This window comes from Scyliorhinus canicula, chromosome 9, assembly GCF_902713615.1.
Source record: "Scyliorhinus canicula chromosome 9, sScyCan1.1, whole genome shotgun sequence".
NCBI lineage: Eukaryota > Metazoa > Chordata > Chondrichthyes > Carcharhiniformes > Scyliorhinidae > Scyliorhinus > Scyliorhinus canicula.
In genome coordinates, this window is record NC_052154.1 from 129,813,517 (window position 1) to 130,101,874 (window position 288,358).

The 288,358-nt window shown below is 47.0% G+C and overlaps 3 protein-coding genes and 1 long non-coding RNA gene across 19 annotated transcripts in view; 1 reads left to right on the plus strand and 3 right to left on the minus strand.

The window, feature by feature from the left end:
* The first annotated feature begins 6,352 nt into the window (after nt 1-6,352).
* Nucleotides 6,353-141,883, plus strand: LOC119971685. 2 transcript variants are annotated; one of them, XR_005461894.1, is made up of 3 exons: nt 6,353-6,463; nt 6,964-7,054; nt 141,607-141,883. It is a non-coding gene; the product is annotated as an uncharacterized LOC119971685 (long non-coding RNA). The 2 variants fall into 2 exon arrangements; XR_005461895.1 differs by lacking the exon at nt 141,607-141,883 and adding an exon at nt 84,389-84,727.
* saal1 (serum amyloid A-like 1) lies at nt 112,485-145,425 on the minus strand. Of its 11 annotated transcripts, none has more exons than XM_038807574.1 (13): nt 145,322-145,425; nt 143,094-143,240; nt 142,435-142,548; nt 140,652-140,735; nt 138,329-138,408; nt 135,488-135,547; nt 134,361-134,476; nt 133,367-133,544; nt 131,540-131,622; nt 129,528-129,716; nt 126,576-126,799; nt 125,921-126,013; nt 112,485-113,181 (listed from the first exon to the last, which is right to left on the minus strand). In XM_038807574.1, the coding sequence occupies exons 2-13, from the start codon at nt 143,208-143,210 to the stop codon at nt 113,095-113,097; spliced, it is 1,425 nt and encodes a 474-aa protein (XP_038663502.1). In that variant the 5' UTR covers nt 143,211-143,240; nt 145,322-145,425; the 3' UTR covers nt 112,485-113,094. The 11 variants fall into 11 exon arrangements, with proteins under 11 accessions (XP_038663502.1, XP_038663507.1, XP_038663504.1 ...); XM_038807579.1 differs by having other exon boundaries at nt 145,346-145,363; XM_038807576.1 differs by lacking the exon at nt 145,322-145,425 and adding an exon at nt 145,207-145,225.
* Nucleotides 145,426-149,523: 4,098 nt separating this feature from the next.
* On the minus strand, nt 149,524-234,076 carry hps5 (HPS5 biogenesis of lysosomal organelles complex 2 subunit 2). Of its 5 annotated transcripts, none has more exons than XM_038807584.1 (23): nt 233,937-234,076; nt 226,654-226,861; nt 223,046-223,156; nt 221,735-221,799; nt 219,627-219,819; nt 216,154-216,254; nt 211,800-212,015; nt 200,866-200,937; nt 200,691-200,779; nt 196,104-196,282; nt 193,510-193,668; nt 190,975-191,131; nt 190,508-190,631; nt 186,968-187,114; nt 176,629-176,700; nt 174,548-175,380; nt 171,891-172,011; nt 171,169-171,324; nt 163,435-163,554; nt 153,667-153,780; nt 151,903-152,009; nt 150,350-150,635; nt 149,524-150,001 (listed from the first exon to the last, which is right to left on the minus strand). In XM_038807584.1, exons 2-23 carry the CDS (start codon nt 226,756-226,758, stop codon nt 149,941-149,943), a joined length of 3,588 nt encoding a protein of 1,195 aa, XP_038663512.1. In that variant the 5' UTR covers nt 226,759-226,861; nt 233,937-234,076; the 3' UTR covers nt 149,524-149,940. The 5 variants fall into 5 exon arrangements, with proteins under 5 accessions (XP_038663512.1, XP_038663511.1, XP_038663514.1 ...); XM_038807583.1 differs by having other exon boundaries at nt 216,154-216,284; XM_038807586.1 differs by lacking the exon at nt 211,800-212,015 and having other exon boundaries at nt 216,154-216,284.
* A 6,972-nt stretch (nt 234,077-241,048) lies between these two features.
* The window catches only part of gtf2h1 (general transcription factor IIH, polypeptide 1), a 133,126-nt gene continuing 85,816 nt past the window's right edge, over nt 241,049-288,358 (minus strand). Inside the window, exons 8-12 of the mRNA XM_038806049.1 lie at nt 287,217-287,334; nt 268,574-268,664; nt 257,325-257,440; nt 250,341-250,433; nt 241,049-241,633 (exon numbers count right to left, since the gene is read on the minus strand). Of these exons, the coding sequence (XP_038661977.1) occupies nt 241,547-241,633; nt 250,341-250,433; nt 257,325-257,440; nt 268,574-268,664; nt 287,217-287,334 (505 nt within the window). The 3' untranslated portion in view covers nt 241,049-241,546. The remainder of the gene's footprint in view (nt 241,634-250,340; nt 250,434-257,324; nt 257,441-268,573; nt 268,665-287,216; nt 287,335-288,358) is intronic.

Here is a 288,358-nt window from a genome sequence, read left to right on the forward strand (position 1 = left end):
TAGGCGCTCTTCCTCTGTCGTTCCTATTATCAAAACGTCATTGAAGTGCACCACCACCTTGGGCAATCCTTTTCTCCATAACTCGGTGAAATATGGCACATGACAACGTCCTCCAAAGGGCAGGTGTGTGTACTCATACAGGGCCTTATGTGTGTTAATGGTTATGTATTTATGGGACGTTTCATCTAATTCAAGCTGGAGGGAGGCGCAGCTCATGTCTAATTTCATGAATGTCTGGCCACCTGCTAGTTTGGCATATAAGTCATCTATACGTGGCATAAGGTACCTGTCCAGTTTTGAGACTCTGTTTACTATGTGTTTCTAATCCCCGCAAAGGTGGACATATTTGTCGGGTTTGAGGACAGGAACATTGGGTACAGCCCGCTGCATGAATTGCACGGATCTAAATATCCCAAGGTTTCAGGCGTCCAAGTCAGCTTCTACTTTCTCGAGCAACGGATATGGGACCGTCGTGCTCTGAAGTATTTTAGCATAGCCTCTGGTTCGACAGATTCTGGCTCTGACTCCTTTTATTTTCTAAGGTCCTATTGGAGGGCTTCAGGGTATTAACCAATAATTTTGTATAGTCCTCCAAAGTCCGATCTAAAAACCTCTAGCCATCCGCTGGAGCCAATTCCCGCCCATGAGACTCGGTCCTGGTCCTTACATGACTATGAGTGGAAGTCAGGCTGACTGTTGCCTGTAGATCACTGGGGTTATCATGGTTCTCATAATTTGTAAAGGTTCCCCTGTGTATGTGGCAAATGTAGCTCTGATATCCCATAAACTTAAAGGTAGGATGCCAGTCTGGACACGATTAAATGTCTGTTCTCCGATAATGGAGATAGCAGCCCCTGTATCCACCTCCATATCTAGTGGGTGACCATTCACAAGTCGCCTTATCATTATTGGGCCAACTTTAGTCATTATGATGCTGTTAAGCTGCATGGGTATACCTGCATGGAGTGAGTCTGTGCTGCCCTTGGCCTCTTGCCTGGGTATTACATGTATTGCCACTTCTAGCAGCCTCACCGAGGTTGTGCATTTCTACAGCACTTATATTAGTCCATTAGCTGGCACTGGCATTCCTCTGGAGTGGTTTCTCTGGTATACCTGGGGTTGCCACATGGTTTCTTTCTGCGCCAGGGAGCCCCTACGGAGGTTTTGGTAGGTAATAGGCATTGCACATGGTCAAATTCATCTGAGGTATGGACTTTGCGATGTGAGGCCCCTCCTCTCAAACTGAGGACACGACTGTCCGGTGTCCCTTGTCGTACCTTTCTCAGCATTTTGCAGGGACAGGGTTATCTCGATGGCCTTCTTGAGATCTAATTAAGGCTCTGCCAATAACTTTGAGTCGTGACATTGTTTATGCCACCAGTCTATCATGTAGCATCTCAGTCTGGGATGGGCTGAATTCACAGTATTCCGCCAGGTTCTGAGGAATTCAGTGACAGATTCTGCTGGGGTCCTCACAGCTGTATTAAAACGGTATGGTTGGGGGATAATTGATGTCTTCGGGTCATAGTGACTTCGCACTAGGTCTACAAGCTTGTCAAAAGTTTTGGAGTCAGGGGCCTCTGGGTAGGTTAGGATTTTTATTATGGTGAACGCCAGGGCCCTGCATGCTGTCAGAAGGATTACTTTCTACTTTTTGTGTTCCATAATGTTATTACCTCGGAAGAAATAATACACGCACTCCACATATTGGGCCCAATACTCTCTGTTAACATCGTGCGGCTCAAGTTTACCAAAAAAGGGCATTTCTTTTTTTTGTCCACATTGCTTACTGGAAGGCTGGCTGTTGAGAAGGCTGCTCAGGAACCCTGCTTTTATTCCTCATCGCCAATCTAATAACTCCGTCAAGACTGGGCTATAAACAAACTCAGGTTTATTCCACTAATGAAAAAAAGCCATTGTCGTGGTGGACAAAACTTGTGGGTCAGCTCAAGTCCCACTGGAAAACCGGTCTGGGTCTGGGATACAGGTTTCAAGGTCCTGCTGGTCAGACTTCATTGAGCAAACCTCTGCCCACTCAATAAGGAACTCATATTCCACGAGCTCCATGGGAGATCGATCAACAATCCCCTGTGGTATTCATGGTGTCATTACACAAAGATTATTTTTTATTTTTAAAGGTTATTCCTAGATTGTTAGCTTTATCTGGAGCATAGAATTCAAAAGTAAGATAATTATGTTAAACCCGTAAAACACAGTGGTTCGGCTCAACTGAGTATTGTGCCCAGTTCTGGGCACCATATTTTACAGAGGGTGAGGAAAAGATTCACAAGAATAGTTTCAGAGATGAGGAGCTTCAGTTATATTTTTAGACTGAAGAAGCTAGGACCTTTGGAGATTAGAAATAGGAGTGGATATTTGATAGAGGTGTCCTAAATCATGAGGGATCTGGATAGAATAGATGGGGAGACTGTTCCCATTGGTGGAAGGATTGAGAACCAGAAGATGCACAGATTTTAAAGGCGGGATTCTCCGAGGCCGCGGAAGGTCGGAGAATCGCCAGGGGCGTGCGAATTCCACCATGCTGCTCCGACGCCGGGCCACCGATTCTCTGATGACTGGAGAATCGGTACCAATGGTGCCAGCGTGATCGCTGTGACGCCGGTCAGGGGCCATTGAGAGCGGCCCCCACGGCGATTCTCTGCGCTCCACAGGCCGCATTCCCGCAGTGTTCCACCGAGTCCCACCGGCTTTGTTCGCGTATGGTTCTACCCGGCGGGACCTTGGCATTCTAGCTGCAGGGACCGTCCTGGTTGGGGGGGGGGGGGGGGGGGGAGAGGGGGGGGGGGGGAGAGAGGGGGGATCTGACTCTGGGAGGTCCTCCACGGTGGCCAGGCCCACAATCGGGAGCTACCGATCGGCACACAGGCTAATTCTGGGGGGTGCCTATGTTCCTCCGCACCAGGCCCCTGTAGGTCTCCGCCATGTTGCGTGGGGGCCGGTGAGGAGATGGCAACCCATGCGCATGCGCGGACCCACGCCGGCCGTGCTGGGGCCCGTATCGGCAGCTGGTGCTGCGTGAAGTGCTCCAGTGCCGTGCTGGCCCACTGTGGGTTGGGGGATCGCTGCTCCTAGCGGCCAGATGACGCAGTCATAAAACGCTCCTTAATTTACGATGGCGTCAACACTCTGCTGCTAAAACGGAGAATCTCACCCAAGGTAATTGGCAAGAGAAGCAATAGCAACATCAGGAACAACCTTCTTATGCAGCAAGTGGTTAGGATCTGGAATGCATAGCTTAAGAGTGTGGTGGATGCAAGTTCAATCAAGACATTGAAAAGAAATTTGGGTCATTAACTGAAAAGGAAAAATGTTTCAGGGCTATGGGGAAAAGACATGGGAATGGCATTATTGCAATGGACCTTGTCCAACTAACCACAGAAGACCCAGAGACAGGGTACAATAGTTTATTCATGATTCAAGCATAGAAGGAACTACCCCAGAGAAACGTCTGGAGGAGCACCCTCCTCTGATCCAGCTGTCAACTCTGACACAGCTCTCCAATATAGCAATCACAGGGAGAGCATTCTAACATGTGGGCGGCACGGTAGCACAGTGCTTAGCACTGTTGCTTCACAGCTCCAGGGTCCCAGGTTCAATTCCGGCTTCAGTTACTGTCTGTGCGGAGTCTGCACGTTCTCCCGTGTCTGCGTGGGTTTCCTCCAGGTGCTCCAGTTTCCTCCCACAAGTTCAGAAAGATGTGCTGTTAGGTAATTTGGACATTTTGAATTCTCCCTCTGTGTATGTGGTGAATTATATACCTAGTAATTCACACTGTGTTGTATTACATGTATTGTGTCCTCGTGGGCTCTATATACGAGCCGTTGCACAGCTCTGCCCATAGGGGGAGATAAGGAGTTTGTACTGGGCTCCACCCTTGGCTCCGCCCATGGCTCCGTCCGTGGCTCCTCCCACTAACCAGAAGTATAAAGCACTGCAGTCGTAAGCCTGCTCTCAGTTCATCTCGTCGCAGACTGGCTCAGTTGTAAGACTATTAAAACCACTGTTCACTTCCAATCACGTGTTTTGTGAATTGATGGTCACATCAGTGTACTAGGGGCTTTTCACAGTACCTTCATTGCGGTGTTAATGTAAGCATACTTGTGACAATAATGATTATTTTTACAAAACACCACTCTCTCTCTCTCCCAAGTCACAGATGCAAGCTGCTGTACAGTTAGTTAATACATAGAATATTGTTTTAAAATTCTGATCATGCCTACGTAGGTTTATTATTAAACCTTCACCCAAAACCTTGGTTTGTAAACGAGTTAGAAAACTGTCTGGTCTTCCAAACAAATAAACAACCTTGCTGACGAGTTCTGCTGATGAAGTATACCTTGACGAGCATGAGATGTTATTCCAAGGCAACCCGCCTAATCCAGGTATTAATGTAGTAAACATCTAAACTGCTTCCAATGCATTTACATCTTTTATTAAATAAGGAGAGCAACACTGTACATGGTACTCCATGTGGTCTCACCAGTGCCCTGTATAAATGAAACATAACCTCCCTACTCTTGTATGAAAATGAAACTCTCCTCGCAATAAACAATAACATTCTATTAGCATTCCTAGTTACGTGCTGTATCTGTATACTAGCCTTTTGTGATTCATGGACTAGGGCACCCAGATCCCTCTGCATCTCAGAGCTCTGCAATCTCTCATTTAGATAATATAATTCTTCTTTATTTGTCCTGCCAAAATGGACAATCTCATATTTTCCCATATTCTATTCCATTTGCCAGATCTTTGTCCACTCACAAAGCCTATCTATATCCATTTGTAGCCTTCTTATATCCTCTTCACTATTTATTTTCATACCTATCTTTGTATCATTAGCAAATTTAGCAAATCAGTCCATTCATCCAAATCATTTATATAAAATGAAGCGGTTGAGCCCCCTGTGGCACACCACTCGTCATATGCTGCCAATCTGAAAAGACCCATTTGTGCCTACTCTCTGCTTCCTGTTAGCCAGTCTATCTTCTTTCCTCATCAATATGTTACCCCCTACACCATGAGCTTTTATTTTCTGAAATAACTTTTGATGAGGCACCTTATCAAATGCCTTCTGGAAATCTAAATACAGCGCATCAACTGGATCCCGTTCATTCAAAGCACACGTTACTTTTTCAAAAAATACTCGTCGTCTGTGCGTGGGTTTCCTCCGGGTGCTTTGGTTTCCCCCACAGTCCAAAGATGTGCAGGTTAGGTGAATTGGCCATGCTAAATTGCCCTTAGTGTCCAATGGTTAGGTGGGGTTACAGGGATAGGGTGGGGGTTGCGCCTAGGTAGGGTGCTCTATCGGAGCAGGGGATGGTGCAGATTCAATGGGCCAAATGGCCTCCTTCTGCACTGCAAGAATTCTATGGATTCTATAGATTTCCTTCCTTATTAATATTTTAGTCATTATTTTCTGTTTTTTATACACTGTCCAATCTTCTGCCCTGCCACCTACCTTTGTGCAATTTTATATTTTTTATTTAAATTTGATACTATCTTTAACTTTTTGTAGTTAGCCTCAGATGGTGGGTCCTCCTCTTGAAATTTCTTTTTTGTTGGAATGTATCTATACTGTGTATTCTGAAATATTCCCTTAAATGTCCACCACTGAAACTCTATTGTCCAATCCCTTAACCTAAATTACCAGTACACTTCTGTTAGCTCTGCTTTCATGCCCTCATATTTACCCTTATTTAAGTTTAAAATATTAGACTTAGACCCACTTTTCTCTCCCAATACCAACAATATTATACATGTAGTCATTTACCTTCAAAGTTTCCTGCCAAACTTAATTGCTCACATGCAAATTACTCCCTTACCCACATCCCTTCTACTGATGAACAGTTAGCACCATGCTCAATATGAACTGGGAGTCACTACCTTTATCAAAGGTTTTAAAATAGAGCTGCCCCTGGAAGCTCAAGTTGCACCAATCAAGTGACTACTAGTGCAAGCTCCCATGATTATTTCCCATCAGATTCATGCATGGACCTAGAAATTGGTGCTTTAGTGCTCATTGAGGAATGCAAAGGAGTCTTTCCAGCATTAGGTCTTTTTGTTAGATACGTCACCATCAGCAATGGAACTGGCGTATCTGAGCATTTATTGGGGCAAGTTCAAGCCACACTGACCTCAATCATATGAGTGTAGCATGATGATTAAATCTTCTTGCCTCATGTCATTCCATCCAAACATGAGTTCTGTGCATTTCAAGGAAGTGCCCTGCGTTAATTTTCTCGACATAGCAATTGGCTCGAGAGTTAAATTGAATCTTCAGACTTATGGTGCTCAGTCACAAGTTGAAGTCTCTCTAAATATCTACATCTATAGGATTCTCCTGCATGGAGAGTGAGAACCTACGCAAAGCATTGGACAACAACTGGAATCGCAATCCAGCAAGAATCATCACAATGACCAAGGAGATGGGGAAGAAGAGAAGGTTCGTTAAAATAGATGGAAAGGAAAAAGACAAGGCTTCTGCATCTTAACTCAGTAACATGCAAATGTGTGGCAGGTCAGGCTATACTGAAGAAACAAATAGAGTACAACTTACCCCATTCAACAGCCTGGATGTTGTGAGACAAAATAACACTGAATAAGAGCACGTGCCCTCAGGTACTTTAGCTGAATGCATTAAATAAATTGCTGTAAAACAATAAGGAGGTAAACCCTCTTCCAGACAGGATTAAGTGAGGCTAATTTCAAACCTGCCCATTATAATGATTGCTGATGTCGGAGTTGTTCACCTATTTTAGAGAAATGCCAACCTTGAGCACATCACATCAACTCTGTAACTGAGAGTTCAGGATTTGTTATAGAACTGAGAAACCCATGCTGTTTGTTTGGCACTGTTAAGCGCTGCTTAAACTAGAGTTTTGTGTGATGAAAAATAAACAATCTGCAGGATAATCCTCAATCAGTTACTTTATCTTTATTTAGAATAATCCATTTGGGCTGGCTGAAGAGCAGCCTGTTTGACAAGCCTAGCCTCTAATCAAGGGGAGACAGTCAGTGAAGACCACAGCATCAGGTAAGTCAATACCGAGGAATGACGAGGGGAAGAGGGGTTTGATCAGGGATGGTGGATGAGGGGTTCAATTGGAGGTGAGATATGGATCAGTTAAATGTATGGAGAAAGGGGGTCCATATGAAGGAGGGCAGAATGGAGGAGGGATTACAAGAGAAGGGAAGAGTCAATCCGTGTGAAGAAGAGACTTGTGTTGATAGAGTGGGGTGCCCATCCTGGATAGGTGTAGATCACCAGGGGCCTTTGGGGAGGGGGGCATCTGTGACCAGAGTCTCGGGGAGAGAAGGTTTGAGTTCGGAGAATGAGGTGGGGAGGGGAAGAGGAGGGTTTATTGTGGGAGGGGATTGGAAAGTTCGCTGGGATGATTATATACCTCAAGGAAGCAATTTAAATTCAGAGGCTGGGGTGGGGGGGCGGGGGGGGGGGGGGGGAACAGAGGCCTCGGCGACATGGTTGCAGGGGAGGGTGGGAGAGATGGTTGTGGAGGGAGGTCCAATTACAGAGGGAGACACATGCATCCAGGAGTTGGGTGTGGAGACATTCAACACCCGCACCCACCAAGTCCTTGCTTCACTGAAGCAGCAAGGGTTCCCGACACTCAGGAAATCCAGCCAACACCAGTGAAAGTCAAAAGCCTGAATGTCACTGAATTATTATCTTTAAAGTTACAACCCAGTTAAATACAGAAATGGGCAAGTTAGAAACAGTTTTGGGTCAAGAAACATGAGCGGGATTCTCCGTCAGCTGATGCCAGAATCGCAAAATGCGATTGGGCAGAGAATCGGTTCTGATGCCGAAATCGTGGCGGGCGCTGGCGCACGCCAAATCGCAATTCTCCGGTGCCTCGGCAGTGGTATCAATGCGTTTCACTCACAGGTACAGTAATCGCCGTTTGCATATCTTTAATGATATTTTCCAGGGCCTCCGCAATTCTCCACCTCCACGGGGGCGAGTTCCCAACAGCGAGGTTCGTTTGTGCTTTCAAAAATTGAGAAACAGGCGCCGTGGATGATGAGGGAGAGAGAGGAGGTAGGAGATGGAGTGTCACGACTGTGAGCTACAGGCCCTGACACTGGCAGGGCTGGCTGGGGGGAGGGGTCCTCTGCCAGGGTCGCAGGAGCGGGGTGATGGGGTATGGGCTGTTGGTCCAGGGTGACCCCCACGGGATGGGGATGTCCAGACATGGACCCCCCATTGCCACGGCCTGCAACGCAGCCATCTTGCTGCGCACCCCACTGACCACCCACCTTGGCCCCCGTTTCTGAAGAGTATCACCGGCCGTATGGGTGCCCCCCCTCAGCCCCCATTCTTCACTCCATCACCCCGTACCCCACCCTCTGCTATGCCCCCAAATTGGCCGCCACTCGCTGTTGGGGCATCACGCAGCCCGCCCAAGGGCAACGGCCACAGTAACCCCTACAAGGGAGTGCCAGAAAGGAGTGGTGGAGCTTACCGCTGGCATAGTCAGAGCCAGCAAGCGGAACCCCTGGCAGCAGGGACTGGCACCGATGGGCTGCAGACCTGGGGGTTACACTGAGTTTGTATGAGCTGGAGCTACTCGGGGAGAAGGAGGAAGCTGCAGCAGCAGAGCCTGCCCTCGCGGAACAGAAGACCATTGTTGAGGCTGGAGTGCTGGCCGCCCAGCAGGCCGCGGAGGGGGAGGTGTAAAGGAGTCGCTGCATGAGGCCTCGCCGTACCTGCAGCACCTGTCATTCGATGACCTGCCGGACCAGCCAGCTCAGTACATCCATTTCAATGTGGACTGAGCCCACCAGGATGCCCGGGCAACGGGGTCCACCATCATTACCGACATGCCCTGGGTCCAGGGGACGATCTACGGGATGCATGACCCCTATGAGCACCTACAGATCACAGACTGCTCCACACAAACCAAAAGGGGTTCCACTCGATGAATGTGCAGCTGATATGTAACCATCAGTTGTACATCATGTACGCATGTGCCCGATATCCGAGCAGTGTGCATGACACCTTCATCTTGTACACTCGACGATTCCTGACATGGCCGAGATGCCTCTTCAGCTGGGGGGTTGGCTCCTGGGTGACAGGGGTTATCTGCTGCATTCGTGGCTGATGACGCCTATCCGGAGGCCACAGACCGAGGCGGAGACCCGCTACAACGACGCTCATGCAGCAACCAGCGATGTGATCGAGCGGTGTTTCAGCCTCCTGAAGATGCGGTTCAGGTGCCTGGACCGCTCTGGAGGGGCCCTCCAGGATGGCGCTGGGAGGGTCGCCCACGTCGGGGTGACCTGCTGCATCCTCCACAACATTACGCAGGAGAGTGGCAATGTCCTGGGGAAGGATGAATGCTCGGCTGCATCCAATGAGGAGGATACGGAGCAGGGTGAGGATGGGTGAAAGTGCCCCGCCCAGTGACCCTAAAACCACAACCAGCGCCAGACACAACCACTTACCTTCCACAAGGACAGACTTCTCCCATCGGATTCTGGGACCATCCAGAAGCAGGACCAGAGGCCATCATGGTGTCAAACGCCCATCCTTGATGCCAGGGGCACCGTTGGCTGGCACTGCCCTTGCCAGCGGTAGGATCCGAGGCCCCAGCCGCACCCCCACGGGGGCTACAGTGGGCATTGCCCTTGAGTGGTGCACGTGATGCCCCACCAGTGGGTGGCAGCCAGTTGGGTGGTGGGGGTTGTGGTGGAGGGTGAGTGCAGAAATGGGAGCTTGGGTGCAGTGGTGGGGGCACCCATACGGTCGGTGTCACTCTGCAGAATCAGAGGCCAAGGTAGGTGGTCGGTGGGGTGCGCATCAAGATGGCTACCTTGCAGGCCATGGCAATGGCGGTCCGTGCCTGGGCACTGCCCCAGTCCCTTGAGGGGTTACCCTGGCAACTCACTCTCCCTCCCCCCCACCCCCCCACCTCCCCAGCCCTGGCAGAACCCCCCACCTCAGCCAGCCCAGCCAGTGTCTAGTCCGGCAGCTCACAGTTGCGCCTCTCTGTGTCCTACCTCTTCTCTCTCATTCATCAGCCACCACGCCTGTTTCACAATCTTTAAACGCACAAGTGAACCGCAGTGTCGGAAATTTGGTCCATTGGAGGTGCTGAATCACGGAGGCCCCGGAGAATACCAGTTCAGGCCCGTAAATGATATGCAAACGGTGTTTACTGTATGTCCGTTTCCGGAATGTATTGCCGCCGCTGTCGAGGCGACAGAGAATTGTAATTTGGCGTCTAATCAGCACCTGCAGCGATTTCAGCATCGGAGCCAATTCTCCGTCCAATCACATTTCCCGATTTCGGCATCAGTCAATGGAGAATCCCACCCAATTGCTCTGTGTCTTTTAATGAGCACCTGTACATCTCAGTTTCATTGCAAAGTCAACACCGTGCAATTCAGGTAGATTAATTCCTATTGCGAAATATTCTGGGGGTTTGAAGAGGAAGGAGGAATTAAAGAAATGTGAAAAAGAGTTCTTACAAAGTGCTATCAATTAAAGGTTCAGCAAAAATTTCCCTGTTTGAAAAGGGATTATAGCTAAAAGCTTATTTCATCTCAATAAACTTGTTAGTTTTTGCTAGCACAGAACCATTTTCAATATTTAATAGTTTCCATAACCAACTTTAATAGTAATTGACATTCCTGGAATTAAACCTGAGTACTATGCCCCAATTGGCCTCTGTTTTTATTACTAGAGTATATTCATTATACTAATACACATGTTACACAAATCAGGTCAATAAATGTCACAAACATCCTTTCTGCAGCTCCAGGATGAATCTCAATTACCAAACCTTAAACAAACAGTAGATATTGTGACTACTGCCATAAATTTAAAAAGTCAGAGAAATCTGTTTAGACGGGCTGATTCCAGTTCCATAGCTAGATTGAAACAAACTGCTTCTAATTTGACTTCAAACTAGTATTCTCACTCAGAGACAAGACTGCAGCTAGTGTCGGAAATTGAAAACTGGAACGCTTAGTTGAGAGCTGAGCAGAGCAAAATTCACTCTGTATCTAATCTGTGCTGTACCTGACCTGGAAATGTGTGATGGAGCATAGTAGTGGGTGGTTCATTCGACATGTAACAGTGCTACACCTGACCTGGGATGGTTTGAAAGCAGAGATGAAGGGACGGTTTAGTAGCACTTAGGACAAAGGGGATTAAAGTATATGGGGGGGAAAGCATGATTAGGCCATGATCATAATGAATGGTGGAGTAGGCTCAAAGGGCCGAATGGACCTGTTTCTATTTTCTATGTTTCTATGTCTCCTCCCCCCTCCCCCCCATACCATTCCCACCCCCACCACGGGCCGTTCCCACTGACACTTTGCCCTCTGCACCGCACCCTACCCCATCAGTGCCTGGCACCAGAGGCCTCTAACCCCGCTAAGCATCCCTGCCGACAGGGATACCGGTGGCCCGTGCTACCCATGCTAGCTCTGCTGCCTCTGTCCTGCTTCTCCCCCTGTGAGGTCTACTGTGGGGGGGGTCCTTCTTGGGTGGGCCGTGTGATACCTTGCCAGCAGGGCGGCGCCAGGTTGTGGGGAGACTGGGCACTGTGCGCCGCCAACTGATGCCATGGTTGGTGGCTTGCTTGCGTGCAGGCAGGGCCATGGCTGGGACTCAGCCAGGGGCTTGGGCACCCATTGGGACCATAGCTGCAGTGTGCTGTGGGTCCTTTATGTGGTGCACTGGTTGTGCCTAATTGTCTGGGGGCGGAGTGGCTGGGGGGAGGAACGTAGTGGGCAGGCAGCGCTTGGAGACAACCGGTGATCATGCGGTGTGGACTAGCTGCGGGTGGGATACCTGCAGTGGGGCAATGCTTCAGATGGGTGCACGGACGTGTGTCAACATCTGGTTGACCACGGGCTGCGCTGGGCCATGTCTATCCCATTGATGGGTCAGCTGGGGTCTATGGGCTCCAGGGGGGTTGGCCTGGGAGATTAGAGGGAGAACCCATTTGACCTATGGCGCTCTGTAAATCTACAAGCCCCAGTGGGCAGTCAGTGGAGTGCGCAGCAGATAACTACTTTGCAGGCTGCGCCAATGCCAGTCCTTGCCAAGACAAACCAGTCCAAGGGGGACCCGCCGACCACATGTCCCATCTTCTGGTCACCCCTGCCACTCCCCCAGCCATGGTATATGCCCCTGGCAAGCGGCATAACAGGCAGCCCACCGTTGCGCCTGTGATGACTTGGCTTACCTCCTCTATTGACCTCACCGGCCACTACACCTGTTTTCTGATTTTAAATAGCACAAGTGAACTGCGCCATCATCACTTCCGCCTGGCGGTGGTGGAATCACAGGATGTCAGAGAATATTGGGTTGAGAGCTAGGACAATGCTCTGTGGATCCGGGTTCTCATTCCGCCACAGCATATCGTGGAATTCAATTGAAAAAAAACTGAATTAAAAGTCTAAATAATGGACATGAAAACATTGTTGTGACATGAAAACACTATTGTGATGGCCCCCGGGCTTCTCCATGGGACGGACGTGCGAGCGGAGCCAAACCCTGAGTCCCCCCCAACACCTGGCGCTGCCAGTCCTGGATGCCCGCTCTGGTATCGACCAGGATCTGTATGTTAGCGGCCATGGAGCAAGGGAGTGGGCCATCCTTGTCTGGGACTGCGCCATCGCCCTCTGGACTGGGCCATCTCCCTCTGGGTCTGTACGACCTGGGCAATGGCGCCGATGCTGTCAGCCATGGCCTGCTGAGACTGGACCACGCTGAGGAGCGCTGCTGCAATCTGCAGCTGGCTCTGGCATATGGTTACCTGTGAGAGGGCAGCCCTGCCCTGGGCCTCCACCTCCGCCTGCACGGAAAGCCCCAGGCCTTGCAAACTCTGACCCATGCCCGACACTGTCGCCCCCATTGCCTCCACCGCGGACGCCACCCGTGCTGTTTCCGCCTGGGTGGCACACATGACAGGCACCATTCCCTGCTCCTGCAGACGGTTGGACTCCTCCACCTGTGCCTGCAGGTGCTGTAAGCTGGCCGTCATCCCCTTCTCTGGTCCCTGGGTCTCTGCCTGCACCTGCACTATGGGTGGGACTGGATATTCCAGGAGCCTGGGGCACGTCTGGGCGGCAGCTGGTTGCTGAGGCCGGGCTGCCTTCCGACCGTCTGGCCCCTCGGCTGCTCCTACCACCACCTGCTGAACCAGAGCTGTGTTGTGCGCACCAGTGAGTGTCCCAGAAGCCTCCTCACGAAATAGCCCAACCGAGGTGATAGTCTCTGAGATGGTGGATGGTGTTGGAGATAGCAGTGATGGAAAGTCAATGTCCTCATCGACCCGAAGTCCGGGGTCTCCTGGGTCTTGGTGTCCTGTGTGTTTGTCCCCTGTGTGTTTGTCCCCTGTGTGTTTGTCCCCTGTGTGTCTGTCCCCTGTGTGTCTGTCCCCTGTGTGTCTGTCCCCTGTGTGTTTGTCCCCTGTGTGTCTGTCCCCTGTGTGTCTGTCCCCTGTGTGTTTGACCCCTGTGCGTCTGTCCCCTGTGTGTTTGTCCCCTGTGTGTCTGTCCCCTGTGTGTCAGTGATGGAAACATCAATTCTACGGACACATGCTTGTAGGAATAGAATAGCGGTTTTAATATACTTACAACAGAGCCAGCCTGTTAACCGTTGAACTTTCGGTGAACTGGCTGGCTGACTCTGTGGCACGGATCTTTATACAGCAGCTCCGGGGGAGGAGTTCTGGGCGGAGCCAAGGGGGGAGCACAGTACAAACTCTCGAGTACTCCCAGAGCTACTCCCCTGGTGGTCAGGTAGTGCAACTGCACTTACAATATGGATACATATATATACTGGGAACAGAGTGGCATTGGTAACTTATAATAACATGTGAATCTCAGTCACCACATTCACCCCCTGTGAAAAAAATCGAGTCCGGCAAGGGTGGTGGCTCACAGAGTTAGTCTGTCCGGTGGACGAATTGTTTGTTTCGATCTACGGAGCACCGGGGTTGCAGCTTCTTGTGGTGGCTGGGTGGGTGTTGAGAGCTGGGGTACGATGGCAGACTCCGGGGCGGGTCTCGTCCAAACTTCATACACCTCTGGCTCGACCGGAGACTGGGGGCACTGGGGGCGGGCTGGTGCTGGCGCGTGGAGCCGGTGGGGCGAGCTTGCGGAATCGGGGGCGCGAGGGGGCGGCAGCATAGGGAACGGGGTAACGGGTTCCTCAGCGGGGGTAGGGGGGGGCTGGATCCAGCGGGTGCCAGGTCCCGAAGGGATACTGTGTCCTGGCGACCGTCCGGGAACTCCACGAATGCGTACTAAGGGTTGGAATGGAGGAGGCGCACCTTTTCAACAAGGGGGTCAGTTTTGTGCCCCCTGACGTGCTTCCTCAGGAGAACCGGGCCTGGTGTCCTCAGCCACGCCGGAAGTGAGACCCCTGTGGTAGTGCCCCTAGAAAAAATGAAGAGCCGCTCGTGAGGGGTTTGATTTGTCGCTGTACAGAGGAGGGATCTAATTGCGTGGAGCGCATCTGGGAGGACTTCTTGCCATTGGGAGACTTGAGGTTTTCTAGACCGGAGGGTCAGTAGGACGGTCTTCCAGACCGTCGCGTTCTCCCTCTCCACCTGCCCGTTCCCCCTGGGGTTGTAGCTGGTAGTCCTGCTCGAGGCGATGCCCTTGTCGAGCAGGTACTGACGCAGCTCGTCGCTCATAAAGGACGAACCCCGGTCGCTGTGCACGCAGCTGGGGAAACCGAACAGGGTGAAGACACTATGCAGGGCCCTAATGACTGTGTGGGAGGTCGTATCGGGGCATGGAATGGCAAAAGGGAATCGGGAGAACTCATCGATGATGTTGAGGAAATAAATGTTCTTATTAGTGGAGGGGAGTGGCCCTTTGAAATCGATCGCAAGGCGTTCAAAGGGCCTAGAAGCCTTGACCAGGTGGGCCCTGTCTGGTCTATAGAAGTGCAGTTTGCACACTTGCACTCTGGGTACTCTAAATTTATGAAACAAAAGACAGGAGCAGGTGTTGAATCCAATTAAGTAGTATTAATAAATTTATAGCTTTGTTCGATTTCCAAGCTGTTTGTGGTCTTTGTCAACCATCAACTATGTCAACCTTCCTGAATTTAGCAACACAAAGAACACCATGGACGGGATTCTCCGACCCCTGGTCGGGTCGGAGAATCGCCGAGGGGGGGCGGCATGAATCCCGCCCTGCCACTTCGACGCCGGCTGCCGAATTCTCTGGCGCTGGTTTTGGGTGTGGGAGGGGATCGCGCCGGTCAGGGCCGTTGGCAGCGACCCCCCCGGCAATTCTCCAGGCCCGATGGACCGAGCAGCCGCCCGTTTTCGGCCAGTCCCACCAGCGTGGATTAGACATGGTCCTTACCGGTGGCACCTGGCTTGTAGGGCGGTTAGCGGGGTCCTCGGGGGAACATGGGATCCAGCACCGGGGGAGGACTCCCATGATGGCCTGGCCTGCGATCGGGGCCCACCGATCTGCGGGCGGGCCTGTGCCATGAGGGCACGCTTTCCCTCCGCGCCAGCCACTGTAAGGCTCCACAATGGCCGGCAGAAACCCCCTGTGAATGCGCAGGAAACAGACCAGCGGTTCTGCGCATGCGCCAGAACACGCTGGCGGTCCTACGCATGCGCCAACTCAGGCCTGCCGGTGGAGGCCCTCCGGCATCGGTTGGCGCGCGCCAACCCCTCCAGCGCCGGCCTAGCCCCTGGAAGTGCAGAGGATTCCGCAACTTCCGGGCAGCCCGATGGCGGAGTGGTTCACACCGCTCTTTGGCGCTGGTACGGGCCACCCCGCCAATTCCAGTAGAATCCCGGCCCACAACTGTCAATTGTCATAAAAACCCATCTAGTTCATTAATGTCCTTTAGGAAAGGACATCTGCTGTGCTTACCTGGTCTGGCCTAAAGGTAACTCCAGATCAACAACAATGTGAATGACTCTTAAATACCTTCCAAAATGGCCCCGAAAGCCACAGTGTAGGTCAGCTAGAGATGGTCAATAAATGGTGGCCTTCCAGTGATGCCCACATCACATGAAAGAGTGAAAAAGAAGTCTCATTCAGCCCCACACAATTGTCTGGCAGAGGAAAGAAGCCAGTGGCTTGGCAATAAAGCTTGTAACAAGGAATGAAGATAAAGGCCTTGGTCTTTCCAATATTTAATTGGAGAAAATTTATGTTCTTTCGGTACCGGATGTCGGAAAAGTTGAGACATTTAGGATGCAATTCTCCGTAAAAATTTCTAAGTGTGCTAACGAGCGGGAATTGCTACGGGTTTCCCGCCGCTCGGCCCAGCGAGGCCAGCAACGCTATTCAACTTTAAATTGTCCACTTAACAAGGCCCCTTGGGCTTCTTGCCGCAAATGCCAGCTCACCAGCTGATTCTCTGGGACTGCGCTCGCCATCCCCCCACTAACAAGGTCGAGCAGTAGTTAAGCTGCACTTGCTCAGCCAGCTCGCAACACTGGTGCCGAGGAGATAAGCCCCAGGATTCAGGGGTGCTGACCTGGGGAGGCTCCTGGATGCAGTGGAGACCAGGAGGGGTGTCCTGTTCTCCCGGGGCCCCGGAGGGTGAGCCACAAGGCAGACAGCGCTGCCTGGGATCAGGTGGCGGCAGCTGTCAGCTCGGGGGGTGTGACCAGGAGGACTAGTCTCCGGTCCCAGTGTAAGGTCAACAGCCTACACCAGGCAGGACGAGTGAGTAGACACCAAAGCCCCCACCAAGGGAGCATCCACCCCCCAAGCGACCCCTAACCCTCCCTCCACCCCCTCCCCTTCAACCCTCCCTCTATACCCCTCCCCTTTCAACCCTCCCTCCACCCCAACCCTCCCTTCACACCTTTCCCCCCCCCCCCTCCTCCCTCCCCACAACTGTGAACCATGCATGTGGCTATCGATGCCCTCTCTGTGTCTCCTCAGGAAAAGCTCTCCCATAATTGACGGGAGAGGGCCCAGACTGGCGGTGGGGTGCCGGACTTGGGAATCCTCACCTCCTTCAAGGAGCGGGTCGTGGAGGTGACAGTGTGGCCGAGGACAGGGCGTTCACCAACACGGAGGCTGGTGTACGCTGCAGAGATCAGAAACCACCGAACTCCTCTCAGGGGACCTGTCAAACGTGGTACTGATTGCCTTACTGACTAACCCATCCCTCCCGCTGACCACATGTCCATTCTCCCGCAGGTCCTCCAGCCGACGGCACCAGCCCATCCCGGGCGGCCCCCTCTCCTGACTCCCACAAGACCAACCTAGAGGAGAGCTCCGAGGATGCAACTGTTATAGTCGCGGCACAGCTGTCATCCCCACCCTCCACCAGCGCAGATACACACACATCGGCGGGACATGTTAATGATCAGGCTTCTGGGCCACAATCTGGTGAGAACCACATTGCTGCTGACGTGCATCAGGTGGAGGCAGGAATGCCCAGGCGAGACAGCAGTCGGAGGGCTGCTGGATGCCAGGACCCAGCTGGGACCCTGCTGAGCCTCTGTAACAGGGCTACCCAGAGCTGATGGAGATGATAGGGAGCGGCCGGGACATTCAGAGAGAGATGTCAGAATCACTCCAGCAGATCCATAGCCGATTGGAGGAGTCCCAGAAACTACGGGCGCAGGAGATTGCGCTGGCAAAGAGTGGTACCTAAGCCAACACTGCTAGGGTGGCGACCGCAGTGGAAAGCCTGGTGCACGACATCAGGACCATCAGTGAAGGTATCCAAGGCCTCTCAGTCAGTGACGGCCAATGGCCAAGGCACTCCGGAGCTTGTCCTAGTCACAGGTGGGCATTGCCGAGGCGCTGCAGAGCATGGCCCAATCACTGAGGAGCATCACCGAGGGCGTTGACACCGTGGTGCAGACATTGGAGAGCCAGCAATGCTGGCAGAGCCAGATGATGCAGGGGCAGCCGGGGCTCGAATCAGCTGCCTCTACGTCCCAAGGTCGACCCCAGGGTCCTATGGGCACCGATCGGGAGGAGGGAGTGCTAAGTGCTAACCCAGACCCGTCCCATGGGGCATTGATGGTGGCCACTAGCTCGGGCCCCAGAGCCCCAGAGGATGCCCGCAGGGGCATCGGAGGCCACGGGACAGTAAGCAGGCTGGCTGCCTCCACTTTAAAAAAAATATATTTAGAGTATCCAATTCATTTTTTCCAATTAAGGGGCAATTTGGCATGGCCAATCCACCTACCCTGCAAATCGTTGGGTTGTGGGGGCGAAACGCACGCAAACACGGGGAGAATGTGCAAATTCCACATGGACAGTGACCCAGAGCCGGTTTCTGGGACTTCAGCACCGTACGGCAGCAGTGCTAACCACTGCGTCACTGTGCTCCCCGGCTGCCTCCACTTCTGATGTGCATCCTGGGGAGACACGTAGATGTAATGGTGGAGCTAGGAGGGCTAGGTACGTTGAGGATCACTGAGGGCACCAGGGGAGGGGAGACAGGATAAGTAGGGGGTGACGGGGGTGCAGAGGGTGGGCGTTGGGGGGGGGGGGGGGGGGGGGGGGGGGCGTTGTCCATTGGGAGAATGGACAACTGTATTGAACAATAAACACGCTTGTCCCGGGTGTTTAGATGTTGGCTGCTGCGTGTGGGGTGTTGTCTCCCGCAGTGTACAGGTACCGTGTCTAGGCATCACTGTTTGATTCTGCTTCGAGGCAGTGACTCCCAGATGCTACACAGCCCACCCACTACCGGAATTCAGTTGGCATGTGTGAAGTGCTCACTTAACCACGATTGCCAATTCGATATTAGCGATAGCCTTCAGCTGCACAGCCAGATACCTCGGCAGTCGGTGGGGGTTATGGGTGGTCATTGGGGCAGACAGGCAAGGACGTGGGTTGGTATGATCCAGGGGTTGGCATGGTGGTGCCGTGAGCAGTTACCCCTCAGTGGCACCCCTAGAGCCCCCCTCCCACCCTCCCATGGTGGCCCACCCCTGCAGAGAATCCGCACCCTTAGCTCAGGGGCAGCAAGGCCCGGTGCCCACAGACTCTTTGCCTGTGAGCCAACATAGCTCCTCAGCTCCCCACAGAAGCCCTTCTGCCAGATTCATGTTTTTCAAAAGGAGTACTACTCGGCACCAGGGAGACCACTTGCTGGGGGGGGGGGGGGGGGGGGGGGGGGCGTTGAATGATGGGAGGCTGTTGGTTATGGTGTCGCTCTCGTTAATTGTATGGAAATGGGGTTTATGTGGTGATCATTGGTTTCTCGCCACGCTACGGCGAGATCCCACTTTTGCCTACGGGAGCTGGTCGGTTGCATCGCAAACTGTTTAGCACCTGGCGTGGATCTTGTTTATGGCCTTTCCCGCAATTCACCACCTCGTTTCGCTTGAGCGAGGGCGCGACAAGGCCTGAAACTCGAGCCTGTAGAGACATTGGAGGCGTCAGGACAGGTGGAGGTCAGGTAGGGCTGGATGTCGTTAGCATGTATGTGAACACTGATGCACACTAACTGGTAGCTACTAACATGGGTGGCACAATCGCACAGTGGTTAGCACTGTTGCTTCACAGCACCAGGGTCCCAGGTTCAATTCCCGCTTGGGTCACTATCTGTGGGGAGTCTGCTCGTTCTCCCCGTCTCTGAGTAGGTTTCCACCCACAAGTTCCGAAAGACGTGCTGTTAGATGGATTGAACATTCTGAATTCTCCCTCAGTGTACCTGAACAGGTGTACCCGTGTGGCGACTAGGGGATTTTCACAGTAACTTTAATAGTAACAGTGTTAATGTTAGCCTCCTTGTGACAATAATAAAGATTATTATTATAAAGAGTTGCAGGCTTTTCTCAGACATACCTTAACCAATGAAGTTGAAAATGTCAAGCCTACATATATTCGCAAATCCATAAGCGGTTGTTGAACACAGGCTCACTGGCTCCTCTATGTGTGTGGATGCATCATGATGTTTGTGCCTGAACTATACAGAACAGGAAGGAGACACCTTTTATCCATGGATTATACTGGATTCATTTCTTTCAGAAAATGGATTCAATGGGCTGGATTCTCCGCACACCGACACCTGAATCGTGGCCGGTGCGGAGGTGGAGCATCCATTTCCTCGCACAGAATCAGGACTGGCACCAGTTCCCCGATTCTGTGGGCCCTGAAAAGCGGCGTACTCAGGAAGCACGCCGCGCCGCCCAGCGCCTACCTGGGGCCATTGATGGAGGCCCGCTCTGCCATTCTCCATCCCCGACCGGCCAAAGTCCCAACAGCACGGATCTAATATGGTCCAGCCGGTCGGGATACTCCTGTGGCGGCTGCGGATACAGTCCCTGGCCGCCCTGATCGGAAGTGGGCCGATCGGAGGGCAAGGGGGGGCCTTACATGCGGCCGGGAGATGTTTGTGCAGGCGTTGAGAGTCGGGCACGTGGCCGATTGGTGGGTTTATTTTCAGGGTCCAGCTCCACGGTCAGCGTCCGCCATGGAGCACGGCGCGGCCTCTGGAGACCGCCACCGTGCACATGCGCGGCCTCCGACCCAGATGTGTGGGGGCCCGTATCTGCAGCAAAAGCTGATAGATCTATGCCGGGTCCCTGCTAGCCCCCTGCAGGGCTAGGAATATGTGGCCCTTTCATACCAGTTTTTCTGGCGTGAGAGTCAGTTCTGATGCCGGCATGGGGACATTGTCCCAATAATGGAGAATCGGGCCCATTGTCTCCAAGGTACTGAAGGGAAAGATCCAGCCAGGTTCCCATTTCCAATCAATATTGTGTGTGAATGTGTGTGTTTTAGGCTGGGGTGATGGGGTTGTGGGGGCGGGGAGCGGGAAGGGGGACAGTTAGTGTACCTACTTGAGAAGAGAATAACAGTAATTTCTGATGTCTGCCATACTTAAGTACCATTTTTTAAAAATGAATTTAGAGTACCCAATTCTTTTTTCCAATTAAGGGGCAATTTAGCGTGGCCAATCCAACTACCCTGCACATTTTTTGGGTGGTGGGGGTGAGACCCACGCAGACACGGGGAGAAAGTGCAAACTTCACAAGGACAGTGACCCGGGGTCGGGATCGAACCTGGGTCCTCAGTGCCGTGAGGCCGCAGTGTTAACCACTATGCCACCGCGACGCCCTGCCATACTTAAATATCATGTCAGTACTTAAGTGTGGTGGTATAACTAGGAGGTTTACGGTGCCTATCTGCCATTGGTGCAGAGCACTCGCTGCCCATTGTCTCAGGTCGGTCATGTGCCTCTCTGCTGATTGGTTGAGACTAGTCATGTGACTGCTCACCCATTGGCCGAGAGGCAAGCAGTCCCGCCTACGAGGTGGGGTATAAGAACCCGTAGGACCCGGCAGTCGGCCTTTCTCTGTAAGTCGACTGCCGGGCACACAACTAGTTGATTAAAGCCTGATATATGGAACTTCTTCACGACTCGAGTCCAATTGATGGTACATCAATTTAATCAACTAGAATTTTGGAAATGGAGCTTCGGATCAAACCAGACTGCCTCCGCATCAGCCGGCATGCTACAAGCGTGTCAGCAACTTTTAAACATTGGCTGGTGTGCTTCAACAGCTACCTCTCCACCACAGGCAGCCAACCCACCAAGGAGCAGAAACTCCACATCCTCCACTCGTGCGTGGGCACCGCCGTCTACTCGATGATTGAGGATGAACAAGACTATGATGCGGCCATGGACCTTCTGAAAGGACATTTTCTCAGGCCTGTTCACCAAGTCTACGCAAGGCAGCAGTTCCCCGGTGAGTCCCTTGATGAATTTTATCGGGGCCTCGTTGTCTTGGGGAGAAACTGCGCCTGCCCGCAAGTTACTGCGGCAGAACATACGGAACTGTTAATTCAGGATGCCTTTGTTGCAGGCATGCAACCTTCTGCAATACGCCAGTGACTATTAGAAAAGGACACTTTAAGCCTCGCTGAGGCACGGACCCTCGCATCCTCTTTGGAGGTTGCCGACCGAAACGCCCGCGCATATGCCCCCGGCCCCGCGGCAGCCCCATGGGCAATGTGGCACGCAACCCCCCTGTCCCCTGCCGACTCCGACCCCCCCCAGGCCTGCGCTGCGGGAAACCCCGATAAGCTCACGGGGCCCCGCTGTTACTTCTGTGGCCTGGCCAAGCACCCCCGCCCACGCTGTCCGGCTCGCGCCGCAGTCTGTAAGAGCAGCGGTAAGAAAGGTCACTATTCAGTGGCCTGTCAATCAAAGTCGGTCGCTGCTGTTCCGCGCTGCGACCGCGAATTGCCCCCCCCCCCGCGCTCCTCCAGGGCCCCGCGTGGCACACAGGCCTCTCTGCCCCCGCTCCCGGCCCCCACGGGCGACCCACGGACCACCACAAGTGACCCGCGGGCGCGCCATTTTGGGTCCCCGACGCCACGTGTGGGTCCTGGGCGCCACCATCTTGGGGCCCCGACCCCACGTGCGGGCCACGGGTGCCGCCATCTTGGGGCCCCGACTCCACGTGTGGGCATGGGCGCCTCCATCTTGGGGCCCCGACTCCACGTGCGGCCAACGGGTGCCGCCATTTTGGATCAATACAGAGGACCCCACCAGCGACTCCTCCGCAAATGAAGACGACCCACGACTCGCTGCAGTGACTCTCGACCAGTCGCGGCAACGCACGCTCTCCACGGCAACGGCACAGATCCTTCTCAATGGACACGAAACGAGCTGCCTACTAGAGAGTTTTGTCCACCCCGTATTCTAAAAGACATTAAGGTGGACAAGTCCCCAGGACCGGATGGGATCTATCCCAGGTTCCTGAGGGAAGCGAGGGTCGAAATAGCTGGGGCCTTAACAAATATCTTTGCAGCATCCTTGAGCACGGGTGAGGTCCCGGAGGACTGGAGAATTGCTAATGTTGTCCCTTTGTTTAAGAAGGGTAGCAGGGAATTTTGGGAATTTCAGACCTGTGAGCTTGACGTCAGTGGTAGGCAAACTGTTGGAGAAGATACTGAGGGATAGGATCTATTCACATCTGGAAGAAAATAGACTTATCAGTGATAGGCAGCATGGTTTTGTGCAAGGAAGGTCATGTCTTACAAACCTAATAGAATTCTTTGAGGAAGTGACAAAGTTAATTGATGAGGGAAGGGCTGTAGATGTCATATACATGGACTTTAGTAAGGCATTTGATAAGGTTTCCCATGGCAGGTTGATGGCAAAGGTGAAGTCGTATGGGGTTCAGGGTGTACTAGCTAGATGGATAAAGAACTGGCTGGGCAACAGGAGACAGAGAGTAGTGGTGGAAGGGAGTGTCTCAAAATGGAGAAGGGTGACTAGTGGTGTTCCACAGGGATCCGTTCTCGGACCACTGTTGTTTGTGATCTACATAAATGACCTGGAGGAAGGTATAGGTGGTCTGATTAGCAAGTTTGCAGATGATACTAAGATTGGTGGAGTTGCAGATAGTGAGGAGGACTGTCAGAGAATACAACAAAATATAGATAGACTGGAGAGTTGGGCAGAGAAATGGCAGATGGAGTTCAATCCAGGCAAATGCGAGGTGATGCATTTTGGAAGATCTAATTCAAGAGCGGACTATATGGTCAATGGAAGGGTCCTGGGGAAAATTGATGTACAGAGAGATCTGGGAGTTCAGGTGCATTGTACCCTGAAGGTGGCAAAGCAGGTTGATAGAGTGGTCAAGAAGGCATACAGCATGCTTGCCTCCATCGGACGGGGTATTGAGTACAAGAGTAGGCAGGTCATGTTACAGTTGTATAGGACTTTGGTTAGGCCACATTTTTAATACTGCGTGCAGTTCTGGTCGCCACATTACCAGAAGGATGTGGATGCTTTGGAGAGGGTGCAGAGGAGGTTCACCAGGATGTTGCCTGGTATGGAGGGTGCTAGCTATGAAGAAAGGTTGAGTAGATTAGAATTGTTTTCGTTGGAAAGACGGAGGTTGAGGGGGGACCTGATTGAGGTATACAAAATGATGAGAGGTATGGACAGGGTGGATAGCAACAAGCTTTTTCCAAGAGTGGGGGTGTCAGTTACAAGAGGTCACGATTTCAAGGTGAGAGGGGGAAAGTTTAAGGGAGATGTGCGTGGAACGTTTTTTACGCAGAGGGTGGTGGGTGCCTGGAACGCTTTACCAGCGGAGGTGGTAGAGGCGGGCACGATAGCATCATTTAAGAGGCATCTAGACAGGTATATGAACAGGCGACAACAGAGGGAAGTAGACCTTGGAAAATAGGAGACAGGTTTAGATAAAGGATCTGGATCGGCGCAGGCTGGGAGGGCCGAATGGCCTGTTCCTGTGCTGTAATTTTCTTTGTTCTTTGTTCTTTGATACGGTAAGACGCTGCACGCTCCCCGTTCACCCAGTCAAGCATGAGATAGCTCTAGCCTCAGGTTCGCACTCCGTCCACATCACCGGGTGCTGCGCAGCGGACCTCACAGTCGAGGGGAGGGTTTTTAAAAATTACAAACTCCTCGTCCTCCCCCACCTCTGCGCACCGGCACTCTTAGGACTGGATTTCCAGTGCAACCTGCAGAGCTTGACCTTTAAATTCGGCGGCCCTATTCCACCCCTTACTGTCTGCAGCCTCGCGTCCCTCAAAGTGGACCCCCCTTCCTTGTTTGCGAACCTCACCCCGGATTGCAAACCCGTCGACACTAGGAGCAGACGATACAGTACCCAGGACCGGACCTTCATCAGGTCCAAGGTCCAGAGGCTAATAAAGGAAGGAGTCATCGAGGCCAGCAACAGTCCCTGGCGAGCCCACGTGCTGGTAGTTCGGACTGGGGAGAAAAACCGAATGGTCATTGACTACAGTCAGACCATCAACAGGTTTACGCAGCTGGACGCGTACCCTCTCCCTCGTATTTCCAACCTGGTTAACAGGATCGTGAAGTACAAAGTCTTCTCCACGGTGGACCTTAAGTCTGCCTATCACCTGCTTCCCATCTGCGCGGGTGACCGCAAGTACACCGCGTTCGAGGCAGATGGGCGCCTCTATCACTTTCTAAGGGTTCCATTCGGTGTCACAAATGGGGTCTCGGTCTTCCAACAGGAGATGGACCGAATGGTTGACCAATACGGTTTACGGGCGACCTTCCCGTATCTTGATAACGTCACCATCTGCGGCCACGACCAGCAGGACCATGACATCAACCTCCAAAAATTCCTCCGAACCGCAAAACTCCTTAACCTCATAAATAATAAGGATAAGTGCGTGTTTCGCACCGACCGTCTAGCCATCCTCAGCTACGTAGTGCCTAACAGAGTGATAGGCCCCGATCCTGAACGCATGCGCCCCCTGATGGAACTCCCTCTCCCCAACTCCCTCAAATCCCTTAAACGCTGTCTGGGCTTCTTCTCTTATTACGCCCAGTGGGTCCCGAACTACGCCGACAAAGCCCGCCCCCTCATCCAATCCAACACTTTTCCACTGTCGATGGAGGCCCGCCAGGCCTTTAGCCGCATCAAAGCGGATATCGCAAAGGCCACGATGCGCGCTATCGACGAGTCCCTCCCATTCCAGGTCGAGAGCGACGCTTCTGACGTAGTTCTGGCGGCCACCCTGAACCAAGCGGGCAGACCCGTGGCCTTCTTCTCCCGGAACCTCCACGCTTCCGAACTCCGCCATTCCTTGGTGGAAAAGGAGGCACAGGCCATAGTTGAAGCTGTGCGATACTGGAGGCACTATCTGGCCGGCAGGAAGTTTACCCTCCTCACAGACCAACAGTCAGTGGCCTTCATGTTTGATAATGCACAGAGGGGCAAGATTAAGAACGACAAGATCTTGCGCTGGCGGATCGAGTTATCCACGTACAACTACGATATCTTGTATTGTCCTGGGAAGCTCAATGAGCCTCCTGATGCCCTGTCCCGCGGTACTTGCGCCAGCGCGCAGATTGACCGCCTCCGCACCCTCCACGCGGACCTCTGCCATCCAGGGGTAGCCCGCTTCTATCACTTTATCAAGACCCGCAACCTGCCCTACTCCATTGAGGAGGTCAGGACCGTGGCCAGGGATTGCCACATTTGTGCAGAGTGCAAATCGCACTTCTACCGCCCCGAGCAAGCGCATCTGGTAAAGGCGTCCCGCCCTTTCGAACGTCTTAGTATGGACTTCAAGGGTCCCCTCCCCTCCAACAACCGTAACACCTACTTCTTAAGTGTGATTGACGAGTACTCCCGCTTCCCTTTCGCCATCCCCTGCACCGACATGACCACGACAACTGTCATCAAGGCCCTCCTCTCCATTTTCTCCCTGTTCGGTTACCCCGCGTACATCCACAGCGACTGGGTGTCCTCCTTTATGAGCGACGAGCTGCGTCAATTCCTGCTCAGCAGGGGCATCGCCTCTAGCAGAACGACGAGTTATAACCCTCGGGGTAACGGGCTGGTCGAGCGGTAGAATGGCACAGTCTGGAAGACCGTCCTACTGGCCCTACGGTACAGAGATCTCCCTATCTCCCACTGGCAAGAGGTCATCCCTGATGCCCTCCATTCAATTCGGTCTCTCCTCTGCACTGCCACAAACCAAACGCCTCATGAACGGTTTGATCCCCACTCCCGACTTGGCTGGCCACACCCGGGCCCATCTTGCTCTGGAAGCATGTGCGGGTGCACAAGTCCAACCCGTTAGTTGAACGAGTCCAGTTACTCCATGCTATCTCGCAGTACGCATACGTGGAGTATCCCGACGGTCGGCAGGACACGGTCTCCCTTCGAGACCTGGCACCCGCTGGCGTGCAGCCCCAACCCCCCACATCAATACCCTCCGCCCAGTCCCACCCCCCCCCCCCCCCCCCCCCCGGCGCCCCCGCAACCCAGCACACAGGAACCCCCTCCCCCGGCCAGAGCTTCGCTAGCACCGACCAGGGGTACGGACACAGGATCACGACCGCCGCTCCCAGAGTCAAGGACGGCCACCGGCCCGACGTCACCGGCACCGCTGCGATGGTCCAGCAGAACATCAAGGGCGCCCGACAGCTTGATCGCGTCAATCTGATGTTCCACTGGACTTTTATCGGACTCCTTGTGTCATTCAGAGTTCCAATGTACAAGTTGCACATGTTTTTCATTTTTTTTTCTAATTATGTACTGTTCATTGCCGTTCTTGTATCTGCACAGTCGTCGCGAGCCAGTGGGCAGCCGCCATTTACCTCGGTACACCTCGTTCTCTCTCGTCATACCACAAGTCCAACAGCCCCCCCCCCCCCCGCTTTTTACTCCTGCCCCCCCCCCCGGCTTCTTTCTCCACAAGGGGTGAATGTGGTGGTATAACTAGGAGGTTTACGGTACCTATCTGCCATTGGTGCAGAGCACTCGCTGCCCATTGGCTCAGGTCGGTCATGTGCCTCTCTGCTGATTGGTTGAGGCTAGTCATGTGACTGCTCACCCATTGGCCGAGAGGCAAGTAGTCCCGCCTACGAGGCGGGGTATAAGAACCCGTAGGACCCAGCAGTCAGCCTTTCTCTGTAAGTCAACTGCCGGGCACACAACTAGTTGATTAAAGCCTGATATATGGAACTTCTTCACGACTCAAGTCCAATTGATGGTACATCATTAAGTGTCTGGATTCACAAGTGATTTGCATCCTTAATATCAGCAGTCCCAATCTCCAACTTCAAAACCTTTGGTTTACTATCAAAAAAATCACAGTTTGAAGGCTCCTAAGTGATGCTCATCCTACTGCTCTGGGGGAAAATGGAATAAGCTTTGTGCAACATCCAGAAGATTGTAGCCAGCTCCCGCTCAGATCAAAGAACAAAAAACATTACAGCACAGGAACGGGCCCTTCGGCCCACCAAGCCTGTGCCGATCCCGATTCCTTATTTAAACCTACTACCTATTGCATAAACAATCTGTATCTCTCCATTTCCCGCCCGTTCATATGTCTATCAAGATACATCTGAAATGTTGCTATCATGCCTGCCTTCACCACCCCTACTGGCAACGTGTTCCAGGCATCCATCACACTCTGCGTGAAAATCTCCCTGCAAACCTCCCCAAAACTTTCTCCCCCTCACTTTGAATCTGTGCCCCATTGTAATTGAGTATTCCACACTGGGAAAAAGCTTCTGACTATTCACCCTGTCCATACCTCTCGTAATTTTGTGTACCTCTATCAGGCCTCCCTCAGCCTCCGTCTTGTTGCTCGTTCTGGGTGAGTGTGCTTAACACTCAATTTGGCTCTGTTTCGTTACTTAGCTCTGGAGTCACCAGGTATCGTTAAAATACTGCCACAAGTTTCAAGGTCAAGTTCAAAGCAATAAAACCATACACCAATTAGTAAGTTCAAACAAATGAGTTTATTATAATACAATTATAATCCACTCATGCACACGCTAAGATGACTGAACTATTCCTACCACTATATAAACCAATACTTATCTTAAAGGGAACTGCCGGATCAGGGGACAAGGCCTCTTGCTCTGCACTGGTCCGCAGACTTCAGGTTGATATGGGTTAAAAAGGGGGCAGGAGTGTCTATCTCTGGTAGCGATCGTTGTGAGACACTTACTTGCTGGCGGCTGCTGTTCCAAACCTCTCCTCTCTCTCGTTCAAGGTCTTCTTCGGTAAAAGGCTGGTCGAGAGGGCTGGTCCAGAGAGGAGGGCTGGTCAAGAAGAACAAACTAAGTTTGGGACCTGTCTTTTATAGGTCCCAGGGCTTCGAGCCCTTTTGGGCGGATCCTCTACCTGCTGGGAATCGATTGGGTCTCTTCCCAATCGATTTGTTTGAATCCCCCCCAATACTGAGGCTGTCCCTCGGCTGCTGGGCGGGCCTTCAGGTGCTTTGTTTTCGAACCCCGCTGGTGCCGGGGTGTCTGGTTTCCCATACACTGTTGCAATCACTTCCCTATTTGTGTCCATTGTCCCTGGGATCGTTCCATTACTATGTTAACTATCCCGGAGATTGCCTCATTAGTATGCGGAATGTTCGTTTTGGTGCTGTCTGCTCTCTTAGCAGACAGAATACACATTGGCTTGGTGCAGCCCGCTTGTGCTGCAAACATTATCCATTTTAACCTGCAAGTTTTGCGTTCCTCCATTTTGTATTGAGGGAATGGCCAACTTCGGTGGTTACAGTCTTTACAAGGAGATCCTTTCCAAGATCCTTTCTAAGGCGGTTTGGCATTAAGATTGGGGAAGTTTAGGGGCAGCACGGTGGCACAGTGGTTAGCATTGCTGCTTACGGCGCTGAGGATCCGGGTTCGAATCCTGGCCCTGGGTCACAGTCTGTGTGGGGTTTGCACGTTCTCCCCGTGTCTGCGTGGGTTTCACCCCCACAACCCAAAAGGTGTGCAGGTTAGGTGGTTTGGCCACGCTAAATTGCTCCTTAATTGGAAAAAATAATTGGGTACTCTAAATTTAAAAAAAAAAGATTGGGGAAGTTTTACAGACTTCCAACAAGCGGAGATGCCAGAAAGTGGTGCAGTTTGTGTAACTCCTGCCTCATTCCCATACATGGTGCATGTTTCTGCACATGGAAATCTAATGTCCCTTTCCCCCTCCAGGAAACTCCCAAAGTCAATGCAAAACACTCGGTGGTAATTGTAAACTTTTGCACCACTTCCTTCTCGTTTGGACCCAGGTAATAAATGTACAGCGAGTGAAAAACAGCAAAAAACACAGCCGCTTCATTTCCAGGAGATAATAAGATGTATAAATACAGAACTGCCTGCTAATGGCTTTGTCATACTGATCAGTAAAGGAGCAGACGAGCTGAGCATCACTTTGCATCAGAAAAGTGTGCAAATGAACAATTCCCTGCAGTCTTTGTGCCCTTAATAAGATGTGTAAGTACAGCTCATGCTGAGTCACCCATGGCCTGACCCCCCCTCTCTCCCAATGCAGCTGAAAGCACTTCAAATGATTCCAGCTAAACAAGCTTCATTTTCTCCATACATACTTATTCAGGATCCATCTCTTTGATATTCAAGGACGTGCAGTGCCATATCCATGGCAGTCCTCATAGGCTGCGTCCACATCCACCTACTTTTTAAATAAAAACATCTTTGCTTTTCTATGAAGAAGTTACAAAACAAATGAGCCTCCAAGAACAAACCCGACAGCCATCTTGCCAATTCCTTTATCAGACAGGCTACAAACAACATAAGAAATATTGGGGAGGGCGGGGCAAATGGGTGAGCTATACTTTCAGAATAGTTAATTAAATGGAACGATACTGGGGGATCAGAGGCTGAATAAAGCTCAAAGATGGGAAGCTTTCTCTTTAATCACAGGGGTGGTCAGTACTAGAATATGACATGCATTCTGTCCGTGGCAGTATGATATTCCTTCATCTGATCAGTGTAGTAGCCTGTCTGGCTGTCCACAAGATTGACCACTCTTTCAATGGAAGAGTCCATGCACTCATACGCTTGTAAAACACACCTCATGACTGGATTGCTTCATTTTTGCCCAAGAATCTGCATCAGGGAACTCTGACATTTGTCTATCTTTGTTATTCCAGAAAGGTCCACCTTATATGTGACCTCTCCTGAGGCTCTGTATCTCCACTCAACTAACCATAACTATTTCTGTCCTCCATTCTCCAAGTGAGACTGCCCACATCAGCTTTTGCCACCTTCACCTCATTCTCACAAGTGAAGTGCTTTACATAGAAATAGTTACATGCTCCCTCTCTCAGGTGGACACCCATCTCGACCTCATTGACTTCCTGCCAACTGCCACCATGCCAATTCAAAGGGAGCTCCTTCATAACTGTCAATATACAAGACGTCCGACTTCCGGTTGCGGCTATGACCAGCTAAGTCGCACGTTTGGCTGCTCCTGTGAGGAAGGTGTTTTCGGGCCGATTGGAGGGCCCCTAACGGCGCTGGAACGGCAATTCCCGGTGGGGGAAGGTTCCCAGAGGAGAACCCTGAAGAATTTATGGTCGTTACCCGAAGTGGGGCAGGAAAAAAAGCGGCAGCAGCTCCCCGAAAAAAGCGGGGGAAGAAATCCAAAATGGCGGCCGGCGGCGCACCCGAGGACTGGAGGAAATGGGCGGAGGAGCAGCAGGCCGTTCTCCTGCGCTTCTTCACGGAGCTGAAAGTGGAGCTGCTGGAGTCGATGAACGCGACAACCACCAGGCTGATGGGGGCACAGGCGACCCAAGAGGCGTCAATTCGGGAGCTGCAGCAGGAGATGGCTGTGAGGGAGGAGGAGGCCACGGTCCTCGTGGGAAAGGTGGAGGTGCACGAGGCACTCCACCTGAGATGGCAAAACCGGCTGGAGGAGATGGATATCCGCATGAGGCGGAAAAACCTGAGGATCCTGGGCCTGGCAGAAGGGCTGGAGGGGTCGGACCTCCCGGGGTATGTGGCAGAAATGCTGGGCTCACTGATGGGGGCAGGGGCCGTCCCTTCGCCCCTGGAACTGGAGGAGGCCTACAGAGTAATGGCCAGGAAGCCAAGAGCAAACGAACCCCCGAGGGCGGTGCTGGTTCGGTTCCAGCGATTCAGTGACCGGGAGAGGGTGCTGAGGTGGGCCAAGAGAGAGAGGAGCAGCAAATGGGAGAACTCGACGGTGAGGATCTTTCAGGACTGGAGTGCGGAGGTGGCAAAGCGGCGGGCCCGGTTCAACCGGACGAAGGCGGTGCTGCATGCCAAGAGAATCAGATTCGGGATGCTGCAGCCAGCGCGCTTGTGGGTGACCTATAAGGACCAGCACCACTATTTCGAGTCCCCGGAGGAGGCGTGGGCCTTTGTCCAGGAAGAAAAGCTGGACTCGAACTAGAACCAGGGGATACTTGGCGGTCGTTGCCGCTCTGGTACTTTAAGTTGGACACGTGGCCTTCTTTTGGTTGGATTTTCACTTGGCCGTATTTTTGGACCCTTTTTTTTTTCTCTCTACCAGTTTTTTCTCTCTTTTTTCTGTTATTTATAATGTTATGTTGGGAGGGCGGGGTGGGGGGGGAGTGCCGGGGGTATGTGTTTCTTGTGGGGTTTTTGGTTGTTTTGTATTTATCGGTGTGAGATCGGGGACGGGGGTGGAACTGAAGATGGAGGGGCAGGGAGGGGCAGGGCGAAAGCGCGGGCTTTCCTCTGGTTTCCCGCGCACGGGGCAGAGGAGGGAGGGGGGTGGGAGTAAGGGGCGTGGTCAGCAATGGCTCCCTTTCCCGCGCTGGAGCGGGGTCAAGGAGGGGTGGTAAGGGGGGGGACGTCCCCCATGCCGGGAGGAGTCGGAGTGTGGCAGGGGCAGCCGGGTTAGCGTAAACCAGCTGACTTACGGAAGTACTATGGAGGGTGCATCGCGGCTAGGAAGGGTCCTAGCCTGGGGGGGGAGGGGGGTGGGGGGGGGGAGGGGGAGGGGGGAAGGGGGGGGGCTACCGGGTTGCTGCTGAAAAGGCCAGGGAGGAGAAGTTGAGGGCCGGAGGGGTGGGGGGGGCGCCATCGCCATGGGGAGCGGGTCAGAAAGGGAGGGCTGACTCGGGGCGAGCAGGTGACAGGATATGGCTAGTCGGCAGGGGAAAGGGGCGGGCTGCCCTTCGACCCGGCTGATCACTTGGAATGTGAGGGGGCTGAATGGGCCGGTCAAGAGAACGAGAGTAATCTCGCATTTGAAGGGGCTGAAGGCGGATGTAGCATTGCTACAAGAGACCCATTTGAAGGTGGCGGACCAGGTCCGCCTGAGAAGGGGGTGGGTGGGACAGGTGTTCCACTCAGGACTGGACGTAAAGAACCGGGGGGGTGGCGATCCTGGTAGGGAAGAGGGTGTCGTTCGTGGCGGCGGAGGTGGTGGCGGATAAAGAGGGTAGATATGTCATGGTGAAGGGTAGGCTGCAGGGGGAGAAAGTGGTGATGGTTAACGTGTATGCCCCGAATTGGGACGACGCTGGCTTCATGAGGCGCCTACTGGGCCTCATTCCGGACCTGGAGGCAGGGGGCCTGATCATGGGGGGGGGACTTCAACACAGTGCTGGACCCCGTGCTGGACAGATCGAGTTCAAGGACGAGTAGGAGGCCGGCAGCGGCAGAAGTGTTAAAGGGGTTTATGGAGCAGATGGGAGGGGTAGATCCCTGGAGGTTTGGGAGGCCGAGGGCGAGGGAGTATTCCTTTTTCTCCCATGTCCACAGAGTCTATTCTAGAATTGACTTTTTTGTATTGAGCAGGGGACTGATCCCGAAAGTACGGGAAGTGGAGTACTCGGCCATAGCGGTCTCAGACCACGCGCCACACTGGGTAGATTTGGAAATGGGGGAGGTGCGAGACCAGCGTCCGCTGTGGCGCCTGGATGTGGGGTTGCTGGCGGATGAGGAGGTGTGTAAGAGGGTCCGGAAGAGCATTGAAAGATATCTGGACATTAATGACACGGGGGAGGTGCAGGTGGGGATGGTATGGGAGGCCCTGAAGGCGGTGATCCGGGGGGAGCTGATCTCCATACGGGCACATAGGGAAAGGAGGGAGAGACAGGAGAGGGAGAGGCTGGTGGGGGAGCTTCTGGACGTGGATAGGAAATATGCGGAGGCACCAGAGGAGGGGCTGTTGGGGGAACGGCGCAGTTTTCAGGCTAAGTTCGACCTGTTGACCACCAGAAAGGCGGAGACACAGTGGAGAAGGGCGCAGGGCGCGATTTATGAGTATGGGGAGAAGGCGAATAGGATGTTGGCGCATCAGCTCCGCAAGCGGGATGCGGCTAGAGAAATTGGGGGAGTGAGGGAGAGGGGTGGGAACGTAGTGCAGAAGGGGCCAGAAGTAAATGGGGTTTTCAGAGACTTCTATAAGGAGCTGTATCGGTCAGAGCCGCCGACGAGGGGAGGGGGGATGGAGGGCTTCTTGAACAAACTGAGGTTCCCCAAGGTCCAAGAGGAGCTGGTAGAGGGGCTGGGGGCGCAGATAGGGTTAGAGGAGCTAGTCAAGGGGATTGGGCATATGCAGTCGGGGAAGGCGCCGGGGCCAGACGGGTTCCCGGTGGAATTTTACAAAAAATATGCGGATTTGGTGGGCCCTGTGCTGGTGCGAGCCTTCAACGAGGCATGGGAGGGGGGGGCTCTGCCCCCGACAATGTCGCAGGCACTGATCTCTCTGATCTTGAAGCGGGACAAGGACCCCGTGCAGTGTGGGTCATATAGGCCTATCTCGCTCCTGAATGTGGATGCCAAGCTGCTGGCAAAGATCCTGGCTACCAGGATAGAGGATTGTGTGCCAGGGGTGATACACGAGGACCAGACGGGTTTTGTGAAAGGGCGGCAGCTTAATACGAACGTGCGGAGACTGCTAAACGTCATCATGATGCCGGCAGTGGAGGGGGAGGCGGAGATAGTGGTGGCATTGGACGCGGAGAAAGCATTTGATAGGGTGGAGTGGAAGTACCTGTGGGAGACGCTGGAACGGTTTGGATTTGGGGAGGGATTTATTAAATGGGTGAAGCTGCTCTATTCGGCCCCGACGGCAAGTGTAGTGACGAATGGTAGGAGATCGGAGTATTTTGGGCTCCACCGGGGGACCAGACAGGGGTGCCCCTTGTCCCCCCTGCTCTTCGCACTGGCAATTGAACCGTTGGCGATGGCACTGAGGGGCTCAGGGGGGTGGAGAGGGCTGACAAGGGGCGGGGAGGAGCACCGGGTATCGCTATACGCGGACGACCTGCTGCTATACGTGGCAGACCCAGAAGGGGGAATGCCGGAGGTGATGGAACTGCTAGCAGAATTCGGGGACTTTTCGGGGTACAAGCTAAACTTGGGTAAGAGTGAGGTATTTGTGATACACCCTGGGGACCAGGAAGAGGGAATCGGGAGACTCCCGTTGAAGAGAGCAGGAAAGAGTTTTAGATATTTAGGGGTGCAGGTGGCAAGGAACTGGGGGACTCTCCACAAGTTAAACTTCTCCAGGCTGGTGGAACAGATGGAGGAGGAATTTAAAAGGTGGGACATGGTGCCGCTGTCGCTGGCGGGCAGAGTGCAGTCCGTTAAAATGACGGTCCTCCCGAGGTTTTTGTTTTTATTTCAGTGCTTGCCCATCTTCCTCCCTAGGGCCTTCTTCAAAAAGGTGACGAGCAGCATCATGAGCTACGTGTGGGCGCACGGCACCCCAAGGGTGAGGAGGGTCTTCTTGGAGCGGAGTAGGGAGAGTGGAGGGCTGGCATTACCCAACCTTTCGGGGTATTACTGGGCGGCTAATGTATCGATGGTGCGCAAGTGGATGATGGAAGGGGAGGGGGCAGCTTGGAAACGAATGGAGAGGGCGTCCTGTGGCAACATAAGCCTGGGGGCCCTAGTAACGGCGCCATGGCCGCTCCCTCCCACGAGGTACACCACGAGTCCGGTGGTGGCGGCCACCCTCAGGATCTGGGGGCAGTGGAGGCGACACAGGGGGGAAGTGGGAGGTCTGATGGAGGCACCGTTAAGAGGGAACCATAGATTCATCCCGGGGAACATGGACGGGGGATTCCAGAGCTGGCACAGGGTGGGCATCAGGCAGCTGAAGGATCTGTTTGTAGATGGGAGGTTTGCGAGCCTGAGAGAGCTGGAGGAGAAATTCGGGCTCCCCCCGGGAAACATGTTTAGACATTTGCAGGTGAAGGCATTTGCTAGACGCCAGGTGGAAGGGTTTCCCTTGCTCCCCAGTAGGGGGGCGAGCGATAGGGTGCTCTCGGGGGTCTGGGTCAGAGGGGGGAGGATATCGGACATATACAAAGTAATGCAGGAGGCGGAGGAGGCATCAGTAGAGGAGCTGAAAGCCAAGTGGGAGGGGGAGCTGGGAGAGCAGATAGAGGATGGGACATGGGCTGATGCCCTGGAGAGGGTTAATTCTTCCTCCTCGTGTGCGCGGCTTAGCCTCATTCAATTTAAGGTGCTACATAGAGCCCATATGACGGGGACAAGGATGAGTCGGTTCTTTGGGGGTGAGGACAGATGTGTCAGGTGTTCGGCAAGTCCAGCGAACCATGTCCATATGTTTTGGGCATGTCCGGCACTGGAGGAGTTCTGGAAGGGGGTGGCAAGGACGGTGTCGAGGGTGGTGGGATCCAGGGTCAAACCAGGATGGGGACTAGCGATCTTTGGGGTTGGGGTGGAGCCGGGGGTACAGGAGGCGAGAGAGGCCGGAGTACTGGCCTTTGCGTCCCTAGTTGCGCGAAGAAGGATACTGATACAGTGGAAGGACGCGGGGCCTCCAAGCGTGGAAACTTGGATTAATGACATGGCAAGCTTTATTCAGTTGGAAAGGGTCAAATTCGCCCTGAGAGGGTCGGTACAAGGGTTCTTCAGGCGGTGGCAGCCTTTCCTCGACTTTTTGGCTCAAAGATAGGGTACAGAGGTCGCAGCAGCAGCAACCCGGGGGGGGGGGGGCGGAGGGGGGGGGTGGCAACAACGGGTGTGGTGGGTTATTTACGGTTGTAATGCGGGCAAATTTGTTCGCAGTTCATGTTTGATGTTGATTGTTGCTTTGTTTGTTTTTGGGGAGGGGGGAGGGGGGGGAGGGACAACGCGCGCGCGAGTTCGGGCGGGGGGGGGGAATGTGTTAAGAGGGAATATTTTGTAATATTCTATAGTCAGTTGGGGTAAATACTTTCATGTAAAAAAAATTTTCAATAAAAATTATTTAAAAAAAAAAAAATATACAAGACGTCCCACTCTATCATAAATAATGCTGCTATAACACATCGCTCTTCCATGGGTGTATGCCATGTTGCTGCTCCACTGCATTCCAGTCTTTGCTATCCCTAGGATGCTATCAACCACAATCATGGCTGCCAGAAGTCTTTTAAATTAGGGTTTCCATGTCTATATGCCACATGTTAAATGCATCAATACCAACTGGCCATTAATTGACCACTTTCTTCAAAATACCGTCAAACATTTGGCAGTGTTGGCAAGTGGCGTCAGGATCTAGAAATGGTCTTGACATTAAAGTCCCTGTATCATAGAATAATAGATTCCCTACAGCGCAGTAGTGTCAGGATTAATGTAAATACACAGCCTACATATCAGTGATGCAAGATCACAGTAATCTGAGAGGTAGTTCTACGTGAAGCCTCATATAAAACATTAGCCTATACCGAGTTACAAGAATGTTTAATAAATGTTAAAGTTACTATCAACTTGTCTCCAGCTATCTCTCTTGATCTTAACCGAGGGTAACCTACGCTAAGACCAACATGAAGATAAGAGTCCTGACACTGGAATGAAAAATCAGCCAAACTGTCCACAACAAATTGAGAGAAGTGGCATGTAAGATCTTCCGAGGAGTCGAAGACACTGAAGTCCCCATCTCAAGATGCTTCAGCTTACTCCTTTCAAACCTTAGCTTCACCCAATGGCTATAACCCACATTACCTCATCTTCTCTTCAAAACATTGTCATTTAATCATTTCCTGCACAACGATCCTTCAACTTTCTCTTGAAAATGCTTTGAATTCAGCTTTCAGTGCAACTCCCACCAGAGGATGGATTGCACCTGTGTTCACTGTAACTGTAATCAACTTTCATTCAGGGTACAACAAAAGCACTTTGTTGCCAGTGTCTCTGAAGCCTTTCAAGCTTGAGTCAAGGCGCAGGCACTCTTCAAAACAGAACAGTTTTGATTAATGGTGTCTCTTTCATCTCTGAATAAACTGTGGAACAGTAGTCAGGTTAATTGGATCATGTGTACTGGGATCTGTAGGAGTGTTCATTTAGAGGGTCGACAGCTCTAACCTCCACTCAGTCAACCGATTAGTTATAAGCCATTGAAGTGAGCCATTCAGGAATATAGATCCTGGGCTTACCTGATTTCCCCCAGCCAGGTTGGTAAGTGCACAAGGGTTGTGGCCTTTCCAAGATTCAAAGGAGTATTTGAATATAATAGGGCTCCAGGGCTATAGTAGTTTGTTATGTTACTGGATTAGTAAATCCAAAAGATTAGAGATCGTTTCAAGTGATGAATTGTAAAATGGCTACTGCCTTAAACCATTATTTACATTTGATGACATGAGCATAGTGAGCCATTGTACAAAGGTACTTATCCAAACATCCCGCTTTCCATGAAAGAAAGTAAATTGCCTGCGCTATCATTTGCAAGTTACTTCACACACATAGTTCATTAAGAAAATGATCATGCATGAACAAAGAACAGTTTGTTCTTTCTGATCTGTTCCAATTTCTTCTGTCCCCACACCCATTACTCATAGGGCCGGATTCTCTGTTGGCAGGATCCTCGTTTTCGCCGGCAGCACACTCACACCCGCAGATTTCCCGACAGCGTGGGCATGCCCACAATGGGAAACCCCATTTTCCCGCTGCTGGGATGGAGAATCCCATTGGTGGCGGAGGGGTGGTGGGGGGGGGGGTGGAGGCTGCTACACCAGAAAACGGATGCGGTGGGATGGAGAATCCAGCCCATAGTCTTTAAAGCGTTAAGGTATTTTTATGGTATGTGTGTGAATTGTTCTTGGCCATTCATCTTCTGTCTGTTGGTTCCTGGGATCAGATTGCTTCTTCAGAGATTGTTGTTGCTATGTTGATGTTGTTGCTGCGGTAATTGTTGGTACTGATCCATTGTCTATGTTGGGGAACAGATGACCTCTGGGGCTAATGATTATTCAGTTCATTGCTCAGGTGGTGAAATTAGATCTGCCTCATCGGCGATGTGCTGTGAAGGAGCAACTTCTCTGGTTGTTGTGATGATCGATCTGGCCGTTGACTTTCACCACGTACAATTGAGGTGACAATTTCTCTACACAGGCCCCACGTGGGCTGACTTTTGTTGAATGCGTTGGATATTTGCACTCTGACCTGCTCTCCAACTCAGCTCTGGAAATGATTTGGCAGCCTGATTAAAGTGAAATCTGGTTTTCTGTTACTTCACTTAGATCTTGTTCCCCACTCCTGTGATCACTTCTAGCTTCTTGTCCCCCACTCCTGTGATCACTTCTAGCTTCAGTAGATTTTTAGCTATTCGAAGAGTAGTCTAGATTCAGTGTGATATTAGTCAGTGTTCTGGACTACTTGCCATGCTTTCAGTAGTCTATTTCTCCACTCTAAGATTGCCTTGTACAGCTCTGTGTTGGATCTGGTTGATTTTTAATGACCCCTTTGGCAACTTTTATCACATTTGGGCAGTAGAGCACTTCCCTTGCCTTCCTCAGACGAGACCAAATGTGAGAAATAAAGGGTTAATAGGATTACCATGAGTTATAAATAAAATAAAGCTGTTTCTTTCATTGTAGTTTTCCACTACATCCCTTGACCTATACATCAACATCGGGTTTTTTTAATGCGTTTTGCTAGATCTGAGTATTCATATTGTGATGATTAAAGATGACATATGTTAATTTTGACCAGGCATGGGGTGTAAACAATTGTGTCTGCACTTTCTGAGATGATTGTATCAATAACGTGCAATTATTCGTGGTTTTTGAGAGACTTTGGTTTGCTGTAGCTCGTCCCTTGTTGCTAGTAATACAATTTCCTACTTTCAGCTTCCTCCAGACTGAGTGTTTTTTATCTACAACAAGACTCTAACCCTTGTGTGGATATGGTTCAGCAACTCTTTTCTCATCTCTTTAGGGATAATGACACTAATCCTTTTATACAAGATGCCATCTCGTTTACAGACTTCAGGTGGAGGCCATGGAGTGCGTGGGTGCACATTTGGCAGCTCCCGCTCAAGACGATCTTTTCAGTCCTTTTCCCCCATTGCCAGGTGGATGTTTTGAAAGAAAAGGGTGCAGGGGTGGTGGGGGAAGACTTTACTCCACCAGTGAATGGATCCACGGACCAGAAGTGAGTTGAAAAGAAAGGAGCTGCAAGAGCAAGAAACTCTTTATGCGACCTAGGGAAAGATTACGGAGAGCAAAGGGTCAGCCCTACCAGCCCAATGGTCTACAGAGCAATTGGTGGACTTTCTGAGCAAAAAGTTCAGTCAGCAGAGGAGGGAGGCTCTGGAGGGCATGGCGAAGTGGTAGGCCCGCTGAGAGTGGGGATCGAGCTGAGGCTGGAGATCCAGAGCCAGCCGATCCAGAAGATGGAGGAGGCAGTGGGGGAGCACGAGGAGCAGCTTACCTCGTTGGCGGCTGAGATCGGTATGATGTGAGAGACTTAGAAGCTTAAGGAGAAGATGAAGGATTTGGAGAATTTGAGAATTATGGGGATGCCAGAGGGCATCAAGGGAGCGGACGCAGGCTCTTATGTAGCCAAAATGCTGGAGAAGCTTTTGGGGGAGAGTGCCTTTGACAGGCCCCTGGAGGTTGATCGGGTGCACGGGGCACTGATGAGGAAGCCGCAGGCGAACGAGCCACCGAGGGCGATGGTGGTGAGTTTACACCGATTCCTTGATAAGGAAAGGATCTTGAGGTGGGCCAGGCAGACGAGGAGGTTTACCTGGGAGGGTAACGAGATCCGGGTATATCAGGATCTGGGTGCGGACCTGGCCAAGAGGAGAGTGGATTTCAACCGAGTAAAGTCTGCCATCTTTAAGAAGGGGGTGAAGTTTGGGATGCTATACCCGGCCCTTTGGAGCACCGGAGGAAGCAATGGAGTTTGTGAGAGACCATGGACTGGCAGAAGAAGGAGGACATTGAACTTTGGAGGTGGCATGAGGGGATGTTGGTTCTTTCTGCCTCCCTTTTGGGTTTTTTTTTGTTTTGTGTTGTCATTGCTCTGTTTCTTTGGGGGGATGGTCAGAGTAGAACCTCTTTTCACCCAGGGGTTGTTTTTCATTCTTGTGGGGTCCTTTGGTGGGATGATGGAGGATCATGCTGGGTGAGTGCACCTTTTTTCATCTTATTATTGGTGTTTGCACCATGGAAGTGTGCGAGTGAGAGGTGGGGGGGGGGGGGAATCAGTGGGGGGAGGGGTAGGATGTTTGGCACCATGGCAGGGGCTGCCAGGATAGCTGGATGAACTAGTTCAAAGGAGCACAGTGGGGGGTGAGCAGGTGACTAGAGTTTTAGAGGGGGTTGGGATTGTTGTTTTGCTTGGTGGGGGCTGCTGACAGGGCTGAGGCTTTTGAAGTGCGAGGGGGTCAGTGATGGTGGGCATTCGAGGGCAAGTCTGAAGGGGTCGCGTGACGCGGGCCGGGGGATGGCTCAAGAGGGGTTACGGCTGATCGGCACAGGGAGGGGGGCCAGGTGCCCCTGACCAGGCTGATCATATGGAATGTGAGAGGACTGAATGGGCCAGTCAAACGATCACGAGTGTTCACGCACTTGAGGAGCTTAAAGGCGGATGTGGCATTTTTACAGGAAACACACTTAAAGATCAGAGATCAGACTAGGCTAAGGAAAGGGTGGGTAAGCCAAGTCTTCCACTCAAGATTAGATATGAAGACGTGGGGGGTGGCGGTGCTGATAAATAAGTGGCTAACATTTGAGGTGAGGAATATAGTAGCAGATTTGGGGGGAAGGTTCGTGATGGTGAGCGGGAAATTGGAGGGGATGGCAGTGGTCTTGGTGAATGTTTATGCCCCAAATTGGGATGATGTTGAATTCATGAGACGGGTGCTGGGGAAGATCCAGGACCTGGACTCGCACTGGCTGATTATGGGGGGTGGATTTTAATACGGTTAATAATAATAAGAAGAAGAAGAATATTTACTGTCACAAGTAGGCTTACATTAACACTGCAATTAAATTACTGTGAAAAGCACCTAGTCGCCACTGTCCGACGCCTGTTTGGGTACAGAAGGGAGAATTCAGAATGTCCAAATTACCTAACAACGCGTCTTTCGGGACTTGTGGGAGGATGGGAAGCATGGTAGCACAGTGGTTAGCACCGCGTCTTCACAGCGCTAGGGTCCCAGGTTCTATTCCCGGCTTGGGTCACTGTGCGGAGTCTGCACATTTTCCCCATGTCTGCGTGGGTTTCCTCCGGGTGCTCCGATTTCCTCCCACAGTCCAAAGACGTGCACGTTAGGTGGATTGAATATGCTAAATTGCCCTTAGTGTCCAAAAAAGGTTAGGAAGGGTTACTGGGGTAGGGTGGAAATGAGAGCTTAAAGTGGGTCGGTGCAGACTCGATGGGCTGAATTGTCTCCTTCTGCTCTGTATGTTCTATGTTCTATAAACTGGAGCACTCAGAGGAAACCCACGCAGACACAGGGAGAACATGCAGATTCCGCACAGACAGTGATCCAAGCCGGGAATTAAACCTGGGACCGTGGCACTGTGAAGCAACAGTGCTAACCACTGTGCTACCATGCTGCCTAATATTATTATTATTACTAAGAAGCCAAACCATTTTTCTGGCATCCAATCATATTGCAACTAAATTATTCAACAATGCAAGCAATGGAGCCAATGGGAAGGCTGCAGTAAATATTGTGGTGAAACCATGCAGAATTGCTGAAAAGGAAAATAAATTAATTACAAAGCCATCATACCCACTTAGATAAACCATAAATAACAACTAATAGTCACTGCCAATGCTCAAACTGGAAGCTATACCCCTGCAAGGGATTTGATGTCTTCAGGAGAGGAGGATTAGGAAGAAATTGGGCAAATTAAGTGCCCAAGTAATTCTGCTTGTAACTGTCTTAGCAACATGGAGTACTGGATTGAAAGCAACAGGGAAGGTTTCAAAATGTGGTTCACTGCAATCCTTAAGAATGTTGCTAATTCAAGGTAGCAAATAAATAAACTTGAAGATCCTTGAGTTGATTTTAATTTCTATTCAGGAAAGAAGCACCCACTTTCTTTGCCCCAGGGAAGGAGCATATGAAAGGCATAATCTAGACCCAGTGGTAGGAGTGGCCTTGTTAGTGAATGTTACCTCTAAGATACTGTGTTATCGAGCCAAAATTGAACCGGTCGAGTCTGCGGTCAGGGAGGGTATCAACGGTGGTGAGAGAGCTAAAAGGGTCTATGGTTTGCATGGGAGGAGAGGACCCGTAGAGGTTTGGGAGGCCGAAGTCAAAGGAATTTTTGTACTTCACCCATGTACACAGGGTGTACGCCCGGATCGACTACTTCATGATGGATAAGACTCTGCTGGCGGGGGTGGTCGGCTCCGAGTATTCGGCGATTGGGTGGACTTGCAAGTGGATTGGGCGGGGGGTGCCCAGCGCCCACAGTGGAGATCAGATGTGGGGTTGTTGGCAGATGAGGAGGTGTGTGAGCGGGTGAGGGCCGCTATTCAGGGATATGAAGTTGAATAATACGGGTGTGGTTTTGGCCGCCACGCTATGGGAGGCACTTAAGGCAATGGGCACGGTGGAGTTTATATCAATACGGGCATATAGGGACAAGACGGAGCTAACAGAGATGGCTAGGCTGATGGATAAGATCCTGCAGGTTGATAGGAGGTATTCAGAGGGCCTTGTAGCTGAGTTGTTGAAAGAGCGGCAGAAACTCCAGATGGAGCTCAGGCTGGTGTCTACAAGTAAGGCAGTGGGGCAGTTGTGGAAGGCCAGGGGGGCAGTCTATGAATATGGGGAGAATGCGAGCAGGATGTTGTTCATCAACTGAGCAAGCAGAAGGCGGTGAGGGAGATCGGAAAGGTGAAGGAAAGGAGGGGAAAAGTGGTCTTGGACCCGTTGGGGGTGAATGGGGTTTTCGAGGACTTTTATAAGAGGTTACATGAATCAGAGCCGGGGGGGGAGGGAATGAGGCATTTTTGGATGGGTCGGAGTTCCCCAAGATAGAGGAGGGCCTGGTAGAAGGGGCTGAAAGCACCCATTGGACTGGTGGAGGTGATGGAGGGTATGGGGGCGGTGCAGGCAGGGAAGGCCCCGAGCCCAGGTGGCTTCCCGGTAGAATTCTATGTAAGGTTTTGGGGAGACCAATGGCCCCTGCTGGTAAGGGTATTCAATGAGGTGAGGGAGAAGAGGGAGCCCCCCCCCCCCCCACATCCCCCCCCTCCCCCCCCCCCCCCCCCCCACATTCCGAAGGCCTCGATATCCTTAATTTCGAAGGACAAGGATCCGGAGTAGTGTGGGTCCTACCGCCCGATATCACTGCTGAATGTAGAAGTCAAGTTATTAGCAAAGATCTTGGCCTCGCGGATTGAGGACTGTGTGTGTGGGTGATAGGGGAAGACCAGACGGGGTTTGTCAAGGGGAGACATCTGTCGGCTAGCGTTGAACGTTGCAATGATGCCCTCGGAGGAATGGAATGTGGAGGCAGCAGTCGCTATGGACGCGGAGAAGGCTTTTGATCGGGTAGGATGGGAATATTTGTGGGAGGTACTGGGGCGGTTCGGGTTCAGGCAGGGGTTTGTGGATTGGATCCGGTTGTTGTATTGGGCGCCGGCAGCGAGTGTGAGGCTGAAGCTGGTGAGTTTGGGGTATTTCAGGCTGCATTGTGGGACGAAGCATGGATGCCCATCCCTGTTGCTCTTTGCCTTGGCGATAGAACCATTGGCAATAGTGCTCAGAGCGTCAAGGGGTTGGCAGGGGATAGTGCGGGGAGAGGGGTGGAGCACAGGGTCTCGCTATATGCGGACAATTTATTGCTTTACATATCCGACCCATTGGAAGGTATTGGGGGATCATGGGCAATTTGGAGGAATTTGGCCGGTTCTCTGGATAGAAGTTAAACATGGGGAAGAGGAAGGTTTTTCCGAACCAGGTGAGGGGACAGGAGAGGAGGTTGGGCGTGCTGCCGTTTAAGGTGGTGGGGCGGGTTTCAGGAATCTGGGTATCCAGGTCTTTTCCTGGGTTACCACCCTTGGGGTTGCAAGACAAGCTGCTGCCGAAGGAGGAGTTAGGGGAACGCAAGGTGTCTGAGGTTTACAAGGAGTTGATGGATTAGGAGGTGGCCCGAGTGGGAGATATAAAGCGTAAGTCGTAGGAGGAGCTGGGAGGAGAGGTGGAGGCGTGGACGTGGGCTATGCCTCTCGGAGGGTGAAGGCATCCTCATTGTGTGCGAGGCTATGTCTCATCCAGTTTACGGTCATTCATAGAGCACATAAAATGCTAGCGCGGATGAGTAGATTTTTTGAGGGGGTAGAGGATAGGTGTAGGCGGTGCGCGGGGAGGCCCGCAAATCATGTCCACATGTTCTGGGCATGTCCGAAGCTAAAGAGGTCCTGGCAGGGGTTTGTGAACGTAATGTCCGAGGTGTTAAGAATAAAGGTGGCCCCAAGTCCAGAGGCAGCAAATTTCGGCGTGTCAGAAGACCCGGGAGTATGGGGAGTGAGAGAGGCCGACATTTTGGCCTTTACCTCTCTGAGAGCTCGGAGACGGATCTTACTTGGATGAGGGACTCAGAGACACCGAAAGCAGGGGTTTGGGTGAATGACCTGGCAGAATTCCTGAGGCTGGACAAGGTCAAGTTAGTCCTGAGGGTCTCGGTGTGATGAGTTCCCTCGGAGGTAGAAGCCGTTCATTGACTTCTTTGAGGAGGATTGAGGAGTCAGCAAAAGGGGAGGGGGAGAAGGGGGGAATAAGGGGGTTAAAATGAGGAAGACAGGATGGGAGGAGGGAGGCGAGAGTGGGGAGTAGGAGGGTGAGTGGGTGTTGGTTATTCATAATGTTGCATAATTTTGCTTCTGCTGCGTTTGTTTTCATGAAAATGCCTGGATAAAAGTTCTGTACGCAGCCAGTTTAGGCTTTCTTTAATCACATGGCTCGCTATCATCAGCAAAACCAAGGGAGATCTGCTGGTAATATATTAACACTTACTGATAATCCAAGGTTCTGTAACTAGGTAAAGAACAGCATTAGGATATAGTACCTCCTCTTCAAGGGCGGATGGTAAGGATAGTCTCTATATTTGATGCACGATCAATTGCACGAAAGACTCAGATTGGTACAACTGTGGCTTTATTACAGTCAGATGTGTGGCCTCCTGCTGCAGCTGGCGAAATGGCTGATCATAAGGAGGACACGCATATTTATACGGCTCATTGTGGGCGGAGCTAGCCGGCATGGGCTACCGACGAACCTGTAGTGCAGGTCCTACCTTACATCCCCTAATACAGGTGCACACAGTGGATCACCACATTCACCCCTGTTAAAAATGAGTCCGGCGGGGGTGGCGTGGAACTATATACAGATTTGCAAATAATTTACAGTGGGGAGGGGAAAAGAAAAATGTCCATTTTGATAGTCCAGTGCCCGTCAGAGGTTAAGTCGATCCGGTGCTTTGGCGGTTCGCTGGGAGCGACGTAACGGTGTCGGTGCTGGCAGTGCTGGTGTCACCGACGTCGGTGCTGGCGGTGTTGGTGCTGGCCAGTAGTTGGATGACTCCTGGAGCGTGCCAAAATCTTACTCGTCCTCTTGCGTGGGCAGGGGAAGGAGGGATGGACCTGATGGGGCTAATTTTGGGAGCGCCGGGAGAGGGGAGGGTGGCGTGTGGGTGGGGCAGTGTGTTGGAGTGGAACCTGAGGGAGCCAGGTCCCTGAGGGAGATAGTATCTTGGCGGCCGTCGGGGAACTCCACGTAGGCATACTGGGAGTTGGTGTGGAGCAAGTGTACTTTGTCCACCAAGGGGTCCGCCTTGTGGAGTCGGATGTGCCACCGTAGAAGGACCAGTCCTGGAGCTGTGAGCCAAGTCGGGAGCGACACCCCAGATGTGGACTTCCTGGGGAAGGTAAAAACACGCTCACGGGTGTGTTATTTGTGGCGGTGCACAGTAGTGACCGTATGGAGTGTAGTGCATCAGGGAGGACATCCTGCCAGCGAGAGGCTGGGAGGTTTCTGGACGGCCCTCCAAACCGTCCCGTTCTCCCTCTCTACCTGCCCGTTTCGCCGGGGGTTGTAGCTGGTCGTTCTGCTGGAGGCAATACCCCTGCTGAGCAGGAACTGATGCAGCTCATCACTCATGAATGAGGATACCCTGTCACTGTGGATGTAGGCGAGGAATCCGAACAGAGCGAAGATTGTGTTGAGGGCCTTGATTATGGTGGCAGACGTCATATCCGGGCATGGGATGGCGAAGGGGAATCTGGAGAATTCATCGACCACACTGAGAATATATGTGTTGCGGTCGGTGGAGGGGAAGGGCCCTTTGAAATCCACGCTGAGGCTTTCAAAGGGGCGGGAGGCTTTCACCAGGCGCGCATGGTCTGGCCGGTAGAAGTGCAGCTTGCAATCCGCACAGACCTGGCATTCTCTGGTGACTGTCCGTACTTCCTCAACGGAGTAGGGCAGATTGCGGGCTTTGACGAGGTGGTACAGTCGTGTGACAAAGGCTGTCATGCAGGGCCCGGAGTCGGTCGACTTGTGCGCTGGCACATGTACCTCGGGAAAGGGCGTCGGGGGGGCTCGTTGAGTTTGCCGGGGCGATACAAAATCTCCTAATTATAGGTGGATTCTCCATAGCAAGATTTTATCATTTTTGATCGTGCCCCGCTGCATGTTGTTGAACATGAAGGCTACCGTCCGTTGGTCAGCGAGGAGAGTGAATCTCCTGCTGGCCAGGTAATGCCTCCAATGCCGCACAGCTTCAACGATAGCCAGGGTCTCTTTTTCGACGGATGAGTGCCGGATTTCAGAGGCATGAAGGGTGCAGGAAAAGAATGCCACAGGTCTGCCTGCCTGGTTTAGAGTGGCGGCGAGGGCGACGTCTGAAGCGTCGCTTTCAACTTGAAAGGGGAGTGCCTCGTCTACTGCATGCATCCCGGCCTTGGCTATGTCTGCTCTGATACGGGCGAAGGCGTGTTGTGCCTCGGCCGCAAGGGGGAATTGAGTGGACTGTATGAGTGGGCGGGCCTTGTCCGCATAGTTTGGGACCCACTGGGCGTGGTAGGAGAAGAACCCCAGGCAGCGTTTGAGGGCCTTGGGGCAGTGGGGGAGGGGGAGCTCCATGAGGGGCACATGCGGTCGGGATCGGGCCCCAGAAGTCCGTTTTGGACTACATAGCCGAGGATGGCTCGGCGGGTCGTGCAGAACACACACTTCTCCTTGTTGTAATTAAGGTTGAGGAGAGTGGCGGTGCGGAGGAATTTAGCGAGGTTGCGGTCATGGTCCTGCTGGTCATGGCCGCAGATGGTGACATTGTCTAGGTACGGAAACGTGGCCCGCAAACCGTACCAGTCATCCATTCGGTCCATCTCCCTTTGGAAGACCGAGACCCCGTTAGTGACGCCGAAGGGAAACCTGAGGAAGTGATAGAGCCGACCGTCCGCCTCGAAGGCAGTGTATGGACGGTCCGATTTACGAATGGGGAGCTGATGGTAGGCGGATTTCAGCTCAATTGTTGTGAAGACCCGGTACTGTGCAATCTCAGATATGCGTGAGAGAGGGTACGCGTCGAGCTGCGTGTACCGATTGATGGTCTGGCTGTAGTCCACGACCATTCTGTGTTTCTCCCCCGTTTTTACTACTACCACTTGGGCTCTCCAGGGGCTATTGCTGGCCTCAATGATACCCTCCCGAAGCAGTCGCTGGACTTCGGACCTGATGAAGGCCTTGTCCTGGGTGCTGTACCGTCTGCTCCTGGTGGCGACGGGCTTGCAATCCGCAGTTAAATTGGCAAAGAGGGAGGGGGGGTCAACCTTGAGGGTCGCGAGGCCGCAAACGGTGAGTGGAGGTAGGGGTCCGCCGAATTTAAGGGTGAGGCTCTGGAGATTGCACTGAAAATCCAGGCCCAGTAACAGTGCAGCGGAGAGGTTAGGAAGGACGTAGAGGCTGAATTCTACACCCTGGACAGTGAGATTGACCACGCAGAACCCTCGGATCGGGACAGAGTGGGATCCGGAGGCCAGGGAGATCTGTTGGTTGGTGGGGTGGACCGCGAGGGAGCAGCGCCTTACCGTGTCTGGGTGTATGAAGCTTTCGGTGCTCCCGGAGTCCAGCAGGCAAGAGGTCACGTGGCCGTTGATTTTCACCTTCGTCGAAGCTGCGGCCAGGTTGTGAGGCCGCGACTGGTCCAGTGTCATTGAGGCGAGCTGCAGGTGCTCGTCCGAGGTTTCAGATGTAGAGTGTCGGCGACCCAGATCTGGCGTTCCAGCCCCGTGGGGGAGACAAGATGGTGGCGTCCGGGGGTCCTGTAGGGAACAAAATAGCGGCGCCCATGGAGTGCACGTTGCGGGGGCGGGGCAAGATGGCGGCGCCCATGGGCCGCACGTGGACTGAGGGGGGAGGTGGCGGTGCCCACTGGCCGCACCTGGCCCTGGGAGGAGAAGATGGCGGCGCCCACTGGCCGCACCTGGCCCTGGGAGGAGAAGATGGCGGCGCCCACTGGCCGCACATGACCCTGGGAGGAGAAGATGGCGGCGTCCACTGGTCGCACGTGGACCTGGGGGGAGAAGATGGCTGCATCCATTGTGCGTTCGGCTGGGGGGAAGGGGCGATTGCGGGCGCGATAGCGGCGACTGCGTGGGCACACAGCTGAAAAGTGGCCCTTTTTACTGCAGGACTTGCAAGTGGCGGCGCGGGCTGGGCAGCATTGGCGGGGGTGCTTCTGCTGACCGCAGAAGTAGCAGCGGGGACCCCCGGGGTGCACGGATTGGCGGGCGGCGCAAGGACATTGAGTCGGCATGGCCCCAGCCGGGGGGGGGGGTCATTTACGGGGTCCAGGAGGGGTAGGACTGGTGGGCCGCGCGTCGAGCGGGGTAGGCCTGGATGTTACGAGATGCGACCGTCATGGAGAGCGCTAAGGTTTTTGTCTCCGTTAGGTCGAGTGTGGCCCCTTCCAGCAGTCGTTCTCGGATGGGGTCCGACGCAACCCCCATTACGAATGCGTCGCGCATGAGGAGATTGGAATGTTCAGTGGCCGTAACGGCCTGACAGTCACAGTCCCGTACAAGTGGGATTAGAGCCCGCCAGGAGTCTTTGATAGACTCACCAGGGAGTTGTACGCGAGTGGCGAGTATGTGCCTGGCGAAGGGCGTGTTTGCTTTCTGTGCGTAGTTTTCTTTTAGGAGTGCCATCGCTTCCGTGTAACTCGGGGCGTCTTGGTTCAACAGGAAAATGTTGGAGCTCAACCTGGAGTATAAAACTTGAATCTTCTGAGCCTCCGTCAGCGTGGGGTTCGCAGCGTTGATGTAGGCCTCAAAACAAGCTAGCCAGTGATTAAAGTCCTTTCTGGGGTTGGGCAAGTGCGGATCCAGCTGCAGGCGATCTGGTTTGATTCTGATATCCATCTCTTAGTAAATCTGACTGGAATAAATTGATGCACGATCAATTGCATGAAAAACTCAGATTGGTACAACTGTGGCTTTATTACAGTCAGATGCGTGGCCTCCTACTGCAGCTGGCGAAATGGCTGATCATAAGGAGGACACGCATATTTATACGGCTCCTTGTGGGCGGAGCTAGCCGGCATGGGCTACCGGCGATCCTGTAGTGCAGGTCCTACCTTACATCCCCTAATACAGGTGCACACAGTGGATCACCACAATATTTTTCAATGTTCTCAAAAGATTGCACTGGATACAAAGACAGAAATATTCAGGGCAGCACGGTGGCCTAGTGGTTAGCATAACCGCCTCACGGCGCTGAGGTCCCAGGTTCGATCCCGGCTCTGGGTCACTGTCCGTGTGGAGTTTGCACGTTCTCCCCGTGTCTGCGTGGGTTTCGCCCCCACAACCCAAAAATGTGCAGAGTAGGTGGATTGGCCATGCTAAATTGCCCCTTAATTGGAAAAAATAATTGGCTAATCTAAATTTATAAAAAAAAAAGACAGAAATATTCAATCATGTAAACCATAGGTTATGTTAAAAAGGAATTCTGTATCTAAAATGAAACTGTTAGATAAATAAAGATTGATGGCCAAAAATTAATCTGCCCTGATTTTTGGGTGCAGGGACGGTGATTTGGGATGGGCAGATGCCCATTCATGTCATGGTGCACAACACCCAAAATTTGTGTACCCACCTCACCTGAGTTATTGTGGCACCAGCTGGTGTGCTTCTAACACTGTTCTCTGCATTTTAATGCTGCTGGTGAGCTCTATACATAGGAGGTGGCCACAATAGCATTGTTTGCTGATCATGTGATTAAACACAGCTTGCTCTTCTTCAAGTTGTTATGATCTCCGTAGAGGCTTATGACTTTTAAAGAGATTCAAATTTCCAGTCGATAGCTGGAAGAATGATACAAGATTTCACATTTGAAAACTTTTACTCTGACAAATTATTAAAAGCACTGATAACTATTTTCTTCCTGAAGGCAACGTGCACTTTAAATTACAGAGGGGAACACTTCTCTTTGATGCTTATCATATTTCACACTCTCCACAGAATTACAGTCCTTATAGTAAACCGTCCACAGTTGCTCCCAGTTTCCAATGGGTTCCCAAAACCCCATTTCACTGAATAGCAGCTTTGAGTGACCATTAACCAGGCACTTTTCGAAGAGTTTCCTAAATTCACCACCAGCAGGACAGCTTGTCCTCGCAGATGCTTCCAGAACTGCTGAGATTTTCCAGCATTTTCTCTTTGGTTTCAGATTCCAGCACCCGCAGTAATAAACCGGGGCAGGTTTAGCACAGTAGGCTAAAGAGCTGGCTTGTAACGCAGAACAAGGCCAGCAGTGTGGGTTCAATCCTCCCCTAACAGGCGCTGCAATGTGGCGACTAGGGTCTTTTCACAATAACTTCACGCACACTGCCCGGGTATCGGGCGCAGACGTGTATGATGCGCATCTGGTGGTCACGTATCAGTTGCACGTTCATCAAATCTACACCCTTTCAGTTGGTGTAGAGCAGCCTGTCACCTGCAGGTGCTTGTAGGGAGACATGCATCGTGCCGATCACCCCCTGGACCCGGGGTATTTTGGCGATGGCAGTGAACTCCGTTGCCCAGGCATCCTTGTGGCCTCAGTCCACATGGAAATGAATGTATTGAACCGACTGGGCATGTAGAGCCCCCATGACAGCACGGATGCACCGAGGTCTGTGAGATCCTGGAAAGGTCCCGACTCGGCACCTAGAAGGACCCGTCACATAGATGTTCAGGGTGACCGTCACCTTGACAGCCACCGGGAGCAGGTGTCACCCCATATCACCGAGATGCCAAGTGTGCCATCATCTGGCAGATATGTCGCACTGTCTTTCTGCTCAGCCGGAATCTTCAACGGCCTGCCCAGTCCGAAAGATCCTCGCATGACAGGCGGTGCTGGTACATACGAGGCCTCATGTGGCGCCTCCTTCTCCTCCTTGGCCTGTTGGACATCTCGCTCTCCATACTGGGCAGCTGCCACCTGTCCCTCTGTTGCACACTCCGCTGCTCCATCGTCCTCGAGCAGTGCCAGCTTGTACAGCTGCAGGTCTTCCCCAACGGCTGCGGCGGCTAGCAGGAAGCCATCTTTGCTAGTTGAACTCCAATATCCATTGTCTGCAAGAGGTGAAAGGCTGTCACCTTAGCATGGTGCATACCCACCCATAATAATAAGCTTTTATTGTCACAAGTATGAAGTTACTGTGAAAAGCCCTCAGTCACCACATTCCGGCACCTGTTCGGTTAAACTGGTACGGGAATTGAACCCGCGCTGCTGGCCTTGTTCTGCATCACAAACCAACTGTCTAGCCCACTGAGTTAAACCAGCCCTAACTGGTCCAACAGGCTACAAGATGACCCCAGTTAGCACTGTGGACTCTGCCCCCACATGCACCCCCACATTGCATGCTGGAACCTCAGGATTCTCTCAGGATTTCTCTAGACGCAGCCTGCCTCCATAGCTAATGGGCTAGCATATGGCTCAACTTCTCTCCATATTTATACTGCGTCCCCCTCGCCCTCCGTAGCTGCCTCACTGCCTTCCCCATCATCAAACTATCGAACTGCCCCTTTGCGGGGCATTCAAATATATCCTGTCGAACTCGACTATCCCATCCAACAACCATCCACAATCCTCCCTTCTCCTTCCTATCTCTGTATGCCTTGAACGAGATAACCTCCCCCCAAACCTCCACCTTTAACGCCTCCCAAAATGTGGCTGCCGATACCTCCCCATTCTGATTCAACTCCATGTAGTGCGGTTGCCGAGCAGAGACTTTCCTCACAGAACCCCTTGTCCGCCAAAAGCCCTGAGTCGGACCTCCATCCCGGCTTCTGCTCCTGCCTTGAGCTATGTTTCACCTCCAGCCAGTGTGGCGCATGGTCACAGAGCACGGTTCCCATATTCCGCCCACACCTACACCTCTTGACTCACCACAAAAATGTCAGTCAATTCTGGAGTATACCTTGTATATGTGCGAGAAGCAGGAATACTCCCTCTCCCCCGGGTTCCTAAACCTCCATGGATCCATCATTCCATCTAAGATGGACACTGGGCTACAAAATGGAGAACTGCTAAGGCTGCAGGGAAAAACAGTCTTAGCAAGGACAAGCAGTTTGCAGAAGACTAATTATCATTCTGCACGTACAGAAACCAGTTTTTGGCCAGGTGCAGAGTTTCAGCCAAAGGTGTAAATGGCAACAAGATCTACATAGTAATGAGGTGATCCAGATCCAGACCCCGCACAATAGAAACATTTAAGTATCAATGGATACTTTTGCGTAGACGCCCAGACAGAACGGCACCACTGTATCCAACACAAAGAACCATAGGGACAGCCCACCCATCGAGAAATGACCCTCAGATTGGGGGGTTTAGAAGATATCGATTGGGAAAGGCCCAATCGATACATGGCAGGTAAAAGGCCCGCCCCACGGGGGCACGGACTTCTAAGACCTATAAAAGTAGAACCCGCACATGGTTCGGTCTGCTTTGGCTCCGGCTCTGACTGCTACTTTTGCTCCGGCTCCGCTTTGCTGATACATCGCATCCTGACTCCAGTTCCATCACCAGCCATTGAGCCATCAGCCATCGAACTGTAAGTGCCAATACAACGATCGCTACGTGATCCAGACCTTGCTAGATCCTGACAACTTTAAGTACCTGAGAGTTGCAGACCAAGAACGGGACGAAGGCCTTGTCCCCTGACCTTGCCTGTTCCTGTCTAGATAAGTATTTTAGTTGTTTAGTATTAGAAGTAAGATAGTCTCTTTAGCGTATGCATGTGTATTTATTATATTTGTCATAATAAATATCAATCGTTTGGACTTACTAGTCGGTGTACAGATTTATTACTTTGAACCTGACCTTGATATACTTGTGAGGTGTCTAAATACGGCACCTGGCGACTCCTGAGCATAATTACATACACAAAGCCATAGTAGTGTTAAGCACACGGCCTTTAAACGGAGGCGTGTTAATACACTCCAGTAAAACGAGCAACACCATCCTTTCGGTAAACCCTCCCAGCTCCTTCACCATTCTCAACCTTCCCATTGACTTAGGGCTCGACCTATCCACCATCGGTTCCAGTACACAATTAACATCATCCCCTATAATCAACTATTGCATGTCCAGGTCCGGAACCACTCCCAGCAACCCCTTCACAAACCCCACGTTGTCCCAATTTGGAGCATAAACATTCACCGGCATCCCCTGCAACACGCCGCTCACGTATCTCCCTCCTGGAACCTGAACTTCCTTGGCCCCTACAAATCCCATCCTTTTGCTCAGCAAGATGGCTGCACCCCTCCCCCCATCCCGGCAACTTTGAACCGAACCCAGAGTGAAATACATGACCCATCCATCCCTTTCTCAACCTAACCTGATCCTTCATCCGGAGATACGTCTCCAGCAGAAAGATCACCTCCACCTTCAAACTCCTCAAGTGCGCAAAGATCTGGGACCTCTTCACCTTACAGCCCCCCGTATTATCCATGTTAAGAAACTTACCAGAGGCTTGCGCCTCCGTTCTACTCTATTATCTGCCATCCTCCCCTTCAAGTTCTGCCCCCTTTAATTTTGCACTAAATTGGTCCATCCAAGATGGCCGATTCTCCGTTCATGGCCACGCTCCTATTGCAGCACTGCCAAGCCGCATCACCCACAGTTTTGCCTTCAGTATAGAACCGCTTTGGCATTATTAAACCCGCCGCACCTTTTCGCCATTTCCATTCAATGTCCTGATTCAGATCCTGTTCCCCTCCCATTCACAGTTCCGCTTCTCCATAGCCCACCGCAGGATCTTCTTCACAACTTATGGAGCCTCACAATCACCACTTATGGTGGCTCCCCCACGCTCAGTTTCCATCCTAGGGATCTGTGTGCCCTATCCTCCTACGCAGCCTTGTCCAACACCCCAACCTCCTCCACCAGCCCCGCCAGCATCCTTGAGACGTATGTCGTGGCAGGCGTGCCTTCACCCCCTCAGGCAAGCCAATGATACACAGATTCTGCCTTCTGGACCTGTTCTCCTGCTCCTCTACTTTGCCCTTAGTGACTTGCAAAGATTCCCTAGGAACCCCACCTCCTCCAACAGCACCACCCGATTACTGTGATCGGACATCACTATCTCCGTCTCCCGGATCTGCGACCCCTGTGCCTCCAGGCACTTCTCAATTCTCTCTATCGATCCTTTCAGGGGTGCCACTGCTCCCTCAATGGCCTTCGACCGATCTTCTTGCATTTCCTTCTTTCACTGCTGGTGGAACTCCTATCTAATAAACGCCATCAACTGCTCCATCTGGGGTTTTCCAACTTGCGACAACCCTTCCCCCTCCGCCATGTTCCCAATTGCCACTGCGCCACAGGACACCTCCAATTCCTCGCCAGGTCTTTAACTTTTTTCTGCCTGGTCTGATAACCAGCAGACATGCCAGTCCTTACCTTGCAGACACCTTTTCAATTCTAAACGAATTAAATTGCAAGGGAGGGATGATGATTGTTTTTGGCACAATGAAGAAATAGATTCTTTCCAAGTCATCGAAAGTTTGGCAAGTGCAAGTACAAAGCTACCACTATGACACACCAAAGAAAAAATTGTTAGTAAGGGAACTGTCAATAGACTGGCAAGCCTTTTTCAATCGCATATGGCTATGCTGATCAACAGTTTTTGTCACTACTTTCCAGAGGAGAAGTTTCAGATTTTGAAAGAGAAGAGGTGGGTGAAAAATCCTTTTGAATTTGAGATCCCAGAGTCAATTATTAATTTACAGCTGACTCCAAATGAAGAGACTGAACTTCTGCTCCTCACCTGTGACAGCACATTAAAAACACACCACAAGTCCATAAGGCTGTCAGCATTCTGGAGTAGTGTCTCTGAGGAGTATTTAGTGCTGAGTAAAACAAGTATTTTGTTGCTTTGCCCTTCACAACGACCTACACGTGCGAGGTTGAAACTTCTGTCCTCATAAATATGAGGACAGAACAAGTGAACCGGCTGAACTCTGCACCTGATATGCGCATTGCCCTCTCCTCCTCTGAACCTGATTAGAGTGACATCGTGAGGACCAAGCAGGCTCACATGTCACATTAAAGGTAAGCGAAAATAGTGTGTTATGAAGGTCGACTGGCGTGGGTTGCGACAGTCAGCCAGCATGGGTCCCAGAGGTCGGTGGGTTGGTAAAAAATGGGTCCCGGGAAAAAAACATATCTTGCGTCCTGAACAAATTCATACTATGATCTTATTTGTTAACCATCTCCTTAACTCCACAAACCCACCCTGCCCCACCTCCCCCTTTACCAGATCTCCCATCAAGGGGAATATTAACAAGATGTAGTAATTTGACAGTGATCCAACATCATGCCCTATAAACTTGATTCTTGGTGAGTGTCATAACCTGCCCAGGATTCACGAGGTGGCAATGATTAAACTCCCATGAGTCTCGCTGAATACAAGCTCCTCGTTAAAAGGGACTGGGAACCCTAAACCGTGTATAGTTATCATCTGCATAAAGTCGGCCAGTTTGGGTACCGACTGGGATCTTTTGTGCTGTTTAAATAATAGTTGTTGTAGTAAAACTTTATTTCCTTTTATCTACTCGTGTGAGCTCCTTTGTGGTCTACAAAAGTGAGGGACATTGGAGGGGCAGACAAGCTGTTTGTTTTCTAGCATAAAGCTATCCTAATGTTAACAATTGACAATGAAGCTGAACTAACCTTGGCTATAGGAAATGCTTACTACAATACCAGATAATCCATTTCCTACCTGCCCAGGGATGACAGATGGTTGCTCAACCTATTAACTGTTATTTAAAGATATGATATAAATACTTGGCTCTCGGCGCACAGCAACTGAAAAGCTGTCAGTAATCACAGGAAAATCCCATCGCAAATACACACAATGCTGCACGATTTAATAACTGCACCATCTGATAACTCCAGCTTAAATATTAAATTACCAACACACTACATCCATCACTTCCTTGTGTGATTCATTGTCCAATTCATAAGCTCAGTTCTCTGCTTTCCCAGTGAGTGAATTAGTAAAGATGATATGCAACTTCCCTGTATGCGCTGAGTCAATGATCACAGTCAGAGCCACTGTAGGTGCACAGCATTTGCTATTGAGGGTCCAAGGGTGGTAGTGGGAACATTAGCCAGTGACCCTGCTCCTGGTCATCAGCCAGTGAACCTTACTGATAGTGAATGTGTGGATAATGGAAGAGGAAATGATTGGGCTCAACTTGTGTCTCTGTGCAGAATTGAATATAGTGAACGTGCTTGCTGCCTAGCAGAGCTGTTGACTTGAATTGGTGCCTTGGAATAGAGTCAAATATTTTTTGACTGGTGACTTAACTTGACAAAATTGACATGGTGAAATTCCTCAGTTATTAAAATTTATTTTAATCTCAGCACAACATAGTCGATCGAAACTCTGGCACAAACCATGATGTATGTAATCCAGGAGAGGTTTGTTCTCCTGCCTGAAACCCCCATTGCCACCACTGATCAATTGCTTTGGAGACTGGGCTGCCAGATCCACAGCAGCAACTGGCCGAGCAGCTTGTCAATCAGGATTCTCCATTCCCTCCTTTCTCACTGACCTTGTGGGAAAAAAGGTCTGTTTGTTGGCGTCAGTGGAAAACCCCCGAGGTAGAGGGTACAACTCCAAATCCTGAATTAAATAGGAGGTTTCAACCCAGTTCCCGTCAGCACATGCTGACCACTCTGGAGTCCAAAGAAAAAGCTTTCCATCGTTGTCCACGATCCAACCCTTCCGTGGCCACACCCAGACTGACAGTGAGCATCAATAGTAAACAGACTCACATAATCAAACACAGAACAATTGAAATAAAAATAGAACATGCTGGAAAAATTCAGCAGGTGGAGAGAGAAACAGAGTAAACGTTTTGAGTCTGTACAACTCTTCTTCAGAGCAATTGAACACTATGCAAAGGAAATGGATGGGGCTGAAGGACAGGGGAGTAAGTCATAAGCACACATCGTGAAACCTCAAGTCTGTAACATGTATTACATGTACTAAGTGCATTAAATGCCAAAAGACTGAGGCCGCTGTGATATCTACGCATTATCTTTTTAACAAATTAAATGCAGTTTTTACATGTACCTACATTTGAAGAAACACCACTCTTTTCTGAATTTATAATTCTGAATGACTTCAGATATTAAGGGCGCAATTCTCCCGAATTTGTTTTTGGAAAATATTTAATTGAAGCATTTGTAATTTTCACAGTTTTAACACTTTAACATTTCTTAAACAACCGAGCGGGCCGGCAAATGCAAAAAACATAAAATTAACATCCCCTCCAGCCCCGGCCTATTTCCTAATTCCCTGTATACTAAGCTCCCTGTCCTTGTCTTACACTACCATGACTCCCATTTTCCACACACCCTAGGCTCCAAATGGAAGACCAAACAGCAGGGAGCAGACTTTGAATGAAGCAGACACAAGGAAAGCCCTGAAACCGGAGAAGTCTGCTCAAGGTTGGTGACTCCATTCCACGGGCCGTGGGGGCAAAGATACCCCATTGAATCAGTGAAGTGCTGCTTGGCATGGCTGAAGATCTGGAATTGTGCTTGAAAGTTAATGCTCGAGTGTATTCAGAAATCCAGGGGAAAGGAATCTTGGAAGGTGATATTGAAACACTGTAAGGTAGATCAGTGTTGATGCTGCCAGAGCTGGAGTAACCTTTGAAGAGAATTTTGAGGTGAGATCTTCAAAGGTGGGAGACCGGAAGCCATTGTGTTAAAGATGAAGTTTCAGTGAAACTGGTTGGCTCACAATATGCCAAACATCTGGGTGGGTTGTTGAGAAATCTATGGAACTTATTTTGGTTGCATCTGCAAACTATTGAGTGCCGTAGTGAGTCTGACGACAGTTCACCTGTTAATTCACATGTATCTCATGCTTACCCTGAACATTAAGAGTATCAAATATATATTGCAAATTGTTTTATCTTTCTAAACATGTACAGTGTTTATTTTTGTTTGTTCGAATCCCGTGGAATCTTGTGACTTTATTCACTTAGTAAGTGTCCTGAATCTCAAAAACTTTATTTACTTAAAAAAAACATTATTGGTCCTTAACCGGCTCTCCCCCATGTCCTGTGCTCTGGCCAAGGATGGTAACGCTTAGGAAGAAATAACTTGTGACGACTTGGGGGAAAAATGACCTGGTTGCTATTATATGGCCCAAGTGCTTATGAACCAAACTGAAAGAAGAATTTTTGACTTAAAGAGAAGAGAGTAGGAAATTGGGGCTATCTAATTCTCTTGAAACACACTGGGCTGGATTCACCGTTTCTCAGGCTAAGTGCCGGCGCCGCCATGGGAACTGTGGCATTTTACGAGGCCAAAATCGAGGGGCTAGCAGCCGCGCTGAGTAAATCTCCCGCGCTCCCCACAATATAAACAGCTGGAGAATAGCCGGGTCCGTGGCCACACATGTGCAGGGTGATGACCTGTAGGGGCCGTGCCATAAAACATGGTGCCAGCCATGCGCAGACCTGACCAGCCAAGTAGTGACCCCCTGGCCACCCACTACCAGTCCCCCCAGCCCTCGCGGAAGCCTCCCCCTCAGCCAGAAGCAAACTATTCCTTCACCAGCAATCTGCAACCTTCTGAGACGACATGTCCCCCATGTGGTCGGGTATTCGGCCCATCGGGGCAGAACATCAGAAGAGGGCCTTCAGGTGACGTGCCAATGCTGTTCCAATGGTGTGCGGTGTGCGACGCGATGACACTATTTCAGAGGGGACGGAGGAAAGAAAACCAGCGTCAAACCGGCACCGCCCCCAATTTAGGCCCTACCCCCTGAACATGACATAAGAAAAGGTTTATCTAATAGACCATACCCCTCTCAATTAATTGATGCAAATACGGCCAGTTGCACTTTGAGCTTTTCTTTCTTGTTCTCATAGAATTATATGAGCCATGCGGCCCATCGAGTCTGCACCGGCCCTTGGAAAGAGCACCCTACTTAAGTCCAGGCTACCACCCTATCCCTGTAACCTGACCTAACCTTTTGGACACTAAGGGGCAATTTAGTGTGGTCAATCCACCTCGTCTGCACATCTTTGGAAGGTGGAAGGAAACCGGGGTACCCGGAGGAAACCCATGCAGACACGTGGAGAAAGTACAAACACCACACAGACAGTCACGTGAGGCCAGATTTGAACCTGGGAACCTGGAGCTGTGAGGCAGCAATGCTAACCACTGTGCCGCCATGCCGTTCTCACCAATGCCCTCACACACAGGTCAGCACAGAGATGCAGTGGTTAGCATTGGTGCCTCACACCGCCAAGGACCTGGGTTCAAGCCCACCCCCCGGGTCGCTGTCCGTGTGGAGTTTGCACATTCTCCCCGTGTCTGCATGGGTCTCACCCCCACAACCCAAAAAAATGTGCATGGTAGGTGGATTGGCCACGCTAAATTGCCCCCTAATTGGAAAAAAAATCGGGCATTCTACATTTATACAAAAAAAATGTCCTCACAAACTCTCATAGTCTTCCTCTTCACCATCCCCACTATATTCAGATTAAGATTCAGCACATTGCTTTCTACTCCAATTCAAAATTTCACAGGGTGTCTGATCTGTGGAACTCTATTTCGCCTTCAAACTATTCCTTCACCAGCAATCTGCAACCTTTTAACATAAGAACATAAGAACTAGGAGCAGGAGTAGGCCATCTGGCCCCTCGAGCCTGCTCCGACATTCAATGAGATCATGGCTGATCTTTTGTGGACTCAGCTCCACTTTCCGGCCCGAACACCATAACCCTTAATCCCTTTATTCTTCAAAAAACTTAATCCCTTTATTCTTCAAAAAACTATCTATCTTTATCTTAAAAACATTTAATGAAGGATCCTCAACTGCTTCACTGGGCAAGGAATTCCATAGATTCATAACCCTTTGGGTGAAGACGTTCCTCCTAAGCTCAGTCCTAAATCTATTACTAGGGAGCATAGGTTTAAGGTGTGAGGGGCAAGGTTTAGAGGAGATGTACGAGGCAAGTTTTTTACACAGCGTGTAGTGGGTGCCTGGAACTCGCTGCCGGAGGAGGTGGTGGAAGCAGGGACGATAGTGACATTTCATCTTGACAAATACATGAATAGGATAGGAATAGAGGAAAACGGACCCAGGAAGTGTATAAGATTTTAGTTTAGATGGGCAGCATGGTCGGCACAGGCTTGGAGGGCTGAAGGGCCTGTTCCTGTGCTGTACTTTTCTTTGTTCTTTGTTCTTTGTACTTCCCCTTATTTTGAGGCTATGCCCCCTAGTTCTGCTTTCACCCGCCAGTGGAAACAACCTGCCCGCATCTATCCTATCTATTACCTTCATAATTTTATATGTTTCTATAAGATCTCCCCTCATCCTTCTAAATTCAAACGAATACAGTCCCAGTCTACTCAACCTCTCCTTGTAATCCAACCCCTTCAGCTCTGGGATTAACCTGGTGAATCTCTTCTGCACACCCTCGAGCGCCAGTGCGTCCTTTTTCAGGTAAGGAGACCAAATCTGAACACAATACTCAAGGTCTGGCCTCACTAACACCTTATACAATTGCAGCATAACCTCCCTAGTCTTAAATTCCATCCCTCTAGCAATGAAGGACAAAATTCCATTCACCTTCTTAATCACCTGTTGCACCTGTAAACCAACTTTTTGCGACTTATGCACTAGCACACCTAGGTCTCTCTGCACAGCAGCATGTTTTAATATTTTATCATTTAAATAATAATCCCTTTTGCTGTTATTCCTACCAAAATGGATAACCTCACATTTGTCAACATTGCATTCCATCTGCCAGACCCTAGCCCATTCACTTAACCTATCCAAATCCCTCTGCAGACTTCCAGTATCCTCTGCACTTTTTGCTTTACCACTCATCTTAGTGTCGTCTGCAAACTTGGACACATTGCCTTTGGTCCCCAACTTCAAATCATCTTTGTAAATTGTGAAAAATTGAGGGCCCAACACTGATCCCTGAGGGACACCCCTAGCTACTGATTGCCAACCAGAGAAACACCCATTAATTCCCACTCTTTGCTTTCTATTAATTAAACAATCCTCTATCTATGCTACTACTTGTGTGGCACCTTGTCAAAGGCATTCTAGAAATCCAGATATACCACATCCATTGGCTTCCCGTTATCTACCACACTGGTAATGTCCTCAAAATATTCCACTAAATTAGTTAGGCACGACCTGCCCTTTATGAACCCATGCTGTGTCTGCCCAATGAGACATGCCTCGCTATTTCTTCCTTGATGATAGATTCCAGCACCTTCCCTACTACCGCAGTTAAGCTAACTGGCCTATAATTACCCATTTTCTGCCTACCTCCTTTTTTAAACAGTGGCGTCCCGTTTGCTAATTTCCAATCTGCCGGGACCACCCCAGAGTCTCGTGAATTTTGGTAAATTATCACTAGTGCATTTGCAATTTCCCTAGCCATCTCTTTTAGCACTCTGGGATGCATACCATCAGGGCCAGGAGACCTGACTACCTTTAGCCCCATTAGCTTGCCCATCACTACCTCTTTAGTGATAACAATTATCTCAAGGTCCTCACATGTCATCAAGGAAGAAATTGCGAGGCATCTGGATAGAAATTGTCCCATTGGGCAGACGCAGCATGGGTTCGTTAAAGGCAGGTCATGCCTAACTAATTTAGTGGAATTTTTTGAGGACATTACCAGTGCAGTAGATAACGGGGAGCCGATGGATGTGGTATATCTGGATTTCCAGAAAGCCTTTGACAAGGTGCCACACAAAAGGTTGCTGCATAAGATAAAGATGCATGGCATTAAGGGTAAAGTAGTAGCATGGATAGAGGATTGGTTAATTAATAGAAAGCAAAGAATTGGGATAAATGGGTGTTTCTCTGGTTGGCAATCAGTAGCTAGTGGTGTCCCTCAGGGATCCGTGTTGGGCCCACAATTGTTCACAATTTACATTGATGATTTGGAGTTGGGGACCAAGGGCAATGTGTCCAAGTTTGCAGATGACACTAAGATGAGTGGTAAAGCGAAAAGTGCAGAGGATACTGGAAGTCTGCAGAGGGATTTGGATAGGTTAAGTGAATGGGCTCGGGTCTGGCAGATGGAATACAATGTTGACAAATGTGAGGTTATCCATTTTGGTAGGAATAACAGCAAACGGGATTATTAGTTAAACGATAAAATATTAAAGCATGCCGCTGTTCAGAGAGACTTGGGTGTGCTAGTGCATGAGTCACAGAAGGTTGGTTTACAAGTGCAACAGGTGATTAAGAAGGCAAATGGAATTTTGTCCTTCATTGCTAGAGGGATGGAGTTTAAGACTAGGGAGGTTATGTTGCAATTGTATAAGGTGTTAGTGCGGCCACACCTGGAGTATTGTGTTCAGTTTTGGTCTCCTTACTTGAGAAAGGACGTACTGGCACTGGAGGGTGTGCAGAGGAGATTCACTAGGTTAATCCCAGAGCTGAAGGGGTTGGATTATGAGGAGAGGTTGAGTAGACTGGGACTGTACTCGTTGGAATTTAGAAGGATGAGGGGGGATCTTATAGAAACATTTAAAATTATGAAGGGAATAGATAGGATAGATGCGGGCAGGTTGTTTCCACTGGCGGGTGACAGCAGAACTAGGGGGCATAGCCTCAAAATAAGGGGAAGTAGATTTAGGACTGAGTTTAGGAGGAGCTTCTTCACCCAAAGGGTTGTGAATCTATGGAATTCCTTGCGCAGTGAAGCAGTTGAGGCTCCTTCATTACATGTTTTTAAGGTAAAGATAGATAGTTTTTTGAAGAATAAAGGGATTAAGGGTTATGGTGTTCGGGCCGGAAAGTGGAGCTGAGTCCACAAAAGATCAGCCATGATCTAATTGAATGGCGGAGCAGGCTCGAGGGGCCAGGTGGCCTACTCCTGCTCCTAGTTCTTATGTTCTTATGTTCTTATGTCATTGCCTCATTTCTATCAGTCACTGGCATGTTATTTGTGTCTTCCACTGTGAAGACCAACCCAAAAAACCTCTTCAGTTCCTCAGCCATTTCCTCATCTCCTATTATTAAATCTCCCTTCTCATCTAAAGGACCAATATTTACCTTAGCCACTCTTTTTTGTTTTAACACCAACTCTTCACATCATCGGTCTATTTCCTAATTGTCCTTGTATTCTGCTCCATTTCCACAGTTGCCTTTGATCTGTTCTAGTTCTAGTTCTAGAACCTTGGTCAGGCCGCACTTGGAATATTGTGCGCAATTCTGGTCGCCACACAACCAGAAGGATGTAGAGGCTTTGGAGAGGGTGCAGAAGTGGTTTACCGGGATATTGCCTGGTCTGGAGGGTGTTAGCTATTCGGAGAGGCTGAATAGAGTTGGACTGTTTTCATTAGAACAACGGAGGTTGACGGGTAACTTGAAAGAAGTCTACAAGATTATGAGGGGCATGGATAGAGTGGATGGGCAGGCACTCTTTCCCAGGTGGAGGGGTCAATCACCAGGGGGCATAGGTTTAAGGTCTGAGGGGTAAAGTTAAGAGGAGATGAGTGAAGCAGGTTTTTTACACAGAGGGTGGCGAGTGCCTGGAACGCGTTGCCAGGGGAGGTTGTGGAAGCAGATACATTAACAGCGTTCAAAAGGCATCTCAACAAATACATGGATAGGATGGATATAGATGGGATACGGCACTAGGAAATGCTGAGGGTTTGACCAAGGTGGTATCATGACCAGTACAGGCTTGGAGGGCCGAAGGGCCTGTTCCCGTGCTGTATTGTTCTTTGTTCCTTGCCTTTTCACGTCGGTTTGGCGATTTTAAATAGCTCTTGCTTTGAACGACTTTTTGTTTGAGTTCCTGGTACTGTCTGATTGTCATAATGTAGCAATTCACCACCAACAGCAAACAGCGTCTCCTAGCAATTTACTATTGTTGTTGGATTAGTTTAAATTACAGAATATTTAATAAATCTTCATGTTTAAAAAGTGTTTGAATGCCCCAGCCCATTAATAAAAGGTGTCACGTACAAACTGTGACACTAATCCCACAATACGTGCTTGCCAATTATGTTCTATGTCTATCCTCTCATTATTTGCACCATTATTTCAATAAAAGCTCTTATTGGGTTGTGTGTTACGCTGCGTATCATCATGCCTCATCGAACAACACTCTGTTTACTCAATCGTCTTCTCCCAGAGGTGTATACCTAAAGATGCAGAGAGCAGGATAATGCAAGGCAGCAGAGTACTTGCACCCGGACCTCTCCAGGTACATCTTCAAGCCCAATTTCAGCTTACTATTCACAAAGGAAGCAGGTCATCTTATGTTTAAAATCGCCTTTTTCAGTTTAGCTATTACACAGAGGCCAAGTAGGCTTCAAATATGATCCTTACTGTACTGAATTAGCTTAAGATCGTCTTGATCCGAGGTAATAAGGGTACTACAATTGTCCTTGACATTTCTGGGCTTGACAGGAGGCAAATCGATCTGTCCTGAATCCTGAGCAATCTCCAGTAGTTCCTGCTGGACAGTTCAGTGTTTGGGTTTTGGGTGGATTTTTCTGACTTTTTCTCCCCAGTTCATAGTAATTTCCAATAATGCATAGATCATGGAACAATGACCTGTTTCATTAACTCTCTGCCCCTTTTATATTGTCCTGTGATTGCCTTGACTTCCTAGAGTGAGCAAAGAGAGCTAGGCATACATCTGCAGGGGGAACAGGCCCATCGCAGACAAGAGGGACTGTTCCTTCCTATCCATTTTCTTGTCTGGGACTAACTGGTTTGTGGAAGTCAGGACAATTGTAGAAATGGGCAGAATCAACCTGAAACTAACCTATAAGTAGTTGATGAGAATTTAAATAGGGGAGGGTGGTGTGGTGTGGGGATAAGATCTAGGGGGGGGGATTCTTTTCAGCTGCGAAGTTGTCTTGACCATTACTATTTAAGACAGCATTAACTCAAATTTTGAGCTCCAAAAGAGCAGCACAGATGACAAAACAATGTTACATTCTTATTGATGTCAAGATCATTTCCTCTGCATTCTCCCAGGTGATGCTCACTGCACAGGCATGAGCAGTGCAGCAACGTGGAAAGCATCACGCAGAACTTGTTCTGGAATAAATAATGTGTGCACAGCCACAGAAAAACATTTAAAGGGACCGTGCACTCAAAAATTTGGCCACACACAATAAATGCGGAGTTCAACATAGAGGTGAAGTTGAAACTATATTGCGGGAGGGTCAAATCACTGCATCACACTTTTAAAACAGTCCTGTTTAGTATCGCTGGAGAGGCCAATAATATGCAGTGCCTATGTGACACGGGAGATCCATAATGCTTTATATGTCAGGGATATTCACCCATGCAGGAGGGAACAGAAAGTTTGAATGCTGAATAAGTGGCAGAGAAACAAGAGCCTGGAGGTTTCCCGGGTGTTATACTTTGGGAAGCTAGGTGAAGGTTAGAGCTGGAGTCAATCTTTACATATTTTTTAAAGCATGTATTTTTACACAGATGTGCAATACGAGTAAGCACTTCCGAACCCAACCACCAAAGTTTCAGCAAGTTCCATTTTATATCTCCTTTGTAAATTCATTACCACATGCCCCGTTTGAAAGGGTCACTACTGACCAATGTAAAGGAAACTTAATGATTTCAATTAAAATGTAATTCCTGAGGTTCATAAAGCACTCCAGCACCCTACGGCCTACCTGTCACAAAAAGCCTCAAATGGTCCGGTGGATGCGACGTGCTCCCTCACCGGACACCTAGATGTGGATGTAGCTGGAGAAAAGAGGCAGGCAGTCAGGCTGAACAACCTCCAGGACTGCCTTCTGTCTGGGCCTAATAATAACCACCTTGGCCAGGCAAGGAGCAGTTCTATGAGGAGGGCCTCAGATCTGCCGCCACCCGCCCCACACCAGATAACCAAAGATTAGGAGCATGAGTTGGAAATACAACAAAATATTGAGGAGCACCCCCTTTGGATAATGGAAGAGGGGCTGAAACCTCACACACACTATGTAAATATGAATCATAGGCTCCTCCAGGCTGCAGAAAGTGCAGATGACCTGGGCATCCAGGAATCCTGAGCACTCTATTGCACAAGACTGCTGTGTGCAAAACCCCCCCGGCCAAATCCCCGATGGTCAAAGAGAGGTATCTCACATACTGAACCCTCCACCCGTGAGTCTCCGTAATGGCGTGTGCCTGGATGGTTGACGAGTGTGAGGAAATGGAGGTTGTGCAGCAGCCCATAGAGGGAACTGCTCCACATAGGGTGGAAAGACATGGAGGGGATTTCCAAGAAACCACTCGGATTGTGCGGTCGAGGCTCCCGATAGAGATTATGTAGCTTGGCACCAATAGGAAGTTCCATCCAAATGGAGTCACCTCAATGGGAGTGCTCCACATGTCTGAGCCTCCTCTTCATCACGAGTGCAGTCAAGGCCAAGCACCGCATTTTTAACGCTCTTGCTGGCTTTGGCCGTGAGCTAGACACTGCCCAATAGTGCACGTTATGCTTGTTCTTCTGACGACATCCAGCCCACTCCTCCACCATCCAGTATGTCCCTGGCCCAGGTCACCTAGGCGGCTCTTCCACCACCTACATGAGCCCGTACTGATTGAGGTGCAGACTCCTGAATAGTCCTGGACAATAATAGCCACTCCCAGCAGGAAAGAACTCTGGCTGGAGGTCCCCATAATCTAGGCCCCAATCAGTTCCTGATAAAAGACAAGCAGTTCCTACAAGGATCCACAGAGACCCCAACCCCACCCCACCCCCAGGTTCCTAAATAGGAGCTGCATGTTGTGATCAAGGCCATACTGCTGGTGGAAGAAATATGCCACCAGCACACAGCATCTAGGAGGATGCTGGGTGTATAGGTATCTCTGCAGGGTCAAAAGGTCACCACCCCTGGGTGTAAAGAAACACCAGCATCTGATCTACCTCCCTAAATGAAAGATCCAACACTCCAGAAGAGGCCAAGAGCTCCCTTTTGTTCCAGAATTAAATCAACTAGTTTCTTCTATAACTTAATGACAAAATCAAGCTAGCCAGTACCACAACAGAGCTGCTACCAGTAGGTTTGTGACTAATTCTTAACCCCTAAAGGACAACTCTCAGAGTAGTCCTATCCAGTGCCTTAGGCCTCAATCTCTTGCCAGTTCGCTGGCCTGGTTTCCCCAGCAGGACTCCCAGTTAGAGGAGAAAGGTGGTGCTGTAGAGAAAAGGCCTGAGCTCCTCCAGCAATGGGTCTAGCTACCACTGACCAACCAGGAAATGCTGAACATTTTCTTAATTGATGGAGTAGATCTGCTGACACCCGCACATCCTCTGATGGTCAAAAGGATCCATTACCATGAGAAGTACAGCAATCAACATATATCAAGAGGATGATACATAAGCCTGTCCATGCTCAGCCAGTCGCCTCAATCTCCTCTGCAAGAGACACAGGAAAGACTCCGTGCAGATCGCAATATCTGACCAGGCATGGGAACCCCTGACAAACTCCTCTCGAGCGAATGGGCATCATCAAGGAGTCTCAGTAGCATATCGAGCCAGACCTGGGCAAAGAAATGCATCCCAAATCTGAATGCCAGGGTCTCCAACATGTATTCCTGATTCACCCTGTTGAATGTGTTATCCTGATCAATGGACAGCAAGGCAGCCAATAGACCAGTCCTCGAGAAATGGTGGATCACGTCGCAGACCAAATGGATATTACCATGACTGGTTCAGCCTGGGACAGGTCAGAGTGAATCATGTGGGCCAGCATGATGCCATGCCACACAGCCATGGGTCTGCCAAAGCTCCTGTAGTCCGTGCTGGGAGGGAGTTGAGCAACAATGCTCAATGGTGGAGATTGGCCCTATTGGGCACAAGGGCAATGACAGCCAGGAGCCGAGAGAAGGATATCTTTCAGATGGCAGTCTTTCATTCAGGACCTGTGTGTCACTGTGGCATGCCTTCCCCACCAGCGTCCCTCACCTCCCACTTCTTGGCCTTTGGGATTCTGGACTCGCCTCCTTCAGTCCTCATGAAGGTGAATATGCTGGAGTCGGGATGGAGATTTTGCTAGTAGCCTACCAATTCATAGGGCCTGACCTGAGGAATTGAACAAACAAATGTGATATAAAATAGTTAGTTCAAATATTAGTTACAATAATGTAGATGTGAGCCAGTCTGATAGTAGTGAGTTCACAAACAAAGGACAAAGGGATTCAGAATGCATGGCAGGAAGGGGGGAGGGGTGCCTCGTAGAGGATGGGGGAAAGGATGCTGGGTAACAAGAGGCCCAGGGTTGAGGAATGCGAAGTGAGCCAAGCAGGATATATGGCCAGGTCAGGAGGTGTATAGGATGACCTATGGGAATCTTGTATGTGAAACTTGATGCCATTTGAATGATATTTGCAGAGATCTCTTTGTCTTCGATTTCACTCGGTTCTGGAGCTTCAGAAGACGCCTGTGTGTTCTGAGTCTCTGTGGAGCGAGTCAGCTTTGCAAGTTGGTTAAAAATAAATAATACTATACCTACAAATCCATCTCGAGTTTTATTGAGGCCGGACTGATGGGTAAAGAACTCATATTGTCAGACCCAGTCCCTCAACTCCCTCACCATCGCCCTGTGGTGCAGGCTACCAAAGTGATAACTCCCCATGGGGCTAGAGTTGAAATCTCTCTCAAGGATGATCACTTGCCTGTGTCAGTGGAAGCCAGGTGAGTGGACATTTCTTCAAAGAAGTGCACTGTTTTAGCCTGGCTAAAGGAATGTGTGTGTTCACCAGGTGAAGCAGCCAATCCTCCAAGTGGTCAATGAGATAGAGCAAGAGGTCTAGCACAGGCTCCTTGACACTGGGGCTTGCAAGATAACCACACAGCCCGACTTGGAGGCAGGTTGGCTGATGCAGACCCCTCCTCGCCATTCCAGACGCCACATGTGTTTGTCTCCTATAATAGTGTGTGTTTCCTACAGGTAGCATACCGCATACTTACCATCCTTAAGGAGCGGGAATTTGGGAAATCAATGGTATGCCACCTTGCTGCCATTGTGCTGAGGTTGACAATGGTTATCTCCATGGCAAGAATAATGTGCAACCATCACCAAAGCCTTACCAAGCAACCCCTCAGTCAAGCCACTGCCACTTCCACATAGCCTGACCTAGGTCCAGCCTACCTGCCCTGTGCCTGACTTCTGGGCCTGCTGGACCACCACCTGAGACATGGACATGCCGGACCCCGGGCTAAGTCCTGTGCCTGCCTGACTCCCAACTAAGACCTGGGTCTGCCGGACCCCTGACCAAGACCTGAGCTTGCCTGACTCCCGCCCGAGACATGGGTCTTCCAGCCCCCTGCCCGATTCATAGGCCTGCAGAATCCCCACCCAAGACCTGGGTCTGCTGGACCCCTGTCTGCGAGATTTTGGCCTGCAGGACCTCCACCAAAGCCTAGGCCTGGAAGACCGCCGCCCAAGGCCTGACGCTGCTTGACCCCCAGCCAAGACCTAGGACTGCATAACCCCCACCTGAGGCCTAGGACTGCCTAACCCCAACCAGAGAGCTGGGCCTCCCTGACATCCGCCTGAGGCTGGGGCCTTCCTGACCCCCACCTGAGACCTTGGCCTTCCTGACCCCTGCCTGAGACTTGGTCCTGCTGGACTGCTGCCTGGGATCTGGGCCTGCCTGACCCGCCTCGTCAGTGTCCCACCAGCCCTCCCCCATCCCGGGACACTCGGGCTCCACAGCTCTCACTCCAAGTCCCACCCCCCAACAACCCACCTGCCAAACTCGATGGCTTCGGCAACAAGCTTTCAGACACTCAGAGCAGGGCCCTGTCCAGCCAGTCCTCCTGCAGACCCCTTGTAGTTGAGTTGGCACAGCACCTCAGTGCACATAGACACCAAGGTATGAGGGAAGCGTCAATAAAATACCAGGCAGTTGGTCATCCTAAATTATGCAGCAAGCACTACGCATTTAGGGGCACAAAAAAGGAGGTCCATGTGATGGCGCTAACTTCTCCCTGAAGTGACCAAACGAGCTCTTCAGCTTAGGGAAACTACGGATGGACAATAAATGCTGGCATTGCCAGAAGCATTTTTTTCTCTACAAAATGGGGACTGGGGAGGGAATCCGCAATTTTATTCAATTCCCCTACAAAAACATCATGAACGAATCTCTGGTTAAAGAGCAGCATGGTGGCGCAGTGGTTAGCACTTCTGCCTCTGGGTCACTGTCCGTATGGAGTTTGCACATTCTCCCCGTGTTTGTATGGGTTTTGCCCCCACAACCCAAAGATGTGCAGGGTAGGTGGATTGGCCACATTAAATTGCCCCTTAATTGGCAAAAATGAATTGGGTGCTCTAAATTTATTTTTTAAAAAGCCCTGATCATAATGAATGGTGGAGCAGGCTTGAAAGGCCGAGTGGCCTCCTCCTGCTTCTATTTTCTATGTTTCTAGTAATGGAGGTAGGTTACATCAGAAACAAAGGAGGCGGGCCAGCCAAGGTTTGTAATTGGAGTTTCATGCCCTAATTTGAACAGGCTATTGGCACATGAAAAGCTTGTCCAAAGAACTTAGTCAGCAGGATGTTCTACTGTCAGCAATAGCTGTAGGGGGATGGTTTTCAGACAATTGTGGAGGTTCACTTGGAATTGGTGTACTCCAACAAGGCGGACTTGGCAAGTTCCCCAGGTGTATGGCCGCCTGGGTCTCCTGGGAGCTGATGGTGCTGCGCTTGTTGTAATGGGCCAGGTGAGAAGCCTCACCACCCACGATGCACTCAAAAATATCATTCACCAACGAGTTCATGGTGCTCATGTTCCTTAGAGGAGATGCCGGTGTCAGAGTGTACCTGCTCCCTCACTTGTAGATGTAGATGGAGTAACTCTCCTTCCTCGATCTTCACCGCTTCTTCCTGCCCTGTGCTGTCGGTTTCTTCATGACTTTCTTCATTCCCTTCTTGGAAGATGGTTTTGATCTTGGTTCCTCTCGCCAGCTGTGACTGTGAGAGACACAGTAAAGCAGACTAATAGTTCACAATGGCACAGCACCCATTGATGAGACCATCAATTCACGAGACACGTGCTTTAAGATATGAACAGTGGTTTTAATCTACTTACAACAGAGCCAGCCTGTAACACGATAAACCCTGGATGAACTGGTCGGCTGGTTCTGGGCATCGATCTTTATACAGCAGTCCTGCAGGACCTGTAGGAAACAGGGAAGGTTGATTATCCTTGAAAAGAGAAAACTGCGCGTAATATGATAGATGTTTTAAAATTATGAAAAGTTTAGACAAACTGGATACAATAAAGTGTTTTTGTCACATACAAAATTCAGGCATAAGGAATTGCATTTACAAATTGACAGCAGAAAATAATACAGGAGGAACATTTTAACCAACAGGCTGATAAGTAAATGGAACATATAACCAGTACAGGTGATGAAACAAGAAACATTAAGAAGGAAATAGACATTTTCTCATCGAATAGCTAGGGTTATTCCAAATACATCAAAGTGGAGAAATCAACCAAAACTGATGGCTGCCCAATTTCACTCTCCATTCAGCTTTGTCAGTTTGTAGGATGTAACGGACAGTAAAATTGATGTGCTTGGACAAGAAAAAGTGAGAGTAGGTGCGTGCATGCTGGAGAATGGGGAGGAGATATTTAATGATGTGAATGTATGAGAATGTGTCTTTGTGGACATTGTGTATACATTGAGATTCTACATCTGTGAGACTCTCAATTTCTGGCTGTTTAAATGCATGTATTTTATTAACCGACCAGCCTAAATGAAGGACCACAAACAAAGATTATTATTGAGATTGAAATTATAAGATAAATTGTGGTTAAAAAGACTGCAGCTTTTCAGAGTAAGGAAAGACAGAATTCTAGACAAGGGGTGGAATTCTCTGTGTAGCGACACTGGAAGCGTGAAACACAATTAGATGGAGAATCGTACGTCAGTTGACAATCGAGGCCAGCACCAGACATCCAATGGAATGCCATGCTCCGGTGCCTGGACAGCGGCGGGAATGCGTTTCACGCTGGCATAGAAAGGCAAATTGTACAGCAATGGCCGTTAGCATATCAATAACAGGCCCGACCTGGAATTTCCGGCCTCCCGCAATGCTCCACCTCCAGCAGGCAGAAGTGACGCCAGTGTGGTTCACTTGTGGTATTTAAAACTGGGAACCGGGCGTCATGGCTGCTGAGGTTGTGAGAGGAAGTAAGCCGAGTACCCAAAGGCATAATTGCGGGCTGCCAGCTATGCTGCTGGCCGGGTTAGGGGGGCATCTGCCAGGGCTGGGGGAAGTTATGGGGAGTGACCAGGTTATGAGCCGTGGGTTCGGGGGTGTCTCCCCCACCCCTCTTCCTGGGCACAGGGCGTTATTACCAAAGCCTGCAAGGTAGCCGTCTGTCTGCACATTCTACTAATCACCACTGAGTCCTGCAAATGTGCAGAGCGCCACGAGCCGGATGACTGATCCAACTGCACCTTGCAGGCGCTGCATGGTTGCTGACACCCTTTCATGTAGTCTCCGGCTCTGTGTCTGCATCGCCAACATTGATGGGACCACCTTTTCCAGACGGCAGTTAGTCTCTGGGGCCGGGCACCACCCTCTCAGGAGTTCCTACCTCAGCCTGATGTACCGCAGCATGTTTCTGGTGTGCATCAGATAGTATCCCAGGAGCCTCTTCATTAACATGCCCAACTGAGCTGAGTGTCTCTGGGACGTTTAGGTGACAGCAGTGATGCAAAGTCGGTGTCAATCCCATACATGTCCTCCAGGGTGTTGCGGGGTTATCGCTCCAGACGGCTCCACCCTGTTGCCTGATGAGTCACGGAGTTGCGGCTCGGGACAGGGATATGGCTGGTTCCTCATTGTCCAGTGGTGACCCTGCAAGACACAATAAAAGAAGCGTGGTTAGACACCAGTGGGCGGCTGTGGGGGGGAGGGATGACTCACGTGCCATAGGGACATTGCAATGAATCGAGAGTTCACCTGGCTGTCCCATGCCGACTTGTGGCTCGGCAACTGCCCGTTCTGCCACCCCGCCGACCATATCCAACGCCCTCTGCTATGCCACAGTGAGGGGGATGCAGGTCCAGTGGGCCCTCTCTGGCCTGTTCTCGCTTCCGGCGATTGTGGTCTTCTCCTGGGGGGGGGGGGGGGGGGGGGGGGGGGGGGGGGGAGGGGGGGGGGGGGGGACAGATAATGCACAGTGTGAGATATTCAGATGCAGGTAGAGCAGGGAGTTCGCAGCTCGTGACCTGTGTGCGTGCAGCACCCGGCCATGGCGGACAGTATGCATGTTAGCATGTGGTGCAAGGTGGGGTCCGAGAGGGCTATCGGTGGGTGGGGTTCAGTCACCCTATGGAGTGGGGTGGGGGTTGTGGTTGCGCCTAGGGTGCTGACAGGGCACCGGGTGGTGATACACCGGCCGTGATTCTCCGCAAATGCGGCGAGTCGTAAAGGCTGCCGTGAAACTGGCCGTGTTCTCTCCGCGCCCCCTCCCGGGACCCGATTCTCCTCCCCCGGACGGGGCTAGCAGCGGGGCCCCGTGAACCACGGCATCGCGGCCTTAGCGACCGTCGCTAAGTCCGCGCGCCAAGCGTCATGCCGGCTGACGCGCACGATGACGTCAGCCGCGCATGCGCGGTTTGGACGGCTCCAACCCGCACATGCGCGGGGCCGTCATCTCCCTCGGCCGCCCCGCGGACTGATCCTGCGGGGTGGCGGAGGGAGAAAGAGTGTGTCTGTTACGGACGCACTGCCCTTGATCGGTGGGCACCGATCGCGGGCCCATGCCCCCCTTGGCACGGCCGTGGTACAGCCGTGCCAATCGGGGCCCTGGATGCCCAGAACGGGCATGTTGCGGCCGTTTTTATGACGGCAGCAAGCAGGTGTGTTTGCTGCCGTAAAAACGGCCGTAAAGGCCTGGGAATTCGGCCCATCGGCCTGGGGAGCCGCGAGCAGCGATTTGTGTCGTGAGGCGGCCGTGGGGGGGGGGGGGGGGGGGGGGGGGGGGAGAATAGCGGGAGGGCGGGAAAAATGTCGGGAAGGCCCTCCCGCTATTCTCCGACCCATCGTGGGCAGCGGAGAATTGCGCCCACCAGGTCTGGCCTGGGGCGCCGTCCATCCTTACCCATTGCTGCCCACCCACCTGCCTGGGTGGGTGAGGGTACAGGATGGTGAAAGGGCACAGGGATGATGACTCACCCAGGTCGCCCTGAGGAGATTGTGCAGTTTCTTCCTGCACTGCTGCCCAGTCCTCATGATGGCACTCGTGGCCTCTGCCACTTGCGTTCAGGCCAGGTTGACATCTGAGGGTGGCAGCTTCCTTCCCGCCCCAGGGAACAGAGTGCCCAACCTCTCCTCCAACAGTGTCTCAAGCTCTGCGTCGGTGAACCGCGGGGCCACTCTTTGTGGTACCATCTTTGTTGCTGGAATGAGAATGTGTGGGTAGTGGGGTGCTTCTGTGCAGCTCAGGATTGTCAGGCTCTTGAATGCCAATCCCAACAGCAACAAATCCAATGCCAGCTGGAATTGCACTAGTTCCACGTGGAGCCAGGTGTGGCCAATTTGCATGTCCTGAATTGCTTCAGGAGCGGCTCCACTATCGGAATCGTAGAACACCCGCGATTCAGTCCTGACGTAACTAGTCTCCAGAACGGAGAATCAGCCGAAGGAGCTCCATGGTTTTGAGAACTTGAGAAATAATGAGTTGCAGTAGCAGACAGTGCAGAAAATCTTGATTCAACATAGTGAGGAAGATAAAAGGAAGAAGATTGCTTGGAATGACATGGAATGGAGCCCGGGACATACCGGGGAGGGGTGGGGAGGGGGGGGGGGGGGGGGGGGGGGGGGGATTTCAGAAGGGTAATAACTATACACATATAAAACAGAAAAACAATTTCGGTTGGAAGATATAAATGCAAAATGGCTCTTGAAAATACCCAACTAGATTTTTATTGCACTTTGTCCAGGAGTATAGAGTGAATTTTTAAAAATATATTTACAGGATGTGGGCTTCGCTGGCTTGGCCAGCGTTTGTTGCCCATCCCCAATTGCCCTTGAGGAGGTCATGGTGAGCTGCCTTCTCAAACCGCTGCCATCCCTGTTCTGCAGGTGTAGTTACAGTGCTGTTGGGGAGAGAGTTCCAGGATTTTAACCCAGGAACAGTGAAGGAACGGTGATATATTTCCAAAAAAGGGTAAGTAAGTGACTTATAGGGAAACTTCAAGTAATGATGTTCCTCTGTATTTACTGCCCTTGTCCTTTTGGATGGTAATTGTCGTGGGTTTGGAAGGTGCTGCCTAAGGAGCCTTGGTGAGTTCCTGCAGTGCATCTTGTAAATAGCGCACACTACTGCCATTGTCCGTCAGTGGTGAAGGGAGTGAATGTTTGGAAGGGGTGTCAATCAAGCGGGTTGTTTAGTGCTGGATGGTATCAAGCTTCTTGAGTGTTTCTGGAACTGCACTCATCCAGACAAGTGAAGAGTATTCCATCACATCCCTGACTTGTGCTTTGTAGATGATGAACGGTCTTTGGAGAGTCAGGTAATGAGTTAGTTACAACAGGATTCCTAGCCTCTGACCTACTTTCGTAGCACAGAATTTATATGGTTAGTCCAGTTCAGTTTCTGGTTAATGAAAATGAAATGATAACCGCCTGGATGTTGATATTAGTGAAATCTCCCTGGATGCAAATCTTGGGTTTTATCAAATGCCAAGTCAAAATGCAGTCTAGACAATGGAACAAATGCCTATAATTGTTCTCAGAACTCCTGTGGAAATTGTATTTGTGTGGTCTTTATCTAATGAATGAAGAAAAGTGGCAAATGGAATTCAATGAGAAGTGTAAAGTAATGTTTTTGGGGAGAGGAAACAAGGCAAGGAAACACACAATCAATGGTAGGTCACGGTGAGGTGTAGAGGAACAGAGGGACCATAGTGTGCATGCCCTTAAATTCCTGAAGAAAGCAGGAATGTAGATACTGTGGTTAAGAAGTCCTTAAAGAAGTCCTTTATTCGACACAACATAGAATATTAGAGCAGGGAGGGTATTCTAGAACTTTATAAAATACTAGGCCACAGCTAGCGTACTTGCACACGGTGCTGGTCACCAGATTACAGGGAGGATGTAACCACACGAGAGAAGGTACAGAAAATATTAAAGGGATGTTGCCGGAGATGAAGAATTTTGCAATGAAGAAAGATTGAATAGGGTGAGGTTATTTCTTTTGTAACAGAGAAGGCCAAATGGAGATTTAATTTAGGTGCATAAAATTATGAGGGGCCTATTCAAGAGAGAGGATAGGAAGGACCAATTTCCTTTCGCGAAGAGGTCTCTAGCAAGAGGCATAGTTTTAGAGGATCAGTAGGAAGTAAAGAAAAAACTTTTTCATCCAGAAATTGTTGGGTTTCTGAAATCCACCGTCTGAAAGGGGTGTAAAGACAAAAACTCTTAACCCTTAAAATGTATTTAAATATTCATTTGAAAATTCTATATTCCACAAGACAACGGACCAAGAGCTGGAAAGTGGAATTGACCTAAATAGTTCTTTTTGGCCATTATGAACACAATGGACTAAATTCTGTGCTGTAAATTTATATGATTCTATAAAACCCAGCACACAATTGACCTGAATCATGTATGAAACTAGAAAGCCCAGATGTGGAGATGCTGGCGTTGGACTGGGGTGAGCACAGTAAGAAGTCTGACAACACCAGGTTAAAGTCCAACAGGTTTGTTTCAAACACTAGCTTTTGGAGCACTGCTCCTTCCTCAGGTGAATTTCCTCAGGTGTTGTAAGACTTCTTACTAGAAAGCCCAGGAAATAGAAATGTATTACAGATATATTGGGTCTACAAACTCCACACTTTCAGTACTTGGGCAGACAAGACAGTTGATTGTTGGTGTTGAATGCGCAGCTCGTTTCTACATTTGCGGAGCCCCCAGACCAACACAAGTTAACATCCACTGAGTATGTCAAGCACAGAACAACAGTGGGAATTTCCTTTACCATGAACAGTTAAACCTACAAATAAACAGCATCGCCATTAACAACTTATTTGCCCCGTAGGGACCACTGGAATTTAATAATAATCGGGAATGTCAGACCATATTGTGCATCACTGTCTTCATACACATCAGTCAGGCTTGGTACACCTGAGGTATTGTACACTACAGTGAGCTTTTCACACAAGAATGATGCAGGATCTTCTGTTGCTTTGAAACAAATGATGTTCAATATGTTCAAAATGAGCACCCAATGCCTGAAGAGATCCCTCAAGGACCTGTCTCTTCACATAGTTCACTCTTCATCTCTGACTGAAAGAACTAAAGCTTCACAAGAAACTGGATGGATAATACACATCTTTACAAGTTGATTGAGCATCATTGCCTGTGCATTCATTTTAGATTTATTCCCCAATTTCCCCCACATTTTATTGGTTTTAATTTGCAGTGAATAGTTTCTGTGGGAGTTCACCCAAAATGTTGTAAGCAAAAGTAAAAGTCCCCTTTCTACTCACTTCCTTGTCAAAATAAACACATTCAGAAGGCCTATTAAACTATAACCGATAAAAGAGAGAATGCTGTTGAAGCTTTTGCGATAAATATAGCAACTGATATATATTATATTTCATATTTGTGGCAGTAATGTAATTAAAAAACCTGATTTAAAATACATACAGGCACTGTGTCTACTAAGGACTGATTTGTCTGGTTTAGCACACTGGGGTAAATAGCTGGCTTGGAATGCAGAACAAGGCAGCATCATGGGTTCATTTCCTGTACCAGCCTCCCCAAACAGGCACCGCAATGTGGTGATAGGGGCTTTTCACAGTAACTTCATTGAAGCCTACTTGCAACAATGAGCCATTATTATTATAAAACTGTAATTAAGATGTTGTAAAAGGTGCGGTAATCATTCATTCCAACCATTTAATTGTTTACAGAGAGATTGGAATATTGTTTTGATTGCAAGAGATTCCCTAGAGCAGTGCATCTCAAACTATCTGATGTGGCGTACCGGCAGTTTTTTTTTTCAATGTGCCAGGGACCGGTGAGCGAAACAAGCCAATCCAGGATTACTATCTCTTTCTTTTGTGGAAAAACTCCAAGTACCGGCAGACGATGGCTCGCGTACCGGCACCGGTACGCGTACCACACTTTGAGAAGCACTGCCTTAGAGTATAGATAATTTGAGGGATTGTATTTAGTTCTAGCTAAGCAGGTGGTGGGAGATCTTAGTGGGATACAGGTGATATACTGTCTGCACTGAGTGTTGGTTGGCTGAGTGAGCTGGGTGGAAACAGGGAGTTCAAGTAGTGAGTTGAGGAGGTAAGTAGTAATACAACTTGCTTTCAGGGTTAGCTAAATTAGTTCTTTAATTGGGTAATTAAAAGCTGCACTTTAGTTATTTGCATTCCTGAAACAGGGGTCAACTTTAGCTCTGGCAGGTTAATTGTGAAACTGTACCTTTGAGAGGTTCACAATGAGACACTGCAATTTACATACTGCCGCAACCGGTCCACGGCAGATGCCATCTCCCTGGCCCTACACTCATCTCTAGAGTATCTCAACAACAAGGACTCCGACGTCAGACTCCTATTCATTGACTACAGCTCCGCTTTTAACACCATAATCCCAGCCAAGATCATATCAAAAGTCCAAAACCTAGGGCTTGGCTCTTCTCTCTGCAACTGGATCCTCAACGTCCTGACCCATAGATCACAATCAGTAAGAATAAACGCCACCTCTGTTACGTTCTTGTACAGACACAATTACTGAGTCGGCGTATTAAAGGACATCTAGTTCAAGACTAGTTTATTTTATTGTAGTATAATAAACTGTGCGTAGGACACTAATGCTATAAAACTGGAACTAATAAAAACCTGACCGACCACAATGGTTTATCCTCAAGACTCATCCAGGCTACAGTGTCACTTGCTGCTACTTGCTTTACACCTACTGATCGGAGGCTATACATATTTACACATACATTTGTTAATGCATATCACTACATCCCTTTCCCTGAGATTTCAAAGAAAACATATAATATATTATTTCAGTAAATATTATATATGATATACATAACCATGTATTTTACATCATGTACAGTTATATTGTCCATTCACAGATCTAACCGTTCCGGTTTCTTTCTGTTTCTCATTCATTGTCTCAACTTTGGTAAATCTGGTAAATCTATGATTGTACTGAACATCTGTAGGTGCATCTACTATGATTGTCTCATTGTTCTGAACATCATTCTTTATATTGACATTTAACTCGTTCACTGCTTGTGCCGATGAATGTAAACTTTCACATACATGTTAGCTTTGCTGTTCAGCAACAGGTTGCTTCACTGTGCTCATCTATTCCTCCTTAAAACCATCCTTGCTCAGTTATCACAGAATAGGACCTTGGACCTGTTTTCTGCAATTCCCTAGCACATTTTGGCCAGCCGTCAGGATCAACCACTCTCACCATGTCATTTGGTTTCAAAGGTTTCAATCACCTGGTAGATGTGCCATAATATTCCTTTTGTTTCTTCTTCTGAGATTCCATTTGATCTCATATTCTCATTCAGCCTTTGCTTGGTATGGCATGGCAGAATTAGTTGTAATTTCCGATTCATCAACATTGCTGCTGGCGATTAAACCACAACTTAATGGAGATGTTTGATACCTTAGCAGTGCTAAATATGGATCATCTTTAATGCCCATAGCCTTCTTCAGAACTGCTTGACTATCTGAACCCTCTTTTTCTGCTTTGCCATTTGATTGCGGGTATAATGGACTTGACGTTACATGCTTAAAATCATATTACTATGCAAACTCCTGCCATTCTTTACTGTTAAAGCATGGTCCATTATCACTCATTACTAACTCAGGTTTTCCATGTCCTGCAAATGTTGCTTTAGTATGCATGATTACACAATTTGCTGTTGAGCTAGATAATTGTGCTACCTCTGGATAATTTGAATAATAATCTACCACTATCAAATATTCTTTACCATTAAGGTAGAATAAGTCCGAGATGGGACGAGAAAGGAATTAGGACACTAAAAGATTTGTTTCTGGGGGTGGTTTTGCGGGATTGAAGGAGCTGGGAGTGAAGTATGGGCTGGAGCAGGGGGAAATATTTAGATACATGCAGGTTTGAGACTTTGCCAGAAAGGAGATACAGAGCTTCCCAGTAGAGCCGGCTTCCACATTGCTGGAGGAGGTGCTGATGACAGGGGGACTGGAGAAGGGGCTAGTATCGGTGGTTTTCCGGGCTATTTTGGAGGAGGAGAAGGCGCTTCTAGAAGGGATCAAGGAAAAGTGGAAGGAAGAGTTGGGAGAGGGTATGGAGGAGGGGTTCTGGTGTGAGGTGCGCCGAAGGGTGAACGCCTCCATCTCGTGTGTGAGGTTGGGGCTGATACAGCTGAAGGTGTATAGAGCGCACCTTACAGGGGCCAGGATGAGCCGGCTCTTTGAAGGGGTAGAAGATGCGTGCGAACGTTGCGGAGGAGCCCCCCAAACCACATTCATATGTTTTGATCCTGTCCAAAGCTGGAGGATTACTGGAAGGAGGTGTTTAGGGTAATCTCTAAAGTGGTGCACGTGAAACTGGACCAGGGCCCCCGGGAGGCCATATTCGGGGTGTCGAACCAGCCGGGGTTGGAAACGGGCGCTGAGGCAGATGTTGTAGCCTTCGCCTCGTTGATCGCCCGAAGGCGGATCCTGTTAGGGTGGAGGTCAACCTCTCCACCCTGTGCCCTGGCGTGGCAGGGGGACCTGCTGGAATTCTTGATGCTTGAAAAGGTCAAATTTGAACTGAGGGGAAGGATGGAGGGGTTATACAATTCATGGGCGTTATTCATTATGCACTTTTGAGAATTGGATCACATTGAACATTGGGGGGAGTGCTGGGAGGGTTGAGGGGAGAGAGACTGTATGTGTTAATGGTGACTATGGGTGATTCCTGATTCCTTTTTGGCATTTGTTTATGTTAACATGCGGGCTCATGTCTGGAGTTTGGTGGGAGGATGGGATTGTTGTTATTGATATGTGGATTGACATTACATTCGTTACTGATTATTGTTTATTGTTGCGTGTAAATTTGGGAGAAAATGTGAAATAGGAGGAGAATAAAAAATATTTTTTAAAAATGTAGTATAAGTCTATCCCAGCCTTTTGCCAAGGAACTGACACAATTTCACCGGTTTTCATCGGTTACTTTGCTTGTGGCTATTGATAGCGTTGACAAGTGGTACACTTTTCCACCATGTTCTGTATGTCTCTGTTTATTCCCGGCCAATATACAGTATCTCGCACTCTTCGCTTGCATGTCTCGATTCCAAGGTGACCCTCATGAATCTTTTGTAGCAACTCCTTGCGCAGAAACTGTGGAATTACGATTCTCTCTTGCCTCAGTAACAAACCATTTGTTTTGTCATGGGCCGGAGTTTAGAAAACTCCAAAGTATATCATGGAGTTCACCTGACCCATGACTTTTAATAGATTGTGGTTATGGAGAGCACAAGGATCCACGCTCCAGGTGTTATGCAACAGAGACCGTAAGTATTTTAAAAACAAAACAATGTTTATTCTATGAACCCAGTTAACATTTTATAAACACACTGTAAACATCTTATCAACTACCAACACACGTAACCCCACAGATACAATTCTCTACAGGTAACCATTAATACCTTTCCGAGCAACATCCTTAAGTTAAAGCCTTTTTAAACAAAAACAGCAGGTTTAAATTCTCTATAGAAACAGATATTACTTTGAAATCATCAAGTGAGCTGAAGACATTCTTTAGCTTGTAGAGAGAGAGATCATTACACATCTGCTTGCTTTGAATACAGCTCTCCAACTGAAAACGAAACTACCAACACACGTAACCCCACAGTTAATGGTGGGGATAATGGTGTTGAAGGTGGAGCTGTAGTCAAAGAATAGGAGTCTGACGTAGACGTTCCAGGGATGAGTGTCAGGCCAGGGAGATAATGTCTGTTGTGGACCAGTTGCGGCGGTATAGGAATTGCAGTGGATCAAGGCATTCTGGGAGTTTGGAGTTGCTGTGTCGCATGATCAACCTCTCAAAGCACTTCATAACGATAGATGTCAAGGCCACTGGATGGTAGTCATTAAGGCACATTTCCTGGTTAATACTACACTCCTGGATGCTTCACCCAATGCCAGTGTCTATGTATTTACATTGTGGACCTTGTGCTGCCCTATTATGTATTTTATTTTAATTTTATTTTCTTTCTCGTGTACTAAATGATCTGTTTGAGCTGCTCGCAGAAAAATACTTTTCACAAAAAACAAATCCAATCCAATCCAAATTCCTGAGCAATTCACATATAGGTCAGCGTCAGAACTTCCACAGGGTCCTTCTGAGCATCTTCCATTGTCCATCCGGTCTCCGGTGATCCAGAGACTGGAAGATCTGGGCCTTTATCTCAAATGTGTAATCTGATCCGGCTTGTTGTAAAACAATTGAAAGTCTCTGTGTTGTGTAATTAGATCCAAACATCGGCACGGTGGCACAGTGGTTAGCGGTTCAAGAAGGTGTCTCACGCTGCTGAGGTCCCAGATTCGATCTCGGTCCCGAGGTACTGTCCATGTGGAGTTTGCACACTCTCCCTGTGTTCACATGGGTCGCACCCCCACAACCCAAAAGATAAGCAGACTAGGTCAGGGTTTTCAAAGTGTGGGTTGTGATCCGCAGGTGAGTCATGGGCGGTTCCCTCCCACAAGTCCCGAAAGTTGTGCTTGTTAGGTGAATTGGACGTTCTGAATTCTCCCTCTGTGTACCCGACCAGTGTGGGGATTTTCACAGTTAACTTCATTGCAGTGTTCATGTAAGCCTACTTGTGACATCAATAAAGATTATTAGATTATTAACCTAGCTGAAACCTAACTAGCGTAACTTGATCCTAGAAACATTTTGCAGCCTTTTTCACTTGTCCTGCCACTGTCAGAGACATGTTTGCACAGACCCAGAGATTTCTCTGTTTCTCCACTCCTTTTAAAATTGTACTATTGAGTTTAGATTGCGTCCCCTCATATTTCTTACTTCGCCCTATGGGGAGTTTCTGACCTCCATCCTACACGTATATCAAAGGTTTTTCTGAACCAGAATGCCTGCTGCAATATGTTAATAATTTGTTGCTGGCTACAAAAACAAATCAGGAGCCTCTCCTGTTGTCAGGCGAACTGTTTAAATTGTTAAAAAGGCATTTTGGAGTGGGGTGGCCCTGGGAAGGTCCTTTTCAAATCGTGGATAAATTAGGAGAGGCCACTTCAAAAACAAGGAAAGAAAATTCAATACACATCACATTATGGGCATCAGAGTGGACCTTATTAAATGGATGCAGATGTTTAGAGATGTCATATTTTGTCTTGTGTCCATAGGTAAAAAATGGCCACAATGGAGATGAAATTAAGAAGAAGAAAAGGGAAGCAGATGTTGTGATGACAGAGGAGAAGCAAACAGTGCAAATATTTATATTGAAACAAAAGAGCATAACAGAATCTGAAAGAAAAAAATATATGTCCAGCCCAACTAGCTAACCTCAGCATCAATGGACTGGAAGTGATAGAATCAGGAACTGTATTAGATAATGACGTGTAATGAGATTGCAATGGTTGTGTTAGATGTGTGCTTGCATATGTCAACAGAAGTATCTCAATGGAGTTATTCACAATGAATAGACAAAATGATGTGAGAATTGTTAACAAAAGGTTGGAAACAGGTGCTGTTGGGGGTGGGGGTGGGGGGGGGGGGGGGGAGGGGTAGGAGAGATGGGTCTGAAGGGTGCAAATCACAAAGGAGATGCAACCTGACAGAGAATGGCTCGGATTAGGAGCTTCAGCAGGCTTGGCAAGGATAAATACGATAGATATGGAAAACACGTGGGAGGGCGATGAGGGAATTAAGAGACAATTTAAAAGAATTATCAAGCATAAACCAACAAGAGGATAGTAAGCTGAGAAAGCATCAGGACATATTGGGTGTACAATATGTAAATTACAGGCCGCTTTACATATTGTACCTGCACCCAATGGACTGCAGCGGGTCAAGAAGGTTGCTCACCACCACCTTCTCAAAGACAATTAGGGGTGGGCAATAAATGCTGGCCTAGCCAATGATGCCCAGATCCTGTGAATGAATGGATAAATAAAACACTATTATCCACTGAAGGAGTAAAGAATCTTGAAATGATTCAAGGTCTGATAAATTAAATAATATCTGTGAATAACAAGGCCAACCAGAACCAAAATGTCATTAGATGCATCATATGAAGCATGTATATCATTTGAGATGAATACAATCCAAAAAGGACCAGATAATATGGAAAATAATCATATCCCTTACTTTATCCATGAAGAGCAGTTGAAGAAGTTATTAGATTGAAAGGGATACACTGATTACAATATGACATGCCAAAGTGGGAATGGCCAAACTTGGTCCCACTAAATGAGGGCAAGGGCATGATCATCAGCCTAGTGGCATTGCACTTGCTGACAAAGAACTGAAATCATCTTTGAAAGTATACAAGGTAGAGCCTAATTAAATTATTGAAGACTCTGGATTGGTCCCAAAACACAATCAATGTGACGAAGAACATTTGAAGAATAGTGGAACTTGGACAGCACTGTATATAGAGTACTGCACCCAAAAATAGATCGCCTGGGTCAGTAGGATGATGTGGTATGGAAAGAAACTACTTCAGGCTTAGGTTAATGATTCATAAGGAATCATCGAATTATCAAGGATTCTGCTGTGGTAATAAGTAAAGCGGCCTGTAATTTAGGCCCGATAAAATCAGACACTTTAAATTAAGAACTGGATATTTTAAATCAAGCCACAGCCAACGCCAGCAAACAGCCTGATGGGAATTTGAACTTGGTCTAGTTTGAATACACAAACTCAGATAAGTTGCCAGGACATGTCTGGATCTGCCCTATCAATCACCCAATTAGGTGAATTGGACATTCTGAATTCTCCCTCAGTGTACCCGAACAGGCGCCGGAGTATGGCAACCAGGAGATTTTAACAATAACTTCATTGCAGTGTTGATGTAAGCCTATTTGTGACATTAATAAAGATTATGATTATGCAAATCAACCAGTTGTCCTTGCTGCATTAGGGTCGCTCCAAGACCTGTCTCACTGGCATCATACTGCAAGGTGACTTCATCATTGACATCATGGTACTTCAGCACTGGCATTTTCATTACTAGTTGCCAGCAGGGGCTGGTTTTGCACAGTGGGCTAAACAGCTGGCTTGTAAAGCAGAACAAGGCCAGCAGCGCAGGTTCAATTCCCATACCAGCCTCCCCAAACAGATGCCGGAATGTGGCAACTAGGGACTTTTCACAGTAACTTCATTGCAGCCTACTTGTGACAATAAACGATTATAATTTTTTTAGAGAATGCTGCTTCTTGTTCTGTGCCCCAATATAAAAGCACGTCATTGCCAGTGAGCTTGCATAATTTTTCACACACCAACAACAAATTGGGCCAAAAATTTGCTAAATTTAAATGATTCCAACAAATTGAAACCACAAGAGAAGAGGAAGGGTGCTGAAACTAATGGGAAGGGGGGGGGGGGGGGGGGGGAGATATCACCGACTGAAACAGCAAAATGTACAGTCAGTACAGTCCCACAGTCAAATGAAGGACAAAACAAACCTCTCTGTAAAATCAAGCAAATTAGCACAGGCAAGAAAAATGTAATGTATATAAGCAACAACTGTTTATAAATATGAGAAAAGCCAATAAAAAGATTTTCCAAAAAAAAGATTGGGCTGTCAGACTAATTTGTCCTCTTGGTTTGAGTATCGTGCCATCACACAGCCTCAACCTTACTTTTGAGGGCTTTGCATTTGGATTGCCACGTTGAGCCACTTTGCACAGGCCTGTGAAGGTCATGATATTGCATGAAGTACCAGTGTCCATCTGACACTTCTTGCTCACTTGATGTTCCCCTTCTGCGGTCATCATTCTAAGAGTCACAAACCATTTATCACCTATAGACCTAACAGAACCAGTGTTGTATGGTGTATCGTACTTCATTAGACTATTTGACTGTCATCGGGCAGCACGGTAGCACAAGTGGATAGCACTGTGGTTTCACAGCGCCAGGGTCCCAGGTTCGATTCCCCGCTGGGTCACTGTCTGTGCGGAGTCTACACGTTCTCCCCATGTCTGCGTGGGTTTCCTCCGGGTGCTCCGGTTTCCTCCCACAGTCCAAAGACATGCAGGTTAGGTGGATTGGCCATGCTAAATTGCCCTTAGTGACCAAAAAGGTTAGGAGGGGTTATTGGGTTACGGGGATAGGGTGGAAGTGAGGGCTTAAGTGGGTCGGTGCAGACTCGATGGGCTAAATGGCCTCCTTCTGCACTGTATGTTCTATCTCTCCAATGGCCATCTGTTTGGCTTCTTTCTAGGCAAACAGGTGTATGAAATGATTCGCCTTCTGGAATCTAAAATACCGATTTCCTCACATTGGACTATCCCACCTTTGTATGCTGTTCTTCGCAGTATGTTCATCATGCCTTTTGTCTGTAAACGTTCTGCTCTTTCAACATAACACAACTCTGCACATCTCAATTCCAAGCTTCTCCGATACAACATGTGAAACACAATGCAATTTGTTATATTCTAGTAGTGTTCAATCCAACATACTCCAACAAAGCAGGCTTAATTAAGGAAAACCATTTCATTTACTTAAGTCCTTTTATTTTTTTTGCTTTATTTCCACATGGACTCAATCAGCCTTCCTCGGGAGAACCCGGATATTTTTTATATTTGCAGGATATTGACTGAGCTTCACATAAACAGCTGTAAGGTTGGGGCATTTCAAATGATACTCGGTTTTAATTGCAGTCATGGAAAATATGAGATGTTTAATTAAAGATGAATTGATAGACTAGACGCTTTGTGATGCAGATAAACAAGGTGGTTGTCGAAAGGTTAATGAAATGGAAAACTCAGTGAAAGATAAAGAATTTCAACAACAGTGCTGAGGTTGTTATTCAGGTACAAAAATTGGGGTTGAAGGGACCCATCATTCTGAAGTGGCTATACATTAGGAGAGGGGGAATTCTGAACTGAAATGGCTAACACTGAGCAGGGGGTGAATTCTGGACTGAGAGAAGCCGATCGTGAGGGGAGGAGGCATTGTGAACAAATGCTGGCTAATAGTAATGAGCGAGGGCTTTCAAAGCTGAGAAAGTCTGATCGTGAGAACTGTCTGAATGGAGGCATCTGACTCCGGGAAAACTCAGAGTGGTTGGGATGGGGGAGAGGTGGGAAGATGGAATTAGAATTTTCAAATGTTAAAAATATTACTGTTCATTGATTAAAAAATATCTCAGATTATTTAACAGCACTATTAGCACTGTTCTCAATATGGGTTAAGCATTTTGTAGTAATGGTAGTCGTTGCCCCTCCCACTTGTCAATCATCCAGTGAGCGGCCCCAGTGTTGTGCTCAGAGGTAGTAAGATGGCGACATCTCAATGTGTTCCCAATAAAGTTTATGTTTGTTTGCAACAAACCAGCTCCTGCCTCAAGTTATCACACTGACAATGAGAATAAATCCGACCGATGCTGCGTGTTTTGCCCTGGTTTCCATGAGTGGATCATTGTGCTGAAGAAGGCCATTCGGCCTTTAGAAAGAGCACCCCACTTAAGCCCACATCCACTCCACCTAACTGAAGGTCAATTTATCATGACCAATCCACCTAATCTGCACATCTTTGGGCTGTGGGAGGAATCCGGAGCACCCGGAGGAAACCCACGCAGACACAGGGAGAACGTGCAGACTCCGCACAGACAGTGGCCCAAGCTGGGAATGGAACAAGGGACCCTGGAGCTGTGAAGCAAATAGCTACCGGTGCCTACCACAAAGTTCAAAAACATCTAAGAAGTTTGAAAAATTCGGAAGGTTGGAAGAGGCTTCAGAGAAAACACATGGGGAAAAACAGTTGAAGCTTTAGAAAAACAGAACAATTAAATTTCCCCGCAGTCCAACAAATTGCGACTGCGTTTGTTTTAAATCAGGACACAGAAGGAACACATTGTGGCAGAGCTGACAGCTAGCAATGTTTTCTGAACACACATTCCGAGACTTCAAAGCACGGGTAGATCAAAGATTGAGAAAGCCAACAGAATTCAACATTAACCGGACCGGCAGAGAGTATCCTTAGATATTAACTCCCAGACCTCGCCTCCTTATAACCATGTCTTAGTAGTTGCCGTCAAATCATACCCCTTTGTCTTTATTTGTGCTGTTAACACATTAACTTTGTTCCAAATGCTTTGTGCGTTCAGACACAAAAACTTTAAGTTTCTTCTATTATCAAATTTCCCGACTCTTGTCTGATTCCTGGGTGCAATATTACTTTCACAGTTCTGTATTCTTTTTATTTTCTGGGAGCAATCCACCTTATCATTAACTCTACCTCCTCCTTTAGCTTAGATTTTCTAATTTTCCATATAACTGACCTCTCAACACCCCCCCTCCCCCCACACCCACACACACACACACACACACACACACTATTGGCAGAGCTCCACAGTGCATACCCAGCCACAAAGATGAAGATGTTGGCACATAGTTGCATCTGATGGCTAGGGTTAGACAGTGACATTGAGAATATGGATAAATACTGTTTCCTTTGCCAGAATCAGAAGCAGCCTCCTTCAGCTCCTCTTCATCTCTTCATCCATGGGAATAGCCTCACCATCCTTGGTTCAGACTGAATATTGACTATGTGGGATAATTTTTAGGCGCCATCTTCCTGTTACACATTTACACACATTCGAAGTAGCTTGATGTCTACACGGTTAAGATGCCAACTTCAGCTGCAACTATTGAGAAGCTAAGTCACTCCTTTAGTCTACATGGGTTTCCCGAGATCATTGGAACTGACAATTGAACAGGTTTTACTAACACAGAATTTCAGAGATTCAGACCAGAACAGTATCCGTCACATAAAGACTTCTTCCTGGTATCCATCGACAAATTGTCACACCAAAAGAGCTGTCCAGACCTTTAAACCTGGAACAAAGAAGTTGTCTGGGGGTATTTTTAAAGCTTGTCTTTCCAGATTATTTTCGTTTTTTTAACAAACATTTTATTGAGGTATTTTAGGCATATAGAAAAAGTGACATCGTACAGTATTAAACAAAAAGAAGTCAAGACACAAATTAAACATAGTGCAAACCATAGCTCTGTTCACACACGGACCTGCCTCAATATCCCCCTACTCTACTCTACTCTACACTAGCCCCCCACCCCCCTGCTGACGCTTACTGCTCTGCGAAGAAGTTAATAAATGGCTGCCACCTTCGGGCGAACCCTAATAGCGAACCTCTCAAAGCAAACTTGACCTTCTCCAGGCCAAGAAAGGTCGCCATGTCCGATAGCCATACCTCAGCCCTCGGGGCCTTTGAGTCCCTCCATGCTAACAGTATTCGTCGCCGGGCCACCAGGGAAGCAAAGGGCAGAACGTCGGCCTCTCTCTCTTCCTGGACTCGGGGGTCCTCCGAAACCCCAAAGATTGCCACCTCCGGGCTCATTACCACCCCAGATTTCAATACCCGGGACATGAAATCTGCAAATCCCTACCAATACCTGCTGAGTTTAGGGCACGACCAGAATATATGTACATGGTTAGCCGGCCCTCCGGCGCATCTAACACACATGTCCTCCAGCCCGAAGAATCTGCTCATTCGGGCCCCCGTCATGTGGGCCTGGTGCACGACCTTAAACTGGATCCGGCTGAACCTGGCGCATGTTGCGGTCGTGTTCACTCTGCTCAGGGCTTCTGCTCCATCTCCCCCCCGAGCTCCTCTTCCCACTTAAGCTTCAGTTCCTCGGTCTGCGTATCCTCAGCTCCCATTAGTTCCTTGTAGACGGCTGAGACTCTACCCTCTCCTCTAGAAACTACCCTGTCCTGCCTCCCCTTCGGCAGAAGGTGTGGGAAGGACGGCACCAGTCTACGTACAAAATCCCGCACATGTAAGTATCTAAAGTCATTCGCTCTTGCCAGCCCAAACTTCTCCTCCAGCGCCCTCATGCTCGGAAAGCTCCCTTCCAGGAACAGATCCCCCATTCTCACAATCCCCACCCTCCTCCACAGTCGATACCCCCCGTCCATGTACCCCGGGGCAAATCGGTGGTTGCCGCAGATTGGGGTCCACACCGATGTTCTTACCTCCCCTACATGCCTCCTCCACTGGCCCCAGATCCGAAGAGCCGCCACCACTATCGGGCTGGTGGAGTACCGTACCGGTGGAAGCGGCAGAGGGTCTGTGACCAGGGCTGCTAAGCTAGTGCCCCTGCATCCCTCTTACCCAACCCTTTTAACTGTTTTCTTTATTATTTCCCCCCCAGCCAAGCTCCAACTAATCAAAGAGCCCAAAAAGGAAACATTCAGGTAAACCATGCAAAAAGCATGCAAAGAAATGATAAAAACGGACCCAAACATACAGGCAATTTTCAAAATAGGAGAGATACCACATATATTTAAAAGTTCTAACATGAGTCCAAACGCCCTCAGCTCAGGGCCAGCCCTTGCTTCTTAACGAAGTCCATCACCTCTTCGGGTTCCTCGAAATAGTGGTGCTGACCCTAATACGCAACCCAGTCGTGCCGGAAAAAGCAGCCCGAATTTCACCTTGTTTTTATACAGTATCTCCTTCACCTGCCTGTAGCCTCCCCTCCTCCTGGCCACCTCAGCACTCAAATCTTGGGACACACGCAGGGTGGTATTGTCCCAAGTGCAGCTTTGTGTGCTCTTTGCCCATTGCAGCACCCGTTCCTTGTCCAGGTATCTGTGAAAGCGTACCACCATCGCTTGTGGGGGACCCCCTTGTCGCGGCTGCCTCACCTTCACTCTGTGTGCCCTGTCCACCACCGGCGGGCGTGGGAACACCTCGTTCCCCAGCAACCTCTGAAACATACCCTCCACATATGTGGCAGCGTCCAGCCCCTCTGCTCCCTCCGGAAGGCCCACGATTCTCACGCTCTGCCGACGAGATCTGTTGTCCAGGTCCTCCAGCCTTTCCAGAAGCACTTTTTGCTGGTCCCTCAACCTTCGAATCTCCACATCCGCCACCGTTTGAAAGTCAGCCTGCTCCTCCACTGACTTCTCTAACTGCTGGAGCTTCTCAGCCTGATCATCGAGCCTTTTTTTCCATCCGGTCAATCGACTTCTGTAGCGGCTCCAAGTTGTCACGCTTCAGAGCCAAAGATCCCTCCTGCATAGTCTGCAGCAGCTGCTCCATTGTGGGCTGGGCTGTCGGCGCCTTGCTCTGAACACCAGCAATGCTGGTCTCTCTCACAGCCTCCACTGTGCCCTTACTCAACCACTTCTTCTGCTGTTTACAGCCCCTCCGGCTCCTTAGGTCCATCAATTCTGTATGAGTCCTGTGCCTGAGTACTATAGCTTTCCAGTTCCGCGCTCAAAAGCGCAAAAAAGTCGGGGGAAAAGATCCAAAAGTCTGACCGAGATGGGAGCCACCAAATGTGTGATCTACTCCCTCATAGCCACCACCGGAAGTCTTTACAGATTTTTTCTGAATAAACATAACACCACAGACTACAATTGGCTTCACAACATCAGAGCTGCTGATGAAACGCCACTTGAGCATAAATCTGGATTTGGTGTTTCCCAAATTGGAATAGAAGGGGGTGACAGAAACAAGATGATCAGAAACTAAACCATGACATCACAATGGAAGATGTGTGTTCACGGTAGCATTGTGGATAGCACAATCGCTTCACAGCTCCAGGGTCCCAGGTTCGATTCCGGCTTGGGTCACTGTCTGTGCAGAGTCCGCACATCCTCCCCGTGTGTGCGTGGGTTTCCTCCGGGTGCTCCGGTTTCCTCCCACAGTCCAAAGATGTGCGGGTTAGGTGGATTGGCCATGATAAATTGCCCTTAGTGTCCAAAATTGCCCTTACTGTTGGGTGAGGTTACTGAGTTATGGGGATAGGGTGGAGGTGTTGACCGTGGGTAGGGGGTAGGTAGGGTGCTCTTTCCAAGAGCTGGTGCAGACTCGATGGGCCAAATGGCCTCCTTCTGCACTGTAAATTCTATGTAAATATCTATGTAAATTAGGTAACAGTGATGAATTTGGGAATTTCAGATATATTGTATTATATGTATTTGGTGCAGGAAGGGTTAAAAGCCTGGGATAGGGTCTGTGTTTGACTGCTGCAGTCATGGTGCAGGAAGGGGTAAAAGCCTGGGATAGGGTCTGTGTGTGACTGCTGCAGTCATGGTGCAGGAAGGGGTAAAAGCCTGGGATAGGGTCTGTGTTTGACTGCTGCAGTCATGGTGCAGGAAGGGGTAAAAGCCTGGGATAGGGTCTGTGTGTGACTGCTGCAGTCATGGTGCAGGAAGGGTAAAAGCCTGGGATAGGGTCTGTGTGTGACTGCTGCAGTCATGGTGCAGGAAGGGGTAAAAGCCTGGGATAGGGTCTGTGTGTGACTGCTGCAATCATGGTGCAGGAAGGGGTAAAAGCCTGGGATAGGGTCTTTGTGTGACTGCTGCAGTCATGGTGCAGGAAGGGGTAAAAGCCTGGGATAGGGTCTGTGTGTGACTGCTGCAATCATAATGCTTTTTAAAAAATCTTGGTTCACAAGTCAGGCAGACACTTTAGCTACAGATGTGCAATCAAAGCATCATAAAAGGGCCAATGGAATTTTGTTTACATAAAGAAAGTTCCCTGGGGTGTAAATCATTAGAGACACTGGGCAGGATTCTCCGTTTCTGAGACAAAGTGCTGATGCCAATGAAGTATCCGTGTACTTTTACGATAGAAAGTCCAGTGCCACACCCGACCGATTCCGCTACCGTTTAGGGGCTAGCACCGGTGCCATGTGGGACACACTTGATTCACTGAGAAATGGTGGGGGATTCGCCAGGTCTGTGATCGTCACTCGGGAGGCTGACACGCTGTAGCCACACATACACATTGCACTCCCTACACACACTTATCCCAGATAACAAGATGGCACTGGTTGTGCTGAAGTGCCCATACAGTTGATGGGTCGGCTGGGGCCAGAGGGCACCCGGGGGATGCCATGGGGGGACACCTATATGACCTGTGGCACCAGGTTCAAAGCGGGTTGTTAGCAATGTGCGCAGCTGCATGTCTGCCTTGCCAGCTGCGCCAATGGTGTTCCCTGCCCGTCCACCCCACCCTCATGACCCACCTTCTGGCTACCCCCTCCCCCCCCCCCACTACTCCCCCCAGCCTTGGCAGAAGCCCCCCAGCCAGCGGCACAACTATTAGCAACCTATGGCGATGTTGGACACTTTCCGTTCAACCGCTCTTTCCATCAGCAGCCGCCACACTGGTTTCACAATTAAAAGCACAAGTGAACCACGTTGTCGGGAACTCGACCACACAATATGATGGAGGGTATACTCAATGTGAAGACAGGATTTTGTCTCCACAAAGATTATGTGGTGGTCACTTCTACCGAAACTGTCATGGACAGATGCATCTGCAGCAGGCAGATTGGCGAGGATGAGGCCAAGTATGTTTTTCCCTCATTTTGGTTCCCTCACCACCTGCTGCTGTCCAAGTCTAACAGCAATGTCCTTCTGGACCCGACCAGCTTGGTCTGTGGTGTTACGACCAAGCCACTCTTGGTGATGGACATTGAAGTCCCCCACCCAGAGCATATTCTGCGCCCTTGCCACCCTCAGTGCTTCCTCCAAGTGGTGTTCAACATGGAGGAGTACTGGTTCATCAGCTGATGGTGGCCGGTACATGGTACTCAGCAGGAGGTTTCCTTGTCCATGTTTAACCTGAAGCCACAGAGTTGATGTTGAGGACTCCAAGGGCAACTCCCTGCTGACTGTATACCACTGTGCCGACACCTTTGCTGGGTCTGTCCTGCCGGTGAGACAGGACATACCCAGGAATGGTGATAGTGGTGTCTGGGACATTGTCTGTAAGGTATGATTCTGTGAGTATGACTATGTCAGGCTGTTGCATAACTTATGAAACTTATACAGGGTACTGCGTGTATATTTTTGGCTATATGTATATTGCTGTTTATATTTGATAATTTAATAAAATGTTTATTATTTATAATCTTTTCTGCATCCTCTCTAATGCTTTTGTATCCTTCCTAAAGTGCAGCATCCACAACTGGACGCAATGCTCCAGCTGAGGCTAAACTAGTGACTTATACAAATGTAACATAACCTTTTTGCTCTTGCCCATCATGTATTCTAAAATAAGCAAGACAAATCTGCACTATTTGTATGTGCGTAGCTATGAAAATAACAGACAAGGACCACTGACAACTCAGAACATGATCCATCAATTTATATGAATAGTCTAGTGGCTTTAAAATTAAGTCCGTAGGCCTCAAGAGATTCAAACAAACAAAGAGCTTTATTAGATGTTAACATGACAGGCTGCGAGATTAGACTGCCTGTTTGCCCATGCAAATAGCCGATGATGTCATCTGCAGTTAAGTCATGTGATCGGCCTCTTAAAGTGCCCCATTCCACAGCAAGGCTGCTAGTGAGGAAACACTGGAAATACCATGAATACACAACAAGCTCCTTCCCCTTTAAATCAAAGATCCCTGACACAATAAACAGTATAACATTAACAATAAATCAACAACAACAGTCAATAAGTCAGACCTTCTGAGGCTGTCGTTCTGAGCATGGATGCCATCAAACCTCAGGCGTCAGCCTTTTAGTGCTTGCTGCAAATTCTGGTGCCTTTTGCTTGCTTGGATGTCATCCGTGGTCATCTTAACTGGAAACAACATAGTGTTGAGGTTGACTCAGTGTCTGGTTCCCAACTGCTTTCTCCAATCGGTTTGATTAGAGTCAGGTTGTCAAGAAGGTCCGCAGCGTCTCTTGAGACAGCTTGATTTGGACTCTTGTCACCAAAACTTGATCCACATGTCTCCGCCATATTATATAATTTCAGGTTTGTACAGTGTAGGAGACTGGGCCTGTCTTTGCTAAAATAGTGGCAAGTATCCACTTTTCGCTTGTGGTAAGGTTTCTTTCCTGAACTACTTGACCCTGGTCTGATTCTCCATTACTGAAACTACATGTTGACCCCAAGGCAGAATTCGTGGACTTCTACGACAGCAAAACTGCCACCACACCTGGACCAAATCTGTTACTGTTAAGGGGCTAGCACTGGCGCTGCGTGGAACACAATCGATTCCAATGAAAAACAGTGCAGGATTCGCCGGGTCAGTGATTGACACTTGGGAAGCTGACAAGCTGCAGCCGTATATACACATTACACTCCCTACACACACTCATCCTGCCAACAAAATGGCACTGGTTGTGCTGGGCCATGTCCTTACAGCTAATAGGGTGGTTGGGGCCAGAGGGTACCTAGGAGGGGTGGCCTGGGGGGGGACATCCATACAACCTCTGGCCCCAAGTTCACAGTGGGCTGAAGCGGCGTATGTAGCTGCATGGCTGCCTTGCCGGCTGCAGCATTGGTGTTCCAAACCCATCCACCCCGACCCCATAGCCCACCACCTGCCAACCCCCCCCCCCCCCCCCCCTGCCCCAGGCCTGGCAAAAGCCCCCCAGTGAGCAGCACAACCATCAGCAAACTATGGTAATGTTGGACACTTTCTGTACCCTCTCTCCCTCCCTCAGCAGCCACGACGCCAGTTTCACGATTTTTAAAAGTACAACCGCACCACTAGAAACTCGGCCCATTGAGGGAGGAGAATCGCGGAAGCCCCAGAGAATACCGGGTTGGCCCCCCCTAATGATATGCAACGGTGTTTACTGTACGTGTGTTCCGGAACGCACTGACGCCGCTGTCGTGGTGATGGAGAATTGCGATTTGACATCAAATCGGTGCCCACAGCAATTTTGGCGTTGGAACCGATTCTCCGACCAATCGCGTTTTCCGATTTTGGCGTCAACCAACAGAGAATCCCGCCCACAATATTTTGCCTTGTTCTCCCACCGTACGACCTGATCCCACTGACGTTTCTCAACAACTTATTTTATCTTGGGTGGTTTTAGCAAATTGAATGTTGTGCGTAGACATCTAACCATTAGCAATACCAGAGAAACTGAGTTGCTGAGTGCGCAGTATTCCTGTACTGGAGCATGAATTGGCTCAAGCCTTTCGACAATAAACCCTTATTATCTAGTTAGCTTAAATGAATTTTTCATCGTCTGTACAAAACTATCTGCCAGCTCATTTGTGGCATGACGATAAGGAGCGGATTGAATTTGTTCTCCTTCAAGTAGTGTACAAACTCTGGTGATATGACTGTGGTCCATTATCACTCACGTGTTGATCAGGATTACCAATCTGCTGAAGATTTCACCCAACCTCCCACCTGTTTTCTCTGCTGATGTTGTCTTCATGATGGCAACTTCAGACCATTTCAAGTGAGCATTGACTAGAATGAGATACATACACTCCTCAAACGGTCCAACATGTACCCATTACCGAGCCTCTTCTGACCATAGCCATGTGTGCAATGGGGCTAATGGCGACAGGTTCCGCACTTTTGTGCAGGATGAACACATTCCCGCCTTCTCCTCGATTCAGCATTGAGCTCCAGACACCAAAAGTAGCTTCTGGCTATCTCCTTCATCTTTACAATACCACAGTCGTTTTCATGCAATTTATTTAACATACTTTTTCTGAGCGATGATGGAATGATGACTCTCATTCCCCAATGGAGACACCTGCCTCAACTGATAATTCACATCTTCAGGTGGAATATCGCTTTAACTCAGGGTTTGCTCCTTAAGTATTTCCTTGAAGCACTAATTCATAGAATTTACAGTGCAGGAGGTCGGCATTTGGTCTATCGAGCCTGCACTGGCCTTGGAAAGAGCACCCAACTTAACCCCACATCTTCACCCTGTAACCCAGTATCCCCCCCAACCTTTTGGACACTAAGGAGCAATTTAGCATGACCAATCCACCTAACCTGAACATCTTTGGACTGTGGGAGGAAACCGGAGCACCCGGATGAAACCTATGCTGACAGGGGGTTGAAGTGCAAACTACACACAGTCACCTGAGGCCAATATTGAACCTGGGATCCTGGATGGTGCACGATCAATTGCACGAAGACGAGAGTTGGATATAACTGAGGCTTTATTGCTCTAAGATGTGTGGCCTCCCACAGCAGCTGGCGAAATGGCTGCAACATGGAGGACTTACACATTTATACTCCACCTACTGGGCGGAGCCAGCAGGCAGGGACTACCGACATACCTGTAGTACAGGTCCTACCATACATCACCTAATATAGGTGCAACAGTGGTTTACCACATTGACCCCCTGTTAAAATCGAGTCCGGCGGGGTGGTGGAGAACTATATACAACAAATGAGTTATATATTTACAATATTGGAAAAAAAAAAAAAATGTCTTTTGAAGTCCAGTGGACTAGTTAGAGGTTTAACTGGTCCGGGGCCTTGATGTGCCACTGGGATCGACACAGTGGTGTTGGCGATGCCGATGCTGGTCTGATCTTCGGTGACTCCGGGAGTGTGTCAAAATCCTCTTCATTCTCAGGCGTGGGCAGGGGGAGGACGGATGGTCCTGGGGGAGGGGGGGAGGGGGGGGGTTGCTGCTGGGAGCGCCAGGGGAGGGGAGGGTGGCACCGGGCCGGACGGGTGTGTGTGTGTGTGCGTGGAACCTGCTGGTGGCAGGTCCCTGAGGGAGACAGTATCTTGGCGGGGTTTGCATGGAGCAATTGCACCCTCTCCACCAACAGGCCCGCTTTGTGGAGTCGGACGTGCCTACGAGCAGGAGGGGTCCTGGAGCTGCGAGCCAATTCGGGAGCGACACCCCGGATGTGGACTTCCTGGGGAAGGCAAAAAGACGTTCATGGGGTGTGTTGTTAGTGGCGGTGCACAGTAGTGACCAAATGGAGTGTAGTGCATCCTGCCAGCGGGAGGCCGGGAGGTTCCTGGACCGTAGGGCCAGTTGGACGGCCCTCCATACCGTCCCGTTCTCCCTCTCTCCCTGTCTGTTTCCCCGGGGGTTATAGCTTGTCGTCCTGCTGGAGGCAATACCCCTGCTGAGCAGGAATTGACGTAGCTCATCACTCATGAATGAGAATCCCCTGTCACTGTGGATGTAGGCAGGGAAGCCGAACAGAGCGAAGATTGTATTGATGGCTTTGATAACGGTGGCAGACGTCATGTCGGGCATGGGATGGCGAAGGGGAATCTGGAGTACTCGTTGACCACACTGAGAAAATACGTGTTACGGTCGGTGGAGGGTAGGGGCCCTTTGAAATCCACGCTGAGGCGCTCAAAGGGGTGGGAGGCCTTCACTAGGCGCGCATGGTCCGGCCGGTAGAAGTGCGGCTTGCACTCCGCACAGACCTGGCAGTCCCTGGTGATTGTCCATACTTCCTCGACGGAGTAGGCCAGATTGCAGGACTTTATTAAACGGTACAACTGTGTGACTCCCGGGTGACAAAGGCTGTCGTGCAGGGCCCGGAGTCGGTCTACTTGTGCGCTGGCACATGTACCTCGGGATAGGGCATCTGGGGGCTCGTTGAGCTTGCCAGGATGATACAAAATCTCGTAATTGTAGGTGGAGAGCTCAATCCTCCACCTCAAGATCTTATCATTCTTTATCTTGCCCCGCTGTGTGTTATTCAACATGAAGGCTACCAACCGTTGGTCAGTGAGGAGAGTGAATCTCCTGCCGGCCAGGTAATGCCTCCAATACAGCACAGCTTCAACGATAGCTTGGGCCTCTTTTTCGATGGATGAGTGCCAAATTTCTCAGGCATGAAGGGTGCGGGAAAAGAATGCCACGGGTCTGCCTGCCTGATTGAGCGTGGCGGCTAGGGCGATGTCTGATGCGTCGCTCTCTACTTGAAAGGGCAGTGTCTCATCTACTGCGTGCATCCCGGCCTTGGCGATATCGGCTCTGATACGGGCGATGGCCTGTTGTGCCTTGGCCGTCAGGGGAAAATGGGTGGACTGCATGAGTGGGCGGGCCTTGACGGGAATAGTTTGGGATCCACTGGGCGTAGTATGAAAGGAACCCCAGGCAGCGTTTGAGGGCCTTGGGGCAGTGGGGGAGGGGGAGCTCCATGAGGGGGCGCATGCGGTCGGGATCAGGCCCCAGAACTCTGTTCTGGACCACATTCCCCTGGTTGTAGGTGAGGTTTAGGAGAGTGGCGGTGTGGAGAAATTTGGGAAGGTTGGCATCGTGGTCCTGCTGATCATGGCCGCAGATGGTGACGTTGTCTAGGTACGGAAAGGTAGCCCGCAGTCCGTACCGGTCGACCATTCAGTCCATCTCCCTTTGGAAGACAGAGACCCTGTTGGTGACGCCGAAGGGAACCCTGAGGAAGTGATAGAGGCGACCGTCTGCCTCGAAGGCAGTGTATGGACGGTCCGATTTACAAATGGGGAACTAGTGGTAGGCGGATTTGAGGTCTACCGTTGAGAAGACCCGGTACTGTGCAATCTGATTGACCATATCAGATATGCGGGGAGGGGGTACGCGTCGAGCTGCGTGTACCGATTGATGGTTTGGCTGTAGTCCACGACCATTCGGTGTTTCTCCCCAGTTTTAACTACTACCACTTGGGCTCTCCAGGGGCTGTTGCTGGCCTCGATGATGTCTTCCCGAAGCAGCCACTGGACCTCGGACCTGATGAAGGTCTTGTCCTGGGTGCTGTACCGTCTGCTCCTGGTGGCGACGGGTTTGCAATCCGGGATTAGATTTGCGAAGAGGGAAGGCGGATCGACCTTTAGGGTCGCGAGGCCGCACACAGTAAGGGGTGGTAGGGGCCTGCCGAATTTCAGGGGTAGGCTTTGGAGGTTGCACTGGAAGTCCAGGCCGGGTAGTAGGGCAGCGCAGAGATTAGGGAGGATGTACAGGCAGAAGCCGCTGAATTCTACGCCCTGGACCGTGAGTGTGACCGTACAGTACCCCTGGATCGCCACGGAATGGGATCTGGAGGCCAGTGAGATTCTTTGGTTGGCAGGGTGTACGGCGAGGGAGCAGTGCCTTACTGTATCTGGGTGGATGAAGCTTTCGGTGCTCCCGGAGTCCAGCGGGCAAGAGATCACGTGTTCGTTGATTTTTACGCCGGTCGATGCGGACAAGACTGGTCAATGGTCACTGAGGCGAGTTGTGGCTGGTCGTCGCTGGTGTCAGATGATGGGGAGCCCGGGGGGCACAGGTCCTGGAACGCTGGCGGTGCCCATGTGCCGTGGGGGAGACAAGATGGCAGCGCCTGAAGAGCTTGAGGAGAACAAAATGGCGGCTCCCATGGGCCGCACGTGGCGGGGGTTGAACAAGATGGTGGCGCCCATGGGCCGCACATGTTGCGCGGAGGGGAAGATGGCGGCGCCCACTGGCCGCGCTTGGTCTGAGGGGGAGAAGATGGCAGCGCCCGCTGGCCGCGCATAGTCTGAGGGGGAGAAGACGGCTGCGCCCACTGGCCGCATTTGGTCTGAGGGGGAGAAGATGGTGGCACCCACTGGCCACGCGTGGTCTGAGGGGGAGAAGATGGCAGCGCCCACTGGCCGTGCGTGGTCCGGGGAGGTAAAGATGACAGCGCCCATGGTCCATAAACGAGGGGGGTGGGGGCGATAGCGGCGACTGCATGGGCCTGGCACACCGCGGCGAAGTGCCCCTTCTTACCGCAAGCCTTAAAAGGGCAGCACGGTCCAGGCAGCGTTGGCGGGGGTGTTTCTGCTGGCCGCAAAAGTAACATCCGGGACTCCCGAGGATCGCTGGCTGGCGCGTGGCGCAAGCGTATTGGCTGGGTAAGGCCCCCGCTGGGGCGGCCGTCTGTGGGGTCCATGATGCGTAGGAGGGATGGGTCCCGCGGCTGGGGTGTAGGCCTGAATGTTGCACGAGGCGACCGTCATAGAGAACGCTAGCTTCTTTCTACTTGCTCAAAGTAGAAATGTTTCCACACAAACTGATCAGCGAACTACTGAATAAGGGTAGTCGGGTGAAGCCATCTATCTGCATTCCCATGAAGGTTTGAATGATGATATCTGATTGTGTATGTGCTGACAAGAGCAATGCCCACCTCTGCATCCTGCTCACTGCCATTGACGGAACCCTGATATGAGGTCAAAGAGTTGTTGTTGGTGGACAACGGTCCGTCAATTAAGTAAATCTCCTCCCATACAGGAATTGGTAGAACGTTTTATGCCAAAAATATTTCCTCTGGCTTCTTTCTCTATCTGCATGTCGTATTTGGTCGTATTTAAGGTTCTGGATGCAAAGGCTATTGACTTCTCTTCACCCATGGATGTTATGTGAAAAACCACCACCCCAACCCCATAAGGTGATGCGTCGCATAACAATTGCAGGGGCAAATTTAGATCAAAGCGTGTCAGGACCATTGACTTGAGTAGCACCTCTTTGGCTTGCACAAATGCTCTCTCATGTTGATCCACCCTTGTCCACTTTTTATTCTGACATAGTAAATTGTGTAATTATTTTAGAATAGTAGCCAGATTGGGGCTTCTGTAATAATTTAGTAAGCCTAAGAAAGATCGAATTTGGTTGACATTTTGAGGTGCAGGTGCCTCGATAATGGCTTTGATTTTCAAAGGCAACTTATGCAGTCCCTTGGCATCGATAGCCTGACCCAGACATTCAATTGAAGATTGGAAAAATTCACATTTGTCTTTTTGGACTCTTAATCCACAATCTTCTCATTTCCAGAGCGTGGCAGATAGGTTGCAAAGATGTTATTACTCATTCTTTCCAGAAAGCAAGATGCCATTTAATTAACACTGGACATCATCTAATCTGCTTAAAATTTGGTCCATAGCTCATTGGAAAAATGCTGGTATGGAAGTGATGCCAAATTGTAGTCTTTTACATTGAAAAAACCCTTTGTGTGTCACAATCATCAAGAACTATTGTGAATCTAGATTCATGTTCATTTGAAGATATGCTTGGCTAAGGTTAATTTTACTGAAGTGTTGGTTTCCAGCCAACCCAGCGAATAAGCCAATCAACCAAGGGCAGAGGGTACTGTTCTGCACACAGTACAGGATTAATAGTGACTTTAAAATTGCCACAAAAGTGTACAGATCCATCTTTTGTCACAGGTACGATCGGCATGGCTCAATCACTCACGTAACAGGTTTAAGGACTCCCGTTCTAACCAGTCATTTTAATTCTGCCTGTACTTTAGGTCTGATTGTGTACAATCAGCACCGATCTAGCCTTTAAGCATCATCTGACTTTCTTCCTTGATCTTCAGCTTTACTCCGATGTCCCTCATGCTTTCCAGTTCATAGTTGAAGGCGTGTCATGCTTCTTCAAGATTTAGGCTAGACCTGATTCGGAATCCGTCATGAGATTTAGTTTGGCCCAATTTAACCTGATCTTTTCCAGCCAAGTTCTTCCCATTAATAGTGAATAATTTCCTTTGACTATGTGCAAAAACAAATCCGCACTGTTGCATCAATATGGTCCCTCAACAGTATGTTTTTAACACTATTGTTGAGGGTTTCAGGCCAAAATGTTGGAACTGTTTCAGGTACCAACAAATTGGCTGCCCCAGTGTCCACCTCCATCTTCACCAGCTGACCTTCCAGTAATGGAGTGACTCAGTAACGGTTTGTTTAACCACCATTTCATCTTCAGACTGTGAATCAAGTTTCTTTTCACATCCTTTTTGTACCACATGGTGCTTTATCCTGTATTGTTTCCCCACTTGACTTATTCGGCTTTTGTTTTTTGCAACTTTTGCCTGAAGCTTGCTTCTTTCCCCAATAAACAAATTCAATGTAGCCCTTTCTGTCACAATTCCTGCACGTCACCTTTGCACCAACAATCTGTTATTGAGGGCTCAGTTTTGGCACAGCTGTGACAAGTGTGGGTATGTGTTCAGGTTTCGGCCAACATCTTGTGAATTCTTGTGCTCGAACTCAACTTTTGAGCTTCTTTGGTTGCTAATTCCATGGATACAGCAACTTCCAAAGCTTTCTTGAAGGTCAGGTTGCTTTTGGTCAATAATCACTTTTCAATAGCTTCGCTCCTTAAACCACAAACAAATTTATTTCTGATGGTATCGTTTAACACATCCCTGAATTTGCAGTGTTCAGTCAGTCTTTTCATGGTAACTACGGACTGTGCAATCAATTCACTTTCTCATCGGTTTTGATTATGAAACCTAAACCTTAACCTTTCTACAATGACTAAAGGTTTTGTGGAAATTGTGGCCCTGCAGTATTTCCACTATTTCATCATAGGTTTTCGTGCCTGGCTTTGCAAGACCAGTCAGGTTAAACGCCCCCCCCCCCCCCCCCCCCCCAACCCACCAACCCACCCCACCACTGATTATGTTCAGGAAAGTTGTGACTTTTATATCTGCTGCTATCGTTTGCTTGAAGAAAATAGTTGAACCTCCGTGCATATGAGCTCCGTTGCTCTGAATTTTCAAACGGTCCCAAGGTGTCAAAAACACCCGCCGTTTTTCACTATGGAAGGACCTGTGTGTGCACAATGTGCCACAAATTTTTAGCACTACCTTGTTTCCTTTTCCCCAAAACAAGGCAAACCTGAGCTCAGCCTGTTTTTCCTTTCGTGTTTTACAACAATCCCAGCTCTATTTGCTGCTGCAGGGTACTTGCTACTCACAACTACCGAGTTTGTTTCAGGCAGAGCACATGGTGAGCTTCTTTTCAAAATTGTTTTCATCAGATCCCTCGATGAATTTCCGTTTTCTCCGGTGGCTGCAATCTTTCTTTGACTTTCCCATCACCAGCTTTCATGTAGTAACGATTTTAATTATTTATTTTTCTCTTTGGGTGCCTATAAACGCTGTTTAACTTTTTCAGGTGCCTACAAATTGTGTTCGCTGACCTAGCCGCCAGTTTTTATGTGGTGGTTTTAAAATTAGGTCTGCAGGCCTCAAAGGTTCAAGCAAATGAAGAGCTTTATTAGAAGATGTTAACGCATCTGAGATATTAGACTTCCCGTTGGCTAGCGCAAATGGCAGATGCGATAACGTCACTTGATCGGTCTCTTTGCCCCATTTCTACTGCAAGGCTGCTAGTGAGGAAACACTAGAAATACCATGAATACACAACAAAGAGGTGGACCCCAGCGCAAAAATTAAGTTTGAGCCTTGTTTATAATTAATTAATTAATTAGTAGTGTTATCACAAGATTGGTCTTTAAACTCACACAAGTTAACACTAGGCATGTTCCGAAAGGAATATAGTCTTCATGCAAACCTTAAGTTAAAAATGGCTACAAAAGAATGTATTTAAACCCGATTAGAGGAAAGTTTAGAGACCAAAGTTATACAAAATATATGGTTGTACGACTGAAATAAGATTAAAGGAAAACATTAAATAAGTTCATTATTCGATTATCAAGATTAATTACGTGAAAGGTCAAAAATAATTAAGGCAAATTAAAGAATATGCCAGCAAATCAATGGGTGACGAGATCTGATTAACACGTGGAGAGGGAGTCTTGAACCTCTGCTAGAAGTTAAAAATCCCATCTCCACAGCTAACAGTTAGCTAGCCATATTCTGACTGAAGGTAAAAAGATGCAGGCTTTCATGAAACTGATCACCCATCAAAAGTCAGAGATCTTTGGGATGTGATGAGTATGCATATGTTCTTTTGGGTTATCTACTTGAAATTAGTTTAAGTGTAGAAATAAATCAGAGATACTTATGAGGTTTAATTGTATAGAGTTAAAATTCTTATACATTTTTAATTAACTAATTCTGTATTTATAATTCCATAATTCTTTATTACAATTCTACCAATTTATATTTTTCTTTAAATAAAACTACTTTGAATTCACTATCTGAAGTGCTTCGCCTTACTTTGCGGGTTTAAAATCTCGTTCAAATCCTCAGTTAGTGAATTACTGGTGAATTGGGTTGAATTCATTTGCGAACATACCGAACGAGGTATACAAAATAAAAACATTGTCAGTTAATTATGAGGCATCAGAAAGATGGTACAAATAACTGACGAAAACTGTGTATCTTTGGATCGCCTCTGCATTGAGAGAGCAATCCCCTGGATGCATGCTTGAATCAATAAACTTTGCTTGTGTTAGCCACAGCTGACTGTGTCTTTGGATGCTTCACAACAGGACACAGGTTAAAAATAAGGATTAGGGCTATAACAATATCTGGGAAGATTGAGAGGAGGTTCAATGGAGGCACTCAAAATTATGGGGTCTATACTGATACAGTAGCGGTTCCCAATGACAGAAAGAATGAGAACCAGGTGATTGTCACACCGTTTGCAAGTCTCATCTCTTTTTTAGAAGAGTCATGAAGATTGGGTCAGAATTGAGTTCAAAGAGAGTATGGCAAAGTTGGATGGCCTCTGCTTTAATGCTAGGAGCCTTATAGGTAAGACTGAGATGTTAAGGGCATGGATTGACAGGTAGATTGTGAGATTGGTGCCATCACAGAGGCATAGTTGAGGGAGGGGCAGGAATGGCAACTCAACAGTTCAGGGTAAAGGACCTTCAGGCGAGACAGGGGAGGCTTTAAAAGAGGAGGTGATGTTGCATTATTAAGGAGCAATTTCCTGCAGTGCTGGAACTAATGTTTTTATTTTGTATACCTCGTTCGGTATGTTCGCAAATAAAGATTTGTCATGGAATGTCCTGACCTTTAACACAATAAATGCCCAAGGTTTATTCCAAAACACACAAAATTTGATTATCTATACTGAAATTTTCCTGCAGTGCTCAGTCATTTGTATATTTTAGCCTGCTCTGAGTTCAGGCAATCAGTTTTATCACAACATAACTCTTAGATCGTTCATCAACTTACTCGATATCTCGTAAGGGTCTTCAAATGAGGCTTTGCGGCAAGAGTTTAGAAATAACAAAGGGGCAGTAAAATGCTGGGACTGTTCTTTAGGGCCCCAGTCAGCGGGCGATAGAGGAGCAGATAAGGAGATAATTCACTGAGGTGTGTAAAAATAGTAAAATGGTAATTATATGAGGGGATTTCAACTTCCCCAACATTAATTGGGATAGTCATAGTGTAAAGGGTTTAGAGGGTGGATTTCTTGAAATGTATTCAGTAGAGCTTTTTATGTTGATATGTAGAAGGTCCATAAAGGGATGGCGCAGTGCTGGAGCTAAATCTTTGGAATGAAGCCAGACAGATGTTTTAGATGGTAGTGGGGAGCATTTAAGTGATAGCGACCATAACACAGGACAACTTGTTTGTTATGGAAAAAGAAAAAGATGGTCTCCAAAAAACAGTTTTGAATTGGAGGAAAGCAGATTTTATTAAAATAAGGCAGGATCTGGCCAAGGTAGGCTGGCTAGACCTTATTGTGGGAAAATCTACAGCAGGGCAAGGGGGTGTTCCCTTTAGGTTGAAATGTAGGAGCAACAAGTCCAGACAACACTGGATGTCTAGGAACATTCAGGACTGGATAAGAAAGAAAAGAGGGGCTTTTAGCAGGTACAGAGGGAGCAAATTAGCGGAGGCCTTGGTGGAGTATAAAAGTGTATGGGGGAACTTAAGAAAGCAATTTGGACAGCAAAGCAGGCATTGGCAGGTAAGATTAGGGAGAATCCCATGATAAAGGGAAGCTAACCAGGGAAATGCAGGGCCCATGAGGAACCAAGGTGACAATCTGTGCATGGAGCAGAGTGCATCTTCACATCTTCACTCGGGAGGAGGATGGAGGCCCAGAATTTAGGAAAGAGACTGTGAATTTCTCAACATAGAGTGTGGAGGTATTGGAGGTTTTGGCAGGATGGGTTATATCCCAGGATGCTGTGGGAGAAAAGGGAAGAAATTACAGGGGCTCTGACCCAAACTTTTAATTCCTCTCTGGCCAAAGGGGAGGTGCCTGAGGATTGGAGGACAGCTAATGTGGTTCTACTTTTCAAGAAGTGGTAGAGATACACCAGGGTATTACAGACCAGTCTCACATCAGTGGTAGGGAAACTATTAGAGAAACTTCTGATGGAGAGAATTAATCTTCACTTGGAGAGGCAAGGTTTGATCATGACTTGGTCGGAGCGGTCATGCCTAACAAATGTGATTGAATTTTCGAGGTGGTAATTGAGCGTGTAGATGAGGGTAGCGCAGTTGATGTAGCTTATATGGATATTAGCAAAGCCTTTGACAAGGTCCCACATGGGAAAATGATAAAGAACCTTAAAGCATATGGAACCTAGGGCAACTTGGCAAGTTCAATCCAAAACTGGCTTAGTGGTTGGAGACAGAAGGTGGTGGTAGAAGGTTTTGTGTGTGACTGGAAGTTGGTGTCCAGTGGCATACCGCTGGAATCATTGCTAGATGAGAATTTTGGGTGTTGGCAAGTAACTTTGTGGATGGCACGAAAATTAGCAGGATGGTTAATGGTGAAGAAGAAGGTCTTTGGTTGCAGGAAGATATAGGCAGGTTGGTCAGATGGGCGGATCAGTGGCAGGTGGAATTTAACCTTGAAAAGTGCGAGGTGATGCACTTTGGAAGGAGTAACAAGATAAGGGAGTACTCAAAGTCTGGCAGGACACTAGGAAGTTCAGTGAAACAGGGGGATCTTGGGGTGCTTGCCCACAGATCCCTGAAAGTGGCAGGACATGTTAATAGGGTAGCTAAGAAGGCATATGGGACACTTAGAACATAGAAGAACATAGAACAGTACAGCACAGAACAGGCCCTTCGGCCCTCAATGTTGTGCCGAGCCATGATCACCCTACTCAACCCACGTATCCACCCTATACCCGTAACCCAACAACCCCCCCTTAACCTTACTTTTATTAGGACACTACGGGCAATTTAGCATGGCCAATCCACCTAACCTGCACATCTTTGGACTGTGGGAGGAAACCGGAGCACCCGGAGGAAACCCACGCACACAGGGGGAGGACGTGCAGACTCCACACAGACAGTGACCCAGCCGGGAATCGAACCTGGGACCCTGGAGCTGTGAAGCATTTATGCTAACCACCATGCTACCCTGCTGCCCCATTGCCTTTATCAGTCGTGGCATAGATTATAAGAGCGGGAGGTTATGTTGAGGCGGTATAAAATATTGGTTAGGCCACAGCTGAAGTATTGTGTGCAGTTCTAGTCGCCTCACTATAGGAAGGATGCGATTGCACTGGAGAGGGTACAGAGGAGATTCACCAAGGTGTTGCCTGGGATGGAGCATTTGAGCTTAGAAGAGGGGCTGGATTGGCTCGGGTTGTTTTCTTTAGAACAGAGATGGCTATGGGGGGACCTGATTGAAGTGTATATTATGAGAGGTATACACAGGGTGGATAGGAAACAGCTGTTCCTCATAGTTAAAGGGTCAATAACAAGGGGTATAATTTTATGGCAAGAGGCTTCGAGGGGATTTGATGAAAAGTCTTTTCACGTTGAGGGTGGTAGGAGTCTGGAATGTACTGTCTGGGAGGGTAGAAGAGGCAGGAAACCTTATAACCTTTAAAAAGTACATGGATGAACACTTGAAATGTCATAATATTCAAGACTATGGACCAAGTACTGAAAAGTGGGATTAGTGTAGATTTAGTGTTGTTTTTGTCAGTGCAACTAGAGGGGCCAAAGGGCCTACTTCTGTATTATATGACTCCATAACACAAATTTAATGGTGATTGGCAAAAGAACCGAAGGTGATGTGAGAGGGGAAAAAACAAAGGAATTAGATAAGTACTTGAAATAAAAAAATGCAGAGTAGAGGGAAAGGGTGAGGAAGTGGAACTAGCTGGATTGCTGTTGTGGAGAGCAGGGAGGATTTTGACAGGCCAAAGAGCCTTCTTCTGTGCTGACACCTATGATTAAGAGTCAGTTCTACCAAAGAAGCAATGGGCTGATGGGCTTCCTTCTGGGATGTAATTCAGTGTTGCACATTACGACCTAGAATACACTATTTGAAAGAAGCAGACTCCATTGCAGCTTCCAAAAGCATCTGAATTTATTTCCGTAAACAGATATTTGGGGATTTAGTGGGACTAATGGATAGTGCTTTCAAAAATCTAGCAGAACACAATGGGCCAAAAGACCTCCTTCTGTAAAAAGACTTTCATTTAAACATTGGGTTTCACAAACACTTTACAGCCAATTAAGTGCTTTTTATTTGAAGCGTTGTTGTAGGAAACACGGCAGAAAATTTGTGCACCACAAAGCTCCACAAACAGCAATGTTATGACCAGATAATCTGTTACTTTGTGATACTGATACGGAGGGATAAATATTGGACAGGGCATCCTTTTCAAATAGTGCCATGGGATCTTTAACAACTGCCCGAGGGGGCAGACAGGGCCTCATTTTAATGTCCCAACCGAAAGGCATGCAGTATTGTAAGAGTCAATGATATTGCGCTGATACAAAAATCCTATTTCAGAGTCCTGCTGAGTCGATGAAGCCTCACTTGCTCTCAATGCTTTTCTTCATTGCAGCATGGTGGCTGCAATGAAAGCACTGCTCAATTCATGGCAAAGACTACAATCGTTTGAAGAAATGCAGTCCACAAATCAGTACCTACTTTGGAAAAACAGAATTTCTTGGTAGAACATTTAAAGACAAAAATATTTAAAGACTAGGTTATGTGGGTCACCTCTCTAACCCCTGTGCTCATACTGCCCTCTAAAGGCAGTAACTTCCAACATAGTTTTGCAGCACTGAAGACATTTTCATCCACTTTTCTTTTCTAAAGGGAGAGAACTCTTGCCGAGATGCAAATCCACCATGTGTTGGCAGTCCTTTCTACCTTGCTCAAGTAATTACTCTATACTTATGCACAGTGAGTGCTGGCACACCATTTGACTGTGAGACTAGCTCAATTATTTTCTCACATTTCACAGTATGAGTCACTTATCAGGAATAGGATCTCTAACTAGTGTTTCTTTGCCCAAACGTAAGGATGTTGAGGCCATTTATCCAAATGCCACTCCAGTCAATATCCGTTAAGTCAGCACGGCAGGGAGCAAACCGGAGATCTGTTGTACAGTTTACTTCTACTCAAAGTAGTTCTTTTACTTATTTAGGTCTTCATAAGACCTCTTTTCTAATTCATCACAGGTATTTCCTGTTCCATTTTACACTGCCTTGTGCCTGGCATGAATTTTGCACATCACATCAAATTCCATACTTTGACATTGTGCACGTATGCCGTAAAATCTCAAGCAGGTCACTCGTATTTTAAAATATTTCCTTGACACTACAATTATAATCTGAACACAGTCTTCACCAGAGGGAGAATATCTTTAGTAAGTTATGAGGATGTGGAAATATATGTAGTGGTTAAGGCAAATTGCAGAAGAACATTAAAAACTAAACAGTATATCGGGATTAAGAAATATGCTGATCGGGTGAGATGAAGTAGAGTGGGAGCAGGGTCACTGATTATGCACCATTTGGGCCAAAGGGCCTGTTTCTGTGCTGTCAATTTGTTGTAATTATAGTAGTTTACATAGACAATTTTCATCATAAATGCAGGCATTAAAATGTATGATGGCAAAAGCTAACAGGAGGTAACTGCAGAAATATATATTTTTTTATTTAGAAATGCTCATCCACGAGCTCTTACCCACCAATTTAATTTCTACAAAAGATTTAAAGTTGTAACAGTTTGATGTTGACACCAAACTTACCATACCAATTTTCTGAAATAGAAAAATGTCACACTGCTGCAGTAAATCTTCTGAAGTTGGAAATGAGCACATTAATAGGAAGTTAGAGCAAACCTTGGGTCTCCTTTCTGCTGAAACCAATGAGTTTGCTTGTGTTGACATATCTTCTGTTCACTTGGTTGCATTCTGATAATCTGAAAGTATAGATTATTATACTATGTGTACACGTTATAACCTTCCCATTTCTATACTGAAAGCACTATTGTTGTGGTACAGTTCAAGGTTTCTAGTTACCTTCTTGCTCCTTAACAAGTGGCCATTTTTCACAAATGACTGTCAACAGACTATTTAATAATAATTGCTTATTGTCACAAGTAGGCTTCAATGAAGTTACTGTGAAAAACCCCTAGGTGCCACATTCCGGCGCCTGTTCGGGGAGGCCGGTACAGGAATTGAACCTGCGCTGCTGGCATTGTTCTGCATTGCAAGCCAGCTATTTAGCCCACTATGCTAAACCAACCCCAGATGTATTTAGTTGCAGATGTCATCATTGCTAAACTCAATATATTTTATTGCAGGGGTGATTGGAAAGCCATGCAGAGGAGCATTGTTAACTTAAATTTTGGCTTCCTTACTAAGAGGTGCTAGCCAATTGCGACAACCCAACTGTTTCCCTAGCCGTGATCAGCAAACTCAAATCACCCGGGATGGATACTGAAACCTTCTGGTTGCTAAGTGGTTCTTTTAGCTAATATACAAATAAAAATGTCTTTGAAAATGTGATGTCACAAAAATGCTGCCTATATCTGCCATGGAAAGCTAGTTAACATTAAAATTGGTGGAAACATCTCATTGAGAGGCTTCAGCCAGTTAAATTTTTTAAATGAAACTGCTAAACATTCAGTAACCACTGGTTAAAACAATAAGCAAACATTTATTCAAAAGTAAACTCTCTGTGCAGTGTTATGTTCATCAGCATAGGTTAATTAATCAACAGCTAGTGCTGTGGTGCATATTTATAGCTCAACACCACATCATGTCTTCAGGAGGTTGCACATAGATGGAAGGTACAGGCGGCAGCTACTTCTAGCCTCAAAACCATGAAATGCCTTCAGAATCAAATAGATAGAGGAACAAGATGAAGCTCCTTCTGAAATGTCTTTCTTAATAGGCTAGATGTAGCAGAGCTCTGTTAGTAACTTCACTCAGTCCTGGAATTTCGCACCTGCTAGCCTCCTTTACAAGAGACAGCAAGAGGAAGAAACCTCAGATATTTAGCTTAAAGATCTTCATTCATATACAATCCTGTGATGCTCAGGATCTGCGTTGGAATGACTGAAGTGGTTAAAATTCTATCCAAATGCAGCTGTGTGTAGATGTGGTACCTCTGTAATTGGCAAGGCTGCAGTTGCCAAGCAATGTTTGTCAGAGATACTTGTACTTAGGCAGTTAAGGATTCTCTTGGCCAACTGATCCCACAAAGCATATTGTCCCCCTCAGTGGTGGCAACAGCTCCCAGTCAGGATCTGAGATTGGGGAATCCCAGTAATAATTGTTCAGCCATGTCCGGTTGTACTTCTGTTACGATGGCGTGGAACCTTTCTACCTAGAAGACATTAAATGTATCGGTCAGCAAAGAGGACGGAGAACTAGATGAAATGCATGCAATAATTTTATTCTATCTTTATTAGTTCAAATTGTTATGCCCATGAAGTTGAAGAATGTTAGTACTGGGAAGTGAAATACTTCACACATCAGGAAAAATGTGAAAAATAAGTACTCCCAGGCAGGGTACAACTAAACACAGATTAAAGCTGACCCCATAATGCTCCTTTATGTATACTTGGGCTAGATTCAGAGGAAAGCTGCCTCTACATTGTTCCATCAAGATCACTCAGTTCAGCTTTGGCACAACTGGACACGGAATAAAGTTTACTCTACTTTGCCCCAAAAATGTTAGCCGGTGTCAGACCTTTGAAAAAGTTTTCTCCACCTCCCAATCTTGGATGAGACACTGATGGGACATTGTGGGCAAGAAAATCTTCAGCAATACGCTGCTTCTGATCACTGATCTGCACTGGAAAGTGCGGGTACGTGGACAGAGTGAAGCAACGGATTTCCTATATTGCCCTCCAAGAATACATGGCCTATCAACATTCATGTCAAAGGCTCTGTGTTGATGTACCAAAAGTTACTTAATTAATATCTATAGAACCAAGATCCAGAAAAAAATTAACAGCTTCACGTGAGATGGGGCAAGTGCAGAAAATCAACAAGCAAATAAAAACATTCTAGCACTTTCAAAAAACTAGCAGGCTGCACTAAACACATAGACGGCCCTCACAACATCAACACTTGCTTTCAAGTTTTCCTACAACAACACACTACAATTTTAGAGAAATGCAAGAGACTACAAAGCAGATCTGGGAACATCTAAAATATGTTAATACGTCACATTGACAAAAAAGCTCAATCTAACATCTTCTTTCAAATCCTGATTGCACTATTTTCTGTTTGAATTTAAGTCTGATCACTCCTGATGAAAAGTCAAAGCTGAAACTTCAACTTTCTTTCCTCTTTCACGTGATCAACCTGTGATCTTGTGATGAAACAAGGACTCTTAATCAAATTTAGTCTAAAAGAGTAAAGGCTTGCTGGAACCTTCATAAGAGGAGACCGGGATGAGAATGACCAAAGACAAAAAGGCCTGAAATCTTTTTGTAACGAGGAATCCTGTAATGATAGCACTTTTAAACAATCTGTATTGTAAGTAAATGCATCTAAGGCCACTTCAAACTGGTGAATTATTAGACATCAAGTTATTGGAAACATTAGCTTTCCCTTCTATACTTTCAGGAGTATGGACCTATTTTTTTTTGTGTAAAACCACCAAAGTGATCTCAGCATTTAAACAGTTCAGCATTGTAAATGTTTTAATTGATTTTCATATTTTTATGATACATAGTCCAGCAGTCACTGAAAGGGTAATGCTCACAAATTTACAGAGCTCCCTCAGAGAAATGAACAGAGACACACAAAACAGAAAGAGAAAATATATATATTGAAAACTTATGACTATTTACATGTCCCCCTCCCTCTTGTGGATGCGGACACTATCTGGTCGTTCCACCCTGGTTGGGCAGCCAAATGGAACCTTGGTGTGTCACCTAGCATGCTGGTGTTTTCCGTTTCTCCCTCTTGTCCTCCACAGCTATGCCGCCTGTGTCCCGTGGTCCCCCACTGTGGGTTTTGTGCCCCCCCCCTCCCCCTCCACGTCCTCCCTCCCCTCCACTTTGCATTTTGTGGCTCGCCTGTTCCTCCCCATCTCTGCAAGTCCTTTTTTACTTCTCCACCAGACACGTCAAGTTCCACTTGTAGATCCGTGTCCAGTCACGGGAAATTTGGATCCCCAGGTAGTGGAATTTGTTTTGGGCTTGTTTGAACTGTAATCCAACCAGCTCTGTCCCTCTTGTTTGTGGGTTCACTGGGAAGATTTCACTTTTGCTGAGTTTGTAGCTCGAGGAGGCTCCAAACCCCTTCAAGAGTTCATGATCCCTTCCATACTAGCTTGAGGGCCCAAGATGCAGAGGAGCTGATCATCTGCATAGGGGGAGATTCAATGCTTTCTGCCCCCCTGTCTGGATATCTCTCCAGCCTTTTGCCGTTCTGAGGGCGATTGCCAGTGGTTAAATTGCCAGGGTGAGCTTCAGCGGGGAAAGCAGGCATCCTTGCTTTGTGCATCTGCAAGTATTTAGAGCTGGTGTTAGTCTGCACACTCGCCATACGAGCGTTGTACAGGAGTTTCACCCAGGCGGTGAATCCCGATCCAAGCCCAAACTGCTCCAGCGCCACCATGACGTATTTCACCTTGACTCTGTCGAAGGCCTTTTCTGCGTCCAGGGAGATGATCACATCTGGTGTTCTCTCCCTGGATACAGTAATTATCAGAACAGTTCAGCATTTAATGCAGTGAGCACTCGTAATATAAATTCTAATTCAAGAACATGACCATGGAAGCGTATTCATAAATCTGCATCAAAGTTTTACGAACACTGTTAACTGATTGGTTTGCTTTTCCCTTTGGAAGATGAATGCTCAGCTACAAAATTAGGCCATTCTAGCTGTCTTTCTCCATTTAAATAATATTCTGCATTTCAATTCTGTTATGATCCTTGGTCAGACCCCGGGTCATGGGGAGATCGATTAGGGACCAATAAAGTTTTGTTTAAGGTGGATAAAGTTTGAAAGTTGTAATGAACTCCAATTGGCTTTATTGGTTGGCCAATTGGAGTATGAGCTCCCTCAATGATAACTCATTGAGGGGGCCCATATAATCACCTGTGTAGGCTTTGTGAGCAGTCTTAAGTTGACTGGACTGCTAGCAGCACTGTTTGTAGCTGCTCCTGTAATATCGTTATTGTAAATAAATATTGGTGTGGTGACGGAACTCCTGCCTCCCGTGGATTACTACAGTGGCGACGAGGTAAACTACGAATTTTGCGGAGACCAGCTGCCGCACTCGGAGGGTAAGCCTTGCCATTTTAAAAATGCCGTTTTTTGGGAGGTTAGAGGCATGCGACCCGGCTATTGAGGACTGGTCCCAGTATGTGGAGAGAATGTGTTACTTCTTCTGGGCAAATGATATACTGACGGACGAAAGGAGACGGCTTATCCTGCTGTCGGCGTGCGGACCCTCCGCTTTCGCCATTATACGTAGTCTGACTTATCCCGATGCGCCGGACACAAAAACTTTCCAAGAAGTAACTGAATTGGTGAAAGAGCACTACGACCCAAAACCACCCCTCATTTTGCGTAGGTACAGATTCTACACAGCGAAGCGGGAAGACAGGGAGTCAGTCACAAATTTTTTGACCCGCCTGAGAAGGCTGGCGGAAAAATGGGAGTTCGGCCCGACGCTAAATGAAATGCTTTGGGACCGGTTAGTGTGTGGTATAAACAACCTCACAATACAGAAACGACTGTTGGCGGGAACGGAGCTAGACTGCAGGCAGGCGTTACAGCTCGCACTGTCCCTAGAAAAGGCAGCAAGTGGGGCGCAGGAACTACAGGGCACGCTAATGGAGGTAGATACCTGTGAGAGGGACTACCACAACGGGTCCTGCTACCAGATAATCGCTCTCAGGAAAAACCTGAGGAATAGAGGGAAAAAGGAAAACCCCAGAACTGCCCCCAAGTCTGCCAGGACTAACTGGAGACAGAGGGAAGTACCGGCTGAGGCTCCCCCAACAGCTTCTGGCACCAGACAGAGTGGGGTAACAACGACAGAAACCCTAGAAGGAGGTGGCAAAAGAGGAATCGCAGTTGGGGACGCAGGGAAGTACACAACCTAGACGCCTCATCCTCCTCCGAAGGGGAACAATTATATAATATTACAACGAAGAAAGCAGAACCCATTAGGATTACCCCACGGGTGAACGGGCGGCCGACAATAATGGAAAATATTCTGCAGGGACTACCGCAGGTGGCGATTTATTTGGATGATGTCTTAATCACGGATAGGACAAACAGGGAACACTTAAGGAACCTGGAGGAAGTGCTTAGGCCTTTCGCAAAGGCAGGCGTACGGCTAAAAAGGGAAAAATGTGTTTTTCTGGCCCCACAAGTGACGTACCTGGGATATAAAGTAGACGAGTCAGGCTTACATCCATTAGAAGACAGAGTAAGGGCAATAAAAGAAGCCCCAGCTCCCACCACGGTCCAGGAGTTACGATCATTTCTAGGGTTGGTAACCTATTATGGAAAATTTATTGAAAATAGGGCATCCATCCTAGAACCCCTCCACCAGCTACTAAAAAAGGGGCAAGAATGGAAATGGTCCACCCGCCAAAACCGAGCGTTTAGGGACATTAAGGAACAGCTGTCATCCGAAAATGTCCTAGAGCATTATGACCCAAGGAAGGAGTTGGTGGTCACTTGTGATGCATCCCCCTACGGGGTAGGAGCCGTCTTAGCCCATAGAGGAAGGAATGGGGAAGAACGGCCAATAGCCTATGCTTCGAGGACCTTGGCGATGGCTGAGAGGAAGTACGCCCAGATCGAGAAGGAAGGACTGGCGGTGACATTCGCAGTAAAAAAATTTCACCAGTATCTGTACGGGCGGAAATTCACCATAGTGACGGACCATAAGCGGTTATTAGGGTTATTAAAAGACAAGTCAATACCCCCGATTGCATCAGCTAGAATCCAACGCTGGGCGTTGCTACTGGCGGCATATAGATACGTTCTGGAGCACAGACCGGGAACGCGAGTAGCACATGCAGATGCTTTGAGCAGACTTCCCCTCCCAGACACTCCGCCGCAAATACCAAAAGTAGAGGAGACAGTAATGACTCTAAATTTTTTGGACACCCTACCAGTAAACGCACAACATATTCGGTTGTGGACGCAAAAAGACCCAGTTGTAGCCAAGATGAAGCATTTACTGCTAACAGGGGAACTGGAAAGACCAGTGGAGCCCCAGATGCACCCATACTGGAGCAGAAGGGACCAAATAACCGTAGAAGACGGTATCCTATTATGGGGAGCCCGGGTAATCGTCCCAGCTCAGGGCCGTCAGGCAACCTTGACTGAGTTACATCACGGACACCCAGAGGTGTCTAAAATGAAGATGCTAGCTCGAAGCTACGTTTGGTGGCCAGGTTTGGACACAGACATAGCAGCCTTGGTACGTCGGTGCCAGGAGTGCAAAGAGTGCCACCAGCGGCGCCATTGCACCCGTGGGAATGGCCAGGCAGACCGTGGACCTGCCTGCATATTGACCACGCCGGCCCTTTCATGGGCTCAATGTTTTTGGTGATAGTGGACGCCCAACTCCAAATGGTTGGACCTCCACCGGGTAAACACGGCAAGCACAGTATCGACAATTGAAAAGCTCAGGGCCTCGTTTGCAACACATGGACTTCCGGAGGTATTGGTGTCGGACAACGGAACGGCATTCACATGTGGGGAATTTGGAAAATTCCTGAAGGAAAACTGAGTCCGTCACATCAAAACGGCCCCTTACCATCCAGCGACCAACGGCCTGGCCGAGAGAGCGGTCCAGACACTTAAAGCAGGACTCAAGAAGCAGCCGGCAGCGTCAATAGACACAAAGCTCTCCCACTGGCTGTTTGATTACAGGACCACACCGCATTCCACAACGGGCATACCGCCAGCTGAACTGTTAATGGGAAGGCGGCTGCGAACGAGGCTGAGTCTCCTTTTCCCAAATTTAACGGGGAAAGTGGAGAAACAACAGGATGCCCAACGCAGGGGGCATGATAATAGTCGGCAGCAGAGACATTTACAGGTGGGGGCACCGGTTTGGGTCAAGAATTATGGGAATGGACCAACGTGGGTCAAAGGCACGGTAGAGTCCCAAACAGGGCCCATATCCTATGAGATTTCAATAGGAGGTAAGGTGCTGAAGAAACACCTAGATCAAATAAGGGCAGCGGAACCACACCTGGAGGCAGGCGAAGCAGGACCGCCTCAAGCTGGGATAGCCCAGATGGAAAGGATACCCACACCCCAGCCCCGAGCAATTTCTCCAGACCCAGTCATCAGAGTCGGAGATGGACACACTCGACGAGGCCGCCGCGACACCTCTCCCCGAGGAGGAGGAAGAACAACTTCCAAGGAGGTCGTCAAGGAAAAGACGGGCACCTATAAGGTACACCCTGCCCACTTCGGAGAACGACCCGGCGGACGACACACAGGTGACAGACCCAGACATGAGGAGCAGGAGGAAGCTCAGAGGAATGCCAGCTGGCAGGAATTCCTCGGAACCTTGGGGGGGGGTGTAATGAACTCCAATTGGCTTTATTGGTTGGCCAATTGGAGTATGAGCTCCCTCAATGATAGCTCATTGAGGGGGCCCATATAATCACCTGTGTAGGCTTTGTGAGCAGTCTTAAGTTGACTGGACTGCTAGCAGCACTGTTTGTAGCTGCTCCTGTAATATCGTTATTGTAAATAAATATTGGTGTGGTGACGGAATTCCTGCTTCCCGTGGATTACTACAAAAGTCAAGACACTTCGTAAGTGAATAAAGCCACATGATTCAAAGATGTGCAGGCTAGGTGGATTGGACATGCTAAATTGCCCCTCTGTGTCCAGGGATGTACACGTTAGGTTACGGAGATAGTGTGGGCGAAGTAGGCCTAGGTAGGGTGCTCTTTCAGAGGGTCGTTGCAAACTTGACGGATCGAATGGCTTCCTCCTCGACTCTAAGAATTCTATACCACAGGCTTTAAACAAGCAAAAATAGACTTTACTATACAAGTTCAGAAAAATAAAACAATTTACAATAGCTATCTCATTCTCTACTTTATAGCTTCCCAACCAATGCATGCGCACAGGGCCCAACCTCCAAATTTCAAAAGGAGTATTTGAGTTTCTTAACAATCCTTCCCATCAAAGTGAATAACTTCAAACTTCCCCACATTATACGTCACCTTGATGCTCAATCTCTTAACCAGCCTATATCTTTTTTCAGCCTATTTACATCACGGTTTATTATCCCACAAAGCATGACATCCGGTGGCGACCATTGAGTTTACAGTGCAGAAGGAGCCCATTCGGCCCATCGAGTCTGCACCAGCTCTTGGAAAGAGCACCCCACTTAAGCCCACACCTATACCCTTTCCCCGTAACCCCACCTAACCTTTTTGGACACTAAGGACAATTTATCACGGCCAATCACACCTAACCTGCTCAACTTTAGACTGTGGGAGGAAACAGGAGCACCCAGAGGAAACCCACGCAGACACGGTGAGGGTGTGCAGACTCCGCACAGACAGTGACCCAAGCCGGATACAAGGTGAAATCAGAAGGGGCAGGGCCAAAAGGGGAGGATGACAGACGGTCGAGGAGAATGGAGGCATAAGCCCCTGTTAAGGCTTATAACATGGAATGTGCAAGGGCTCAATGGACCAGTGAAAAGATCATGGGTTTTCGCACACCTCAGGAGTTTGAAGGCGGAGGTAGTTTTTCTGCAGGAGACTCACCTCAGCGTGAAGGACCATGTTAGGTTGAGAAAAGGATGGGTGGGTCAGGTATCCCACTCAGGGTTTGACTCAAAGTCGCCGGGGGGGGGGCACCTTGATGAACAAAAAGATGGGGTTTGTGAGTGCGAAGGAAGTGAGGGACCCAGGTGGGAGATATGTGATGGTGAGCAAGGTATTGAAGGGGATGCCGGTGGTGTTGGTGAATGTGTATGCACCAAATTGGGATGATGTAGGGCTTATGGGGGTGTTGCTGGCAGCAATCCAGACTTGGCCACGCACCAGTTGATTATGGGATTGTGTCCTAGAGCCGAGGGTGGATAGGTTGAGCCCCAAGTCAATGGGAAGGATATGAATGGCAAAGGAGCTGGGAGGGTACATGGAAAAGAGGGGTATGGTGGACCAGTAGTGCATGAAGAACCCAGGGGGAAGGGAGTACTCCTTTATCTTACATGTTTACAGGGTGTACTCCAGAATCTATATTTTTTTTTTTTAATAATTTTTATTGAGAAATTTTGATTTTATACAACATTGACGCACCTTAGTAAAATACCGAAAATAACAATAATATTAACAATCATATACATTCGCCCCATCCCCATGAACAACCCAGCATTTTAACAACAACGCAAATTAATACACTATAAAGTTACAGAATAAACACTACAATAATGCACCCCCCCGGGTTGCTGCTGCTATTGACCCAGTTACCTATCTCTGAGCCAGGAAGTCCAGAAAAGGCTGCCATCGTTTATAGAACCATTGTATTGATCCTCTCAGGGCAAATTTGACCTTTTGCAATTTTATAAATCCCGCCATGTCACTGATCCAGGTCTCCACGCTTGGGGGCCTTGCATCCTTCCATTGTAACAGAATCCTTCGACGGGCTACTAGGGACACAAAGGCCAGGACACCGGCCTCTTTTGCCTCCTGCACTCCCGGCTCTACCGCAACTCCAAAAAAAGAATCTATATTTTTTGTGGTGAGCCGGGAGGTGTTGATAGGGGTGGAGGGGGCAGAGTATGCGGAGATAGTAATTTCGGACCATTCACCCCACTGGCTGTAGATTCGGCTTAGATCAGGACGGGAACAGAGGCTGGGATGGAGGCTCAATTCGGTGTTGTTGGCAGACAGAGGGTTCTGTGATAAGATGCGGTCTGTGGTCAAAGACTATGTAGAGTTGGACCAGAATGGGGAGGTGTCAACAGCCACATTCTGGGAGGCAAGAAGGCAGTGGTCGGAGGGGAGATTATCCCGTTCAAGGCACGAGGATAGGAAAAGGAGGGAGGAGTATGAACGAGATGGTCGAAATAGATGGGTGGTATTCGAGGGCGCCCACCACGGAGGGATTGGCGGGAAGGAAAACATTGAAGGAGCAGTTTGATAGGTTGATGACGGGGAGGGCAGTGAGCCAGCTGCGCAGGGCAAGAGGGGTGCAGTACGAGTACGGCGAGAGGCAAGCCGAATGCTGGCACATCAATGACCAGGGAAATATTGAGTTTACGGACAGAGACAAGGAAGGTGGTGACAGAGCCGGGGAGAATAAATTAGACATTTAGGGAATGCTATAAGGAGCTGCATAGGGTGGACCCGGGGGGTGAAGTAGGGAGCATGGGGTGGTTTTTGGATGGGCTGGGAGTTTACGCAGTTGGAGGAAGAGAAGAGGCAGGCACTAGAGGAGCCTATTGGGCTGAGAGAGATATTGGAGAGTATAAGAGGTCTGAAGTCAGGAAAGGCCCCAGGGCCCGATGGGCACCCGGCAGAATTTTATAAGGAGTTTGCGACGGAACTGGTACCGCATCTGTTGGGGGCGTTTAGTGAGGCGTTGGAGAAGGGGGAGCTGCCGGTGACGATGATGCAGACAACGATCACATTGATACCCAAGAAGGGGACGGGCCCGTTAGAATGTGGGTCGTACAGGCCCATATCGTTGTTAAACACAGATGTAAAAGTGGTGGCTAAACTGGTGGCGGGGAGGATGGAAGGTTGTGACCCGGGGTGGTCGGGGAGGGCCATACAGGCTTAGTAAAGGGCAGGCAGCTCTCTAGCAATGTAAGGAGGCTGTTAAATGTGATCATGACTCCATCGAGAGGTCAGGTATCGGAGGTAGTGGTGTCCATGGATGCGGAGAAGGCATTTGACCGGGTGGAATGGTAGTACCTGTTCAAGGTCCTGGGAAGGTTCAGGTTTGGGCCAACGTTTGTGGCATGGTTGAGCCTGTTAAATGTGACACTGGTGGTAAGTCTACGAACCAACGATATGGGCTCACAAAACTTTGGGTGACACAGGAGAACATTGCAGGGATAGCTAGTTCTCACTAGCTATAATCCTCCCCATGCTCTCCAGCGAGTCCGACAAGTACAATAACAGGTCATCCTCATATCGCGACACCCAATGCTCCCTACTCTCCCTCATAATCCCTTGCCACTCTGCCGATACCTTCAGGGTCATTGCTAGTGACTGCTTCAGGATACAAGTTGAACGTAGGGAAAAGTGAAGAGTTCCCGGTGAACGGGCTAGATCAGAGACAACCTGGGGGGGTTGCCATTTAAAGTAGCCATAGATAGGTTTAGATATTTGGGGATTCAAGTAATGGGAGAGTGGGCGACGCTGCATAAATGGAATTTAACAAAGCTGGTGGAGGAGGTGAGGAAGGACCTGAAGAGGTGGGACACGCAGCATCTTCTGACTCTGGTAGGGAGGGCCCAAGTGGTGAAGATGAACGTCCTGCCAACGTTTCTATTCATATTCCAGGTGCATCCAATTTTTGTACCAAAGGCCTTTTTCACGAAGGGGGACACGATTATCTCAGACTTCGTGTGGACAGAGAAGGTACCACGGGGCAAGAAGACTCTGTTACAGAGGCAGTGAACATGGAGAAGGCGAGATGGTGGTGGGAAGGAGAGATGGCAGAATGGGTTAAGATGGAAGAAGAATCCTGTTGGGGGCCCAGCTTGAAGGCTATGGTGACAGCAGCATTGCCACTAGCGCCACAGAAATATACGGAGAGCCCAGTGGCGCAGTCCACAGTGACGGTCTGGAACCAGTTGAGGAGGCACTTTAGGATAGAGGGGATGTCGGTGTTAACTCCGCTGTACGAAAACCATGGATTCAAGCCGCGGGGGACAGACGATATGCATAGGAAGTGGAGAGAAGTGGGGCTGGACCTGGAAGAGAGGTTTGCCAGTACAGAGGAACTAAGGGAGAGGGTAGAGCTCCAGAGAGGAAGTGAGTTTAGACACTTTTTCTTATAAATTTCAAGTACCCAATTAATTTTTTCCAATTAAGGGGTAATTTAGCGTGGCCAATCCACCTGCCCTGCACATCTTTGGGTTGTGGGGGTGAAACCCACGCAAACACGGGGAGAATGTGTAAAATCCACACAGACAGTGACCCAGAGCCGGGATCGAAGCTGGGACTCTGTGCCATGAGGCAGCAGTGCTAACCACTGCACCACCGTGCTGCCCAGTGTGTTTAGATACTTGCAGGTAAGGGACTTCCCAAGCTACCGAAGTATGCTCTGCTGGAGTGACTGCTGCTTCTGGCTGTGGAAGGGGAGGGCAGGATCGGAAACATATATGGGTGGCTGGGAGACCAGGGAAGCAAGCAGGTGGTGAAGATTAAGGAGAAGTGGGAGGGAGGGCTGGGAGGGGAGATAAACTGGAGAGTGTGGAGTTAGGCGCTACGCAGGATAAACACCTTGTGCGTGAGGAAGAGCCTGATATAATTCAACGTGGTACATAGGGTGCATATGACTCTGGCAAGAATGAATGGGTTCTTCCAGGGAGTGTCAGACCAGTGTGAGAAGTGTGGACGGGGCCAACAAACCACGCACATATGTTTCGGGGCTGCGAGAAGCTAAAGAGATTCTGGCCGGGAGTCTTTGCGGTACTAATGAGGATCGTGGGGGAGGTTGAGCCAGTCCCTTTGGTGGCAATATTTGGGATATTGGAGAAGCTGGAGCTGATGGAGGGGAGGAAGGCCGATATCATGGCCTTCGCCTCGCTGGTTACCCGGCGAAGGCTTTTACTGGAATGGCTGTCAGCAACGCCACCGGTGCTGGTGGCCTGACTGGGAGACTTATACTACTCTCTCCATGTGGAAAAGATCAAATATGAATCGAGGTGTTCAGCGGAGGGCTTTGAGGCAAGGTGGTGGATGTTTGTGGCCATGCTGGAGGAGTTGTTTGTTGCAGGGGGAGGGGGTGGGGTAAAAATGTGGAAAGATTTGTACAAACTGTATAACTGTGTGTTGGGTGTATGTTCCCCGGACTGTTATGTTTCGTAACCGTCTGAATAAATTTGGAATAAAATACCTTTTTTTTTAAAAATCCCACTAAGCATGATATCTTCAGCAAAATTGGAGACTATACGCAAGTCCTTTTATTTAAGTAGGTGATATAAACAATACAGTACTGAAATATATTGATTCCAACTACTTGGGGGGCGGTGGGAATACAAGATAATCTTTCTCATAAAGTACCAACAAGTTGACATTGTTGACAATATTATGGTTAGCATGTGTACGACCATTGCGTTTCAGAAACTGAAAATTGCTGGAAACACACTGTCAACATGTGAGCAAGTTAGCCTGTGAGCAAGTTAAAGAGAAGAGAGCGATTCACATTTAAAATATAAACCTTTAGCCAAGTTGAATGCTGGAAAATAAACAAACATTTTGTAGTTTGTAAGGAAATGGGTTACAATAGTGCTACTTATCCAGTTTTCTGATCTTCCCAACAATTATTGCCGCCTTCTTTACAGATGCTATCATGCATTTCTAGCATTCTCTATTTTCATTTGATCATCAACTTGCAAAGTCTCCTCTAATTGATGCTCGGGGTTCCTCTGTGCAAAGTTGCTTCTAAATTCAGAATTCTAAATGCTGCCTTCAATCAAACCCTTCTCCACACCACCCATCTCCTCCTGGTCATTGCTCCGTGTTGGAATAAGGGCCAGGCTGAGAGGCACCTGTGCCAGCCAATTCCCTGGGCTCAGCCAGGACCTGCTGTTTCACTCCAACTGCTCCTGCCTCAAATTGAAATGACCTGACTGATTAGCCACAACTAATCACTTAAGTTCTTCCATTGATGTAAGTGGGCTGTGATTGTTGTGACTCCGGATCAGAGGCCTAGGCAAAGCAATGTCTGGCCTCTCCTCCCACCCATAAAATTCAGAGTCACAATGTGCTATTTTTTTTTAATGGTTAAAAGCACAATATATTTCAAATGTTCCTCTGCAAGAAAGAATAGTGGGGAATTCCATCATCCAAAAGTTGGAATTCTGCCAAATGGCAGAAATTTCTCATCACTGAAGAGAACAGTTATTTGAAAATACTCACCGCAGTGTGGTACAGAGGGAGAAGGTGCTGAAAGGCACAGGTACACATCGCTTGGCTCAAGAGCCCTTCTTTAAAACTGTTTGACACAATCTCCTTTAAGCACAATAGAGAGAATCATAATTAACAGATTGTACCAGCCCAAAACCTGAACAATTACATGAACTTGGGAGCTGTTGATCACACTGTTGCTATTAGTTGGTTTGTGAGCAGTGGATTCAACATGCAAAAAGTTTCAGAAGAGATAATCTAGTGCAAGATTTCACTCACTGATTCCTACATCCATAGCCCCATCAACCTTTTTCCATTCTTACATGCAACCTCACCTCCCATACCCTCCATTAATTTACTCCATTCGCAGTAGGGCTCTCACCCAGTCCACCCTTTCCCCCCCCCCCTTCATTGTCACCTCCTCCTCCAGTATGCTATATTCCATTAAGCCAGTTTGTGAAGGATAGAACCGGAGCCAATCTTTATTAATTTTTTTAATAAGTTTTTAATTGACAGATTACAAGGGTGTAACTTCTAACCCCCAACAACCAGTCTCTATTTAGAGGCACAAATTAATTCCCAATAAAGGTCATCATCTGTAAACAATTAAAATACAATTAATGCATTGCACTGTTAATCTTCTGATATTTCCAATAAACAACCATACCTTTGAGATGTCCATGAAGATTTCAGAGAGAAATTCAGAGCAGATGCCCAGGAGAATTTTCAGGTGAAAGTCTCCTTCCCGCCGTTTCCCCTTCTGGGCACCAGATCTTGGAGATGGGCCAGAAAATTTGACTACACTGGGTCTTCTGATTACCTCTGATGGTTTCTTCTGACTTTCCTCTGCATAGAGCAAAACTCGTAGCAGTGTACCGAGCAAAGGAAGATCTGGACCAAACAATAAATGCAGCTGAAGAATGTTACAACAAAACCAACCAAATTTAGCAAAGCAGACACTTCAGACTGTGGCGCCAATACAAGCACACACTTCAAAAAGTGGTCAAACTTGGATAAGTAGTACAAATATTAAGCAGGAAATCGACTGGAGAGATTAATAGCAAATAGTCACAATTGCTACTCAGTCCTTTCTGTCGACTTTGCTTCAGCCAGTTTGAGATCAGTGGAGAATAAATTACATCAACAATAACTCACATTGATATAAGGGCTTTTAACTTAGAATAATATTCCAAAGCATCTCAGGAACATAGGAACTGGAGTAGGCCATTCAGCCCCTCGAGCCTGTCCCACCATTCATGAGATAATGGGTGATCTGTGGCTTAACTCCATATACCAACCATTGGCCCATATCCCTCAATATCTTTGCTCAACAGAAATCTATCTATCTCAATTAACAACTATTCTAGCTTCAACTGCTGTTTGTGGGAGAGAGAGTTCCAAACCTCTACAACTCTGACCGAAGAAGTTAACATCTCTCCTGAAATGGTCTAGTCCTAATTTTTAGACTATGCCCCCTAATTTTAGAATCTCCAACCAATGAAAATAGTTTATATTTATCTGCCTTGTCTTTCCCTCTTAATATCTTGAATACTTTGATTAGATCACTCTTAACCGTCTAAATTTAAGCGGAAACTGGTCTAATTTGAGTTATTTCTCCTCATAACGTATCCCCTGCAGTCCAGGCATCATTTTTGCAAACTGACATTGCACTCCTGATGAAGCCAAAATATCCTTCCAAAAGGTGTGTTGCCCAGAATTGCTCACAGTACTCCAAGTGGGGTCTAACCAGGGTTTTGTGCAGCTGCAGCATAACCAGTGTCTTTATACTCCAATCCTCTAGATAAAAAGGCTAGCATTCCATTAGTCTTTTTGATTATATTCTGCATTGTTTCTGGCATTTTAAGGATCTACGCTCCTCAACACACAAGTCTCTTTGGACATCCACCGTGCCTAACCTCTTTCCATTTAGAAAGTACTTTGCTCCATTCTTTTTTGGTCCAAAATGGATAACCTCACACTTGCTAACATTGAATTCCATCTGCCACAATTTTGCCCATTCACCTTGTCTGTCAATATCTCCGTGCAATTTTATGCTATCATCTAGGTGGTCTTCAATGCCAGCTAACTTTGCATCATCTGCAAATTTGGATACATTATTTTCTATGCCACCATCCAAGTCATTAATGAATAACGTAAATAATTGAGGCCCCAACACAGATCCCTGTGGTACACTACTAGTCACCTCCTGCCAATTAGAGTAATTACTTATTATCCCCACACTCAGTCGCCTGCCACTCAACCAATTTCCTAACCGTGTCAATAATTTGCCCTCAACTCCATGGGTTTCAACCATAGTTAACAGTCTCTCATGTGGAACTTTCTCAAATGCCTTCTGGAAGTCCATATAAATAACATCCATAGGCATTACCCTGTCCACTACCTTAGTCACCTCTTCAAAAAATTCAAGAACATTAGTCAGGCGTGACTTTCCTTTCACAAATTCATGCTGGCTCTCCCTGATCGACCAAAATTGTTTGAGGTGTTTAATTACCCCATCCCTTAGAGATGTCATCAAAAGAAAATTGACAGAGTCAAAGGGGCCATAAGGAGAGATCACCAAAACTTTGGTCAAAGAGGGGGGTTTATTGAGAGGAATTTATGGAACCATACAGCACAGAAGACGGCCAGCGTAGCTATGCTATGCTTTGAAAGAGCTATTCAATTAGTTCCACTCTCCTGCTCTTTCCCAATCACCCAGCAAACCTTTTCTTTATCTGATAACCAAATTCTTCTAACTACTTTCTGGTTACCAACCTTCCTAATAGTGACAAGTTAGTCATTATTTACTCTATGAAAATCCTTCATAATTTAACACTTCTGTTAAATTAGTGACACAGTGGTTAGTTAGCACTGCTGCCCCACAGTCAGGGACCAGGTTCAATCCCAGCCGTGGGTGACTGTGTATGGAGTTTGCACATTCTCCCGGTGTCTGTGTGGGTTTCCCCCAGGTGCTCCGATTTCCTCCCAAACTTCAAAGAAGTGTGGTTTAGGGGGATTGGCCATGCTAGATTTCCCCTTCATATCCAAAGATGTGCAGGTTAGGTGGATTGGACATGATCAATGCACGGGGTTACGGGGATTGGGCGAGGGAGTGAGCCGAGGTAGAGTGCTATTTCAGAGGGTCAGTGTAGACTTAAGGGACCAAATGGCCTCCTTCTGCACTGTAGGGGCTCTATGGATTATTCTTCACCTTCCCTGTTCTAACAAGAATAACCCAAGTCCTTATCGTTGGTATCATTCTAGTAAATCGCTTCTGTGTAATAATGTAATGAAGCTTGGTGATAAGTTGCTCCTTCTCATTGAGGTTCAATGTGCAGAGATTGAGTGTTTACCAATTCCAATATAGGTACAAGTGATTGTCCGAGGTCAGTAGTAGATTAGAGCTACAGAGCAGAGATTACCAGTCAACTCGACTCAAGGAAGCTGGGTAATAATATTCTGTTCTTATAACGATCGTTCAAGATTGCAATTATTTAAAATTTGACTTGGTTTGATCATCTCCGTAAAGAATCTCATCATCACCCACAAGATGCCACGGTTAGATTTATTATACCTTGTTCTCCCACCATCTTTTTCAGTACATGCTGAACTCACTCACTTTGCTCTATCTTGATGTAATTCTCTTCCATGTTTGAAGCAAACATCGCTGAAAGGACAGCCAGTGTAGAGGACAGCACACATGCCTGCTCCTCTACAATGATTGCTGGGTCATCATCTTGGCAAAGATCAGTGCAAACAATGTCATTGAGAAGAGTCCAAGTTGCCTCTCCCTTATCTGGCGTTTTCACTAAGAAGATTCATTAGAAAGCAGTTAGCAAATGAAACTCTGTCTGATGCACAGTTAAAAAGCAAGGAAAGTCTCAACGGTACTTTTTTAACAAGTATCCCTCCATTATAAAGTGAAAAGTACACTGACAATTATCCCTTTTCAACATACTTTAAAACAAAAAGAAAAACTTTCTGTCTTCCATCACAATCAAGTTAGACTTCTCAGTGTTACTGGTGATGGGAATTATCCCAGTGTTGTTCCATTAACTACATAGGGAGAGACAGACTTCAGACCAATTTGAGAGTTTACTCAGAACCTCCAGATAACAAGAATAAAACACATTTCATACTGATGCTCATTTTGATCTAATTCGTAAGGCATTGCCCCCTCACTCCCCTTCCATTCACATTATGGTCCACTACTCTCATTAATCCTGCAAAGCAGCAATTGGGATAAAATAATCAAATTTTTGCATATAATCTTGGCATTTAGGAGGCATGGTTAATAAATTTGCAGATGACACCAAGATTGCAGTTGACACCAACAGTGAAGGTTATCTCAGGTTGCAACGGAATCTTGATCAATTGGGCCAGTGGACCGATGAATGGCAGATGGAGTTTAATTTAGATAAATGCGAGGTGATGGACTTTGGTAGATCAAATCGGGGCAGGACCTACTCAGTTAATGGTAGGGTGTTAGGGAGAGTTATAGAACAAAGAGATCTATGATTACAGGTTCATAGCTCTTTGAAAGTGGAGTCACAGGTGGACAGGGTGGTGAAGAAAGCATTCGGCATGCTTGGTTTCATTGGTCAGAACATTCAATGCAGGGGTTGGGACGTCTTGCTGAAGTTGTACAAGGCCACACTTGGAATGCTGTGTCCAGTTCTGGTCTCCTTATTGTAGAAAGGATATTATTAAACAAGAAAGAGCGCAGAAAAGATTTACTAGGATGCTACTCAAAGGTTTCAGTTATAAGGAGAGGTTGGATAGACTGGGACTTTTTCCCTGGAGCGTAGGAGGATTAGAGGTGAAGAGGTCTATAAAATAATGAGGGGCATAGATAAGGTAGATAGTCAACATCTTTTCCCAAAGGTAGCTATTTCCCATTTAGACAGTTATTTGGGAAAGATGGATAGAGAGGGATATGGGCCAAATGCGAGCAATTGGAATTAGCTTAGTAGTAAAAACTGGGCGGCATGGACAGGTTCGGCTGAAGGGCCTGTTTTCATGCTGTAAACCTCTGACTATTATAGATTTCAACTGGCACACTCTAGTCTAATGGGACTGCCATAGCTTCAAATTAAAAATAGCTGGATCCCAGGAACTCTTGCTTTGGATGGCTTTCCGCTACTGTAATCAGTCATAGTGAACCTTACTGCAGTCAGAGAGAAGCAGAAACTACAAAGGTATCAAAAACATTTGAAAACAAGGTTTCCACTGACACAAGGATAGATCGAACCATTCAATCACATTTACACAATCAACAAACACTCAAGAGAATGACCGGTCACCATTGGCTGCCGCAAGAACCTAAATGCAGCTAAAATTATTCTGAAAGAAAACTTTTAATTAATCGATTTGCTTATTTTCTGCTTTTTAAAATAATGAGTGGGTTTTCCTCAATTTTTGTGGTCAAATTTCTTCTGATTTGGTGAATGAATATCAGCTCAGCATGACATACTTGCATAATTAAGTCATGACACAAGCTTTAGGAACAGAAAGCATCCACACTAATTTAGTATTGAAAAGAAATTTGAACAAAGTGAATTTCACTGCTAATAAATGTTAATAACATGGAATATGGAAGAACTGTAGATAAGGCTGTGAAGAATAAAGTACCTATTGCTTGGATCCCTTCGTTTGCTGTAGTGAGCAGCTGTAGTATGTGCATGTAAACCTCTAATCCCTCAATATTGTCTGACCTAAACAACAGCAAACAGCAATGAGACCAAAATACATCAAACAGCATACTATGCATACAACAGAAACTACAGTCCTCAGTAACTGGATAGGTTAGGTGCCAAGAACACTTGGACGTTTAGTGCCTAAATCACGTGTCCACACTTCTTCCATCCCAGTTTTACATGCATGCAACCGTACATCGTCCTATTTCACAGATCCTCCAATCTGGGAACACCATCACCTGAAAGGAGCCAAGTCACTAACAACTTAACTTGGAATTAAATGGGGGCGGCACGCGGTGCAGTATTTAGCACTGGGACTGCGGCGCTGAGGATCCGGGTTCCAATCCTGGCCCTGGGTCACTGTCCGTGTGGAGTTTGCACATTCTCCATGTCTGCGTGGGTTTCATCCCCACAACACAAAGATGTGCAGGTTAGGTGGATTGGCCACGCTAAATTGCCCCTTAATTGGGAAAAAAAAAATTGGGTACTCTAAATTTAAAAAAACAACTTGGAATTAAATTGTCCTTCCTTCATTGTCGCTGGGACCAAAAGCTAGAACCCCTCTCTAACAGCATCATGGGTATACCTATGCCACATGGACTGCAGTTGTTCAAGGCGGCAGCTCACCGCCACCTTCTCAAGGAATGAGCATTAAATGCTAGCTCTGCCAATAACACTTACATTTCAAGATCAAACAAACAAGAACCTCAGTTATTGATGATCTGACACCTCAGAACTCTCCAAACAGCACTGGCCAAGGTGAGTGGTGTTTCAATTCAGTGTCAGCAGGTTCTCCTACTGCCTGCAGCTCTTGGCTCTCTTTGCATTAATTTTTGTGTCCATCAAGATAATTGGTTTTGGTGCTGGAAAATGAATGCACTCCATCTGAGGCGTTCATCATTAGCATCAAGCACTCCAAGATCAGGTTATAGTGCAGGTTCGATGTAGCTCCAACACCATGCCTCAGCATCAAACTCCCAACTTCACCAAGGTGACATTTTACCATTTTCTAAACTCACCACCATGAGGTCTCTAGGCAACATTGTCAATTCAGTATAGTTGTGAGCCATGCTTTCCGAAAACCCAAACAGTTAGCAGATAGGAGATTTCCACACTACCAAGCCAAGCTGCATGAGATCAATTCAGAGGTGAAATGCCATTGTTCAACAAAACACTCATCCAACCCTGGAGAGAGATCTGTTTTTATAAATTTTAGCTGCCGTGCATTCTACTATTAATTTAATTTTCATACATATTTCAATTTCTACCTGATTTCATAAATAAATTGAATTGGTTGTTTTACCCTAGCTTGGTGTATAATGTTTTCAGTTATTGGGGTAATTTGGAAACATAGCTGGCATTCTACATAAGTTGCAGTTTAGCTGGAATAACAGTCTCTAGGTCAAGGCAAAAAAGTGAAACAGCAGATATTTCTGATAGTTTAGTGACTGCTGAAGGAACGGCTGCCAATCCATTCAGTGAGAAAACTGCAAGAAGGTTCCAAGATTTTAATAGTATTTTTTACATCATTCATTTGGGCCTGCATGAAAACTTCATACATCCTTTACTAAGATCCAAGCGACAAAAGTCCCCACCCTGTAAACTCAAACCCGAGATAAATCTTAAATCACTAGGATGGTGAAAATATAAAAATGGGAGAGAAAGTTAAAACAGGACGAAAATGTCACGAGGTTTACATTCAATATACTAACCTATTCTGAAACCCTGGATACTGGGGTCACATCCCTTTTCTCAAACCTACCTGAGTTGTCTGGCTGCTTCCAATAAGCAAGGGACCACAGCAGTCTCAGCCATTTTCTCCTGTTCTGTAGTTGAGGCATCAGGCAGCTCTTTCAAGTCACTGACCCACTTTAGCATTAGTTCCTTGTCCAAGTCGAAAAGTTTATCGACCATCTCTCCAATCTTCCCCAACAAGTCAGCTTAATCAGAGAAAAGGCAAATTACCGGCAACCTCAAAAAACAGTGCTGTCCAGATTGATACTATGTAACGCCACTCAGACTTAGTCAGCAAACACGACAGATAAGATTGCAGCACTCAGGTTTGGGTAGTATACAACAAAAATAGTATACTGATAACACCACCACCCAGCAAGGAAGACAAGAAGGACTTATATTTATGTATTTATATATTGCCTTTCATAACCTCAGGTCATCCCAAAGTGTTTTACAAACAATGAAGTATTATCACTGTTGTAGGAAACACAGCAGCCAATCTGCGCACAGCTAGATTCCTCAATCATTGATGTGATAATGACCAGTTAACCCATTTTTTTGGGTTGAGGGATAAATATTGGTCAGCATACTGGGGAGAGCTCACCTGTTCTTTTTCAAAATAGTGATGTAGAATCTTTTATGATCACCTGAGAAGGCAGACATGGCTACTGCACTAAAGTTTCAGCCTAGATTCTGTGCTGAAACCCCTGGCTTGAGCCTACAATCCTCTGGCTCAACAGTGAGAGTTGTACCATTGAGTGACTGAGTAGCTACCACAGATCACATTAACACTTCAGGCTTGTCAAAAAAAATGCAAGTCTACTCTCCTCAATTTCGCATGCATGCACATGCTGTGGACCTCCAACCTCAATCTTCCAACCAACCACCACACAAAACCTCAGACACAGGCACACATTGTCCATTGCAGATAAAAACAAAAAAAAAGGCAAATAATGACGCAGATGTTGCCATTCAAGTGGATTTTGGCTAATGCATTTGCATGAAAACTAACCATCACTTACCATTTGTGGAGCTCTGCATTATGAAGCATACATTCTCCCGAACAGAGCGTTGCTTGTGGATTTGGTCAATCCAGATGTTGGACACATCTGGCTGAGATAGGCAGCTCAGTATTAACCTGCCAGAGAGATTAACCATAATAATTACCATTACTTAGAAGCTATAAGTGGTACAAACGTATCTTAATATTGTGACTGTTATCAATCCAGTGGCCTCAACTTATCACCAATTGCAGTAGACCTGTAGGTACCAGTATTTCATTTGACAGTTCAAAATAGTCTCTCCATATATAATCCTGGTGTAGAAGGATGATATTAAATTCTACTGTTAGTTACTGCTCACAGTTCAAGTCGGCACACATCAGGCGCTTTTACATTTTAATGAAAGCATGTCAGCCCATACTAATAAATAATACTAATTATTTGCAACAAAGGAATCATGTCCATGATCAGGATCAAACCTACTGTGGCAATTGGCAATTATCTCCATGACCAGTAATATATTGCCAGTCAGGATCCAATGCATACTTGGTTCATATCAAAGTCAGACAACACAATACGAATACAAAAAGGCTAGACAGAAATTCTAAAGGTAACGGAAAATAAACAGATCAGTCAGTATACGAAAGAAAAAATAATTGATTCACACTTCCATTGGGACGCTGCATATCTGCCACTTTTGATTAAATGCCTGATCTGAAACATTAAATACATTTGGATACACTGACGGATTTGCTGCATATTTCTGGTTTTATATCAGATTTCCTTCCACCTCCATGGCGTTAAAACAGGAACAAATGCAGCAACGCATGGGAATAACATTGGCTCCAAATTCTCATACAAGTCACTCACCATCTTGATTTGGATCCACATTTGTGGGTCAAAATCTTAGAATTCCCTACCTAACAGAATCACGGGAATACTTCCATTATAAGGATTGTAGCAGTTTCCAGAAATAGCCTATTGCCGCCATAATAAAATTTTATGATTTTAGGTTTTCCTTACATGTACAGCTACCTAATTTATGAAATGTTCGGGCTAGAAAGTAATGAAGTAACATGTGATCTTCATAGCCCCAGTGCACAGAACATTACATGGTACAGCAACACACAACTATTCAAAGAAGCTACCTGCTGGTCTCCAAAAGAGTAGGTGGGTCAGTGTCTCCGAGCAGCAACAACAACACCTCACTGTGGAACAGGAAAGAAATAGGACAGTCAACAAAACAGATCAATTAGTGCCAGCTAAGACTCCCCTCAATTCCAACATAACATTTTCTCCCTTTCATTCCTCTTCTTTTGAAAGCACCAGCTAACATCCAAAGGATAATTGTAATTACCAGTCTTTAAAAATAACCAAACAGAGCCATTAACGTAACAGCGAATTAAATCCCAAATTCTTTCTCCCACAACTTCTAGGTTCAATAAATGTACTCCCACCTTCCTTATTCAATATTTTATACTCTGCAGCTACAAATAGAAATGTATAGTTGCAAAAGATCTGCAAATAAAATGAAGATTTCCAATGGAAATTCGGATACAGCATGATTCTTAAACACCAATCATTTGTTGAGTGGATATTTAGAAGAGACACTTCAGAGTTCATTTTCAGGCATCAGTTTTGTGGTGAAAATACAAAATAAACCCTTAAATGAGGCAATGCCTGGTATCGCACCTCTCGTCAGCTCCAGTCAACTCTCATCTCATTTTTAAAAAATCGTTCATGTGATGTGGGCATCGCTGGCTAGGCCAGCATTTATTGCCCATCCCTAATTGCTCCAGAGAAAGTGTTAGTAAGCTGCCTTTTTAAACTACAGCAGTCCAGAGGGACATCCCAGAGTGCTGTAGGTAGGGTATTCCAGGATTTTGACACAGCGACAGTAAAGGAATAAAGTCAGGATGGTGAGTGGCTTGAATGGGAGCTTCCAAGTAGTGGTGCTCCCATGTGTCTGCTGCCCTTGTCCTTCTGGTACATGGTAGCTGTCATGGGTTTGGAAGGTGCTAGCTCAGGAACCTTGGTGAGTTCCTGCAGTGCATCATGCAGATGGCTGTCACTGTGCGTAGGTGGTGGGGGGAGTAAATGTCTATAGATGGCTGCCAATCAAGCGAGCTGCTTTATACTGGATGGTGGCAAGTGTTATTGAAGCTGCACTCACCCAGGCAAGTGAGAGTATTCCATCACAATCCTGGCTTGTGCCTTGTAGACTGTGGGCAGGCTTCGGGGAGTCAGGCCAGTTATTTGCCGGAGGGTTTCTAACCTCTAACCTGCTCTTGTAGCCACCGTATTTATATGGCCGGTCCAGTTCCATTTCCAGTCAATGGTCACCCCCAGGATGTTTTTTTTTTTAAAAAAATTTTCATGAGATGTGGACGTCACTGGCTGAGCTAGCACGTATTGCCTATCCCCGAGGGCATTAAAGAGTCAATCACACTGCTGTGGATCTAGTCACATGAAGGTCAGACCAGGTAAGGATGACAGCTTTCCTTCCCTAAAGGACATTAGTGGATCAGATGGGTTTTTACGACAATCGACAATGGTTTCATGGTCATCATTAACCCAGATACCCAGTGTATTACTGTGGATTACTGGTCCAGTGACATTACTACTGCCACCCCCTGCTCATAATAGGACAAATACACTCCATCAAATATCATAGTCTAGATGCTTAATGTATGCCAACTGAAATATTTTTAGGTGTTGAAAGGTAAAATAGATGTCACAATTATCTGACATGATCTACAGCTGGAGCAAAATTGCAAAACTGTCTCAGGGACTTCTGTCTGCACCTGTTTGAATAACTCAAAATTTCCCACACTTCTGTATGACAGATATCATGCACTGAAAGAGCTAATAATGTTTATTGGGAGCTTTCACACTTCTGATCACTTTTGGGGGCTTTGAATACAGTTTTCACAGGTCAGCTACATCACAGAAAAGTTCACTTCACATCGGCACATCAGACACACAAGGAATAGATCCAGGGTAGCACAGTAGCATGGTGGTTAGCATAAATGCTTCACAGCTCCAGGGTCCCAGGTTCGATTCCTGGCTGGGTCACTGTCTGTGTGGAGTCTGCACGTCCTCCCCGTGTGTGCGTGGGTTTCCTCCGGGTGCTCCGGTTTCCTCCCACAGTACAAAGATGTGCGGGTTAGGTGGATTGGCCATGCTAAATTGCCCATAGTGTAAGGTGAATGGGGGGATTGTTGGGTTACGGGTATAGGGTGGATACGGGGGTTTGAGTAGGGTGATCATTGCTCGGCACAACATCGAGGGCCGAAGGGCCTGTTCTGTGCTGTACTGTTCTATGTTCTATGTAGGTCCACGGTGGCACAGCGGGTTAGCACTACGTCTTCATGGCGCTGAGGTCCTAGGTTCGATCCCGGCTCTGGGTCACTGTCTGTGTGGAGTTTACACATTCTCCCTGTGTATGCGTGGGTAGCGCCACCGCAACCCAAAAATGTGCAGGCTGGGTGGATTGGTCATGCTAAATTTCCCCTTAATTGGAAAAAATGAATTGGGTACTCTAAATTTATTTAAAAAAAGAAACAGATCCAGGTTAATGCGCTTTCTACTCTACCATTACAATTAGAAATAGGATTTATTTGTTAACATTTTGGTGATAAACTGCACATAGAAAGCGGCTACATGGAGCCGCTTATCATTTAAAACATCAAGTCTAAAATTTCACAAGCTTTTTGCGATTGTTGGAAGTTACAGAGGGGTTGCTTCTTTGATGCGAGATGAAGCATCTGGTGCATTCCTGATAACTGAAATCTCAACTATGATTTGGCCTGCTCATGCTATCACACACTGTTCCATTTGTAGGGCAGCAGAGGAGATCATCAGAGTTAACAGAAAACAGAAGAGAATTCTGGTTTATTTAGTTTTCTCCAAAACTGAGGATAGGAGTTAATGATTTTGCTCATGCTTGATGCAACAATACACAGCATGGAACGTGTTCCAGTACTCACACAAGATTGTTGTTATTAGTGATTGACTGGCAGGTCTCCTTGTAACAAGCCATGTTTCCCAGGATACCAACGCAAATCTCCTAACCTCGAAAAACAGAAACTTTATCAGCAATTCCACAACATTTTTGCAGAAGAAAAACATGGAATGAGAAATGACTATTTAGCTGGAGGTCTCTCCTTCCTTAGCTATTTTCACACTATCCCAGTGTGAATTCTGCCCCGCCGTTTTTTTCCTGAGTTAAATGTTTGTATAAATGCTCTCCAATCGCCAAAAATTATTTTTTTAAACTCAGGTAATACTCATCTCTAGAAACACAGAAAATACTGTCCTGTGCAGAATGTGATCATAAGCATTAATTCCATTCCCAGTGAGATAATTATACAGCTTATTCTTAACACGGCACTGTTTTTTTTCCTCTGAGTCTACGCCACAGAAATACTATTGTGAGTGATGCATGTTTAGTTTAAACAGTTTGGAACATTACAACAAAAACATATTTATATAGCACCTTAAACTCCCAAGGCACTTCAAAGGAGCATTATAAAATAAAATATGACACTGAGCCACATAAGGAGATGCAAGGTCAGATGACCAAAAGCTTGATCAAACAGCTAGATTTTAGGGCGTGTCATAAAGGAAGAAAGAAAGAGGTACACAGACAGTTCAGTGAGCACAGGGGTGATAGGTAAATGGGGCTTGCTGCGTGTTAAGACAAAGGCAGCAAACTGTTGGATTTATAGATAGTAGAATGTGGGAGGACAGGCATTGACAGCAATAAAATAGTCAAGTCGAGAGGTGACAATGGCATGTTGAGGGTTTCAGCAGCAGAAGTTGAGACAGAGACCAAATAGGGCAATGTTACAGAAATGAACACTAAGGTTGTGAACGGTCTGGTTTAGGCCCAGACTGTTGCCAGGGAGAGGGATGGCTTCCGGATGACAATAGCTTCCGTCATCCCAATATTCAATCAGAGGGAATTTCTGCTCATCCAGTACTGGATGTCAGATAAGCAGTCAGATAATTTAGCAACAATGGAGTAGTCAAGAGAAGTAATGTCGAGATAGAGCTGAATGTCATAGCGTGCATGTGAAAACTAATGCTATGCTTTTGAATGATGTCACCAAGGGGCAGCATGTAGATGAAAAATGGCCAAAGATAGATCCTTGGCGGATACCATAGCTAATGCAGGAGGAGAAAGACAGGCCATTGCAGGTGATACTCTGGATACGCTTAGCCTTATAATCAAAATGACACCAGGCTAAGCGCAGTCCCACCCAGGTGGGCAACAGGACAAGATGAGGGGAGGTTAATTTATCTTTGTTACAGTTACACGGAGTTACAGTTACACCTGTGACTTTGGTAAGAGCCCTTTTAGTCCTGTGGTATGGGCAGAAACCTGATTGGAGAGATTCACAAATGGAGTTCTGGGAAAGATTGACATGGATTTAGGAAGCATCAACACAATGAATGCCTTTGAAGAGGAAAGGAAGGTTTGCGATGGGACAGTAGTTTGCAAGCATGGCAAGGTCAAGAATTTTGTTTTTTGAGGGGAGGGATGATGATGGCAAGATAATATTTGAAGATGGAACCATTAACAATATAAACCAACATGGAGACGAGGAGGGGTGGTTGTGTGGTATTTAGAGCAAATAAGGTCAAAGGAAACGGAAGGCTGGTCTCCTGATTAAGATCAACCCAGAGCTGGTATGAGAGGAGATAAGAGAAAAAGATGTTATTGGGGACTAGAGCGTTGAAGGTGGAGTAAGGGTGCAGTTGAGCAAACCAGCAGCATAAATGTGGCATGGGAAAGTATTTTCAGAGTGAAATACACCACCTTTTAACATATATTCTCACGTTGTTGTTCTGCTCATAACTATTTTCCCCAGAGAGCTACATTACAGATAATTGGGAAAGATGTTCAACTCATGTCAGTAGAAACCATCCAGGCAGATGTCTCCATAATCAGGGACAATCAGATTTCTTTTTGATCTGGAACATAAACTAACTGCTAGTTGGGCACCAGCCAATTATTTGGTCATAAATAAGCGAGAGGGGAACCACATCTTATTAAAAACCAGAAGCGTGCTATGCCCAATCGCTGGAAGATATAACCACTTGGATGCTCATATCTGGGAAAGCATTATTACAAATTAGATATGATTGCCGGCGATATTCTAAAATTAGATACCTAGGCTGGAGAAATTTGATTGACAGGTCACACTCTCTACCAACAACCCAAAGTATTGAGACTACCATATACCTGGCTGGACAGGAATGCATAACATTGCAAGTAACCCCTCACTTAAAGCATTTTTCACTCACCGTTAGTCGGGGACACTTGGATTTACCAATGATCCCTAACAAAATGTCTGTAGCATTGAATTCCTGTAGAAATACAGCAACATCCTGTAACACAAAACTAAAGCTTAATCAGCAGACCATGGTGACATTCATCCGAGTCAGGGGACAGTGACAATGCACCTCATAGGGAACAGTGATCATACATCTCATAGGGTCAAGCACGGTGACATGTAGCTCAAAGGGATAGGCTTGTGCAGCAACAATCACAAAATTGCTTCATCTCACAGGTCAGAGGCACAAATCACTCACATCCTAGAGAACATGACCTGACAAGCATCAGTTCCTTCCAGAATATAAACTGTGAATCTATGACTGCAAAACAAAATTTCCATACTATTACTCTAGAGCAGAGAGTCTTCTCAGTTGTAAGGGCTCTTCAGTTGATTCCCTTATTTCCCCTTCTTTATTTTTGCTGTTATCATTTTGATCCATGCATGTTTAATGGACATACATCTTTAAGTCAACAAGTGAGGAATTCAAAAGTTACAAGACAGCAACATTGTGCTAGCCTTCGATCAGCAGAACTCAGACATTTTGGCACCCAAGAGGTCGGTAGGACTCGGTTCGATTGGTTGACTGCTGGCCAATAAATTAGCCAAAATACCGTATTCTGCCTGGTGAAAGGCAGTGATTGGATCCTACCCGAGTGGGATTATTTTCAGCGAACCAAGGAAAGGACAGTGGGGTCCTGGTACAGGGGCTGGTTTAGCACAGGGCTAAATTGCTGGCTTTGAAAGCAGACCAAGGCAGGCCAGCAGCACAGTTCAATTCCCTTACCAGCCTCCCTGAACAGGCGCCGGAATGTGGTGACTAGGGGCTTTTCACAGTAACTTCATTTGAAGCCTACTTGTGACAATAAGCGATTTTCACTTTCATGCTCAGAGAAAGAAACTGCTCTCACTCTCTTTTTCTCCAGGAAAGCTGCATAGCAACTGTATTTCTGAAACTAAAGAGAACCTGAATGAATCTACAGTGAAAACTATTACAGACTGAAAGCGGAAACCATGAACTGAAAGCCTAGATTGAAGGAAGGGGTGCTAAAAGTCAATCATTTGAAACAAAGACTCTTATCCTTTTATCATTATTTTTACCTCCCTCTTTTTCCCTGTGTTTGTTTGTCTCGTGTGTATAAAAGGTGGGGGGCAGTTAAACAGGGGGTTAGGAATTAGATAATAGTTAACATGTTGTATTTGCTACATATTTAATTATAATTATTGTTATTAATAAAATTGCATTTAAATGTACAAACCCGATGACGGAGTTATTGAGCAGCCAAGGACCTTTGGGTGTTTTCTAAGAATTATTTATTAAGTTAAATTCTGTTGCAAATAGGATCAAGTGGGGTTAGAATTGACCGCACGTTAGCCCAGGGGGTCGTAACACAATGAAGAGTTCTTCTGAGTCTTCAATGCGCCGTACCACAGTGCAAGAGGGAAAATAAGTGACTGGTGATGTTGCTCATCTCACTTGAACCTTCCCTGGGGAAGTGAAGCAACAGTAAGTAGAGAAAAACCAGAAGCATCAGAGTAAGCAATTTTCTTATTTACCTCCAGAGTAAATGATCTAATTTTGCCCTGTCACTGCAGGGATAGAGTTCAGAGCCAGCGAAGGGAATTAACAGAGAGAACAGTAAATAGCAATGGGATTGAGAGATTTGGGACATAATAGCTGGAATAGCATCACCTATTTCCAAACAGATAATCACACCATCATATTCAAGGCTTCCACTGAGCCCTATGATTACCTCATCCATTGACATGTCCCATATTTTACAAATCTCATTCTCCAGATCTTCATCGAGCTCTGTCTCTGCTCCGGAATCAGTCACTTCTGTATCTTCACCTTCTGGAGAGACAAGCTGAGAAGACAAAACAGTTAATATATTTTGCTTCCCCCATAAAATTCAGCTGTACATTATGCATACCCTTCCATGTTATATACCCTGGTAAAAACCTGTAGCTACAATAAGAGCTTTGTGCCTGGGGACACATAAGCAATGATATCTCATATGGTTCAATTGCATTTGCAACCTCTCCATTGCCTTGATATGCTTCCTACCCATCGACTCCTCAATCTGTCGGACATCATTGTCAAGGTAGTTCAGTCACATACACATCCCATTTTCTCAAGGATTACTCGACATTGAACTGCGGCATGAACTCTAGCTGACATTCCCCTTCTACCCACATTCCCACGCCACTTAAGGTTAGGTGGTTCAGCACACACCAAGATTTTAACCCACAGCTTTACAATTTCCAGTTGAGTCAAGGATCATTCAATTCATCTGCATCTGAGTTTTCAGTGGATACAAATGGTCCAACTGTAACTGGTCAAATCTGCATAGTCATTTTAAAATGGGTCAATTTTTGCATACCCCGCACAAGCAAAGGATGTAGATGGTACCTCAATCAGCCGCATGAGCGTGCTGAACAACCAGTGTTTGCTGTAGACTGTGCTTCCTATTGCATCGACTCTGGTCGTCTCTTCATCACTCGGTGGTGGGGATGGATTGCGATCCATCCCAACATTCAAACTGTCCAGACAATGCTACTGTGGAAAGCACAGAAACCACTGCATTAATCCATCAGGAAGGTATAATAAACAGGAAGAGAAACTGGGTGTCAATCCACACAGCCTCCCCAGACATTACACAAAGGAAACATAGCATGCACACAGATAACCATGTGCCATATAGGAAAATTAAGGCTGGATAACAAAAATATGCTGCCACAGTTTAACCAATTAAAACTACTCTGTTTAACAAAGTGGCTTCCCATTAATTCTTTAACCAGGATGTGGAGATGCTGCTGTTGGACTGGTGTGAGCACAGTAAGAAGTCTTACAACACCAGGTTAAAGTCCAACAGGTTTGTTTCAAATCACTAGCTTTCGGAACACTGCTCCTTCCTCAGGTGAAGGAGCAGTGCTCTGAAAGCTAGTGATTTGAAACAAACCTGTTGGACTTTAACCTGGTGTTGTAAGACTTCTTACTGTTCTTTAACAAGAACCACCCTACCTGCTACATCCAGGTGAACGTGAGGAAGGAGCAGTGCTCCGAAAGCTAGTGATTTGAAACAAACTTGTTGGACTTTAACCTGGTGTTGTAAGACAATAAGGGCTGGTTTAGCGCAATGGGCTAAATCACTGGCTTTTAAAGCAGACCAAGCAGGCCAGCAGCACAGTTCGATTCCCGTACCAGCCGTGCCGGAATGTGGCGAGTAGGGGCTTTTCACAGTAACTTCATTGAAACCTACTTGTGACAATAAGCGATTTTAATTTCATTTCTTACCATAGATAATTGCCACAGAGGGTTTACGTAGTTCCAAAGTTTCATTGACAAGTTTATCATCTTTTAGCCAGCTCAAATTAGGAACAGGAATTAGGAGCCTACTCCACCATTCAATAATTCATGGCTGATCTGATTGTAACATCAACCGCATATTTCTGCCTACCCCGTGACTTGTTGGGTTTATTGGGTCATTATTGTTAGAGGTTACAGATATCTTGAGCAACACAACTCACCATAAAATGTGCTCTAAATACCCAGCTGCAACTGTAGAGGAGGAAACAGTTCAGGTTTCAGGTCTGTGGCCATTCAGCAGACTACAGACCTGAAATGTTAAAATAAAGGAAAATTATTTTGGGCTGCACGGTCACACAAGTGGACAGCACTGTAGCTTCATAGTGGCAGGGTCCCAGGTTCGATTCCCCGCTGGGTCACTGTCTGTACGGAGTCTGCCCTTTCTCCCCGTGTCTACGTGGGTTTCCTCCGGGTGCTCCGGTTTCTTCCCACAGTCCAAAGACGTGCAGGTTAGGTGGATTGGCCATGATAAATTGCCATTAGCGACCAAAAAAGTTAGGAGGGGTTATTGGGTTACGGGGATAGGGTGGAAGTGAAGGCTTAAATGGGTCGGTGCAGACTCGATGGGCCGAATGGCCTCCTTCTGCCCTGTATGTTCTATATTCTATTGCGGATGCTGGCAATCAGGGAAAAAAGTATTTTCTGTTTTAATTTCAGAATTCCAACACCCACATTTTTTGCTCGTGTGCCCCATAAAATGTACTCCTTACCCATTAGATATAGAAAGAAACACACACCAAAGATAACTATGATAAACAGTTTCTGAAGCTACAGCCCTGATGATCACACAAGTATACACAGGGACACTCGGACTGGCACAGTGCAGGGCTACACATATCCATGGCAGCAGTCTCCACACAAAGAATTGAACTCACACAGACTCACTGTCCGCAGCAACTGTTTCGCTCTCCCAGGCTCAGGCTGTCTCATACACCAAAGCAAATGCTAAATTCAAACTGTGACCATTAACGCAGTCCCGATCGAAACGTTTCACCCTCCCCTCACATCGCCACCCACCGGCTAGGAGTCCATTCGCACCCACGGGCTTGGAGTCAATAAACACCCTCCCTTTACAACGCCACCCACCGTCTGGGAGTCAATTAACACCCTGCCCTGACAAAGCCATCCACCGGCTGGGAGTCAATAACACCCTCACCTCCCATCGGCTGGGAGTCACACCTTCCCATCACCATCCATTGGTTGGGAGTTAATCCACACCCTCCCCTCACACCGCCAGCCCCTGGCTAAGTCAATTCACAACTTGCTCTCACAGTGACATCCATCCCTCGACCCACCCGCCCGACACAGGTCGGCAAATTGCATCCTCCCGTCAGAGCGCCGACACCCGCCCTCAGAAACACCGGCTGAGAGTCCTATTCAGAACCTCCTCACACAGCGACATCTCCCGACAGGTTGGCTACTTGCACCGTCCCCTCAGCCGCACCACCAGGCTCGACGTTGCAGTTATTTTATTCCTCCATCATGCGTCTGGTTGTTCTCAGGTCACGATTGTTGGTGCCATAAATATCTCCATTCTGGCTAATTATTTCTTGGATGCAAACTGTGGAGACTGCAATGCTTTGTTTCGCTCAAAGCACAGCAAGGTAGCAAGTCATCGCAAAGCAAACCAGATCCACATAATTGCCGCCTGACAAATATTGTACACGTTTGCCTGCCGAGCTTGCCCAAGGCAACTCTCCTAGTAAAACCTATTCTTAATTTAACTATAAATCTACATTACATAAAGCTGAATGCAGTTTAATGTGTTATGTACTCTGCGATAACACAGGCTTCAACTGGATGCAGCTTTGACCAAAAGATACTCCAGACTTTGAAGTGAGTTCAATACGATTTATTGAACCATTAGCACTGTTCTCTATGAGTTCGACGCTCCTGCTATAGTAACGCAGTCTAACTAACCAGTCTGCTCTAAGCCATGTGGTGGGTGTGATGCTTCTGATCTGCCCCTGTCCTCTCTAAGTGTCACCTGTGGAAAGAGGCAGGTCGGCTACGCCCAGAGTATGTGGGGGTGGGGGGGGGGGGGGGCAGTATTGTACAACCCTCTATACATGGGTTGTGCAATGCTGCCCCCCACAGCAGTGTCACCCCTGGGCATCCCACCCATTGGTCATGTCCCACTCTATGTGCTCATCAGCTGCATGTCATGACATTTCCAGTGCTCCCTCTAGTGTTTACTTAGTTGTAGTGTATTTACATTAACCCCTTGTGTATTTACAGTGATCCACAAAACCACAGCCCCCCTTTTTTATGTTACATATTTTCTGTACTTTGTTAAAGAAAATTGAACAAAATAGGTAGATAAGTGATAACATGTACAAGTTATTATGACAGTGATGATTATACAATACCAAATAATATGTATGAGTCTAAAGTTCATGAATTTATACAGTCGAGTGGCTTTCTTTTTCTGTTATTGAAGTGTCGATGTTGATGTTGTCATTTCCTTGTGAACGCCATCAGTGTCCTTGCGCTTCAGGAACCAAGAAGTCATCAGTAGGTGTTCAAATGGTCGAATCACTTAGTTATCTTATTTGGACTCTTTTTTCGATGCTTATGATAGCGATTCTTGATGTCATCTTTCCTGTCTGACCTAGACTGGTGTCTGTTTTCAGTATTGATGTTGCATGTCAGCTGCCTCGAAAGCTGGTCTGCTTGTTTGTAGTGGAGCAAACATGAATTCGTAAGAGGCGTTGTCATGCCATGGTATGTCTGTACACTTGCCATTGTCTTGAACTGTGCTGTCACAGTGTCCTACATTTGCAGAGTTATTGGTTTTGCCGTGCTTGAACTGTGCTGTCACAGTGTCCTACATTTGCAGAGTTGTTGGTTTTGCCGTGCTTGTTGATATTGGTGTGTTTGGTACGCTTCTTATTGTTGTCGGTGTTGTTTTTGTAGGTTTAGTTGTGCTTGTTGCTCTCAATGACCACCCCAAGTGGATAATGCGAGTCTTTCACAAAGTTACTTGTGTCAGTGTCCTTTCTGGTATCTGCTGTTTCATTGACATCTTTGATTCCTCAGTGCTCCCCGTCTGGAGTTACTCCGGTTCACTTGAATCATCTTTGGCTTGTCGATGCTCCCTGTCTGGAGTCCGTTCTGGTTCACCTGAATCACCTTTGGTTTCTTGATGGTCCTCTGTCAGAGTCATTTCAGGTTCACTTGAATCATCTTTGGTTTCTTGATGCTCCTCGTCTGGAGTCAGAATGTTCAAGATTTCATTTTCTTGTGGAGAGGCTCGAGTGGATGAGGTTTGAATTAACGTGGTGTCACTGGAGTCACTAGTAGCCTCACTTTGATTGTTGAGTGCCTCTGTACATACTAGCTGAGATCTGTCACGCTCGCTGAGATGTCACACAGCTTGTATGGGAATTGTGAAGCCTTTGTCACTTGTCGCGCATACAGTTGGTAGACCTTCAATGTCTTCTTCTTGGTTAGATGAGCTGGGTAGACTGTCAGAGTCTTCTTCTGGTGGCTCAAATAATCTGGGTAGACTGTCATAGTCTTTTTGTTGTTCCCCCTAGCGTGGTAGACTGTCATAGTCGTCTTGTTGTGCACTTGAGCATGGCAGACTTGTATCGTCTGCTGCTGGTTGCTCAGATAAGGTTGCTAGATCTTCATGGTCTTATTCATGCAAGGACTGCGCTCTGGAGTCTTGCTTTGCTTCCATCGTAGAGTCTGTCAACAAGCTCGCTGTGGAGGTTTGTATCGCTCTCTCTGTGGAGTCTGGCATCGTTCCCTGTGTGGAGTTGTGCAGTGGTCGTGCTGTGGTGTCAATCTGTGCGCTTTCAACGGAGTTTTGCAGTGGTCTCGCTGTGGAGTCTGTCATCGCTTTCTGTGCGGAGTTGGGGGCTCTTCATGGTGCGTGGACCACTCTCTTGGCGTCAGGCCGCTCTCTGTGGGCCTGTACCGCTCTCTGTCTCTTGGCGTCGGGCCGCAGCAGAATCCTCTACTCATGGGTCGGGATGTCGTCTATGCTGGGCTGAGGATCCTCAAATCTGAAGAACTCATCCATGACTGTGTCGGATGCTTCAATGTACAACACATCTCGTTGCGGTTCAGATTTGGTACTGAGGTCGCCACGTCCAATGATGAAATCATCGTCTAAGTCGTAGTCTTCAAGGATTAAATCATCTCTTAGGGTGGTGCTAACCTCCTGTTGCAGAGTTCTGTGGAGGTTACTTTCAGCTACTGGTCGAAGTTCAGGCATTGTGCTGTCGTTCCAGGTGAAAGAATTGTGTTTTCTGGCTTTAAATTTTTTTTCCACTATTTTCAGATATTTTCCCTTTAAGTGGGCGTGGTCCAGGGCCTCTGACATCATGACACTTGTGATGTAGAGCGTAGGAAAGGACTGCGCATGCGCAAATCGCTTTTCCTTCACTGTGCGCTTTGCGCAACTGAGCATGCACGGCTTCTCGTGCATGCGCAAAACACAGTTTTGCCGGTTCGCGTCTTCTCGGGAACTGCGCATGAGCGGCTCCTTGCGCAACATGGCTGCCAATCAAAATTGCCATTTGCTTCTGTTGCAAGACTACCTTTGCCTCATGGTGAGTATATGCGCCAGTTTTACTGATTTATTTTGTGTTTACCTCGCAGTAGTTTTCAAACTTGTCCAGGACTGTCTGGAAGTCTCTCTTGTCCTGCCCTTTGGAGTACTTGAAGATTTCTGTTACACTTTGACCCGCAATGGTGAGTAGAAGATCTATCTTCTCAGCATCGGTCACGCCATCTAGGTCGGATGCTACCATGTAAATCTCAAATCTCTGCTTGAATGCACGCCAGTTGGCACCGAGATTGCCGTGGTACCTGAGCTGCTGAGAAACCGGAATCTCGATCATCTTGCCTGGGTGCTGTTGCTGGTAGTCACGGATCTTGGTGAGTTGAACTATATAGATTCAACAGGCACTACTGGTACCATGTGTTTTGTACTCTGGGATAACACAGGCTGCAACGCGATGCAGCTTTGACCAAAAGATACTCCAGACTTTGAAGTAAGTTCAATGTGATTTATTGAAACATTAGCACAGTTCTCTATGAGTTTGACTCTCCTGCTAATCTTGCTATAGTAACTCAGTCTCACTAGCCAGTCTGCTCTAAGCCACATGGTGGGTGTGATGCTTCTAATCTGCCCCTGTCCTCCTCTCTAAGTGTCACCTGTGGAAAGAGACAGATCATGTGTGCCCTGTCCCTCTATACATGGGTTGTGCAATGCCCCCCCCCCCCCCGCCCATTGGTTGTGTCCAATTCTATGTGCTCATCAGCTGCACGTCTGCATGTCATGACATCTCTGGTGCGCCCTCTAGTGCTTACTTAGTTGTAGTGTATTTACAGTTATGCATATCACCACACAGTTCTCCAGACATCTGACCTAGCTTCCCCAAAGGCAATTAGTGATGGGCAACAAATGCTGCTCTGGACAGTGATTCTCTCATGCCATGAATGAAAAAACGGCTTCAAATCAAAGTTTAGACATTTTTATTCCAAAGTCCTTGACAAAGATTTTTTCTCCCCCAATAAGGAAAGTGTAACTTGTGCTTTTTGCAATTAGACTGTAGCCAGAGCAACTGGTGTTTAAAGCAAACATGGTGTCCCACCACACAAATCCAAAACACAACGACGAGATCTTGAGCCCAATGAACAGATTATCCAATCCTCCGCTTATTTTTAATTGTAAGGCACGAGTAAACTGTTACATTTCTGCACAAGTCTCTTTGGCAGTCAAGCATCAGGGAATAAATCAGCTACAGAGCAAATCACTTGAGTTAGCACTCCCAAAGCAGGATCGGAAAACTTGAATGAGTAGGTTTTTGCACATTGGAGATCAGCAGGAATCAAAGCTGTACAAAACTGGCAGCTTTTTCTCTGGAAGGTTCCATTATGCTTGCTGAGACAATAGGAAACGATCACATCGCTCCAGCATTGATTGGACAAGGGCCCTGCAACAAAAAAAAACAGGCTGTCAATCAACACAGGCCAAATAATCACATGGATTTTTTATTTATCCACTTTTTACCTATCCTTTTTGGACCGTGGGAGGAAACCACACATTTGGACCGTGGGAGGAAACCAGAGCACCCAGAGAAAACCCACAGAGACAGAGGGAGAACATGCAAATTCCACACAGTCACCTAAGGCCAGAATCAAACCCGTGTCCCTAACCACTGTGCTGCGAGAAATCCAGATCCCTTCAACTCTGCATGGCCTAATGACACACTGGAAGTACTTTAACCCACGAAAACATAGATAAACAGGTTTATCTAATCGAGGATTGGAACCCCTCTCACCTCTGTCTTTTCTCTGCAATTCTTAGGATGTCACATACTCTGCCAAATCTCTCAGACATGTTCCCATGCAGGCCTCTGTCCTGTAACACTGAGAGTGCTCGATCTGGGCCAACCGTCTTTGCAAGGAGAAGAGCTACATTCTCCAGGTTTATACCACTTGAACAATCAGAGTCACCACTGACAATGCTGTCTCCATTCTGCATAGCGGGAGAACGAGTGATGTCACAGTGATTCCGAACCAGCTCCAGAACAAAATTCCACTCTTCCAGGGTCTCAGGCATCAGACCTAAACAAGAGAACCATGACTTTAAAAATTTTCCCAGAATCGCTTCAGTTAGTTGATATTGGAATAGGACAGCACAAGAGCCATAATCTCTTCAGCCTGTTACACAAGACAGTTCATGCAGGTTTATTCAAAGACAATATACTCTGGGCAGACAGATGGAGTCTGTCCAGATACTCAAAACAGAGCACTGTACTAGGATTGCGAGCAAAGCCAAGCAGCCACATTTCAGCACTTCATTCACCTCTCACCTCTGAGTCACAAGGTTCCTGGTTCAAATCCTATTCCAGGACTGAGCATAAAAATGAAGCCTGACACTCCAGTGCAGGACCAAGCAAGGCTGTAGCAGATGGACAACATTGGCAGAGATGTCTTTCATATGAGACGTTAAACCAAGGCACCATCTGCCTGATGAATGTGAAAGAGCCCATGCTACTAATTCCAAACACAGCAGTGGGGTTCCTGCCATTGTCTGGGCCAATATCCATCCCTCAATCAACATCGTGAAAACTAATCATCAGGTCATTGTCACATTGCTATGTGTGAGAGCTTACTTTGTGCACATTTTAACTGTCTTTTACCATTTCTTTCTCACTTGCATCTTATCCACATTTTCTTACCCTTTCTCCCCTTTGCTTCCCCTTCCCCTCCCCCCATCTACTTCTGTCACATTTACCATCTGATGTTAGTTTTTCTGCTGTTTGGCCTTTCACACCTTTTGTTCTCTCTGGGACTGCCATTAGCACTCTTTCCCCGTGGTTTCTGTGGCTACTCGTACCCCGTTTCCCTGGGTTTCTGTGGCTATGACTCATCTTTCATTCTCACTCCACAGTATAAATATTTCCCACTTTCTCTGTCTATTAGCTTTGACAAAGGGTCATCGGACTCGAAACGTTAACTCTTTTCTCTCCCTACAGATGCTGCCAGACTTGCTGAGATTTTCCAGCATTTTCTCTTTCGTTTCAGATTCCAGCATCCGTAGTAATTTGCTTTTATAAAGCATTATATAAGTCTTTTTTATTAGTTTTCTCTCTACTGTCTGGCTTCATTGCCTGATTAGAACTCGTAAATGATAACAAAGCTGGGTATCTCTCAGATCTGCTTCAGCCTTGAATGGTACAGCAAATCTGCTGGGGAACCTGTGAATATCCAAAATCCTCAACGATTGATAAAGAAGTTTGTTGAAATGGAAATACTTTGGGGAATGTATTTAAAGATACAAACTCATAAAGAAAATCAAAGCAATTTGATTAGAGAGTGAAATACGAACCATTCTGTTCATCAAATAGGCTGACATCATCCAGGTAAATAATAACAGTGAAAGCTTCAATTCTGCAGCCCAGCTGCCGACACAGAGACAAGTAAGCAGGCCAGAACCTGTGAATGTAAAGAAGCTCACATTAAAATACCAGCCACTTTACAGTGCTGGAATAAGCTGCTTGTAAAAGTGCAGAATGTGCCTACATTTCCCAAAATTAAACAAAAATCACTTCTAGCCACTTAGCTTTTCAACTTAATATTCGCACTTTATTTCCATCCACTGTCCCACTGCGTGTTACCCATCTCTCTTGACTGATTCCTCCTCCTTTGCCTTTCCCAACACGTGTCTTCCTCCCCTTACTTATCCTGCAACCCCAACCTGTCTGCTCTACCACCGCTCACACTTACTGATTCTGCTTTCTTCCTTTTACACAGCCTATTCCATCTCCCCATCACCCCCCCCCCCCCCCCCCCCCCCCCACCCCATCACCACACTTCCTCTTTCTGTTACTCACCATGGAACGCATCCTGTTCTCTCCAATACCCTTCCCTTGCACTTCCACACTTCCCTCCATTACCCAACTACAGTACTCTCGGTGCTTCCCCTCAATGCACACCCTAGGGTACTCCTGACTTGCTACTTATACTTGGAGTTGAGTCTGAAAGTATTTACATAGTTCAGAAGCTGCGTATGATGTAAAATGACGACACTGGTGTTCAGGATTACCACTCTCAATCTGCCGACATCAGCTTGGGTGACGCTGCAGCTGAAGAATGACTCTGATGAGACTTATCCACATCTCCAAGCCATCAGCCATCTGTTCTCCAATGCACTGTGAATGACCTGTATTTATGGCCTGTTGCAGTTCTCATTTCCTTTATCCCGTAATGGTCAGCAAGATCTAACTCATCACATTTTGGATTACCTTCCTTTCTTTACGATCAATTAACAGCTTGTGACATTTGCACATGATCCCTTCTCACAGGATGCAACAAACTTTGACTATCGCTCTCAAAGTGCTGCTTCCTGAAGGACGCAGCTTCAGAGATACAGATTTTCAGTACTTCAGACAATTAGTGATTCTTTACCCAAGCCTGGACTGTGAGAGTGTTATGGGACAATTCAGCAGCTTCAACATTACAGGTGCCATCCACACCCATGTTCCAGTAGGATAATGATATGGAAAGTACACAGAAATGATGGTCAGGAAAAAACCCCATTGGTCCATTGAGAGCAGGGATCTTTTATTTTTTTCTGATCTAATCCAGGGCACAAATTAGGCACAATGATGGACAGTACGGTAGCACACGTGATTAGCACAGTTGCTTCACAGCTCCAGGGTCCCAGATTCACCGGGTCACTGTCAGTGCGGAGTCTGCACATTCTCCCCGTGTCTGCATGGGTTTCCTCCGGGTGCTCCGGTTTCCTCCCACAGTCCAAAGATGTGCAGGTTAGGTGGATTGGCCATGATAAATTGCCCTTAGTGACAAAAATAGATTAGGAGGGGTTATTGGGTTACGGGGGATAGGGTGGAAGTGAGGGCTTAAGTAGGTCGGTGCAGACTCGATAGGCCAAATGGCCTCCTTCTGCACTGTATGTTCTATGTTCAAAGCTAATTATAGTGCTCCGTAGAGATAGGCCAGTTCAGCATAAGACTGGAACTCTCTGACCCGTACAATTTAGTATTACCCAGAGCACCACGTAAACCAATTAAATCATTCTCACTCTTGTATGAGCAGAGATACAGCAGCACAGTACAGGGGGTGAACTTACCCATAGGAATGACAGATGTCTAACATTTTCTTTTTTGTTTCAAGATCTCCTAGAAGCTGAGTAAAGTAACTGATCAGTTGAGCGTAGCCCCAAGTAAATCGATGGGAGTGAGGCCTGAGGAGTACATCCACAACAGCAATTATTTAAACTTCAAATGCATTGTTAGTTTGGATTTTCCATTCTCCTATTTTTATTTACTCGGCACAGTGGTAGCGCCCTCGTCTCTTGCGTAAGAAGTTGTGAGCTTATGTCCCACTCTAGGGATTTGAGCACAAAACCCAGTCTGACACTCCAGGGAGTGCTGCTCTGTCAGGCACAGTCTTTCAGATGAGACGTTAAATGGTTTCTCAGGTGGACATATAACATCCCAAGACACTTTTTTAATGTCTATTTATTGGAATTTTCAATTTTTAATAACAAATTTGCATCAAACAAACGAAAGCAGAAAGATAGCTATAAATATCGATGTACAGTCAAAACAATAATCATTCATAATTGGGAACAAATAAGACCCGATCAATCAGGGAGAAAATCCCCACGGATTAATGATCTGTCTGCATCCAAACAGGATACAGGCACCATTCTCGGCGAACATGTCACCCAGAGCTTCAAAACAAAATGACAAAAGAAGAAAACAATATCCTGAGAACCCCAGTGTTAAGGGGAATCAACTAATCTAGCAACGCAATTTAAACTTGTCTCCAGGTTCAGACTGGAGCAGACAGACATCCTGGGCCGGATTCTCTGTTTCAGAGTCTAAGTGCAGGCGCTAACGGAGAATCCGTGGGCTTTCGGCGCCACACCTGCAAGATTCGGCTACAGGTGAGGTGCTAGCACCGGCGCCACGTAGAAAACCATCAAAACCCACGAAAAACAGTGCACACACGGGGTGCGATTTCGGCGTCGGGAGCCATTCCTCGGCCAATAAAACAAACAAACAAACATACAAACACACACATCAGGACCAATCAGAAGAAGAAAGGATTCGGCCACCCAAAAGCCAACGTAGATCTGTATCTGAGTGCCCATGAGATCAAGGCTCACCATCCAACACCATCACAAACAGCTCTCACAGACACAAGTACTAAGAGAGAAGTAGAAACAATGCCCCCAAAACCTCTCAAAGTCAGAAGAGGGGTGAAGAAGAGCAACAGGAACCGTCAGAACCAACCCCTCGGTCCACAAACAACGTCTGAAGATATTACTACTAGATGAGAACCGGTCAACTTTCTGCCAAGTTCCAACGCAAGACGAAAAGAATAAGAATAACTGCTGGACACAGCCTTCAGACCCTTCCCCAGACTGCACATCTCCGGATGTGGACCCATCCATACCAGACTCTCCCAAGGGAAACACCCCCATCCAAGGAGAAACATGACACGAACCGCGGTGCTGAGTCTGGCCCAGTCCAGCACCGTCACAAAGAAAAAAGATCAGTGAACTGGGTCCAAGCACTCCCGTGACACAACAGTACTTGCACCCTCCTCCAAAGGTAAGCCAATTCGATCACGTACAGGATACCACCTCTGCTCTCCCACATAAACCATCCAATACACATATGAACAACAGAACCAACACCCCATGTCCCAACAGGGGAAGAGAATAAAAAAGAAACCCTCTTGGGAGGGACCACCTACCACTAAATAAAGGATATTCGGACTGTCCTCACTCATAGGAGCTCTGACAGTAGTTAGAACAGTCAAAGAGGGAGATCCACATGAGGAGAAACAACCGACTCCCCATTAAAGGGGAGTCCAACAAACCCTGGTCCTCAACAGGATAATACACAATTCACCTGGGCCTGAAGAAGAAAAGGCGCAGCCCAAAATAAAATTTAAAAAACACTGACTATGGGGGACCTTCCTCCAACTTAGTGAGGACAGAACTAACTTTACCACCCACACCCTCACCCCTGCTCATCCTTCCCCCAAGGATATATTAGGATAAAGAAATGGTGCACAAATCACAAAATCAATACTCTGCTTAACATGATAAAACCTTATTAAATCAGGATAACCAAAGGTGCAGGACATCACACCCAAAATATTCACTTCCTTGTAAATATATGCATTGACAACATGAACAGGCAACAGCATGATTATCAGGGAACAAAGTCCAGGATGACAACTGAGGAACAAAGCATTCATCAGGATAAAGACCACTCCTCTGGCCTACGAAGAAAGTAAGTGTCCAGGATAAAGCAGGATCTGAAACGGAGAGCACTCTTACGGATCTTCTCAGGATTTCAATGATCAGAACATGAAACTCATTACTTCCAACATAGAACAATACAGCGCAGTACAGGCCCTTCGGCCCACGATGTTGCACCGACATGGGAAGTCAAAAACTAAAGGCCATCTAACCTACACTATGCCCTTATCATCCATATGCTTATCCAATAAACTTTTAAATGCCCTCAATGTTGGCGAGGTCACTACTGTTGCAGGTAGGGCATTCCACGGCCTCACCACTCTTTGCGTAAAAAACCTACCTCTGACGTCTGTCCTATATCTATTACCCCTCAATTTAAGGCTATGTCCCCTCGTGCTAGCCAACTCCATCCACGGGAGAAGGCTCTCACTGTCCACCCTATCTAACCCTCTGATCATTTTGTATGCCTCTATTAAGTCACCTCTTAACCTCTTCTCTCTAACGAGAACAACCTCAAGTCCATCAGCCTTTCCTCATAAGATTTTCCCTCCATACCAGGCAACATCCTGGTAAATCTCCTCTGCACCCGTTCCAAAGCTTCCACGTCCTTCCTATTTTGAGGCGACCAGAACTGTACGCAATACTCCAAATGCGGCCGTACCAGAGTTTTGTACAGCTGCAACATGACCTCATGGCTCCGGAACTCAATCCCTCTACCAATAAAGGCCAACACACCATAGGCCTTCTTCACAACCCTATCAACCTGGGTGGCAACTTTCAGGGATCTATGTACATGGACACCGAGATCCCTCTGCTCATCCACACTGCCAAGAATTTTACCATTAGCCAAATATTCCGCATTCCTGTTTTTCTTTCCAAAGTGAATCACCTCACACTTCTCTACATTAAACTCCATTTGCCACCTCTCAGCCCAGCTCTGCAGCTTATCTATGTCCCTCTGTAACCTGCAACATCCTTCCACACTGTCTACAACTCCACCGACTTTAGTGTCGTCTGCAAATTTACTCACCCAACCTTCTGTGCCATCCTCTAGGTCATTTATAAAAATGACAAACAGCAACGGCCCCAGAACAGATCCTTGTGGTACGCCACTCGTAACTGAACTCCATTCTGAACATTTGCCATCAACCACCACCCTCTGTCTTCTTTCAACTAGCCAATTTCTGATCCACATCTCTAAATCACCCTCGATCCCCAGCCTCCGTATTTTCTGCAATAGCCGACCGTGGGGAACCTTATCAAATGCTTTACTGAAATCCATATACACCACATCAACTGCTCTACCCTCGTCTACCTGTTCAGTCACCTTCTCAAAGAACTCGATAAGGTTTGTGAGGCATGGCCTACCTTTCACAAAACCATGCTGACTATCCCTAATCATATTATTCCTATCTAGATGATTATAAATCGTATCTTTTATAATCCTCTCCAAGACTTTACCCACAACAGACGTGAGGCTCACAGGCCTATAGTTACCGGGGTTATCTCTACTCCCCTTCTTGAACAAAGGGACCACATTTGCTACCCTCCAATCCTCTGGCACTATTCCTGTAGCCAATGATGACATAAAAATCAAAGCCAAAGGCTCAGCAATCTCTTCCCTGGCTTCCCAGAGAATCCTAGGATAAATCCCATCAGGCCCCGGGGACTTATCTATTTTCACCGTGTCCAGAATTGCCAACACTTCTTCCCTACGCACCTCAATGCCATCTATTCTAATAGCCTGGGTCTCAGCATTCTCCTCCACAACATTATCTTTTTCCTGAGTGAATACTGACGAAAAGTATTCATTTAGTATCTCGCTTATCTCCTCAGCCTCCACACACAACTTCCCACCACTGTCCTTGACTGGCCCTACTCTTACCCTAGTCATTCTTTTATTCCTGACATACCTATAGAAAGCTTTTGGGTTTTCCTTGATCCTACCTGCCAAAGACTTCTCATGTCCCCTCCTTGCTCGTCTTAGCTCTCTCTTTAGATCCTTCCTCGCTTCCTTGTAACTATCAAGCGCCCCAACTGAAACTTCACGCCTCATCTTCACATAGGCCTCCTTCTTCCTCTTAACAAGAGATTCCACTTCTTTGGTAAACCACGGTTCCCTCGCTCTACCCATTCCTCCCTGCCTGACTGGTACGTACTTATCAAGAACACGCAATAGCTGTTCCTTGAACAAGCTCCACATATCCAGTGTGCCCAACCCTTGCAGCCTACTTCTCCAACCTACACATCCTAAGTCATGTCTAATGGCATCATAATTGCCCTTCCCCCAGCTATAACTCTTGCCCTGCGGGGTATACTTATCCCTTTCCATCACTAATGTAAAGGTCACCGAATTATGGTCACTGTTTCCAAAGTGCTCACCTACCTCCAGATCTAACACCTGGCCTGGTTCATTACCCAAAACCAAATCCAATGTGGCCTCGCCTCTTGTTGGCCTGTCAACATATTGTGTCAGGAAACCTTCCTGCACACATTGTACAAAGAACGACCCATCTAATGTACTCGAACTATATCTTTTCCAGTCAATATTTGGAAAGTTAAAGTCTCCCATAACAACTACCCTGTTACTTTCGCTCTTTTCCAGAATCATCTTCGCCATCCTTTCCTCTACATCCCTAGAACTATTAGGTGGCCTATAGAAAACTCCCAACCGGGTGACCTGAATCCCTCCTGCCTGCACCATCCCTGTAGCCACGTGTTTAATTGCTCTCTCTCCCTATTCCTCGTCTCACTATCACGTGGCACGGGCAACAACCCAGAGATAACAACTCTGTTTGTTCTCGCTCTGAGCTTCCATCCTAGCTCCCTAAAGGCCTGCCTGACATCCTTGTCCCCTTTCCTACCTATGTCGTTAGTGCCAATGTGGACTACGACTTGGGGCTGCTCCCCCTCCCCCTTAAGGACCCGGCAAACACGATCCGAGACATCACGTACCCTTGCACCTGGGAGGCAACATACCAAACGTGAGTCTCTCTCGCTCCCACAAAATCTCCTATCTGTGCCCCTGACTATTGAGTCTCCAATTACTAATGTTCTACTCCTTTCCCCCCTTCCCTTCTGAGCAACAGGGACAGACTCCGTGCCAGAGGCCCGTACCCCATGGCTTACCCCTGGTAAGTCGTCCCCCCCAGAAGTATCCAAAACGGTATACTTGTTACTCAGGGGAACGACCGCAGGGGGTCCCTGCACTGACTGCTTCTTCCCAGTCCCTCTTACAGTTACCCATCTATCTCCAGTCTTTGGTGTAACTACTTCCCTGAAGCTCCTATCTATGACCACCTCTGCCTCCCGAATGATCCGAAGTTCATCCAGCTCAAGCTCCAGGTCCCTAACACGGTTTTTGAGGAGCTGGAGTTGGGTGCACTTCCCACAGATGAAATCAGCAGGGACACTGACGGCGTCCCTCACCTCAAACATTCTGCAGGAGGAGCATTGTACTGCCTTCCCTGACATCACCTCTAGATTTAAAAAAAACAAGAAAAAGAAAAAGAAAGGAAGAGCTTACCTGATATTACCTCAAACCCTGCTCCCGCTGAAAGGTAAGCAAATTTAAAGGCACTCACTCACCTTCATGACAGGCCCCTGCTCCCGCTTCCCAACCACCGTAGGGTGGGAAACACTCATGAAGTGTTTCGGGTTTAACTGTCACTTGCCAACAGCCCCTCCACAAACCACCTTCAACTTAGGCTGACCGCACTGCACGTATGCAAATTTCCCCAGAACAGCTGATCAGTAGCTCTACTCTGCTGCCCTCTGCTGGATGCTTCCCTTCACTCAAACTCCTCGGGTCTTCTTCGCAGGTACACCTTCAAATTAGGCTGACCGCACTGCACGTATGCAAATTTCCCCAGAACAGCTGATCAGTAGCTCTGCTCTGCTGCCCTCTGCTGGATCATGTCAACTCGAACGAGACCAGGCGGTCAACTACATAGGCTTCAGCAATGGGGGGTGGGGGGGTCGACCCAGCTGGCTCAGGTGACCCCAATGCCCCTTGACCAAAAACAAACAAGATCACACAGAATCAGAGGTCAGAAGGCCAATCAAACCCAGGCCTCAGAAACAGGATTAAATTTGATCCATCAAATTTGAACTGCTCGGCCTCCAGATTGAGATTCCTGAAACATCGCAGCCATTTTTCAAACTTGGCTGGGAACTTCTCCACACCTCACAGGAGACACCAGGCATGACCAGGCGCTTCACCAGGTCCCCTTCATCCACACTCAAATTCTTCCCGATGGACGACAGGCCACGTAACAGGAACCTAACTGCGCAGAGATAGACCTCCATCAGAGACAGTGATTTCTCTGCTACAAGAACCTCCTCATGCGCCACCCCTGCCTCCAGAGAGACTCCTCGCAACTCTTAAAATTGGGACTTAATGTCCTGCACCGCAGAGCCAAGACTAACAGAAGGATCACCTTCACCGCTCGCAGCTGTATCGTCCAGGCGGCAAACCTCTTAAAGGCAGCTGCTTCACCAAAGACGAGGCCCCACCTCAACTTCTTCCAACTACCACCAATCAAGAAGGATTAAAGCATATTGTCTTATCTCAAAGTGCTAAAACATTAACTAACAAATCTCAGAACATAGTAAAAGCCATGTAAACCGAAAAAAGACAGAAAAGCAATGTGCACAAGGATAAAAACTATGACTGAAAGATCAGCAGAGCTGGAGCTGATGAAAATGCAGCCACTCCTGCATTCACATCACATGATTCCCCCCATGACACTATTTATAAGAGCAAAGGGGTTGAGTCCATCGTTCATCCCTCAACCAACAACTGAAAAAATATTATTTAGTCATTACCACATTCAAGTTTGTGGACATGTTTGTGTCTGTGCACAAATTGATTGCTGTGTTTTTAAACTTATAACAACCGTGTTACAGATAGGGACAGATGTGAGATAATTTCCCCATTTTCTCACATCTTGGCTGACCTCAACAAGGCATATTTTTGAGAAAGAGTGTTTTTCCCCTTTGCACTGTGACACAAAACAGAGTTTCTTGTAAAATCAAAAAAAGATAAATATTTATTCTTCATAACACCCAAAAAAGTCACCTACACTCACTCCCCAAGCATACATACAAACACACAAAGAAATGATTTCTATAGATTTACATGCACTTACATTATTAACAGAGTAAAAAGAAACAAGTCCCTTGTTTATACAGTACTTTTGTTGGAGAGCGGACTCTTTTGATTCACTAGAGACAATGGAAGTTGGAAGGTTTAGACTGTTTCAAACAAAATTGTGGCTGACTTCCAGCAGTAAAGAAATATTGTCGTGCAGATGAAACAAATAAACCCCTTTCCTCCAAGGTGACTTTTGAGGTAGGATCTTCCTTGTTTTCGGGCAAGAGATGGTTTCCCCTTTGGTCTTCACATCCCAGATTGACCCACTGGGCAATCCTTGTAGATCAATAAGGCATTGACCATCTCCAATCTGTTTCTCTCGTGTGGCAACAGTATCTATGTATTTCATTGTCCAGACAATGGGCTGATGGCAGATGTAAATGACACACAATGGTGAATGAATGATTTTCCAGCAACACTGCAGCTACAGTTAGCCTCTGAAGAGTCTTTATTTGAAATTCCATCTTTGTGGGACCAGCCAGTCTGGTAGCGATGGTCATATGTCTCCCATTGGAATGGTGAAAAGTGGTCAATCAGCATCTGGGAAGACCATTTATATATTACATAACTTCCCAGAAACAAGTTCAGGAATGACTGCCTGCCTGTACAGAAACCCCCAAAAAAGTAACCTGCCTCTCCGGGGTTCATTTTCTGAAGGTACAGTGCCTATATCTGTTGTTGCTTTTTAAAAGTAGAATGTCGATCTCATAATAAGCTCAATGACCACAACAACAGTGACCACACTGAAACATGGAGTTAATTAGCAGTAAAGCACTCTGGGCACCCCAAAAGATTTATATTACATGATTAGCCCTCTCCTGCTTGGGTGCTTGACTAATGTTGCTCTGAAAATTCAAAAGATGCGCCAAAGTGCATGGTTTCGAATCAATCACTCTCTCCTTTGCCCATTCTCTGGACAAATGTGAATTGCCAAGGATGATGGGACTTCAACAGAAATAGAGCCAAAAGTGTTTGCAATCAACAAAGATAAAGTTACTGGAATGTATGATGAGGCCTTCTTGGAAGGCTGGCATATGCAGTTGGATAGATGGAAATCTAATGTCCAGTCACAAATGGTTTTGAAGGCAAGTCTTGACAAAATATGTTCAGAAAGCCTATATATCTAGTTATAGTCTCAAAAAATTAACTAGCTGATTAACAAACCATCTGGCATAGTCAATATTCAAATAAATTACTTCTTCATCAAAGAAATAAGGTCCCATTATAAATGATCTTCAATCTTATTTCCTATAGTACAATTTAAAGAACTTAATTGGCTTCAAAGCACTTTGGGACACCAAGGTTGTGAAAAGTGCTACATAAATGCAAGTCTTTATTTTCTTTCAAGCCTCTTTTGTGTGAAGCTGGGAACAGGAACTCAGAAGTTCTCTCTCAAAACACCAAAGTTCATGTTTCTGAGAATTCCCCAATAAGAGATCATAAGACAAAAGGACAGATTAACATCTTCTGGGATGATTCCAAACTTATTGTGGAAGTATTGTGTTGTTTAGTGTCTTTCCATATCATTTTGCTTCTATGTTACTTTAGTTGCTGTAAATAAATCAGACAAAGTAGTTTTGTTTTCCTTTATGCTATTGTTCTGAGCAAATATAAACGGCATGTGGGCAAATCCATCCATTCACCAGCAAGCGATTTGCTACAAGTTCAGGGTTGCATTGCTAAACTTACGGAAGAGAATAAAGACAGAAGTTTCAGTTGACAGGTGACTCAGCCTACTCAGTGGAACAGGTTGGTTAGCTCAGTTGGCTGGGTGGCTGATTCGTGATGCGGAGCAAAAGTAACAGCGCGGGTTCAATTCCCATACTGGCTGAAGACTCCTGCCTTCACAACCTTGCCCACACCCGAGGTGTGGTGACCCTCAGGTTAAATCACCACCAGTCAGCTCTCTCTCAAAGAGGAGAGCAGTCTATGGGTCCTCTGGGACTGCAGCAACATTTTTTCTTTCCTGAAACTCTAACCTAGCAGGGAATAAGAGAAAGGTACCAAGGAAAAAATACAAATTGTACAAAGGAGGATCAGTATCCTCAGCTCTGCACCAAATACACAAATCAAACTCCTGTCAGCTTTCCTCTGAGCAACCATTAAACACACCCTCACCAACTCTTTCCTTTAATTTGCCATTTGAAAGTCAGTCACTCATTAAGAGTTATAATGAAGTGTTACAGGATTTTATGCAGTTCACAATTAGACATGTTGTGGCAAATGATTAGTTACCGCTCAGGACTTCCAACTTTCAGGAATTTGAAACAAAATTACACAATCTGAGAAACAAGTCACACAAGCACACCTCTGCAGAATGTACAGCAGATCGCACAACCCGTCAAATCATTTACCTTGTGCATTGTGCCGCGTGTCTTTGTGAAATGCACATTATAACAGAGGGCACCGTGTACGACATGTGACAGCGAGCTACAGAGCAAGTAAATGTCTCTCTTTCTTACCTGGGATTACCATCAATATCAGTGGTATCAGTTCTCTGTGGAGCATCATGAGACACAGCAAGTCGCAGCCAATCCAATTTTCGTGACTTTGGCTGAAGAATGGTCTCTAACAGATGCAATCTGCTCACAGAAAAGAGACAAGTCTTTAGTTCAGCGTCAGACAATTATTTGCAGAGAACACAATTTCTCTGACCTCCACAGTGTCTGAAGACCGCTTCCATTATATATTTTTTAAATCCCCCTAATGATGCCCTGTTCTCTTTTAAAAGCTGGATAGAGTTCCACAGTACTTTGTCCTCAGAGCCAGTTTGCACACAAAAGATTTTCACAGTGGGGGAGAAAGAGGCATTATTGGACAAGTCAACCTTTATACCTCTCTCCCAATTTTGATTTCCACTCAGAGCTAACCTTAAATTGCCCAAAGACAAAATTAGCCCCAACGAACTCTGGCAGGAATTTTGACTGTGGACAATATAGCCTAGTCGAGCATGATCCTCCCTTAACCCAAGATGAACACACGCAGCTTTGTGTGAACAAAGAACAAAGAAAATTACAGCACAGGAACAGGCCCTTCGGCCCTCCCAGCGTGCGCCGATCCAGATCCTTTATCTAAACCTGTTGCCTATTTTCCAAAGATCTACTTCTCTCTGTTCCCCACCCGTTCATATGCATCTTAAATTATGCTATTGTGCCTCTACCACCTCCGCTGACAAAGTGTTCCAGGCACCCACCACCCTCTGATTAAAAAACTTTCCACGCACATCTCCCTTAAACTTTCCCCCTCTCACCTTGAAATCATGACCCCTTGTAATTGACACCCCCACTCTTGGAAAAAGCTTGTTGCTATCGACCCTGTCCATACCTCTCTTCATTTTGTAGACCTCAATCAGGTCCCCCCCTTAACCTCCGTCTTTCCAACGAAAACAATCCTAATCTACTCAACCTTTCTTCATAGCTAACACCTTCCAGACCAGGCAACATCCTGGTGCACCTCCTCTGCACCCTCTCTAAAGCATCCACATCCTTCTGGTAATGTGGCGACCAGAACTGCACGCAGTATTCCAAATGTGGCCTAACCAAAGTCCTATACAACTGTAACATGACCTGCCGACTCTTGTACTCAATACCCCGTCCGATGAAGGCAAGCACGCTGTATGCCTTCTTGACCACTCTATCAACCTGCGTTGCCACCTTCAGTGTACAATGGGCCTGAACTCCCAGATCTCTCTGTACATCAATTTTCCCCAGGACTCTTCCATTGACCATATAGTCTGCTCTTGAGTTAGATCTTCCAAAATGCATCACCTTGCATTTGTCTGGATTGAACTCCATCTGCCATTTCTCTGCCCAACTCTCCAATCTATCTATATTTTGCTGTATTCTCTGACAGTCCTCCTCGCTATCTGCAACTCCACCAATCTTAGTATCATCTGCAAACTTGCTCATCAGACCACTTATACCTTCGTCCAGATCATTTATGTATATCATAAACAACAGTGGTTCGAGCACGGATACCTGTGGAACACCACTCGTCACCCTTCTCCATTTTGATACACTCCCTTCCACCACTACTTTAAAAAAAAAAAAATTTAGCGTATCCAATTATTTTTTTCCAATTACGGGGCAATTCAGCGTGGCAAATCCACCCAACCTGCACATCTTTGGGTTGTGGGGGTGAAACCCACGCAGGCACGGGGAGAACGTGCAAACTCCACACGGACAGTGACGCAGGGCTGGGATTCGAACCCGGGTCCTCAGCGCCGTAGGCAGCAATGCTAACCACTGTGCCACCGTGCTGCCCACCTTCCACCACTACTCTGTCTCTTGTTGCCCAGCCAGATCTTTATCCATCTAGCTAGTACACCCTGAACCGCATACGACTTCACTTTTTCCATCAACCTGCCATGGGAAACTTTATCAAATGCTTTACTGAAGTGCATGTAAATGACATCTACAGCCCTTCCCTCATCAATTAACTTTGTCACTTCCTCAAAGAATTCTATTAGGTTTGTAAGACATGACCTTCCCTGCACAAAACCATGCAGCTTATCACTGCTAAGTCTATTTTCTTCCAAATGTGAATAGATCCTATCCCTCAGTATCTTCTCCAACAGTTTGCCTACCACTGACGTCAAGCTCACAGGTCTATAATTCCCTGGATTATCCCTGCTACCCTTCTTAAACAAAGGGACAACATTAGCAATTCTCCAGTCCTCCGGGACCTCACCCGTGCTCAAGGATGCTGCAAAGATATCTGTTAAGGCCCCAGCTATTTTGTCCCTCGCCTCCCTGAGTAACCTGGGATAGATCCCATCCGGTCTTGGGGACTTGTCCACCTTAATGCCTTTTAGAATACCCAAAACCTCCCCCTTCCTTATGCCGACATGACCTAGAGTATTTAAACATCCATCCCTAGCCTCAACATCCATCATATCCCTCTCCTTGGTGAATACCGATGCAAAGTACTCATTAAGAATCTTACTCATTTCCTCTGACTCCACGCATAAATTCCCTCTTTTGTCTTTGAGTGGGCCAATCCTTTCTCTAGTTACCCTCTTGCTCCTTATATACGAATAAAAGGCTTTGGGATTTTCCTTAACCCTGTTAGCCAAAGATATTTCATGACCCTTTTAGCCCTCTTTATTGCGCGTTTGAGATTTGTCCTACTTTCCCGATAAGCTTCATCAGTTTTGAGTCGCCTCGATCTTATGTATGCTTCCTTTTTCATCTTAGCTAGTCTCACAATTCCACCCATGGTTCCCTAATCTTGCCATTTCTATCTCTCATTTTCACAGGAACATGTCTGTCCTGCACACTAATCAACCTTTCCTTAAGACTCCCACATTTCAAATGTGGATTTACCCTTAAACAGCTGCTCCCAATCCACATTCCAGAGCTCCTACCGAATTTCTTTAGGACCACTCTCGTCTTTGTCCATGAGTTTTCTTAAACTTATGGAATTGTGATTGCTATTCCCAAAGCAATCACCGACTGAAACGTCAACCACCTGGCCGGGATCATTCCTCAATACCAGGTTCAGTATGGCCCCTTCCCGAGTTGGACTATTTACATACTGCTCTAAAAATCTTTCCTGGATGCTCCTTACAAATTCTGCTCCATCTACGCCTCCAACACTACATGAGTCCCATTCAATGTTGGGGAAGTTAAAATCTCCCATCACAACCACCCTATTGCTCCTACATTGTTCTATAATCTGTCTACATATTTGTACCTCTACTTCACGCTCGCTTTTGGGAGGCCTATAGTAAAATCCCAACAATGTTACTGCACCCTTCCTATTTCTTAGCTCTATCCATATTGCCTCACTGCTCAAATCCTCCATCGTGCCCTCCTTAATCACAGCTGTGATATCATCTCTGACCAGTCATGCAACTCCTCCACCCCTTTTACCTCCCTCTCTATCCCTCCTGAAGCATCTATACCCTGGGATGTTTAGTTGCCAGTCTTGCCCTTCCCTCAACCAAGTCTCAGTAATACCAATAACATCATATTCCCAGGTACTAATCCAAGCCCTAAGTTCATCTGCCTTACCTGCTACACTTCTCGCATTAAAACAAATGTACCTCAGACCACCTGTCCCTTCGCGATCATCATCTCTTCCCTGTCTACTCTTCCCCTTAGTCACATTGAGTTTATTATCTAGTACCTTATTGGCTTTAGTTGCTGCCTCTTTACTGACCTCTAACTTCCTAATCTGGTTCCCATCCCCCTGCCACATTAGTTTAAAACCTCCCCAACAATGTTAGCAAAAGCACTCCCGAGGACATTGGTTCCAGTCCTGCCCAGGTGTAGACCATCCGATTTGTAATGGTCCCACCAACCCCAGAACCGGTTCCAATTTCCCAAAAATCTGAACCCCTCCCTCCTGCACCATCTCTCAAGCCACGTATTCATTCTGACTATTCTTAAATTTCTACTCTGACTGTTCTGTGGCACTGGTAGCAATCCTGAGATTACTACCTTTGAGGTCCTACTTTTTAACTTATCTCCTAACTCCCTAAATTCTGATTGTAGGACTTCATCCTGTTTTTTACCTCTATCGTTGGTGCCTATATGCACCACGACAACTGGCTGTTCACCCACCCCCTTCAGTATGTCCTGCAGCCGATCTGAGACATCCCTGACCCGTGCACCCGGGAGGCAACATACCATTCGGGAGTCTCGTTTTCGACCACAGAAACGCCTGTCTACTCCCCTTACGATTGAATCCCCTATGACTATAGCCCTGCCAGTCTTTTTCCTGCCCTTCTGTGCAGCAGAGCCAGCCACGGTGCCATGAGCCTGGCTACTACTGCCTTCCCCTGGTGAGTCATCTCCCCCAACAGTATCCAAAACAGTATACCTGTTTTGGAGGGAGATGACCGCAGGGGACACCTGCACTCCCTTCCTGCTCTTTCTCTGCCTTTTGGTCACCCATTCCCCGTCTCCCTCACCAATCCTAATCTGCGGTGTGACCAACTCACTGGGGGGCCAATGGATAGTAACGAGGAGCAGGGACACGAGACACTGATGGAATTTGCCTCTCCCTTACTCAAATTTAGCATACTTTTTTTTGAATAACTGATTATAGAAGGCATTTTCAATATATACATAACCAAGAAATACATAAGCCAACGACGGCAACAGGAAACAACCCCCCACCCCCCTCCACACCCTGCTACCACCCCGGCAACCGGCCTCCTTTTCCATTTTTTCACCCCACCCAAACTGGAAATAAAACAATCCCCCCCCCCCCCCCCCCCCCCCCCCCCCTTGACTCAATACTGCTTAAAGAAGTCAATGCACAGTTTCCACCTCAAGGTGAACCCCTCCTTCATACTTTGAATGGCAAACTTGATCTTTTCCAAATGGAGGAACCTTGACAAATTGTTCACCCATACCCCTGCCTTCAGCGGCTCGGTGTCCCGCCAGTACAACAAAATCTGTCTACGGGCAATCAGGGAGGCAAGGCCAACACGTCGCCCTCTCTCCCCACCTGTATTGCCGGATTCTCCGACACTCCAAATATTGCCACCTCCAGATTCAAGCTACCTCTACCCCTAAAATCTTTGACATTATGTCCAAAAATCCCCTCCAAAACCCCCTCAACCTCAAAACACGGCCAAAACATATGCACGTGATTCACCGTCCTCCCCACACAGCACCCACACTCATCCTCCATCCCTGGAAAGAACAGACTCATCCTGGAAACCGTCACGTGGGCCCTGTGTACCACCTTAAATTGGATGCAGCCTATTCTTGCACATGATCAGGATGCATTCACCCTCTGTAGAGTTTCCCTCCACACTTCGGCCCCAAAGCCCCACCCAACTTCTCCTCCCACTTACGCTCAACCTCCTCCACGGGAGCACTCTCCCTCTTCATCAACACTGCACACTTGTCCGCAACGCTGCCCTTTCCCATTTCATCCTCGGACAGGGAGTTTATCCTGCAGCACCAGGGGCAACAGCAAGCAACGGCACCACCTTCCAAATGAAGTCCCTAACCTGCACATATCTGAACCAATTCCTCTTCGGTAACAGTTACCCCACCCCCCCCAACCTCCCTCCCACCCCCTCCCTCTCTCTCTTCCTCCCCCCCCCCCCCAACTTCCCTCTCGCCCCCTCTCTCTCTTCCTCCCCCCCCCACCCCCCCGTGAACCTCCCTCTCCCGAAGCAAATCCCTAAAATATTCTATCCCCACCTGCTACAACCCCCGGAACCTCACATCCAACCCCACCAGCACAAATCTATGAATATCGCAAATCAGCAGCCACAGAGACATGCCTTCCAATCCAAAGTGCTGTCGACACTGGTTCCAAAGCCTCAGTGCTAACACCACCATCGATCTTGTAGAGTACTTGATCAGTAAAAACAGAAGGCACGCCAACAACAGTGCCCTCAAGCTGGTCCCCTTACACGAGGCCGCCTCCTTCTGCCCCCAAACTGACCGCTCCTCCACCGCCCATTTCATAACCATTGCAATATTTGCTGCCCAGTAGTAGTTCAATAGGCTCGCAACCCCGCCCCCCACCCCATCAATCCCTCTCCAAGAACACCCTCCTAATCCGCAGAGCCTTTACCGCCCACTCAAGCCTCACAATCAAACCATTACCCTTCCTTAAAAAGAACACAAACAAAAACTTCAGCAACACAGTCATCTTTACTGTCTAGATCCGGCCTGCCAGCGACAATGGCACTCAACCCACCTCTTAAAGTCTGACTTCATTTCCACCACCAACCTCACCAAGTTCAATTTATGCAGCTTGGCCCAACTCCATGTCACCTGTATCCCAAAGTAGCAAAAGCTCACCCCCACAAGCCGAAGCAGCAGTTTCCCCAACCTCCTCTCCTGTCTCCTTGCATTAATTGGGAATATCTTGCTTTTCGCCATATTAAGCTTGTACCCTCATAAGCGGGCAATGCCCCTAAAATCCCCATGATCCTGTCAAAGTTCCCGGCCAGGTCTGATATCTATAGCAGGAGATCATCCGCATACAAAGAAACTCGGTGCTCAACCACCCCCCCGCTAATTTCCTCAAACCCCTCAGCTCCCTCCATTGCCAGCAGTTCAATCGCAGTGGAGAGAGCAGGCACCCCTGCCTTGTCCCTCAGCGTAACCTAAAATAATCCGAGCTGACGTTGTTCGTCCAAACACTCACCTTAGTGTCCTTATACAGCAGCCAAACCCAATTCACAAAACCCCTGCCCAAACTCAAATCACCCCAATATCTCGAACAAATACGCCCGGTCGAATGCCTTCTCCACGTTCATTGTCACGACCACTTCCACTTCTCGGCCCTCCGAGGGCATCATTGTAACATTAAGCAACCCCCGTACATTCACCAACAACTGCCGCCCCTTCACAGACCCCGTCTGGTCATCACCTATCATCCCCAGCACACAATCCTCTATCCCCACCAACAACCTTGTATTTTGCCAACAACCTTGTATTTACATTCAACAGTGAGATTGCAGCAGATCCACACTGCTCCAAGTCAAATTTAGCATACCTGACGTCACCAAAGCTGACACCACCTAACAGCAGGGAGCAAGAACTGCACAGTAGCATTGTGGATAGCACAATCGCTTCACAGCTCCAGTGTCCCAGGTTCGATTCCGGCTTGGATCACTGTCTGTGCGGAGTCTGCACATCCTCCCCGTGTGTGCGTGGGTTTCCCCGGGTGCTCCGGTTTCCTCCCACAGTCCAAAGATGTGCAAGTTAGGTGGATTGGCCATGATAAATTGCCCTTAGTGTCCAAAATTGCCCTTAGTGTTGGGTGGGGTTACTGGGTTATGGGGATAGGGATGGAGGTGTTAACCTTGGGTAGGGTGCTCTTTCCAGGAGCCGGTGCAGACGTGATGGGCCAATGGGCCTCCTTCGGCACTGTAAATTCTATGATAAACAAGGAAATTCGCTAAACTTTGCTATCAAGGCGGCTCTTCAGCTTTTTGCAACACACTTGAAATTCTTGAGACTGCCAGAATGCTCAGAAAGGAAAAGATTGAATTTTGTACTCCTGAAGCATGTTTACAGAATGCATGTTATAGTCTTTTAGCAGATTTGAAATTGCTGCACAGCTCAAAGGAACTGATCTGCAAAGCTTTCAATGATTACAAAGTACTAACTGAAGCAACTGGAAACCACAGTACACAGCACACACTCTGTAGATACAAACAATATTGTTACATGTATACATCAAGCCTAAGAGAATCCGACTGATCAAACACGAACCTCTGGTCCTCTGGCTTGGATTTGACCAGGTTGTCGATATACGCCAAGAAGTGAGCTGGTTGTTGCTGGCACAACTCCTTGATGTCAGACGGGAGAATGTGGGGGTGGAACTGGACAAGAGATCTCAGTGCAATTTCACCAAATTTCTTGTACATTCTGCAGAGATAAGACGTACAGTTCATCAGGGAGGCATGGCCAATAACAGTCTCAAATGTGGCCCTCCACAGAAGACCATAATCTCAATCAGAAACCCACTGAGGGGCCAATCTCTGGATTGCTGCAACATATTACATCAGTTATTCTCTAAACAACATCGCTTCCATGCATGAAGAGAAAGAACAAGAATAGGACCAATAGTTCTATCACTTTACTTTCCGAGGGTCTTTTTCATTTCCTGTAAGGAAGCTGGCTCTTAATAGGATTTACTTGTCTTCATTTTGTGGGAAGCAAGTAAAGGATGACAAGCAGCACAGAAACCCAATATCCTATAGCCAGAAATGGAGGCCCAACAACACCCTCAAAACTCAGGAAGAGTTATATTCTGACACTGTAATTGGTGATTAATAGCATGGTAATAGTGCATTAATAGTAGATTAGACGGCAGCCACAGTGTGCTGATGATGAAAGGAGAGAAAGTTTCCTATAGAATTCCAGACGAGTGACAGGGAGTGAAACGGCTATATTACATACAATGATATCATAGCATAATAGTGCAGGTTTACCTGGCTGCATGTGCCAGTAGGAAAGGATTCCCTGACTGTTTCTCACCACTCAGTAACTTCAGCACTTTCCGCAGATCTCCATCTCTAATGGTATTGGAGATGGGGTGCGACTGTGTTATCTCTGTAACAGAAATTGATCAAATCATAGTCTGTACAGGGTGACAGTCTGCCTAGCCCCAGTACCTGCCGATGCAACACCTAGCACCTGAATCAAACCAGCTCGGCAGAGATTGCACTTTACACCTATCAGCAACCTAGCTACGACGAACTGCTATGAGTCAGTTTCGTATTACAGCCTTTCTAGCCTCGAGTCACTCCAGTTATAGTCTGGGCTCCAAGCAGCTCCATACAAGCCTGATTCTCAGCAACTGGTGACGGGAAGTCCTCCTTCCACCATCACCACTGCAATCTTTGGAAATCCTGTGAAAATGTCAATCAGATAGACCCACCACACCAGCACATCAACCAGTTAGTTCTCTTTCTACCGTCAGTGGCTGTGAATCTGGATATCTGTGTGTGTTGGTAATGCTGACATCACTGGCATTACATTCCCAAACCAGGTCCCAACATTGGCTAGAATACTGGACCGAAACCCCAATATTTAAGTTTATTTGTAAGACTGTGGATAGAATGATTCACTCCAGGAGTGATTGCATGAAGAAATAGGGATTTGGTATTTTTTAAACAAAACTTTATTATGACCACATTATTAAACTTTTAACTTCACAACCAAAAAGAACAGCTTAAAATGACTCCATGCACTACTATTCAATTTTCCATTAAACAACAAGAAAAGAAACATACAGCTCTCAATCTATCTTAAAAATCCTCATGGCATAGAGTAATACTGGCATCACAGATCAGATTTGGACTTCTGTGAGAATCCCTCCAGACTCTGGCTGAATATCTTCAAAAAGCTGGTTCACCTGGTGTGTTTCAGCTTCTTCCTTGTCCACAGACAAGACTGCTCTGCTTTACATATTACTCTTTTAACTATATTACTGTGGGAGTATTGTGGACTCAGCGTCAAGTAGATCAGAATCCAACTCCTCTCTTCAAAGCTTTCTCCAAAAACTGTCTCTTTAAAGCTTTTCAAAATGTCTCTCTGCATTTCTTGGTTCCATCCAGTAATGACCTCATCTCCCCAAGTTGAAAAATAAATGATCTCTGCAGGCTGCAAAGCACATTAACTGCACAGGGGCTTTCCCAGTCAAACCACGGTACATTTGCCCAGACTGAAAAACACAATCTTTTGTCAATTTTACCTTCTGGCTGCTAAAAGCATCCAGGCCCTGCAGAACAGAATGATTCTTTAAAAGTCATGACCACTGCAGTTAAACACACTAACCCCAGGCTTTTAACCTTTAAATTTCCCAATACTTAGAATGCAACATTCCTAAAATCTTCCAGTCATCACACTGGTCACTGTAACAATCAGAAGCAGGAACTTTAACTGATTTTCCTTTTCCTAAATCACGGTACAAAAGTCAATTGTAGCACAAACTTCCAAAATGCAGCAAGCCAACAAACATTTCCAGCAAAGATTGAACCCCAAATTCTCCTGGTCTGTATGGTGCAGCTACTCAGAGGAAACGTATGCCATGGTTCAACTGGTATTTTCAATCAAAATAACTCCATCAGTGTCCACAGGGAGTCAATGGAGGCGCCAAAGACAGAAGGTGCCTTTGATTCCCATTGAGGCAGGAATTGAAGACAGGTGCTGCCCTAATCAGTGGTGGTGAGGAAAAGCTTTTTGTGTCAAATAAACAGGAACTGTTGAGCCAAGCTGCTCTCCTGGGGCGGGATCTCTGACCCCCCCCCCCCCCCCCCCCCCCTCGTCGGGTCGGAGAATCGCCGGTGGGGAGGGGTGGAGGCAGCGTGAATCCTGCTCCGCCGCCGGCTGTCGGATTCTCCTGCTCCGGTTTTCGGGCGGGGGCAGGGATCACGTTGCCGCCGGTCGGGGGCCGTTGGCAGCGTTCCCCCCGGCAATTCTCCTGGCCCCGATGGACCGAGCGGCCGCGCATTCCTGGCCAGTCCTGCCGGCGTGAAATGGGCGTGGTCCATCCCGGCGGGACCTGGCTGGTCGGCCATCTAGCGGGGTCCTCGGGAGGAGGTGTGGGGGGGGGGGGGGGGAGGAGGAGAGATCCGGCCCCCGAGCGGGAGGGGCCATGGTGGCCTGGCCTGCGATCGGCGCCCACCGATCTGCGGGCGGGCCTGTGCCGTGGGGGCACTCGTTCCCTCCACGCCGGCCTCTGTAAGACTCCGCGATGGCCAGCGCGGAGAAGAAACCCACTGTGCATGCACAGGAAACACAGCGGTGGTTCTCCGCATGCGCCAGAACATGCCAGCGGTTCTAACGCATGGGCCAACCCGCGCCGGCCCTTCGGCGCCAACCCGTCCGGCGCCGGCCTAGCCCCCAGAAGTGCAGAGAATTCCACAACTTCCGGGCGGCCTGACGCCGGAGTGGTTCACGCCGCTCTTGGCACCGGCACAGGCCACTCCGCCAATTCCAGGAGAATCCCGGCCCTGGTGTCTATGATTACACAACATGGATCAATAGGTGGCTAAAAGCATATGGTAAAGGAAGGAGTGCAAAGGCACAACAAGAATGAGTAGCACAGGTATAAAATCAGTGTGTAGAAATTAATGGCAGTTACCTTGTAATCCAAGGATAAGTGTCTGCCACACCAGAGGAGTGGACCAGTTACCAGCTGTAATGCTGCGCTTTACTCGCATTAAGTCCAACAGGAAGAAATAATTTCGCAGAAAGAGACAGGCCTGAATCGCAGTGCCAATTTCAGGCAATTCTGTTGCTGAGAATTTACCTTGAGTCATACTTTCAAATATCCCCATCTCAAAACACAAAGTGCACAGTTCTGTCATGTCCTTAAAGAGACCTGCCGGTATGCTGCAGAAAGGGACCGTCACAAAGGGCACATTGTGCAACTCAGCTGAAACTGCCTCATCATCTACCACTGGACCCTTGGGTGTGACTCCCTCCTCCATCATTTCCTCGCCATGTTTTACGATTGGTCCCTCCTTCTGCTCTTGATGGGCAAATGGTGCTGATTCTTCTCTCTGCTCCTGATGACCAATCGAGTCTGAATCCACCTCTGGTTCACGATGGTTAGTGAGGGATGTTGGCTCTTCCTCATTTTCTCCAAAACATAGTGACGGTGACTCCTCTTCTCGTTGAAGGAATGCTGCTGGTTCCTCCTCATCCTTTCGATGGCTAAAGGCTGCTAACTCTTCACCACCTTGGTGACTGAGTACTGTTGGCACCTCCATCTCCCTATGGTCGAATGCAGGTATCATTTGCTCCTCTTGATGGCTGAATACTGTTGACTCCTCCTCTGAACTGCTAACATCATTCACAGCTGGAGTTTTCACCTTGAAATGAAATGTTTTTTCCAAATGAGGGAGCCAGCATTGGAGTGTTTCCTTCAGAAGGAAAGTGTCAAACAAAACAAGAGGATCCTGTAGCTTAACACTGTAAAACAAAAGGACAATCATCAACTCAGACTAGTCAGAGACCAGCCAGCCAAATCCAGTCACAGTTACAAATGATCCAAGTGATTACACTTCGTATTACACTTTAAACTTAACTCAAATTCATATTAATCTGCCATATTTAATAGAATTCACCATTAATCAATAAAAAAAATTCTGGTTCAAATAGCTGTCTGTAGCAAATTAACTGACCTCAGTCAAGGCATCAATAGGGATGCTACGCTGGCACCAGTATTTTTGATGAGGGCTGGTGAAGGAAAGAGAATAAAGGTGGGGAAGGTGTGGGAAGAGAAAATCAGTCAAGGTTCCCTGATTAATAGCCTGTGGTTCACGTTAGAATGCCAATTCATGTGGATATCCGGGGGGGGAGGGGAGAGAAGAGAAGAGATTTAGTTCAGCCACAATGTCCCCTATTGATCAAGCCTCTGATGCATCCTGTCCACGATAACTCGGTGGACTTTTTCACCAGTAAGTCTGGGGACCTTTGGAGACAAAATTGCAGTGGGAAAAACAGAACTGTACTGTTTAATGTACAGAGTATATACAGGGGCTTTGAATGTACTGTATCATATCTTGCTTGATCATGTTCATCTGCACTGGTATTGAATAATAGAGCAGGATAAATTCCCACTCCATTGCCCTAAAAATGCTGCATCTATTCTGGGACTGACTGATGGGGGAGGGTAAATAGAGGTTTTGTCCTACTTCGAACGGTGCTGTATCGTGGGCAGCACGGTAGCACAAGTGGATAGCACGGTGACTTCACAGCGTCAGGGACCCGCTGGGTTACTGTCTGTGCGGAGTCTGCACCTTCTCCCCGTGTCTGCGTGTGTTTCCTCCGGGTGCTCCGGTTTCCTCCCACAGTCCAAAGACGTGCAGGTTAGGTGGACTGGCCATGATCAATTGCCCTTAGTAACCAAAAAAAAGGTTAAGAAGGGTTGTTGGGTTGCAGGGGTAGGGTGGAAGTGAGGGCTTAAGTTGGTCGGTGCAGACTCAATAGGCCAGATAGCCTCCTTCTACACTGTATGTTCTATGTATCAGTCCTGGGTGTTACTGAACAGTGCAGAGGGAGGCTTACTTTCCATAAAACCTGTGCCGTAAAAATTACCGAGAGTGCTTGATACTGACAGCGAATGCCCAAAATGGAAAGGCTTTCCTTCTTCGGTGCTCATTAAACATATCCATTCACAGACAAATCAAAGAGAGAAATACCCGTATTCACACTCACACAGCCTCTGCTGTTGCCAGTTGCAGTTCCTGCAGTTTGTTCACCTCCCGAGGCTGGTCATCAATACTCAAGCTGTGGTGAGACAGCAAATCATAGTAGAATTAGCATCCATCACTACATTCAGACAAGTTTAACCCTTACATTTTCGGCTTTGCCCCGATCCTGCTCTCTATCCCCACTTCTGGCTTCTCAGCTTCTTTCAATAATTATCTTGAAATTTAAATAATTTTCCCCAAACTTAAGAGTCAGATTATTGCAACAAACCGTTGCCTTCTGGCTGTGTAAACAGCATTCGGGATCATGGTTACATCTGAAGCTTTGAAGGATGTCAGCTGCCGAGGGTCAATAGATAAAAGAAATGGAAAAGGCCTCTTCCTTGATGGCTTACTGGGCAAAGGCATCATTTACATACAAACAAACTTACAAATTAGGAGTAGGCCACTCTGCCCTTCGAGCCTGCTCTGCCATTTAATGAGATCATGACCGATCTGATTGTAATGTCACACTCCCGCCCACTCGCAAAATCCTTTAATTTCCTTGCTTCCCAAAAATCTATCTACCTCTGCCTTCAAAACATTCAAAGACTCTGCTTCCACTGCTTTTTGAGGAAGAGAGTTCTAAAGACTCACTACCCTCAGAAAAGATTTCTCCTCATCTCGGTCCTAAATCAAGTTGGCTCTTATTGTTCAAAACTCCAGCAGTTTCAAGCCTAGTCTGTACTTTTCCCCACAAGATAACCTAACACAGATGTTTGTTCAGTCAACCTTCTCTGAACTGCTTCCACTGCAATATACCCTTCCTTTTATAAGGAGACCAACACTGTACAAAGTACTCCAGATGTGATCTCACCTGTGTAACTGAAGAATAGCCTCCATATTTTTATATTCAATTCCCAATTGAAATAAAGTTTTCCTAATTTCTTGTACCTGCATACTAGCCTTTTGTAATTTATGCACTAGGAGCCATAAATCCCTCTGAATCTCAAGAGCTCTTCAGTCTCTCATCATTTAGATAATACGCTTCTTTTTTTATTCTTCCTCCGAAATGGCCAACTTCACACTTTCCCATATTATACTTTGTTTGCTAGGCCGTTGCCCATTCACTCAACCTATCTATATCCCTTTGTGGCCTCCTCGTATCCTCGTCATATCTTACTATCCTATCTATCTTTGTGTCACCAACAGATTTAGCAGCCATACGTCCAGGGCCTTCAACATGGCATTGCTATCAATTGTAAAAAGCTGAGGCCCCAGCACTGAACCCTGTGTGAGGCACACCACTCGCTATATATTGCCAATCAGAAAAAGGCCCATTTATGCCTCGCCTCTGTCTTCTGTTAGCTCACCAATCTTCTATCCATGCCAACTTGTTAACCCCTACACAAGCCAGGACAGTTGGTAGGATTTCGCAAGCCCAGGTCAGATGGTGGGGGAATGAATGTAATGCGACACGAATCCCAGGTCCCGGTTGAGGCCGCACTCGTGTGCGCGGAACTTGGCTATAAGTTTCTGCTCGGTGATTCTACGTTGTCACGCGTCCTGAAGGCCGCCTTGGAGAACGCTTACCCGAAGATCAGAGGCTGAACGCCCTTGACTGCTGAAGTGTTCCCCGACTGGAAGGGAACATTCCTGCCTGGTGATTGTCGCGCGATGTCCGTTTATTCGTTGTTGCTCTCACGTGGAATGGTGGTATCCATGTCAATGATCTGGCACATCTTGCAGAGATTGCCATGTCAGGGTTGTGTGGTACCGTGGTCGCTGTTCTGAAGGCTGGGTAGTTTGCTGCAAACAATGGTTTGTTTGAGGTTGCGCGGTTGTTTGAAGGCAAGTAGTGGGGGTGTGGGGATGACCTTGGCAAGATGTTCATCTTCATCAATGACGTGTTGAAGGCTGCGAAGAAGATGTCGTAGTTTCTCCGCTCCGGGAAAGTACTGGACAACAAAGGGTACTCTGTCAGTTATGTCCCGTTTGTCTTCTGAAGAGGTGGGTGTGGTTTTTTGCTGTGGCTTGTTGAAACTGTCGATCGATGATTCGAGCACCATATCCTGTTTGTACAAGGGCATCTATCAGCGTCTGTTACGCTCCTCCTCGTCTGAGCAGATCCTGACAAGGCAACCTCAAACAAACCATTGTTTGCAGCTAACTACCCAGCCTTCACAACAGCGACCACAACACCACACAACCCTGCCATGGCAATCTCTGCAAGACGTGCCAGATCATCGACATGAATACCACCATTACAAGTGAGAACACCACCCACCAGGTACGCGGTACATACTCGTGCGACTTGGCCAACATTGTCTACCTCATACGCTGTAGGAAAGGATGTCCTGAAGCGTGGTACATTGGCGAGACCATGCAGACGCTTCAATCTGTGGGAACCATTCTGAGTCCAAAATATTTTGGAAAATGACCACCAATGGATCTACTCTTTCTAAGACCATTTCCCCAAGTACTCTGGGATGAAGATTATCAGACCCTGAAGATTTGTCCAACTTCAATCCCATTAATTCCCAAAACCATTTCTTTCATAATACCAATTTCCTTCAGCTCCTCACTAAAACTTGTGTTTCAAAGAACTTCCGAAACATTTTTTCGTGTCTTACTTTGCGAAGACAGAAGCAAAGTATGAATTTAGTTCCTCAGTTATTTCTTTGTTCCCTGTTATGAATTCTCTGGTTTCTGACTGCAAGAGGCCTAAATTATTTTTTAATCAATCTTTTTCTCTTTACACACCTATAGAAACGTTTACAGTCAGTTTTTATGTTCCCCACTGGCTTACTTTCAGATCATATTTTCTCCTTCTTAATCAATCCCCTGGCCGTCTTTGCTGAATTTTAAAATGTTCCGATTCTCAGGCTACTGCTTTTTCTTGCTAATTTGCATGCCTCTTCTTTTAATCTAATACTATCTCTAATTTCTCTTGTAAACATGGTTTTGCCACAACTCCCTTTCTACTATTGCGCCAAATAAGAATAAACAACTTTTGGAGTTCACCTATTTGTTCCTTGAAAGCATTGCCTGTCCACTGTCTTTCCTTTCAGTAATGTTTCCCAGTTCATCCTAGCCAGCTCATGCCTCATACCATCATAGTTACCTTTATTGAGGTTCAGGACACTGGTCTCAGAATCAACAAACTCACTATCCACTTTGACAAAGAATTCTATCATATCATGGTCACTCATCCCTAAGGGTCCATTCACTAGATTGCCAACTATCCTTTCTCATTGCACAACACCCAGTCCAAGTTGGCCTGTTCTCTTGTTGGTTCTTCAACATATTGGTCCAGAAAACCATCATGTATACATTCCAGAAATTCCTCCTCTATTGTACTGTGACTAATTTGGCTACCCAATCTATATACAAACACAGTACATCCACAGGTCCCCCTTTATCCACAGCACATGTTACTTCTTCAAAGTACTACAATTAGTTGGTAAACATGATTTCCCTTTCACCAAACCATGTTGACTCTGCCTGATTACCCTGAATTTTTCCATGTACCCTACTGTGAAATCTTTAAGAATATTTTTTTACATTTTCCCTCTGACAGACGTTAAGCTAACTGGCCTGTAGTCTCCTGCTTTATGTCCCCCTTCCTTTTTCAATAAAGGAGCTGCATTCACTTCTTTCCAGTCGAATAGAACCTTCCCCAAATCTAGGGAATATTGGAAAATTAATCCATTGCATCAACCATTTACCTGCCACTTCTTTTAAGAACCTAGGATGAAGTCCATCAGGACCCGAGGATTTGGCACTCACAGCTCCAACCATTTTCTCAGTACCACTTCTCTGGCGATTGTAATTTCCCAAGTTCCTTCTTCCCTTCCATTTCCTGAATTACAGCTATATCTGGGATGTTACTTGCATCCTCTACAGTGAAGACGAATGCAAAACACTGGTTCAATTTATCTGCTAACTCCTTATTTTCCATGATAAATTCCCCAGACTCACTTTCTACAGGATTAATGCTCAATTTGTTAACTCTTTTCTTTTTAAAAATCTATAGAAACTTTTACTATCTGTCTTTATATTTCTAACTAGCTTTCCCTTATCCTCTAATCCGTCCTTCCTCATCAGTTTCTTGGTCATTTTTTGCTTTTTCTAATATTCCATCTAATCTTCTTACCTTCCACCCATCATGTGCTTTTCCTTTTGATGCGGGTCCTGCCCTTGAAAATGTTCTCTCTCATTGGAATGTATTTATTCTGTGTGGTCTGAAATACCCCCTTAAATGCATGACACTGCATCTCCATTGACCTACCCCTTAATCTAATTTGCCAGTTCACTGTAGCTAGCTCTACTTTCATGATTTATAATTCCCTTATAAAAACAAAGTCTTGGACCAGCTCTCCTCTTTCCTCAAACTGAATGTAAAATTCAATCATATTATGGTCGCTGTAACCTTGGGGGGCTTTTACTATGAGGTTACCAATTAATCCTATCTTTTGTACAACACCAGGTCTAGTATAGCCTGCTCTGTTCTGTTCTCAGAAACTATCTCAAAAACATTCCATGAATTCCACATCTACACTACCTTTGTCCGTCTGATTTCCCAGTCGAAATGCAGATTAAAATCCCACATGAGTATCGCTTTGACATGTTCCCATTATTTCTTCCTTTATACCTCTTCCTGCTGTATGTTTACTATTAGGGGGCACAAAATACACTTCTCCCACAAAGGACTTCTTTGCTTTTATCATTTATCTTTTTAAAAAATAAATTTAGCGTACCCAATTATATTTTTTCCAATAAAGGGGCAATTTAGTGTGGTTAATCCATCTACCCTGTGGGGTGAGACCCATGCTGACACGGGTCCTCAGCGCCGTGAGGCAGCAGTGCTAACCACTGTGCCACCCTATCATTTATATCCAAACAATTTCTACATCCTGGTTTCCTGAAATTGGATCCTCCCTCTCTAATGTGGTAATACCATAATTAATTAAGAGCACAGAGGGGTTTATTCCCAGTGGGTCAGAATGGAGGAGAGTTTGCGCAGGGGGTCGGGATTGAAAGCACTAGCAACAGTGCTGCTCCCGATAGCCCCGGGGAAATATTCAGGGTGTCCGGTAATAATAGCTTCATTGAGAATTTGGAGGCAGTTTCGCCAACACTTCGGGTTAGGTGCAGGGTCAAGGGAATTGCCGATTTGGGGGAAACCGCAGATTTGAGTCAGGGAAGTGGGATGGAAATTTCCGGAAATGGGAAGAGAAGGGGATTAAGACGCTAAAAGATTTGTTTCTTAGGGGACGCTTTGCAGGATTGAAGCAGCTGAAAGCGAAGTATGGGCTGGAGCAGGGGGAAATGTTTAGATACATGCAGGTTCGAGATTTTGCCAGAAAGGAGATACAGAGCTTCCCAGGGGAGCCGGCCTCCACATTGCTGGAGGAGGTGCTGACGACAGGGGGACTGGAGAAGGGGGCAGTGTCAGCGGTTTACAGAGCTATTTTGGAAGAGGAGAAGGCACCACTGGAAGGGATCAAAGCAAAGTGGGAGGAAGAGTTGGGAGAGGATATGGAGGAGGGGTTCTGGTGTGAGGTGCTCCGGAGAGTGAATGCCTCCACCTCATGCGCGAGGTTGGAGCTGATACAGCTGAAGGTGGTATACAGAGCACACCTCACGAGGGCAAGGATGAGCCGATTCTTTGAGGGAGTGGAAGATGTGTGTGAACATTGCCGGGAGGGGCTAATCACGTTTATATGTTTTGGTCCTGTCCACAGTTAGAGGATTACTGGAAGGAGGGTTAGAACATAGAACATAGAACGATACAGCGCAGTACAGGCCCTTCGGCCCACGATGTTGCACCGACATGGGAAGTCAAAAACTAAAGGCCATCTAACCTACACTATGCCATTATCATCCATATGCTTATCCAATAAACTTTTAAATGCCCTCAATGTTGGCGAGTTCACTACTGTTGCAGGTAGGGCATTCCACGGCCTCACCACTCTTTACGTAAAAAACCCACCTCTGACCGCTGTCCTATATCTATTACCCCTCAATTTAAGGCTATGTCCCCTCGTGCTAGCCACCTCCATCCGCGGGAGAAGGCTCTCACTGTCCATCCTATCTAACCCTCTGATCATTTTGTATGCCTCTATTAAGTCACCTCTTTACCTTCTTCTCTCTAACGAAAACAACCTCAAGTCCATCAGCCTTTCCTCATAAGATTTTCCCTCCATACCAGGTAACATCCTGGTAAATCTCCTCTGCACCCGTTCCAAAGCTTCCACGTCCTTCCTATAATGAGGCGACCAGAACCGTACGCAATACTCCAAATGCGGCCGTACCAGAGTTTTGTACAGCTGCAACATGACCTCATGGCTCCGGAACTCAATCCCTCTACCAATAAAGGCCAACACAGGCCTTCTTCACAACCCTATCAACCTGGGTGGCAACTTTCAGGGATCTATGTACATGGACACCGAGATCCCTCTGCTCATCCACACTGCCAAGAATTGTACCATGAGTCAAATATTCCGCATTCCTGTTTTTCTTTCCAAAGTGAATCACCTCACACTTCTCTACATTAAACTCCATTTGCCACCTCTCAGCCCAGCTCTGCAGCTTATCTATGTCCCTCTGTAACCTGCAACATCCTTCCACACTGTCTACAACTCCACCGACTTTAGTGTCGTCTGCAAATTTACTCACCCAACCTTCTGTGCCCTCCTCTAGGTCATTTATAAAAATGACAAACAGCAACGGCCCCAGAACAGATCCTTGTGGTACGCCACTCGTAACTGAACTCCATTCTGAACATTTGCCATCAACCACCACCCTCGGTCTTCTTTCAACTAGCCAATTTCTGATCCACATCTCTAAATCACCCTCAATCCCCAGCCTCTGTATTTTCTGCAATAGCCGACCGTGGGGAACCTTATCAAACGCTTTACTGAAATCCATATACACCACATCAACTGCCCTACCCTCGTCTACCTGTTCAGTCACCTTCTCAAAGAACTCGATAAGGTTTGTGAGGCATGACCTACCCTTCACAAAACCATGCTGACTATCCCTAATCATATTATTCCTATCTAGATGATTATAAATCGTATCTCTTATAATCCTCTCCAAGACTTTACCCACAACAGACGTGAGGCTCACCGGCCTATAGTTACCGGGGTTATCTCTACTCCCCTTCTTGAACAAAGGGACCACATTTGCTATCCTCCAGTCCTCTGGCACTATTCCTGTAGCCAATGATGACATAAAAATCAAAGCCAAAGGCTCAGCAATCTCTTCCCTGGCTTCCCAGAGAATCCTAGGATAAATCCCATCAGGCCCCAGGGACTTATCTATTTTCACCTTGTCCAGAATTGCCAACACTTCTTCCCTACGCACCTCAATGCCATCTATTCTAATAGCCTGGGTCTCAGCAGTCTCCTCCACAACATTATCTTTTTCCTGAGTGAATACTGACAAAAAGTATTCATTTAGTATCTCGCTTATCTCCTCAGCCTCCACACACAACTTCCCACCACTGTCCTTGACTGGCCCTACTCTTACCCTAGTCATTCTTTTATTCCTGACATACCTATAGAAAGCTTTTGGGTTTTCCTTGATCCTACCTGCCAAAGACTTCTCGTGTCCCCTCCTTGCTCGTCTTAGCTCTCTCTTTAGATCCTTCCTCGCTTCCTTGTAACTATCAAGTGCCCCAACTGAAACTTCACGCCTCATCTTCACATAGGCCTCCTTCTTCCTCTTAACAAGAGATTCCACTTCTTTGGTAAACCACGGTTCCCTCGCTCTACCCCTTCCTCCCTGCCTGACTGGTACGTACTTATCAAGAACACGCAATAGCTGTTCCTTGAACAAGCTCCACATATCCAGTGTGCCCAACCCTTGCAGCCTACTTCTCCAACCTACACATCCTAAGTCATGTCTAATGGCATCATAATTGCCCTTCCCCCAGCTATAACTCTTGCCCTGCGGGGTATACTTATCCCTTTCCATCACTAACGTAAAGGTCACCGAATTGTGGTCACTGTTTCCAAAGTGCTCACCTACCTCCAGATCTAACACCTGGCCTGGTTCATTACCCAAAGCCAAATCCAATGTGGCCTCGCCTCTTATTGGCCTGTCAACATATTGTGTCAGGAAACCCTCCTGCACACATTGTACAAAGAACGACCCATCTAATGTACTCGAACTATATCTTTTCCAGTCAATATTTGGAAAGTTAAAGTCTCCCATAACAACTACCCTGTTACTTTCACTCTTTTCCAGAATCATCTTCGCCATCCTTTCCTCTACATCCCTAGAACTATTAGGTGGCCTATAGAAAACTCCCAACAGGGTGACCTCTCCTTTCCTGTTTCTAACCTCAGCCCATACTACCTCGGAAGAAGAGTCCCCATCTAGCATCCTTTCCGCCACCGTAATACTGTCCTTGACTAGCAGCGCCACACCTCCCCCTCTTTTGCCCCCTTCTCTGAGCTTACTATATATAATTTCTAAAGTGGTGCACGTGAAACTGGACCCAGGCCCCCAGGAGGCCACATTCGGGGTGTCGTACCAGCCAGGGTTGGAAACGGGTGCGGAGGCAGATGTTGTAGTCGTCACCTCATTGATCGCCCGAAGACGGATCCCGATAGGTTGGAGAGCAACCGTGCCCTGGCGTGGCGGGGGGACCTGTTGGAATTCTTGACTCTTGAGAAGGTTAAGTTTGAACTGAGGGGAAAGATGGAGGGTTCTACAATTCATGGGCATTATTCATTAAGCACTTTCAAGAACTCGATAACATCGAACATTAGTTGGGGCGAGTGGTTGGGAGGGTTGGGGGGAGGGGGGCTGTGTGTGTTAATGGTGACTATGGGTGATTCCTGATTCCTTTTTGTAATTTGTTTATGTGAACATGCGGGCTAATGTTTGGGGTTTGGTGGGAGGATGGGATCGTTGTTATTGATATGGGGATTGACATATTTGTTACTGATTATTGTTTATTATTGGTGGGTGTAAATTTGGGAGAAAATGTGAAAAAGGAGCAGAATAAAAATATTTTTTAAAAAAATTAATTAACAGAGCAACCCCTCCACCTGTCCTTCCTAAATGTCATGTGCCCTTCAATCCTCAGGTCCCAATCTATGTGATCCGGCAGCCATGCCCCTGCAATGGCCGTCGGATCGCCTTTATTTCTATTTGCGCTTCACTGCAGTACTAATCAGAAGGAAGCTGTGCTGAAATATGATCATATTTTGTGCAGCACAATCAGTTTGCTTTGTCTAGCTGGGAGGAAGAAACAGAGAACAAAATCAGTCATGATGATAATCATTGGTGACCCATGCTGGAAAGTGATTGCGTTAAGCCTTTGGACAAGGAGCAAATCAAGCTTAACCCCAATGTTTCTAAAGGAAAGAACCCTGCCAAGACTCAATGTTTAAGTGAGTTCAACAATTTCAGACTGTAAACTATGTTACCCATTTTCCTTCCTTTCCTTTGCTGTTTTAAAATTCAGTCAGCAGAATGTAGTGATCTCTGTATATCAATATACATGATCAATATATGTAATGCTAGTACAGTCAATTGACCACTAGATGTCTCAATGTCAGGACCTATAAGAATAGCTTTCTGTTCTTTCTGAAGGTGTGTGTATCAGGACTGCAGGGAGACGAGACATAGGAAAGCTAGAGAGAGAAGTTATGAGTTCTCAAAGTATTGTATTGTATAATTTAGTTAGTTATATTTCTGATTGTTTATTTGTTTTTCTAGTTGAGTATGAAGTAAAAAGAACTCAATAGTATTTATATTACTCAATAAATTAGTTTATCTTTATAAGAAGACTGCGGCTCATTTCAACAACTCAGCTGGTTCAAAAAGGTAATATATATATATTACACACAGTAATATAACACAGAATACCTGCTCTACTCACATATTTTGTTTCTTTTCTTGTCCCATTACCTTTCCCTTTGGCCCTGGGGACCAACCTGTCTTCCACTCTACCACAGGTCTTCCTTTATTCTTGTCTCACTTAGAAAACCTATTACCTCTCTCACTTTTCCCAATTCTAATGAAAGGTCACAGACCTGAAGGTTAACTGTTTCTGTCTCCTTACACAGATGCTGCCCAACTGCTGAGTATTTTCCCTGTGTTTTCTGTTTCTATATTGGATTTCCAGCACCTGCAGTATTCTACTTTTCGATGAGGAGGATAGAAATCCTGACTTGTAGCAAGATCACAGCCAGAAGTGATGACCCATGTTTCTGTAGCTGAGAGTGAGGGAAGAATAGTAACTTTGCGACCAAATGAATATTTTGGTTCCAGATCAATATTGTTAAACAATATGTCAAGACAATAAGAGTTGCTAAATTGTTCATGAGAAAAAAATACTCTCTTACTCGTGCTCCAGACCCTGCCTACGTGTTGAAGTGACCAGAACTTCACACTGTAGCTCGCCGTCTTTTATTTCAGGTTTGAATCGGAAGTCAGTGTTGGGATGAAGCGTACTGATTGTTTCTTTCGTTTTCCTGACAAAGCTGGAGACACTGTAAAACAGGTCAAAAGGTTCAAGACAAACATATAAATTATTGCTCCTGCAGAGACACAGGGCAGCTGATCAGACATATTCTTAGGTTTCATGGTGGGCACAAGCTTACCTTGCTAGCTCCCACAGCAATAATCACAAGATAGTTTTGGATGAAGGCAACCCTTTAGCCCATCTGATCGCAACTTTCCCAAATGCAAACCCTAATTTTCTCCTCATGACAGACGCCACATGAATCAAACAAGGTGGCATCAAACACTCTTCCTGGCAACCTATTAGAGTCATTACTACCTTTGGAGTATAAACAAATATTTGCTGCCATTTCTCCTAAGCTTTCTGCTCACAATCATGTACTTTATCCCCACTTTAACATAAATGCAAATGACTGCGGATGCTGGAATCTGAACCAAGGCAGAAACTGCTGGTCAACCTTAGCAGGTCTGACAGCATCTGTGGAAAGAGAAGGGAGCTAACATTGAGTCTGGGTGACTTTTGTCAAAGCTGGAGAGAACTGGCAATAGGATGAGATATATACTGCAGTGGGGCCGGTGAAGCAGTGATGGTGGAGAGAGGGCCAGCGATAGGTGGAGATTGACAAAGATGTCATGGACAAAAAGACAAAGGAATGTAAATGGTGGTGATTATGGGCACGATTTAATGGGAAGAAAGTTCCGTTTTGGGTGCGTTTAGTGGGGCGTTTCTTGGCACTTGGCCCGTTATCAAACGGGAACCTTTTTTTGGCCTCAGGGAGGAACCCCCCCCTCACCGGAGTCGTACTTACCTATATTTCCTCCATTGATGAGCTCGGCAGTACAGGAACAGATTGGTGTGCCATTTTTAAATGCCACCCCGATTTCCCCCATCTTTGAACCCCCCTCTGACTCTTCACCAAGGCCTCCGGACTCCCCAGCTTACCAGTTAATAGGTCCTCAAGACCCTCTCCTCAGCCCACCTTATATGGGCAGGGCATCCTCAGGCCCGATCCCTGGCAATGCCAACATGGTATTCAGGCACCTTGGCATTGCCAACCTGGAATCCTGGCAGTGAAACTCAGGCACCCCGACAGTGGTGGCCTGGCAGTGCCTAGGTCCCCGGATACCAACCTGCCCAGAGCCTTCAATATCAAAATCTGAATCCCGCCCAGCGAGGGAAAGATCCAGATTGCGACGTCTCGTGAGATCTCGTTAGATCTCATGAGATGTCCCGAGTGTCGCAAATCTTGGGAGACATCCCGCAAGATTTAACAGCTCGTTACACCCCGCGTCAGGCGCAGCGAGGCCATTAAATTGGGCTCAATGACTAAGAAGGGTGCTGATAGTGTTACATTAATAGATCAAAATGTGTTCATGGTAGAACAGAGTTAAGCAGCGTGACAAAGGACAACTTGGAACAGGAAACTGATGGCACTCGTGGATTGGGATTGGGAGACAGTGGTGATGGAAAAACGGATCGATGGAAGAAATGAAAATAAATTGATAGAAATGAAAATGGGTTGAAGGTGGAGGAGAGTACACAGTCAGAAGTTGTTGAATTCAATGTTAAGTCCAGAAGGCTGTAATGTAGGCCTTTTGTCCACAGCATCTTTGTCAATCGCCACCTATGGCTGACCTTCTATCAAGCCTACTCCTCCCTCCCACACAACAGTCTATCACAGGGGTGGGCAAACTATGGCCCGCGGGCCGCATGCGGCCCGCCAAAGGTCTTTAGGCGGCCCACCAAGATCAAGTCAAAAAAAAAAATTTTTTACATTTTTTTTATTTTAAGGTTAATGGGGGGGCTGTTGGGTTACTGGTATAGGGTGGATACGTTGACTTGAGTAGGGTGATCATTGCTCGGCACAACATGTGTTTCATGTGAAGTTTCTACTTTAAAATATTAATTAATAAAAATTAATTGCTTTTTTTTTTAAAACCTTTTATTTTGGCTATTTTAAATATTAATTATTTTACTTAATATACTATGCGGCCCTTTAAAATTGTGAATTTCTGAATGTGGCCCTTGCACGAAAAAGTTTGCCCACCCCTGGTCTATCATCTCATTTCCAGTTCTCTCTAGCTTTGACAAAGAGTCATCCGGACTTGAAACATTAGCTTTGTTTTCTCTCTTGGTGGCAGTGCCAAGGTGCCCGGGTGTCAGTGAGCACGATTCAATTACCTCATTGCGCCTGACTCAGCAACGAGCTGTAAATCTTGCAGGAGGCCTCGCGAGACTTGCGACACTCAGGACGCCTGGTCAGATGCTGCCAGACCTGCTGAGATTGTCCAGCATTTTCTGTTTTTGTTCCCTTCTCTGCCTGCTGTCGAGCACAAATGAAATTATTGTCCTGGGTTTACCTTTCCTGGACTGTCTTGATCTTTCTCTATCACAGAGAACTGGAGATGCTCAATTGTTCAGTATATTCAAGACAAAGATTGATAAAGAATGAAGGGAAACGAGAAACTGGCATTGCTGCTATTAGTTGCAGTGAGGACTGCTTCTGCCTCATGGGAGCCTTCCTGTCACCATAAAAAATAGGAGCTGGAGTGGATCATCTGTCCCCTCATGTAAAGCTATTCAATAAAATCACAGCTGATCTTCTAACAGTGGGCTAAACAGCTGGCTTGTAATGCAGAACAATGCCAGCAGTGCGTGTTCAATTCCCGTACCAGCCTCCCCGAACAGGCGGCGGAATGTGGCGACTAGAGGCTTTTCACAGGAACTTCATTGAAGCCTACTTGTGCCAATAAGCAATTATTATCTCAAACCTTCCCCTGCACTGTCCCCAAGTTTTCCTCAATTCTCTATCAATCTTTTGTCTTGAACATACTGAACAATTGAGCATCCACAGCTGCTCTGTGTAGAGAATGCCAAGATTCACATTCCAGTGAGTAAAGAAAATCCAGGGAACCTGTCTGCTTAATTTCCCTTCAAAGCTAAAGAGAATTCAAAATGGAAAATAATATATGTTGACTTCATGAATGAAGTGCAATGAACACAAAACAAGGATTGGTGGGTTTTTTTTGTAATGTGTTCCCCTCCTCCTCATTCCTACTGGGAATACAACTTCACAATCAGTCACCTTTGGTAGCCCATGCAACCTAGTCTATCGTAAAGATTGGAAGTACTTATGGGCTATTTGATCAATGGGGTGCCACAGCACAAGCCAGTCCTGTCCTCACCCAATATCATTCATGTAGTGGTCAATGGCTGATAGTTTTCCTCTCAGCTCAGTCTGCTAAAACAAAATTACCTAAATGTTATCTACCCTCCCCAGGAGATACAGCTGAGGTACCAATTCCAGGATCTCATGCTTATCATATTCTGCTGCACAGTTTTTACCAGGAATAATGGTGTTTATCAGTATTTCATGTTAACATTTGCACTAATGTTGGTGATAATCAGTTGTTGAGGTTACCTTTCCTTCATAGCCTGCAAAGAGACTCGTGGAGATGCGGAACGAAATGACAATGGAAGATGGAATGGAATCAGTGTCTCACTCCGATCACCTTCAATATTCAAGGAAGAGTGGGAGACATTGTCTAACAAATGAAAACAGAAACAAAATGGCATCAATGGACAACAGCACGCCTCCCATTTGGCACAGGTCCAATGCAGGCACCAGATGATGTGCTACAAAAACAAAAAAACTGCAACAAATGAATGTTCCAAGTAGTAGTCTCAATAATCTGTAGTGTTCTGTTAAGGTGGATTTCGGGTAAATATTTGGTGCAAATGCAGGTTTCTATTGAACTGACAAGTGGGTTAATTTTGTGCAAGGCGTGTCTCACTGGCATTGTCCTTATTTAAGTAAATCAAGCAGAGTTCCAGCAGAGGTTTAGACACGGATTATTTGTCCTGCCCAAGGGCATCATCTGTCCTTACCCTGTTCTCCTTGCTCTTCCTCCTGTACTGAAGTAAATTCTCTCAATCTCTCCTCTTCAGACAGATGGCTGTGCAATGAACCAGAGTCCTCATCCGATTGGCTGCCTCGGCGACTAATCACACGATAAATGCCTGAATCTAGGACATTAAAACTCTCCTGAAGGAAAGAACACATCAAGGTTTAAATGTAACCAGCTTCTCACGATTTTAAGTTGCAATGCATAAATTCACTTGGGTAAAGAGGGGGCCCAGCAAACTCATGGTCACAGGAAGGTCCAATCTCAGACTCGGAGCTGGAGAGTACATTCCCTTTCCCCACATGTTCCCAATCTCAGACTCTGAGCTGGAGAGCACGTTCCCCTTCTCCACATGTCCGCAATCTCAGACTTGGAGTGGGTGGGCACGTTCCCTTCCCCACATGTCAGACTCGGAGCTGGAGAGCACGTTCCCCTTCAGCACATGTCCCCAATCTCAGGCACGGAACTGGAGAGCACGTTCCCCTTCAGCCCATGTCCCCAATCTCAGACACGAAGCTGAGGAGCACGTTCCCCTTCCCCACATGTCCCCAATCTCAGACACGTGACTGGAGAGCACGTTCCCCTTCCCCACATGTCCCAAATCCCAGACTCGCGACTGAAAAGCACGTTCCCCTTCCCCACATGTCCCAAATCCCAGACACGCGACTGGAGAGCACGTTCCCCTTCCCCACATGTCCCCAATCTCAGACACGCGACTGGAGAGCACGTTCCCCTTCCCCACATGTCTCATCAGCGAACAGAAAGAAACGGTAGACTTCACCCACCATGGCACGAGGAAGGTACTTTCCAAGAAGGGAGCATCAATCCCTCCCTTCCTCTCTCTCCCACCCCCCCCCCCCCCCCCCTTCATATTTTAGTAACAATGAAAAAGAAGCAAAGAGGAAGCAGTGTCAAACAGAAAGGCCAAGCAGGGAGGGGCAGTCAGTTAAAAATTAAAAACAAATACTGCTCTGCATTCCTCCTCAGACCGCTTTTCCCTGGGCATTGGTACATCATTCAAGTGGTCACTGTTTCTGGATGAATCGAGATCAGCGCTTTGAACGCACAAATTAGTTATAGACTTCTGGCAAATTGATGCTGCCAATTTTAGAGCCACATATTCCTGAATTATGCTGAAGTTGCCGAAGTGGGTGTGAGCCTGGGTGTCACTCGCATGACCACTTTGCTGTTAGACAGGAGGCACGTACCAGTCAGACTGACAATGTTTATAGTATCTGTTCTTATGGAAGGTTATTCTCACCACATATGCTACCTGACCTGTTGAGTATTTTCAGCAGTTTCGGTTTCTATTTTTTAAAAAAAAATCAGAATTATTGTTCAGTTGTTTGGCTTCTCGTGACCTGGAACACGAAAGCTCACTATCAGTGAACCAAGAAAGATATTTGGCCATTTGTTACCTTCTGTCTCTGTTCTCAGTGGGGGGCCTGCATTTAGAGCACTGGGTGAGCTGCTATGAACGAAGGGCAGGCCTTCAGAAGGCCAGCAATGCAATTAGCTGGTAGTTGGTGGTTTGCACAAAATAGGTGGGTTGCATGAGCAACAGACAGCATAGCATGGCTGCCAATGAGTTCTGAAATGTACAGCTTTAGCAAGCTGGGATGGCACCATCGAAATGTGTTCAGCTTTCGTCCTAATAAATGTGTTGAAATGAGTGATTGAAAGGTGTACAGCACTTTGGCTTAAAAGGAGAGATTACAGGGGGTTTTCCACGAGCCAAAGATCTATTAATTGTCTGGACAATGTGTTCAGAAACGACAGGGAACTGAGGAAGGCAAGAGTCAGAATGCAGAGTTAATAGGTAGAGATTTGGTCATTCTTTTCCCTCACTGTGTCTCCTAATATATCAATTCTGACTAAATAGAGACAGTTTACTCTTGAAGAAATGTGGTTTTTGGTAATAAACTGGAACACACTGTTAGAAACAGAACACATCAGTTAACAGATTGTCACCACCCTCAAGAGTGTAAACAGCAGGCTTGCTTTGTGAAATGGTTGGATTGCAAAACCCTTTTGATGCTGGCTCTGGCAATGAGTGAATCTGTATCGATTGCTGACGGCTTAAAACAGGAGACCTATATCAAAAGGTTATGCATTATTTTTACCAATAATGCATATATTTTGTATCATGAGGTGAATATGGGAACCGGATCACCACAAACATGGCAAGCACTGAAAACCTTATTGGACAACACTCACCTAGGTAATGTATGTTAGTCGGCTGCTTAAACCCCATGTGCACACTGTCAAGCTGAAATTCACAACCACTTTACATTTACCCAGTAAATCAGTTCTGGAAACAACAGATATGTTTCAAGAGCTAAAGTTGACCAACTACAGGGCATTTTCAAGGTATACTACACATTAATCCGCACCAACTATCCAACACCACGATACGCTCACCCAAAGTTGAAAGCCAGTAATCTCAACAGATATCTTGTACTCGAATACTGCATTAGGCTATTTGACCTAGGTTGAAAGGTCATCACAAACCACATACATGAGAGGAAAAGCTGCTCCTGCGACTGCTGCAGGCTGAGTCAAAGGGCTCCAGCTTCAGCAACACTTCTTCCAATCGGGCAACAAGATGGCTCTGTGTGGTAGCATCTAGCTGTGACTTCAGGTGATCCAGTCTGTCCACAGGCAACAGCTTACGAGTCTGTGAAGGCGAGCATCAACAATAAGACCACTGTCACAAGACAATGTGGATCAACCAAAATTGCATTTTGAAGGCTATTTGTACACACGACCCTAATTTCTCAACTCCTCACATACCGTCATCCCCCAAACACGGTCATCCCCGGACCTTTTTTTAAAAACAAAAACTGTCAAAGCAATCCCACCTATGAAATAGTGACTATATTACACCATATCCCTCACTTCCCAGAATAGTGACTATATTATATCAAGCAGTCCTTCCCACAAGAGGGAATTCATTACACTCTGCCCACTTCCGCCATGCAAGGGCTACTACATCATACTTGGGCCCCTTTGTAACAGTGGCCAATATAATGATATCCTTCTTCAAGCTACATCTAATTGGGAGGACATGACCCTGTAATTCTCACATTACAACTGCAAACAGAAAAAAAAGTATCAAGATAAGTTCTACAGTGATCATTAAGACTCTAACTGAGGCTGGTGGAGCAAATGGAGGAAGAGTTTAAAAGATGAGACATGTTGCCGCTGTCGCTGGCAGGCAGTTTGCAGTCAGTCAAGATGACGGTGCTCCCGAGGTTTTTGTTCTTGTTCCAGTGCCTCCCCATCCTTATCCCAAAGGCCTTTTTTAGGAGGGTCAACAGGAGTATTACGGGATTTGTATGGGTGCATGGGACTCCGAGGGTGAGAAGGGTGTTTTTGGAGCGGGGCAGGGATAGGGAGGGTCTGGCACTGCCCAACCTCTGTGGGTACTATTGGGCTGCCAACGCAGCGATGATGCGTAAGTGGGTAATGGACGGGGAAGGGGCAGCATGGAAGATGATGGAGATGGCGTCCTGTGTGGGCATGAGCCTGGAGGTGCTGGTAACGGCGCCGTTGCCGCTCCCTCCAACGAGGTATACCACGAGCCCGGTGGTGGTGGCTACCCTCAAAATTTGGGGGCAATGGAGACGGCACGGGGGGAGGTGGGGGGCTCGACGGAGACCCCGATACGGGGGAACCACCGGTTTGTTCCAGGGAGCATTGATGGCGGGTTTCTTAGCTGGCACAGGGTAGGTATTAGGAGGTTGGGGGACCTGTTTGTAGATGGGAGGTCTGCGAGCTTGGGTGAGTTAGAAGGGAAGGTTGGGCTCCCCCCAGGGAACATGTTTAGGTACATGCAGGTTAGGGCGTTTGCCAGGTGGCAAGTGGAGGGGTTTCCTCTGTTGCCCCCACTTGGGGTACGAGACAGGGTGCTCTCGGGGGGGTGGGTTGGAGGAGGGAGGATTTTGGACGTGTACCACGTAATGCAGGAGGTAGGTGAGGCCTCGGTGGAGGAGTTGAAGGGTAAATGGGAAGAGGAGCTGGGTGAGGAGATCGAGATGGGAACGTGGGTGGATGCCCTGGAAAGAGTGAATTCCTCCTCTTCTTGTGCGAGGCTTAGCCTCATTCAGTTCATGGTGCTGCATAGGGCTCATATGACCGGGACAAGGATGAGCAGGTTCTTCGGGGGCGAGGACAGGTGTGCTAGGTGCTCGGGGAGCCCAGCGAACCATGCCCATTATGTTCTGGGCATGCCCAGCGCTGGGGGAATTTTGGAAGGGCATAGCAAGGAAGGTGTCAAGGGTGGTAGGATCCAGGGTCAATCCAGGCTGGGGACTCGCAAATTTTGGGGTTGTGGTGGAGCCGGGAGTGCAGGAGGTGAAAGAGGCCGGTGTTCTGGCCTTTGCGTCCCTAGTAGCCCGGCAGAGGATTTTGCTTCAGTGGAAGGATGCGAGGCCCCCAAGCGTGGAGGCCTGGATCAATGATATGGCGGGGTTCATCAAATTGGAGAGGGTGAAATTTGCCCGGAGGGGATCAGTACGGGGGATTTTTAGGCGGTGGCAGCCTTTCCTGGCAGAACAGTAGGAAAATAGGCCGGCAGCAGCAGCAACCTGGTTTGGGGGGGGGGGGGGGGGGGGGGGGGGTTGTTTCAGTGGAGGGGAGAAATATGTACATGTGTTTGTCGAATATGCCGGGTGCTAATCTATTTCTTCTTTTTGTAGTTACTTGGGGGGGGGGGGGGGGGGGGGGGGGAAGAGGTGTTCTGGTTTTGGGGGTTTTTGTGTTTTTTTTTCTTTTTTGTTGTTAATATTGTTTTCTGGTTTATATTTTCTGTTTTTGATATTTTGTGAAAATCTTAATAAAAATTATGTTCAAAAAAAGACTAACTGAGCAGAAGAATGCTTGCCTTTGCACAGTAAAAAATAATCCTCCCATTTGTCAACAACCCTCAAACTGCAGACTCGGAATATTTCGTATAAATCCTGTCTCCGTTTCAAGGATTTTGGTATCTGTCCGTTATTAAAATGGTTCTTTGAAATTGCTTCAATAACTCAAATATCATGGATTATGGGCATCTTGCAAGTCCAAGGTATCAACAAGCATCCGACTGTAACACTGGCAGCAGGTACTCACCCTGCTTGCAGTAATGCAGTGCTGGAAGAGGCAGCAGACTTGAGCAGCCAGGGTCCACATGTCTCGCCGCAGCAGACGCTCTATGCACCGCTCTCCTGACAAGAGGCATAGGTGAGTTACCCGCCCATCAGCGTGGAGACAGAACAGTTCATTCTTATAAACAGCTATATTCTGCACGTCTGAAAAGAAGAGAGAAGCAGGGACAAATCAGAGACCGAACAGCCTGGTGCTACAAGAAACCTTGCACAACACAACAGCTTCAGGTGTATTACATTCATGGAGAGAAACCAACTGGAATATTTGTGTTCATCCTATCCGGTGCAATAAAAATATCCACACTCCATAGGCGAACCACACCGAGCTGGTGAGGGGGCCTCTCAAAAAGTTCTGCTCATAGTGATTTTGTTGAAAGTCTCTTAAATTGGAGTAGTCGGCTTCAAAGGGCAGCCCATTAATAGACTTCAGGGTAACTAAGCTAAGTAGATACCAACCCCATTGGTAAATCAACTGAACTGCACATTGCTGGCCCTATGAAGAGACAGCCACTCTCCCATTAATGCAGCTATCAGAAATTTTTACTTTACCATAACCAACAGGAACTGCTTTGTTCTGTAATTATGACTAAGCAAGAGCAACACAGGATATTTACCCCAGTCATGCTCCATGTTGTATCCAGCCTTTTGATTGGAGTTATCCAGTCAACAAGCTCTCCGCCAACGATGGGAGTTAGAATCTCCCGGGCTATTGTACCAGGAGAGATGGGGGCAGGCAAAATATAGGTGCGTATACAGGATTTAGCTGGTTGACTCAGAATTTAGAGTACCAGATTTTTTTTGTCCCAATTAAGAGGTAATTTAGCATGACCAATTCACCTAACCTACACATCTTTTTGGGTTGTGGGGGTGAGACCCACGCAGACATGGGGAAAATGTGCAAACTCCACATGGACAGTGACCTGGAACCGGGATTGAACCCAGATCTCCCTGTTTGAGGCAACAGTGCTAACCACTGTGCTGCCCCTACTGCAGTCGATCATGGAGAATAAGGGAAGCTTATTTTCTTTGGCGCCAAAAATCCTGTGTAGGCCTATATTTGCTGTATAAGGCTACTCGCCTTTACTAAGAAATGCTATTCACATATTAGGGGTTGGCCTCAGTTTTTCACCTCAGACATACTAATTTTTAAGTCAAATTTGGGGAGGTGGTGGCAGAGTGGTATTGTCGCATGACTAATAATCCAGAGACCCAGGATAATGACCTGGGGATCCAGGTTCGAATCCCACCACAGCAGGTAATGGAATTTAAACTCAATAAAATATCTGGAATTAAAAGTCTAATGATGACCATGAAACCATTGTCTATTGTCGGACAAACCCATCTAGATCACTAATGTCCTTTAGAGAAGGAAATCTGCCATCCTTATCTGGTCTGGTCATGTGACTCCAAACCCACAACAATGTGGTTGACTCTTAACTGCCCCCTCAAGGGATTAGGGATGGACAATAAATGCTGGCACAGCCTGCAGCGCCTATATCCCATCAATGATTTATAAAAAACATTGAATCAAGCCGGCGATACAGACCTTGTTGCCAAGATAATGTACAAGAGCTTCAGACATGCCCAGAACAGACCACACGCGACAAAAAGCAAACAGAAATGACTCCTCCGGCAAACTGTACAAAGCTTGTTTCAAGCTAAAAAATCATAACATTTTCTATCTCATAACAACTGTGCTGCAGTGAGGGAATTCAATGTTAGTGAAAAACTGGTGCAAGAATTCAAGGAGGAGGAATCCACCCTGAAGAAGATGCCTAATACCAAATACGTCATCACAATAGAGACAAGCCACTACCCCTGAGAAGCATTTAGGAATAATAATAATAATCGCTTATTGTCACAAGTAGGCTTCAATGAAGTTACTGTGAAAAGCCCCTAGTCGCCACATTCCGCCGCCAGTTTGGGGAGGCCAGCATGGGAACTGAACCCACGCTGCTGGCATTGTTCTGCATTAAGCCAGCTATTTAGCCCACTGTGCTAAACCAGCCCCTATGCCAGCTCCTACGATGGGTCCTTGGAAATAGTCAGAATGAATACATCGTCACCTGAACTGCAATATTTATACATGCACTCAAGCAGACCAAATAAAACCCAAAGATTTCACAGCAACAGCTTTCAGAATCATCCAGCAACAGCTAGTTGGTGCAGCCATTTTGAGGAGCAGAAAGGTTCAGTGTTGCAGCTGAAGACCCAAATCGCTCAGAGACTACCAATAGATCGTGATATTAAACTGGACCCGGGCCCTCGGGAGGCCATATTCGGGGTGTCGGACCAGCCGGGGTTGGAAACAGGTGGGGAGGCAGATGCTGTAGCCTTCATCTCGTTGATCGCCCAAAGGTAGATCCTGTTGGGATGGAGAGCAGCCTCTTCACCCTGTGCCCTGGTGTGGCGGGGGGGGACCTGTTGGAATTCTTGACTCTTGAGAAGGTTAAGTTTGAACTGAGGGGAAGGATGGAGGGGTTCTACAATTCATGGGCATTATTCATTATGCACTTTCAAGAACTGGATAACATCAAACATTAGTTTGGGGGGGGACTGTGTGTGTTAATGGTGACTATGGGTGATTCCTGATTCTTTTTTGTCATTTGTTTATGTGAATATGTGGGCTACTGTTTTGGGTTTGGTGGGAGGATGGGATCGTTGTTATTGATATGGGGATTGACATATTTGTTACTGATAATTGTTTATTGTTGGTAGGTGTAAATTTGGGAGAAAATGTGAAAAAAGAGAATAAAATTATATATTTTTAAAAATAGATCATGATATCAAAGTCACCAGCTTCCAGCGATTCTATAGACAGCAGAAAAAACACTAATACCCATTATGTCACATCTAGAACATGAATAAAACACCCAAGAATTTTGACATGCCCAGCAACTGCACCTTGGAGCAGATAATGTTCCAAAACAGTTCTTGTGAAATCCTGAAATATGAGAAATCATGAAAGACGAGATTCACAGTGGTACTGGCCTGCATGGCCAACAGAACAAACTTCAGGCCTGTTACAACACTCCAGGAGGGTGCGCAGTCAGTTCCAGCCCCACAGACCACGGAGTCCCAACAGAAGTGAATTAGCCAGGACGGCACGGTGACCCAGCAGTGGTTAGCACTGCTGCCTATGGTGCTGAGGACCCGGGTTCAATCCCGGCCCTGGGTCAGTGTATGGAGTTTGCACATCTCCCTATGTCTGCGTGGGTCCGACCCCCACAAACCCAAAGATATGCAGGTTAGGTGGATTGCCCATGCTAAATTCCCCCTTAATTGGAAAATAATAATTGGGTACTTTAAATTTATTTTTGTTAAAGTGAATTAACCAATAATTTATGTATTTTCCAAAGATCTTTAACCCTTGACTGCTCCAGTGAGTTATAGGCACCAGATTTATAAGTCAAACATTAAGAAATGCTTATTTATAACAAAGGTAAAAGATGTACATATAATGGAAATAATGGAACAATAGCCTACTAGCCTACTTATTCCCAAAATCCTGTCCCACCCTCTACCCAGACACAGAAAAGACAGACACATGGTGAAGAGGATAGGAAAGGCACAAAATAACAAGGATTAAGAGGTCTGAGAGATTTGAGGAACTTCGTTGCTGGGGTTCAGGTCTTTGGAGGCAGTGACTGCTTCAGCATGCAAGGTGTTTGATCTTTCAAGGACTACCATCCATTAGAGCTCTCAGACTGTAGGTCTTCCTCTGGGGAATCGCCTTCACACAGGAGATTCATATCTGTGCAATTCTATCATGCAACCACTAGATGGATTCTCAGTCTCCCTGAGATATTGCTGGAGTTTTCAACCTGAAAAGTTTACAACAGATTTTACGTCCACCCTGCCTTCCAACTGCTTTTCTGGTATCTGTGCAGAGATTCTGGCTGCATCATGAAGAAAGAGTTCTCAGGCTGGGCTTTTCCCAGCCATTCAGATAGAGGATTAAACTGTTACACACCTGGTGGGAGAACCTGCTTGCAGACTTTCAAACCAGAGGTATGGCTACTGCCTGCAGTCTTTTAAACAAGAGTGCCTTCCACAGGTCTGGCTGGGAGCCTATTAAATCACCTGGCAGCACCTTAAATCCCCTGGCAGGGAGAAAGCGGCGAGAGACTGCCTTAAAGCTGCCTCATGCTTGGATCTTTCACAAAACTGACAACATGGGGCTTGCTTCTCCTGTTCCACAGGTTTCTGAAAAGCTCCACCAATCCCAAATGATGTGGAGATGCCGGCGTTGGACTGGGGTGAGCACAGTAAGAAGTCTTACAACACCAGGTTAAAGTCCAACAGGTTTGTTTCAAACACGAGCTTTCGGAGCACTGCTCCTTCCTCAGGTTCACCAACTATCTATGCCACATCTCAAGAATTTCTATTTGGAAGAGGTAATGGATGGCTCCTAGTTTAAGCGAACAATGCCCCAACAACACACTGACTTGGGGAGAGCAAGAAGTGAACGGGAAGAATTTATACCGAAACATTTCTTTTTTAAAATTGCATCACAACTCGCAATAGAAGTGTAGATTCTTCAATCTCTCACCTTTCAGCTCACTCCACAACAACATCTGAACACTCTGGGGAATAAACACATAGATCCCTCGGTCTGTCCAGCTCAGAACATAATTCTCACTATGGAAGGAGAAAAAAATGAAATGTTAATGTTATTGTCTAATAACTATTCAGCATTGTGCTATATTCTTTTCTCTATTTCTCACCTTAAGCATAAGAGCCTGGGAAAAGAGATGGATTGTGGAGAGTAGGAAGTCATGTTGTAGTGCAGCTCAGACCTGGAAAGGAAATTAACATTTTGCTGAATAAAGTGTAAATGAAAATGAACAACAGCAGCAGAAGATGGAACAGTGCTTCCTGAACTTTTACAGAGTAAACATACCATTGGAGGCAAACAAATCGGACAACAAAGCTGCTCCTGGAAACGACCTTCCTGAAGCATCAACAAAACTTGGGTTCATCTTCCGGTAGCGTACGTGAGCGGAGCAGTTGCAGCAAAAAGGCTCCCGCAGGTCCACAAAGTCGGGGCTTTTTCAGGGGGTCTCCGTAAAAACAAAATTTAAAGTCCCGCGAAATTGGGAGCAGGAGAACTGGGCCCTCGGGAGCGGAGCAACCCAGCGGCAACCCCCCCCCCCCCATGCACGGCAGCGGAGCGTAGGGCAGGACAAGCGGCGGCCCGGACCGAAGGAGAGCGCAGGGTGCGACGAGCGGCGGCCCGGACCAAGCAGCAGGGACTGAAGCAGGGACCCAACCGACCGAACCCCCGCCCCCCCCTCCGGCGGCGACCACCACGAAGCTGGAACAAAGAGGGACTCCCGACCAGAAGCCTCTCTCTCGACCCTGGGTAAGTGAGGGAAAAGAAAGGAAAAAAGAACTTTGCAAAAACAAAACTTGTAAAGAGAGGCGGGGAAAAAAAATTATTTTTGCACTTTTTTTCTCACCCAAAACTAGTTCTCCAGAAAAAAGTTTCATAAAAGAGGAAAAACAAAGTGGTAAAGGAGAGAAGGGATGGGAAAAGAAAAAGGGAAGAAACAAACAAACAAAAAAAAGGAGGGGGGGGGGGAAAAGAAAGGGGTGGAAAAAGAAAAAAAAAGGGAAGGGGGGAAAAAAAATGCCAGAAGGGAGCCAAAGCAGAGGGAGAAGGTGCACCAAAAGCAGACGGGGCAATGGGCGAGCCAGTTCAGGTAAGCCAATCAGCGCACAAAGCGGCGGAACGGAAGTATCGCCGCATCAAAAAGAGCTGGGCAGACAGGTGCATTCTCCCCCGGGGCCAGGGGGGAACTGGAACTGGAAGGCAGCCTTTGCCGAGGCGCTGAGGGAACATCAGCAGGTAAACAAGGCAGAGGCTAGGGCAGACAGAGGCTGCAGTGCAGGCAACAATGGCCAAGGCCCTGACGGAGGTGTAGCTCGCCCTTGGCAGAGCAGAGAAGAAACTGGAAGCCCAAGAGGAGAAGCTGGAAGCCCAAGAGGCAACTATTAAGGAGCTGGAGAAAGCAGCGACTGACATGAGCGACCTGATCAGGGCCCTGGAGAAGGAGGTGGCAGACTGGACACAACACAGGGGAGCCTGAAGGGCAGAGTGGACGACCAGGAAAACCGCTCGAGAAGGTGAAATGTCAGGATAGTGGGCCTGCCAGAGGGGATCGAGGGTAGAAACCCCACAGCATACGTGGCCGAAATGCTGGGCAACTTAGTGGGGAGGAAACCTTTCTCAACCCACCAGAAATGGACAGAGCACACAGGTCGCTGCGCCCGAAGCCCAAGGCAGGGGCCCACCCGAGAGTAGTTATTGCTAAACTGCACCGGTACCAAATCAGGGAAACAATCCTGCGCTGGGCCAGGAGAAACAGAACCTGCAAATGGGAAGGACACCCCATTAGAATTTACGAGGACATTGGGGCAGACCTAGCCAGGAGACGGGCCGAGTTTAATAGAGCGAAAGCAGCTCTTCACAAGAGCGACGTGCGTGTTGGTATGCTGTACCCAGCAAAACTGGGTCATATACCGAGAAAGAGAAAACTTCTTCACAGCCCCCACCGAAGCAAACAGGTTTGTCGAGAAACACGGGCTGGAAAACCAGCAGCTAGGGTAGAAATAAGGGGCCCCTGGCAAGGGGCAACAACACGCCGACGGGGAGGAGGAGGAGTGAGGCAACGCCAAGCCCCCCCGCCCCCGCCATGGCGAGCGCACCCTGAACAAAGAGCAAACCACTGCCCAAGGGGCCGCTTCAGGTTGAAGACCAGGCCCCAGCACAAGGGAACGAGAGTAGCGGAGAAGGGACAGCAAGCAAGAGAGTGCAGGGTAGGATGGGGGAAGAGCGGGCAGAAAACCGCAGAGGCCGGGCAGGGGAGAAGTGAGACAGTAACTCCCGAGAGGTGGGTCACCGCATCGACAGGAAAGCTAGCGCCAGGGACATGCAACAATGCAGGGCTGCAGCGCGTCCCCAACAGGGGGGAAAGTGCCAGGCAGGGGGTGGGGGGGACCACTCAACAGAGGCAGGAGAGCAAACGGGAATAGGAACAGGGGAAAGAGGGACAAAGGAGGGGCATACGGGAGAGGGGGAAAAGGGGAGACCGGGGGGGGGGGTGGTGGACACACAGGGACGGAGAGACCGGGGAGGGGGGACACAGGGAAGGAGGGTCAAACAGAAAAGGAATAGGGCTGCAAAGTGCCACAACCAAGGGCCCGAAACAAGGAATCGCTACAAGCATCCACCCAGTACGGTCTCTGGGCTAAAAGAGACCCCAGAGTGCAGGGGACTACCCGCATGGCGGACGCACAGAGGGCGGCCATGGCGGGTGCCCCCGGGACAAAGGGAAACCCCGGAGCGCAGGGACCCGACTGCATGGAGAGAGCAATGACAGCGGCCATCCTGGACGGCCCCCGAATAAAGGGAAACCCTGGAGGGCAGGGGCGCGTCCACCAGGTAAGTATGGTTAATCCCACAAGAACAAGGGGGCAGAATCCCCCCACCAGGATAGTCACCTGGAACGTAAGGGAACTCAACGGCCCAGTGAAGAGATCCAGAGTCCTCACCCACCTAAAGAAACATGAGGGCCGACATAGTCTTCCTCCAAGAGACACACCTGAGAGAGCAGGACCGACTGCAGGTAAGGAAGGGCTGGGTGGGGCAAACCTACCATTCCTGCTATGGGACAAGGACAGGGGGGTGGCGATCCTGATCGGCAAGAGGACGATGTTTATGGCGACAAAGACGGTTATGGACCCAGGAGGACGGTACGTCATGGTCAGCGGGGTCCTGTATGGGGCACCGGTAGTACTAGTTAACGTGTACGCACCCAACTGGGACAACACGAGTTTCATCAAGAAGACCATGGCTGAAATCCCTGACATAGCGACGCATCGACTAATCAGGGTGGGGGGGGGCGACTTCAGCTGTGTACAGGATCCAAAGACAGACAGATCAAACCACAAAACGGGGAAAACCTCAAGCATGGCAAGGGAACTCAGTCACTTTATGGAGCAGGTGGGAGCGGTGGACCCCTGGAGGTTCGCCCACCCAGGGGAGAAGGAGTTCTCCTTCTTCTCCCCAGTACACAATGTATACACCAGAATTGACTTCTTTGTCGTGGGGAAGACAGTGCTTCCAGGGATAGACAAAGTGGAGTACTCCGCAATTGTGATATCAGACCGCGCTCCACACGACATTGACGTGAGGCTGGAGACGGGCAGGGCCCAATGCCCCACATGGAGGTTGGACGTTGCCCTACTAGCTGAACAGGCCTTCAACAAAAGGATATCGCGGGCAATAGCAGAGTACACAGAGAATAACCAGAACAGGGAGGTCTCACCCTCCACATTCTGGGAAGTGCTAAAGGCTGTACTAAGAGGGGAAATCATCGCTTTCAAAGCGCAAAGAGATAGGGAGGAAAGGGTGGCTAGGCAGCAGCTAGTCGACTCCATACTGGAGGTAGACTGTAAATACTCCGAGGCCCCGACCACAGAGCTCCTGATGGAGAGGAAAGAGCTACAAAGGAACTTTGACCTGCTCTCCACCGGGAAAGCAGTACACCAACTCCGCCAGGCACATGGGACCCTAGACGAACACGGAGACAAAGCCGGCCGCCTGTTGGCACACCAGCTGAGAAAGCAGGCAGCCACCAGAGAAATTGCACAAATCAGGCATACCAGAGGCACATTAGAAACAGAACCAGAAACGATCAACAAAACCTTCAAGGCCTTCTACCAAGGGCTGTACACCTCAGAGCCCCCAATGGGGGAGTCCGGGATGAAACGGTTCCTTGATGGACTGGACATTCCAGTTGTTGGGGATGGCAGAAAATGGGGCCTGGAAGCACCACTAGCAATGGGAGAGATCATGGACAGCATTAGCTCCATGCAGGCGGGGAAGGCGCCGGGACCAGACGGGTTCCCGGCGGACCTATACATAAAATTTGCGACAGCGCTGGCCCCGTACCTAGAACATAGAACAGTACAGCACAGAACAGGCCCTTCGGCCCTCGATGTTGTGCCGAGCAATGATCACCCTACTCAAGCCTAACGTATCCATCCTATACAATGGTCCCATGGCGAGCGTTCGGACCAACAATACCAACTTCCGATACGTCCAGCTGCACAGGGGCACCTATCAAGGATGCCCACTGTCCCCGCTGCTGTTCGAGCGATTGAACCACTAGCAATCGTGCTCAGAACAGCAAAAAGCTGGAGGGGGATCCGAAGGGGAGGCAGAGAGTACAGAGTCTCACTCTGTGCAGATGACCTGCTCCTCTACATTTCGGACCCACAAAGCAGCATGGACGGAATCATCGCACTCCTAAAAGAGTTTGGCGCCTTCTCGGGCTACAAACTCAACATGAGCAAAAGCGAAATCTTCCCGGTACACCCACAAGTAGGGGGGGGGCAGCACTAACGGGACTGCCGTTTAAACAGGCCCAACACAAATTCCGCTACCTGGGGATCCAAATAGCCCACACCTGGAGTGGGATCCACAAATGGAACCTCACCAGTCTGACGGAGGAAGTAAAAAAGGACATGCAAAGATGGAACACACTCCCACTCTCCCTCGCGGGGAGAGTCCAGACGATCAAAATGAACGCACTGCCCAGGTACCTCTTCCTAATTAGATCCATTCCGATCGACATCCCCAAGGCCTTTTTCAAAGCGCTGGACAAACTAACCATGGCGTTCGTATGTGGGGAGGGGCTAGCCCTCCCAAACCTACAATTCTACCACTTGGCGGCAACGGCCAAGCGAATAAGGGGATGGATCAAGGAGACAGAAGCCGAGTGGGAACCTCCCTCCAGGCCCTCGCCATGGCAGCACTCCCATCCCCACCCAAAAAACACTCCAGCAGCCCTGTGGTGATAGCCACCCTCCAATCCTGGAAACAATTACGGCTGCAATTTGGCCTGACCAAAATGTCGGACAAAGCTCTCATCTGCAACACCCATAGGTTCACACCAGCACTGACTGACGCCACCTTCAAAAGGTGGGAGCAGGGCGGAGGGACACTGACAGTCAGGGACCTACACACGGACAGCAGGACTTCCCACGAAAGGAGACAACGACGTACCCATAACCGCCACGACAGACACTACTGGAAGAACTACTGGACGCAAGCATACTAGATAAAGGAAACTGTAGTGTCATGTATGACCGACTGATAGAAAAGGGCCGACACCGTACTGGGCTGTTATTGTAAGCCCTAAATGGGAGGAGGACCTGGGGATTGAGTTAGGGTGGGGACTCTGGAGCGAAGCACTGCACTTCCACGTGCGCAAGGCTCAGCCTGACGCAGCTAAAAGTGGTACATAGAGCCCACTTAACAAGAACCCGTATGAATAGGTTCTTCCCGGAGGTGGAGGATAGATGTGAACGGTGCCAAGGAGGCCCGGCCAACCACGCCCACATGTTTGGTCTTGCCCCAGGCTTGCAGGGTACTGGACAGCCTTCTTCGAGGAAATGTCCAAAGTGGTGGGATGAGGGTGGAGCCATGGGGGGGTGGGGGGGGGGAAGATGTCCAAAGTGGTGGGATGAGGGTGGAGCCATGGGGGGGGAGGGGGGGAGAACGACACGACATAAACCTAAGAGGAAAGAAAGGCGAATCAGAGATGGGCGGGGGCGCAGGGAAATGAGAGCCGGAAGGAGGGTATGGGATACAGTCACGAACATGGCGTCTCCAGGAGCAGGGAACGAGGAGAATAAAGATGAAAGACGGGAGGAACGGCAGAAGCGGAGATGAGCGCGAGACGGCAGTGAAATCCGTCCAGGAGACTCAAGCGACAACACCAACACCAAACCCATTCGAGTATTGCCCACTGTAATTGTTTCTCCGGCACCCAAATGTATATTTACCTCCCCAGTCTCCACCCTCCATCCCCCCCCCCCCCCCCCCCCACCCCCCCCCCCCCCCCCCCCCCCCCCCCCCCACCCCCCACGTCGCCCACTTGTGTGTTGTAAACAATTTTGCCAGGTGCACAGAGTTGCTGCTGTTGAGCTGGTGCACAATACCCTACCAGTTATTCTATTTTCTTTTTTATTGTATTTTTTTAAAAATTATTTACTATTTTCTTTACTTTGGTATGTTTGGATCTGTCGCCAATAACACACATTTTTGTCCCTTTCTGTTGAATCAATTCCACAGTATAAATGGGACAGATCGAGTACCAAGAGAATTGGATGTTATGAATTGCTTTCAATTGAAATATCTCGATGATATAAATGGAATGATACCAGTCAAAGGGAACTCAATGCATGTTATATATTTAGATTTGACCATGGCGCACGGGAGAATGAGTTCACAAAGTCAGAGGCACAGCTTCTGGAGTGGATCAGAAATTGGACCAAAGTACATCAAGCTGCAGCAGACTGATCAAGGTGCCTTTGGGTTATTGTTAAAATTACAGATGCGTGATTAGAAACAGAACAAAAGGCGAGGGTAATTGTACATTCCAATACCCGCGCTGGCCCGGATATCCACCTCTTGCACAGCCGGCTGCCGTCTAAAAATAACGTTGCTGGAATTCACCAAGACATTTAGTTTCATTTCAGGTTGTGGCTTTTGCATTGTACAAGACCAAGACATCAGGGTTGGGGGCCTACCAGCCAGCAGCTTGTGGTTCTATAAAAACAGCTCAAATTTTACAATATATAATCGAGTGGAGGGGATGGTCTGCAAATTGCAGCAATCAATAAAATCAGATAGATGAAGTCATCTAGATTAGGGCTTACAATAACAGAGCAGATAACCAAGGACTCTGGCAGGTGGCTCTGAAGACCCTTGCAGCACATGGCCAGAGGCAGCACGGTAGCATGGTGGTTAGCATAAATGCTTCACAGCTCCAGAGTCCCAGGTTCGATTCCCGGCTGGGTCACTGTCTGTGCGGAGTCTGCACGTCCTCCCCGTGTGTGCGTGGGTTTCCTCCGGGTGCTCCGGTTTCCTCCAACAGTCCAAAGATGTGCGGGTTAGATGGATTGGCCATGCTAAATTGCCCGTAGTGTCCTAAAAAGTAAGGTTAAGGGGGGGGTTGTTGGGTTGCGGGTATAGGGTGGATACGTGGGTTTGAGTAGGGTGATCATTGCTCGGCACAACATCGAGGGCTGAAGGGCCTGTTCTGTGCTGTTCTATGTTCTAGGTATAAAACATGAATCACTAGGCGGAATAAATTGTAAAGAGCACTTTTTTGACCCCACCAGCAATTCTGTGTGTATCATACTGTAGTATTAGAGGGCAAATAGGGTCTTCAATCGAATTTATGCAAACGATTGGGGACCTAACCTATGAGAAAAGATGGAAATGTTGACATAGAGAATAAACAAACTTGGAACTGCCTTTGCAAAGTTTTCAAAATTCAATTTTCATTATTCTAAGGGGTGCAGATCAACTGAACCCTAATAATTCTTTGACATAACAACAAACTCTATATATTGGAAACTGTACAGACTTACCCTGAGAAGAGGAAAAGTGAACAGGCATAATGATTTAAATACTTTATCAAGGGTGAAACATGCATGTAACAGGGATGAAATGGAGCCAGTTAGCTTTGTGGAATTGTAAAAGATGCGAGATAGTTCATCTGAATGTGAGGTTTAAAAGACAGGTTATAAGGTGATATTTTTTGAACGTTGCAGTGGTCATTACAGAGCTGTACATTTCTCTATAGCCAAATGCCACAAATAACATGCAGAGCAACAAAAACATGAAGAGGACCAGTGAATAAGGAAGTGCAGTAATAAGTGTCCAAGAATGGGCAATCAGGAAATGAACAGCAATAAAACATTGCACTTCAATGACAAATACAGTGAACACACATTAAACAAAATAAATGAGGAAATTGCAATTATACTAGTCATAATTGTACATTACCCCCACGATTGAGGAACTATGCCTTTACATTGAAACTATCAAATGGCACTTTTTTTTTTAAAAGAAGTGAAAGACAGAAGCCCATTAAGAATTGTGGGTAAGTTAAATTGATTTAATCAAAGGCAGAGACTCTGTCAAAGGCAGAGAAACAGTGATTGAGCACTTGGGTAGATATCACAAGACCATAAGGCGTAGAAGTGGACCATTCGGCCTGCTCTGCCATTCAATGAGATCATGATCGTGACTGATCTGATCTAATAATCCTCAACCCCACTTTCTCGCCTTATCCCCATAAACCTGAATTTCTTTACACATAGAAAATTTGTCCATCTCAGCCTTGGATATATTTAACGACCCAGCCTCTACATTCCACAGATTCCTCCGAGAGAAGAAATTCTTCCTCATCTCTGTCTTAAATGGACGACCCCTTACTCTGATCCTCGACTCTCCCGCAAGGGGAAACAACCTATCAGCATCTACCCTGCCGAGCCCCCTGAGAATCCTATATGTTGCAATAAGGTCACATCTCAATCTTCTAAACTCCAGTCCCAGCCTACTCAACCTCTCCTCAAGAAAATCCCTCCATACCCGGGATCAACCTAGTAAACCTTCTATGGATTGTGTCCAATGCCAGTTTATCTTTCCTTAGATAGGGGGATGAAAACTGTTCATAGTCTTCCAGGTGTGGTCTAACTACTGCCTTGTATCATTTTAGCAAGACCCCCCTATTTTTCTACTCCATTTCCTTTGAAATAAAAGCCAACATTACATTTGCCATCTTGATAATCTGCTGAACTTGCATGCTAGCTTGTGATTTATGCACGAGGAACCCCAAATCCCTCTGTGCTGCAGCTTTCTGCAGTCTTTCTCCATTTAAATAATATTCTTCCTCCTAAAGTGCATAACTTCACATTTTCCTACAGTATATTCCATCTGTCAAGTTTTTGCCCAGTTACATAACCATTCTACATCCTTCTGTAGACTCTTTGTATCATCCTGACTACTTGCCTTCCCATCTATTTTTGCGCCATCGCAAATTAGGCAGTTCATCAAAGAAAGGCAACCTGAATTTGTGATGGTTGGGTCATTTGTGATTAATAATAATTTTTTAGTGTCACACGTAGGCTTACAGTAACACTATAATGACGTTACTGTGAAAATCCCTGAGTCGCCACACTACGGCGCATGTTCGGGTACACAGAGGGAGAATTCAGAGTGTGTAATTCACCTAACAAGCTCATTTTTCGAGACTTGTGGAAGGAAACCAGAGCACCTGGAGGAAACCCACACAGACATGGGGAGAATGTGCAGACTCCACTCAGACAATGACGCAAGCTGGGAATTGAACACTGGTCCCTGGCGCCGTAAAGCCACCGTGCTACCATGCCGCCCTAAAAAAAAAAGGACTAACCTCTATTGATCTGTGATTTGAAGGGGGTCACCAACATGAGGGATAGTGGAGTGTCAAAGGACACAATGGCCTTCCAGAAAAGGGTCCTGCATACAGGATTGTTAGCAAAATTGAAAATTACAGGTATCCTTTGACAATTATTGATCATTAATGGGGAGGTAGGGGACAGATAGTAGGGGTAAAGGTGTAGTTCTCTGGAGAGATGTGACAAGTTCCATTCCCCATGGATCTGTACTGAGGCCTCAACTTTTCACCATTTTGCACTAATGATTCAGATGAAGGACAAGAGAGTTGTATCGAAATTCACCAATGGCAAAAGTTGGAAAGTGCAGGTAATTGAAGAAACAGACAAATTAAATGGGCAAAACTCTGGCAGATATTGAAATAGTATTTTCTCCAATAAGAAACTAAGAGCTGTGGAGGAGTAATGGTGTCCCATGTACATAAGTTACTATAAGCTAGTGCATCAGACATTAAAAATAATTGAAATGACCAATGGAATGTTTGCTTGCCTTTTTATAAAGGGGATTGGAATTCAGAAATGAGTAAGTAATGCTTCTGTTGTACAGAGCCACGTCAGACCCCATCTGGAGTACAGTTTTCAATGTTAGATACCAAACCAGAAATAAGTTATATTGTATTTGGAAGGAATACTGTGCGGATTCATCATAATTTCTACCACAAATGAAATTGCATAAACTTGGCTTATATTCCCTTGAGTTTTGTTCTGAGATTTGAGTCGTGATTAAGGGTTTCGGTACAGGAAAAAGAAATAACCTATTTCTTCTGGAGGGGAAATTTGAAAATTAGGTCATGGTTTTCAGGAAGCCCTTTTTCTACCCACACAAAACAGGACTGGAAATCTGAAATGATCACCCCCCAAAAAGATGAATCACATCAATTGAAATCCTCAAAACTGAGATCACCAGATTTTTTAAATTGCACAATCGCATCAAGCGATGAGGAGGAAAAGTAGATAAATGGAGTTAAAGTACTGATCAGCCATGATCTAAATGGCCTACATCTGTCCCTGTTAGGAATAACAGAACAGAATCACAGACAACTAAGGAGACAAAAGAAATTGTGTCAGTGAGAACTTCAGAAATTTCAGTAGTGGCAGTGAATAAATAAGACAAATGCTATTCGATGATCAATGACAAGGAGCATAAAACACGATACAGGAGCCAGTAGAAATGTGTAAAATAATCAAGTAGTAGAGTCAGAGGCAGAGACATTCAAAAAACAGCTGGAAGCCTGGCTAGGGTGGTTAGAATACTAGAGGGTTGGGTCTGGTGGCCTTTTCTCACTCTGAACATTTATTATTTTCTTATGTGCAATGATAGCAAATGAAGGAGACACTTAAAATATATGCAGCTGGATACCTGTGAGTGATGATGGGAAGTGGAGGTGATCCCAATAACTGTTTGAATTGGTGTGTGCTCAGTACCTCCCCTTCAAAGTTCACCTCCCACATACGTGAACCAGGCCGTGCACAGAATATCAGAGGCTGTGGGAATCCGACATTCTTTGATCCTGGTAAGAAACAGGCTCCAAATTCTCCATCCCGCTCCTTGTTCCCGATTTTCCAGAACTTCTCTCTGCCATCCAAGAAGAATTTGAAAAAGTTGATCTGATTATGCTAAATTCCTCGCGGTTTTATTGACTGTGTAATGATTGTAAACCTCATCCATCCAATAAAGTTACAAGCCCTAAATTGGCATGTAACCATGTCTAATCAGTTTATAGCAGCACCACGCAGTCAAATTTATATCTCATTTGTCTGACATCAAAAAATTATTTTGTGCTTTCTTTTTTCTTCAACTTGGAGCGTACAATAAAATACTTTGTGGAGGCAGAGCTAATGCAGTAACCAACGACAGTCCTGCTTCAAAAATCAGCCTTCTCCAGCAAAGGAAAACTGGAACCAGATCATGACCCTCAATATGACAAATGATGAGAATTTGTAATGCAAGAGAGATCAGTCCAGCATCCACCTGGCAGTGTAAAAGTCAACATTGTCAGAACATGAGGTAATAACCACATTTATTCAGCTTTTTTTAGTCTTATTGTTTATGAAAAACATCTTTAGAATTTTTATAAACTAAAAATCTCTAACCTCTTAAGTATAAGGTGCAGTTTCAGTTGATCTTCCAATGAACCACCTTAAGCAATTGGCAACGTAGAGCGACTATCCACTCAAACATTGGTTACAGATAAAGATTGCTATAGCACTGAAGCCTTGCAGACAAGAAAGATTCCTGGTTCAATTTCTGATGTGTTCAGAATGAGTTAATAATGCTTCACAATTAGCCTGTGTTCTTAGATTAGGGGTGAGGATTAGAAAATTGGTAAGCCTTTTGAGCACTAATCTATTAACTTTGCTAAAAAGTGTAGTTATCTGTTATGTTTCAGAGAATACATTCCTGCTGGTTAGGTGTGTAGTCACATCAGCAGTGTCTGCGCACACTTTAACATATCACCATCTTTGATTGTATGAGTAACATCTCTGAATAAACCTCTCTTTGTGTTTTACAAGAACACACACCTTCATACCTTTTCTCTTTGCGGCAACAAAGAAATATAACAGAAGAGAAAACTGGCAACGAGGATTGAGGCAGGAGAATCACATACATGATCACACACTGTGGACTCCGCAGTGAAGCTATTCATAAGAAGCTGCTCTGTACGTGATTTAACTCTAAAAGCTGCTGTAGAAGCTGCCATTTCTATGGAGCTAGCAACAAGAGAAGCTTCACAGGTGGGGCTGGAGCGAAGATCACCAAACTTGATACCACAAGAAACAAAGCTGCAACGGTGCAACCATGTCACCACAGAGGGATACTGGACTAAAACAAGGTGTGTTGGGCTCAGGTATACTTGCACATCCTTTTTGGGTGCAAACTCCAGTCATTTTCTTTTGACAGATCATCGACCCTTGACTACAATCTTTGGGCTGTATAAAGGTATTCCTTCTTTGGTAGCTAATAGATTGTAAAAATAGTCTTTGATATTGTCGGCACAAACTTACGATGTCCAATATCGCAAGTCAGAGCAGCATGCAAATGCTGATGCTTGCCATTAAAAGTCATTTTGAAGAACATTTTGTCAACAGTTTGTATTTCTGGGGCGGCACGGTGGAGCAGTGGTTAGCACTGCTGCTTCACAGCACTGAGGACCCGTTTCGATCCCAGCCCCAGGTCATTGTCCATGTACAGTTTGCACATTCTCACCAGTGTCTGCATGGATCTCACCCCTACAACACAAAATGTGCAAAGTAGGTGGATTTGCCACGCTGAATTACCCCTTAATTGGAAACATTTAAAAAATAAATTAAAATATTTTTGATTTCTTGCTCGTGGATAGTATACCAGTGACTTCATCTCAAGTTCAAAGATATACAATAGACATGGTCCAAAAAGGAACACCGTGACATGTTCACAATTAAAATTCAGACCTCAAGCCCTACATTACACAAAGGCTTGAGTTGAAAGTGCAGAATGGAATTCTATTACAGGGAATTGTGTGATTTTTATTCCGTGCTTGCGTAGTAAAATCCTTGACTAATTGCACGAGGGACATCCTGGTGTGGTGAGGATTGGCACGCAGTTATTTTTGGTGGCCAGGGTTAGACGCTCAAACTGGAGATACAGTTGGGCAATGTCAGTCCTGTGCAAAACTAAGGAACACTCCACCATTACAACCATTAGATCCATGGGAATGGCCGACGACAGAGAATACACATCGATTATGCTGGCCCATTGAAGGGTCACGTTCTTAGTGATTGTGAAGCAACCCTGAAATGGCCAGAAGTCACGATAACGAAGTCCACGACAACTGAGCAGACCACTGCAAAACTAGGTGAAATATTCACAAGATTTGGACCAGAGCAGATTGTTAGTGATAATGGTACGCAGTTTACTTCGAAAGACAGAGGACTACTTGAAAGGGAACGGCATACACCGCATCAAGTCAGCTCCACATCATCCAGCAATGCATGGATTTGGCGGACGCTTTAGCCTTCTACCAAAGTGTCAAAGAACATGGGGACATTGGCAAGAGTAAACAAATTCCTATTATCTACCTGGAACACTGTACATATTACCATGCACAGTTCATCGGCAATGCTGTTGCTTAAGAAGAAACTACGAAAACAGTTTGATTTGTTAACTCCACCTGATACTTCAGAGATTGCCAAATGACAACAACTAACACAAATTGCAAGGAGGGAGAAGAACTTTAAAGAGCGAGTATTCAACCAGGGAGAGAGAATGATAGCTAGGGGCTACACCACCAACGAGATATGTTCACCAGCTATGATCCAAGCAAAGACTCATACATCATACAGACTGATGATCAAAGAGTTTAGCAATGTCATGCCAAACAGTTACTTTCTGCACAAAGTGAGTACGCAGAAACTTCTAGAGAGGTTCTTCCTTCAGAAATTTTAGAGAGCTATACTTTTAAACAGAGACGAGAGACAGTGACAAGTCCAGATTCTGTTTCTGAGGACTTTTCAATACCTATCGTGACATATTCTGAAATAACTACCAAAGAAATACCATGTACAGAGAAGAAATAAGGACATCTCTGAGGTCTCAAATAGCCAAGTTCAAGAACGACAAATTCTACCAAAGGGAAGAGACATCCACCACAGAATTATATATATGTATAGAAATAATACACAAGGGGATCTATTGTATAAATGCTAATTGTTGTCATTGCACTAATGAAGTAAAGAAAGAGGAGTGTTGCACATCAGAGAATGCATTCCTGCTGGTTAAGCGTCACTTGATGTGTCATGACGACAGCAGGGTGTTTGCAAGGGCTTTAGACAGATGACCATTTTCGATTGTATGAGCAACACCTCTTAATAAGCCTCTCATCATGTTTTACCAGAAGCCAGTGTGTGGGCACCTCCATACCTTTTCTCATTGTGGTAATAAAGAAATATAACATAACCAGTGTATCATAAGGTAAGGACAAGCTCAGCCTCTGATGGTCAAACAGCCTCCAGCATTAACTACATAGGTTTACATGTGAAGAATGGCCATCTAGATGAAGCAGAGACAGCTGAATGGCACTCATGAAATGTATTAGAACAGGAATCAGGACTGCCTGGAGAGAAAACTGGTGATGGGGTACAGGTTGGGGAAAACTTTATTTTTAAAAGAAAAGGCTGGTAAAGTGACCGGGATAGTTGAAATCTCCCAGCAAAAATACACTGTCAATTGTTCTGCCATTCTTCTCCTTGGTATCACCTTCATTCCCATTGGCAAGAACAAGCGCAACAACAGTTTATCCATCAGATCATCTGCAAATTGACCAATTCACTGTTAGTTATATATTAATTGTGTTTAATTGTAAGCAGAAGGTAGGCATTATCCTAGAAGTTATTTGTGCCCTTGAAAATAGATACTGGCTTCACACTGGTTGTTGGGGTTAGGAGGTACTTACTTGTAATTTGTAACTGTGTAAATAAATGTTTATAAAAGTGTGTAAAGATTGGCTCCAGTTATATCCATCAAACTGGTTTCCTATAATATGCACCCCCTGCAAATCCAGCCAGCGACCTGCCATATACTAGAGGAAGACAGTTAGAGGTGAATGGTGAAGACAGCAGGGCCTCACCTCCAGCAATCTTAACAGAGGTAATCTGCAGGTATATTTCATGTTCAAGGACAAGAACCCAGAAGTACAATGCAGAAGTGTGAAAGTATGTAGGATATTGGCAAATACCTGTCGGTGTCACACAGATAGCAGCGAGTGAGAGATGAGACCAACAATCTTCCATCTAGATAGTCAAGTTGCACCACTCTTGAGTCCACTGTTGTAATCACCTGAACTGGAAACATCACAAATGCAGCAGCCTGAGGCAGAATTGAAAGCAATCAGTAAAGCAGATCTACATAGCCCTTGCACCACCAAGTCTTGCACCCTGAGTACTCTTTATTATAATCCCCAACCAGACCCCAACAGTGCATAGGATACTGGTCCAAAACCCCAATATTTTAGTTTATTTGTAAGACTGCGTGGAAAGAATGATTTGTTCTAGGAGTGATTACACAAAGACATAGGGATTTGATATTTTTAAAACAAATCTTCATTAGGAATACAATATTAAACTCTTTAACTTCACACCTGAAAAGAACATCTTACAATTACCCTTTAAACACGATGTGGAGATGCCGGCGTTGGACTGGGGTGAGCACAGTAAGAAGTCTTACAACACCAGGTTAAAGTCCAACAGGTTTGTTTCAAACACGAGCTTTCGGAGCACGGCTCCTTCTTCAGGTGAATGGAGAGGCTTGTTCCAGAAATGTTTATATAGACACAGTCAGAGATGCCCCGGAATGCGAGCACCTGCAGGCAATCAAATCATCAAAGATGCAGAGAGAGAGGTAACTCCAGGTTAAAGAGGTGTGAATTGTCCCAAGCCAGTTCAGTCGGTAGGCCTCTGCAAGTCCAGGCTTGTTGGTGGGGGCCGAATGTAATGCGACATGAATCCCAGATCCCGGTTGAGTCCGCATTCATGCGTGCGGAACTTAGCTATAAGTTTTTGCTCAGCAATTTTGCGTTGTCGCGTCTCCTGAAGGCCTCCTTGTAGAATGCTGACCTGGAGATCAGAGGCTGAATGTCCTTGACTGCTGAAGTGTTCCCCAACTGGAAGGGAACAGTCCTGCCTGTTGATAGTCGCACGATGCCCGTTTATTCGTTGTCGCAGTGTCTGCATGGTCTCGCCAATGTACCACGCTTCGGGACATCCTTTCCTGCAGCGTATGAGGTAGACTACATTGGTCGAGTCGCACGAGTATGCGCCGCGTACCTGGTGGGTGGTGTTTCCACGTGTAATGGTGGTGTCCATGTCGATGATCTGGCATGTCTTGCAGAGATTACCCTGGCAGGGTTTTGTGGTGTTGTGGTTGCTGTTCTGAAGGCTGGGTAATTTGCTGCAAACAATGGTTTGTTTGAGGTTGCGCGGTTGTTTGAAGGCCAGTAGTGGGGGTGTGGGGATGACCTTGGTAAGATGTCCATCCTCGCTGATGATGTGTTGGAGGCTGCGAAGAAGATGTCGTAGTTTCTCCGCCCCAGGAAAGTACTGGACGACGAAGGGTACTCTGTCAGTGGTGTCCCGTGTTTGTCTTCTGAGGAGGTCGGTGCGGTTTTTTGCTGTGGCGCGGTGGAACTGTCGATCAATGAGTCGAGCGCCATATCCCGTTCGTACTTTAAACACCATTACTCAATTCCCCATTAAACAACAAGAAAATAAACATACAATTCTCAATCCATCTTAAAATCAACATGGCATAGAGTAATACTTGCTTTACAGAACAGATATGGCTCCTGTTAAAACCCCTTCAGATTCTGGCTGAATATCTTCAAAAAAACTGGTTCACCTGACACGTTTCAGCTTCTTCCTTGTCCTCAGATAAGACTGTTCTGCTTTAAATATTACTCTTTTTTAAACAACTATCCTACTGTGAGAGAATTGTGGACTCAGTGTCAACAGATCAAACTTCAACTTTTCTCCAAAACCGTTCCAAAATGTCTCTCTGCATCCCTTAGCTCCACCCAGCAATGACATCATCGCCCCAAGCTGAAAAACAACTTAACTCTCCAGGATGAAAGTACATCAACTCCGGAGGAACTTTCCCCAGTCAAACATTAGTACATTAACCAAGGCTGAAAACCACATTCCTCTGGTCATTTTCATCTTCTAGTTCCCAAAAGCGCCCAGGGCTTGCATAATACAATCATTTTAAAAACAAGACCACATTATAACCCAAAACTTTTAACCCTTAAATTGCCCCAATATTTAGAAGCTAATATTCCTAAAGTCTTCCATTCATCACATCTTTCGGAATATAAAGTTTAGAACAGGTTCATGGCCCAATAACCATTCCTTTTCTCATCTCCAGCCTCTCTCCAAGGTAGTGGAGTGTCATTTCTACTAATTTGCACATCTCTCATATACTATTGGTAAACCTCCTCGCCTCCCTCAAAATGTTTCTTCTTACTTTCAGAGTTAAGCTGGTCATTGGCCTAATCACTAAAAAAAAAGAGTCAAAATAATAATCACTACTATTTCAATTGTTCCCTCGATTACATTTATTTCAACCTTTGCAGCATCCTGCATTGTGTTTTTTCCCTTCACCTAGGTTTCTGAATTTAAAAATGGAATGCAAATCAGTAGAAATCACAGCAACATTTGCAGATCACACTGGCAAAATTCAGCACTTCACCAATAACTTTGTGCTCACGCATCCTTGCAAATGCCCTCCAAATGCACTGGCATACATTCAATGTACCGGTTCACCACATACACCCAACTGCCTATTTTCCATTAATCAGGATGCTCAAATGCCAATCACTGTCTTATACATTAACACGTGGTACAGTCTAATCTAAACCCAATCATGCTTAGCCCAACCCAATGATTCCCACCCTGTCATCTGTAAGGCTATACCAAACTCCAGTATATTAGTGTCCAACTGCTGCCAGTTTACATATTAGCAGTTTTTTTTTTCTCCACTGCTTCTCTCGAACCCAGAATACTATTTGACAGGCAGGTTCTGTACCCTCCAAAGCTTACTCAAGTAGCCATAGTTCAATAAGCCTCAATAGCAAATGCCGGCAGGCTCTTCAAACTGGAACTGACACATAACTTAATCTAATCTCCCTTCATGTACGTCCACATACACGTGTTTCTGCAGGAGTCACTGGATAACAATCCAGAACCCCCAACTTATTTTTTTCTCCCTATCTCAGGCGTTGGGGTCAACTGGAGCACCACACAGCAAAGGTTTTTTTTATAAATTTAGAGTACCCAATTCTTTTTTTTCCAATTAAGGGGCAATTTAGCTTGGCCAATCCACCTACCCTGTACATCTTTGGGTTATGGGGGTGAGGCCCACACAGACACGGGGAGAATGTGCAAACTCCACACAGACAGCGACCCGGCGCCGGGATCAAACCCGGGTCCTCGGCGTCGTGATGCAGCAGTGCTAACCACTGTGCCACCGTCTGCCCCCACCCACCATACAGCAAAGATAACTTTATGGCCTGCTGGTCCATATGGCTCAGTTATTTCATGCATTTACCATCAAAGTCATCAATAAGTCTTTTTGAAATGTGAGCAATAATCTTGGGCTGTGCATCCCACTCCATTCCAACATTATAGGAGTACCATGGCGTAAAAGAAAAACACAGACCTTTCCCTGTTTTGAAGAATTAACCTTCAGACCAGAAACTTTTCCCAGATTGTCTCCCACAAAGACGCGGAGGGCAGAGTTATCCCAGCAAAGAGCCGTGACCTGTCTGCCTTTGTGTTCTGATGACACATAGATGCGCTCAGGTTTCCCACGACGCTCCTGATGCAGCTCCCACACAATCACATGCCCCTGGCTAAACAAGGAAACAAACCAAAAAAATAATGAGGACTTGGTCACCCAAGGGATTTATTTAATGGAGATCAACATCTCCCTGTGTAGTGGACAATTCCCAGTATGCAGAATATGTGTCTCTGCAGCATAAATCAGTCGCAACATGCATGCTTGCTGACACTCTCCAGCAATGTTCATATTGCCTGCAAAGATGTTCTCTCTATCTCAGTCACTCATTCAGCACATACATTTTCTTTTATACAGGTCTCTCTTTCTCCGAAACAGGGTAACATCTGTGATGGAGTCATATCTTTCAATTTGTAGTGACATTAAAATACTAAATTGGATAACTCTTCCAAAGAGCTGGCACGGGTAATGTGACCCGAACAGTCTCTTCTGTGCTGTAAAATTCGATGATTTAGCTGGGTTCTATTCAAATAACCGGAGAGAGAAGAGTTAAGCCATTTAATTCAAATAACTTTAATGATTTGTTCACGCATATTGGACAGGTTTATCTCCTCTTCAAACAGATTTAAATTGACTGGGTTCCAATCACTGTTCTGAAGAAATTTCTCAATTTTATTTTAAATCAGTGTTGCTGAAAACTTTCAAGGAAATTAATCAGACCAGCTGGCTTTAGTAGTTGATGAAAGAGAGGAACGAATAACCATTATATAAGAAAATGGCCTCTGTTTATCATCCCTGAAATGAGAGAGTTGTCCTCAGATGAGGGTGAGTAAATTGGGTCTATATTTTCTGGATTGAAAAGAATGAGAGGTGATCTCATTGAACAAAACAAGATTAAGGAGCTTTACAGGGTAGATGCAGAGGTTGTTCCGTGGCTGGGGAATCTAAAACACAGGGGAACACTTTCAGGATAAGAAGACAAACATTTGGGACTGAGAGGAGGAGAAAATTCTTCACTCAAAAGGTTGTGAACCTTTGGAATTTCTAACCCAGAGGATTGTGGATGTGCCATCGGTGAATATATTTAAGGCTGCGATAGGCAGAATTTTGGTCTCTCAGGGAATTAAGGGATATGGAAGCGGGTGGAAATGTGAAGTTGAAGCTCAAGATCAGCCATGATCGCACTGAATGGTGGAGCAGGTTTGATGGGCCAGAGTCTACTACTGCTCCTATCTTGTGTTCTTGAATAACTAGATAAGCTTAAAATATACTATAAAGATCATGCTGTTACCAGTACTGGCATATCCAAGCACTGTAAATGTAGTTATTTCTCAATTAAAAAGGGCGGCATGTGGCGCAGTGGTTAGCACTGGGACTGCGACGCTGAGGACCCGGGTTCGAATCCCAGCCCTGGGTCACTGTCAATGTGGAGTTTGCACGTTCTCCCCGGGTCTGCGTGGGTTTCACCCCCACAACCCAAAGATATGCAGGGTAGGTCAATTGGCCACGCTAGGTTGCCCCTTGATTGGAAAAAAAAGGAACTGGGTACTTTAAATTAAGAAAAAAAAAATTTTTTTAATAAATATAATCTAAAATGATTACTTGGGCATGCTATAAATTTTAGCTGGATATCAGTTAAGCAACTTAAAATTCTTTCTTGGACATGGGGAACTAGGGCTCACCTTCAAAAGTGAAAGAAAGGGAAGGCATGGTAGGTAGTACTGCTGCCTCATGGCGCCAAGGACCCAGGTTCAATCCCAGCCTCTGGATCACTGTCCGTGTGGATTTTGCACATTCTCCCTGTCTGCGTGGGTCTTGCCCCACAACCCAAGGATGCACAGGGTGGGTGGATTGGCCATGCTAAATTACCCCTTAATTGGAAAAAAATTGGGCACTTTATGTTTATAAAAAGAAAGTGCTCTAAAAATATGGAAGAAAAATAAATCTAGATTGAAAAAGTGGGTAAAGAAAATAAAAGTGTAAAGTAATGAAGATGGCTACAGGAAGAATGTCAAACTGAGTATACGTACCTAGTTGCTACAGCAACATAGTCCTCATCATGCTGACAGCAAGCAACGTGAGTGAGAGCGCCTTCCTGAATGACAAACGATTTATTATTCATCCACATTATTCAGATGCCAATGTAGAGCTTCTCAAAAGCCCTCACCTTTCCTTAAGCATTTGTATTATTTGGTTTTCTCTACTGACCCCTCATGTAGCTCTCCAGTAGACAGAGTAAAAGTGCTGCTTAAGGCAGTGGGAAAGGTGAAAAGAGGAACACACAGCAGAACCTACATCAACATAAAATACTTTTTGCTCAAGAACTAATCCTTAGGCCGGGCCAAGTCAATAGAATGGTAGAGTTGAAGAAAGGTCTAAATTTACAAACTAGTCCGGTGTAATTTTTCTTACTTGCCACATTTTTTTCTCCTGTTTGAAAGAATGACCTTGTGTTTGTATAGCAGTTTATCAACCCTTCAATGCTCAAACTAACCACTTTTGAACAGTTACTGCTGCTTAGCACGCAAACGCAGTGGGCAATTTGCTCACAGCAAGATTCCTCAAATGATAAATAAATTAAATCACCACTTAGTTGAGGAAAGAATGTTAACCAGGATACTAATCCTTACTCTTTGAATAATATCAATCTTTGACGTTCAGCAGGTTCGCTCTTAGTTTAACATCTCATCAAAAATACAGTTCCAGAAATACAGCACTGTCTTGATACTGCACTGAAGTATCAGTCCAGATTATCTGCTCAGACCACAGTGAAGTTTTGGTTTTCTATATTTAAAGGAGAGCACAAGCTCTGACCCTGATGCGTACTTGTTGGGATACAGTATAGTCACAGTAGTTCACCTGCAACCATTCTTCATGTTTGAACCTAGACAATGAACATTGGCAGGTTATTTAACCATGGAGGTCATTACAGTCTGATAACGTCTTCCTACATATGCAAGAAAATATTTTCTAGCAGAAGTCATCACGGTGTCAAAGAGCAAGAAGACTAGTTTCTTTAATTGATCAAGGATAGTTGTAGTGGCCCTACTGCTGGCCTTAAAACAAGCAAATGCAGTAAAAACTGAGAACCAGAACTGCACAGCTCTGCACTGCCTTTAATAAATAATCTATCAGAGCAGTAAAAACGATGCAAGTGTTACCAAACTATGAGATACTTCAGTGTTCTATTATTCCAGTTTGCCTTTGCAGTGTTGGAATGTATTCTACAAGATTATCCACAAACATTCAATATTTTTTGCATTTGGTGTCTCATATACAATATCCTAAGAAAATAGGACCGTGCAACAGGCTTTTAATGTTCAACCTTTTCCAGTCCTCACCTTGTGTGTTAACATGACTCTCTGTTTCCAGCCTTCTTTCTGAATGAGATGGAGTCCACCCGCGGAGCTGCCCAGTGCCAGCCATTTCCGACACACCGACAAACATGTACACTGAGAAAAGACAGGATTCGTCAAACCCACATTTTAATATTTCCACATCACAATGTCAAAGTCACCGTTCCACTTTCCACCCCCCTCCCTTCCCAACTGATCCCTATTAGAATCTCACTCCACTTACTCTTGGAAACCTATCCTGTCTATAACCAGTTTCCATCAGTTTGATGGGCGGCACAGTGGCACAGTAGCACAGTGGTTAGCAATGTTGCTTCACAGCGCCAGAGTCCCAGGTTCAATTCCCACTTGGGTCACTGTCTGTGTGGAGTCTGCACGTTCTCCCTGTCTGCGTGGTGTTCCTCCGGTGCTCCAGCCCCCCCCACACCCCCCCTAAAACCACCACAAAAGTCCGGAAAGACGTGCTGCAAGGTAATTTGGACATTCTGAATTCTCCCTCTGTGTATCCGAAACAGACGCCAGAATGTGGGAACTAGGGGCTTTTCACAGTAGCTTCATTGCAGTGTTATTGTAAGCCTATTTGTGACAATAAAGATTATAAAAGCATCCTGATCTTACTTCTAAATGGTTTTACTCTGTTTTAAGATTAGGATTACGTTATTTTGCTGTGAAATCCCCCATTTAAAGAAATGATTTCAACACAGCAATCCTATTAATTCTCTTGATATTCTAATTACCGCAATCAGATCACCTTCTAAACTCAAGGAAATGAAACAAAATTTACGTGGCCTGCCCTTAAATTCTAATCTTTTAAGCTTGGTAACATTCTTATGAATGAACGGGAACACAGGGAATACAGAGCCCAATATATCTTTCCTGATATCCATGCCCAATTGAATTCTGTATTCAGGATGGAATTGTAGGCGGAATGGTCCACAGGCCCCCTAAAAATAACCACAATGTCGGACAAAGTATATAAGAAATAATATAGGTGCTTGTGATAAAGGGACAGCAATCATCATGGGTGACTAATCTACACATAAACTGGAAAAATTAACTGGCAGTGAGATCCTCTGGCAGTGATAGCCTGGATGAGGAGTCCATAGAATGCTTTTGAGATAGTCCCCTAGAACAATATGTCTGGAGCCAGCCAGAGAGCAGTTCATAATAGACTTGCTATTGTATAATGTGACTGGATAAACAAATGACCTCAGAATAAAGAAATTCTTGGGTAACAATGGCCATTATATGATTGAATTTTATATCCAGTTTGAAAGGGAGAAGAGTGGGTCTAAAACTAGTATATTAAACTTAAATAAGGGTGACTATGTGGGCATAAAAGCTGAGCTAGCTAAAGTGAACTAGGATACTAGGCTAGGGGGTTGGTCAACAAAGAAGCAGTGGTTGACATTTAAGGGGATATTTCAGAATACCCAGAATAAGTATATTCTTCGATAATAAAAAATTCTAAAGAGATGACCCAGTGGCGGCCATGGATTGAGTGGGCGCACATTTGGTGGCTCCAGCTCAAGAGGGTTTTTTTCGGTCTTTACCCGCTCGATGGGTGTAGTACTTGAGAGCAAAAGGTGCAGGAGTGCCTAGCGAGGATAATACTCCTCTGGTGTATGGATCAGCGGACAAGGAGCGCCATGAGAAAGAAAGAAAGTTGGAGCAGGAGCGTTTTGATGGCGCGCCACAGTAAAGATGGCAGAGGGGTGCGCTGCCCGCCCAGTGCTCGGAGTTCTTGAAGAACAAGTTCCAGCAGCAAGGGAAAGAGGCCCTGGAAAGCCTGGCCAAGGTGGTGGAGGTGCTGAGATCTGGGATTAAGCGAGTGGAGCAGAGGACGGGGTCCCAGGGCAGGGTGATCCAGAGAGTGGAGGAGGTGGTGGGGGAGTATGAGGAGCAGATGGCCTCGTTGGCAACGGAGCTGGGAGTGATGCGGAAAAGCCAGAAGAGGCTGAGGGAGAAGGTGAAAGACCTGGAGAATCACTTTCTCCCCGTGTCTGCATGGGTTTCCTCCACGCAGGAAACATGGCGCACTCCCACAGGAAACACTCCCACAGTCCAAAGATGTGCAGGTTAGGTGGATTGACCATGTTAAATTGCCCATAATGTCCAGAAACGTTAGGTGGGGTTACTGGCATAGGGTGGCGGCAAGCGCTTAAATAGGGTGCTCTTTCCAAGGACCGGTGCAGACTTGATGGCCAAATAGTCTCCTTCTGCACTATAAATTCTATTGGTCTCCATCTGCACTATAAATTCTATGATTCTAGGAGTTACTTGATTGAAGTATATAAGATTCTGAATGCTCTTGAAAAGGTAGATGTGGAAAGGATATTTCCTCTTGTGTGTGTCCAAAATTAGGGGGAACTGTTTTAAAATTAGGCGTTGTCCTTATAGGAGAAATGTCTTCTCTCTGAGGGTTGTGCGACTTTGGAACTCTCGGCCTCAAAAGGCTGTGGAGATAGATATTTTTGAGGCTGGAGTAGGTTGATTCCCTTATCAATCAAGAAACTAAGGTTGTCGGGGGTAGATGGACATGTGGAACTCGAAACAACCAGATCGTCCATGATCTTATTGAATGGTGGAGAAGGCTCACAAGGCCAAATGGCCTAACTTGTGCTCCTATTTCGTATGGAATGTGACCAGGGCTCTGTACAACTGAAGCATTATGTTCATCGCTTTGTATGCAAGTCCCATTGAGATAAAGGCACAGATTTCTTTTGCCTTTTTGATTATTTATACCTCTGCACTAGCTTTTAGTGATCCATGTACACAGACTCCCAAATCCTGTTGACCCCCAGCTCCCCAATTAATATTCTAATCGTCTTTTCAGATTCAAAATGGATAACTTCAAACTTCCAGACATCTGCCAGTTTTGCTCATTAACTTGCCTACATTCCACCATAACTTGCTACTCCCATTCCTGCAACTTTTGTATCACCTAACTTAAGAGTCACCTGCAATAATGGATATATAAACTTAAAAGCATTAAGAGACATAAGCATTTATAATATAAATGATGATGAGCTCATGCCCCAGGACAGGTCATTCGGAGTTACCACCTGTCACATCTCACCAATCAGAAAATGGACCCGTTTTCTCTCCTTTCCATATCACAATCTTTTACAGGGGGAGTATGGTACACTCCATACCTTTACTTGTAAAAGGAGGCTGCAAGATTCATGAGCACCAATAGCAATTAGTGTGTTCAGTTCAGCATCCCACCCTTCTACTTCTACAGAGGGGTACAGACTCATCTTTATCTGTAAGAAGAGCACTTTGCTACTTTGCTGTCACTGCAGGTGAATTATTTCACGGACCCAGAGTATCGGATCTAAAGGTAGTTGCAAACTATTGCACCTGTGGAGTTGATATGAAATGCTGCCGCAACAATTCCCATTTTTCCTGACAGTCACTCGTGACAAAAACCCAGAGCTTTAGCAACACAAAACAGATCACTGCATTACCCAACAATCTGATCAGTAAAACACAGCTTCAACCTAGATCGACATAATCACCAATTTCCGTCCCATGAAAATATAAAACATCAGCCCTTTCATTTAATGGGAGGACGGTGTCCTTCTCTCACTCACCTTCAATCTGCTTGAATCTAACCGGAGAGCAGATAATAGGGGATCCAGTGAGTCCAGCTCAGCCAGGACATGGGTACATGACTCTGGGATCATTGGCAGTGACATGGCAACGGTGCACAAAAATTGGAAGTAACAAAACTGGCAAAAGATACGATTTACAACCTCTGCAATCTTGTTCACAGTCTCTTATGGATACTTCATGTTCATACTGTGGATAGTAAACAGACACAATAACTTGTAACCAATTTGACTTTAGTCAGAACATCTACTCCGTCTCCAGAATAATGCAATTTTACAATATGTCAGACATGATTGTTTCAAAATGTGCAAAAATTGCTATTGCTCGCTCATGCTCACAGAGAAAGTAGCAAAATTGAAGGAGGGCATGAATGGCATTCGCCCCAGCTCCCAAACTGGAAAGGAATAGCACCCCATTCCCAGTCAGGAGTATACAAATCGATAAACCTACAACTTCCAATCACAAGCACATAAATACTCATGTCCCAGGGAAAGGGTATATGGGTGATATTTGAGATGGCTAGTGCCGTTAGTCCCCTGCTAGACACCCAAATCAGAAGGGGTGTGAGTAGGGAAAATTGGTGTCTCATAACTCTCCAACTCTTACGTTGCTAGTTCTGCACACCAGCAGCCATAACCTGGATCTCAACTCAGCAATTGTGCAAAACCTAAGCAAGGGGCCCATCAGCTTTGGCTGGTGTTGTGCAGGGACGCATCTTTGAAGTGCACAACAAATGGAAACGGCAGAAGAGGAAGAAAATCTGAGCAAATTAGTAGAATAATGGCTCAAAAGGGGGAGACCAGTGAACTGTGTGGTACACCCAAGTTGTGATGCTTAGTAAGGCACATGGCCAGGCACCTATGACGAGTCTGGGACTGTATAAGCTCCATAGTCATGGAAAGTCACAGAGCAGTGTGACATTCAATGACAGCAACACCCCTGGTAGCAGCTACAGGCAGGCATGCCCATGCAATAGGGCTTGCAAGAACAGAGCACTCACTATCCTGGTATGTGTGCAGAGATAAATTTTGCCGATTCAGACATCAGTATTCATGTACTTTCAATTTTTGGTTTCAGTGTCAACCAAGTGATGTTGAACTGGTCACCAATTGCACAATTCCCCACCTTTCCATAAAGTTACATTATTGGCAAAAGTTAAAATAACACGCAGTGAATGCAGTTGGAGCACAGGGAATGCAACAGGAGCTTGGAATGTCGAACCCCAGCATCATTGACAAAGCAGTCAGGTATGGATCAGATACATCCAAATTTAGATTCCCAGCTTTAATATCCTATTTAATAAGGTGGAATTTTGTGGAATGGCAGGCTGATCTTGTATTGAATAAGGAATTATTTACGTTCTCCGAAGTAGAAAATTGTTATTATTGGCCGTAGTTGTGTGTGTAGTCATTAGTGGAGCCCTAAAGGGATCAATGTCAGTTCTACTGCTCTTCACAATCTTTATTAATCACCTGCATGAAAGTGTTGTGAATATCACCCATCAGCAATTCTTCTGTGAAAAAGGCTAAAATCAGATCCAGATGTGGCGGCACATATCTGGAGCCACATCTGGCAGGTGGCATTTAAAATCGATAAATGTAGTGTTACGCACATGTATAGGGCTAACACCAAGAATACTATGCAGGGCTCTGAACAAAAGTCGGAGTCGGAAAGAAACTTGGGTATAATAAATCTCGAGTCTAAAGGCTCATGATCAGTGCTGTGAGAGTATAGATAAAATAAGCATAGCATTGATAAGTCTTGTGAGGATGACAATGACGTAAACAGGTCAACTGTGGTGCCCATACTAAGTTTTGTAAACATAGAATAGATGAGATGTTTTGGAGTTTGTTTTCCAGGGGGTCATTCTTGACCTTTGGAACAAGTTGCCAGTTTGTGCAGCAAGTGCTAATCTGGTGCACACATTCAACAAACAGCTAGATATTTCCTATATTTAGTGCTTTCACAGCATGTAAAAAGGAGTATATAAGCAAAACTCCTGGAGCCGCTTTGATCAGCCTCGGGATTAGAGAGGAAATTCCAGATTTAATTTTACCCTAAATTATTTAATTTGTCCCACAATTATTCACAATATATATTTTGCAGATGACACAAAAATAGATGGGAAGGTAAAGTGGTGAGGATGACACAAAAATAGTCTACAGAGGGAAATAGACAGGTTGAGTACAGGGCAAAAACTTGGCAGATAGAAAATAATATAGGACAATGTGAAGTTATGTACCTTGGGAGGAAGAATCAAGGAGCTGAATATTATTTAAATAGAGAAAGACTACAGCAAGCTGCAGCACTGAGGGATTTGGGGGGTCCTTGTGCATAAATCACAAAAAGCTAGCATGTAGGTTCAGCAAGTAAGAGGGAAGGCAAATGCAAAGTTGGCCTTATTTGAAAGGGTATGGTGGAGTATAGAAACTGGGAAGTCTTACAAAAATTGTACAAGGGACTAGTTCAGGGGTGGGCAAACTATGGCCCGCGGGCCGCGGCCCACCAAGATAAAGTCGTAAAAAAAAAAAAAATTTTTTTTTTTTTTTTTAATTTTTTAATTAAAAAAAATTTTTTTTTTTTAAAATAAGGTTAATTGGGGGGGCTGTTGAGTTACTGGTATAGGGTGGATACGTTGACTTGAGTAGGGTGATCATTGCTCGGCACAACATCGAGGGCCGAAGGGCCTGTTCTGTGCTGTACTGTTCTATGTTCTATATGAGGCGCCCAGAATCATAACCGGGTGAAGCGCCATTTTTGAAAAGTAGAGAAAAAGAGGGCTAAAGGCAGGATGCCGCCGGGGGAAGCGCTGAGGTATATGCCGCACGCTAATTGGTTACAACCGGGACTATTAATTTACTATGCGGCCCTTTAAAATTGTGAATTTCTGAATGTGGCCCTTGCACGGAAAAGTTTGCCCACCCCTGCACTAGTTAGACCACACCTGGAATACTGTGAACAGTTTTGGGTCCCCTTATCTAAGGAAAGATATACTGGAATTGGAGGCAGTCCAGAGAAGGTTCACTAGGTTGATCCTGGGTATGGAGGGATTTTTCATAGAATTTACAGTGCAGAAGGAGGCCATTCGGCCCATCGTGTCTGCACCGGCTCTTGGAAAGAGCATCCTACCCAAGGTCCACACCTCCACCCTATCCCCATAACCCAGTAACCCCACCCAACACTAAGAGCAATTTTGGACACTAAGGGCAATTTATCATGGCCAATCCACCTAACCTGTGCATCTTTGGACTGTGGGAGGAAACCGGAGCACCCGGAGGAAATCCCGCACACACGGGGAGGATGTGCAGACTCCGCATAGACAGTGACCCAAGCCGGAATCGAACCTGGGACCCTGGAGCTGTGAAGCAATTGTGCTATCCACAATGCTACCGTGCCGCCCATTTTCTCACGAGGATAGATTGAGTAGGTATTATAATAATAATCTTTATTGCCACAAGTAGGCTTACATTGCAATGAGGTTACTGTGAAAAACCTAGTCGCCACATTCCGCCGCCTGTTCGGGTACACAGGGAGAATTCAGAATGTCCAAATTACCTAACAGCACGTCTTTCGAGACTTGTGGGAGGAAACCCACACAGACACAGGGAGAATGTGCAGACTCCGTACAGATAGTGACCAGGCGGGAATCGAACCTGGAGCTGTGAAGCTACAGTGCTAACCACAGGTTGAGCTGTACTCATTGGAGTTTAGAAGAATGACTGGTAACCTTATTGTGACATAAAGGATTCTCAGGGGGTTTGACATGCTGAGAGGAGGTTGCCCCTTGTGGGAAGGTGTAGGACCAGATGGTATAATCTCCGATTAGGGTAAAATTAAATCTACCCATTTAAGTCAGAGATGAGAGTAGTGAATCCGTGGAATTCTTTACCACAGAATGTTGTGGAGGCTGGGTTTTTCAGTGTACACAAGGCTGAGATAGGCAGATTTTTACTAAATAAGGGAATCAAGGGTTAGAACATAGAACATTCCAGCGCAGTACGGGCCCTTCGGCCCTCGATGTTGCGCCGACCTGTGAAACCATCTGAACCCTATCTGACCTACACTATTCCATTTTCATCCATATGTCTATCCAGTGACCACTTAAATGCCCTTAAAGTTGGCGAGTCTACTACTGTTGCAGGCAGGGCGTTCCACACCCCTACTACTCTCCGAGTAAAGAAACTGCCTCGGACATCTGTCCTATATCTACCACCCCTCAATTTAAAGCTATGTCCCCTCGTGTTGGTTATCACCATCCGAGGAAAGAGACTCTCACTGTCCACCCTATCTAACCCTCTGACTATCTTATATGTCTCTATTAAGTCACCTCTCAGCCTTCTCCTCTCTAACGTTAAGGCGGTAAAGTGGAGTTGAGGATTATCATATCAATTCAGTCATGATCGTGTTGAACGGCAGAGCAGCCTACTTCAGAGCCTATGGCATATATTGGCATTTTTTAAAAATGCTGTCCTTTTACATTGAAAGGAAAGGGGGGATCACATTGGAATGCTGATGCTCAGTTGAAGCATCATTGTATGGAATATGTTTTGGGACCAACTGCCCTTCCTTGTCTGCCATATTCATGTGACTTGAGGTTCTGGGTAACAGGGTCTTATGATTCTCATTTTAGAAGAGTAATTGGTAGATGTGAAAAGCCCTTTTGAGACTAATTTTGGCTTCTACAGCAGCTGCATGTGACATCCATTTTCTTCCTCATACTGGTTACACAGCTTGCATCCTCACAGCTTTGCAATGAGATGGGTGTTAAATATTATCGCACTGTAAAAACTGACTAACATAAAATAACACATGATGTGGAGATGCCGCCGTTGGACTGGGGTGAGCACAGTAAGAAGTCTTACAACACCAGGTTAAAGTCCAACAGGTTTGTTTCAAACACGAGCTTTCGGAACGCAGCTCCTTCCTCAGGTGAATGGAGAGGTATGTTCCAGAAACATTTATATAGACAAAGTCAGAGATGCTGGACAATGCTTGGACTTATAGCTAAGTTCCACACGCATGAGTGCGGCCTCAACAGGGATCTTGGATTCATGTCGCATTACATCCACCCCCCACCATCTGGCCTGGACTTGCAAAATCCTACCAACTGTTCTGGCATGAGACAATTCACATCTCTTTAACCTGTGATTATCCCTCTCCCTGGATCTGTAATGATTTGATTACCTGCAAATGCTCGCATTCCAAGCATTGTCCAGCATCTCTGACTTTGTCTATATAAATGTTTCTGGAACATACCTCTCCATTCACCTGAGGAAGAAGCTGCGCTCCGAAAGCTCGTGTTTGAAACAAACCTGTTGGACTTTAACCTGGTGTTGTAAGACTTCTTACTATAAAACCAGTCCTATGCAGGCCCCCAGCAGCTGATCCAACATTGCCCCAAGGTGTCCAATGAACCAGCAGAAGTTTTAATAAACCAAATTGGCAAATGCAGCTAACACCAACCAAGCACACCAGCTAAAAGGGAAATAATAATACCCATCGTCAGACAAAATTAAAAACCAACAAGCACAGTGTGGGAACAATCACAATAACCACATAGACAGGAAGAGTGGCAAAATATGATACACATTGCAGCAGAGGGAGAGTAAGTGAGCATGATGATATATAATATTACAAGTCAATTTCAAGCCTGGATATACCCCAAAATCAATGACCAAGAATGGGATGGCTGACAGTTGAACAAAGAGAAATTAAATCCCACCGCTGGTGAAGGAGAGAGTGGAATATCCACTGAGAGTTAAGAAGGCCGGATATCCCACAGTGATTAGGTTGGATATATTACAAGGGAGGAGCTAAAGGAATATCTGACAGCTGGTGACTGCACAGACACACACACCCAGGGTAAATGTAGAGGGTTGGGATTCCCACCTGGGAATGGGGAGCAGATGGGAACAGCAGGTATAAGAGAAGGGTGGGGGGACGTTAGCTGGTACGAGGGGATGGGCCACATGCCAGACACAGTGGGCGCCCACCTGGCACTGGGAGCAGGAGGAGGGGGATGGACACCTGGCACCAGGAGCAGGAGGACGGTCACCTGTCACCGGGAGCAGGAGGATGGTCACCAGACATCAGGAGGAGGGGGAAAAGGGACGGACACCTGGCACTTTGTGGAGCAGGACGGACACCTGGCAGCGGGAGCAGGGGGGCCGGCACCTGGCAGCGGGAGCAGGGGGATGGACACCTGGAGCTGGGGGGACAACACCTGGCAGCGGGACCGACACCTGGCAGCGGGACCGACACCTGGAGCAGGGGGGTGGACACCTGGCAGCGGGAGCAGGGGGGCGGACACCTGGCAGCGGGAGCAGGGGGGCGGACACCTGGCAGCGGGAGCAGGGGGGCGGACACCTGGCAGCGGGAGCAGGGGGGCGGACACCTGGCAGCGGGAGCAGGGGGGCGGACACCTGGCAGCGGGAGCAGGGGGGCGGACACCTGGCAGCGAGAGCAGGGGGGCGGACACCTGGCAGCGGGAGCAGGGGGGCGGACACCTGGCAGCGGGAGCGGACACCTGGCAGCGGGAGCAGGGGGGCGGACACCTGGCAGCGGGAGCAGGGGGGCGGACACCTGGCAGCGGGAGCAGGGGGGCGGACACCTGGAGCAGGGGGGCGGACACCTGGCAGCGGGAGCAGGGGGGCGGACACCTGGCAGCGGGAGCAGGGGGGCGGTCACCTGGCAGCGGGAGCAGGGGGGCGGACACCTGGCAGTGGGAGCAGGGTGGTGGACACCTGGAGCAGGGGGGCGGACACCTGGCAGCGGGAGAAGGGGGGCGGACACCTGGCAGCGGGAGCAGGGGGGTGGACACCTGGCAGCGGGAGCAGGGGGGCGGGTACCTGGCAGCTGGAGAAGGGGGGCGGACACCTAGCAGCGGGAGCAGGGGGGCGGGTACCTGGCAGCGGGAGCAGGGGGGCGGACACCTGGCAGCGGCAGAAGGGGGGCGGGTACCTGGCAGCTGGAGAAGGGGGGCGGGTACCTGGCAGCGGGAGAAGGGGGGCGGGTACCTGGCAGCGGGAGAAGGGGGGCGGGTACCTGGCAGCGGGACGGATACCTGGGAACAAGGAGGGATGGGCAGACGCCTGGTGCTGGCGGTTGGGATGTGGGGGTGGGACAGATTTTGGGGTGGGGTGGGGGGTGATGAAAAGGCCGCGGGTCCGGCAAACAGGCACAACTTCCCCGGGAGGGTTCCTACCGAGCCAGGCACGGTGACCACCTCCCGGCCCAACTATACCGGCCCCAAGGCCGCTTCTACCTGAAAGAGGGCCGCAAATCACCCCGAGCCTCCTGACTCCGACCGGACCGCTCATCACTGCCGAACCTCCTGACTCTGAGCGGCCACTCAAACCCGATTTAAGGCCCGCCCCAATCCGCGGACTTCCCCAGCCAGGCCCCGCCCCTGGGGGCCCGGCCTTGCAGCTGGGGCAGGCCCAGCCTAGGGGCCGACCTACAGATCAGAAGGTTAAATGTACGACCATGACTGTAAGAGTGGAGGGAGAGGCAGGGGTTTGTATTTATGGGGTGCTGGCACCAGTGAAAGGCAGAGCTGTCCCATTCCGATGACTGCAATATAGACTGATTTCGGACCAGTGTCCTGGCAAATCATTTACTAGGGCAGTAAATATGGATGTCAATTAAAGGGATGTCAGAGTCCAGCTCTTACAGGTCCAGTTTTCCAATGCTACCAAAGCTCAGGTCAGCATCCCAGTATTGCAAAACTTGAACCCTGAATCTAATCCTGTTATATACCCCAAATACTGGCCTCAACCGGCTGTATATCTGACCCTTTTAAATTATAGAAACAAAAGAAAAATTTAAAGATTACATCCACCCATTTATCGTTCACAGAATGGCATGCACACTTGCAAATTCAACTCCTAAAACATTAGTATAATCCAAGAGTACCAATTAATAATCATTTTATTAGTGTCATAAGTAGGCTTACATTAACACTGCAAAGAAGTTACTGTGAAAATCCCCTAGTCGCCACACTCCGGCACTTGTTCAGGGACACAGGGAGAATTCAAAATGTCCAATTCACTCCACAAGCACGTCTTTCGAGACTTGTGGGAGGAAACCAGAGCACCCAGAGGAAACCCACGCAGCCTTGGAGAGAATGTGGGGACTCCGCACAGATAGTGACCAAAGCCGGGAATCGAACCCGTGTCCCTGGCTCTGTGAAGCAACAGTGCTAACCACTATGTTACCGTGGAATGTCTGATCTCTGATGTTAAACCAAGGAATAAGTCCCCTACTATAAAACTGCATCTCCTCTGACTCCCCATGAGCAATGCCACAAAAGAGTTAGTAATAAAGGAAGATAGCAATTCTCATTCATGCTTCATTATCCTTGGACTGCCTCAAAGTACTTAACAATAATGTTTTCTGTTTGTGAAAGCATACTTATGAAAATTAGCTGGCGACTTGTGTATGACATTAACTACAAAAAGTATTTCAATGGTTGTGAAATACTTTGGCACAACCTGAAAATGTTAAACACACTATATAAAAGCAAGTTCTACCTGTATTCCTTTCTTTCCCTCATGCCAATTGTTTCAATGAAATGAAATGAAATGAAAATCACTTATTGTCACAAGTAGGCTTCAAATGAAGTTACTGTGAAAAGCCCCTAGTCGCCACATTCTGGCGCCTGTTCGGAGCGGCTGTACGGGAATGTGCTGACATATTCTCCAAATATACTAGAATGAAATTGTACAGTAACTTCAATATAGGATTTTTTCTCAATGTACAAACAATAATAGACACGGCATGATTTGGGATCTGGAAAGATCATTAAAGGGAATTGACACTGAATAAAGATCAAGGCACCATAATCAGTCTGCACTCAATCATCAGTAAAGTGGTGGAAGGGGTCACCAACAGTGCTATCAAGCGACATTTGCTTTGCAATAAACCGCTCACTGATGTTCAGTTTGAGTTCCACCAAGTTCACCTGACCTTATTACATTAGTTCAAACATGGACAAAAGAGCTGAACTCCAGAGGTGAGTTGAGAGTGATTGTCTTTGACATTATTATAGCGTATGACCGAATATAGCAAAACTGGAATCAATGGAGATAAGGGGGAAAATGCTCCCCTGGAGTTGGAGTCATACCTGAAACACAGGAAAATGTTGTAGTTGTTGGAAGTCAATCATCTCAGTTTGAGGACACTAATGCAGGAGTTCCTCAGGGTACTATCCCAGGCCCAACCAACATCAGCTGCTTCATCAATGACATCCCTTCCATCATAAGGTCAGAAGTGAAAATATTCTCTGATGACTGCACTATGTTCAGCACCATTCATGACTTCTCAGACACTGAAGCAGTTCATTTCCAAATGCAGCAAGACCTGGACACTATCCAGGCTGACAAATAACATTCGCGACAGACAACTGCCAGCCAACATCGCATACAAGAGAGAATCTAATCATTGCCCCTTGACATTCAATGGAATTACAATCGCTGAATTACCTACCATAAACATCCTGACCAGAAACTGGACTAGTGTTATGATTGGAAGATTTTAAGAAATTAGATTATAAATGTAGTGGCAATTTAAGGGTTAAAAGCCTGCAGAGATAATGGGCGGGATTTTCCGTTGTGCGGCACAGCATTGGGATTCTCCGTTTCGCCAGCTGGTCAACGGGGTTTCCCATTATGGGGTAGCCCCACGCTGTCGGGAAAACAGAGAATTCCGATGGCGGAGAATTCGGTCCAATGTTTTTCTTTGAGAAGCTGTAAAGAGATGCAGTTTTGAGAAAGCTGTTAGAGAGACAGGGGGCTGGATTCTCCGGTCAGCGATGCCGTCGTTCTACACTGCCGTCCTGCTAGCTCCCAACAAATTGGGGAATTCAGTGGCCGTTTTGCGGTCTTTCTGCCGTAAAATGCCATCGTTCCCACACTGGCGTGGGTCATAGCCCCAGAATTGGAGAATCAGCCCAGGGTTTTTTGGAGAAAAATTTTTGGAAGTGAAGTTTGATCTGGCAATTCTTGTTTTTCTTGTGTGACCAGAGTCAGATTTCTTTCCCAGTGAGATCGCTTAAACAGTGATAATCGTTAAAAACAGAGCAGTCTGTCTGGAGGCAAGGGAAAGACTTAAACAGATCAAGTGAAGCAGCAACTTGAAGACCTTCAGATAGAGTATGACAGGGTTCTCACAAGAGCCAGAATCTGATTTGTAATGCAAGTATCACTTTAGGCCTTGCTTGTTTAAGGTGGATTGAGAGCTGTATGTGTATTTTCTTGTTGTTCAGTGGAAAATTGAATAGTAATTTTAAGGTACATGTAAGTGGCTCATTTTGGGTTTGAAGTTAAAAAGTTTAATGTTGTAATTACAAAAAAGTTTTGTATTAAAATAACCAAGCCCTATTTCTTCATGCAATAATTCCTGGAGCAAAGCGATCTTTCCACACGGTCTTAAAAAATAAAATACAATACTGGAGTTGGTCTTAAAAAATAAAATACAATACTGGAGTTTTCAGTCCAGTATCCTAGCCACAGTTGGGGGTTGTAATACTAGCCAGATAAACACTATGACTACAAAAGCAGGTCAGAGGCTAGGAATCCTGTAATGATTATCTCACCTCCTGACTCCTCAAAGCCTGTCAAGTTACAAGTAAGGAGTGTGATGGAATATTCTCCATTTTCCTGGATGAGTGCAGCTCCACCAACACTCAAGATCGAAACCATTAGGAACAAAATAGCCCGCTTGATTGGCACCCTACACACAAACATTCATTCCCTCCACCGCACAGTCACAGCAATGTGTACCATCTACAAGATGCATTGCAGAACTCAAGCTCCTTAAACAGCACCTTCCAAACCCCACAAATGCGACCAACTGGAAAGACAAGGCAGCAGATACCTGGGAACACCACCACCTGGATGTTCCCCTCCAAGTCACTCACCACCCTGACTTGAAAATATATCACCGTTCTTTTATTGTCGCTGCGTCATAACTTTGGAACTCCCTCCCGAACAGCACAGTGGGTGTACCTAAATGATAGGGACTGAAGCGGTTCGAGAAGGCAGCTCACCATTACTTTCTTAAGGGCAGTTAGGGATGGGCAATAAAATGCTAGCCTAGCCAGTGACGCCCAGAGCCCATGAATGAATGAATACAAATTGGAGTTGAAAGAGCTTGATGTCCGCAGTAAATAAAAAGAAAGACGTGCATTTATATAGTGCTTTACATAACCACTGGATGTCTCAAAGCATTTTACAGCCAATGAAGCACATTTTGAAGTGTAGATAGTGTCGTAATGTAGGAAGCGCAGCAGCTAACATATGCTCAGCAAATCCCCACAATTTGATAATCACTAGATCATCTGCTTTCTTGTAATGTTGCTTGAGGGAAAAATATTGATCAGGACACCAGAGATAACTTCCTTGTTCTTCTTTGAAATAGTGCCATGAGATTTCAGACTTCCACCCAAGCAGGCAAATGGGACCTCAGATTAACATTTAGTCTGAAATTCAGCATCTCTGACAGTGCAATGCTCCCTCAGTGCTGCACTGGATTATCAGCCTTCATTTGCATGCACTTTGCCCTGGAGTGGGACTTGAACCTGGAATCTTGTAATTTATAGGAAAGTGTGCTACCAACTGAGCCACAGCTGATACACAATTAAAAGTAATGTGGCACACAAAGTAATTTGTATCAGGCAAAGTAGTGCAATGCAGTTTCACAAAGAGCAACTTAAGCAGAAAAGATTAATTACAGAGATAAAATCGCTCTGAGGGAACTAGCATAGAAAAAAATAGAATCAGAATCTTTTTTTAAAATACTTTTATTCGAGGCTTTTTATATATACACACAAAATATTAGATGAACAACACATCAACCTAAACAAACTACCACAGATCCTGAATCTCCCGATACCGATACCCCACCACATCCCATCTTCCCCATTTTTATTCACTTAACCTCCCCCAACCCCTCAATCCTCTTTGAAGAAATCAATGATCAGTTTCCACCTCCATGTGAACCCCTCTACCAACCCCCACAGAGCAAATTAGGTTTTCTCCAACCTCAGGAATTCTGCCGGTCGCGCACCCAAACCCCTGCCTTTGGCGGCACCGAGTCCCGCCAACACAACAAAATCCGTCTCCAGGCTATCAGGGAGGCAAAAGCCAACACATGAGTCTCTTCCCCCACCCCCCATCACCACCCTCACCCCGGGTCTTCTGACACATCAGATATCGCCACCTCCGGACTCTGGGCCACCCCCACACCCAGAACTTCGGACATAACATCAGAAAACCCCTGCCAGTACCCCCTCAGTCTTAGGCATGCCCAGAACATGTGGATGTGATTTGCGGGGCCCCCAGCGCACCGTCTACACCTATCCTCCAACCCTGCAAAGAACGTGCTCATCCTTGCCACCGTCATGCGGGCCTTATGCATCACTTTAAACTGGATGATGCTTAACCTCACACACGACGAGGATGCGTTCACCCTCTGGAAGGCCTCCGTCCATGTCCTGGCCTGCACCTCCCCTCCCAGCTCCTTTTCCCGCTTGTGCTTGATCCCCTCCACCAGAGGGCTGTTCCTCTCCATCAATTCCCTATATATATCAGACACCCTCTCCTCCCCTATTTCATCCTCCTACAACAGCCAATCCTGCAATGCCGGCGGTGGCAGCCCCAGGAAAGACAGCACCTTTCTCTTGACAAAATCCCTCACTTGCAGGTACCTAAAGCCATTCCCTTTGGGCAACTTGTACAATTCTTCCAACTCCACCAGCCCCACAAATTTGCACCTACAAACATGTTCCTAAAATACTCTATCTCCACCTGCCGCCAGCCCCAAAATCTCACATCCAGCCCTGCCGGCACAAACCTATGGTTGTCGCATAACAGCGCCCACAACGACATACCCTCCAGTCCAAAATGTTGCCTTCACCCAAGTCTCCAACCGATCTATGTCCCGCTGTATTCTCATCGCTATCCGCAATTCCATCAACCTTTGTGTCGTCCACAATCTTACTAATTAAACCAGCTAATTTTCCTACAAATCATTCACATATATTACAAACACCAAAGACCCCAGCATGATCCCTGAGGAACACCACTAGTCACAGCCATCCATTCAGAAACGCAACCTTCTACTGCTACCCTGTTTTCTATGGCTGAGCCAGTTCTGTATCCATCTGCCAGCTCATCTCTCATCCACTGCGACTTCACCTTCTGTACCAGTCAGAAAGACCTCAAGCACGACAAAAGAACTCAGCTTATTCATGAAGCAGATGGGGCAGTGGACCCTTGGCAGTTCACCCCACCAGGGGAGAAGGAGTTCTCCTTCTTCTCCCAAGTACATAATGTATATTCCGGATCAAATTCTTTGTGGTGGGAGGAACCAGCTCGCTCACCAGTATCCAAAATAGGAATGGTTAGAGAGTGAGATAGCCTCAGGGGTTCCTGCCCCACCTGCCTGTTCCTCGAGGTACTCTGGCGGTCGCACATTCCCTCTCTGCCTATGTACTTCTTAGCTGCAGTGGGACCATCTCTCTGAAGATGTTGTCCACATAATCCTCAGCCTTACAGATGCACCACAGTGACTCTATACACCACTCGAGTTCTGCACCCAGAGCTTAAGTTTCTGTAGCTGGTGACACTTTCTGCAGACGTAGTCATTGATGGCACTTTATGTATGCACAACTTCCCACATCCCATAGGCTGCATATGCCACATGGTCCAACTGCCATACTTTAAGCTTTATATTAAGTATTTTCTACAATATGGTATCATATAATATAATAACCCACCTGTCACTTACCAATCGTCTCTCTTCTCTGAGCCATGTCCGGAAAGGCCTGTTAATTACCAATCAATCAACTTACAGGACTCCTGGGACGTCACTTTTAGATTTTATCTGTAAACTCCTGGCTCCCTCTCTCCGCTGCTTTTTGGGCTCTGTCTTTCTGAACTCCCACTGCATTATGGGTTTCCCCTGTAGCAAAGAGGCAAGCTGCTGGAGGCCAAGAAAAGGTAGAAAATGGAGCGGTCACCTCCTTCCCTCTTCACTGAACTCACCAAACTCCAAGCTAAGCACTCTATTGCATCCCACAGGAGCACTCCAGTGCAGACCAAACAATTAATTCTCAGACAAAATCTTAGGTATGTTTGTGGAAGGTATGAAATCAGATAACTTTCTATTTGAACAGGACTCTTACAATGCAGGTGCACGGCTAACCGGCAAACATTGTATAAAACCAAGTGTAGAATAATGTGTATGATCCAGGGAGCCGGAGTTATATTGGGCCAGCATGTTCTTTTGTGAAAAAAAATCAGCATGTGCACTGTGACAGAATTTGTGTATAATTACAATACATTTCTTAACATAAAAGATACATCATTTAGAAAGTTCAACTTAATTTCACATTTATTCTTTATTTAAAATATCCACATCTTCCATCCCCTCAGTTACAAACAGGATCCAAAAACAGTGGGCTACACTTTGAAAAAGTTTCACATTTACATTGTGCCATTCTTGTTTAAAACTGTACCCAAAATGAAAAAATGTTTATGCTAGAAAGACCATTTCTAAATATACTCAGTTATCATTTGACAGAATCTTTGCGCACAGAAGAAGCACTGCCTCCCCAAGCTGTGTTAGACAGGAATTCGTCCTGTAGCTCTCTTCCGTTTTGGTCAGTTGGTGAGAGTCACCCCCGAGTGGTCCATCTTATTGAATTGCTTTCTCCCAATATGCAGCTCTGTAAATTACATTGAGTCTCTTCAATGTCGCAGGGCTCTCACCTCCCTGCCCAGCATAGCAGGTTGGTGAGCTGGTAGCATGTTCTGCTGGGACTTTGTGGGTAACACAATCTCTCGCTCCCAAACATCTCAAAACAATGCAGCATCACGTCTTTTTCAGCATTCGTTTTGACTGCCAGGCATGGAACTTACTGAAGGCTACCTGTAGCATATCTTCTAAATGACCAGTCAACTGTAAGGCAAATAAGAAACAATGTAAACATGGAGCTAAACCTCACAACCTAAGCCAGGCTAGAATGATGCCATCTGCATCACACAATGTCCTGCTCAAGAAAAAGCAATACAATTGGAAATATTCACTGCAGCCACTCGCTGCTGCAAGCTTGAAAGACACCGGCAATACTAAAGGCGATGCCTGCCATCCGTGTAACCACAAACAAAATATAAATCCTGACAGGAAAAGGGGGGGGGGGGGGGGGAAGGAGAGCTGGCAATGCTAAAATACTGCTTAAGGTGTCAATAATTCAATCATCTCCAGATCCCTTTGATTGTCTCCCAATTCCATTTTGAAAATGATTTAAAGCTGCTTCCACCACTCTTTCAGACACTGCATCCCAGATCATCACTTACTCTGTAATTTCCACCCCCCCCCCCCCCACCATGTCACCCAATTACCTGAAATCTACTCTCTAAATACTGACCCTACTGTTTCTTTCTTGCTCTATTAAAACACCTTTTGAACACCTCTATCAAATCTCCTCTGCTGTAAGAACAGCCGCTCAGTTTCTCTAGACTCTTGTAACCCAAGCCTTTCAATCATTAGTATTATTTCAGTCTGCACTTTTCTGTGGCCTAATTTCCTTATTAAAGTATGATGCCCAGAGTGGGCTGCAATATTTCAGATGGGACCTAACCAGTGTTTTGCCATTGCCGGCCATACCTGAAACTGTCTAGGCACTAAAACTCTCAGCTTCTCTAACTCTGCCTCCTCCTTTAAGATATTCATTTATATCAAGCCCTGTTACCAAGCTGTCAGAGGGTGGTTCGAATTCATTGCCGGAAAGGGTAGTAGAGGGGATAACATTTAATAAGTATTTAGATAAGCACTTGAAATGCCATAACATGCGAGGCTATGGACCAAGTGCTGGAAAATGGGATTAGAATAGATAGGTGCTTGATGGCCAGTGTGGATATGATCAGCGAAAGGGCTTATTTCCTTCCGTGCTGTAAAAATGCTATGACTGTCCTAATATCTGTTTCTGTGGCTTTGTGTTAAATCTTGTTGATAATTCTATTGAGCACCTTGGGACTGTTCACTACATTAAAGGCACTATATAAATTCAATGTTATTCTTAGTCCACCCACTAAACACAGCTTGTAGCAACTTGCTAAATTACTCAATTGAGAATGACAGAATCATAGAATTTACAGTGCAGAAGGAGGCCATTTGGCCCATCGAGTCTACACTGGCCCTTGAAAGAGAACCCTACTTAAGTCCAAGCCTCCAGCCTATCCCTGTAACCCAATAACCCCCCCAACCTTTGGGCACTAAGGAGCAATTTAGCATGGCCAATTCACCTAACACGCACATCTTTGGACGACGGGAGGAAATTAGACGAAGAGGTGTAACTGACAGATACAGATCATAAAATTATCCCACCTTTGACTTCTGCCGGAATAGCATCTGAGGCATTAAAATGTACCTGGAGCAGGGGGATCAGAGGTTGACTCCTATTTTCTAGACATGAAGACAAGATCCCTGCTGTAAAGTGGATACATGGATATTGGACAAAAAAATTGCTTGAACCACAGAAAGCATTGAAGTTGAGTGCAATGATCTTGACACTACCTATTGGCTCGGTTAACAAAATTGCACAATTAGATGTTAAGTGCCATAGGATGCCCTTGTAACCACAAACAAAATATAAATCCTGACAGGAGGGGGGGGGGGGGGGGGGGGGGGGGGGGAGAGGAAGACTGGCAATATGTTAACCTCATCGTGCAGAAATACGTCCGAAACCCATGCTTTATAAATCCCCATACTAGCTACAGACTGAATCAATGCTGGATAAATATTCCCACCCCAGACCTTTAATTCTTCTTTCAATTTAGCATACTGTATTCCCTGCTCACAACGCTGTCTACTCTACATTGGAAAAAGCTATACACAGACTGGGTGACTGCTTTGTGGGCTGCCTCCATTGAGTCTGCAGCTATGAACATAAACTTCCAGTGGCCTGTCATTATAATTCTCCACCTTGCTGTCTGTCCACTACTACCTGCAGTGGTACAATAATGCTCAATGTAAGCTCCAGGACCAACACCTCATCTTTCAATTATGTACATTACAGCCTTCCAGATTCAACATTAAGGTCAACAATTCCACATTGTAACCTCTGCTCCTATTTTGTTTCCATTTTCTTCACCGGTTTTGTGTTTACTCTCATTATTTTCTTGCATTTGCTTTCGGATAACAGCTTTTCATCATTCTGGGATTTGCGCCCCCTAGACACATGCTTTGTCTCTTTACTTGTCCAAGTACCACCCCCTTTGGCCATGCACCACCAACTCCTTTATCATTTAATCTCTCCTGTCTTCCACCTGATCATTCCCTTTCATTCTTTTTCCCACCCTTCTCTCGTTCACTAGTTTAAAAGGTACTACATTGCTAACGTTTCCCAGTTTTGATGAAAGATTGTCAACGTGAAACATGAACTCTGTTTCTCTCACCATAGATGCTGTATGACCCGAGTATTTCTAGCATTTTCTGTTTTCACTAAGTGGTCCATGTTATACAAACAACCTTTCCCAGCATTCACAATGAATTCAAGGAGGGATAGAGAGATAGGAAAGATCACCAAGGATCAGTGCTGTATTGTATTAAGTCATTGGGCAGCCTCTCTTGTCAAAATGTGACATTGCGTTGGTCTTTAGATTATACTCAGCGATGGGAGTAGTTCAATTTTCAACACGAATGTTTCCATTTGTTCACTCAAGCCAGGGGTATAATTTGGTGGACTAAAGAAACCCTGATAAGGAAATTACAAGGTGCTTACTCACTCATTCAACAAGTTTCATTATATGATCACTCAAGTTTTTAAATCAATGCATCAAATTTGCAAAAGATTTGCAAGGCTAAGCACAGCTTTAGTTGGTTTTAAAAGTAGCACAATTCCGAATTAACCAATTACCATACTTATCAGCCTACTCTCAATCATCAGCAAAGTGATGGAAGGTGTCATTGACCATGTTATCAAGCAGCAATTACTCAGCAATAACCTGCTCACCAATGTTTAATTTGGGTTCCATCAGGACCATTATCGACATCCTGGGGATTACCATTGACCAGAATCTGAACTAAACTAGCCATATAAATACGGTGTCTAGAAGAGTAAGTCAGAGACTGGAATTCTGAGGTGAGCAACTCAGCTCCTGACTCCCCAAAGCCTGTCAACTATGTACAAGACAAGTGTTTGATGGAATATTCTCCATTTGCCTGGAAGAGTAGAACATAGAACAGTACAGCACAGAACAGGCCCTTCGGCCCTTGATGTTGTGCCGAGCAATGATCACCCTACTCAAACCCACATATCCACCCTATACCCGTAACCCACCCCACCCCCCCCCATAACCTTTAGGACACTACGGGCAATTTAGCATGGCCAATCCACCTAACCCGCACATCTTTGGACTGTGGGAGGAAACCGGAGCACCTGGAGGAAACCCACGCACACACGGGGAGGACACATTAAGACTCCGCACAGACAGTGACCCAGCCGGGAATCAAACCTGGGACCCTGGAGCTGTGAAGCATTTATGCTAACCACCATGCTACCGTGCTGCCCGTATCTAGCTCTAGCTCTAACAACACTTAAGAAGCATGACACCATCCAGAACAAAGTAGCCCACTTGTTTGGCACACCATTCACAATTTTAAATATTCATTTCCACCACCACCTCACATAATGCCATCAGGATGCACCATTTATAAGATGCACTGCAACAATTTGCCACACCTGCATCAACAACACCCTCAAAAGATGCAAACTCTACCACCTGGAGGAACAAGGAAGTAGATGCACAGGGTCCCCACCACCTGCAAGATCCGCTCAATGGAAATATATTGCTGTCCTTCACTGTAGATAGATCAAAACCGGGAACTCCACTCTAAACAACACCTGGGTGTACCTACACCACATGCAATGGTTCAAGAAGTTAGCTTACCACCACCTTCTTAGGATAGGTAAAGATGGACAATAAATGCTGGCCTTGCTGCTGCTGTTCTACCAGGAGAAAGACAACAAAATATGGAAGAGTTTCAAGAATTATTATCCATATTGTAAAGGCAGCTAACTCCCTATTCGAATCAGCCCAATCCTGCTAAACAATTGCAATAAGGAGACATGTTCAACTAATTGTTCTCTAGTCTGTGATCATGATGTCAGATAAAATGATTACCGGCCCAGCATTCCAGTATCAGCCTCAATTGATTAAGTTTTCCCCAATTATATTGTTTCTTTCACCTTAACTCCTTGAAATTTGCACAATGTGAAATCATCATGTCCTACCTTGACAGGCTTTGCAAGCCATAGATTGAGAAACAGTGATGTACACCATATGGGACAAGATAATTAAGTTTGGCAAGCACAAATAGCCACATAGGATAGTGATATAATGAAATGAAATGAAAAAATGAAAATCGCTTATTGTCACGAGTAGGCTTCAATGAAGTTACTGTGAAAAGCCCCTGGTCGCCACATTATGGCGCCTGTCCGGGGAGGCTGGTATGGGAATCAAACCATGCTGCTGGCCTGCTTGGTCTGCTTTAAAAGCCAGCGATTTAGCTGAGTGAGCTAAACCAGATAATAACAGAGATGTGATACAAACAAGAAAAGGAAAGCACATAACATCTCTTGCTACAATGTATTCGGAAAGATAGGGGAAAGGGCAAAAGAGGGGTGGACTGGCAGTATTGGTCAGATACTTTTTAAAAAATAAATTTAGAGTACCCAATTCATTTTTTTCCAATTAAGGGACAATGTAGCGTGGCCAATCCACCTACCTGGCACATCTTTTGGGTTGTGGGGACGAAACCCAAGCAAACACGGGGAGAATGTGCAAACCCCACACGGACAGTGACTCAGAGCCGGGATCGAACCTGGGACCTCAACGCCATGAGGCAGCAGTGCTAACTACTGTGCCACTGTGCTGCCCTGGTCAAAGATACTTTAACAGAACTGGAAAGCGATGATACAGCAAGGGTTCAATCCATTTGGTTCGCATTATGAAACAGTACAGGAGCTTTTACAAAGCTGGGTACATGTTAGAGCCCATCAAATAGTGGGAAGGAGATAGAGGAGCTAATCCATAAGCACATTACAGAATGATGCAGGAACTAGAGTAGTGATAATGGAGGACTCCAATTATCCTTATATATAGTGGGATGGAAACACTGTAAAGGGCAAAAAGGCAAGGATTTTCTTGATCAGTATGTTTCCAGCTCTAAGAGGAAGGAAGCAATGCTGGATCGTGTTCTGGGGAATGAAGTCAGATAGTTGCCAAACAGGCATCACAATATTACGTTTAGAGTAGTTATGTATAAAGACAAAGAATAATGCAAAAACATTCAGCTGGAGGAGTTCTATTTTAGTGAGTTAAATAAAGATCTGGTCCAGGTGTATTGGAATCAAAGATTAGCAGACAAAACTAAACGAGCAACAGGGAGCCTTCAAAAAGGAAAGACTTGGGTATATATTAAACACAGTCCCATGATGGGGAAACGAAAGGATCCAAAGCTAGGGTTTCCTTGGATGATCAAAGGGGTTAGCACAAGATAGATAAAAGGAGGCCGATGACAAATATAAGATATATAATACAAAAGAGAACCCAGTTAAAGATAGAAGTACAGAGGAGGTCTGAAAAAGGAAATAAGAGGAACTAAGAGACAGTATGAAAATGGTTTAGCAGCTCACACTGAAAATGGTATGCAATGTCTTTTATAAGCATATAAAAGTAAAAGAGTAGGGATAGGGACCAAAAGGGAGATCTTAAAGAGGCAGGGAGCATGGCTGAGGTAATAAGTAACTTGCATCTGTCTTAAAGAGGATGATGATGCCAGACTCACAGTAATGGAGGAGATAGTAGAGAAATTGGGTTGAATTAAAATTATGAGCCATTTAAATGGTTGGCAGCAGTCACAATAGAAAGTTATTTGGTCCAGATGGATTGCACCCTAGTTTGTTGAGTAGTAGTAGTGGTGGAAATTGCAGAGACCTTGGCACAATCTTCCATTTCTCGTGAGATATGGATGTGGTGCCGAAGGACTGGAGGGTTGCAAATGTCACACACCACAAAAGGGGAGAGATAAATCCAATAATTACAGATCGATCGGCGCAACGTCAGTGATGGAAACATTTAGAGGCATTAATCTGCGACAAAATTAATTGGTACTTGGAAAAATATTTAATAAATGGAAACCAGCATGGATTTGTTAACGGTAAATTTTGTTGGCTTACTTGATTGAGTTCTTAATGAAATAATGGAGAGGGTGAATGATGGCAGTGTGGCTGATGTTGCATATGTTGACTTTTAAGAGGTATTTGATAAAGTATCACATAATATTCTTGCTAACAAAATTAAGGTCATGGAAATAAAGGGGAAGTGGCTGAGCGGATATATAGGGTATAATTTCAAAACCTGATGATAACAAAACTCAGAAAGAGGACATTAATATGTTTCTGAGGGACATGGGTAGATTGGTGAAATGAGCACACAACAGGTAAAATTTAATGCAGAGAAGTGTGAATCAATTAACTTTGGCAGGAAGAATGATGAAAGGCTTAGGGTTGTAAATACACCAGCTTGGAAGGTAGCAGGATAAGTTGAGAAAGAATGTCAAGACCTCAGAGAGGATGCAGAGGAGATTTACTAGAATGGTGTCAGGAATGTTAGACTTCAGTTACATGAAGAGATTGAGAAGCTGAGGTCCTTCTCATTAGAAAAGAGAAAGTTATGCGATGATTTGAAAAAGGTGTTCAAAATCATAAACAGTCTTGATAGCGTAAATAAGGAGAAACTGTTTCCGGAGCCAAAAGGGTTGGGGTAGAAGATGCAGATTGAAATTAATTGACAAAAGAATTAATGGTGATATGAGGAAACCTTTTCATGCAGCAAGTTAAGATGACCTAGAATACAATGCATGAAAGAGCAATGGAAGAGGATTCAATAATATTCAAATGGAAATTTGATAAATACATGTAAAGGAAAAAAAAGCTGCTGAACTACAGAGAAGGGAGAGGGGAGTGAAACTGTTTGGACCGCTTGCCAGAAATGGCATAATGGGCCAAATGGTATCCTTCTATGCCGTGTCATTTTATGATAAAATAAAAAAGTACTTTTTACAAAAGTGCCAATCTGGTCAAGTAGGAAGTTTTAAAAACATATTCCTATTAAGGAAATGAAATTAATGAGAATTTTTCCACGTTTTTTTTAGTTGGACCAGATCAATAAAGATGGAGAGGATTTGGGGTTTTGTTGCCTTCATGTCATCACAGGCATTAATTTTAATCAAATACCGCTTGAAAGTCCATGGGCGCGATTCTCCGCTCCCCACGGCGGGTGGGAGAATCGCGGGAGGGCCGGGCGAATCATGACACGCCGCCCTGGCAACCCCGCTCGGAGATTCGCCACTCGCCGTTTTTCACGGCGACTGGCAATTCTCCGGCCTGGATGGGGCCGAGCGGCTTGACATTCCCAACCTGTTCACGCCGGCGGCAACCACACCTGGTCGCTGCCGGCGTGAACATAGCGTGAAAGATAAGTTTGGGGCCTGTGGGGGGCGGAGAGGAGATTGAGCACCACGGCCGTGCTCGGGAGGGGACTGGCCCGCGATCGGTGCCCACCGATCATCGGGCTGGCGTCTCCAAGAGACGCACTCTTTCCCCTCCGCCGCCCCGCACGATCAAGCCGCCACGTCTTGCGGGGCAGCAGAGGGGAAGACGGCAACCACGCATGCGCGGGTTGGAGCCGGCCAACCTGCGCATGCGCGGCTGACGTCACTTAGGCGCCGGCGTCGCGTCATTCTCGGCACGCCGCTTTGACGGAAGCGTCAAGGCCCGGCGGCCGAGTTTCTCACAATGGTAAATAGGGTGCGAGGAGCAGCCTCCGACGCCGTCGTGAAACTCGGCCGAGTTCACGACGGCCTTCCCGATGCCGCGCGGGAACAGAGAATCGCGCCCCATGTATGCAACATAAGCCACACTGCCCTCATCTACCCTCTTTATTACTTCATTAAGAATTCAATCACGTTAACCAACATAATTTACCTTTAACAAATCCATGCCGTCTTCCATTTATTAATCAAATTTTTCATATGATATAAGACTGCTCCAACCCTAAGGTGCTTTTAGCATGCCATAAAAATGACAGTAGCATGCCAGGAATTCATAATCAATGAGTGCCACTCTCCCCATTTCTCTTCTGTGGTGATGGTCCTGATGGACTCCCTTGAGAGTGAACAGAATAGAGGCCTGCAATTTATAATGGCTCAGGAAGCTGTTCTGAGAAATCAGAAAAAACAGAATCATAGCATCTGAGGCGAAACTGTCCTCATTGCATTAACAAGATGCAACCAGTGACAGAATTAATTAGCATGTGTATTCTGCTAGTATGTCATCAGTGTAGAAGCACTACTATAACAACTGCATCTAAGGATGAGTATCCAAAAAACAGATAGACCAAAGTTTGGGACATTGTATTTTATGCTGACTTCAAAGCAGCCGACATTAAAGATGTTAAGAGCTGAAACATCCTCTTTATCTGAGGCAACTTCTGAATCAAATATTCAACACAACCTGTTGGTTTATTTTCCTTCTGCACCCATTTCTCCTTCACTCCCACCAGTGTAACCATATCTACTGTGCACAACTGCCGAGACTCACGTTTGTACTGATGTATAGCTTCTGCAGCTTCTCGCGGAATGGCCTTAGTTTTGTCATCTGAAATCTCTCCAGGTTATTCATCATCTTCCCAACCTGCCACAGCAGACAAAAAAACATTACACTTCTCCATTCAGTAAACTCCTGCTAAAAACCAGCAAGAATTACTGCACACATCAGGAATTCTCTAAGCACTAAACATAAGAAATACGAACAGGAATAGGTAATTCTGCCCATCAAGCCTGCTGTGCCATCTGATAAGACCATGGTGCACCTCAGCTACACCTTTCCACACAAACCCCATTGAGGCCACTATGATAACATTAAAACAATTTCTTCAAATACTTTTATGAATACTTTCAGCCTGGACATTTTGATTCCTTTTACTGCACTGACGGTCATATAGGCTTCCAAAAATACCCCGACTTACTTTCTTGAAGACAGTACACTCTACATGCAGGCTAACATAGTGTATGATATTTGACCTGTGAAATTCTAGTGACCTGTATCCAGAATTCTCTGTTTTCTTGAGGACAGAACTGACCTCACCTTCCACTGTCAAAAAGCCTGCCAACACTTGCTGACTCGGCTCACACATAACAAGTGGTTACTTAAGTGAGGTAGGAGATGGCAGATAGTTGTACCTATAAAGCTGTGCCATAGTGAGAGTCGTTACCATCAGGAGAGGGAAGAAAATTAAGGAAACACACAGAAAAGTACTTTTGCAGAAGTTATGATAAAAATAGTTTCCACTCTGAGACGTTAAACTGTTTGGGCACTAGATCTAACCACATCAGCAGCACAAATCATAATCTGTAACACTGCCCCTTTGTACTTCCTGGTTTCATTTTTGCAGTAAACAAAGAGGGGAGATTCCAATTGTTGTACTGGAAACAGGCTGACAAGGGGGGAAAACACATAAGCCAGAAACAGAAACTGCCAAATGAGGCCCTGGTTGGAATCCATACTGCCACCTGCAAGCGCACTCAAGTCAACACAGAAAACTCATTATCGCTATGTGGACTTTGTGATTACCCACAAACAGTAGGTATCAAATTTACACAAAAGGATAAATACCATGCTATGAATATGTAACTGACTTCCAGACAGTAGGTGTGGTAAACCACATTATTGTGTGTATTGTATTCTATTCACTGTGCTGTTTTGTACATGCCTGGCCTTGTCCAGGCTGGCTCCGCCTGTGGCTCCTCCCCTCAGGGCTTCTGTGTAAAAGTGGCAAGTCTCCACCTCCCGACCCAGTTCGGGTCCAGAGGCAGGAGGCTTGCTGTTTAGTGTATTAAAGCCTCAGTTATGTTTATCACTCGTCGTCTATTATTGATGGTGTATCAATTTAATACACTAAACTTCTAAAGATGGGCTCTTCACTCAAGATGAACTCCTCACTCGAGCCTGATTGCTTGCAACTGGACCCACAAGCAGCTGACGCTACAGAGACTTTTGAACACTGGCTAAGCTGCTTCGAGGCCTATTTCGCACCTTTCAACAAAGACTTCACGGACCTCCAGAAGAAGCAGGTCCTCTATGCACAGGTGAGTCGAAGAGTCTTTAACCTCATCAGGGACACCCCCTCGTATGCGGAGGCGATAACGCTGCTCAAAGGACATTATGTGAAATCCGTCAACCAGGTATATGCTAGGCACCTCCTCGCCACGAGACGCCAACGCCCTGGGGAATCACTCGCGGAATTCCTGTGCGCCTTGCGCATCGCATCCTCTGTCGAAACTGTGACTGCCAGGCCATATCGGCTACCCAGCGCATGGAGCTGCTGATCAGGAACGCCTATGTCGCGTGAATGCACTCAAACTATATCCGTCAGCGTTTATTAGAAGGGGGGACACTCGGCCTCCCAGAGACAGTCCAGCTCTCTAACTCGCTGGAGATGGCCTCCCAGAAGATGGGAGCCTACACCTCCGACCACGCGGCACCCTCATGAGCCTCGTGGGTGCAGCCATCAACCGATCCGGGCGCGACGCAAGCCTGCGCCGTGTAGCGGCCCACCAATGCCGGAGGCCCGAAGTGCTACTTCTGCGGCCAGAATAATGACCCTCGACAACGCTGCATAGCACGGAACGTGACTTGTAACAGCTGTAGGAAGAAGGGCCACTTCGCAAAAGTCTGCCAGGCCCAGACGCCCCCCCCCCCCTAAATCTTCTGGGCCCAGCAGCGCTGCCTGCTGCCGGTCAGGGCCATCGCCAGCTGCCACGCCACCCGCCATGTGCGACCCGTGGGCGCCGCCATCTTAAATCTCAGCCGACACGTGCGACCCACAGAGGCTGCCATCTTGGACACCATCTTGCACCTCGCCTGTCACGTGCGACCCACGGCGGCCACCATCTTGGGACCCCTCCGCTGCCTCCCGGGAACCCAGCTCACCCAACCGTACGTGGGCCTCCGCTGCCGCTGCTACCGCTGACCGGCCTGCCGACTGTCTTCCGACACTTGCCTCAGTCACGCTGGACCAGTCCCGGCCGCACCACCTCGCAAAGTTTACAATGACCGATCAACGGGCTCGAGACGGCCTGCCTTTATGACTCCGGGAGCACGGACAGCATCATACGCCCAGATACGGTAAGGCGCTGCTCCCTCCCCATCCTACCCGCAACCCAGAAAATCTCCGTGGCTTCCGGATCCCATGCAGTGGAAATCCGGGGCTACTGTGTTACGACCCTCACTGTGCAAGGCGTAGAGTACACCAGCTTTAGGCTCTACGTCAGGGGTGGGCAGACTTTTCGATGCAAGGGCCACATTCAGAAATTCACAATTTTAAAGGGCCGCATAGTATATTAAGTAAAATAATTACTTCACCCGGTTATGATTCTGGGCACCTCATATAGAACATAGAACAGGCCCTTCAGCCCTCGACGTTGTGCCGAGCAATGATCACCCTACTCAAGTCAACGTATCCACCCTATACCAGTAAGTAACCCAACAGCCCCCCCCCATTAACCTTAAAAAAAAAAAAATTTAAAAAACAAATTGTTTTTTTAAATAAAAAATTTTTTTTTCTTAATGACTTGGTGGGCCGCATAAAGACCTTTGGCGGGCCGTAGTTTGCCCACCCCTGCTCTACGTCCTCCCCATCTCTGCGCTGCCCTATTACTGGGCCTCGACTTCCGGTGCCACCTCCAGAGCATTACTCAAGTTGAACGGACCCCTGCCGCCCCCCCCCTCACTGTCTGTAGCCTCGTGACCCTTAAGGTCACCTCACCCGGACTGCAAGCCCATCGCTACCAGAAGCAGACGCTACAGAGCCCAGGACAGGGCCTTCATCAGGTCAGAGGTCCAGCGACTCCTGCGAGAGGGGAGCATTGAGGCTAGTAACAGTCCCTGGAGACACCAAGTGGTGGTCGTCAAGTGGCGTGAAGCACCGGATAGTCATCAATTATAGCCAGACCATCAACCGGTACACGCAGCCCGATTGGTACCCCCTCCCCCGCATATCTGAGATGATCAATCAGATTGCGCAGTATCTAGTCTTCTCTACAGTCGACATGAAGTCTGCGTACCACCACCTCCCTATCCGCCTGGAGGACCGCCAATACACTGACTTTGAGGCATACGGCTGCCTCTACCACTTCCTCAGGGTTCCCTTCGGCGTCACCAATGGGGTCTCGGTATTCCAAAGGGAAATGGACCAAATGGTTGACAAGTACAGGCTGCGGGCCACGTTCCCGTACCTAGACAACGTCACCATCTGCGGCCATGACCAGCAGGACCATGACGAGAACCTCCCACGCTTCCTCCACACCGCAAAACTCCTGAACCTCACTTATAATAGACAGAAACGCGTCTTTCGCACAACCCGCCGGGCCATCCTCGGCTACACCGTGGAACATGGAGCCCTAGGGTCTGATCCCGACTGCATATGCCCCCTCCCGACTGCATATGCCCCCTCCTGGAACTCAACCTTCCCCACTGCTCCAAGGACCTGAAGAGCGTGGGGTTCTTCTCTTACTATGCCCAGTGGATCCCCAACTAGGCGGACAAGGTCCGCCCACTGATCAAGTCCACCACGCTTCCCCTGGCGACTGAGGCCCAACTGGCCTTCGATCGCATCAAAGCAGACATCGCCAAAGCTGCGATGCATGCTGTGGACGAGTCCATCCCTTTCCAAGTGGAGAGCGATGCGTCGGACTTTGCTCTGGCCGCTACACTCAACCAGGCGGGCAGGGCCGTGGCTTTCTTCTCCCGTACCCTCCATGCCTCCGAAATTCAACACTCCTCCGTCGAAAAGGAGGCCCAGGCCATAGTAGAAGCTGTGAGACATTGGGGGCATTACCTGACCGGCAGGCGATTCACTCGCCTCACTGACCAACGGTCGGTTGCCCTTATGTTTAACAATACACAGCAGGGCAAAATCAAGAACGACAAGATCCTGAGGCGGAGGATCAAGCTCTCCACCTACAGCTATGACATAGTGTATCGGCCCGGGGATCTCAATGAGCACTCAGATGCCTCTCCCACGGTACATGTGCCAGCACACAAGTAGACCAAACCGGCTCAGGGCCTTCCACAACGCATCTGTCACCCGCTTTTTTCACTTTATCAAGGCTCGCAACCTGCCTTACTCCATCGAGGAGGTCAGGTCCGTGACCAGGGACTGCCAGGTCTGTGCGGCGTGCAAACCGCACTTCTATCGGTCAGACAGAGCACATCCAGTAAAGGCCTCCCGCCCCTTTGAGCACCTCAGCATGGACTTCAAGGGACCCATCCTCTCCACTGACCGTAACGTGTACTTCCTTAACATCGTTAATGAGTACTCCAGATTCCCCTTCGCCATCCCCCGCTCTGACATAACCTCTGCCTCCGATATCAAGGCCCTACACAGCTTTTTCACCCTGCTTGGGCTCCCCGCTTATATCCACAGTGATCGGGGCTCCTCCTTTATGAGCGACGAGTTGCGTCAGTTCCTGCTCGGCAAAGGCATCGCCTCCAGCAGGACAACCAGCTATAACCCCCGGGGAGACGGACAGGTGGAGAGGGAGAACGTGACGGGCTGGAAGGCAGTCTTCCTGGCCCTACGGTCGAAAAGTCTCCCGCTGGCAGGAGGTCCTCCCCGATGCACTCCACTCCATCCGGTCGCTTCTATGTATGGCCACTAACCAGACTCCTCATGAGCGTATGTTTGCCTTCCCCAGGAAGTCCACCTCCAGGGTCTCGCATCCGTCCTGGCTGACAGTCCCGGGGCTTGTCCTTCTCCGGCAGCATGCGAGGAGCCATAAAACCAGCCCCCTTGTCGAGAAGGTCCTGCTGCACCATGCAAACCCCCAATGTGCCTACGTGACACGCCAGGACAGGCGGCAAGACACGGTCTCCCTTCGGGATTTGGCTCCTGCGGGCTCCCCGGCGACCATCACCACCACCCTACACCCCCACCTCCACCCACCTCCCTCACGAACTCACTCCCGCAGGTCCACCGAGAACAAGCACCACCACCACCACCCCCACCCAGACACCGCACCCCCCCTTCACCGACTCAACATCTGAGTGAAGACGATGACAACACGCTCCCGGACGCACAGATCTCGACACCGGCGCCAACACCACAGCCGGGACTGAGGCGGTCACAGCGGAAGGTCAAGGCCCCCGACAGACTTGACCTTTAACACCACTTCACCCCCGCCGGACTTTTTTTTAAACAGGGGGCGAATGTGGTAAACCACATTGTTGTGTTTATTGTATTATATTCACTGTGCTGTGTTGTACATGCCTGGGCTTGTCCAGGCTGGCTCCATCTGTGGCTCCTCCCCTCGGGGCTTCTGTATAAAAGTGGCAAGTCTCCGCCTCCAGACCCAGCTCGGGTCCAGAGGCAGAAGGCTTGCTGTTTAGTGTATTAAAGCCTCAGTTATGCTTTTAACCACCGTCTATTATTGATGGTGTATCAGTAGGTGATCAACTTTGCAGCAGGAAGAACGGCAAACATAGAGGCCACCAGACTCCATAATGGGCTAAAGCTGGTCAGACAAGGGTGTTTCAGAGGGCAAACCCCACCTCCCAGGCTCAACCATCGCAAGAAGACGATATCCACATAAAGTGATCATAGCCTGGCCAGCCTCCTTCACTAAGTGCAGGTAATAGCTAGAGTTCAGCTGTGAGTCAAGTCATATTTTGTGTGAGAGAATTGTGAATAAAATTGGCTTAAACCGAGAACCTGTTTTGTTCTTTGTTCATCTCATAAGTAAAGGCACCTAGGTAAAACATTTTTCTAATAAACCGTTTGAACTGTCTGATAATTTACAGACAACACAATGCTGAGAAATATGGAACACTTTTACCATTTATTGTCGGGGTCAAGCGCTTCTACTGATAAACTCCCTCTACTTTGCCTCCAGTATAAGCCTGTGTTCCATCTCGGAATAACACCTGCAAATTGTATTCTTTCCCCCCACTAGCTAACTCATGGCCTTTCCGAGTGAGTTTTAAAATCTATGTCCAAGCCCATCAGGAGACTGGCATAATACGGAGTGTGATAAAAACATTAAATCGGAAGAGAAAATGCTACCCTTAGTTTAAAACTGGTCTATCAAAATCGATGGAACATATTAAAATGGGCACCCAATACAGGTTGCTTTAAAAGGAGTGTACATACGGATATGTATGGTAAAATGCAATGTACCAAGAAGTAGAATAAAAAACTTTGAAAAGGAGTCAGAATCTAAAAACAAAACTTTTTGAGCATGCCTCAATGTTGGAAATATTTTGTCAGAATCAAAATATCGACTCATTTTTTTTTAAGACAAGTAGGTATTTTCCTGTAGTTATAATAGGTACAATGTCAAATATGTGATTGGTTATTTTGTTCCAGTTACAAAATTTGAAAATTTACAACTTTCAAGTTAATATGATTTTTAAAGCCAGCCCGTGATACATTAAGTTCCCAAAACAAGACATTGATTGGGCTGTGTTTAAAGTTGCTGGCTTTAACTCTTTCTAACAACAGGAGGATCAGACCAGTCAATTGCTCACCTTCTCCTCAAGGAATGGCGTATTAACAGGAAAGCAGGACCAGAAGTGTCTCAGTAACTCTGCCACCGCCACATACAAGTGTTTGAGTTCCATCTGGACATCACTTGGCATTATCTCTGCAACGAAAGCAACACAAAGTGAGCAAAGCATGACCCCTCCCAGATTAGCTGGGAGTCACGCAGACCTGGGGATCTATCTCCTTGCAATGCTGATAGAACTATTCTATTTAAAGTATTTTTAGTCGACAGATGTTCCCCATTTTCATAATACAAAACCAAAAACAACCCCAACCAAACAAAAGAAACAACTCTTGAACCCCTCCCTCAACAATCAACAGTACAAATGCCCAAACGTGCACGATGAATAACCCTCAACAATTGTAGAACCCCTCCTTCATCCCCCCTCAGCTCAAACTTCACCTTCTCCAGCCATGCCCAGGTCCAGGGTGGAGAAGCTGACCTCCACCCCAACGAGGCCCACCTACGAGCAATCAACGAGGCCAAGGCATCTTCCCCACTCCCGCCTATAACTCAGGCGGGTCCGACACCCCAAATATGGCTCCCTGGGGACCAGGCTCCACATTCACATGCAAGACCCCTGAGATTGTACTGAACACCGTCCTCCAAAACCTTTCCAGATTCGGACAGGATCAAAATGTATGTAACCTCCCCCCCCCCCCCGCAACTCATGAGGAAGTCGCCGCTATCGGGAAGGTCGGAAGAACCTTCCTTGCAAAGTTCCGCACCTAAAGCCTTCCCTCTACACCAACCCATACTTCTCTCCCAGCTCCACTAAGCTTGCGAACCGACCCCCAAGGAACAAATTCTTCATTTTCTTAATCCCCTTCTCGTCCCATCCCCAAAACCTCGCATCCATGCTCCCCTGCTCAAACCCAGGACTCCCACTGATCAGCATCCCCCCTGACCCAGCCCCCAACTTAAAATGCTGCCTAAACTGCCTCCAAATATTCGATGTGGCCACCACCACCACAGTCACCGAGTACTTTCCTGGGATCAGCACCTTTGCCAGTGCCCACATCCCCGACCCCCTGCAAGAGCCCGCCTCTATCTTTACCCACAGACCACCCCCACCTCCCCTTGCTCCAGCCCTGCACCTTCTCTGCAATCACCGCCCAATAATAATAATACAGCAAATTTTGGGTCCCCTCTGCAGTACCAACCTCCTAATCCTGGCCACCTTCTCCCTCCCCCCCCCCCCCCCCCCCCCCCTCCCAAATGATCGAGAGATCAACTTGTCCACCCCATTGAATAAGGATTTAAGGTAAAAAGAACGGCAGGCATTGAAATAAAAACAGAAATCATGGCAAAATATTCATTTTAACTGCCTGCACCCGGTCCGCCAACAACTGAGGGAGATTGTCCCACCTCAACAGATCGGCCTTCACCCTCCCCACCAAGCTAGTGAAATTAAACCTCTGAAGCCCTGCCCAATCTCGGGCTACCTGCACCCCCAAATACCTAAAGTGGGTTGCTGCCAAGCGGAATGGATGCCCTCATTCCCACTCCCGGCGGGGAGACCATAAAATTGATTTTCCTGTATTCAATTTATACCCTGAGAATGTCCCGAATCTCTGGAGCAGCCCCATTATACTCCCCACTGACGTGCTCGGTTCCGAGATATACAATAGAAGATCATCGGCATATAGGGACACCCTATGCTCCATCTCCTCCCCCCCCCCCCCCCCCCCCCCCCCCCCCCCCCCCCGACTCGTATCCAGTGCGAAATACCCCGAATTCATGCTCTACATGCGAACACTCACCATCGGTTCCTTATACAGCAGCTACACCCACACCACAAACATCAGCCCCATTCCAAATCTCTCCAGTACCGCCATCAAGTAACATCACTCTACCCAGTCAAACGTATTCTCTGCGTCAAGCACCACCACCTCAGTCTCCCTTCTATCCCCCGAGGAAAGGACCACCTCCTCACGTTCGAGAACAACTGACTTCCCTTCACGAACCCCGTCTGGGCCTCCCTATTGACCTTCGGGAAACACCCTTCCAACCTTGATGCCAACACCTTCACCAATATCTTGGCAACTACTTTCAGCAGAGATATGGGCCAATACAACCCACATTCCACTGGATCCTTGTCCTTCTTTAATAGCAACAAGATGGAAGCTTACCTCATCGTTTGCGGCAAGACACTCCTACCAATCGCATCCTCAAATATTCCCATCATCAACCGCGCCAGCTTGGCCTTAAATTTCTTATAAAATTCAACTGGGAACCAATCGTGCCCCGCTGCCTTCCCTGCCTGCATCCTCCCAATCACCTCCTGCTCCCCCACTGGCTCCTCCAACCCTGCACTACCTTTCTCTCCCAGTCTCGGATACTCCAGCCCGTCCAGAAATTCCCACATTCCCCGCTCCTCCTCCGGTGGGTCTTACCTAAACAGGTCCCTATAAAATTCCTCAAATACTTTATTAATCTGCTCCATAGCAACCACCACCTTCCCATTCCTGTTCTTCACCCGAACTAACTCCCTCGCCGCTGTCTCCCTTCAGAGCTGGCTGGCTAGCATATGTGCCCCCACCCCACTACCGCCATCAGAGCCTCCAGACCATCGACCGCAAGACCTCCCCCGTGCAACTAAACCCCACATATTCTTCAATCACCTTCCTGATACTATAACAAAAGTTCCGGTCCGCTAACAACCGCAGGTCCATTCTCCATCCCGACCTCCGAGCTGTCCCCTTCTCCAAAACCACATCCATCCTATGCGGAGCATGATCCAAAATCACGATTGCCGAGTGTTCCGACCTCCTAACCCCAGTCAATAGCATCTACCTCACCATGCAAAACATCAGTCCTCAAATGCACCTTATGTACCAGAGAGAAAAATGAATCCTCTGTTACCTCCACGGGTCCACTCCTCCCCACCATGTTTCAATCCCCCCCTACTATAAGCCTGCGGGTATCCAGATCCAGGATGACACCCAGCACCCTCTTCACAAACCCCGCATCATCCCAGTTGGGGCCATATACGCTCACCTGTGCCACCCACCTCCCTTCTGGCACCCCTGTAACTATCACGTACCTGCCCCCCGATCCACCACCACCTTCTCCATCTGAAACCTCACCCTCTTGCCCACCAATACCACCACCCCTGGTGCCCTACTATCAAACCCTGGGTGAAACAGGTACGGGGGGCTGGTACAGGTACTCTTCCTAAGTCTCAACTGATCCTTCAACCTCAAATGGGTCTCCTTGCAGCATTGCCACATCGGCCTTTAAACTTTTCAAATGTAAAAAAACTCTCTATCTCTTCACCCGTGCTCCTAACCCCCTCACGTTCCACGTCACTATCCTGACCGGGGGTCTCTTTTCTCTTTCTCTCTCTCTCTCTCTCTCTCTCTCTCTCTCTCTCTTCCCCCCCCCCCCCGAAAATCGGCATAACCCCAAAGCCCAATATACTTGGAACCAATTCTAAAAAAAGATAAACTCCCCTCCCCGTTCAAGCAACCCAAAACCCCACGTGTCCCCCCATCAAATACAAACCAAGAAATAACAAAAAAGAGAAATAAAGACAAAGCACAGTCACCATCCCCTCAGTCCAAGTCCCAATCCCATCTCTCATTTCAGTCCCAGACCTTTGGTCTTCACGAATACATCCGCCACCTCCATTGTCTTGAAGTAGAAATCTCTTGAATTGTGCATCACCCTCAAGTTTGCGAGGTAGACCACACCAAACCTCACAATGTTGCTATACAGTGATGCCTTCACCTGTTCGAAGGCCGCCCACCTTCTCGCCAGTCCCACTGTCAAATCTTGATATATCTGAACACCAACGCCCTCCCACTTCACCTCTCGTCTTTGCTTTGCCCAACTCAGGACCTTCTCCGTAACATGAAACTTATGGAAGCAGATTATGACTGCCCTTGGTGACTTATTTGTTTTTGACTTCGATCTGAGCGACCTATGTGCCCTGTCCAACTAGTATCGGGAGGGTATTTCTCCCTCCCCCAACAGCTCTGCCAACATCTTCGCACAGTACGCGGTCAGCCTCGGGCCCTCCATATCCTCAGGCAGGCCCACGATCCTAGGTTTTACTGACTCGACTTCTTACTCCAGGCCCTCCATCTTGGCTCTGAGCCCTTTGTTAGCGTTTGCAGCTCTTCACCCATCGAGATGAACTGGCCACTATGCTTCCATAGAGCCTCCTCGACCCCCTTCAACTTCTGTCCTTGCTCCCGTACCTCGGCCGATGTCTTTGACACTGCCACCTCCATCGGGGCAATTGCTTCCTCCACTCATTCCTTCATCACAGCCATCATCTCCCTTCGCAGCAGCTCTACGTGCTTGGTGAACTGCCTTGCAAACTGTCCGGCCATTAGCTCGATCAAAGTTTCCACTGTGAGAGGAGCGGCCCCACCTAGCAATCCAGCCTCCGCCATCTTTCTTCCTGCCAGATTCACCCGCTCACTCAACGGTGGACTTTGGCTCACCCCCTTCTTTCCAGTGCCCTTCTTCTGGGTCTTGGATCGCTCCCACCTTCCTTATACCTTCCTGCACCAGCTCATTCAAAAACTGCCCCTAAAACTGATCATTAAAGTCCAAATAACAGTGAGCATGTTTGAGGAGGTGTGTGTGTGTGTGTGTGTGGGTGTGTGGGTGTGTGGGTGTGTGGGTGTGTGGGTGGATGGAGGGCTGTGGAGTATGAAAAAGGGGAAAGATTTGTACAGATGATTGATAGGAAGTATGTTTCCCAGGGTGTTATGTGTTGTAACATGTTTTGATACACGCTTATAATAAAATACGTTTTTAAAAAGTCCAAAAATCAGAGTCTCAAGCAGGAGCAACCTAACATGCGACTCCACCTACATGCCGTCACCAGAAGTCCCGCTGATAGAACTGTGACGGTGCTTTGTATCAGTGCCCCCTCCCCAAGGCTGTATTTGCATTGATTGGCTGCATGATCCAGCCTCCTTGATCCATAAAGAACCCATCTGTCTTCATTCTCAACCATTCTTTAAAGAAACCGAGAGATTTTGCTTAAGCTGGTCTTGCCTCATCATGTCACAGCAACTTTTCCAGAAATGGGACTTCCGGTTGTGGTGATGCGGAGCTAAGCCGCACGTTCGGTAGCTCCCGCTATTTTCGCTCTTTTAAGGGTGAGCCAAGGGAAAGCTATGGCTGACCGGCGCAGAGGGAGGGGGAAGAACCCCCAGATTCGGCTGGTCACATGGAACGTGAGGGGGCTGAATGGACCGATGAAGCAGTCCCGGGTCTTGGCGCACTTGAAGGGGCTGGGAGCGGACGTGGCTATGCTCCAGGAGACGCACCTTAAGGTGGCGGATCAGGTGAGGCTGAGAAGAGGCTGGGTAGGACAGGTGTTTCACTTGGGACTAGATGCGAAGAATCGAGAGGTGGCGATTTTAGTTGGTAAGAGCTTGTCGTTTGTGGCGCCGAGTGTGGTGACGGACAGCTGTGGCAAATACATAATGGTGAGTGGTAGGCATCAAGGGGAGCGGGTGGTTCTGGTTAATATGTACGCCCCCAACTGGGACGATGCAGGTTTCATGCGGCGAATGTTGAGCCGGATTCCGGACTTGGAGATGGGGGGCTTGATCTTGGGAGGGGATTTTAATACTGTGTTGGACCCAGCTCTGGATCGTTCGAGGTCTAAGACGGGCAAGAGGCCGGCGGCGGCCACAGTGCTGAGGGGGTTTATGGATCAGATGGGAGGGGTAGACCCTTGGAGGTTTTTGAGGCTGGGAGGTAGGGAGTTTTCCTTTTTCTCCCATGTCCACAAGTCTTATTCCCAGATTGATTTTTGTGTCCTCAGCAGGGCGCTAATCCCGAGAGTGGTGGAGGCGGAGTATTCGGCGATTGTCATATCTGACCACGCTCTGCATTCGGTGGACCTGGAGCGGGGGAAGGATCAGCGCCCGCTGTGGAGGTTAGACGTGGGGCTTCTGTCAGAGGAGGAAGTATGTGGGCGGGTCCGTAGTTGCATAGAGGGGTATTTGGAAGCTAATGACAATGGGAAGGTGCAAGTTGGGGTGGTCTGGGATGCGCTGAAGGCGGTGGTTAGAGGGGAGCTGATATCTATTCGGGTGCTCAGGGAGAGGGGGGAGAGGATTGAGAGGGAGAGGTTGGTGGAAGAAATGGTAAGGGTGGATAGGAGGTATGAGGATGTCCCGGAAGAGGGGCTTTTGAGGAAGCGTCACAGTCCCCAAGCGGAATTCGATATACTGACCACCCGGAAGGCAGAGGCGCAGTGGAGGGGAGCGCAGGGGGCGGTATACGAGTACGGGGAGAAGGCAAGTCGAATGCTGGCCCATCAGCTCCGGAAGCGGGAGTCAGCGAGAGAGATAGGGGGAGTCACGGATGCAGGAGGGAACCTGGTGCGGAGTGCTAAGGACATTAATGGGGTGTTCAGGTCCTCCTACGAGGTGGTGTACCGGTCGGTGCCTCCTAGGGAGGTGGGCAGGATAGACCGCTTTCTGGATAAGCTGGAGTTCCCAAGAGTGGAGGAGGAGCGGGTGGAGGGTCTGGGGGCCCCAATCGAGTTGGAGGAGCTGATGGAGGCGCTGGGGAGCATGCAGACAGGGAAAGCACCGGGTCCTGACGGGTTCCCGGTGGAGTTTTATAAGTAGTTCTCAGACCTGCTGGGTCCGTTGTTAGTGAGGACCCTGAATGAGGGGGGGGGGGGAGGGGGCTTTGCCCCCGCGATGTCTAGAGCAATAATTTCACTGATTCTGAAGCGGGATAAGGACCCCCTCCAGTGTGGGTCTTACAGGCCGATCTCGCTCCTCAATGTGGACGCAAAGTTGTTGGCTAAGATACTGCCCAGGAGGGTGGAAGATGTGGTTCCGCTGGTTATCCATGAGGACCAAACAGGGTTTGTGAGGGGGAGGCAGCTGAATGTCAATGTGCGGCGGCTTCTTAATGTTATGATGATGTCGGCGGCGGATGGGGAGGCGGAAATAGTAGCATCGATGGATGCAGAGAAAGCCTTCGATAGAGTGGAGTGGAGCTACCTGTGAGAGGTGTTGAGGAGATTTGGGTTTGGTGAGGGATTCATTAGCTGGGTGAGGCTGCTGTATAGTTCCCCGATAGCGAGCGTGGTGACAAATGGGAGGAGGTCGGAGGACGGGGGGGGGGGGGGGGGGGGGGACACGACAGAGGTGTTGAGGATACTTGGGGAGTTTGGGGACTTTTTGGGCTATAAGCGCAACGTGGGGAAGAGTGAGAAGAGTGAGCTGTTTATGCTGCACTTGGGGGACCAGGAGAGGGAGATAGGGGTTCTCCCGTTGAAGAGGGCGGAGAGGAGCTTTAGCTATCTTGGCATCCAGATAGCTAGGAGCTTGGGGGCCCTACATAGGCTAAACTTTTCGAGGCTGGTGGAACAGATAGAGGAGGAGTTTAGGAGGTGGGATGCGCTGCCACTCTCCTTGGCGGGCAGGGTCCAGTCGGTTAAGATGACGGTGCTCCTGAGGTTTTTTTGTTTCTCTTCCAGTGTCTCCCCATCTTGATTCCGAAGGCCTTCTTTAGCAGGGTTAATGAGAGTATTCTGGGGTTCGTGTGGGCGCGGAAGACCCCGAGAGTGAGGATGGTATTCCTGGAGCGAGGCAGGGAGGTAGGTGGTTTGGCGTTGCCCAACCTGTGTGGGTACTACTGGGCTGCAAATGTGGCAATGATTCGTAGGTGGGTGATGGAGGGGGAGGGTGCCGCATGGAAGAGGTTGGAGGTGGCATCCTGTGTGGGCACGAGTTTGGAGGCACTGGTGACGGCCCCACTCCCACTCCCCCCGGCAAAGTATTCTATGAGTCCAGTAGTGGTGGCTACCCTCAAAATTTGGGGGCAGTGGAGGCGGCATAGGGGGGAAGTGAAGGCCTCAGTTTGAACCCCGATACGGGGCAACCACCGGTTTGCACCAGGGAGAATAGATCGTGGGTTTCTGAGTTGGCACAGGGCAGGCATCAGGCGGATGGGGGACCTTTTCCTCGACGGGAAGTTTGCGACTTTAGAGGAGTTGGAGGGGAAGTGGGGTCTCTCCCCTGGGAATACTTTCAGGTATATGCAGATAAGGGCGTTTGTTAAGCGACAGGTGGCAGAGTTTCCGCTATTGCCGCCAAGGGGGGGTGCAGGATAGGGTGCTCTCGGGGATGTGGGTCGGTGAGGGTAGGATCTCGGCAATTTATCAGGTGATGCAGGAGGGGGAGGGGGCCTCGGTGGAGGAGCTGAAAGCGAATTGGGAGGAGGAGCTAGGGGAGGAGATCGATGAGGGGACATGGGCGGACGCCCTGGGGAGGGTGAATTTGTCCTCTTCTTGCACACGGCTCAGCTTAATTCAGCTGAAGGTGCTGCATAGGGCGCATATGACTGGGGCCAGGCTGAGCCGGTTCTTTGGGGGTGAGGACAGGTGTGGGAGGTGTTCGGGAGGCCCAGCGAATCACACCCACATGTTCTGGGCGTGTCCGACGTTGGAGGGGTTCTGGAAGGGGGCGGCGGGAACCTTGTCCAAGGTGGTCGGTTCCAGGGTGGAACCGGGCTGGGGGCTCGCTATCTTTGGGGTAGCATCGGAGCCGGGAGTGCAGGGGGCGAGAGAGGCTGGTATTCTGGCCTTTGTGTCTCTAGTAGCCCGGCGCAGGATTCTTTTACAGTGGAGGGACGCGAAGCCCCCGAGCCCGGAATCCTGGATTAACGACATGGCCGAGTTCATCAAACTGGAGAGGGTCAAGTTTGCCCTGAGGGGTTCGGTGCAAGGGTTCTTCCGGCGGTGGCAGCCTTTTCTTGATTTTCTGGCGGAGTGTTAGGGGGTGATCAATCTCAGCAGCAACTCGAGGGCGGGGGGATTATGGGTCTGTTGAGGGGGTTTGTTTTTGCAACTATATGTTTGTTACTTTCTTTTTTGTTATTAATTTATTGATTTGTATGGGGGGGGGGGGGGGAGTGGCTTTTCTTTCTGTTTTTTCTATGCCTTGTTTATTTTATTGTTGGGAGAAAATTTGTTGTTGAAAAATTTGAATAAAAATTATTTTTTTAAAAGCTTTGCCAGAAATGTGATTTGCTGCACTTTTGGTAAAACTAGTGTGGAACTGCCTTTTCTCTCCCTATGTCTCACAAAGCAGCTGTCTCTTTATTGAGAGTTAGAACATAAATGTGTGAAACTGTCACTTAATTAATTTTTTTTTTTTAAATTTAGAGTACCCAATTCATTTTTTCCAATTGAGGAGCAATTTAGTGTGGCCAATCCACCTAACCTGCACATCTTTGGGTTGTGGGGGCGAAACCCACACAAACACGGGGAGAATGTGCAAACTCCACACGAACAGTGACCCAGAGCCGGAGTCGAACCTGGGGCCTCGGTGCTGTGAGGCGGCAATGCTAACCACTGAGCCACCGTGCTGTCCCTGTCACTTAATTTTGGTAAGTCTCTGTTCAGTTTCGCTCCTGTGGCCAATAGATCATATGAGTCATATGAGCCTGTCGCCCCCCCCTTTCCAGAATATTCTGTTTCACCTGACATTAAAGGAGATGTTTTAAAGCTATTAAGCTATTAATATTAAGCTATTTTGCTGGTAGGGACAGCTGGTTTTCAAACAGTCGTGCCAGATTGACTTCAGCAGTCACAGGATGTGGAATTTTACGCTCGTTGAAGAGACCGGAGAGGTTACTCTCAATCTTGCTTTTTGACTTGAACAGATTTTCATTGAAGAGCCTCGTCAGCTTCTCTTCGATAACTAGGTTTCTCAGGCCTTGGTGCCGTTTTTGTCATGCAAAGTTCACAATTCATATCAAAAGCAAGGGAAATGTGTAGCTAAAAAAGGAGACAATAAGAATAGGAATGAGCCATTGACTTGATTGAGAGAAGCTTTCAGTACTGATATTGGTGTAACATATTGATGAAAGAATCATGAGAAATAAAAACCATGAGGTGCAGAGAAAGTGTGAATTGTTACGGCAAGTTAGCTAATTGGAGGTGGGACCTGCCTTCCATAGTCTAGTGTTGACCTGCACTTTAATCCACTACTTCAATTCTCCATTCCACTCTGAACCTAGCCTCTAAACTGTATCAATGAAGCTTGGCACAAGCTCGAGGAACAGCACCTCATCTTCTAATTATGCATTTTATAACCTTCTGATTAAATTCAAAAATTTCCAATCGTAACCATTTTCTCAGATTAGTGCTGGTAATGGCTCTCATGCTTCGATTTACATCTTCTCGGTCCCATCCTTTGTTTCTTTTTTATCCCATCACCACCCGTTTAGCCTTGCACATCATCCTTTTGTCATAATCTTCCCTGCCTTCTGTCCCATCACAGACTTTCCCTTTTGTTCTCCCTCATCTTTCACTGCTTCACATCAACAACAAATCCCTGAATTTTCATTACAGTCCCTGAATTTTCATTACACAGTGGTCACCAGCTAATGGCCACATCCTATCCCAGCAATTTTTAGTTTCCTGTTGCTAGCTTCTTGTCTCTAATCTGCCCAGCTTTTCTCAGCATAGATACACTGTGGATAGTCTGCTCATTCTCTAGTAATGCTTACTGTGAACAATTTGACCTTTATTCAACACTAAGGTCTGACCTTCGATGTTAAATAGTCTCTATGCAAATCCTGCAAGTGAAAAAGCACAAAATTACACTCCCTTTCCCACCACCCCACACCAAACCCATAACCTCTGTCTTCTTACCTCTAGGTGCTGACTAATGCTAGGGTAGAACTCTGCAAACACCCAATCCTCTGGTATGCCACACTAGTAGGCACTCTTCTCTTGTAAGCCTCAGACAGCAAATTTAGCAGATACAATATTGGGGATAGAATTGAAAAAATGCACCACATTCAGGCTTAAACCTGTACCTACGTAAAACCCAGATGCATACACTTTCTTTGTAAGAGTCACTAAATAGCCATCAACAACAGGAACCAAGGCCGAGTTTTCCTTTCAACTGTAGTGCAAGAGTCAAGAGGACCGTGGCCAGTCCAGGTTTCACCAGCACAGAACTATAATGCAGCAGGTGACCTTCCGCTCTATATGGCTCAGTACTGTGTAATTGTGTGTGTTATATCCCTGAACCACTGGAAGAACTCTTTCTCTGTAGCCCAGAAAACAATAAGGATCATATGAACAGAGAGGCGACATCAAACTATGTTGTACAGATACAGATTTTGGGAAGAGAGAGGATTCTTCAATATAGTCATACAAACGTGAAACATTAGTGTCAATTGCACAAACCTTCAGCAACAGTGTGTGTAAAATCAGATACTCACGGTTTATAGCTTGGGAAGATGCTCCTTGCATGAGCACTCCACCAGGCGACAGGTCACTAATTGCACTGCTTGCCATATTGCTGGAAAGAACCTGACCAAGGGATGTGCAAGGAAAACGTCAGTGAAGTGACCTTGGATTTTGAACCATGCTGTAGAGTCGGTTGAGCAAACAAAAAATCTATACGTATCGTTATAAAGCCAGAGATTTTTTAAAAATGATCATTGAATTCAAGTATAACAGTTGTACCAGAGTTTATGTTTATAATGTACTACACAATCCAGTACTATTATAGTAAAGCAAGTTGAGTACAACAGTATGTACGTGAAACTTTCAAACTATACCCATTTGAATTGAAAAATAGCCAGGATTGATTTTAGTGCAGCAGCAGAGCAGTGGCATTGTGGCAGTGCTAAAGAACGAAAAAAAACCCCGTTCCTGGTCTTGATTAGGAACACAGGAACAGGAGTAGGCCATTCAGCCCATCAAGTTGGTTTCACCATTCAACACGATCATGGCTGACCATCCACTTCAATATCTTTTCTCCCACACTGTCCCCATATCCCTTTGGTCACTGGTATTTAAAAATCTGTCAATCTCTGCTTTAAACATACTCAATGATGAACTTCCATAGCTCTCTGGGGTAGAGAATTCCAAAGATTCATAACCCTCGGAGTAAAAAAGTTTCACCTCACCTTGGTCCTAAGTGGCTTCCCCCTTGTTTGGAAATTGTCTCCTCTGGTTCTAGACTCCCCAACAATTGTCTCCACTGGTTTTAGACTCCCTAATCAGGGGAAATATCTTACCTGCATCTACCCTGTCTATTCCTTTAAGTATTTTGTAGGATTCAAAATGAGATTACCTCTCATTCTTCAAAACTCTGCCAGGCACAGTTTCCTAACCTTTTCGCATATGCACAGTTCTGCCATCCTGGGAACAAGTCTGGTGAACCTTTGCTGCATTCCTTCTCTGGTAATGATATCCTACCTCAGGGTAAGGTACTCCTGGTGCAGTCTAACCAAGGTTCCATACAATTGAAGCAAGACTTTACTATTCCTCTTGTGATAAAGGCGAACATTGAGGGGCTGGTTTAGCACACTGGGCTAAATCGCTGGCTTTTAAAGCCGACCCAGGCAGGCCAGCAGCACGGTTCAATTCCCGTACCAGCCTCCCCGAACAGGCGCCGGAATGTGGCGACTAGGGGCTTTTCACAGTAACTTCATTTGAAGCCTACTTGTGACAATAAGCGATTTTCATTCCATTAGCTTTCCTCATAGCTTGCTGTACCTGCATGTTAGCCTTCAGTGACTTATTGACAAGGACATCCGGCTCCCTTTGTTCATCTACATCCCAAGGCCTTTTACACATGTGAGAAATATGAGAATGACAAGAGCGAGGGTAGGTCCAATCAAGGACAGTAGCGGTAGATTGCGTATTGAGTCTGAAGAGATAGGAGAGGTCTTGAACGAGTACTTTTCTTCAGTATTTACAAATGAGGGGGGCCATATTGTTGGAGAGGACAGTGTGAAACAACTTGTTTGGAAGGAAGATGTGTTGGGCATTTTGAAAAACCCGAGGAGAGACAAGTCCCCCGGGCCTGACGGGATATATCCAAGGATTCTATGGGAAGCAAGAGATTAAATTGCAGAACCACTGGCAATGATCTTTTCGTCCTCATTGTCAACAGGGGTGGTACCAGGGGATTGGAGAGTGGCGAATGTTGTGCCCCTGTTCAAAAAAGGGAATAGGGATAACCCTGGGAATTACAGGCCTGTTAATCTTACTTTGGTGGTAGGCAAAGTAATGGAAAGGGTACTGAGGGATAGGATTTCTGAGCATCTGGAAAGACACTGCTTGATTAGCGATAGTAAACACGGATTTGTGAGGGGTAGGTCTTGCCTCACAAGTCTTATTGAATTCTTTGAGGAGGTGACCAAGCAAGTGGATGAAGGTAAAGCAGTGGAAGTAGTGTACATGGATTTTAGTAAGGCATTTGATAAGATCCCCCATGGTAGGCTTATGCAGAAAGTAAGGGGGCATGGGATAGTGGGGAATTTGGCCAGTTGGATAACAAACTGGCTAACCGATAGAAGTCACAGAGTGGTGGTGGATGGCAAATATTCAGCCTGGAGCCCAGTTACCAGTGGCGTACCGCAGGGATCAGTTCTGGGTCCTCTGCTGTTTGTGATTTTCATTAATGACTTGGATGAGGGAGTTGAAGGGTGGGTCAGTAAATTTGCAAATGATACGAAGATTGGTGGAGTTGTGGATAGTGAGGAGGGCTGTTGTCGGCTGCAAAGAGACATAGATAGGATGCAGAGCTGGCCTGAGAAGTGGCAGATGGAGTTTAACCCTGAAATGTGTGAGGTTCTCCATTTTGGAAGGACAAATATGAATGTGGAATACAGGGTTAATAGTAGAGTTCTTGGCAATATGGAGGAGCAGAGAGACCTTGCGGGTCTATGTTCATAGATCTTTGAAAGTTGCCACTCAAGTGGATAGAGCTGTGCAGAAGGCCTATGGTGTGTTAGCGTTCATTAGCAGAGGGATTGAATTTAAGAGCCGTGAGGTGATGATGCAGCTGTACAAAACCTTGGTACGTCCACGTTAGGAGTACTGTGTGCAGTTCTGGTCGCCTCATTTTAGGGAGGATGTAAAAGCTTTGGAAAAGATGCAAAGGAGATTTACCAGGGTGTTGCCTGGAATGGAGAATAGGTCTTACGAGGAAAGGTTGAGGGTGCTAGGCCTTTTCTCATTAGAACAGAGAAGGATGAAGGGCGACTTGATAAAGGTTTGTAAGATGATCAGGTGAATAGATAGACAGTCAGAGACTTTTTCCTCGGGTGGAACAAACCATTACAAAGGGACATAAATTTAAGGTGAATGGTGGAAGATATAGAGGGGGGATGTCAGAGGTAGGTTCTTTACCTAGAGAGCAGTGGGGGCATGGAATGCATTGCCTGTGGAAGCAGTTGAGTCGGAAACATTCGGGACCTTCAAGCGGCTATTGGATAGGTACATGGATTATGGTAGAATGCTGGGGTGTGGATTGATTTGTTCTTAATCTAGGACAAAAGTTCAGCATAACATCGTGGGCCGAAGGGTCTGTTCTGTGCTGTATTTTTCTATGTTCTACACTTTCCAATCTTTCACTATTTAAGAAATACTCTGTACATCTGTTCTTCCTACTGAAATGGATAACCTCACATTTTCCATATTCTCTTCCATCTGCCATATTATTGTCCACTCACTAAGACTGTCTAAATCCCTTTGAAGCCAGTTTGATCTTCTTCAGAACACATATTCCTACCGAGCTGTGTCATCCGTGAACTTGGAAATATTAGATTTCATCCCCAAGTCCAAATTATTGATATATATAGTCAACAGCTGGGGCCCAAGTACTGATCCTTGCAGTACCCGGAGAGTCACAGCCTGCCAATGCGAGAATGACCCACTTATTCTTACTCTGTTTTTTGCCTGTTACATAGGAACAAGGGTGGCACAGTGGTTAGCATTGCTGCATCACAGCACCAGGGACCCGGGTTCGATTCTGGCCTTGGGTGAATGTCTGTGTGGAATTTGTACATTCTCCCGTGTCTGTGTGGGTTTCCTCCGACAGTCCAAAGATGGGTTGATCATGCTAAATTGTCCCTTAGTGTGCTACTGCATTATGGGATAGGTTGGGGCGTGGGCCAAGAGTGCTCTTTCAGACGGTCAGTGCAGATTAAATGGACCAAATGACCCCTTATGCACTGTAGTGATTCTATGATTTAAATCAATGACTAGTAGGCCATTCGGCCCATCAAGCCTGCTTTGCCATTCGATACGATCGTGACTGATCATCCAATCCAATGCCCTTTATCCCCAAACTATCACCATATCCTTTTATGTCATTGGCATTTATAAATCTATCAGTCTCTGTTTTGAATATATGAACCAGGAATAGGTCATTTAGCCCCTTGAGCCTGCTCAGCCATTCAACAAGATTTTGGCTATCTGTTACCTCACATCCAAATTCGGCCTATCCCCAATAACCTTGGTCTCTCGTTAGTCAAGAACTTATCTACCTCTGCCGTAATATTGATTGAGCCTTCCTCCACTGCTCTCTGGGGAAGGCAGTTCCAAAAATGGGCGGCACAGCAGCTAGCACTGCTGCCTCACAGCACCAGGGACAAGGATTCGATTCCGACCTCAGGTGACTGTTTGAGTTTGCACATTCTTCCCGTATCTGCTTGGGTTTCCTCCGGGTGCTCCGGTTTCCTCCCACAGTCCAAAGATGTGCAGGTTTAGGTGGATTGGTGAGGCTAAATTGCTCCTTAGGTGTCCAAAAGTGTTCTGGGATAGCACAGGAAATTGGGCCTAGGTCGGGTGCTCTTTTGGAGGGTCGGTGCAGACTCGATGGGCTGAATGGTCTCCTCCTGCACTGTAGGGATTCTATACTTCATGGCTCTGTAAGAGAAAAGATTTCTTCTCACCACTGTCTTAAATGGGAGACGCCTTAATTTTAAACTGTGTCCCATAGTTCTAGCATCTCCCACACGGGAAAACTTCATTTCAGCATCCACCCTGTCAATGTTTCAATAAGGTCACTCTTAATCTTCTAAACTGCAATGCATACAGACCCGGCATGTCCAACCCCCTCTATCCCAGGTATCAGTCAAGTGAACCTTTTTCTGAACTGCTTTTAATGCACATATATCCTTTTATTACTATGAGGCAACCAATAATGCACAGAAGAACACAATTAGGCTAGCCTTTGGGACCTAGCTTCCCCAAATCACTGTCAAAGTTCATATATGAATTGGACAAGTTAAGGAGAAATCGGCTGTCTACAGAATTCTGTTGCAGAGATGGAGTCAATAACTCTAGGCAGGAATGATTACTGAGCTGGAGGAAAGGCTCTCAGCAATGAAACACTTCTCCAACATTTGACGCGAGTTGTGCATGGTGTATTGCTTTCTTAATTCAACGGTAAAGAATCTACTTGAACAGGTTTGACCAGGGAATGAGCCATTCTCCATGTGGGAAACAATGATATGGAAGGAAAAGTGTTGAGATCCTGTAGACAAAATTTAAGGATCTTGGGAGGAAACTGAAGTGGAGGACCACACCAAGGTAGTAATCTCTGAATTACTTCCAGTACCTCACAGTAGCGAGTATGGGAATCGGATAAGAGAGGTTAACGTGTGCCTGGAGAAATGGATCAGAAGCAAGATCTTCAGATTCTTGGGATCACATAAATGGGACAGGAGACATTTATTCAAGGTGGATGGGTTGCGCCTGCAACTCCATGGAGCTCGAATCAATGGTATCATGGGAGAGGGGGTGTTCAAACTAATTTGGCAGGGGGGTGGGCACCAGGATGAAACATTAAGAGAGGAGAAACAAGGTGCACCAGACAATTGCACTTGCGTGTAATCACTCACTTTCCCAATACATCAAGCTGAAGGACCAATTCTGTTTCAATGAGAAGTGTAGGAGAGCATACTTGGAGCACCAGGCATCATGAAAAATGCCTACCTGGTGAAGCTACAGCCCAGGACTACAAGCATGTTAAACAGTGGAGACAGTATGTTAAAGACAGAGCTCAGTGATCCAATAATTAATATCAGATCAAAGCTCTGCAGTGTTGCTACATCCAATTGTAAATTATGGTGGGCAATTAAACAACCAACTTGAGGAGGCTCAGCAAATATCCCAATCCTCAATGATGGGTCCAATCCAGCAGTCAGTATAAAAAGACAAGATGAAGCATTTGCAACCATCTTCAGCCAGATGTGCCAAGTGAATGATCCATCTTCGACTCCTCAAGATCCCCAGCATCACAGATGCTAGTCTGTAGACAATTCAATTCACTCCACATGATATCAAGAAATGACTGAACACAGATTGAATACAGAAAATGCTATGGTGTCATGACAACATTTTTGAAGTACTGAAGACTTGTGCCCAAGAACTAGTCGTGCCTATTCTAACTAGTTCAAGTTTCATGTTAATGTTTTAGAGGTTTCTTTTTAAGTTGTGGGAAGATTAAAATTTAACTGTAGAATATGTTATAAATGCAACTAAAGCAACTTGCAGTTTATTACACTTAAAGGTTTCGAGCCATGTTGACTTACGTGAGCAAAGCCCTGGGATCCGTCAGCATGCTCCAGGCAGTTAGGGCTCAGTAAGGTCCTGCACTGTTGATAAGGTGACAAAAGATTACCGGTTCCGTGCCCGGCCGTTTGAGCACAGAGGAGCCCTGGGAGATAATATATAGCTTAGTGGGTCGCACGGGTGCTCCGGTTTCCTCTCACAAAGATGAAACGGTGAGGATAATTGGACATGATCAATTGCCCCTTAGTGTCCAGAGATGTGTAGGTTAGGTTAAGGGGTGAGAGCATAGAACATACAGTGCAGAAGGAAACCATTCGGCACATCGAGTCTGCACCGACCCACTTAAGCCCTCACTTCCACCCTATCCCCATAACCCAATAACTCCTCCTAACCCTTTGGACACGAAGGGCAATTTAGCATGGCCAATCCACCCAACAAGCACGTCTTTCGAGACTTGTGGGAGGAAACCCACGCAGACACGGAGAACGTGCAGACTCCACACAGTGACCCAAGCCGGGAATTGAACCCTGGTCCTTTTATATGAAAATAAAGAATAACGGAAACTATCCCTTTAAGACAATGGCATCAGGTAGGAGTCAATTTGATCCCCTGGTCTTCTACCAAACTCATTTTATACTGGACTTTGTCCTGGACAGCTACCTTTGTTCATTAGTCCATGTCCTGGATCCGATACATCCTGTAGTTAAGTTTCAATGACTCTAGTCGTGTTCCGGTGATTGCCCAAGTCATCGTTTTTTTCATTATTTCATGAGATATGAATGTCACTGGTAAAGCCAGCATTTGTTGCCCACCCCCAAGTCCCCTTGAAAGGTTGATGCTGACCCACACTTTGGAACCACTGCAGTCCATATGGTACAGGTAAACCTACAGTGCTGTTAGGAAAGAAGTTCCATGCTTTTGAAACAGCAAGTCAAGGAATGGTGATATAGTTCCACGTCAGATGGTGTGTGGCTTGCAGGGCACTGTAGGTGGTGGCGTTCCCATTTGTTTGCTGCCCTTGTCCTTTTAGGTAGTAGAGATTGTGGCTTTTATTCATGTGAATCTGGACTGTAAGTGTTGGTAGGGTTTATTAATTGTGCAGTGCATCACAACAGAATCCAATCCTGCCCTCACACATCCAAATACTTTATATCAGAGATTTTTCGGTAGCAATCCGGAGCAGAAACTCAGGCTCATTCTCTCTTCCCCAGCTCAATTGCACTGATGCCAATTGTTACATCTCATCTGTACTCTTAACTCTGATACAGACTAGGAATCAAGCAAATAACTTTTCTGATCTGTACAGCTTATTCCTGCAACAAATCGTGTCTTCACCAATCATACGATTGGAAAATTAAAATACAGGCAGTTCTTGACTTTATGACATTCGAGTTATGACAAAAAACGGTTCTGACATTTATAAATTGGCACCTTGTTTTGACCTTCCCATTTTGGTTTTGACCTTACAATACCATGGCAGTGACATACATATGTGCACATCAACATTCAGTGGCACTCATATCTGCGCAACGATTTTCAGTTGGTGTTCCAATGCACTTTTGCAGTACTTGGTGCCTTTGTTTCTCCAAACCCTTCCTTAAAATATAGCGTTTCTTTGCCCACAATAATGGCAGAAAAGTATAAATCTGTGCGAGAGATGTTTCTTCTTCTAAGAAATATAGAGCAATTACTTTGGAAACAAAAATGGAAATAATTAAGAGGTCTGAAAAAGGTGAGATGCACACTGAAACTGGTAGCTTTGGTATCCCCTGAACGACTATTGTGATCATCCTAATTTTTTTTCATTCAAGGTTGTGGACTTCGTTGGTTGGGCCAGCATCCATTGCCCATCCCTAATTGCTACAGCAGTGCATGTGGTGTTGGGGAGGGAGGATCACAATTTTGACCGAGTGACAGTGAACAAACGGTGATATGTTTCCAAGTTAGGATGGGGAGTGGCTTATAGGGGAACTTCAAAGTGGTGATGTTCTCATGTATCTGCTACCCTTGTCCTTCTAGATGGTAATGGTCGTATGCAATAAACTCTGATAGTTCTGCAGTGTGCTGGACTTATTGCTCAGGTTGAGAAACTGTTAATAGTTTGGCTAGAGGACCAAGATCAACGTCATTTTCATTGTGCACGTCATTTTCCTGTGCCAATTCCCCCCCCCCCCCAAATCTCATTTGTTGTTTCAGGGTCCTCTCCTGGCTCCCTCACTATACAATGCACATTTATCTACTATTTACATGTTGGTGGTGCCCTCCCCTCCCCTCTTTTTTTATTTGCACCCCCCCCCCCCCCCCCCCTATCCTGTCCTCGGCCTTTCCTTGGTGGTTCCTTGTCTTGTGGCCTTGTTCTGGGCCGTTTTCAGACCTCCGCGTCCATTTTCCCGAGCCCTCCCCACCTTACCTCCCTCCCTTCCCCGTCTGCTCCCTGTTGTCCCGTTGGCTCCCGTGCTTTCCCCCCTCTATTGGCTGTTGGCTTCGAACACGTCCTGAAACAAGTTGGTAAATGGCCTCCACTCTTTGTGAAAGCCATCTTCTAATCCTCGGATGGTGAACTTGATCTTCTCCGGGTGGAGAAATTCAGATAGGTCTGCCAGCCAGTCTGCAGCTGTGGGTGGTCCTAATGATCACCAGCCGAGCAAGATTCTCCGTTGGGCGATTAGAGAAGCAAAGGCTAGGGCGTCGGTCCTCTTCGTCATGAATAGTTCTGGCTGGTCCCACGCCTCAAAGACTCCACTCTTGGGCATGGCTCCACCTTCACCCTCACAACCTTGGACATTGCTTCAAAGAAGGCTGTCCAGAACCCGACAAGTCTGGGGCAAACATGTGGTTGGCCGAGCCTCCCTGGCAATGTTCACATTTATCCTCCACCTCCGGGAAGGACCTGCTCATTCGGGTTCTTGTCAGGTGTGCTCTTTGCACCACTTTTAGCTGCATGAGGCTTCGCCTTGCACATGAGGAGGTGGAGTTGGCCCTGCTCAGAGCTTCGCTCCAGAGTCCCTACCCTATTTCTATCCCTAGCTCTTGCTCCCATTTTTCCCCATGTCTAATCCAGTGGGGAGTGCGTCCTTTCTAAGAGTCGTCCGTGCAAGTACCCAGTTTCCTTTTCCCAGACAGTCCGTGTCCAGTAACTCCTAAAGCATTGTGCTTCTCAGGGTTTGTGGGTATGCTGCCGTCTCCTTGCGGAGAACGTTTTCGATCTACAGATGCCGGAGTTCATTCCCATTTAGTAGTTCCAGTTTCTCCATCAGTTCCTCTATGGTCACTAGTCTGTCTTCCGTGTAAAGTCCATGACCATCAGTCTCTCAAAGGTGGCATCGAGCACGGCTGGTGCAAACCTATGGTTGCCACAGATGAGGGCCATGATGGACATTCCAGTCAGACTGAAAAGCTGCCTCATCTGGTTCCAGGTTCTCAGGGTAGTTACCACCATTGGGCTTGCTGAGTGTTTTGTTGGCGGGGTTGGGAGCGCTGCTGTGGCGAGGGCCCGTAGGGTCGTTCCTCTACAGATAGACTCCTCCATCCTCATCAACTGCGTGTCTGGGTCCTTCACCCATTCCCTCACTCTTTCCGCAGTGGCTGCCCAGTGGTAGTATTGCAAGTACGGGAGGGCCAGGCCTCCCGAAACATGTTTCTTCTTCTTTATAGTACTGTTTGGGATACTTTCCCCCTACCAAACACACACACACAAATGCCATACTCACCTTGTCTATTAAATAGAGAAAGGCCTTGGGGATGTAGATCGGTATGGTTCTGAATAGGAAGAGAAACGTAGGCAGTACGGTCCCTGCCAGGAAAAGCGGGAATGCATCCCATCTCACCAGGTCCTTTTTTACTTCCTTTGCCAGGCTGGTCAGGTTCCACTCGTGGCTCCGTGTCCAGTCGAGGTCAATCTGGATCCCCAGGTAGTGGAATTTGCTTTGGGCTATTTTAAATGGTAGACCCTCCAGCTCTGCCTCTCGGGTTCACCGGGAATACTTCGCTTTTGCCCAGGTTAAGTTTGTAGCCCGAGAAGGCTCCGAACTCTCCCAGGAACGTCATGATTTCTTTCATGCCACTCTGTGGGTCCGAGATGCAGAGGAGCAGGTCATCCGCATGGAGCAGAGTTGCCAACCTTTTCCAACATAAATCAGTATTCCCATACCAAAAATCAGTATTTTGGCAGTAAAATCAGTATTTTCATTTCAAAGAAAAATGCCCACCAATCTGCAGTCCTGCTTTACGTCTTTAGTGCACAAATCAGTGACAATAGGCAGCACGGTAGCATAGTGGTTAGCATAATTGCTTCACAGCTCCAGGGTCCCAGGTTCAATTCCCGGCTTGGGTCACTGTCTGTGCGGAGTCTGCACGTTCTCCCCGTGTGTGCGTGAGTTTCCTCCGGGTGCTCCGGTTTCCTCCCACAGTCCAAAGATGTGCAGGTCAGGTGGATTGGCCATGATAAATTGCCCTTAGTGTCCAAAATTGCCCTTAGTGTTGGGTGGGGTTACTGGGTTATGGGGATAGGGTTGGGGTGTGGGCTTGGGTGGGGTGCTCTTTCCAAGAGCCGGTGCAGACTCGATGGGCCGAATGGGCTCCTTCTGCACTGTAAATTCTATGATATCTATGAAATCACATTCGGCCATGTGTGCGATGATGAAGCAAAATCTTTGATTTTAAATATTCCAAATCTACTCCCTTGCACCCTGCATGTGATAACAAGATTAAACAAGTTGTGGTTGTACACTGGGCGTCTTTAACATCATTGGTCAATCAGCTCTTCTAAAACACAAATGGAAAGTGTAAATCTCATGTTTCCCCATGCACAGCGTCATGGGTGGGTGTTTTCAAATTAAGTTTCAAACATTCAGTAAATCTAAGAATGAAAAACATTCACCTTCTTACATGAAGTTGAAAAGAGGAATACTATTAAAGATAGTTGATACTAACGGAGATCAAGCATATTTGCTCATCAGTGGTAGGGTAGGCCCCGGGTCACTGTCCGTGTGCAGTTTGCACATTCTCCCCATGTGTCTGCGTGGGTCTCACCGCCACAACCCAAAGATGTGCAGGGTAGGTGAATTGGCCACGCTAAATTACCCCTCAATTTAAAAAAAATTAATTAAAAAAAAAAAATCAGTGATAGGGTATCGGATGTCAACAACTAGCAAATTATGGTGATCTGATCATTCAAACAAACATAAATATTTATATTGGTGAAACTTCGGGATCTACTCAATTTTGGGTTAACTAGTGTTATCATAAATGGAAATTTGATACATTATACATCCAGTAAGCAATATGGGGGCTTTGTGTCGAATATAACTAATATCAAACAAAATAAAGATCACTGGTTGCCCCCAACTCCTCCTCCGCCCCCAACCCACTCCCACTGTCCATGACTTAGAACTGGGTCCCATTGCAAATAGCTCTGGAAATGGGAGCACACGCACCAGGTGCTCAAGAACCACCCTCCGTCCAGCTCATGCGCCCTGCCCTCCTGCCCCACGCCCTGTTCTCCAGGGCAACCGACCGGCCTAGCTGGCAATGCTCAGCCGGAGCAGCGGTGAAAAGCGGTGCGGCCAGTCCGCCAGGGTGGTTTATGCATTTTAAAGCCAGGGCCAATTTGCATAACATTAAAGGCCTCAGGTGAAGCTGCCAGTGCTGATGAGGAGGCAGCTCGGCTTTTCCTGAGACACTGGCTGAAATCTTTGAAGTGGGTGGTATTGTGCTCTGCAATTCTTTTTATGTTGACAAAACTGGGCTCTTTTGGAAAAATTGCCATTGTGAATTTACATTACCAAAGAGGAGAAATCTATGCCAGGTTACAAAGCTGCTAAAAATAGGCTCACTCTACTGCTCGGAGCTAATGTTTAACTTAAATTCATTGTGTACTATTTGAAAAACCCCAGGGCTTTCAAGGGATATTCCAAGGCATTTTTCCCAGTGATATGGAAATCCAATCGTAAGGTAGGTCAATGGGAACATGTTTTGAGGATTGGTCTACCATCATTTTGTGCCACGTATCAGTAGTTATTGCAGCAGAAACAAGCTTGCATTAAAAGCATTGTTACTGGGCAGCACGGTAGCGCAGTGGTTAGCATTGCTGCATCACGGCGCCGAGGACCGGGGCTTATTCCCAGCCCCGGGTCACTGTCGGTGTGGAGTTCGCTGATCCGCCTTGTGTCTGCGTGGGTGTCTTACCCCCACAACACAAAACAATGTCCAGGGTAGGTGGATTGGCCACGCTAAATTACCCATGTTTAATTGGGAAAAAATAATTGAGTACTCTAAATTTATTTTAATAAAGCATTTCTTACTGCTCAACAATGGCTCTGGTCACCAAATCATCCTTGACTTACCTTCCGGGAGCAGAGATAGCCGGACCTATGAGGGACATCTCTACTGGGGCAGTGGGCTGAGTTTGAAAAATCAATCAGGACTGACACCTCAGGAAAACGGTAAACTCATTAAATGGTAAAAAGAGCAAGACTGAGAGCGGACTCAGGAGGATAAAGGAGAGTGAGAAAGAGCAAGCCTGAGAGCCGAGTCCTGGATTGGACTTTGGGAGCTCTTGAGGTGACGGCAGAATTCAAAAGAGATGCAGAGCAAGTGGGTGAGTATGGTATTTACTACCTTTATCGCTTATAGTTTATAAGCTTTATATTTTGTGGTCTAGACTTTGTAACGGCTATATTCTGTAGTAAAGAGGACCAGGGAAGAAGGGACCTAGAGTAATTGATATTATTTGATTTTAAGTATCTTCCAAAAAAAGGTTTAATTTAAAGGGGCAAGTCATGGCAGGAGAGCTGAAAACCATGGAGGAACATTTTTCAGTGTCCAGGACCAACATATGTGCGGAAAGTGTCTACAGCTAGAAGCTCCTAGAAGCCCAGGTTTCAGAGCTGGAGCAGTGGCTGGAGGCATCTGCGGGGTGGAGAGCATTGTAGATAGCACATATGGAGAGGTGATCATACCACAGGCTAAGACTCCACAGGCAGGAAGGGAATAAGTGACTACAAGCAGATAAGAGGACTAGACAGCAAGTGCAGGAATCTCCTGTGGCCATTCTCCTCAAAAACAAATATACAGCTTTGGGTACTGTTGGAGGGATGGCTTTTCAGGTGAAAGCAGCAATAGTCAAATTTGTTACACCACGGTTGGCTCTCCTCCACAGGGGAGGAGTAAAAAAATGTGGGAATGCAATAGTTACAGCGGATTCAATTGTAAGGGGAACAGACAGGCGTTTCTGTGGCTTGGAAACACGACTCCAGGATGGTATATTGCCTCCCTGATACTAGGGTTAAGGGTGTGTCAGAGCAGTTACAGGGCATTCTGGAGGGGGAGGATGAACAGCTAGAGACTGTGGTACACATTGGTACAATGACATGGGCAAAAAAGGGATGAGGTCCTTAAAGCAGAATATAGGAGTCAGGAAATAAGTTGAGAAGTCAGACCTCAAAAGGCAGTGATCTCAGGATTACTAACAGTGCCATGTACTAGTCAGAGAAGAACTAGCAGGATACATAAGGTGACTTCATGGCTGATGAGATGGTGTGAGGGGGAGGGTTTTGGATTCCTGAGACATTGGGACCAGTTCTAGAGGAGGTGGGACTAGTACAAGCTGGCCGGGTTACACCTGGATTCGACCAGATCCTAGTATTTGCCAAAGTGGTTGGGGAGGGTTTAAACTAAAATGGCAGGGGGAACCCCTCAAAGGGTCAGAGGAGATGAAAACATGGACAAGAACATAAGACCGAAAGAGGAATACGAAAAGCGATAGGCAGCGAAATCAAGGGCCAGAATCAAACATGGCCACAGTGAAATAAAGTGGAAATGGAACAAGGAATGCTAAAAAGACAAACCCTAAAGCTTTGTGCCTTAATGCGTAGAGCATTCATAATCAAGTGGATGAACTAATCATGCAAATAGATGTAAACGGGTGTGATATAGTCAGGATCACTGAGACATGGCTGCAGGGTGACCAGGATGGGAATTGAATATCCAGGGGTATTCAGTATTTAGGAAGGACAGACAAAAAGGAAATGGCAGTGGGGTTGCTTTGCTGGTTTAAGATGAAATTAACACAATAGTGAGGAAGGATATTAGCTCCGAAGATATGGAATCGGTATAGGTCAAACTGAGTAACATCAAGGGGCAATAAACATTAGTGGGGGTCATCTATAGACCCCTAAACGTTGGTCTTGCTGTTGGGAATGGCATTATACAGAAAATTTTAGTCGCATGCGATAAAGGAACTTCTGTAATTACGGGTGACTTTAATCTGTATATAGATTGGGCAAATCAAATTAGTAACAATACCATAGTGGAGGAATGCCTGGAATTTATAAGGGATGGTTTTCTGGACCAATACATTGAGGAACCAACTAGAGAACAGGCCATCCTAGACTGGGTATTGTGTAATGAGAAAGGAATAATTGGCAATCTAGTTGTGAGATATCCCTTGGTGATAAGCGACATAATATCATAGAATTCTTAATCAAGATGGAGAGTGACATAGTTGATTCAAAATCTAAATAAAGGAAACTGTGATGGTATGAGGCATGAGTTGGCTATCATAGATTGGGTAACGTTAGTTAAAGGGATGGCGATGGATAGGCAAAGGCAAACCTTCAAAGAGCACATGGGTAAACTGCAGCAATTGTTCATTCCCGTCTAGCGCAATAATGCTAGGAAACGTGTCCTAACATGGCTTACAAGGGAAATTAAGAGATAGTATTAGATCCAAGAGAAAGGCATACAAATTGGCCAGAAAAAACAGCAGAGCTGAGAATTGGCAGCAGTTTAGAATTCAGCAAAGGGGATAGTAGATTAGAGAATAAGCATGCAGGGTACATAAAAACGGACCATAAAAGCTGCTATAGTTGTGGGAAGAGAAAAAGATTGGTGAAGACAAATGTAAGTCTCTTACAGTCAGAAACAGGGAATTTATAAATGGGGAACAAAGAAAAAGCTGACCAACTAATACATACTTCACAAAGGAGGACACATAACATACCAGTAATGTTGGGGAACATAGGGTTTAGTGAGAGACACATAACATACCAGTAATGTTGGGGAACATAGGGTTTAGTGAGAGACACATAACATACCAGTAATGTTGGGGAACATAGGGTTTAGTGAGAGGGAGGAACTGAAGGAAATCAGTATTAGTAGACAAATAGCATTGGGGAAATTGATGGGATTGAAGGCCAATAAATGTACATCCCAGAGTACTTAAGGAAGTGGCCCTAGAAATAGCAGATGCATTGGTGGTCACCTTGCAAGATTCTATAGATTCTGGTGTCACACAAGGGAAATATTAGGAAATTAGTTCCAGAAATGAGACCTCAATGTAGCAGGCAATTTAGGAGTTAAACAGACCGAGGGTGGAAAAGAAACCTGCTAGTACCGAGTCAGGGGGATACACCCACACCTAGCACGAGTTACACTGTCGATTCAGATTTAAACTCGTTAGTGGGAATACATAGGATGGCCCGGTTCAGCAAGAGTGAGTCACTCAAGATCAACTTTCATTTGGGACATTCCTGGCTGACCAGCTATTAACCCATTAGAGTATGATGGTCTCTTTGTCCATGAATGTAAGATTAGTTGCATACCAATAGCATGGCGAGAGGGAGAGAGAGAGAGAATGCTGTGTTGAACAGGTACAAGGATAAGGTTTTGGAAATCAACCGGGAAGGTCATGCAAGTTGCCATTGAGGCAGTCTTTGGAATCACCTGTCTGTGAAAGTGGCATGAGAGCTAGTGTTGTTTAATGGTAACTAGTGTATTAAGGTTAAGAAACTACATGTAATCTGCTATGGTTACGGTTGAAGTTTAAAACTTTAAATATTATTTTAATAAAGTTTGTTTATTAAATAACCATGCCCTACTTCTTATATTATCACTCCTGGAACTAAGTTTTTCTGCACTGTCGTAAAACTTTAAAAGTTACGACTCTGATTCAGCCTCTTGGCTACTGTTGAGGGCTGACTAGGCATCTGAAACACTGGTACAGTTCCTATAGATGAGAGTGTAGCTAATGTAATCCATTATTTAAAAAGGGAGGTAGACAGAAAGCAGGGAATTATAGACCAGTCAGCCTGACGTCAGTAGTGGGGAAAATGCTAGAGTGCACTGTAAAAGATTTAATAGCAGAGCACTTCGAAAACAGTGGCAGAATCAGACAGAGGCAACATGTATTTACAAAAGGGAAATCATGCTTGACAAATCTACTGAAATTCTTCGGGGATGTAGCGAATAGAATTGATAAGGGGCAGCCAGCGGATGTGGTTTATTTGAACATTCAGAAGGCATTTGACAAAGCCCACATAAGAGATTAGCATGTAAAATTAAAGTGTATACGATGGGGGTAGTGTATTCATATGGGTAGAAAACTGATTGGCAGAGAGCAAACAAAAGAATAGAAATAAATGGGTCTTTTTCCAAATGGCAGGTAGCATCAAGTGGGCTGCTGCAGGGATCGGTGCTGGAACACCAGCTATTCACTATATATATTAATGATTTAGATGGAGGATCTAAATGTAATACCTCCAAATTCGCAGATGACACAAAGCTGGGTGGGAGGGCGAGCTGTGAGGAGGATACAGAAATGCTTCTGTATTATTTGGACAAGTTGAGTGAGTGGGCAAATGCATGGCAGATGCAGTATAATGTGGATAAATGTGAGGTTATCCACTTTGGTAGCAAAAACTGGAATGCAGATTATCTAAATGGCTATAGATTTGAGTGTGGAATGCGCAACAAGGTGACCTTGTACACCAGTCGCTGAAAGTAAGCATTCGGGTGCAGCAGGCAATAAAGAAGGCAAATGGTATGTTGTCCCGCATAGCAAGAGGATTCGAGGACAGGAGCAGGGATGTCTTGCTGCAAATATACAGGGACTTGGTGTGGCCATTTTGGTCTCCTTAACTGAGGAACGATGTTCTTGTTATCATGCGAATGCAGCAAAGGTTTACCAGACTGACTCCTAGGGTGCTGGGACTGAAGTACGAGAGAGATTGAGTTGGTTAGGATCTATATTCGCTGAAGTTCAGTAGAGGGATGCAGTTAAGAACATAAGTGAGGCATGGAATAGTCACACAATCACATTTGCATGGCATTTGGAGAAAATTGTGTCCTGAGTTTAAGGATGGCTTCCAAGGCTTTATGGACAAGGTTAAGAGGTGACCAAGCATATTGTTGAAATGGACGAAGAACTGAACTTTCAACATTGCACCAGAGTTGATGAGTTGCTGCATCGCATTTTGAGGAATTAGCTAATGAAGACCCCACTGAATTGGAACAGCAAAACGTGGCAGAGGAAGATGATGCATCCACTGTTGAAGAGATTCCTCTGCGTAGTCTTAACAGCACACATGTTGGCTGAGACATTTCAATATTTGGAAGCTGCCATGACTCTGTTTAAGGAACATGATCCCAGCATTGAATGCAGTGCATCAGTGGATAATGGTATGTAAAACATGTACAGCTGTTTTGTGAGAAATTTACAAGGAGAACATCTGTCCAAACATTCTTGGACACTTTCTTTAAGAAAGCCGAGAAGACTCCAGAAAAACCCGAATCCTGAGAAGATTCCAGCCAAGAACCCTTCAAAAGTCCAGAAAAGCTATCTCAAAGAAGTCCTTCCCCCGAAAACCTCACCCAGCCAGATCCACCCATGACCCAGGAATGAAGACAAATTAAGGCTTTTAAAATGTGTTGATGCTTTTAAAATCATTTGCAGTTAATGTATAGTGATTAGTACTATGCAGTTTATACATTTCTATGATTTTTTATGTCAATAAAAACATTGATCTATTACTAAATTATAATCAATTGGAGTTTAAAATTGTGTTATTTTGTTGAAAATAGGGCATCAGACCTTGGTTCAGGAAACAATCCCCCATTTATAACATTGTTTATCATAAAATCAGTTCAAAGTTACGACGTTTCAACTTAAAATGCGTTTTCAGTTGTTTTGTAGGTCCGATGACTGTTTCTGAAGTGAAAGTTCAAAGAGCTGTTTGGAGCAAAGATTTGTGGATGAAAGTTATGAATCAATGCATACATGGTGAATCCATTGCCCTTATTAGCTCAATCACCATTTTGAATATTCAGTAGGATAACAATTGATCAAATGTGAATTGCCACAGAAGCAAACTGTTGTATCTCTGGCCATGGTTCACATTTTCTTTGTATTCATATCTTACTCTCCATCATACAATGAGGTATAGATATAGCACAGGGCTAAATCACTGGCTTTGAAAGCAGACCAAGGCAGGCCAGCAGCATGGTTCGATTCCCGTATCAGCCTCCCCGAACAGGCGCCGGAATGTGGCGACTAGGGGCCTTTCACAGTAACTTCATTTGAAGCCTACTTGTGACAATAAGCGATTTTCATTTTCATGTGCCTCATTCCCTCTTTGCAGTTCAGTTCTCATTTACAAAGCTTCTTTCTACTCTACTCCTCTTTCTGTCCTGTTGAAATTTCAAACACAAACAAGATGATTTGTGTTCAGCAGAGGCACAAAATATTTATGCTTATTTTATTGGCCATACCTGAGCAAGACTGGGGCTGTAATTAGCCATTTCTTGTTGAATACAATGGACCGAGTTAATGATATCCTGGCTAGATGCGTAATGTTGAGACTGAACAGGAGTTGGACCATGAAAATATCTAAAAGAAAAATAGAAAAGAAAGATTGAATTTCACTAAAATAAGAGTTTTGTTCTGTTAGCTATGCCCTATTTTAGTTCCATATGAGCTGTTGTCAGAACACCATGCAGCAATATGCAGCAGTCTCTAGAATTTACTCAATTCCTCTTTTTCTCATACTTCAATCCAATGCAGCTCACTCCAGAGAGTTAGAAAGATCAACAGCTAGGTACCACACTTTAGTCCCTTTCTGAAAAGTTACAACGATAAACAAGTTAGAGTGTACTTATTACACAATGGGCTGCAATGGTCCCAAACTACATAGAAGAAGAAATGTTGTGGTAGCGACCCACCCTGAAGTGCCAGAAAGGCCTTCCCTTGCTGGCCTGACCACTTTACACAGCTTGATATATTTGTGTTTAGGTATGGCACCATTGGAGGTTTTGTTCAGTAGCATAGCTGGAATTAGTTACTGATTAGAACGTCAGCCAAGTAAATTTGAGACACTTCAGGACAGTTTTGCCAATTTACCACGGCTGTGTGAATTGTCCAAAAAGCAGTCAGTTATCCCCAATTTAACAACTACAATTCCATGTTTACATACAATTTACAGTGCAGAAGGAGGCCATTCGGCCCATCAAGTCTGCACCGGCTCTTGGAAAGAGCACCCTACCCACGGTCAACACCTCCACCCTATCCCCATAACCCAGTAACCCCACCTAACACTAAGGGCAATTTTGGACACTAAGGGCAATTTATCATGGCCAATGCACCTAACCTGCACATCTTTGGACTGTGGGAGGAAACCGGAGCACCCGGAGGAAACCCACGCACGCATGGGGAGGATGTGCAGACTCCGCACAGTGACCCAAGCCGGAATCGAACCTGGGACCCTGGAGCTGTGAAGCAATTATGCTATCCACAATGCTACCGTGCTGCACAAATAACAAAAATACTGACATTTTTGATTTTACATGAATGGTAACTTAACCCGATGATCCAAGCAACAATTGGCACCCATCCACTTTAAAAACAAGGGGAGCCT

Coding starts and splice junctions, on each gene's coding strand:
- saal1 (XM_038807571.1), bottom strand. CDS start 144,980: ATGAGACAGCCTGAGCCTGGGAGAGCGAAACAGTTGCTGCGGACA. Junction 143,238..144,935: donor CGAAACAGTTGCTGCGGACA/GTGAGTCTGTGT, acceptor TTTCCACAGTAG/CATTGTCTGGACAGTTTGAA. Junction 129,717..131,539: donor CGAAGGGATCCAAGCAATAG/GTACTTTATTCT, acceptor GAATCTTCTTAG/TGAAAACGCCAGATAAGGGA.
- hps5 (XM_038807583.1), bottom strand. CDS start 226,758: ATGTCACTGCCAATGATCCCAGAGTCATGTACCCATGTCCTGGCTGAG. Junction 212,016..216,153: donor TATCTGTGTGACACCGACAG/GTATTTGCCAAT, acceptor CTTGGATGGCAG/AGAGAAGTTCTGGAAAATCG. Junction 200,780..200,865: donor CCCAGGCTCTTATGCTTAAG/GTGAGAAATAGA, acceptor CTCCTTCCATAG/TGAGAATTATGTTCTGAGCT.